The following is a 203572-nucleotide window of genomic DNA, read 5'->3' as shown; positions in this document are numbered from 1 at the left end:
GTGAAAAATAAGCACAAAAAGCATCCCAGAGTGCAGGTGTGCTCCGAGGTGTGCACACCACTCACTCGTGGGACCATGCATTGCTGAACAGCCTTAATCACCCCAGCTGGGCACTGTCCATAAAATCAGCGTTTTCCTGCCAGGGCTGGAGCGCAGTCAGCTGGGCGTTGCTGCTTTCCCAGGGAGGAACTCGCAGTCCCACGGGCGAGTGAGTGCTGGTGCAGCTGGATGGGGCCCCAGCGCTTCCAGCACAGCGTGTCCCCAGGTCTCCAGCTTCCAGAGCTGGCACCTCTCGCTGCCTATTGTGTGCACAGCAGGGGTTTCAGCACGAGTGTTAACCTGTTCCCGAGCTGCACAACAACACCCGGGCACTGCCGCTGCGCTTGGACGGATATTGCTTTTTCCCAGCTGAGCCTGGCTCGGGGTCAAGTGGGATAAGGAGTTAGAATTCACACGCTCTATTCCTGTTGCTGCCATGCAGCATGACCTTGAGCAAGGCCAACAGGAGGCATGGGGAAATGGGCCCGTGACAACAATGTCCTTTGCTGTGCTGTGGCAACTTGCTCCTCAGCCCAGCAAGAGGGAGCATCATGTCACTCACCTTAGACAACACAACCCTTCTACCTGGGTTGGAAACTTTGTGGAGGAAACACATATTTTCCACTGAAGGAATGCTAACCAATGGTGCTGTGGCAAACAGTGCTGTGCCCAAGCTGCGGGCAGGACTGTGGTTCTGGTGGGAAGCTCAAACACTTGGATGACAGTGCTGAAGATATGTCCATCACTTCTGCCTCCACCTGTGTTGTCTAGGGCAGCACAGTTAGGCTGAGATATCTTCAAAGGAGGCACATTGACTGCACTCCCCACCTTCCTGGCAGCTCTCACCCGGTGCCAAGGAGCAGACAACAGAGGTGTCTGGAGCTAGTTTGGGTCAACAATAACATGCAGGTAACTTTAACCTCTGTCACTGTGATGTACAGTGCAAGTAGTAGTAGCTGCCCACCTCCTGGAGAAATGTGATTCTCCATTCAAACTTGTAATTGCTGCCTTGAAGTAAAGGCTGTTGTACGTTCTGGCCTTGTGCTGCTACAGCCTGCTTTTCTGCTTTAAATCAGCAGGCCACTTTAGAGCTGGGGTTTGGGTAAATCTAAATTAAGATTACAACTTCTGTGCTGCTGAAATCTGAGATCTCTTTTCAGGATTTCAGGTTTTCAGTGTAGACAGGAATGCACTCAGGTCATTTCTACCATCCCTTCTGAGCAAACAGAGCAGAGTTTATCAGGCACATGCAAGGTCTTCCCTGCAGCTTCTTCATTTGGAGTTCAAGAAAAAGCTTGTGGAATAACAAGAAGGAGAGAAAAACAGAACCTAGAAGAAAATTAAAAGAAGAGATATAGGGATGGCTTGAGGTCAGATGCCAGGGAAGCATGAGTCCATAAACCTGGAAAGAAGAAGAGGCTGCAGGAAGCACTGCAAAGGGCAAGGGGGAAGGACAAAATGAAGCTACAGAGACCAGCAGGAGCACCAGGGAAAATAGGTTTATGTGAGTGGGAACACTTTAAGACAAATCCTGTAACAAAGGGGATCTGGAATTGAAAAGGTTCTTGTCAGGAAAAAGAATAATCCAGTGATTCCTTTCATGTTGAGACAAATGAGGGAGCTAGATTCCCACTGAAAGGGAAGAAGGATGACTGCAGATACTACTCAAGGCACTTTACATACCCCAGTAAACCATGTCCTAAGAGAAGAAGGGCAAATCCATGGCACTGACTTTACAGATTCTTTGGGAACTCCTGCCAGCAATGTGTTTTCTCTTTGAAGTCATCCAGAGAAAGAGGACCCTCCTTGGCAGCTCAAGTGTGCATGTGGAAGAACACAGCCTGCCAGGAGTGAGACACTCGCAACAGGCTTTAGACTAAGACATAAGGAGGAGGGCTTGGGATTTTGTCTGGGCTTTTTAGGTGGGACTTGTGTGGTTTCCATCCTGGCTTTTCATGTTTAGTTGAAGGAGGAGCACAGATATTAAGATACAATGATGACTAAAGGAACATATGAGAGCAGGAGTGTGACGCTAACTTGAGCAGGAAACCAATACTCTGTCCAAGATTATATAACTGATGTATATGGGAAATAGGAGAAACAATGGAAGTACCTGAATGCTAAGACAAGGACCTCATGCGCAATATGCAGACTGTGTATGCCAGGACTTTCAGGGGCTGGATAGACAACTGGCATGGCTGGACCTCTGAGACTGAAAGATTTGTGCTGCTCAGAGGAGCAAAGACCAGTGGAGCATGTGGTACTATTGCCTATACATGATATTGTTGAGTGTAAAGGCAAAAGCAGGAGCAGAGGTGATAAAACAGATTTTGTTTGGGTTCAAATAATCACCTTGAGGAAAGACAGCTGTAGTTCTGCTGCTGTTATCCAAGGCTGTGTCTGGATATTGAAGATGGCCCCTTATGTTTTTAGAATGATATGCAGAACAAGGGATTGCCATTACTACAAGTTTTAACTTATACATGCAGAAAAAATTGCTACTAACATTGGATTTCTAGGATGCACTGCCTGACATGCCTTCACTAAAGAGGCAGCAAACGAACCACAGCTGCTGTTGTGTTTGACCTGGTCTTGACAGCCAGTGAGACATTGCAGAACAATGTGGCAGAAGATAACTTTTAACCTTGACTGTGCACAGGCTGATTCGGTTTCAATTACATGGAAGAGTAAATATCATGGGGCCACAGCTAAGATTTTTCAACCTCCAAATATTAATGGTCAGAGAAGTTATAAGACTGAAGTGATTAAGCAATTTAAGTTTAAATTCTTAAGTATTTGTATGTGAAAGGCATTCAGGCTCACTATGGCAATAGCTAACTTACTTTCCCAAAAAAAGATCAGGAGGAGACTGTATAGAAAATGTGGCTGACTGGGGAAAAAAATTCCTCAGTGAAAAATGGGAGTGGTCAGCAAAGAAATCTATGTTGCAGAGGTCACAAAGTTTAGAGAAAAAGACACGTCAGTCAGCAGAAATCCAGGTGAGATATAGCTGGCAGAGTTGCTGAATGAAGTTCTTTGTAGAGGTAAAAAGAACAGGGAAGGCATCAGACCTCTGTGCAGCGCAGATAAGATCAAGGCATGCTTCAGAAACAAGAAGTTTTTCATTTTGCTGGAAAGATGGTGCAGAAGAAGGGAATTACAAGTTGATGGGTAAAAGTTTCTGGAAACACAAACAGTCTCATCAGAGATCAAGGCAAAATTTGCAAGGTTTGCTCAGATCAGAAGGTTCCTGGAGACAGATCAAGTGGTAAAACCAATAACACTGATACACAATCAGCCTGTGCAAATAGAGGTTGGATGGGGACCAGACAGTTGCCTAGTATCAACAATTTTACCTGAATGTGATTAAGGAACAAAGAAAGGGAGGTAGTTATTTACAGACCCAGGAGCTTAGAACAGCTGTTCTTTTTATCCTAGAGCAAAATAGGAACAATTAAAGATAAGGAAGTGCACAGATAATCAGACAAAATTTGATGTGGCTGTATGAAAGGTAAAGTATTTTTTATTATTTTTATATTTGATAGGAGAATAAATAATTTTTAAAGCACTGGTTATGTGGTATATGAAAGATATCTGGGTTTCACAGAGGGGGGCTGGGAAGTTGTGAAAGCTGGGGAGTGCAAGGATACACACTTTAACTCAAAAGAGGGTAACAAATTGCTTAATGAAAAGATCCTGAAACATAAAGTTGTGGGCTAATGAAATTCCTTAGGGACTGGTTTTGGCACGAGCTAATTTCATATCTTCACTGATGACCTTGGAGAAGAAATGTAAATATTAGCTGAAGAGACAAAACAAAGAAGTATCGCTGATACAGAGAAAGGGAAAAATGCCTTCCAAAAAAGTTGGAAAAGGAGAGAGAACTTTCTGACCAGTGGAAAGAATGGCACTAGAGTGTTCTGGACAAAAAGAGAGGTGATGGTAGAAGTCTAGACGCTCTTTGCTTTTTTTAGCCTAGCAAAAGGAATGTTAAGAGGGCATATGATTTCTGCCTATTAATACATCAGATGGGTAAATCCCAATGAAAGGGAGCTGCTATTTCAGCTAAAAGGCTGAAGAGTACTGGCATGAGAGCACACACGCATCACCTGCTTAAAATAGAGGCTAGATACTAGGAGGTCATTCGAACCACAATAACAAAGAGGTTTCCTTCTAGCCACATGTAAACTGTTTTCATATGTATGCCATAAAAAAGAGCTCTGGAGACAAGCTCTCTCTCTCCCTCAAACAATCTCAAACGGGCTCAAGCCCTTCCTTCTGCTCTGTTGTGGGAAATGTTAGCTAAGCCAAGCTGTAGGCAACTCGTAAATCCTGCTGCAGGTCAATCCCCACCTCCTCTTTAAACATCACAGATTCAAGGTCATGGTTTTTTGCCCAGCTTCACGTGAGCTATGAGGTACAGTCCCTGGTCTCATTGCTCCTGGGATTTGAATGCATAGGTGGCTGCTGTTAGCATACAGAAGAAGCTTCTGTACTGATTTTCCCAAAAATCTGCATATTTGGCACAGCTTTCACCACTGGGCAGTCCCTGACACAGCTGGGATTGTTACCACAGCTCCTCCAGACAGTATTACACGGGATAAGGGAGATAAACACATATGTGTTGAGCAGGATGTCTTGCACCCCTAAACAACTTTTATCTTCCCTTTTCATTTTTCTCCTGAACTCACACAACTTATATACGGAGTCACCTGGCTCATCCCTACTGTCAAAAATCAGCACTCCATGATCCAAGCTCCAGAGGAGAGTCTGAGCTGTGTTTCTGGGCTGCCTGTAGAGGCCTCATGACAGAGTTGTGTTGCTTGGCATCAGTCAAAGCCCTACGGGCAAAAATAAGCTCCCAGGAAGCATAAGGATAGAGGAGAACATTGGTCACAAACCCCTTGAACCCGTGACTGATGTGGTCAACTCCACCTGTTCAGCTGGCACTCAGAAATGTTCTTCTTTTGTTCAAGGAACTGCTCCTTGTGGTTGTGCTAGGTTGTACAAACGTGACCTGGAAACACAACTTCCAAAAAAAGATTTGGAATCACTTGACTGCAGGCATCTCCCAGTGGTGGGACCCCTGTGCAGGCATGGTGGTGTTCTGCTGAGGACTTTTCTTGCACCTGAACTCCAGCTGAACAGAGGCTCCTGCGTTGACTTCTCCATATGCTGCTGTTTGATGCTCTCAGAAGTTGAAAGTAATTTCCCTGTATTCTGAAAGGGAGACACTGAAATCTCAGCTCCTAAACTAATGTACTATACTGCCTTTTCCAGGTCCCCTTAGGGGACAATGACACTTCTGACTTCTTTTGGAGCACTAGAAGATGTCTGCCTGTGTCATTATTTCCATGTACTGTTCTGCATGTCCATGCAAGTTCATAGAATCTCTTTGCAAGTGGGTGTCTGAGTATCAGCCTCTAAATATGTCTTTTTGCATGTCAGGACCCGCATGCAATATGGGTCCTATTTTGTATCTCTGTGTGTCTCTGTGCAGGTTCAACCCTCTGTACAAAGGACCTGAGAAAGGTAATGAGGGCAAAATCCTTATGCTGGCAAGTTAAAGAGCACTAGAAATGTGACTAATAATAATAATAATAATAATAATAATAATAATTAAAGAAGAAGAAGAAGAAGAAGAAGAAGAAGAAGAAGAAGAAGAAGAAGAAGAAGAAGAAGAAGAAGAAGAAGAAGAAGAAGAAGAAGAATCCTGCCATTCTAATAGCCCAGACTAGAACTGTTCAGTGTGCACAGATGGGGAATGCTGGGATCACATCAAATGGTCTTGCAAGTGCAATATCACATCTCAGGTCTTCAGATACTGCACCACTGTGCATGCTCTCCCTTTGCAACAGGGAGAAGCAGGGTGGAGAGACCTTCACAGCTTGGAAGTGAAGTGGAAGAGAGCCCACTAGTCTGTGGGCTAAATGTGGCTGAATGTGGGAAGTGTGTTTTCCAGCTGAGCTCCTTGTCTGGGAGAGTTCTGCCACCCAGCACAATGCCTTATATCCTTCCTTTCTGCCAGATGTTGGGCACAGCCACTTGCCAAAAATCACTGGCTTAGAGGCTACGTCTTTTGGAAAAAGGATGCACCACAGGCTGGGGTTACACCAATAACCAGAACTTGCCCCTTGTCAGGCACTGGCCAAAACTTCTAAAGTCTGTTGTTCCAGGTGGAGGGAGAAGGAGGTCACCCTGATGAATGCCAGCCGAGACTCACTGACACCAGCTCCCTTTCCCCAGTGCTCATCTTCCAAGAAAGATGGGGGAGCAGAGTGCCCAAGGGACAAGTCTAGGAATGCTGAGGGTAACCAGAGAGGTGAGCAAGGAAGTGATAGGAGCACTGTGTGTGCTCCTGGTATCCCATGGACCTGCTGGCTCAGGGCTTGTGGTCATGTTTAGTACCAACAAACTCTTGGGAGCACACAGCTCCACCGAGTGATAAGGAAATGAGCCTTTGGCTGCACCCTCCGTGGAGGTGCATGAGAGGGACACCTCCCCGGGGGCAGGGGTGGCCGAGGTCCTGATGGGAGCTGGCCAAGGCATGTCAGCCATAGCTGATAGAGGCTTAAAACATGCCCTGTTCCAACACGCCTATGAACAACTTGCGGGAGGTGAAGGGAAGAAGGGAGCCCTTTGTAACCGTGCTGGGAACAAAGGCTGCTCTGTGAGCCCGGGGGTAAAACTGACCCAACCAGCATCAGCTGCCGCTGTTTCTTCCGTCACAATGACAATGCACAGTTGCAGGGTTTCTCTCCCTGTGAGGAGAATGGGATTTAGTGATACCATAAGTTAGTCAAACAGCAGCCAAGATACCAATTCAAGTCCCGTTCAATGGATGCAACGTTTGCTTTGTGCTGTTTTCCTTCCACTTCCTGTATTTTGCACTAAGCCTCATTTCCTCTCCCTTTTTCTTTGTAACACAAGCACCACAAATGCACACACACACTTTCACTCCTCTCCCTTCTATTTAGCTCCTATTTTGGAGGAAACAGCTGCGTATTTATCTTGCTAGAGAGATCAAATGTTTTTCCAACACAGCTCTCAGAGAAACAAACAATGTTAACCACTGAAACCACCACTGGTGTTCATCAGCTGTGTCATGTCCTCCCAAATGAGTGGGACAGTGTACCTTGCTCCTTCAGGCTGCCAGAATCTTGGGTAGACCCTGGATCAGGGTCTTCCAGTAAGTTTCCTCTGGGGTTGGGAGAGAGGCCACAGCCAGTCCCTGCTGGGGGCTGGTCTTGGCAGGGAGCACAGGCAAGGAAGCCAGGCTGTGTGGAGTGACGCTTGGTTGCTGGCTGGTGACCTTGTGTTGCCATTAGATAACCCCTGGAACAAGAGCAGCCAGGAGCTCCATGGGCAGGAGCTAGCTGAGGTGAGCTGTCCCTGCCCTTGCCACCCATCCACGCTGGGCAAAAGGGCCATGCCCCTGTCTGCTGAAAAATGCAGTCCTGATCCTGTGGCTCCCTCTCGTAGCACCCCAGGCAGGTGGTGGAGTGAGGAAAAGGGGACAGGTCACAGGGTCATGACATTACCAGTGTCCTTGTGGCACCTGTAGCAGTGCACCCTTGGTGCACAGAAACAGGTGCTGAGCTACAGCTTCCCTTTTCTCTTGACCTGCTGTCCAGGTGTGAAGATCACTCTCTGAAGTTTCCTCTCCATCACCGATGTGCCTACTGCCTGCATGGTCCAGAGGAAGGCATGCTGTTGGCCTAGATTTTGTCTTTGTAAACTTGCTTAGCTACTTCCCATTGGTGAATATTCCTGTAAAATCAGGGCAGTTCTGGCTGACTCTCTCAAGTTCTAGAGATTGGCCACAGATAGAGAGATGAGCTGGGATGTGTACAGCTTGAGCTGGGAAACCTCTCATGGATCTCTTGTTTGTGAATTCAAGGGTAAACCAGCGTCCAGGCTGAAGACAGGAAAAAAAATCTTTGTTCTGGTCAGGTAGGGAAGAATTGTGCAAATGTGACATGGTTGCCCAGGATTTCATCTGGCAGATATAGTCTTGCTATTGCAAAGAGCTGGGAACTGGCACTCCTGTGCTTACAGGCTTTGTTTGGAAAAGTTCCCATCAGTTAGAGGTGCTGGGAAGGATTTCTTGGGACAGAGAAGGGGCAGTGTTTGCATGCAATAAACACAAAGGTGACTCCTTATTGACCACAGGCAGGCCCCTGTCCTGCAAATTAATAACTGAATTATTGAGTAATCTCTGACAGTCACACAGTGCCAGACATACCAAGAAAACATCAGAGCAGAAGGCTGGAGGTCTTAAAGCTCCAGAGGAGCTCTGGGTCTATGGGAAGCAGCAGAGGAAGGTCAAAGACTGCTTCAGTCAGTGCCTGCATGAAATGTGAGCAAATAAAAAGATCTCAAGAAATAGTCCTATTTCTTACACTGGCTGCCTCTGATGTGCTTGTTAGGTTTGGTAGTTTTAGGGAGGAGAAAGGAAAAGAGGAGTGTAGCCAGCTCCCTTAGAAGAGACCAGCCCATGGCTGGAACTGAAAACAAGGATTGCTGGAGAGCCAGAACTAACCCTGGCTGTGCCAAGAAATACAAGTGCATCCCCCCTAAAAACATGGCTATGCCTGGGTGAATAGTGTCCTGAAGCTGTTTGCAGAGCTGGGAATCCACATCACTGCAAGAAAGGGAGCTAGGACCTACAGAGCAGAGTGTGTGGACAAAGGATGCAAGTCACAAAAATCTGAACGTGGCTGGATACAGCTGATGCCATAATATGATAGTGCATGAGACTGGCTCCAGTTCAGCAGGGCTAGGGTAGAGCACACAGCGTAGAAGAGATTCAGTTTGGTGGCTGCTGATACCTATCATTGCCAGTAAAATGGAGGAATGGACAAAATGGGAAATTATCCTGTTTATTCTGAAAAAGACCCCAAAAAGGGCCTAAACTGGCTTAGAAACGTGCTACACAGCTCATGTCCCAGGTCAAGAAGCATTCCAGTGCAGGGCAACTATGATGTGACAGTGTAATGTCATGTGTGTAAATACAGACACAGATTACAGAGATATACATATGTCTGTATAAATCTGTATGTTTGCATATGTATGCATGTACGGATGGCACACAGAAATCTCTTTCAAAGAGCCTGAGGCTCTGAACAGCCCCAGAATCACTGACAGCCCCAGTGGGGTGTGCTCTGTGCCCTGGCAGTGCCCTGGCTGCAAAAGGAGAGCCCCTGGGGAACATAGCCAAGGGCAGAGCAGGCCAGGGTAAATTGAAGCCAGCACTTCCTGGCCAAAATTAACATGCTCCTGGTTGCCTAATCTGCAGGAATCATCCCAGGGAATTCTGAAAGAGACCCAAGTTGTGGTATGCACATGTGGAGGGCAGAGCAGTACCTTGCTTGAGTTAACAGTACCATCAGGTGTTAACCTGGGCAGGAGTGTGCTTCTGTCACCCTTATCACCAGGGTGTGAGTGCTTACTGGAAAGTTTCCCTACCCTGGAGTGCAGAATCTAAAGGGAAGCAGCTGGATTGCGTTCTCAGCTCCCCTGGCTTTGGCACACATAACTGAGCTCCCCAAATATTGCTTCAGCAGAGAGTTGGACAGAGAGCAGAGCAGGGAGGGTGTCTCTTGCACAGTGCAGTGACACCAAGCCCAGCTTCACGAGGCTCAGCATAAAGGAAGAATAGCAGCAAAAGCATCCTTGAGCCTCGGCCAAAGTCCGCCCGAGAGGGAACTTCAGGTGCCACTGCTGCTGGGAGGTCAGGCCAGCGTGCTCGAGGTCAGATTCCTGTCAGAGGCGGCTCTGCTGCCTGCAAGATGATCTCCACACTGAGTCTGAAATGCTGGTGGTGGGCAGCAGATGCACCTCCACCTCGTCCAGCACTGCCAAGATTGTGGAATTATCCTTGAGCATGGAGATAGCTTTCCTCACTAGAGAGGGATGGAGGCATTCTTTTGCTGTGGAGAGCTGGGGAGTCAGGAGGTAAACATGGACTCTCCTGTTGTCATGCTGGCCACTGATGGCAGCCTTGCTCTGGCTGCGCCCTTCTGCCCCAGCTCCAAGTCTGCATGCTGGCTGTACTGTCCCTGCAATTTAAGATTTGTTTGACCAGCAGGAAGCCACCAATCTTGTTCAAGATAAAGACAAGGATGTGTTTTCTGTGGAAGAGGAGATCAGACTGGATCCAAGGAGTGGAGGAAAGATCTCGTCTGAAGTTCATTACCTTCATGTAACTCAGGGTGTGGGTCAGAGCCTTGAATGTGCAGGTCAGGAAAGAGATTAAGTGAGGAAGAGTGTAAAAGGTAAAGCCACAAATATTTGAAGGCCAGGAAGGGAACATTCTGCTCAGCTGCCTGGACAGAGGTTTATGATTATTTTCTATGCAGCTCAGTTGTATTATCCACTATGAAAAATCATTGGCCGTGGAGATATCTGATAAGAACTGGGCTGGCATCAGCTGGGAGAACAAAATGTCAAGAATGCATCGCACTGCACCCCCACTTTTACCAGCAGGCAGGACATTGGTCTGGGAACAGTGTGTTGCTCACCCTTATCTCTAATTGCCCTGCTTGCCTAGCTTCTTTACTGCCTCCTAATGAATGCAAATATGATGTTCTGAGATTTGATCTTCTTCTTCTAAGAACCCCTTCCTCTCCTGCCTATCACCTCCTGACCTGTGCTCCCTAATGCATGGCCTTGGCTGGTGATGGGAGGTCTGGGGAGCTGGGAATGATGTGAATACAGAGGAATATCTCTAATTTGGCTAGCTCTGTACTCCTATGCCAAGCTTCCTCCACAGAGCAGAAAAAAGTTTCCATTTATGGCAAAATCTGTCTGCTCCCAAGTGCTTAACAGCGAAGCAAAGCAAACAAAAATCCCCTTCCTCACTTATTTTGGTAAGAAATGGAATACGAGCTCTGGGTTGCTGAACAGCCTCAGCCTACACCATGACTGTCCAGGGTACACAGGAGATGTCAGGAACAGGCACCAGGAGGAGGAACAGCTTTGAGGGGAACCAATGGACTGAGGTGGGACACACAGTACAGGAGCTCAAGGGCTTTTCTTCTGCCCATGCCACATCTCCTTCCAACAAACCTACCCCTCACCTCTGCAGGACTGGAGAGCTGTGTCACCAGCACCCTCAGTGGGTGCAGAAGCTCATCCCACAGCCATGTGAAGAGCTGTTTTTTTAACAGTAAGACACACATGGCATCTGAAGACACTTTTGTTCCTTGGTAAGGTGGGACAGGCCTTGTTGGAGTGAAGTCACTAATGTTAGCCTGAAATTCAGAGAGGGACTGACTTCCCTTTTCCTGCTCAAGGTTTGATAGGCATGAAGCTGTGAAAGAAAAGGCTTTTATTTGCCCCTTCTCTTCTCAAGCTTCACTGTAGCAGGGTGTCTTTCTCAAGACTGGCTTGGGAGGCTTTGCTTCCCCCACCCCTTGTATGAACCATCACATACTTATGGCCCACCAAGGCATGTCCCAAACTGCTGCTCAGATCTGCTGGCAATTCAGTCAGTTTCTGTGGAACCCCGGGTAGAATACATGTCTCTCCCTGCGTTGTTGGACATACAATGCAATCCCTGTCCCTGGGGATGCTGCACCCTTCCCAGACTGCTGCTGGAGGTTATCCAGATCCAGCTCCCTGATGTCCCTTAGGGCGCAGCTGGCAGGCTGAGCTGCTGGGGCTCAAGCCCCAGTGACACCCTGAGAGCAATAGCATTGCTGAGCTCTCCCTAGACAGCAGGACAAGCCTGAAAGGTGGTCAGGCAAAAGAGTATGTATGTAGCTGTATTTTTACAGCTGTAGCTGTAAGACAACTGTGGGCATGTATTTAAACAGCTAGATTTTGCCTGAGTGTTCAGGTGTTAGTATTTCACTGGTATGAGTGGACAGGACAATCCTTCAGGACAACACAAACAGAAAACTCCTGACATGGTGGTTACATACCACGTGTGTGTGTGTGTTCTGGGGAGCAGGGTTCGTGGATGTTGGCTGAGAATCCAGCAACCATGTGCATGCAGCACTGGGTGGAGAGCTTCACGTGAGGGGTAACTCATGGATAAGGCACGGAGGGCAGGAAGAGGTTCTGGGTGTTTCTTCCAAATTTGGTTGTACTGTGGGGATCTCACCCATGGCATGACCCTGCTGACACCAGTGCAAGTTCCTTGATTCCAGTAATGATGCGTGGGGGTTTAAAGACGTGGATACGTTCAGGCAGCTGATTACAAAAAACACACTGAAATCCAGAATGAAAAAGAGGAAGGCTCGGGCAAATTGTAGCTATCTGACTGCTTCCAGAGGAGGTAGTGAGGACTCTGCCCTGCCTGCTCTGTCTGTGACCAAAATAGACCTTCCCCAGCAGATCCTGAGGGTGGTCATCTCAGTATTAAGTTTTCTTTCCTATCATACCTTCATTATTTCGAGGTGATCACACTGTCCCCAGTAGCTTGCTGTCACTGCCAGCAGTGCAGCTGAGCTGTTCCTGACCCCTGGCCTATGGTAATTAGAAGGCTTTGCCGGAAGCCTTCAAGTGGTATCTGTTGCTTTGGGAGTGATTTGTCCAAGATGGTCAATTTTCACTGTGGAGGAGAAGGAAGGTCACACAGAAATGTTCGCTCCAAGGAAAAACTCCCTTCATTTCTATTTTAGTCTCCCTGGGGATTGATTGCCTCCTAAAAAAAACCTGAAGAGCAGAGAAGTAAGAGCATGCAGGCAAGCACGTGTGATAAGGATAGGCTGGGGACAGCCATGTTTCAGACTGGCTGTTGTACAGACTTGCTTTTAGAAGGCATTTTGTAAAAGGGAAAAAACATTAAAAAGGAACAGAAAAATGTCCCTGCATGATTAACTGCAGATGCAACTTTTAAAAAGAGCAGAAAATACCCCAACAGGAAAGGAAAAGCCTTGCTGTCTGCTGAGCACTCTATTTTCCTTCTCCTCTGCCCATGGGTCCAGCTTTGTCTGCTGGGGCAGCATGGATCTGTGGGAAGACTATTCTCAGCCATTTCAGGTTGTAGCTTGACAATGTGGTAAACCTCCTGCCATCAGATCAAACACACCCCAGCCATGCCATACACAGGGCAGATAAGTATAAACTTGTTGGTTCAAAATACTTTCCGAGTTTTTGAGACAACAGTTTTTGCACAGCCAAGCTTCATGACTGTGCTGCTCTGTTTTTCGTCTGGGTCAGGTCCTGCTCATTCTCCCACACATGGGACGAAGCCATCAAGAGCACCACACGATGCTTATTCAACAGGAAGGAGCTCTGTCATCATGCCTCAGCCAGACCAGATTTATAAGGGTGGGTAATGCAGGGCATTGGTTGGATGAAAACTATCAGATCATCACCACAGAATAGCTGTCACCAAAGGTGCATGTGGATAGACTGGCAGGTGTTGTATGAATGCAGAGTTTCAGGAGGTTGTGTGAAAGCCAAGTCACCAAGGGGAGTCACAACGAGCTGGGTCAGTTTGTCTGGGCAAGGGTCACCACCAGAACTCCTTTGGCCAGTGCTGTTGCTGAGTTGTGTGGAGCTGCATCCTCCACAACAGTGCTCCTGTTGACTTCTTGGCTGTCTCCCCACCAGGCCCGGCTCCGTTTAGTTGTGAAACCCGACCCTGGTATCCTGTGTCCAGCAGGTATGAAGACCAAAGTAAATAAGCCTCAATAGAAACCACACTTGTTAGGGACAGAACGCGTGTTAGCTTTCATAATTCACCTTGGGACTCGTTTGCCGAAGGCTGCTCTGAGCCCATTAGCACTGACGTCTATTTTTAGCCCCAATTCCTGTCAGCTGTGGGTCCCAGTCCATGAATGTGACACGCTGTCAAGAATTCCTTTTTTTTTACCCTGTAACATTTAAAAAACAGCTGTGGGGTTTTCTTCTGCTGGCTGTTCAATGTCCTCTGCCACAGTAAAAGGAAAAGGTGAGCTGCTTTGCCTGTTGAGAGGTTTCCCATTCCTCACGTCTGACGATTTTCTAACCATCCCTGACTTTCTGGCTTATTTCAGCGTATCAGGGATCCAGTTTAGCGGGCACATAGGACATGGGGGTGCTGGCTTGGCAAACCTCTGGGAGGTGACACCAACCTTCCCAGGCATGCTTAGGAAGCACAGCTGTTTTCCAGCTATAGTTGGAAAGTTCTGGTGGCATTTCACGGGAGGGTTTTCAGTATCTCCTTCCTGATCAGATCTCCCCGCGGGGCTGTTTGAACTGGCTCTTTGCCGGACAGCAGCATAAGCCTCCCAGAGGCAGAGGGAAAGTTTTGTGTACCATGCAGGAAAGTGTGGGGCCTCCTAAAGTGAAAGGAAGCACATAAATGCAAGATTGTGCATCTGCTGTTATCAGAGCTCGGCAAATCAGCCGTACTTTCTTTCCAGCCTTCTGAAGAGTCAGAGAGCTTAGAGGTTCACACAAGTGAATAACTTATTGTGCTTGGAAAGCCAGATGAAAGAAGCAAGGAGATAGATGATCTCATGGGGGCAAAAGATGAGTGTGATGAGAGGGATTTCTATCCTTCCATATAGGGAGCAACAACTTTCCACAGACACAGACCTTCTGCTATACTTTTCATCAGCAAAGCTCAGGAGTCCAGAGGCCCTTGGGATGGGACATAGAGTGATGGGGAAAGAGAAGAAGGGCTGCAGAGACTGAAGGAGAGGAGAGGAGAGGAGAGGAGAGGAGAGGAGAGGAGAGGAGAGGAGAGGAGAGGAGAGGAGAGGAGAGGAGAGGAGAGGAGAGGAGAGGAGAGGAGAGGAGAGGAGAGGAGAGGACAAAGCAACATCTGAAGCAAGTGCAGGCAGGATCTGAGCAAGCCTGCAGCAGTGAGCTGTGGGAGAGCACAGAAGGGGCTCGTAGCATTGGTACAATTTAGGAGGTAATGGAGTAAGAAGCTGTGAGTGTAAGCTATGGAAGGTCCCTGGGATGCATTTCCAAAGCCAGACTCCTGGGAAGCCTATCCACAGAGCTTTACTGAATATAATTGTTTATACATTTTCACCTAATTGGGGTTAATCTGCTTTCTACTTTGGCTAATCAGCTGATTCAGAGGCCTAATAGGTTGGAGGGGATGTTTTGCTCTCCTCCTGTTTTCAAGGCCATGGAGTCAGGGGCAGGCAAGCACTGTGGAGGGGTTCAGAGCTGCCTGCTGTCAAGTCTGGTAGAAAAGTGCTTTATCCCTTGAGGAATGGTGCTGGGGAGCAGGTCCCCAGGAGGGACTAGTGCCTTTCTTCTTGCTAATTGGCAGATCTTGTGAAAACGAAGGATTACTAGGGAAAAAAACCTCCTCTGCAAGAGCCCAGCACTGAGCGAGGTAACTGCTCTGTAGAGGTCTGCTGAGGCTCCCACATGCTGGGGGGTACCATTCCCAGCTGGCCCCATGCCCTACCTCAGGCCCCCAGCTCCAGCAAAGGATATGCATGATTCTGGCACAGACATCTGGTGTCCATCCACTCAGGCACTGGTGCTATTTCAGGTTCCTTTGCTGGGTGGTGAGTCATGGGCATCTCATGCAAAATCTTCCATGCCACTTGAGGCTAAAGGTGATGGTGTTGCCATCATAAGCACATCCTGCCCTTTGAGGGTGGGAGAAAAGTCAGGGTGAGCTCAGCCACGTGATGGGAGCTCACTGTGCTACAGGGAAGCTGCTGTAAATGCTGTCTCTAATTACTGCTCATTACTATAGCTTGTGAATATTGACCAGTGCCTAGAGCCAATACAGAACATCCTCCATTGCCTTCTCTACCATCCTGGTCCTGGTTACCTGCTCCCTTCCCCAAGCATTGGAGCCCCATCCACCCCAGTCACGGCTCCCTCAGCCCCCTACCCAGGCAAGGATGTCAGAGCACAGTGGGCTGAGGCTTTCCTTTAACACTGCTTGTCCAGACTTGGCTTCAGAGTAGTTTTCTTATAGAAGATGGAAACTAAACTGGTGAGTCACAGCATGAAGCGCAAGAAATGCTCCTGGACTAGTGTGACATGTCCAGATGAGGTAGAACTCCTGAGCAGCAACTGTAGCCAAGAAAACATTCCTGCAAGGTGTGGTTGGATGTGTCTGGAAAGGAGCCTCAAGTACAGTGCAGCACAAGGACAGCCCAACAAGGAGCCCTGGGACCCATTGGGAAGGGGGTCAGCTCTGGCCTCGATGTTCTCAGCAGCAGCAGGACCTTCAGGGGTCCCTCCTCACCCACACCTTTGAGTCTTAGTGAGAAGCCCAGTGCTAAAGCTGTTTAAAGCTGAAATGTCAGGGAGAGTAACAGGACCTTTTTATTTCCTTCTTTTTTTTGCCAGCATCTGACAACCAACACTGATTTTGCAACTTCGCTGCAGCGGACCTCAGGCACTGACCAAAATGTTTAAGGAAGTGTAATGCCGAAGTCAAGGAAGTGTCACGCCTGGGTGGACTGAGTGTCATTTCTGCATCACTTCTCAGTCATCATCAGATCCCCTAATACACATCCCACCTTTTTTTCTTCCTCCCCTAGTGCAACTCATCATCTCCCCTTCCCAACTGAGATCACCTCAAGCCCAGTTGCATCAATTCAACTGTTAGCATGGGCAGATTCCAACAACTGGAAGACTTTATTGTTGTTTTTAATCATCTCCAACTGGGGGTTCCACAGTAGAGTGTCCAAGACAAAGTGAAACTGTTGCCACCCTCAACTTCTCATTTTTTCCCTCACTAGTGCTTTCTGAGTTTATATTGTTCAGTACATGAGGTAAGTGACCCAGCTTCAAAACACCACCTTAAAAAAACAAAAAGTTATGAGGAAAGAGGGATGACAACATGGAGTTTTAATTGCAGAGCCTTTCAGTGCTGTGGTTTAGTGATCCTTTGAAGAGATAGACACATATCTAAGAGGGGCACAGGCCAGCAGTTCAGGAACAGGGCTTGAAGCATCTCCAGCTTGCTTTAGCATAACAGCACTAGGAGCAATGAATAGTTAGAGGACTTCATGGTGACTGCCCACATGCAAAAGGCCAGCTCTCTCACAGAGTTCTCACAAAAGAGAGCCATACAGGCATTAACAGTAAATCAAAGCATACAGAAAAAGGTCAGATACTCAGAGGGAAGCAGCATGACTCACTTCAGCTCACAAGACAGCTCAGACCCCAGACAACAGCAACACCTTCCTCAAAAGTGGAGGATGCAGAATTCATGATCAGCCCCTGCTCTCATTCCACAGGAGGCACGAGCCAGTATCAGGACAGGGCAAGTGCCATGCACAGAGGACACCAGGAAACACTATCCCTTGCTTGGCTAAGCAAGCAAGAAAATCAGTGTCAGTTTTGAGAACAAGGCTGCTTGGATCCAAGTGCCAGTCAGTAGAACTCACTCAGAACCCAGCAAGGAGCCCCTTAAGGCAGGCCAGCTCTTCTCTCTACTCAATGCTCCATTTGCTCAAGAAGCCAAGATGCACAGCCAAGGAAGCTTCCTGAGCTTCAGGCTGTGAGATCCAAGTGCTGGCAAACAGTTTGTCGCATTAAGCACTGAGCCAGTGTAAGGTGCACCGGGGCTTTTACACATGCTGTTGTCTGTGGGTCAAGCAGCTCTGCTTCCCTATTACAAAAACAGGAAGCCAGGGACTAACCCTTGCACTCACCACCACACCCTAAGCCAGGGTGCGGAGGCTGCCCTGAACCAGTTTTTGCCTTGAGAAAAACATCCACCTAAGACCATGTGGGGGCATCCTCTTATAATCCATCTTTATTTGTAAAAATCCACATATAAAATCTTCAGTTTCCTTTTACAAAAACATAAAGGCACATAAAACTACTCAAACTCTCATCCCCCTGGACTGATGGTCGGACACTCCCCCCCACCCCAACCTCCCCCTTGCTTTCTCCTCCAGTCCATGTTTCTTCATGTTTCCTTTAGTTTTCAGTTCACTCCTGCTCAGACACAGTTCTGCTCTTGCAAAGATGAAGTATGCACACAGGGGAGATGGTGGAGAGGTGGCATGGGCTGTGCGTGGAATGTTTTACAGGTACTTTTTAGTAGTAGGTCTCTCTTTCCACCCAGCCTGAAGGAAAAAGGAGGAGAAAGCAGAATTAGTCTCAAGGCAAACCAAATATGAGGCTCATGAGAGCTCCTTTTCAGCTCCTGAAAACTTGCACTGTAGCACCTGAGCTAATAAGTGACCTGTCACAAGGTGAAAATCTTGCCAAATTTATATTCTCCAGCTTTCAAGATCTCTTCCAGCTTTCTAGAACTATCCAAGCATTAATCAGTCTTTTCCATCTACTTCAGTACATCTGTACTTTTATGTAATGGGAGAGAATGTAGGGACAGCAAGAAGGCCTTAATTTGAACTAACTGCAAAATACAGCCCCAAATAGTGCTTAGGGGTCCCCAAGCTTTGCTGGGGTTTCTGGAGAACTCAGCAGCATGAAGAGGCTGGGAAGGAAACACAGAGATGAGCAGCAGATTCTTACCGCCAGGGTTGCGCCTGATAATGAGCTTTCTGACTTCATCATACAGGAATATGAGGAGGGAGTATGGGAAAGCACAGAACCACCAGGTCGGCCTGTTTGGGAGAGGAGACAGTGAGAACATGGCTGTGGAGATGCTCTTTCCCTGGCACAGCTCTGACTCCATGGCACACTGAAGTGCAAAAAGGCTGGCATGACCCAGCTTGCCAGTTCAGTCAAGAATCCTCCAAGCCCAGAACTGCAGGTTTTCTGCTGCAATAGATTAATTCACTTTTGGATAACAATTCCAACACAAGGTGTGTCATGGCACCTTTGCTCATCTCTGTACCAGCACCTCCCCATCTACCAATCAAGCAGTATTTCCTCTAAGTACACAACCTTTGTGCCCTGAGCCTTGCTTGCTGGAACTGTATTGTTTCCCCTCGTGATTTACACATACTAACATCCAGCTGCTGCAGGCACTGGGCAGAGGCCAGCTTTCCTGTTAGGAAATGCTCACACTTCAGCACCCAACTCTTGGAATGCAGGATGTACCAGGATTTTTTTTTCCATGAAGATTTCATGACACAAACTTTGAACAGTCCTCTGGCTTAAGACCAAACCCTGCCATGAAGTGTTGCAATGCTGTTGAGCAACACTTAAAATGTTGGCACCTTCCCAACCATTAGGAAAGTTAGTGTGCATCAACTAGTCATCTGCATCTACGTAGCAACTTTTAAAAGACTTTACTAGTTGTTCTCTTCCCAAGGGATGTAGGAAAAAAGCACAAGACGTCATCAGCAGCCCTTCAGTACCCAAGAGTCATCTGGCCTATGAATTACAGCAAAGCTTTCTTTGGAGGTGCCCTACCTTACCCATAAAAATACTCCATGAAATAAGTGCAAGAGGCAGCTGCACTAGAGCACAGTAGTGCTGAAGCTGTATCGCTGATTTTTAGTGAGGCACTGAACAGTAGCTCCTCATAAACATTCCACACACAGTGAAGAAAACCACCGTGTGCCACACGACAGCAAAGGATCACTGACACCCTCTAGCCTGAACTCTTAAGACTAGGTTTGATGCTCCACTGATTCACAACTACTTTTATCCATCTCCCCACCCAAGCACTATTGTTCTGTGGTACAATCTGTTACACAAAAAGCATGATGCAACTTACTTCAGAGGATACATCCTTAGAGCAACATCCATCCCAGGGCAGTAGGACAGGAAGGCAGCCAGAGCAGTCTCCTCAAAGAGACCAAATATTAAGATCTTGTTCCTAGAAGAGATAGGAAAGAAGTCAAGAACAAAGAGAGACATTCAGAGATGACCTCCTAAAAAACACCTAGTGGCCATATGGGAGTGAATGGAAACAGACATTCCAGTCCAGCCCAGAGGGTGATCAGGTGGGGACTACCAGACCATCCATCCAAGCCAACTGCAGAGTTGCCATGATGGTATTTTAAGTCTCTTCAGAGACAGTTCATGATCAAGTCAACCTGCAACTGCGTTCATCACAAATTCAGGAGGTGGCTGGAGCTCATGCCATGAGATCTCTTGATGTACAAGATCAGGAGATCAAGGCTGTGTGCTGGAGTGTCCGTGGGCTAGTGAGGTGGCCTAGCTCCCACAGACAATGCCAACAGAAGCCACCATTTCTTTGTCTCAGCCTGACAACTGCAAGTACTACAAGGAAGAAAGCACCCAGTCTTTTACCTACTACCAAGGCAGCCTGATCAGGACTTTTGCCAAAACACCCAGACACTGCTGGGATGAAGGACTAGAATGCTGCATGCTGGAGAACAAAGTCCAATTCTAAATCCTCCATGGACAGGCTGACTTACTTCATTCCCTGCTGGAAGACAGAGTTTCTTCGGGTCTTACAAATGATCAAGTCTGCCCACTGCACGACCACGATGCTGACAAAGAAGGCTGTATGGCAAGTGAACTCCACTATTTTCCTCTGTTCATAGGTCTAGGAAGCAGACAAAGCAGAGAGCGTTTGTTCAGACACACTGCCTTTGCTCTCTGGTGCACACACCAAGTTCAGCAGGTGTTAATATTCTGGCTGGCAGCCTCTAAGCTGTGCCTCAAAACTCACCCATTGCTGCCCATAGCTGTCTTCCACATCGTTAATCCATCGGTCATCCCACTGAACTCTGATCCCTAGCAAGCCAGAAGGCCAGAACCCATTCTCTGCCATGATTACAAAGTAGGTGAAGAAACCTCCAAGGGCCTGGATCATACCTAAACAGGTAAGAAAGGATGATAAAGCTGATGAAGCTACTGTACAGGGCAATTGTAACAGAACAACAGTTTGCAGGAAACCCTTGCCCCTTAAAAATTACTCCTTGCAGGGCTCAATGTCCCAAGCAGCAGCTGTAGAAATAGCTCACACTAACATCAAATTCAGCTGCAACCCTTTTGCTGAGCAGTTTCTGTCCCCAACTTTGTACAGAGTTACTTCTGTTCTGCCCTGTGCTGTGATGGCACCATACTCAAGGACACAAGATAAAACTCCCTTTGTATTCTCATTATGCCTTGCCCACCCCCAACCCTTGCAAAATAGTCAAGAAGGTTCCCAAGGTCTGCTGCAATTAAGCATGAGCTCCCATCCTGTGAACTGGGCACATCTCTGTAGCTGCCTTTAATCAAAGCTCCTAATGCTGTGTGTTTAGGCATATGCTGGAGAGAATCCTTTACTTCTAATTAAACTAACAATGGGATCTATGTTCTTGCTGAACAAGTCTGAACCAGAGGAGAGCTGGTTGTCAGCCAGTTCCTTTACAGCGCTGTGCAATTAAACAAAATTACTGTGAAAGCGATTCAATGGATCAAGCTGCACAAGCCACCGCTATAAGCCATGGGGGAAGAATCATGGCAAGTTCTTTACAGCCTGAGGTTCTTGGTTTACACGCCCCAAACCTCAACCCTACCAAAATAAGCAGAGCAGTCATTGACTCAAGATTGTGTACAACCCCTGCTACCACCAAGTTCAAACTGGTGCCAGAGAAAACAGAGCAGCTTACCAATCTGCCCATAGGCCATGCTGATCAGCCGTTCATTCACCAGCTTGTCTGTTTTGGGATTTCTGGGCTGCCTCTTCATGATGTCACTCTCTGCTTGCTCATATGCCAGGGAGATAGCAGGGACCTGAGGGTGACAGGACTGCTCTTAGAAGAGTTTCAATTCTCCACTGTACGGAGTCTTCCCTGTCCCATGTATTCAGTATCAGAAACAGCACTACCCAAAAGTGATATTCCAAAATGACCTTACCCCCTCCCTTTCCCCAGTTTGTCCTTACAGAGAGCTGAAAGATCCTCAGACTCAAGAGCCATGAGATGAATGTGAATAAAAGGATATCAGATAGTCACTCAGTTTAAATAGGAACACTAGAGAAAACTATTTAAGCATTTTCCTTCCACCTGTCCTTTCTTTAAGGTACCTAAGAATATCCACATTTTTTCTTGAGACAAAAAAACCACATTCACCATGTCAGTGCCCAAGTCAATGCAGAGGATGGTGACTGTTCCCAGAGGAAGGGGTATGTTTGCAATGATGAAGATCAGGAACGGCGTGATTTCAGGAATGTTACTGGTCAAGGTGTAGGCAATAGACTTCTTCAGGTTATCAAAGATCAGACGACCTGGGGCAAGGAAGAGAGAACAGGGTAACTCTCACTTGTCAGCAGAAGGCAGCCAAGCATCTCACAGGCAACCTCAGTGCTAACACCAAAAGGCAAAAAGCTAGTGCCACAAATGAAAGGGTTCTCTTGTATGTAAGGGTGAGAGACTGCTCCATGCACAGCAACACCTGTGGAGAGTGACACTTCTGGTCACAGCAATCAGGGCTCACTGCATACAGCAGCAGGATACTAAGCCTTTGCTTCTGGACATCAAGAGTTCCTGGAGGGACCCTCTGTTCTGCTCCTGTTTGACTGCTACTTCTCCATCAGGGAGGAAAATGTCACACCCAGCTGGCAAAGATGACTGTAAGGTCATGTGTTAGGCAACAGCACAAAGTAGCTTTTGTTACTCAGCTGCTTCCTACTCTTACCCATCCCCAAAGGCAGAACACCCATGGAAAGAAATAAAACTTTGAAGGGAGGAGGAAAAGTACTGCTCTCCTTGAAAACTCTTGTCATGGAGGCAAACTCGAAGAAGAGCCCCCCAGGTGCCTCTATTTCAGAGGGGATGCTGAAGCATGTTACTTTACCACCACTGAACACAAGTTATAGACTCACCTTCTTCAACCCCAGTGACAATGGAGGCAAAGTTGTCATCCAGCAGAATCATGTCAGCTGCCTGCTTGGAGACATCTGAGCCAGCAATACCCATAGCAACACCAATGTCAGCCTTCTTCAGGGCTGGGGAATCATTCACACCATCACCTGTGACTGCTACAATGGCACCCTGGTCACAAAGAGAGGAACAGCAAGACTGAAATCATCATGTAAGATGTTTTTGGCAGAAAAACTTTCTCCTATCTTACAGATGAAGCACAAAAAACTATTTCACCTTGCTGTAAAGAGACCTCAGTTCCTCCTTGCCCTCACCTCACCCTTTCCCTAGTCTGATCAGGCTCATCAAGGGAACCATGTTGCTCTCTCAAAAGGAGATATTGGAAAACACATAAGCATGCTGGATCCTCCAAGCACATCCAGTGAATTTAGGAATTAAGTTTACTAATGAACACCCTAGGATCAGAAGAATGCCTCAGTACAAACTGAAGAGGTTCTCCTGTCAGACCCTTGTACTTATGTATTGTAGAGCAGCCTGACATGAGCAGCTGAAGGCTGCTGACAGACAGATTTAATCTGGCTCTTTACATGAAGGCACTGAGGAGACTTAGCCCTAGCACTTCAACAGCAGAACTGCCTGGTAGTTTACATCTATACGTCTGTGCATTTCTCTAATATGACATCCTTACTCTCCCTCTCTTTACCTGTCGCTGACAGCCTTCCACAATGATAAGCTTCTGCTGAGGAGATGTCCTGGCAAAGACAATTTCTGTATGGTGAAGCAGGATGTCATCCAATTGCTCGCTGGTCATGTCCTTCAAATCTGAGCCATGAACCACACAAGCTTTGGCATCCCTGAAAACAAGGTAAAGTATGTTTTATTTTGCAGTAAGTTTCTCATTACCTGTATTTGCCCCATAAAAATAAGGCTCTTCAGTGCTCTGGGGAAAAGACCAAATTCTGCTAGGACTAAATACTAATCCAGGCAGCCTCTGCCTCGTTCGATGCACAAAATTTTGAGAGGCAGATGGGGAACACCAAAAGAAAAAGACAACACAACAGAACCAAGCAACAGACAAAAAACCTCATGAGCAAATTAATTCTTTCCATAGCTTTCTAAAAGGCATCAAGGCAAAGACTAGTAGTTTCCAAAAATCTCAGCCTCTCTGAAACAAAGGAACTCCTGGCTCAGGTAGTTAGCTTCCAAGGTTTCAAGAGATGCTGCTGTCTTCTGCAGGCAATCCTTTTTGCAACAGACTGATGACCATGTGACTGGTGACACATGGCTCCTCACAGAGTGTTCACACCATGCAAGTTCCAACTAATTTACACCCTTTGGCCACAAAAGCATGCAATGTTATATTTAGACTGGTTTGGTACCCTACATGCTACAGCAAAATACCATCTCTCCAGCCCAGCATACCATCCCTTATAGGTCTAGGAGACTATCCACGCAGCTCTTGACATCACCCAGTTTAGACAGGGAAATTCCTTCCCCACCCTCACAGCCAGCTGCTGACCTCCTCAGTCATACAGCCCAGCAAACCCCAGCGGGCACTGCTGGGTTTTGAAGTTGCCCTCAAAATCTAAAAAATAAAAAGAAAAAAAATCCCACCCCAAAAAAACTCCCAAGCAATTTCATTTCACAGGGTGTCTCTATTCACAGTTCATAAGCTCCATGGCTGTCCTCCAGCCCAAACACAGGCTGGGTCAAGCTAAGCAATGCAGACAGCCCAGCCATTCTGCAAACAGCCTGCTTATGCCAAAGCACATTTTCTGAGGATGCCTCAGTCCTAGCTGGGCTATGAAGGCAAGCATTAACCCTTAAGAGGAAGGAGTTCCCTTTTTACATTTATTCTACTTGTAGCTATGCACTGATGCCAACTCCTCTATCAGCCATAAGTCCTGCTCCCTTTGCTCTCCTACAACCTTACTCTTAAGTACTTCCAACACACAAGACATGCACATTTAATACAATCTTGTGCATTCTTCACATAACTCATGATACACACTGAACAGCCACAATATGCTGAGCTAAGCAAATGCCAAACTTCTCGTGTCCAGAGGGGAGATGCTGAGGGATTATCCAAGGGAAGGAGAGAGGCAAATGCTGAATTCTTTGAACAGCTCTGGCCTTTCCCAGCAGATATTACCTAGGGTTGACCTGGCTGACAGGAATGTTGAGTCGAGCAGCAATATCTTCTACTGTTTCATTGCCCTCGGAGATGATGCCGACACCCTTGGCAATGGCTTTGGCTGTGATCGGGTGGTCTCCAGTAACCATGATAACCTGAAATGCAAACAGACTGCCATGGAAGCCTTGCCTGTACTGCAGGGCAGCACTGCCCAAAGGGCAGGGTCCCTTACAATGAAAAGGCCGCACGTCTTTTGTTCTACTCGCGAGCCCTAGCACAGAGCAAGTCTGAGGTACAGGCAGTAACCTGCTACCAGTATGTGAGGGATTGAGGTGGGTGGAAGACAAAAAATTGTTCATATTGAGCTAATGAAGCCAGTTCTGTTTCCAGCCTGTGCTTCCCTCTCATTTTAATCAGTACTGTGGCCCATGCAGAACTCACCCTGAGCCAAATCATGTGCTTTGGAACACCATGCTCTCAGCACCTGCCAGGGCCCTAGCAGTTTGGAGTTTCACTCATTTTTCAGTTCATGAACACACAACCATTTGTATTTAACTTAGAAATTAAGCCTGAAATAGTAGTAGTTAAATCCTGATCAGTTACTTCATCCACTCACATTACAGTAATACAGGAGGTCAAGGAAGCCCTTTATTTCCACAGGTAGGAAGTGAGGCGATTTTCAACCCGGGAATAAATTACCTTGATCCCAGCACTTCTGCATTTGCCAACAGCATCTGGCACAGCAGCACGAGGTGGGTCAATCATAGACATGAGTCCTACAAAGCAGAGCTTGTCCACAGGGAAGTTCAGGTCGTCCGTATCAAACTGGAAGCCATCAGGGAACTGATCATCAGGCAGAGCCAAGTGGCAGAATCCTGTAACACATCAAACCCACATTTACTCTGCTCCTACACATCAGGAGGCAGTGAACACTTACTGCTTCTGCAAACAGCTGTGCAAGAATAACAGGGCAGCTTAGTCAGAGGTTTAGCCAGGGCTGTTGAGACAGGAGTCATGCTCCTATTCTGATAACTACCAGCTGTGGCTAGGTGCCCAGACACAGCCTGGTTCTTGTGCAGTGGAATAAACCCAACAATACTGTGTGGTCCCATGGAAGGTCTCAAATGATTTGCTGCATTTTGATCTACATGACTTCGCTGCTGAGAGAGACCAGACGCTGCAGGCTGCCTTTCAGATTAAAGGCAGGACTGTCCCTACATGGATTGCTGAAGTGACCTTAATACTACGGTTACACTGCAGGAACAGAGTGACCCTTCACTTTATCTGTGAGGACTGCACGGGAACATCAAGGACAAATCTTTTCCAATGTAATCAGGCTGTTTTTCCTTACCTAACACTCTCTCCCCGAGGCCTCCCAACTCAAGGTAAGCATTCTGAAAAGCATCTTTCATTTCCTCATCCAGTGGTTGCTCTTTGCCATGAATAAGAATAGTGCTGCAGCGATCCAGGATCCTCTCTGGAGCTCCCTTCATCACCAACAAGTAACGGGATTCTGATGGATTTGCATTTTTGTGGATAGACAGCTAAGGGTGGAAGAAATGAATTTGTTCTATAAACATGTACTGTGAAGGACACGAGTAGTCAACATCAGTGTTTTGCAACTATGGCAGCTCAGGGCCATTTGTGATATTCTGCTCTAGTTCTCATTTACCCACACTTTAAAGACATTTACAAACTAAGGAATCTGAGCATTCTTTGGCATTAATGTGTAACTGCAGGTGTTGTAATGACCTTTTCTCTACTCAAGTGCCACCTGTTAAGGTCACTTCCCAGCAGTTCACTCCTATTCCCAGATTTGAGTTTCTCCATGCTCTGTACATTACTGCTACACAGTTTGAGAGCATGTCTGATCCTTTGTTAGCAGCTAACACCTTAGTGTCAGTGCAGCTCCCACACATGTAACTACGGTCTGTTAACTTTGATTTATAGAGCAGTCTTCAAGCAAGTAACGGCTAGACAAGATTTGGGTGCCACAACATGTTTTGAGGCACACTGTGTGCAAATTCATACAAGTACTTCACACAGCAGCTCTTCTTTCAAGAGCACACCTGCTTACCTGGTACTTGTTGGTAGAGTTAAATGGTATTTCCACCACTTTGGGATACCTTTCTCTCATCTGCTTGACAGAACCACAGCACAATTCAATGCATTTCAGAAGTGCAGACTCAGAGGCATCTCCTGCCACAGCTCGCTGAGGAAAAAAGACAACTATCAAAACATACAACCACGGAAGACTGGATATTTAAAATAGATTTTAAGAGTGAATTCGTCACAGCCCAGTCCCAGCTTCTACAGAAGATTATATGAAAGCAAGTAATAAATAATTCTATTATCTAGTACCAACAAATACTGCATTTCAGAAAGCCGGGCCTCCCACCTTAAGAGAGCAGCAGTCTTCTTGTGACAAAGTCAATAAGCCCTTTAAAAGGGTTAGAGAAAGTCACATAACCAGGTACAGTCAGACCAAGTGAGGCTGGAGGGGGAATCTTTGAGAACTGCTGTAAGCTGCTTGCCATGAAGAACAGCTAATGTGAGATGAAGACTGACTACATGCACACAGAAATGCTTCCATGTGCTCCCCCACTCCAAGATAATACAAGCTTATGAAGCCCCTGGGAGAAATTTGATATGTCCCAAAAAGGCTGGCACTCATATAGATGGGGGTTCTCAGCCCAGGAGATCTGAATATGCTCAGTGTCCTGGTGGAGCATCCTTTGCTGCCTTGAAACTAAGTATTTCTTGCCACTCTGGCCTCTCTCTTTGTGAGCAATTGTTTTTCATTTCTGTACTATTTTTTGGTGTCTAAAGACTTCTCAAAACTTCCCTCTCCCAAGCCTTCCTTAAATAGGAAGAACTCCAGCTCTTTAACTTCAGGTCACATTTTGTATACTTAAGATACAGTCAGAGGAGTGCTGGGGAAAAATAGTTTTCTCCATCATCTCTACTACCACTGCATCAGAACACCCTGGGAATAACTTTACTAAGCAACATGACTAATACTTGACAGATTATAAGCACTGTACAGTTAATTTCAGCCCTGGCTGGGTCACAGTTCAGAAGGAAGAATGTGAACTGGTGCTATGCCAGCATTTGCACCAGCACTGAACCAGTGAAAGCTTAAGGAGACTTGCCAGTGAGAGCAGACTGTCTCTAGCCTGTCGCCCACAACCACTGCTCCCCCTGCTCTGATGTTTACTTCTCCAGCACCAGGTGTTTGTAGCTTTGAAGTGTACAAATGCCAGAGATAGCAATTCCTGGAGCAGCCAGATACTGGGAAATGCCTAGGAAAGCTTTCTGGTCTTTTTCAGCCCTATCTGAGATATCTGGCCTCCCAAACTGAGTGTAAATGGCAGCGGATTGCAGGGATTCTGCTGTGGGAAAAATGTCTTTTCAATCCCATCTCCCTTGCCCACAGCACACTTCCTCTAAGAGTGCTAGACTGCAGAGAAGATTAAGAGTGGCAGCTACCTCTACTTTGCAGGTTTGTATGACCTACAGGATGTAATCTCACAACCATTATGAGAGGATGGTGATGAGGAACAAGACCAACACTTTTTTTTGGGAACTTACCTTGAGAATTGGTACATTTTCCTGGCCAGCCTGAAACACAGCACGGTTACAGAGACCTGCAATTCTGGACAAAGCAGTCCAAGTGGCTGAGCTCTTGTCAAAGGAAGCACCTGAAAGCAGAGAAAGAATGTTGAAAAGCCACCCCTCAATAAAGTCACATAAGCTCAAAATCCCACAGGTTTAAGAGCAAGAAACCTTTATCTCAGAAACAGGAAACATTCAGAACATCACTGCACCTCTTTCACTCTTCCTACCTTCCCAGATACTTTATGAGTAGCTGATTATTTTAAGACAGCAGCAGTGCAAGAGAACACCTCGGCTTTCAAGATTCCAGATTACTGGCTGCATCCAGCAGCAACAGAGGGACACACTGACAAAGCCAAGGAATTCTGGACAGATAACACTCATTCAGAGGGCTTGCATAAGGGATGCTGGGTTCTGCCTCCAGGTTGTCTCACTCTATCCATCATCCAGGGACTGGATGAAATAGCTCCCAAAGGAACAATGCTTAAATAAAGATACTCTCTCATTCTGGCTCTGAAGTTGGCTTTAAAGGAGATGAATTGAAGAGGCAGTTAACCGATAACCTAACATACTTTCCATGAAGTGAAATCTTCTAGGTTTACTCCCACTGCAGCCAAGCCAACCACTGCCAGGCCTAGGGCTTCCAAAAGATCTATTTATAGCTCATTACTTTGCATTAGTGTTAAATAAAGTGGCTTTTTTAAGCAGTGCAGACAAGAACAACGTTTTGGACTGGTTCGGGGCAGGGTGCAGCAGCACCACTGCAAAAATATTGATGCTAATAATGTGTTGCCAGCACAGCATTTCACAAGGTAGACAACAGCTAGGAAACTCTTGAGTTTGGTTGTATTGAACAATTCTGGAGAGATAAGCATTTCTCTCAGTTGTACAGCACACTGAGATTTCAGATTCTTATCAACTAGAAGAAACTTCCTGCTAAAGTCTTACACTCATTGCTGGCACTATGCAAACACAACCTGGATGTTCTGGGAAAATCCCTGTCCAAGCCAATCATCTAGTTCCACATGGGAACTTGCCATCTATGTCCAGCCTCAAGTAATTATTATCAGGGCCAAAACTTCTGCTGTCATTCCTTTCAACCGACTTAAGATTGAGCAATTTCATCAAGATACATTTTAGCAAAGATGATCAGGTACTTTGCAAATATTTCTATGTACAGGATAAACATATGGGGCTGAACATTCAAGAGGCTCAAATTCCAATGGAGTAATTCTGCACAAAAGGCAGGCTAAACAGAGTTAAAGGATTAAACAGAGTCGTGGTACAGTGCAAAGCTTTCTATGTGTCGTTTCAATTTTTTTTATGCTCATTCTACACTGTACATTAGAAATCCCTGCATTGTGAACATCACTTGGGACTGAGAAGCTACAAACACAGGTTCTTAGAAGCACCAGTGTCCAGGCAGGCCCGGAAAAAGCCATTTTTAATGAAATGCCTCAAGCACAGAGAGGCTATCTTACCACTCTGGTTCTCTGTAGTGTCAGCCTCATGGATTTGATTGTCAAACCACATGTGGGCAACTGTCATACGATTCTGTGTCAGAGTGCCTGTTTTGTCAGAACAGATGGTGGATGTGGAACCCAGGGTCTCCACGGCCTCGAGGTTCTTCACCAAGCAGTTCTTACGAGCCATACGCTTGGCTGTTAGTGTCAGACATACCTGGGGACAAGAAAGATTATGTCAGGTTAGATGCACTTGTGCAGTAATAACACTGCTATCCAACTCAATGTGCACATGGAATAACAATCAGTTTCCATGTGCTGCAGTTATTCCCTAACTTCTTGTTCACCTTGCCAGTGCAAAATAAACAGCAACACTTCAGCTCAGGTGCTAGGTTTAAATGACATTTTCTTCATTACAAAATCTCCAGAAAAGGCTTTTAGCCTCCTACTTCTCAGTGTATTAGGAAGGAAATAACATGCTAACAGGCTAACATTTCAGTGAAAGTTGCCACCTCCTAATGATAAGCATTCTCAAAATAGGTGAAGGCAAGCCACATATGAGAAGGCCCAAATTAGCTCTGGTGATAAGGCCTGCAAGTTGCTGGGGTAGGAAGGGAGCAGCTCCAGCTCACTTTCTTGCTAGAAGCTGTTATCTGGTTCTAGTTCCCAACCATTCATTTCCTGGCTTGGTTGCTACTCTGCTTCCTAAGGCAGCATGGAAGCATTTTCCCCTGTCTATCACCACTCTCCATACATCTAAGAACACCTAGATACTCTCACAAGCTCTTAAGGAAACCAAACTTAAAAAAACCTCTGACACATCCCAGACCAAAAGCTGGGGCCAGAGTGAAGCTCGCTGGATGCTCTGCCAGCCCTAAAGGGTTGGAAGGGTTGGTGTGCATGTGGGTGTAGAAACCCTGATGGTTGTAGCAGGAAAACTCCTTATTGACACAGGAAAAGGCAGGACTTAGAACTCCTAGTCTTGCTCACTTCAGCTGTATGATGCCAGGCCTCTGTGTGAGTTTAACTTAGGGACCCATCTTTATGGGATAAATTGCTGCAGATGTTCATTAGTTAAAATACACTGAACTTATAGAGCCCAGCCCCACACACACACCACCTTTCATTACTTCAGTGTTCACCTCTCTGAATGCACACTGAGATAAAGCACTCCACTTCCTTAAGGACCAAATTCAATCTTTTTTCCAACTTCACTCACCGTAACCGTTGCAAGCAGCCCTTCAGGGACATTGGCAACAATGATCCCAATGAGGAAGATAACGGCCTCCAGCCATGTGTACTCAAGGATGAGGGACAGGATGAAGAAGGAGACACCCAGGAACACAGCCACTCCAGTGATGAGATGGATAAAGTGCTCGATCTCCATGGCAATTGGAGTTTTCCCCCCTTCCAGGCCAGAAGCCAAACTGGCAATACGGCCCATCACAGTGCGATCCCCAGTGCTAATGACAATGCCACGGGCAGTGCCTGGAAGAGAGATGGGTTTGAGAAAACAGAAACAACCACAGCTTAATATCCTGTAGGTGTGGAAGAGATGTCCTGGGTGGGCTTCAGCACAAAGACCCCATATTCAGAGCTGCAGCAGAAGTCCTGCCAGACATGTCTGACATTCCTGCTGTCTGCAGCAGCCGTAGTACTTCATACAGATCTACCTCATGGTTCATGCTACATTATCTGCTTTCAACTTCAACACTTTTTACTTGTATTAAATCAGGCAGGCTGTAAGACACACCACACAGCTGCTCCTCTGAAAGAAGCAAGAACAAAACACCCAGTAGTGCTGTGGAGTCTTTAACCACTGTCTGCAGTAGTGCAGTTGGAATGGGCAAGAACTCTGATGGGAACTTCCACCCTGCTTTTGCATTCCCACTGCTTATCTATACAGCTCAATATCATTGCTCATACTTCAGGGAAGGAGACACACATACCTTCCACACAGTTGGTGGAAAAGAAAGCAATGTTTCTGGTCTCCAGTGGGTTCTCATGGGAGAAGTCTGGAGACCTGGTTTGAGGCTCTGATTCACCAGTAAGTGAGGAGTTATCCACCTACATGAAAGAGAGTACTTTGTCATACATGAGCACACAGATACCTGCTAGGTACTTTCCCCATCCTTCTCCTCCCTCCACTCCAGCCCCCATTCACAGCATAGAAGACTAATTCATCCTCCTTCAGAATGGAGTTTCCCAACAGCCTGTCACTACTGTACCTTGCAACCATGTGCAGATATGATCCGAAGGTCAGCTGGAATTCTGTCTCCTCCTTTTACCTCCACTAGATCTCCAACTACAACACCTTCTGCATTTATGCTCATCTTCTCACCATTTCTGACTACAAGTGCTTGCTGAAAGACAGTGAAGAAACAATCTGTGTCAAAAGCAAATCTTAGGAAATGGCTCAAAAGATCTGAGAGTCTTAAAACAGTTATGCTGTGCTTCTACTAAGATGTTAATATCTGATATATATGTTAGTTAAGAAAAATAAGTTGGTTTTTTTCTTGATATTAAAGCTCCTTGTTACCCACACAACAGTGTGATAGTTATAATCCAGATTGTCCATGAAGGAATTCAAATTTTACTGCTTATCATACCAGTTACTGAACTCCCCAGAGTACAGAGAAAGTGCCCTATGATTGTTAACAAGCTGGTGGAACCCACAGATTTTCAGGAACTATACTGGCCTGTAAGCATAGCTACTTGGAGCAGTCTCACAGATCCCTCAAAATTAAGAGCTAGTAACCCACATTAATAGCCAAGCCCTTGCAATTGGAGACGGTGTTTAAAACAATTAATACCTTTGAACAAGCTATGGCTTGCCAGACATCAAGGAAATTATTTATTCCATACCTGAGGCACCAAGTTCTTGAAGGACTCCATGATCTTGGAACTTTTTGCTTCTTGGTAATAAGAGAAACAGCCAGTAATGATAACCACAGCTGCCAACACAATACCCAGGTACAGCTACAAAGAGCAGAGAAAGTGAGTCAGAGGACAATCTGCCTGAAAGGCTTCCAGTTTGTCCAAATTAATTGCCTGGCATTTAAGCGCCCCATCACAAGCATGAAGGTACTTGCAGTCTCTGTAGAGATTTGAACACAAAGGCTGTCCACAAGCTAGTGTTGTTAACACAAAGGAAGTAGCCTGTTCATTTCATTATGTGGAAGCACTCCAAAACACGTTAAGCTCACACACTGCATTTCCCATGCTTATGGGAAAAGCTTCTGGACTTAATGCTTAAAGGAAGTTAATCTGCCTTGAGCCCAAAAGGCTGCTCAGCCTGCCTTTGAGGTAAACCAGACATTTTTACTTACATTATCGTTGTTGGGCTCCTCCTCCATCAAGCTCTGTATGCCGTAAGCCAGAAAGCACAGAATAGCACCGATCCACAGCAGGAGCGAGAATCCACCGAAGAGCTGCCGGCAGAACTTCACCCATTCGGGAGTGGTGGGTGGGGGGGTGAGAGCATTGGGGCCATCACGAGCCAGGATCTCAGCTGCACGTGCAGAAGTCAAGCCCTACAAGAGAGGTTCCTTTTTAGGCATTGTGGAAAGACCAGCTGCAGAAGGTAGGTCTGAATTTGCTCAAGTTCTACCGCAGCAACAAGGAGCTGCTAACAGCAAACTGAGATGTCCAAAGCTGCCAGGGTTCCACAACACAAGTGCAGAATGTGAGAGCTGATGCCAAAACAGGAGCTACAGGATGCTGAATGCTACTTGAGGAGCCTGCAGGCCATGGGCCTACGAACACAGAAGGAGGGGAGGACAAGAATGTTACAGCCACAGACTTTGAGCTCTGAGGAAAAGCTCAGTGTCAATCACCCTCATCAAATTATGGAAGAAGTGAAAGCTGGAGGCCATAAAAGTGATGACATGTTGGAACAACCTTCCAGGAAGTTCAGCTTTCAGAAGCCAAGATCTTGGACACAAAAATGCAAATCTCTGTACTGTTTTAAAGAGCAGACTTGATGCTATATGCTATCATGCAAGACATGCATTAAGCAAAGCAAACAACAGCAGAAGTGTAAAATCATTGCAGTGCTTTGGCACTGGACTCTAAGGTAACCTAGGACATTTGCACACCTCTTAATGCAGAAAGGCAGAATTTTAACTGGTACTAGCCATCATTAAGTCTCTGGGCATGTGCTAGCTCTCCAGAGCTAGCTGTTACATTAGCAACATAACAAACATTTGTCTTCCTTACGTGCTCCTCCAGAAAAAAAATAACACCAAGAATCAACTTGACCTTGAACAACTCAGAGGCAGATAACAGTGACTTTGTTAGAAGCAGAGTCACTAAAGTATTGCAGTCAAGTTGTACAGTGGGAGAATAAAGAGAAGTATTTGTGAATTCAACAGTTCTCCCAAAGCCTGAGAAACTTAACTGGAGGTGGGGAGATTAAACACAAAAAGGAAAAAACAAAAAAACATACCCAAATCAGACCACCCAGATCTCCTTTGTGAAATGCTCTGAGCTGTGACTGTTTCTTTTCAGATCAGGGCAAAGAAGGAAGGAATACAATGTTTACCTACCCGACTCAAGTCTGTTCCATATTTACGATGAAGTTCATCAAGGCTCAGCTTGTGGTCATCCTGAAAGACAAGAAATAGTTGGAAGAGAAAAGAATCTGAGAAAAGCGCTCAGCAATTCCATCTCCCACCCCAGGTTTCCTATCTGTAACAGCGTGATAGCAGGACTCTAGCTCATGCTTTCTGTGAAGAGAAATCTCAAACTCATTCTGGAATTCAGCAAAGTCTCATCTTTAGCATTCTTGTGACTATTTGAGTACTTGAAAGCTTTTTTGAAAAAGTATAACGTTCTCTCAGTGCAGTTCTTACACCCCCAGTAGATTCTGTGAAACCTCAGTGGGTGGGTTTTTTGGGGAGGTTGCGAGAGGAATGGAAAGAAAAGGAGTTGGGAAGGAAGGTAGGAATGCACAGAAGATTAAACCTGTAATTTCACACATTTTTAAGTAGTGTTGCCATATTAAGCACTACTTTGGGGGAAGTGTTTCTTTCCCCAAAGAAGCTTCTTTTCACAGCCTGCCTATTTTTCAGTTGGATTGAGGTGGTTCAAAGCAGTGCCTCACTTAAAAAGTTGTACTGGAGGAGCAGATGCTTTAAGTACACACCTCTACTGAACACAGAATGTAATGTTTGAGCAATATTTAGAATCCCCTCTTCCTAACAGAGGGGTCAAAAATGTTAAGGCGCAGTCTGAAACCCACAGAACAGAACCAAACTCTGCATCACCTTTAAGGACAGCAGATCTAAGCCAGATGATGCTCGCAGACAGATATAGCATCATCCAGCTTTCACAGATGGAGATGGGAGACACTCCCCACAGCCTCAAACATGATTAGAAGGAATAACACTGAGGTCAGTCTGAGCAGAGGCCAGCAGTAAATGGAGCTGTACAGCCTCAACTCCTCAGCTGGAATGAAAACAGCAGTCCCACTCACATGATAGCACAATAAAGCCTGTAATGCTGCTGTGCTGCTATGTAATGCTTGCCTGGCTGAGGAAATTCATCCATACTGTGCTATGGGTAATGCAGGCAAGCACAGACTCAGGTTCTATGGCAAGTGCCTTTTGAGAAGTGATGTTGCCAGAGTCCATTGTGTGCTCATCTTGATGCTGAAACACTTACAGCACATCTGACTTGGGAACAGAGGGGAGAAGGGAGAGCAGTGCCTTCAGACACACCATACTGTCAGCACACCAGCTCATTTCTCTTTTAGTCAGATTAGGGACAGGGCTTTGGGCATAGCAAACATCCTTAAAGCTACTCTTTCTGTGCCCTGCACTCTTACCATCACAACTTCCTTTTTAAGTTCATCCATGTCCCTCTCCTTCTTTCCCTTCTTCTTCCCGCCATGCTCTGATGTAGCAGTGGGCTCATACTTGTCTCTTCCAGCCTGCAAGGGAAGACACAGCATCATTAGAAACATCTTACAGTCAAATACCACAGCAGCAGACATGAACTACACACACACAAGACTGCCAGGCAGACAAAATTATCACAGTTTATTAAAGTTTTCTACCTAAACTTCAATAAAGCCTTTAACATTGTTTCCTACAGCATTCTCTTGGAGAAACAGGCTGCCTGGACAAGCTTGTGGCTTGGACAGGTGCACGGTGTGCTGGGTAATAAACAGCTAGAGGGTTGAACCAAGAAAGTGGTGGTGAACAGAGTTACATCCAGCTGGCATCTGGCCACCAGTGGGGTTCTCCAGGCCTCAGCACTGAGGCCAGTCCTGTTTAATGTCTTTATCAATAATCTGGACAAGTCGATCAAGTACACCCTTAGTCAGTTTGCAGATAATACTAAGGTGGGCAGGAGTCTCTGCACAGGGATCTGGACAGGCTGGATTGATGGGCTGAGACCAACAATACAAGGTTTAATAAGACAAAGTGCTGAGTCCTGCCCTTGCATCACAACAACCCCAAGCAGAGCTACAGGCAGGGAGAAGAGTGGCTGGAAAGCTGCCCAGTGGAAAAGGACCGGGGGGTGCTGGTCAACAGTGGCTCCACATGAGCCAACACGTGCCCAAGAAGGCCAATGGCATCCTGGTCTGTGTCAGCAACAGTGTGGCCAGCAGGACCACTGCAGTGATGGTCCCCCTGTGCTTGGCACTGGTGATGCTGCACCTTGAGTGCTGTGCCCATTTCTGGGCCCCTGACTGCAAGAAGGACATTGAGGTGCTGGAGAGTGCCCAGAGAAGGGAAACGGAGCTGGGGAAGGGTCGGTAGCACAAGTCTGATACGGAGCTAAGGGAGCTGGGGTTGTTGAGCCTGAAGAAAAGAAGGCTCAGGGGAGACTTTCTTGCTCTCTGCAACTCCCTGAAAGGAGGCTGTAGCCAGGTGGGTGCTGGTGTATCCTCCCAAGAAGCAACAGGCCAAGAGGAAATTACCTCCAGTTGTGCCAGGAGAGGTTTAGATTGGCTATTAGGAAAAATTTCTTCACAGAATGGGCTGTCAAGCCCTGGAACAGGATACCCAGGAAAGTGGTTGAGTCACCATCCCCAGCAGTATTTAAAAGATGTGTAGATGTGGCACTTGGAGAGATGGTGTAGTGAGACTTGGCAATGCTGGGTTAGCGGTTGGACTCAATTATTCTAATGGTCTTTTCCAACCTACATGATTCTACGACAGTTATGCCACTACAATAAATAAAAACGAGCTAGTGAATAGAGAAGCCTGCTCGGTATCATACCTAATACACAGACTAGACCCAGACATTGTGCAAGCAAGGAGGAAAGCAAGCTACACACACTATTCAGGCAGTCTTGACGCGTGAGCCCTGGCTCAAGCTGAAAAAGTGATGAAGAGCAGAAGAAACCAATTCCTGAGAGCAAACGTATGTTTCCTTCAAGACATTAACTCCTCCTCCCCCTTCCCAGCCTTCCACGTCCTCTGGTGAGGAGCAGCCTATCAACTGTAGATAAATAAGAGGTGGTACCTTGCCGGTCTATTCTGGGAGCTAAGTTCCAACACTTTCATTCTCAGTTTGGCAAACTAACTGGCCAGTTTACACAACAGAAATCTGCTTTCAATTTATGGCAGTTTGAGCAGCAAGAATGGTATACAGAGCAGCAGTACACTTTTGCAGATTCAATCTGTGCTTAGTCCTGCTTACACTTCACAGAGCAGATGATTCGCTTAAAGCCTCTTTATTCAGTAGGATTTTTATTCACTTTTATTATGGTTAATTCTACATGAAATCATGCAAAGATTTAGATCTAGTCACAATGAGGTAAACAAGCATCTAAGGACAAACAAATGATGACTTAGTGCACATAAACATCACTTAATCTTCTGTTCCTTCTGCGTGGGACCAATTACATCCCCACACTCTGCCAAGTTTTATGTGATGAGATTTTCACCTAATAAGATCCCTGAGAAGAACTTTAAGATGAAACAGCACTTAGTGGCACCAGAATCAAATCTTTAACGAGATTAAGAAAAGGTTTCAAAGGCATTGCTTTGCTTGTTCTTTGCATGAACACCTCAAACCATGAACTGGACTCCTGAGAGCTGGATTCCTGAGTGACCTGGACACAGGAACTACTGTTTGCATCCAAGACCTGTCACGATGAGCAGCTAGCACAGGAAATTATTATCTATTTTGAGAGAAGTAGAAACCAAAACCAAAAGTGAAACTGCACGAAAAAGAAGGAAGATCATTACTTTTCTGGAAGAACCCGTCAGTCATATCTAGACACTGGTTTTTTTACTGTGCTGAGAAAGCTCTGTGTGCAACTCTGCAGCCACAGTCACACATTTCACAGGCACAGAAGTCTCTCCCCTTGCCCTGCTCAGTAAAGGCAAGCTTTGCACGACACTATGGAGCTGTGCAATGGAAACAGTTTTTAATAAATACAGCACAGCAAAGCTATTTGCCTCCACTGATCCAGGAAAAGGACACAGAACTCCAGACTGTCAGCATTCCTGACATTCTCTTCCCTGCACCTAAACTCCCATTTTCCTTAAAAAAGTGAAAGCCACAGTACTTAAACCAGCAAGGTCCTCACATTCCAGCATTACAGGAATTTGCCACAGGGCAATTCACAAAAAGCCACCATGAAACATCTCTCTCCTTCAGTCTCTGAAGGAAACAACTTTGACTTCTGCTGGAGCTATGAGAGACAAGTCCAAACACGGCCCTGCACAAAACACATGCCTCTTGATCACTGCTTGAGATGAGAAATGATTCCTAACCAAGGTGGAGGAGCTAGTGCCTTGCCTGCCTACCACTCCATCACCTCCAGCTTCACCCCTTCTCCCCAAGAAAAGCTTGGCAACTGCTTGCAGGTGATCTAAAAACCTCCTGGTTTTTCAAAACCACTCTGAGAAATAGTTACTCATTGGGGGCAGTGAATAATCCAGGAATATAGGAGTGCTTAGGCTTTTTCAGCTGCAGCTGAATCAATCTACAAGTGGGCAAACATGAAAAGGCTGATTGCCCTTGTTCAAGCATGATTTGCTTTAAAAAAAAAATAAAAAAAAAAACAAACCCAAATACCCCAGTGATCAGCTCCCGTCAGAACAAAGAGTGGATAGAGTTACTTGTTTCTTTAAGCACCCACATATTTGAGTCTTAATGGAGTCTATCTTACAGAGGACCTCAGTAATTCCTCAGCTTGAAAAAAAAAGCACAATACTTTCAATACTTTCCCTTTATTGCTACATCCCACCCTTGTTGAAAAGGTAAGTAGGTAAGTCAGGAGAATCAGCTTCAGCTCTTGTTACAGGATCATTTCATGCAGAATCTGAACTTCCTGCTCCATCATTTAAATCTGGACTTGACACATGCATCAGAGTCCAAGTCCTGCCCTGTTCTGTGCCTCCAGGGCCATTGCCTCCCTTCCTGCAAGATGAACAAAGGCTTGTGCTGGCTGGGCTGCCAGGGGAAAAGGTTTTCATCCCACCTCAGCGCTGTAGGATTTCCCTGCTCTCCCCTTCTTTTCCTGTTATACAAAGAGAAGAAGGCCTGTGGTACTCCACATCCACATCTTATCGCGATTTAATCACATGGCCTGAACACAAAGGAAGGTCTGTCTCATCAGAAATGTCACCCCTGTTCCTTGACTTAGCCCAAGAACTGACTCATCAAAACTGCCTCGGAAAAAAAACAATGCAGCTTCTTTTTTTTCCATGCAAGATTTATTTTTTTTCCACTGGCTTAAGCACAACATTTGTACACACCAGCGTAAGAAGTTTTATACATCCCCCAGAAAATCCTATTGTCTTTCAGCTACAGCTGATGATTTTCCGCTCTGGACTAATTGAGCCATTCATGGCTGATGTTCTCAATACAAGCCATGATTGACCAGGAAACAGGAGGGGTACAAATCAGCAGACACGCTCAGAAGTACCGTGTTCTAAGATCACCTAATCCAACAAGAAATGTCAAGTAAGAGCCAAAACAAATTATGCAGTCTCTGGAGGCCTGGTCTGTTTTACTGCTTATGTCATTATAATCAATTGTACAGAGAAAACAGAAAAGTTACTGTCCTCCTGCCTTATGAGACTAAATATATTAACCAGATGAGTCATAAAACTAACTCCGCCTATTGCAAACTGCTCCATGACCCTATGTAATCCTAGCAAGAGATGGAATGGCTTCTTTGGATCCTTCTTATTCCCTCCCAAGAGCTGTATTCAATCTCCTATCCCGAATCAAAAATTTAAACTGCATCAATCGATCAGACTCTCAGCATCTAGGACAGTACAAGGCAGTTTTTACTCAACAGCTAGTAATTGCTAATTGTGCACTGTCTGCTGCTTCCCAAATTATGAAAGCACAAGCTCTTCTCCCATAAGAAGAGATGTAAACCTAATCAGGTTTTTAATTATCAGAATAAAACAAGGACCACCCACACACCTTAAGCCCTGTCAGGGTATTAGGACAAACAACTCTACTGCTCTGGAATTGTAGAAGAAGACCCAAGAGCAGAGAGGGCTTTCCAAATGTCATCACTGCACAGCTGAGCAGCCCATCCTGGGTTTTTGGAAGCTCTGCCAACTACAAAGAATCACCTTCCTCATTTCTTCACCTGTAATAAATAGTCACCATAACTCCAGACATCTCTAGTAGTTGACAAACATATCAAGATGAGTGGACTGGACCCAGTTCTCCCCTACACAAGCTGGTGAGGGCTACCCCTTGGAAAGGCCTGGGTGAAGGATGAGCTGCAGCTTTCAGCAAGTCAGGACTGGAGTAGGTTGTACAGCTCACCTCACATGCCAGAGGCCCCTGTCCCTGCTCCCCTGCTTTTCCAGAAACACATGCTGACTAGGCCCAGGGTTTTCTTTGGAAAAAGGACAATCCTCTAGTCACAGTAATAGAAAGTGAACTGTCATAAAATAGCCATAGTAATAAAGGAATCAAGAAGATGGGGGAAGGGAAAGGTAATAAATTAAGATTTTTTTTAATTGCACCAGATAAGGACTGCTTTGATTTGCATTATTTCCCCTCAGTTGGTTCCATTATGCAATAAACCTTCCTAGTTTCTGACAGGGAAAAAACCCTTAACTGGGGTTCAAGGAAATCTGAGATAGCTAAGAGGCGTTTCTCCTCCACACATGGGTGCTTGATCACAGCATCCAGCTTCAAAAAGTCTTCACTACTGTTTCGAACAGTCTTCACACACACTTTAGTTAGAAGATACGATCTGAATTAAGGACATTTACCCCTCATGGCCTTTAAGGCAAAGCTGACCTCCAAAAGTGACCCAAAGCACACACCAACTCCACGCAATGCCTGTGCAGCAAGGGAGATCGAGTGAAACATGCTGCTACCTACCAAACAGCTTCCAGTCAGCTCTGAACAGGAATGAAATCCAGAGTGCTTTCCTCTGCTACACATCACCCCCCCCCCTTTGGATAATCTGCTTTTTGGGCTATGTAGCAGCAGCTGGCCCTCCCCTTGCCCCATTACCATTTAAAGTAAAACACACACAGCTTCTCCTCACAGCCACGGAGAGAAGAAAATTGTTTTCTCACACTTAGGCTCTTTTTTTTTTTCTCTTCCATCCCATGCAACCATGGGAAAGTAGTTTCCTTTTTGGGCACCCTAAGTCAGGGCAGGCACGTGCTGTTCAGTGTTGCATCCACACCCCATCTTTCTCACTGCCTCGCTCTCTCACATGCCCGTTTTCCAGGGGGTCCCCAGTCACACACACACATTCTCAGCACTGAACAAGCAAATCTTGTGACTCGCTACCAGAAGGCGTGAGGCAGCCGTATTATCCCTGCTGAATTATCCCTTGTGGCGGCGCTTCAGTTTCAGGCTAATTGCTTTATTATCCGTGCAACCTCCGAAATGTGAAGTGGAGCAAGACAGCTTTGTACACTGGAAGGCGTTCGTACCTTCTATTAGCCCCACCAAGGCAGGCTAAGCCTCTGAAGCCTTTTGTGCTGCAGTCCTACATACACACACAACTCAAAGGCTGCTCTGAGGATTTAAACGAGATTCAGAATACTGCCTACACTGCCAGACCTCTCCTCAGTGTTTCATCTCCTAGATGAACTTTTGCTGTCCATACCGCCTGTTGCCTACTGGATTAAATGCAACAGGCTGGGCTGCCAAGCAACAGAAGGACTTCCTTAGGAAACATACACAGAACAAATGCTGAAAGCCCACCCCACACACTCCTCAACCCCGTTTTCCCAGCAACTCTCCATTCAGCCATGTTCTTGCAGCGCTCCCTACCACTCATGCAGTTATGTCAACACTGCTGCTGCTGCACTGCACCGATGAGGACAATACAAAGTCAAGCCAATGTTTGAACAGCGCTTGGAAGCACAGAACACCTGTTGGCAGGGAACAGGCTACCACCGCTGCCATGGCCCTGCACAGTCACCCTCTCCTCGGGAAACAGAGAAACCTAGGAATTTTACAGGAATGTGTCTAAACCAAAAGTAAACACGAATCTACGCACCTCCAACTACACAAGATATACAGGGAAGCATTCAAAGGAGAAAAAACAAACATCCAAGCAACAAACCCCAGAAACTGGTCTCTAGTTTAACATAAAATGAAAACGGAGCAAGCCAAGAGGTGTTTCTGTCTCCACACACGGGTGCTTGAGCACAACATCCCCCAACAGCGCTCATATACACTTTTCTTTAGTTAAAAGATACGACCCGAACTCACGACTTCTCCTTCCTATAGCCCTATAATGGGCTGTAAACAGAAACAAGGCTGATCCAGAGCAGGAACCGCTGCAGGAATCGCCGCACAGCCTGTTGCTGTGCCAAGTTATCGCCCCGGCGAACAGGAGACCTCAAGCGTGTCCGCCTCCCTTCTGCCACCATCTCCCATCACACCGTCACTGCTACCAACAGGCAAATTAGCCCCAATAACGCTGAGGGCTCCCCTGCTCTCGGCCCCCGCCACGCCGGGCCCTCGTGTCTCAAGGAAAGTCTAAAGTACTCTCAGGAGCCCGGGGAGCAGCCGCGCTCCCTCCCCGGCTCCGCAAGGCCACCAGATAAACCAGCCCCGCGGGCTGCGGGCGGCCTCGTCGGGAGACACGGCCTCCAGGAGGAGCCGGGGGCTTTGGGACGCCGGCTCCTCGCCCCGGGCTCAGCCACGCCCTCGGCCCGGCTCTTCCTTCCCGCGGCCCGCGGCGGCCGCCCTCGCACGTTGCTGGGGCTGGCGGCACCGGCGCCGCTCGCCAACGGCCCCGGCCGCCCTCGCACCCGACCCGACGTGGCCGCCCCGGCCCGGCACACACAAAGCGCAGCCTCGTCGAAGGGAAAGCGGCACCGGCCGCCGTCCGGTTCCTTGAATTTCCCACTTCCCGCCCCGGCCCGGCCCCGCCGCTCACCCCCTTGCCCATGGTGCCGGGCGACTGCGTGCGAGCCAAGTGACGGGGGGCGAGGAGCGGGGCTCAGCGGCGCCACGTGTCCCGGCCGGCACAGGTGCGGAACAATAGGAGCACCGCGGCCGGCGCGCTCCTTCCTCTTCTTTCTCTTTCTCTTTCTCCTCCTCCTCGGCTCCTCGCCTTCGCCTCGCCCCCCTCTGCCCCCGCCCGGGTCGTTCCTCTCCCGCGCCGCAGCCGCGCGCAGCTCCGGCCGCCGGCTTCCCGCCGCATAAAGAGCCTCGCTCCGCCACGCCCAGCCCGTTGTGGCTGAGGGGGCGTGAACGGGGGGCGGCGCTGGGGGAGGCGGCGGCCGGGGCTGGCGGGGAGCAGCGCCCGCGGGCCCTTCCGCCGTCCCGGGTGCATCTTGGGACGGGGGCTCACCTTGAGGCTCGCCCCGGCCGCGCCTCGCCGCAGCCAGCGCCCCTTCCCGGCACCGCTGCCAGGCCGGGGCTCCCCGGAGCCCCCAGGGGCCGGTTATGGCCTTTCCCGGAGCCCCCAGGGGCCGGTTCCCCGCGGGTTTTGCCGCCGCTCGCTGAGAGGCTCGGGAGCCCCGGGGCTCCCGTTCCCTTTCTGCTGGGCATGGTCCCTGCCGCGCTGCCAGCCCGCGGAGCCCCAGCGCGCTCCGTGCCCGTTCCGTGGGAGATGCTCTTGCTGGAAACTCCTTCTGGTGATTCGGGACTCGGTGACGAGTTAGGGGGCAGCTTTCTGTGCCCTCTGCTGCTCAGGGAGCCTGGCTAGGGGACCAAGTTTGGCTATGGTCATCCTTCCTTTCTGCTTCAAATTCTGGGAGAGACAGATGCAGAAATTATGACTTTGTGTTTGTTCGCTTTGTTTGGTTTTGGGGTTTTCTTCCAGAAGTTTGTTGACTTTGTTTTTACTTCTGTCTAGATTTTCTAGCAAAGAAAATGAGCTGATGTTCTTTTTTATTCTCGACGGCTTAGTAGAAGCCCTGGAATCCTGTATAAACTTGGAAATGAGAAAGTGTTTCAGGAGGCTTCACCTGCTGAGGGTTCCAAAAATAGCTGCAAACATTCTTGGGAAGGCGGAACATAGTTAGAGCACTTCCCTGCTTAGCATGGCTTGAAACCCTTGCACAGGAACTGAATTCAAGCCTTAAACATCCTGCACAAAGAACTTGCTCATCAAACTGCCCACGGAAACACGGTCTGTTAGGGGGATATCTGCCACTGCAATCATCGTGTTTATTTAAACAATCGTGTAGAGGAGCACCACAGGTGGTGGAGCTTGGCCCTGTCACTGCTCCCTAGACCAGCTTTGGAGCTTCTGATGGATTGGCTATTTGCAGATGTGGGGGATGCTCCATCATTGTGTATTTCAATCTACTGGCTGGATGCTCCCACTGGGACTTAGAAACATCTTGATCTCTCAGTTCTGTGGTGCTTCTGCAACAGAACATATTGAACATGAAAGCAAAAACCAGCAGTGAGATCAGATGCAATTTTAGACAGCAGGCCAGCATTTCAAAGACACTGTTTAGTTGTATGCATAATCTCCATATTGGAGCCTCTCATGGTCATTATTAGATCTGGCACTGAGTTGACAGAGTGGGAGGCTGAGGCTTTTGGTTTACCTAGAAAATATCTGGACAGCTGTCTACCTACCAGGCTGCACCAACCCAGCCCTGAGGCAACACTCAGATAGCTTTCATTACTTACCCTTGAGATTTTCTTCTGAAATTTCCCAGGAAATGCTTGGCTCTTGCCTGTGGGTGGGGAGAAGGGGATAAGCATTAGAAACTGGGTCAAAATTCCAGTGCCTGCAATCGCCTATTAGTTTCATTTTCACTCCTTAACAGCATTTTACTCCTGAACAGCAGTGCACTGTACCAACCTTGACTTTCTTTCTATGTGGCAGAGAAGAAGCATCATCAGTGGGACACTAAAAGAGGACCTCCAGACCACTTCTGCATTATATTGCCCCTTGAAGTGCTACCTAACCAGTGTAGTTGATTTGGCACACTGTCACACACTTTTCCGTGGGGTAGTTGATGCATCGTCATTTCTTCATCATAGGAAACTGTCGCATGCAGCTGTGGTGCTGTAAACCTGGATTAATGTCTCAGTGTCACTGTCAGTGTTTTAAACGGAGAACAAATCCATACAGATCAAAAGAAATTTTATTACATCAAATCAGGCAGGGATTGTAATGTTCTGTATTGGAAATGCTTGTGTTCTCTTTCCGTAATAGGTATCAGTGAGATTAGCTTAAGAAAAATCAGGAGAGCTCTGTTTTCAGTATCTACAAGCAATTACAATCTCTTTGAGACCTTGGCAGGGTGACTGAGTGAAGCAGAGATAACATACAGGGAACTTCACTCCTGCCAGCAGGTGAAATCCTGGTCAGGCTTTGATACCTGAAAATTCCTGCTCTTTGGCTGGTGTGTCCCACTCCAGATCATCCCAGCAGTAATCCTGAATGGTTACTTTGCAGATCTGCAACCATACATCCTTTCCCCTCAGACAGCAGCTGTGGTCTGGCTGTGGGCTGCTGCACAGCAGTCGAATTCCGTGGGTAGGTAGCAATGGGATGCATTGAAAGGAGAAGGATGAGCCTTAGCTAAGCAGTGCAGGGCATTGCCTGCTGCTGTGGACATCACATGGCCCTCGTGCCACATTTTTTACTTTGAGAAGCAGGGATTGTTTTACAGCAGGGAGTTTTGTTATGGCCATTTTCAGAACAGGAGAACAGTCACACTGAGGGAAGGCAGGCATGCAGAAAAGCTTTAGCAGGTTCCAGTTAAGAGTCCAAGGGCCTGAAAGCCCTTTGCTCCTCCTGCTAGATGTGACAGCTTGCTCTCAAATATATTCCTCTTCCAGTAACAGACCCTGTGTAGCTTGACACAGAGAATCAAATCTTCTTTATCCCTTCACACCTGCCGCAGCCTAGGGCTGCATTTGCTGGGAAAACTAGGATCCCAGCAGTGGACAGTCCCCAGAATAGGAAAGAATAGTATCTCTCATCTGTTTTTTCTTTGTGTGACATCTCCATCATGAGTCCTCTGTCAGTGTGGTTCAGAGAAGTGGTCAAAAGGAGTTCATGCTTTTTTGAAGACCACCCCCCTTGAGAGATGATAAGGTGTATGAAGTGGTACTTTTATCAACCTTCCATCTGTAATTACAGGCCTCCTACCGTCTGCTGTCTTGTCCCCTGCTTTTAATGAGATCATTTTAAGAGATAAGGCAGTGACTCCATTAAAAGGGGGGGCAGGGGGAACAATATCTAACTATTGGGTGAGCAAAGATCAAGATCCACAATACCCTGTCAGGCTTGGCTAAGCTTCCGGCATGTTTTTTCCCTCCCCCTGGCTGAGGGATACAAACATTTTGTATTTTTGACAGTATTCACTATTTTTCTGAAGCCTTCCAAGTCATTCAAATACTGTTGTGTCACAAAAACATGACAAAGGCTCCTCAAAGGCCCAGTGAAAATGAGGGCTCCAGCCTCTAGCAGTGCATATAAATAGATTCACCTTCCTTTAGAGCGATGGTGTCATGAGTGCAGAGGCAAAGGGCACAAATACACAGCATTCCCGTCATTTCAAGTGCCTCAGTGCTATGCCTGTACAGAATTCCTGTGCACTTGGCACTTCCGTAAGTGGGAACTCTGGCTGCTCAGCCTTTCTCCGTACAAAGCTCAAAGTCCTTCAGCCCAGGAACTTCAAAACTGTGGATCTTTTGTGTTTTCCCAGAGAGGAGGTGGACGGAGGCTTACAAGAGTCATGCAGTGAATCAGATCAGTGTGTGGGATTTAGGGGAATGTGGTTCCTGTCTGACTGCTAGGAGGTGGGGTTTTACTTCTGGTTCACAGATCCCCAAAGACTACTTGGAGCGGGGCGATGCTGTGAGAGCACAGGGAAAAAAGCCATTGCCAGTAGACTGAAGTACACAATTCAAGGATTTGTGCTTCTCCAAGAAAAATGCTTAGGAATCCACAAATTAAAAAAAGAAAATAAACTATTAATATCTTCCTCTGAACAAATCTGTAACATGCATTTAACTGACACTTCTTTTTAAAGCCCATACTCATAATCTATCATTACAATTTTAGTCACCAACACTGTTATTAATTCACCCTTCTTTGCCAGTGAGTTATCTGGGAGATAAAGCACCTTTGAAATCCCTAGACTCCCTGGAACCACAGTGTATATCTGTATGTGCACTTTGCCATTCCAAAGCAGATAAACTGAGTGCCATGTAACTTATGCCTGCTCTGGAAATCATTTGAGCGCTAGTAGCTGTATGGGAATAAATCAAAGAGAGCATAAGGTTTATCCAAAAATGTCTGCATGTATGGTTTTTTAATTTTTTTTTTCATTTTCTTCCCATTTGCATGTGCCTGTATTCCATGGCAGGGAGGTGGTTGCAACTAAGTATAGACAAGGTGGTGAAAAATGCCAGATTTTCTTTTCAATACATACTTTGACTGTTTTCTGCCTAACTGTGAGGACAAGTGGGTGTGTTGATAAGTAAAAAGGAGTTGAAGATTCTTGCTGTAGGGTGGACAAGGAGAAGAAAATAAAGTATGTGTTGCTATACTAGAAACAGCTCTCTTTGGCATTTTGCTATCTATGGAAATATTTTCAAATATACAAAAGGCATAGATAATGTTCTACTGAACATTTTCATTAGAAAAAGATTATGTTTCTAAGGAGAAACACCCTGAAGTCAGGATGTGCCCAAGTCCAAGCTCTGCTCTCTCCACCTGCCTGTGATGCAGCCTTCAGCCACAGCATGCTGCTGCATCCAGCATTTCAGGTGAAGCACTACTCAGCGAAATCTTTCATAGGCTGAGGTTTGTGTTCACCTGCTGTAATGCTTCATTTTCCAAGGCTGGTGTTCTCTGGGTTGGAGAGGCCCTTTCAGCAGGACAGCCCAAGTTGTTGGAGTGAGGAGAGCAGCCTGAGAGGGATGCTTGCTGGCTGCAGCCTCAGGGGCTGAGGTCAGCACAGAGCTCTCTGCCTTGTCTGGGGAGTAAGGGTGATGGCACAATAATTAAGACCCTTCTAATACCTGATCTGGCCTACTGGAGGCTGTGCCTTTCTTGCCCACACCTTATGCAGCCAATAAGGGTACTAAAGTTTGGTGTTCCTGGTAGGAAAACAGGATACTGGCTGGAACTTGTTGAAATAGCCTGAATGTGACAAGTTTCTAAGCAAGCTACATAAGCCATCAAATTGACAGGGTGCTGGGGGAGAACTGAGAATATTCTTCCCAGCATGACAGGGATGGATTTTCTGGAGGTGGCTGCTTCTTTTCCCGTACAAATGATTACTTTAAGATAATAAAAAATGAACAATATGAGTTTGGGCACCTAAGGCCTTAAATAGCCATGTCTTTAATTTTCATTTAAGTCTGCATCCATGAATAAAATATTTGATATTGTTCACTAGACAATTGAGTTCTGCACAAGATGTTCAGTTTGGCCCCAGTTCATCAAAACACTTAAGTGGTTTGCTGAATCAGGGACCTGTCTCTCATTAGAGCAGGCACTTTTTATTCAAGGAAGGAGACAGAGTATGGTGCAACCTTACCTCACTGTGTGGGCTCCCTGGAAAAGTGTTGCACACAGTAATTTGTTATGGATTAGGACCCTGCTTTTAAGGCCCAGACTCCCACTCTGGATCTTCCACCAGACACATTTTTCAGCTGGTTATCAAACTGTCATTGCAGTGCTTGAGCTTTGGGAAGGCACTGGTTGTTGAACACTGATTTGTTGCGGGTTTTCTTTCCCTGAACCAGGGAAATTCTTCCGTACAACCTCAGGATAAGAGAGAAAATTTTGAGAGTATTGGGCTCTGAAATGGAGTTACTCATTATGCAGGTTCACTTGTATAAGAATCTAGCCCCCATTAAGATTTTTGAAGAAGTAACAAAGTCAAGTATTGTGATAAAGCAAATATTGCAGAGCAGATATTTTAGTAGTGCCTGAAGTGTAATTGTCTAAAAAGCACCGTGTGGTAAGAAGAAATCAAAGTGATCAAAGTTGTATCCCCCCAGGTACATGCCTCAATAAGAAAGAGGGAGGGTAATCTCATCATTCAGGAGCTGAGACTGCCTGGATGTCCCCAAAAGATCCATCAACACTCAGAGGGCAAAAGGTTTGTCTCACCACCACAATCCCCTGGCCTTTCCTTTTGCTGCCCCGGCACTTCCCATCTCCCCCCAGCAGCTACGTGCACTCAAGTGCTATGGACAAACACTGAAACAGGTTGGAGAACCAGTCCCACTTGAAACAAACATGCAGAAAACATCCCCCTCATTTTTTTCCCCATGGAGGCTTTTATTTGGAAATCTGCTTTTACACCAGACCCACACAAACAGCACTGGCAGCACAAGGCTGTATTGTCATAGACTGGTATTGCCACCACAGTGTGGGAGACAGGAGCCCCCAGGTTTGCTGGTAATCAGCTGTAGTTCCTATAGCTTATAGTGGCCAAGTCTTTCACTGTTAGGAAAAGCATCCTGTCCACCTGGAATTACTAAGGAAATGCTCTTGTCTTCCTGAGGAACAGAGGCAGGGCCTCAAGTAGGATCCCTCTGGGGTCCTGCAGAAGTGACAGAGTTGGGGAAGAGGCTGTGAAACACACAAATCTCATCCCACACTGGGTTTGGGACATTCTGAGTATGGTCCTAATTCCTGACACTCAGAAGTACTCCTTACTCCTGGAATTTATGTGCAGATAAATTGGTTGTCATCTTAGCTGAGATGCACAAGAATCTAGGAAAGAGCAAGAATGTCACCTACAGCAGCCAGAGCCAGCCAAGCTGGTGGTTAGAAGGTGCAGGCTCGCAGTAGTTCTCCTACACTGTGCTTGCAGAGGGAGTTTTTTGCCCTGGGAAACACAAAGCCCATTTGCATGATTGATGTTTAAATACAGGGCTACTTCAGGACAATGCAAATTGGGGAAAAGGATGGTTTAAAAAAAGGCTTTGAAATGGACAAGATAGCTCCATAAAATCTTCCACTGCATGAGATGGAAAGCCAGCAAAAATAAGCTTCACCAAAAAATACATTTCACTCCAGCTCTTGTGGTGGGAAAATAAAACAAGAGAGCTGCCAGACCAGTAGGTTGCCGTCCATGGCATGAGTGCACTGGTATCATTATAGTCTTGACATGAGCAGTTACCCTTATTAGGAAGTGCATATTCAGCAGAAAAATTGTTCTGTAAAGATGGGCTGTAGCCCAAGGATGTGTTATATTCCCAGTACTTATGGCTCAGAGCAACTCAAATAGGCATGAGCAAGCAAAACACTGACCAGCTATAGATTTTTTTTCTTCAAGTCTTCCTCAGAATTTTAATTCTGCAACAATTTAATTCTGTAATAAGTCCTGTTTGCAGAAAATCTTTCTCCTCAAGGTTTTTTAAATCTCCCTGTTTGCACTCATCACTGTTCTGGGGCAAAAGAAAAGAGCTGCTTATCAACACAATGTAATATTACCCCGTGGAAAAAAAGTAAGAAAATTAATTAGAAGAAGAGAATTGCTGAGTGAGAGAGAAAACTCAGATGACAGGCATAGTTGACAAGGTCACTGGCTTTAACAACAGTGTCATTTTAAAAATGTTGTGCCTTCATGTTCAAAATCCAAACAAGATACCTTAAAAAGTAGCCTCAGCTAGAAGTAATTGAGAAAGAACCTGCATAAAGCTGGGGTTTTACCTATGCTGTGGATGAAGTTCACTAGACCTGTAAAAATTAGAGCAAAGTCCTAGCAAGTGCTGTCTCTAGTGCTGCTTACTCTGCATAAAGACCAGAGGACACAGAGGCTCTCACACTTTAATCAGCTCCAGCATGTGTTGCAAAGAGAGGGTTTGAATGGGCCATGGGCACTGGTGTATGACACACGCCCAGGAGCACGGCTGGGCACTGCCAGCCCAGCACCCCTTCGTGGCCATGGCTGAGCACGGCCATCGCCCGACTGCAGAGCAGAGCAGTGCAGTAGGGACCTCACTGCCTTGCCAAAAATTCCTGCAGAGCAGTGATGGCTCAGGCTAAAACCAGAGAAGAACCTGCATTATCTCCTCTGGGCATGCAGGTCACATAGTCCTGTGTTAGGAGGGCAGAGCCAGATGCCAAGGGCAAGCTCTGGGGATGATGCTGCTCCATTGCTTCCTCCACCTTCTCTGGCCCTGGGGGCTTTGCAGGCCAAGGGGATTTACAGCCCTGTGCTGAGATGGCTACAAGGCTACTCCAAGTGACATATCCTGATATGCTGGTGAGCTAGAACTTTCAGGCTGCTCCAGGCACTCCCCTGCACCACCAAGGCACCTCAGAGGTCCCTCTGTGCATCTGAGGGGAACAGGGTGGCAAGTCCTTTCTTGTGGGGCTGCCCATTGTGCCAGGCAGACTATCATGCAGCTGTCACACTCCTCTGGCTGCCCCAGATAAAAGTTGCACATAGACCAGAGGCAGTGATAGCTCTGTCTGAGGGATTACACCCAGATTAGGAGAAATTGGTCCTGTGTTTGATGAAATTAGCAAAAGTACAAGCTGGCAGCTGATAGAGGCACATAGCACGCACATGGGAACAAATTATTGCCAGGGAAGAGCACGTGGGTTATAATGCATCCGTTCCTGTGGCTGCCCAAGGCTGAGGACAGGATGCTGCCCATTTGCCATGAGTCAGAAGAAGTGCACATGGTACACCCTTCTGAGAGCTCGCTTGTGCTCTCCCAGCTGCTCTGATGCACTGCATTAGCCACTCGTGGATTTACCCAGCTGGCAAACTGACTCTCCAGTTGTAGTTCCATACTAAAAGCCCCATCATGTCATTGTCTACAGAGTACAGGAGGGAGAGAGAAACACAGCACAAAGGGGACAGAGTTGAATGTGTGCTATTTCCAAACTCACTTGAAAGCACCTCTCCAAGAGCAACTCATTCTATTGATATCCACCACTGATCCTGGAGGTGTCACTCTGGAAGACCTCATGTTTCACCACTAACTTGGGCCCTGTTAAAAGACTTAAACTTTTAAATAAGCTAAAATTAGGGGCAGTGAATTGCACAAAAACTTGTCTTGGCTCAGCTCTTCGGAAAGTTCACGGGGAAGATCTGCCCATGTTCTGATTAGGATCACACGGTTCCAGGCAAACCTGAAAGCCCAGCCTCTGTTTAGCGGGATATCATCAGCTCTTCACCAGAATGATGCTTCTTTTCGAGGTCCTCCTGGCACTGGCTGCTTTTGGGCAAGTGCAGATTTTCTTTCATACATACACATATGTGTAGCAGGACCTTAACTGCTATGTTAACAGCACCTGAAATTGTGGTAAATCTGCTGACTTGGAGCTTGGGTTTTCCCCTGATGAAGTGCGAGATGTCTACCCCTGTGCTTTGCTCCAGGCGCTCTCTTGTTGTCCGCTTTGTTCTTTCCCACAGGCTGCTGGAAAAGCAGCATTCCCTGGGGCCACAGCGTTAACATCTAGCACTCCAAGAGGCAATTACAGTGGAGACGGCAGAGCGGGGGAGCAGCTCTGAGGAAGAGCATGTCCCAGAGGATGTGCCTTGCTCCCCCCATGACACTGCTCCCCACAGTGCACAGGTATCTGCCAAGTACAGGCAGTACAGCAGCCCAGTTCCCCGTCCCCCGTGTGGGTTTTTTTAATTATTATGTGGTATTTAGATACATTTAGACCGTGGCTTGCCAGCACATAGCTATTGTCTGCATGGGCATGTCCTCAAGAAACGATGCAAAAAGCCCATTATGGTTAGTGATAGACCTGGGCCGAATAATTGAGATCTGCCCTTAAGCCTCAAGATCTTCTGATCTAATGCTCAAATCCAGCAGATTCCTCTCTTGCAGATAAAAGGAAGGAAAAAAGAAAAAAGAAAAAAAAAACAAAAAACCCAGCCCCCAAAAAACCAAACAACCCAAAACCCCAACCAAACCAAACATTTTCAAAGCTGAATTTTCTCACTTCTAAAAAGCCCGAGGAATTTATTTTGGTTTGAGGGCTGTGTCAGAGTTCAGCTCTTGTTCTCATATATATATGAATGTTCAGATGGACTGCTGGATGTATTATCTTGTTTCAAGCCTGGTCTCTACTTAAATTGGAAATATTTAGTGGGAGAGGATAATCATGAGTTCAGTGAATATCTGGGAAAATTAATTTTAAGGCATGTCTGTGACAGGCTTTTTTGTGCCAGAATAACAATATTGTTAAGGAACAGCTCCTTTTTTACTTCATCTTTTTTTTTCCTTTGGCAGAGAAGTTGAAATTTCCATAATGACAAGAAACTTAGTGCAATGCAGTTGAATCCACTTAAAAGTCTTTTTGCCAATATGTAATAATTTTTGTTTCACTTATTGAAATCAGCTAAACCAAGAGAACTCTCTTGTGACAGCAAAAGCAGTACTCGCACAAGGAAGGTTTGCTTGGATAACTATTCTAGAATACCTACACCTGGAAATTTTAAGCCTAAGACATCACTGGAGTAAATACATAGAAATATAGCTATATTGCAAAGACGTGATGAAGAAAACAACCTGAGTAATCTCCAGTCTATCCCAATGGACAGATGAGAAAGCTTCCAGTTCCTACATAAAGAGAGGCAGCTTCCTGTCTCTTATTTATGCCCCAATGAGTAGGAAGACAACAGTAACAAACACTGCCAGCCTTGCCTTCATTCTTTGAAGCTTATTTCCTTACAGTGTGCACACAAACCTCTCCAAGGGTATTGCCTAACTCACCAGACAGCCTCCCCGAGGTATGTTCTTAAGAACTAATGCATGTCACACCCATACAATCCTCTTTTCCTGCATCTCCAGGCAAGGGCTCAGCATGGCCCATAAAAATATACAAATCATGCGCTGAGTGTTGTAACCAACGCATAAAAGAAAGTATTTCCTTGCCCTGAGGAAGCCAACAGCAATAAAGAGATGGAAAAGACTGGGGAAGATCTAGAGGAGGTCAGCTCTTCTCTAGCTGAAATAAGAGGGGTCTGACCTGGAATATTGTGTGTGGTTTTGGTCACTGCAATAAAGGAACACTGATCTTTTCTCTGTGATGGGAGTGACTGGGCCAGAGGGAATGGCCTGAAGCTGAGTCAAGGGAGATTTAGGTTGGATATTTGGAAAAGGTTCTTCACCCTGAAGGTGACTGAGCACCAGAACAGGCTCCCCAAGGAAATGGTTATAGCACCAAACCTGACGGAGTTCAAGAAGTGTGTGGACAATGCTCTTGGGTATTTGGTGTGACTCTTGGGGATGGTCCTGTGCAGGGCCAGCAGCTGGGCTCCATGATCCTTGTGGGTCCCTTCCAACTCAGCATATCATGTGATTCCATGAAGCTGGGTGATGGAGAAGCCAAACCTCCACGCTGGCCAGCAGCATTGGGCAATGGGGCAGAGGGTTCCCCTCGTGGCTCAGTCCACCCCAAGCAGCTGAGGTGGCCCTTGGAGGAGCTCGGGCTGCTGCTGACTGGCAGGACTGGGATGGCTCAGGCACTGCACCTGCCCAGCATCTATCCCTCAGCTTGAGCTTGTCTGGCTCCCCTGGACATCGGGGAGGGAGCTTAGAGAAATCTGTGGCTTCTGGCAGCTGGTGTAGTGCCCTGGACACTGCAGAAAAACATTATTTCTGCTGACAGATCGAAGGAGCTGTGATGGGCATGCAGGGGACGGCTTGCAAGTGGTTGGTGCTCTGCTGCTGGTCTTTATAGGCTGGACCTATCACAGAAAGGGCCTTTCAAATGTTACAGATACTTTAAAAATCTTTTCTTAGCAGCTTGAAGTATTAGCCTTTATCCTCTTCCTAATTTTTGGGGCAATATTTTCCAGGTATACTTACAAACTCAAAACATAGGCTTCCTGACGTAGGCTGAACGTATAGAGGAAGAAGCTGGCATAAAAAAAAAATTGAAGCAATACCACCTCCCAGAGAACCACACTGGAGAAGTTTTTGCAAACCTAATCACCTACTCCTAAAAGAAGTCACTCAACCAGCTCCTCTCAAGCCAAAGCACTGAACGCTTAACAACAAATTGAGATGTTGGCTGAAATAGGAAAAGCCTTTTAAATCTATATTGACCAATGCAGTTCAAAAGGGAGGTTTATTGTTGCAAGTGTATATACTATAAATAAGGGGGTTATTTGGTGTTCTGAGAGTTGCGTAACAGATTGTTTTATGTGATCTTTCAAGCAATGATTTTAGCATGAGTGAGGTGGGTGGTTCTCTGAAGTATAGGATTTCACCAGTGTGCTAAGGCTTTTGGGAGTGCTTCCACCTTAAGAAAGACGCATTTCTCATGCTGGGGTTTTTAGCTCTCCCAGGAGACAGAGAACAGGCGTGGTGATAAAAGGGCATAACCCCCTGAGAAGTAAGCAGAGGGGAGCGAAGAAAAGAAAAAACTGTGAGGGTAAAAGAGGAGTGAGATTTTTTTTTTATTGCTCTTCCAATCAGGGAGTTGTCTCTTCACTTCAGTTTTGGAAATAACTTCTTGTTAATATTGCCAACACAGGCAGCACTGGGGGAGCGGGGGCGGGGGGGGAGTCAGCTAGATTCTAGCAGCATTTCCAGAGTCCTTGACAGCAAAACACAGGTGCCTTTGTGCTCTGTGGACATCCAGCAATCCTCAAATCACCCTATAATACGGCAAGGAAGAAAAAAAGGTCACAGGACAAGGAAGGGTGTGTGATCAGATATGGGGAGGGTGCCACCAGGCAGGGTGCCATGAGGCAGGTGTGGCAAGCTAGAATACAGTTAAAAGATGGCAGCTCCCTGTCTTCACCTGGAGGTCCTCAGGACTGCAGAGGGATCTGACCATGACTGGTATTCAATCTTGTGGTGTTAACTCTTTAAATTTCCACACTCCTGTTATGCTGTGTGGAGCCTCATTTCTCTGCTCAGAAACAGGGCAGTAGATTGCAAAATGTCTCTTGCAGATGCAATGCCATTAGGAAATGTAATGGTCAGGGAAGGCTGGGATGGAAAACAACCATGGAAGTAGATGCAGGTTACACCTCTGGTTCCTGTTGGCACGCAGTCTTGTGTCTCTGTTGATGCAGGATTATTTTTTGTTTGTCTGATGTGGTTGGGACAGGAAAGCCAAGCTCCTTGCCATCAGTCCATCTGAGTTAATGAGTATGGACTGGGTTTGCTCTATAAAAGGGAATGCCTTGAAGGAACACTGCAGTGTAATAAAAAAAGGTAATCCAAGTACTGCACCTAATTTTGTGCTTAGCACTGTGTAGCTGCAATGTTATTCACCCTTACTAGACCTTTACACCAGTTGGATTGCAAGACTAGATTTCTACCCAACATCTGAAAGAGAAAGAAAAGTTTGATCCAAAGGGTAGGGTTTAGGCCTGAACTGTGAAGTAGATCAAGCTGTAAACTTCACAGGCATTGCCCTGCTTCTAGCCATACATAAGTCTCAAATACCATGATTGATGGGGATTCATCACAGAGCCTAGGAAACTCCAGGTATATCCTAAGTGGAAAACTGTAGTTCCCCACTGCACCATGCACTCCTATGCAAGGTGCCGTCCACATTTTCTCCTGCAGTTTAGCTGTGAGATCTCTGGCTGCTGTCACCCAGCCCCACCCAGCTGAATGAAGGGGATTCTGCTTGAATGCATTCCTAAAAGCCTTCTTCCAAAAAGGCCAAGGGCCATGCCCAATTGCCTCACCGATTAGCTCATGGTGATCTAAGCCTCTGAGACAGGATCCAGGATGCCTCACCCTCCCCCGACTGTGGAGACAGGTTTTTAAAGACCGATGGGTGGTGGTAGCCCAGCAGCACTGTCTGTGGGTACTTACTGAAAGACTAGCAATCCTTAAAAACTTGAAAATATTGTCCCAGTGCCTACCATAAATCACCTTTACTGTAAATCAACTCAGGCCTGCCTTGCATCCATGGACATGGAGAATAATGCATCACGACTTTTACAGTTGTGCCTAGAGGAAAAATGTGATGGAGTCTACCACAGCTTCCTCGGAGGTCATGTTTTCTGAGCCCTCTGCCCAGCTTGCTCATTTCTCTTAAAATTTTTGCTCACCTCTCCAACCCTTTATTGTAATATAGTGCAAACATAAGTCTGTATCCTGGCCCCTACATAAGACTCACTGTGGCCCTACGTGAACAATTTCCCTGTTGAGAGAATAGAAACCAAATCAAAGAGGATACTTGTCACTGGGTCATTACTTCATAGACTCTTTTTCTAAAAAAGACTGAGCCAAAATCCTGCCTTTATCCATCTCTGAACTCTGGATAAACTTACACTTGAAATGCACACATGGGCCCATAAGCAGGGCCTGACCCACATTAATTCCTGAGCAAGACATTAATAATGCACAAGAATTAGAAACTTGGGACACTCAGCTTGACATACCAAAAGGTCATGTCCACAGATTGAGTTGCAGGTCTCAGCACCAAGGCCTGCGTGACTTCTCTATGACAGCAGAGGTGGAGGAGCCTTTCCAGGTGGCATTCCTTCTCCCTGTCCCACCAGCAAGGACAGCAGAAGGCATGGTGTGCATTACTGCTCTGGGTTTCAGCACATCTACCTGTGGTAACCGGAGAAGCCGTGGCAGAGCATGAAGAAGGCAAGCTGGAATTGATCCAATAAACGTGCAGTCCACCAGCCTATCCTGTTGCAAATCCCACTGAGAGGATGTCAGTACTGCTGTGTCAGAGATTATGGAAGAATGGGCCTTTCACGTTGTATAATTATAAATACAAAAATAAATGCAAATGAAATGATGTTTCCTGTCATAGTAACTGAGAACCATGTGTTAGAAAGTGACAGCAAGAGCTGAATCTCACAGGTAGCAGCTTGACCTCTGAAGTTTAGCAACCAGGAGGAAGACTCACACATCTGGAGTGCCAGGTAATACACAGAGGAGTCACTCTGTCAAGCAGCCAGTGTGGATCTCAGCTGCCAGGAGACTTTGCCTGGCTCAGTGCATCTGTGCCTTTATCTCCTGGGACAGGGAGGAGGGAGTTAACAGTTTGTAGCTTCCTACCCCTGCCTGAAGGCACAGGATGTGCCCAGGCAGAGAGGAGGGGTGGATTGATGGGCCCTCAGGCTGCATACAGAAAGGGAGGCTTACAGGGTGTCTGGGGTGACCTGTGGAAGCAAAGGGCTCTCAGGCTGCACACAGCAGCACTGGTGCAGCTGCATTTTGTACCACAGAGGTAAAAGCCCCCCGAGGTGTGCAGAGAAAGCACCAGACTGGGCTGGTGATGTTTGGAGAAAGTAATATCTGCAAGGCATCCTGCTTGTCTGAGCTCTGTGTCCTTCCACCCCTGGCTGAGCTGCCAAAGGGCATGGAGCCAGCAGAAACATGTGATACCTTGCCACTGTGCACCTGCTTCAGGAGCTGGGCACTGGGTACTTCACTCAGTGTGCAGGTGTCTGCATCAACACCTTCCTCAGAGGGCTTCTGGCCAGCCTGCCACATCCCCAGGTGCTCAGGGATCCTCCAGAGCTGGATGTGCCTCAGGCCTTGCACAGGGCTTGTGAAATCCACATCTCTCCACTGCTCTGTCTCTCCAGCTGTGCTATGGGGCTGTCAGAAGTGCTCCCAGTGCTGGAGCTTATCTCGAATTCCCAGTGCCTCTTAGCTCTGTGTCCCTTAATCAGAAAAAGCCACAGGTGCTCAGAAGGCGTCTGCTGCCAGGGCTGACCTGGGGCCCATCCCACAGTGAACTTGCTGGAGGAGAGGAAAGGATGGGTGGACCCTGAACAGTGACCTGACACAGGGGGATGGAGTGAGGGGCTGCTCCTCATGCTGCTCTGTTTGTATAATCCATCACTGGCAGAGCTGCTCTGGGAGCTGTGGTTCTCCAACTGCCCATCACATGGGCTGCATGCTCTCAAAATGTGCCTCCTGGCCCCTTCACAACACACCAAAGCAATGAGGGAAGAAACAGATAAGGCTGAGAGTCCTAAAGTCCCTCATCTGGGGTGCCTGGAAAGCAGGACCTGGATGGCAATTCCTACTGCTGAGATGGGAGTTTTCTGTCTGACTTTTGTATTTGCTCCTGTTCTCCTCTGCTTTACCTGCTCTCTGCCTCTTCAAATGACAAGGGTCAGTCTCCTTATTCTCCCTAAATCGGGCAAATGTGCAGCTGAACATGGAGAGGGAGAAAGGAAAAGAGATTGTTAGCAGCCTTGGAATAGCATATAAATCAGGGGCTGTATCCATTGCTCTGCTCCACCACCACGGGGATTTGGAATGGATTGACACTGTTTTCCCACTCGTAAAAGGGAGATAATCAGTCTTCCTAAAACTGTTGCTGGGAGAAAGTTTGGCTTTGCTCATTACACTCTTAGAGGTTGTTAAAGAGCAGGCTAGCTGGTCTATCACCCGGCTGGAAGGCACTCTGTGACTTGAAAGACAACAGCTCCTTGCAGGGGGGAGGATCATAAATTCCACAGGGCACCAGATAAACTGGAGGAGGTGAAAACACAAAGGGGCAGTTGAAGTTTCAAATCCCTTCCCCCCCATCCTCTGCCTCCTTCCTCCCACCTTTGCCATGCCAACACAACAATAACGTTGGCAGCCCTCTCCATCACTGCTGGGGCTAAAGGAGCTCTGCTGCACCAGGTCCTGCTGCCCACGGCCGTGTAGCTCCTTAATCCCTGTTCCTCGCCCTTGGTCAGCAGGTGGATAGCTTGAGCAGCCTCTCACCTGGGAAAAACAGAAGAGGAATGGTGATAGAGGGAAGCACAAGGCTGGAGGGAGGCAGGGGGAACGGAGGGTTGCAGCAGGGGGGTGGGATAGAAAATCTGGAGCTGAACAGAAGGAAAAAATGGAGGTCCTGAGGTAAAAGCTGGAAGGGGAGAAAGGAGCACATAGACATGCTTGCAAAAGAAAGGCAGCAGGTGGAAGCATGGAGGAGGGTCTGTCAATTGGAGCTGGTGTTGCACACATTTCCTGGCAAGTGCGAAAAGATGAGAGGTCACACAGAGGCTCTTTCGCAGCACACACAGCTCCAGGCAGGTGCCTGGTAGCACTGATGCACTCAGTTAGCAGCCAGCTTCACCTGGCACTGCTGGAACAGTTTTGGAACCAGGCCAGAGATCCACAGAATAACATCCCCTTCACTTGGTGCAAACAGTGCCCACTTTGCCCAGCTCCAGCCCTGACTGTTTGTCTTCTCCATGGCAGGGTGGTGATCAGTCACACAGGGGTCACCCAACTTGTTCTGCTGCTTTGGTTGGACAATGCGGAATAATTACAGGAGAGTTCCCATGAGGATGAAGACAAGGAAAACAAGGCGGTATTTAAAAGTGTTACCAGTGTAATAATTTTGGAAGGGGGTTGGGAAGGGGAGGGAAGACAGCACTCAGAGCAGCAACAACCCAAGCATGCGCACAGTTACACTGCAAAGGAGTACTTTTAATAGGAAGGGTTATTTCACTTTTTCAAGGAAAGCCTATTTCACTTGGAAATTCCTGTAAACAACACCAACAAGGTGTGTTTCGTGTGGAGAAGCATGTATACAAGAGCCTAGAAATGCACCCAGGTCGCTGTGGTATGGCAAACTCCTGCTCATCTGCTGCTTGCTGCCTGGGGAGTTCACAACACATGCGGGGTCATTGCAGATGCAATGACAAGCAGCTACAATCATTATTTATTGGTAATTTGTTACCACACCTAGACAGTGTCTCTAAGCCCTAAAATGTGTGCTGTGCAAGGAAAATGAGGGGGGAGGCTAAATGCAGCTTTGGGAATAGCATGCAACTGACAAACCTCTTTGGGGAAGACAGACTCTTCGCTGGTTGTTTTTCATTGCACAGAGGAATAACTGCAGTAGCTATGCAGCAAAAGACATGTCCACGTCTTCCCACTGCTGGGAGACTGCTCTGCTAGAGATTCCCAGGGCAGGTACAGCCACAGAAAGGGGACAAAGCCGGAGAGGCTACAACAGCAAGATTGACGGACTTCAGCCTGGCTCCTTATGCTCTTGGACTCACCTCCAAATTCTCCTTTATCCAGAAACATTAACCCCAAGCCCTCACTGACTGCATCTATTTTGCAGCAGCGATGCACGCTCAGGCTTGGAAAAACACCGGTCATTAATGGATCCTGCACAGAAAGTGATGGCAGGCTACTTGCAGCCCTTGGGCTGAAAAACACATTCCCCCAAATGAAGGGTAAAAGAATTTGCCTCTTTGTTTTAAGGATTGTTCTCCCCAACCCTAAGCACAAGCTGAATATTCATGAACCTCCTATATGAATTGGTTATCTTCTAAAAGCAAATACAAAGTCCCCATTCTGCATGAGGTGCCCAGGCACCGGACAAAGCCAAGTGTCTGCTCTAGCCGTGGGTTTCCCAGGGACTCTGTGTGCTGCTTTAAACCAGTTATTCTCGCCTATTAAAACAGGATCAAAATGAACAAAGAGGAAAAGATCCTTCCAGAGCTGTTTGAGGCAGCTGCAGCTAGTTCAGACTTCCACATCTCTTGACCTAACATGACTCCCAGGCTGCCACATTGTCTGCATGGGAAGCCAGAAGGGAAGGTAACGTGATTTTTATTGTAAGAGCTGCTCACCAGTGCAGTCAGCCTAATTTATGTTGAGAGTTCATGTTGCTAAGTAGCTTGCCAGCACAGAGGTCCAGCTTCATGGCCGAGCTGTATTTGTGGCAGGAACAAATGGGTGTGTATGAGCACAGACCTGTGTAATGGCTCATTTGCAGGTGTTTGTGGTAACATGCACAGGGGAAATGGGCATTTGTGGGCAGGAGCACTCCTGAAGTTGTTGAGGACATCTGAGGATGGTTCATTCCTTGTATAGATGGATCTGACATGATGACATTTAAGAACTGGGTATCACTTGGGAGACAGGCCTGGGTCCCAGTGAGATAGCAGGAATGCGAAAAAAAAAATTTAAAAAAAAAAAAAAGGTGAGCACTCGCAAGTGTGTACACAAAACACACAAGACATGTCTACTGTCTGTGCTGGGTCTGTCGGGAATGGAGTTAGGACAGTCACTTTTTTCACAGCAGCCTGTGCAGTGCATCTGCCTCCCAAAGGGAAGTGGTGAATGAATTTCTTGTTTTGTTTTGCTTCCACGTGCAGCTTTTGCTTTTCTTGTTAAACTGCAATGATCTTGACCACAAGGGGATTTTTTTCTCCCCCTGACCTATTGAGGTGGGGGGAATGAGAGTGGCTGAGTGGGCAGCTGGTCATGGTCAGTGCACCATTGCCTTGTCATTCAGGTGGCCTGCCCCCATCCCAAGACCCCGTGTGCAGACAGTGGAGATTCTTAGGGACTTGTTAGGGATTTTTTAAATTCTTTGGCGGTTGGTAAGCAATTCAGAGGGCCTGTGTGGGGAACTGCCTGGGGCTGGGCAATAGGAAGGAGTATCAGGGTCAGACTGACCTTGTCTGAATGCCTGGAAACACAGCTGTCATTGCCCCTGAAAATATCACCCAGTACTGGTGCTATATCCCAGTACAGCAAGTGCCTCTGGGCTGGCCTTGCAGACTGGGATTTCTCAATTGCCAGGGACCAACCAGTGCCTGTCTGTGCAGCGAGGGGAGCGGGCTGCTGAGAGGGGGGATGGGAGGTGCAGCTCCCAGCATGTGCTGAAGAGCAGAGCTGGGGCATGTGGAGACCTCCACGGCAGCCTCCCTTGCCCACATCAGTGCAGCTCAGAGCTCCAGCCACGTGTGTCCCTTTGCCTATGCTCTGTGCTATCCCAGGACACCGGGGTGCCCAGGACTGTCTCTGCTACTGATTTCTTTCCAGCTCAGAGCAGCCAGGTCTCCTGCAACCACCGAGGGGCAGAGGGGAAATGCCCTTGATCAGTCCCATTGTATATCTTCCGCATCTGTGCAAGTGGCAGAGAGACCCAAGTTCTCCAGAGAACAGCCCTGGTAGGTGGCACCAAAAATTGCACTTTCTGAGCTACAAGTGCTTAGTCCCCACTCGCTTCCTTTTCCCAACACCCTCAGAAGATGCTGAAGCATACCAGTGGGACTGATAGTTCCATGGGCCAACTCTACACCCTGCCGAAGCAGCAGGCACTGGCACGGTCACAGCATGGTTTATGGGATTCCTGGACACAAATCCCTTCTGCAGCATGGGACAGAACCTGGCACACGTGCACCTGGCAGGCCCCAGTGCCCCTCCCATCTTCCCCAAGGGCTGTGTGTTTTTCTCACTGCCTTTGTGCCAGCACCTTCTCCACCTCCAGGCCCACTATGCCGCAAGACCTTGGCAGCCTCCTCTTTGCCCTGGTGAGACTGCCCAGGAGAAGGAGGATGAAGAGAGGAGACCACAGTTTTGTTAGACCACAGACCATTTCTCTCCCTGCACTTTGTGTGCCTGTAGGGAGAGGTGGGCAGAAATGGTGGTGTTCTGCTCCATGTCCCCTCCTGGCTCCCTATTCTTGCCCTTTTAACCTCTGACCTTCATCCTCCTTCTCGCGTGAATTGTTTCCATTTCTGTTGTTTTCCTTTATGCCCTCTTCCCCCTCCAAGAGCCATATGTTTTAGTTAGGATCAGCTGACACCCAAACTGAGGGGTAGGGTTTTCCCCAGCAGTCCTTGGCTGGTGGCCACATAATTAAAAGCAGCAGGGGAGCGGCGGCAGGAACCCAATCTGGCATTAATGAGAGCGAGAGGTTGTTGTGTGACCGGCTGAGCTGCAGGAGCCTAGCCGAACAGCAGCTCAACAAATGGCACCGTGTGCAGGGCTCTGTGTTAGCATCACATGCATCTCCATTACACCTGGGCTGCTCAGCCTCCCAGCTTTGCCCTGTCCTCATCACCCCTCTTGCATAAGCAAATGGTAAAGACTGGATTCTGCTTGTTTGCTGCAGAAAAAGAAAAAGAGATGTCTGACATTTCTACTTGGGTAGAATGTTAGGGTTTCTGTCTTGCCCATCTCCAGAGCTATTGGGATCCTGATGGGGCTGGTGATGTGGGACTGGGCAGGGTGGAAGAGGACTATCTCCATTCGCTTTGCTGGGAGCCTGCTTCCCCCAGCAGGTAGTGAAGCCAGCAAGGTGTCCATAGGCAGGGAGGACCAGGCAGGGCACAAAGAGTTGTCAGGCTTTGCTGTCATCATGCAGGGATCTGACCACTGCTTGGATTTGTGGGATGCAGTTGCTTTGGGCCTTATTGCCCTTCAGACCCCCAAACCCTTGTGCTTTCTTTATGCAGACTGATTACTGGCTGCCAGCTTCAAAAGTCTCTTGGCTGGCCACTCTCTTGCAAAGTCTGCATTAAGAAACTCCTTCTCAATGTAGCTCACTGCTACGTTGTACAGCAAAACATGAGGGGCTTTACAGCAGCTACCAGTTGCAGTTTATTTCAGCTCCTCCATGCAGAGCACAGCAGGGGCTTGCTGACACAGCTCTGTGAGACGAAGATTGGCTTTTGCACAGCCCTAACTGGTAGCAGATGTGGCGAAGGTCCTGAAGTCCCTCATGTGAATGCCAGCAGATGTAATTATATAGTTTAGCTATTACTATACCCCTGCACACAGCAGTGGTCTCACACTGGAAGTTTGGAGGCAGTCCATAACCTTTGTGCAATCTTGGGAATTGATTGCAGTCTTGAGGAAGCTACAGCTGACACAGGCCAGAGACATCAAAACAGAGTATTGCCCACAACAAGCAATCTTCGCACGGTATTAGCTAAGGAGTGACATGTCATAGGTGGTCATATCTATTATCTGTTTAGCTACACCACATAATTCACACAGTCACAGAAGTCACGTCCCTAAAATTTCCCAAGTGGACAATCCTCATCATGGTTTTCTGACATCCACATAATTCAACATTTTCATGCTGCTCAAAGCAGCTAAGCAAGCACCAAACTTTCAGTGTAACAAACCCTTTGAACAAAAGCAGCACCTTAAAGGCTAGGTCAACATCCAAGAGTTTCTCAGCCTTTTCTGGAATAAGGGAATGCATGAGCAGTTTCTGCTCTTTTAGAATATGAATACAGAATAAATTCTGCCAGGAGCTTCAAAATTCATCATTTGGAGCTGGGAACCTAAAAGACAGGCAGTGTTTGGTCAGTGTACATCAGGAGAGTTTGTAGCAGCATCTGCATTGCTGCAATAGAGGTGTGACTCATAAGAGTCACAAAAAGACTTACATTTTTTGCACCCTGTGTAGAAAGCAAACCCATCACAGGTGTTTCCACAGACCCTTTGCACAGATCACTACTGGAAAACTCCCTTATCAGGTCAGGAATTCTGAGTTGTGCCCTCAACAGAAGGGATATATGAGATATTTATGATTTTGAGGTTGTTTCCTTTGTATGCAGCCTGAGTGGGGTCCTGTGAGGTTGAATTGACCAGATGTCCAAGGTCAGAGACATGGAGGTGAAGCCATTCAGTGCTGAGCTGCCAGAGGCACTGCTGTGCTGGTTGGTGAGGACTGAGTGTGGCCCCTGCATCAGTGAACAACCAAAAACTTCCACTGGGAAATGGCACCCAGCCACCAGCGTGAAGTGAGTGCACCCTGGTCTGCACACACGCTTGCTGTGCTGTGCACCTGCTCTCAAAAGCCTCTGTGAGCCCATTCACTGGGGTGAATCACAAAGATCTCCTGTGCAATGACAACTGCATCCCAGCAAAAGCCCCAGTGCAGGGGCCTCATACTGGCTTTGCAGAGCCTTCCACAGGCAGAACCTTCTCAGCACCTAAAAATGCCCCAGGCTTCAGCTCTAAGGAGAGCTGTTGAAATGTTACCTGCAAACATGATTTTGTCTTGCTGAATACAGCAAGACAATTTTGCACTCCACTGCAATATTGTTGGGGTGACCTGGGTGTAAGAGGGTTAGACAATAACACTAAAGATAGGAAGTGTGCCTGTGCAATAGGTTAGCTACAGAACAATGTCCTGTCATAAACAGAGTTTGGCCTCATCTACACAGAAGGAATCAGCCTAAGTTTACCATATCACAGCCTTGCAGAAATCCTGGACCAAATCCTGACATTTCACTAGCTTCAAGACTGGTGCTAACTCAGAAAATAGTTAAATGCAGTTCTAGTTCTCTGTGGATGAAAAGGATTGATTTTCCAGTTCTGCGAGAGGAATACTGTACCTGGCTGCTTCAGGGCTGTGGTAATTGCAACAGGGATGGGACTTTGGCAGGCCAAGGAGTAGGAGGCAAGAACAAGCCATGAACCGTATATGTGAGGCCACAACAACAGATGGGGCTGGAGGAAAACCATCCAAATTAAAATTGTCCACGGGTGAAGCAAAGACCGGCTTGCAAAAACCTGTCTCTGAACGTGCCCACACAGAATGGGTGTTTGGGTCTCAGTCCAAGCCTTCCTGGAAGCTCAGTGGTGTAAGAGGTTAAGAGTGAGAGCAGAAGAGATCCCAGGGTTCATATCAGCAGAGGGTTCAAACCGGGTTACAGAGTCCAAATCCAACAGCTCCTTTGTCCAGTGACTCATGATGATGAGGGCAGTTTTGCAGAATCACAGCTCCAGGCCTTTGGATGTTTTGAAGAAGGCACCTCAGTGCTGATGCATGTGAACTGCTCTCTGCTGAGCTCTGTGAGTAGAGAGCATGGATGGCATCTGACCAGTTCTGGCTTTACCCACTCCCTCTGTATCACCACCATCACAGACAGTGAAAGAATTGCACAAAGGTTTGTTCAGCTGCCTCCCCCACTCTGACTGTGGTGGGAGGCAAGAAAGCATGGGCTGTGTTTTCATCCAGCCTGGAGGAGACTCTGAGGAGCCACTGCAACCGGCTTCAGTCAGGTGAAAGGTCACTGCAAAAGGCAAAGGGAAAAAAAAGAACCAGTTTTCTTTTCCCACTGGGGAAAAACCAAACTCATGTGCCTTAAACACACTAAGAAGAACAACATCAATATCATTAACACATTAATTACTTCCGGAGTAGGCTGGAGGGTTGTAGGGCTGTAAAATACACGTCAAAAAGCATCTGTCAGGCATGGACTAGGTTTAGTTAATCCTGCCTTGGAGAGGAGGATGAGTTAGCTGGTCCCAAGGTCTTACTCTGTGTTCAGTGATTTCCCCATTCCTCATGGTACTGAGGAACCAAATACAGCTATTAAAAGCTTTGTAAGTTCCCTATTGGTTTGTGTTTCTTCCATTAAAAAACCCAACAACAACAACAAAACAAAAACTCAAAAAAACCAAACAGACTCACCCATGGTTTATTTAGGAAGGAAATAGATATTCAGGGAAGGAAAACATCCTCTATTTATTCCGTAGTCAATGCTTAAGGGAGGACTGTGAGAGTAACCAGGTCCTGCAGTGCTTTCTAAATGGAGGCAAAACTTGTCCTGTGGGAACAAAAAGATAAACCACAGCCAGCACTGCAATCTCTCCTGTAAGTGCCTCCAGTTTCTTGGACTGGTAGCTTTCAACTTCTCTGATTATAGATCTTCCCATGATTTTCTCCCTTTGAAGATGCAGTCCCCATACAGTGAATTTAAAGTGGCCAGCAAAAGGCTTGCTCTCCTTAATTACCTTTCAGAATAGAGGGTCTGCAGGCCACAGGTCAAAGGGCACTTTGTTGAAGAGAATTCAGAGTTAGGCTCTTCAAAACCAAGTGCAAGGGATCGGACATCTGAACATGGTATTGCCCGGGGCTCTGCCTTGGATTGGGCTCCCATTTCGGAGCCCTTCTTTGGGACAGACCTAAAAACAAGCAGTTCAGTGTAAAGGGGGCTGTGCACAGGCAGAGGGGAAAAAAAAAGAAGTATTTTTGATTAACAGTGACAGACTGGTCTACAACCCCCCTGGGGCTTGTCAGCAACCTCATCGCAGGCCGCGCTGCCATGTCTCACGCACTGCTCGGGGAAGTAGCCGGGCCTTTGCTCAGACACGGGACACGGCGTCCTCCTGGGCCCTCTGCAGCCCTCACAAAGCTCCCTGACACACACACACACCGCGGGACAGTGACACTGCACAGCTCTTGTGGCAGGGCAGGAGCCTTGTGGAAGTTACATGAGTTCCTCACTTCTGCAGCTCCTGGGGGCTGCCAGGAGTTTCTCTTTCAGTTCATGCCCCGGAGGGATGGAACACACCACGCTGCAGCACGGAGCATTGTCAGCAGAGACTGAAATGGGTTGTGCTTGGCAAGCACAGTGGAAAGGAAAAAAAGGGTGACCTGGGAGGATTGCTGTTGTCACTTCATTTTTCCATTGCATCTGCTGGCTTGTTGGTTTTTATTTTTTTCTATCAAGCCTGAAGAAAGAACAGAAACAAAATATAAATGAGCTCTCTCACTGTAAGTGCTACAGCAGGGGAGCATTTTTGAAAAGACGAAAGCAAGGTCTGGGTTATAGTCTCCATCCTTACATTCACCTCCTTCTCTGTCTCTTCCCTCCCTGTCTCACTTTCTCTCCAGCATCCCACCACCACTGCCTCTCAGGGCGCTGAGCTGATGCTTGTGCTGGTGCTTTGACAGGTTACCAAGGAATTATATCACTCACAGGCTGGCCCTGAAGAGACATTTTTGAAAGCAGCTCAGCTCTCCCCACAGTGAATTACCAACAGATGCAATGGCTCAAATATGACAGCAATTGAAGGTGATAAGAATGTCATTGTCATCTGAGCTGCTGGGAGCAGCTCAGGCTGCTCAGAGGGGCCAAGTGAAGTATTGACCTCAAAGCTCAAACTGCACAGACAGTACTGGCCTCCAGCAGCACCACCTCCAAACCACCTCTGGCAGAAGATGAATCTCATTGGCATCTCCCTCCCCTAGAGAAACCCAGCCCTTGCCACCCAGTCCAACACAGCCCCTCTCCTGCTGGCTCGGCTGAAGGTCCAAGGAGTGAGTGGTCCAGGCAGGTCCTGTCCTGCAAAGGACCTGGCATGGGGAGGGGTTGTTCTGCCACCCTCTGGGCTGTACCCTACCTCCCCAAGGCAAAGCATGCAGTATTGGGCTCAGGCACACCATGTGTCCCTCAGGAAATCTGCTTCACCCTTCCCTACTGGCATGTCCCCCGCACCACCTGCCTCTATCCATCCCCGGGCAGCAGCAGAGCCAGAGGACAGGGGTTATCCGTGCTCCACACCAACACTCTGGCAGCTTCAATTGCCCATTTCCATGACAGCGTCACGGGCTGCAGAGAAAGGTTTACAGAGGGCACAATGCCAGGAAAGTCCCTGGAGATCTACGTAGCGAAAATTCCCTTTCAAACCACAATCTCACCCACAGCGCCCATGACAATTGACCTGTCCTAGAACTGAATACAGGGAAAAGGTCTTTATTTTTATGCATTTGACTGGCAATGAGTACAAGGTGGACCGCTGGACTTGGGTCTCCATTTACTGGTAGAACTGCAGTGGCTGAGGGAATCACAGCTCCCAAAGCCTCAGAGCAATCATGTGCTTGCTTGTAAGAACAGTTTTGAAGCTGGAGGACCCTTTACCCAGACCTGGAAACAAAAAAGCCAACATTTCTTCATTCCATAGCATGTCTCAGAGAACCACAGGTACCATGAAATGCCTTGAAACCAGGTAGCAGCCAAAAGCAGGCTCCTAAAGTTAGGACATTCTTCTGAATGCCAGGGAGAAGGCTGTGTGTACACCCTGCCTCTGAGTGTAGCCTCAGGCAAGCCACTGACTTGGTAGCCTGCACCTCAAACCTGCTAAAAGGAACCTTTCCTGGTCTTGCTTTAGCCCTCCAAGAACATGAATTCCTCTGCAAGCCCAGCACATATCACTCCACATTTAGCTGGCCAAGTAGACCCTCTGGAGCTGCAGCCCTGGGCCCTTTAATTGCTGCTCCTGTATTTCAGATGGCTCTTGCAAACCTCCTGTAACCTGAGCAGACAAAATTGGTGCTGGCACTGGAAAGCAGTTATGCAATATGCAGGAGGTAAAACCCTCCTTGCAGGGGCACGTGAAAAGAGATACAAGTGGGAGGCTCCAGTTGCTGAGGTGAACACCATGTCCCACGAGGAGACTGGGAGAGGAGAGATATGCATGTCATAGAATCACAGAATGGTTTGGATTGGAAGGGACCTTGAAGATCATCTAGTTCCAACCCCCACTCCAGTGACTGTCTCCCTCCTTGCTGTCGTTCTCCCAGCCCATCTCTGCCACGAAGAGTGGACAGATCTAGAGACGGTGAAGACACTGCTGGAAAAATCAGCAGTCTGAATCTGAAAAGCCAAGACAGGAGGCCTGTGCAGATGCTGTTCACCCTTGTGAACATGTTTCAAGTATCACCTTTTTGTGTTTAAAGCTATCAAGTCAGCCACATGTTCACTGAGTTGTATCTTGTCTTCTGTCTCTCAGTGCTACCCTGGAGCATGCAAACACAGGAGGCTCCTGAAGCATAGCTGGGAAGGTGCTGGGCACCCCCACAGGGTGCAGCCTGCCACTTGTTGCCCTGGTAAGTGTGATGTGCCATGCCATGCCATGCCATGCCATGCCTGGCTCCTCCACCAGCCGGGCCCTGCTGCTCCCAAGGGCAGGTTTTGGCTGAGGCAGACTGGCTCTGGCACGTGTGAGCATCAGGGCATGGATCTTGTTTCCTTGCACTGGCATGTGCTGCGCTGTGTGGTGGGGCTGTACAGGCTTGAGCTGTCCTGTCTCCTCAGGTGAAGTCTGAGGCTGATCCCACCCCTGCTGCCGGGGCAGCTGCTCCAACCTGTAAAGGCAGGATTTTGCCCACAGCATGTTTTTCTCCAGCCATGCAAATTAATGTGGAGTTAACCAAGAAGTGGGATCTCACCAGTGCTCTGCACCACCTGCCTGTGTTGGAATTGCTAGTACTCCTCTCCTCCTTTTCTTCCTGCTGAAAGCCCCCAAGTTGCCAGCTCCATGGAGCTGCCCTGCCACCCTCAGCCAGAGAGACCTGGCTTCTTCCAGTGCTGCCAGTTCAGCTGGGAACAAATGTCCACCAGTTTCTTGCTGCATTCTCTTGCAGGAGCCATGCAAAATATTTGGATTTTGGCTGCAGAAGGTCTTGCCTCCTGCTCCTATCTAACCCTTGTGAGAAGCTGCCTTGCTTTTCCCTGTCTGATTAAGCACATTCCTTCCTCTCTCCCTTCTTTGCTCTGCCCTGCGGCAATTTCCAAAGCATTTTTGTGGCATCCGAGACCCGTAGACAAATTCATGAGCTGTGGAGATGTGGTTTCTGTCATGTGCTTTCAACTCTGAGTCCTGGCTAGTGCAGGAGCGGTGGGTCCACAAGCATGAGGGCACTGTGCTCCTTTCCTGAGGGTCAAAGGGTACTTACCATTCCACAGCTGTGTCTTTCTAAGGGAAATCAAATTGCTCACTGTGAGCTTATTGGGAAAATAAGCACTCTCTCCCAGGTTCCTGACTCTCAAAATAATAATAATTATGTGGCCTGGAAAAAATTATTGTTAACCATAAGCCTGGGAACTGCTTCTATTATGCAGCTTTATGGGAATCCATACAGCTCCCATGGCAGGGGATTATTTACCTAGGCCCTGAGAAAAAGTGGAGGAGCCTGCATGCTCCTTCTGGCTATTGTACTGCCAAATCCCACGGCAACGCGTGTGGAGAGCGGTTTCCTCTAGCTGTCATTAATCCTTGTGGGCTTGGCGGCCTCAGCGCACGGCATCCTTTGGGTCACCGGCTGCTGGGAAGCCAGACTATTGTTTGAGGGCTTTTGTCCCAGACAGAGGAGCTGAGGAGCCGGGCTTTTCAGGTGTCCCCACCACAAAGTGACTGGCTTGCAGCCTGGAACTTGCTCGGGCCTTTCCTGGCTGTGCTGCTGGGACACCAGCTGGATTTGGACCCATTTTGATGAGGCCGAAGGAATGAGTGGCTCTGGGATGTCCCAGTATGAGCTGTGCTCACCCTGCATGAGGGAGCTTCCCCACATACCTGTGGCTGCAAGGGGATGGCTCCACTACAGCCCCCATGGATAGGATGGAACACCCAGGACCCCCAACTTCCTCCTGGTCCCTGACTCCCAGCCTGATCTTCTAATCCCTGCAGGACAGAAGCAGGAAGGCTCAGTTTCAATTCAGTGCATGAGCTGGAGCAAAGCTCTTTCTCTAAGAACTAAAAGAAGTCCTGCAGGGATGCTTTCTAATTGGGATGTTGCCCATGGCATGTATGCGCACAAATGTGCATGGAAGGAATTGTGGCATGGAGGGAAATCCAAAGAGGCCCTTCATTCATGCCATGGGTGCACAGAGCCCTTTCTGGTTCTTTTTATGGTGACAACCTTAGAGGAAGAAACACAAATATGCGTTTTCCAAGCCAGGGTTCAAAGGGGGTTTATAGCTCTGATGGGAAAGTCTCTGTTCAAGGTTGCATCTGTCTCAGCACAAACTACACTTTAGAGACAGCTCAGAAGGAAGTAAGCTATGATTTCTTCCCCACTGATGCTGGCAGGCAGTGCACTGGTAAGCTTGGAAAGAGCTGCCTTTTCTTTCTCTGGGTGAGGCATACAGCAATGCCTTCATGTGGGCATTTCTCTCCACTCCTGTCCCACTCAGGGCTTCAGGAAGGCCCCAGAGCAAAGCAGCCAGCCCCTGCTGCCACCACATTGTGACTGGAAGCTTTCCTCTCTGGCTTGCAGCTGGAGCTCCCTCTTCCTGCTCTCTTCAGGGGTGTTGTGTACCACCACAGCTTTGCCAGTGTTAGCAATATTATTTTGATGCTGCAGGAACTCCTTTTGGTAACTCATTTCTTTGAGAGGTGGTGCTGATGGACAGGAATGAGAAAGTCACTTTTTACAGCAGCCCAGCAGTGATGCCAGAAGTGCTTTCAGGATCTGAAGAAGGTCTGTCTGATGGCCCCCATAAGCAGAGCTGTGCTACTGTCCCCCCCAGTGCCACCTGGGCAAGGGACACAGGGAGAGTCTGTGGGTTTTCCAAACCCACACAGCACAGGGCTGCTTCAGACACCCCTGAGCTGGTGCATCCCATGGCCCTGTGTGCAGTGCTGGTCTGGGGCTGGGGGCACACTGATGTGGCTCCATACCTGGGCTCCCAGCCCACACCTCCAGTGTGGAGGTGCAGGGACAGCTGTGCAGCTGGCCCAGGAAGCCTCCATGGCTTGCAGAGATCACAAAGCACCAGCGTGGCCCAAGGGACTTGCCCAAGGTTCCCCTGGGAGTCTGCAGCAGAGCAAAGATCCAAGCTCTGTGTGACCCAGCCAGTGCCTGGTGGAAGCAGAGCCACCCTAGTCCCTGCATGAGCCTTCACAGTGGGTGGGGGAGCGGGATGATGCTGCTCTCAGGCATCTTCTCCCTGATTTTGCCCAGTGAGGGGCATGCCGGGGCACGGAGGGACACCCTTCCCCTGCCCTGTGCTCAGAGGATGCGGACTGCAGTGGCAGCCAGACAGAGCTGCTTTCTCCAGCACAGTGCTGCCATTGTCCAGCTGGGCTCTGGGTCCTCTCCTCCCCACGAGGATGCAGGCACAGCCAGGACCTCTGCAGCCCATCACACAGACAAGGTGAAGAGGATGGATGGAAGCCTCTGGAGCAGGCAGCCCACCTTTGTGTCTCCATAGGGCAGCCCCACTGTTTTTTGGACTTCTAAGCAGAAGATGATACAAGGGAGCATTATAAAGTGGTGGCATAAAAAAGGAAAATCTAAATGAATAGGAGGGGGAAGGGAGAGCAGATGACGCTGAGATGTGAGGGGCAAGACAGAGCCAGTGAGACAGAGCTGGGCTGCGAGCCGGAGAGGAAAAGCCGTGAGCCCCGTGGGAGCTGGGCTGTGGGAAGAGACAATGCAATGGAGGGGAAGGAGCCAGCTCTCACTCCGGGACAGGCACAAGGCTGCAATTAGAGAGAGGAGACAGCGTGTCTGCTCAGGCTGGGAAGTCTCCTGCCATGGACGCGGGGTCGTGCAGGGGCTGGGGCAGAAAGCCCCTGCCTGCTCTGTGCCCCTGCACACAGCTCCCCAAGCTGGGCAGAAGCCCCAAGGGCAGACACTGGCAGTACCTGTGGCTCCAAGGTGCTGGGGCTTTGCTCCCCAGCGCAGGCACAAGATGTCTGGGGTGCTTTGTGCTTGCACTGCAGTGGCATGGTCATACCAGGCCCCCTTCCCTGGGTCAGCCCTCCTCCCCTGGCTGCCCTGGGCAGCCCCCTCCTGCCTCCTAAACCAGCTGATCAAATACCAACCTCCTCCAGGCAAGCAGGTTGCTTGACCGCTCAGCTCTCACAGCTAGCACCCTTCAGTAGGCTTTTGGAATTTTCCTGGATGAAGGATGCTATGGAAATATGCAACTCCAGAGCACAGGCTCTGGTTTTAGTGTCCTCCTCTGCACTGTGATTATCTAGCTCCCAATGGAAAATTTAAGTTTGTTTGGAAACAGTCTCTGGGTTTGGCTTGAAAAGGCTCAGAAAATACCATGCAAGGGTCACAAACTTTTAGTGCAAGCCATGTTTGGCTGGGGCTGTAAAAGAGGAGGGAGGTGGAGGAGGAATAGGAGGAATATGAGTACACACCATTTTTGCTACCGCAAACTTGGCCAGGAAACTCTTTGCGCTCTGGACATAAAGGTCCAAGAAAAGAGTTGGGTGCTTTTAAAAGAAAAAAAACGAGTTATACAGCCAGAGGAACTGATTTCCAAATTTGCTTTTTACGGCTCATTTTCACCCCCCAGCCAAAAGACAGATGAAGCAGAGTTCCTGCAGACTTCTGCTGAAATGACAGCAAAGGGAGATGCTTGAACAAAGCCTGGCAGGGACAGAAGAAAGAGGAGAGCCCTGGTGAACCAACAGTGGTTTTTTTAAAATATAAAATAATATACTTAGGACTTGCAGTGGTTTTTGCTTCCTGATCAACAGTTTTAAGCCAACCCAACTGCTTTCCTCTTTTTCTGGTCATTTTAAGATCTTTTCACCGAGGTGAAATTAAATACGAGGCGCGGGAGGGAGGAGACCTGCTGTTTTTCCTGCCATTCTCACCTGCGTGGGAGTGGCAGGAGCTGGGAGTTAAGGCAGCACCGTGTATTCACTGACCAGGCAGGCACAGAGAAGCGTGGAAGATCACCGCAGTGTATTTAAAGCTGTGCAGCAATAACAGCTAATTTGTTTTTGCCTAAAGAGCAGTTAGGGTTGGTTTTGTTTCATTTTAAATAAAGACATTTGGACTCCAAAGGTCATTTCCGTGGAATAACAATGCTCCTTTGAGAAAGGGGCACCGGCAGGGTCTCCGTTACTCCCAGTGCTCCCAGTCTGGTTTGAAAGCCCAGCTGCAGCTCAGCCGGGCGAGCATCCCCTGCTCTGCCCTCTCTACACGGCACAGCAGCAGCTGCTGTCCCAGTGCCCCCGCCACGGGAAGCGCCGGAGCTCGGGAAGAAGTGTTGGTTCCTCTGCTGGGGTGTTCATATAGGCACCATTCTCTCCCGGTGCCTATTTGACAGTAAAATGAGGACGGTGTTCAGTCCATTTCACCCCTTACCCCAACCCCAGCAGCACCCCTGTGCCTTCTGGGAGCGCTGGCAGAGGATGGTGCATCCCCAGCAGGCAACATACAGCTGGCCGTAGGTTCTCCTCGTCCTCAACAGGTATGGCATGAGGAGCAGATATAATGAAAAATTCTGATTTTAAAGTAGGTCATTTGCAGTGTGGGGAGGTTTTCATGAGCTAATGCCTTTAAATGGCAGGTGAACGTGCTTCACTGATTTCAGTGAAATTGGTACCATGATCTGCATCCACACATAGACGCTAGGCAATAGAGGAAGCATTCAGCAGAGCTGGGTGAAAAAGCAGGCAACTTGGTTCCCAGATCCAGTTACATACTTATTTTCCTACATGCTTCCTAAACAGCTACTCTCTCAGGCTTTAAGCAGGCAGAAAACATTGGAGCTGTGAAAAAGTAAACCTGAAGCTCAGACTATTCTCTGTCTTGCAGGCATGTATTTGCCAAAAACTTTCTCTCTTCTTCAGTGCAGCCCCCAGCATCACCTCCTATCACTCAGTCTTCAAGTTACAGGGCATTTTTCTTGAAAAGTACCTTATCTTCTATTCTATGTGGGGAAAGGATCTTCAGAAAGAAAAAGCCTTTGAGCTAAAAAGAGCTCCCCTCCTTAGTGAGCACTGCTGTTTGTCACCATCTCGGAAATTTGTAAACCCTTTTCTCTGTATTTATCTAACTCTGCTATTTTGGGATTTGCCGTAACTGTCTGCACCAATGAGGTGTGTGTGGAAGGGAGAGAGTCTGTGCTGCTTGGCTGATATTTTTGGCCAGTGCAAAGCTCATTTCTGGGAACCTTGGTACTTCGGGAAGATGCAGTTCTGATCCCCTCCTCATCTCTCTGCCTCCTCTTCCTCTTCTGAGAGCATTGATGCCCACAGTGGCTCAGCAATCTCCAGCACAGATGCCTCTGGGTGTGCGGAGGGATGGAAGAGAAGGGAGAAGGAGACTGGGATGGATGGCACAACTGGCTGCAGTGGGATCTCTTCTCCCATGCCAGCACTCTTCTAGCTCCAGGAAAATTCATCATGACATGAAGGAAGTCTGCACAATTTTGCCTCCCTGGGCCATGGTGGGACTGTGATGCTCCATAAGGAAAGGCAGTTTACTTCCTCTGCTTTTCCCAAAACTGCCCTGGCAACTCCCAGACAGCCAGCTCCTGTGTGGGAAAGAGCAGCATGGGCCAAACATGGCCAGCCAGGAACAGAAAGGAAAGGACTTCATCAGCCCAGGGAGGTGTGAGTGCATGTATATTGTATGCATACATGTGTGTATGTACCTTAATACCCTACAGCTTACAAGACACTCATAATTTTAATTTTCTTGTCCAGCAAGGGTCTTTCCAAACCAGCTCCAGACACAGGTAACCCTGTCTGCCCTATTCGTCTCTCTTGTGCTGTCAACAGAGAGACCTGTCCTCACATAACCAAAGTTGTGTTCAGAGCCATTGTACATCTACTGATCACACACAAAGGGCTTCCAGATTTCTTGGAAGCTTGCAGGAAAAAAAATTTTCAGTTCCAGAGTTTTGATTAGGGCTTGTCTTCCAGTAGCCAGGAGGTCACAGTGTCTGCACAGATCACAACCTGAACATCTGCATCCTATTACACAGCATGGTGATTATTTTTCAACATTCCCCACGTCTTCTAGCAGTGACAGTGGTGATTAAAGCCTGGAGTGGATTCCTGAGTAGCATTTCAGCTTCCTTTACTTTCGCATCCTGACCGTAAACAGAAGAAGAGGGTTTTCCTTGGGCACTAGGTCAGGAAGCCTGTGTGCCTTAGGGTGATGCTGACGCACTGATGAAAGCCCGGAGATGTCAACTGGTACAAAGCAGCTGAACAAACCTGCCAAGAGGTGCCAACAATAGCAGGATGTCACTGCAGCTCGCAGGGAGGAGATTTCCATTCACTGATTTGGCTCCCGCGCCAAAAGCCGTCCAGTGGTCCAAGGAATAAAGCCATTGTCTCCAGGAAGTGACCTGCAGCAGACTCTGGTGGCTCAGAGAGAGTGACGGGGGTTTGGTTTCCCATCTGCAGTGCCAGATCCACAAGAAGAGGAGGAGGAAGAGGTGTGTGAGGCAGGCTCTGGGCAGTGCACCTCTGGGCAGCTCCCCTTGCACTTCTCATGTGGTCTGGAGCCTCTTCTACAAGGGGGCTCAATAAACAGTCTTGTTGAAGACTGGGACTTTATTGTTCTCCTTGGTGGAGGGAGGGGAGACAGCTCAGGGAGATCAAGGAGCCAAGAGGAAAAGGATTATTCATGTCAAGTCTATAGCAAGAGGCTGTAGCTGCCAAGTAAGTCTTCCAGCCAGGAGCAGACTCAAAATTTCCTGACTGAGAAAGGATTTTACTTTCTCTGCTCATTATGCACGGTGGCATTAATGAGCCCACATTTCTGGACTGTTGGGTTTGGCCTTGTGCAGGTCAGCATTCAACATTCAAGAAACTTCCTTTACTGTATTTTTTCCTACAAGTCTGTGAGGCAGCCAAGAGCAGGAAACTGTCTATAAATGAGGGCAACTGCTCTGGGTGGGGTCCCAGCACTGAAAGCAGCTGATATCTACGGTCTAGATCCAGCCAGAGGGGAGACTGGAGAGAGAAGGCCAACTCATCCAGCTGCTGACCCCTTCTCCTGGGAAGAGGGGCTGTGGCACACACCAGGGCACGTGTCCTGCACAGCAGCTCCTGCTGCTTCTCCTCACCACAGGTCTCTGCAGCTTCTCCTCTCCTGGTCCCTCATTACCTGCCTGGTATTTCTCTGCTTGTCTGCTCATCTGCCTCCCCCTGGGTGTGTGCCAGTGTCCTGTCCCCAGTGCCTGCCTGCACGTGCAGCCCTGTCTGCGTGTCTTGCTCTCAGTAAAGGCTCAGGTTGCCCGGGGCTGCCTGCACATCCAAGTCCATCTGTGTTTTTCTGCTCAGTTATGCTTGTGTGCCTCTCCCTGCGTCCTCCTTCCAGCTCCTGCCTGTGTCTCTGCTTCCATCTCCCTCCACTGGCCCTTTTTATCCTGGTAAACAGGACAGGCACGTGCATCCAAGCCCCGTGCGCCCAAGTTGGCTGGAATTGCACTGGCTCAGAGCCAAGACAAAGGACACGGAAGAGGAGGAGGGATGGGGGGAACTGAAGGGGAGTGAAAGGGCTATTGGAAAAGGCCTAGGGGACAACCCAGCTTCTTGTTGCCTTTGCATTGCTCTCATGGAAAAGATCCTCAGATAAGCTTGCTGACTATGATAATGACCTAGTGCCTGCAAGCCACCAAGTTGGAGGTGAAGAGAAGCTTCCTTCATCATCCAAGACAAGAAAGGACGAGTATGAACCAAGGCAGCTGCCTCTTGGGCTAATGGGGGTCAAGGGTGGGGGGCACAGATGCACATCAGAGCTCAGGCAAAAGGGGAGGGCTGCAAGGCATTTCGAAAAGGCAGACTCAAGGCAAAAATCCTCCAATTTCAGAAAAATGCAGGTTGTGCAATTAAGGCTGTTAAGGAGTAACAATGCACCCCTCCCTCAGAGAAAGGGCAGCTGGCCCTGCATGACATAGCTTGGAAATACTTGCTCAGAGCCTTGCTTAAAAATTTGTTCCCTACACACTGGCAACCACATCACACACCAGATGAACTGCCACTTGCATGAGGAGCTTCTGTGCTATGCCCACAGGTGTGGTGGTGCAGGGGGAGGATGCTGCAGCAAGGGCATGTTGAGACTTTCCAAAAGAGTTTGCAAAGAGCAGGGGAACTGTGGCTGCTGTGGGCTTTGGAGAGTGCAGAGGACCCTGATGGGCCAAATTACAAGAAGCATAGAGGTCAGGTGAGAAACTCTGGAAGAGGAAGGTCTGGCAAGGTTTCTGGAGACATAGCTGGGAGGATGGATGGAGCAAGTTGGCTCTTGCTTCTTGCATGGCACGTGCCACACAAGTGGTCAGAGCCACCCTGGAGCACCGGCAATGCCAGCAGTGTACACATGTGCAGGGAGAGAGATGCAGGGGTGGGGAGACAGGAAGAGGCACAGAGGCAGGCACAAGATGAGTCAGCTGTACCAGCTGATGACTCGGGGGGGTCCTGGAAGCTGTCAACATTTCTGTCTCACTTTCTGGAAAATACCCAGCCTCAATGGAAAACTACTGCAGCAGAAGTTACCAGCACAAGTCCTGCTTTGAATACCGGGCCAAAACCAACACAGCAATGCTTGCTTTCCCAAATTTTAATGTGACTCCCTTAGTTCTAGATGGAACCAAAGAAACATTAATGAAGCAGTTGACACGATGGAAGCAAGGGATGTCATCCAGACAACCTGGACAAACTTAAGATCTGGGCGCATCCAAGGTCAAGTTGTTGCGCCTGGTGCGATTGTGGTCATAAACACTTAATCCAATTTCAATCTCAGCAATGTCTTCCGGGAGATCAGGACAGAAGACTCTAATTGATTGAGGAGACGCCTGACGCTTCCTTTTTCGCCTGACCAGCCAGCAGATGACAGCAAGCAGGACCAGGGCAATTACAGCAGTCCAAAACAGCCACCCAGAAAAGAACCAGCCTTCCTCTGCAATCTTGCTATTCTCAATCTCTTGCAGCAAATTAATCAACTCCTGGTGCAGATACACCTCACGCTCCAGCATCTGTTTGGCCGTGGCTCTGCTGATGTGGTGACACTTCTTCTGGCCAGGCTGGATGATCTCTCTGGCCACCGAAGCTAGGAGGAGAGCATTTGCTGCAGCCATGGCCTGGAGGAGGTGGGAGGAAAGGGGGCTTATCAGGTCTGTGTGGGAGAGAGTAGGGTGCTGGGGGCACCCAGCACATTCCCAAAGCCTCCCTAGGCACCTGCCATCTCTGGGAGCCCCAAGCCTCAGACCTAGGGGTGGCAGTGCCCTGTCCTGAGGGGCTCGGCTCTCTCTCTGTTTCAGAACCCCTGGCATCTGCCCTATGCTCCATCCAGCCCAGCCTTCTCCCTGCACGAGCACTCACCAACACCTAAGTCCTACATGAGTGCTGCTGTGGTGGAGCTGGGTCTGCCCACTGATGCCCCTGGTGACTTCTCCCACTGTGAGACATCCTCCATGATGTCACAGTCACCAGAGTCACATCACCCAGCCAGCAAGCCCAGGCTCCCTCCCCACCACCCAGCTCAGCAAGGCCTGGCCACCACACCAAGAGCAAACCCCCCCTGCAGGAGCAAGCTCCCAGGAATACTCTTGACAAAGAGACTCCCCTCCAAAACCATAACTGAAATGAAAATGGGGACTGCAGGTGGATGTCCCTGACATAAGGGTGTGATGTTTTCTGGGCCAGGTGGTCTGACCCCAAGTTACTTTGCAAAGAAAGCTATGAGCCCTGGGCAGAGATAACTCTACTCCCTCTCTTCATCTTGGCTTCCTTCTGCTGGGGCAGGGCATGTGGATAACAGTTAATTTAAGAGAAATTTTTAAAAAATCAATGCAGCCACAGCTAAATGTCTAGAGAGGAATGCCTGCAGCTGCCAGTGCTCTCAGGTACAGCAGCAGGAGGGGACATCTTCACTGCCCACGGCAGAGAGCAAAAAAAAAAAAAATAAATCTCATTACTTTTGTTTCCTTCAACTACCCATTTAACTCCCCATGCCTTCCGCTTGTTCCTTGCTATCTAATTAGATTTCCTCAGAAGACCATGTTTCAGAGCAGAAGGCTGGTGGGGGTGTGCAGGTCTCCCAGTCCTTGGTCAGCTGCAGGGAAGCAGTGGGTGGGTGTGTGCATCCTCATTCTCCCTGTGTCCAGGCTCTGTGCCTGGCTGCTTTGTAATGGAGATGTAACAAAGGGAACACTGCAATCGCCACAGCAGGTTAGGAGATAAGCAGCCCTCCTTTAATGAGGACATGATATACCTGGCAAGATTGTACCCCTTGTGGGGAACAACAGGCTCTTTCACTGCAGGCCCTGGCACAGCCAGGAGCAGCTGTGGGACAGAGGGAACAACAGCTGATAAATCAGCTCAGCACCACCAGCCATAGCAAGCCCTACATCAGCTGTTGTTGGGAAACCCTGGGATGTCCCACATTGGATTCCACCAACAATCACAGCAGGACAGAAATTTGGAGGACTACAGCTTTTCTAAAATTGGCTTTTCCAGGAAGGCAGATGGGCATGGCAGCTCTCCAGCACCAAGGGAAAGCTGCATTTCTGCCGCCCGTATCTGCTGAGGGAAGCCAAGCCTGGAGGGAAAAGGGCAGCATTACCACACTGAGAGACCTCTGCTTGCTGCATGGGAGGTCCACTGAAAGGAGCCAAATTGTTACTGTGTGTATCTAAACACACTGAATTATTAAGGAGATCTCTTAAGGCTGCAGGTGAAGCAGAGAGCTTTATGGATGGATGATATTAAACGTAATGGACCTCTAATGGGACACCACCTGATTGCCACAGAATGGTTTCTCAGCTGTGGAGCAAACGCCAGCAGCTGGAGTGAGTGTGGTACAGCCCATTATTGCCCCAGGGAATTACTGGATTCAGTAGTCCTTTGCAGCATTTTGGAGTATTACAGTGAGCCTATGATGGAGAGGTATTACATCCCACCCCATCCTCTGAGAATATTCACAATCCAGCCTTTGCTTTTTCTGGATGAGCCCAAAACAGCCTTTCCCTCTCTCACCAGCACACACTTACACGTGATTAAGGTCATATAAGAGCTGGCTGTTGTTTCCAAGCATCTCAAATTTGCCAAAATTAGGCTGAATTTGTGGAAACTGGGTTCCCGAGACCTCGGGCACTCCCTGCTTTGAGTAGCAGGCCAAACACAACAAAGCAACGCTTGCTGTCCCAAATTCAAATAGGACTCTCTTAAAAAGTCTCACATGGAGCCACAAATTACAAAATCCATTTATCGGAGTGTCAGAGAGGAACCATGAAACACCAATACTTTAGGAAGCAGCAGGGAAATAGCTGTCAGTCATCCCAAAGGAGTTAGACAGGGTTCTTCCCAAAAGGTAAAGAGGGTGATAGCCCAGCTGAAGTGTCTCTACACCAATGCACACAGCACGGAAACAAGCAAGAGGAGCTGGGAACCATGGTGCAATTAGAAAACCATTACCCAATTGCTATCCCAGAAACATGGTGGGATGAGTAGCACAACTGGAACACTACAGTTGAGGGATACAAGTTTTCCAGAAGAGACAGGCTGGGAAGGAGGGAGGGTTGTTGTGCTCTAGGTTAAGGAATGGACAGGTTGTGGAAAAGTGCCCCTGAGAAACAGCCACAGACAGGTTGAGAATTTGTGGATGAAAATCGAGGATAGGACCACCAAAGAACAGCTTGTGGGTGGGGTCTGCTCCCAGTACCTCACTAGTTGATAAGGCTTCTTTCTTCAGCTGTAGAAGCCTCACACCCCCATGTTTTCATCCAGATGGAGGCTTTCAAGCATCTAGACATCCGCTGGGAAAGCAGTACAGCTGGCTGAGAGCAATCCAGGAGACTCCTGGAGTGCCTAAAGGACAACCTACTGGTCCAGGTACTGGACAAACCTGCCAGAGAAGTGTTGCTGGGCCTGGTGCTCACATGTGCCAATAAGCTCATCAGAGAAGTTTAGTGAAGGCTGTCTGGACTGTAGCAGCCAGGCCCTGGATGAGTCCGTGATCTTGAGGAAGATGGGTCTCGTGGGGAGCAGAGTAAACTTCTGTTTAAAAAATTAGTGGATGAGATCCCCTGGGAAGACACCCTTAGGGACAGAGGAGCTGACCAGAGCTTTCAGAACACTGTTCATAGTTCTCCATCCATGTGAGTCAGAAATCAAGCCCTGAGTAATTCTTTAGGTGACTTGAGGAATAGAAAAGGCCATTACAGCTGACTACTCTGCCTTGCTCCAAGACCTCATAATCAAATATAAGACAAACAAGAAAGGTGGAATAACCAGGGTGGAGAGGAAGTCAAGGGCTAGAGGAAAGTGTGATGTGTACCAGAGCTGCAGGGACTGAGGCTTTCTATTCCTAATTAACAGACTCACTTGTCTTGTTTTCTGCTCTGACCACCATATGAGCCTTTTAAATATAGAAGGCTCCTCCCTGGCTATGTACACAGCCAGCCAGGCACCACCATCCATCTCAGCTACATGGCCACAGGTCCCATTTTCAGAACCACTTGATGGGTGGATTAATGGCTGCCTTTTTATTGCCAGCTCCCCAGCTTTCAGGGCGGGGCAGAGGTGGGAAGGAGAAAAATAACTAATAAAAAAAACCCATATGTGAAGTTTTGAGGTGTCATGAAGGTGGATTAAAAAAAAAAAAAAGCTGAGATTTCATTTTAAAATTAATCTGTAGGGAATTTATTTGCTGCTTAGTATGAAAAATGTGAGGCTTGTAGGCTCATTTTTCACACTTCCCCCCACACACAGCCCAGGCCTGGAAAGTTACTTTATTATTTTTAAATGAAAATATGGAGCTTTACTGGAATAACTAGTAACTGTGGGTGTTCTTCAGTGCTGCCCAGTGCAGCCACCTGCACAGAAAAATCAAGGTTTCTATTACATTTAAGATGAAAAGCAGGATCTCTCATTCTCTCTTTCAGGATTTGAGAGGTAATATTTATTATGAAAACCCTGGAAGTGATTTACAACAAACTGATGGTTGATACCGGTTTGATGTACTAAACAGCTGAAATTGAAGAGTTTAGGGTTGTTTTGTCTTTTTTAACTATTACTGTCAAGAGCGAAACTACCCAGATTTAAACGCTGCCCTGTTTGCAATGCAAATAAAACCCCAGCAGGATGCAGAAGGAGGCCTGGGTGCAGAGTAAGAGGAAGTCAGCAAATGGCATGCACAGAGCCTGGGCTCAGAAGGGGGGCTAGGGAATAAATCACCGTGCCTCGCTGTCTCCATCGCTATGGAACTGCGGCAAAGCGGCGCTTCAGTCAGAAATCTCCTGTCCAAGCCGACGTTTCTCACAGTGGAAATCCAACCCCCCCGAAGGACAGGGAGGGATTGTTTTAACCTCTCGGGCAGAGCCAAGTCTCCAGCTGCGCTGCAACAGGCAGCACGCTGCTCCGATGGTGTTCCTGCTGCGGCACAGCTCCAGCCCCTGCTCCTGCTCCCAGCCAGCCCACGGCCGGCCAGAGGGATTTCACTGCAGCCGCGCTCCTGCTGCCATGGGACCCGAGGTGGCCTGCTGCACTTTGCATGCTCTGCCCACAATGATTCAGCCTCACCCTGGCTGCCCAATGCTGCCTGTTATTCCTCAGAAAACCAGGGTGACATGAGTCATCTTGTCAGGACAAGGCCAAGCTTCGGGCTCAGCTGCAGGACCATCCTCAGCCCACTGGCTGCAATGGGCCATGCTTATCCTCTGTAGTCCTCAGGGCTGCAGCTGAAAGCACCTGTCCATGACATGGGGACACATAGAATCATAGAATGGCTCGGGCTGGAAGGCACCCTGAAGGTCATCTTGTTCCAAGCCCCCTGCCATGGCCAGGGACACCTTCCACTAGACCAGTTTGCCCAAAACCCTGTCCAGCCTTGAACATTTCCAGGGATGGGGCATCCACAATTTTTCTGGGCAACCTGTGCCATGCCCCACCACCATCAGACTAAAGAATTTCTTCTAATATCTAATCTCAACCTACCCTGTTTCAGTTTGAAGCCGTTCCCCCTTGTCCTATCAGTATGTGCCCTTGAAAATAGTTCTCTTCCTCTTTCCTGTAGGCCCCCTTTAGGTACTGGAAATCTGCCTCATGGGACAGAAGATGTGTACCAGGGGCATGCTGTCAAGCTCACAAGAGGTCCTCTCCAAAGCAGGGGAGCATGATTTTTACTGTGACTCTTGTCTGGGAGGAACATGGAGGGGCCAGGCTCCCTTGGCATCCTATTTCCCACACCCATCTCCTTACACACTGGGCAGGGCTGGCTGCTGAGCTGCAACTGGGGATGCTGCAGGTTTGGGGACGGTGGCAGGGAGGGGGAGAGATGACAGGGCACAGGTGCTGTCCCCAGAGCAAAGCCAAGCTGTGCTGAGTGCCAGCAGGGAGTCACACCAGCAGCCCAATGCTCTTTGTGCCCTGGCTGCCTGTCCCAGGAAGCGCTGCTTGAAAAATCACATAACCCGGGGTAGGGCTGACTTGCTGACACAGGGCATGCCCTTGCCCAGCAATTCATTTGGATGCAAGTAGTATTTGCACGATAACTAGAAAAAGAAAAAGGCAGGGTGGGGAAGTGTCTGCTGTCCCTGTCCTGGGAGGTTCAGGCTCTGATCCTACATCACATGCAGAATTTCAGGAGGAGCTGGGTATTGGGAGAGTCAGGACTGCTCCCTTCATTTCCAGTTAGCAGACTGTTACAGTTAGCAGACTGTAGTTACTTACTCTGCCTAAGTAACACCATGTGTGGTATGAAGTCTGAGTGCTTTTCCTCTACTGTGAAATAACTTAATCTGGAAACAAGCTTTTTGAGATGCATGAAGCTCAAAGCAGATCCAAGGTACTGCCCACAGTTTCCACAGAGCATCATCCTGACTTTCTTGGGCTGCTGCGTGTGACCATGGGAGCCATGAGATGCCCAAATCAGAGTGGGAGGGTAGAAGCATCATGCTAAGCAATTAAAGGACACCCCCACCCCCCCACACCAGCTACCCACGTGCCTGGACTTTCCTTCAGGCTGGCACAGCACCCACTGCCTTCCTGAGCTGGTATCTCAGCAGGTGGGAAGGAATTTGGACCCAGTGGATGTGATTGCCAGCACTGTTAAGGAGGCACATGCAGTCTTCACAGGCTGAAAGTCTGGTTTAGGACTAGCGACTGCATCCCAAGTGCCTGGCTACATCTGGACCCCATGCTGCCCGAGGGCACCTTGATCCCAGCAAGGGGGGCTGCTGTGCTCAGCAGCCTGGAGTCTGCACCGTGGTCTGGTGCAGCAGGGGGCAGTGAGTGGTCTCAGCTCATCCGTGGGTTTAAAAGCCCTTCCAGAGAGAAGGAACATGAGGGAGCTGTGTAAAGGGCTGATGAGAAATATTTAAATATTTCAGTTCCCAGTGTAACTTGAGTCATTTGGAATGGAAAGTTTCCTTTACTCAATAAATCTAGTGCATTCATTTAAAAGGAAAAAAAAAAAGAAATGAAAATGGCCAGCTTTTGGTGTTGGCTTGAGGAACATAACAGTGCAGCAGAGTCACAGACAAGCACCACCCACCAGCAGGTACATAATGTTCTTGGCCCAGGCTAAGGCCAAGGAAGGACACGGGGCAGGCATGGAGCAATGGGCACATTTGCTGCCCAGGGAAGGCCTGCTCAGTCATGCTGGCATTGATAATGCAGAGAAAAATTTAGGCTTGGGTCAGAGCAGGTGAGAACAAAAACCCCAAACCTGTGCACTTTCAGATGAAATTAAATTGCACGAGAAACTTTTTAGGAAAATTTAAAAGGAGGTGCCCATGTCTGAAGCAATGCTCTGCACTACCTGACTGTGAGAACAAACTCTGCCCAGGGGTGCAGACATGATCACCCCTGGCTTCTGCCTAGGAAGGGCAGGTACCTACTGCCACGCCAGGGATGGCTCTGGTGCTGGACTGTCCCAAATCCAGGAGCCCCCTACTTAAAAGAGCTGGGAGGGTTAGCTCTACCTGCCCCAGCTCCTTCTGCCACTCCCCACCAGTGGGGCTCGTTCCTAAGGCATGCTCCACAGAGGACCACGCTCCCCACATCAGGTTCTGGGGGGAAGGGAGGAGGCTTATTTGTTCCCGGACTGCTATTCTCAAGCAGCCCTCGGCGGCCTCGATGGCTTCAGAGTGGGGACCCGAGCCGGGACCGAGGGGGGACCCAGGCGGGTGCCGGATGGCGGGGCTGCACTGCACTCCAGCGGCCGCCGGGCTCCCGCAAGGAGAATGCCCGGTGGGGAAAAGCATCCCTCGGGCTCCCTCTACATCCCTCACACCATCCTCAGCCTTCCCACTGCGACAGCTCCTGGCCCTCCCCAGCGCTCTCTGTCTCAAAGACGATTTTAGTATTACAACCACTCTGCTCCCTCCTGTTATCCTGCTTCCCCTCGGTCCCAGTGTTCCTCCAGCAACTCTGCTGCCAGAGGAGAAGCTTGCACAAGGACTGCGGCACAGGGTTTGGGGAGCTGGGGGCTGCTTGCAGCAGATACAGGAACACACGAGTAAAATGAGTAAACAGAGTAGGACCCTCGGCAGCACCTTCTTCCCTAACACACCAAAGGGACATGGAGCACAAGGGGAAATATAACCAAGGCAACCTGGAGCCTCCCAGCCCAATGCTCGCAGCTCTTTCAGGGGAAGAAGCAGGGGGATGGCACTGTGACACTCTTGCTGGCATACACTTGATGTAGGGCGTGAGCTGTGCCCTCGCCACCTCACACACACCAGACCCTACAAGCTCAGGAGCAGGGGAGGAGAGCAAGAAGGGCTCTCCCTGGAAGGCTGTGAACAGAGCTAGCAGCTGAGCTCCCACTGTCACCCCGATGGGCACCAGAGCACGCAGCTGCCAGCAGCAGGGCTGGAGCGATGCCCTGCCCCTGTGGGGGGTGAAGTAAATGCCCCCTTCACCTGGAGGTGCAGCTGCAGTGCAGAAAGTGTTCCCAAATACAGCTGGAGTTTTTGTGCAGCTGAGGCACAGACAACCCGTGGCAGGGCTCTCACCTGAGCTGGCTAGATCAGGCAGCAGAAGGGAGGACAAAGTGTTGCCTCCCTGCAGCAGGATAGTGCAAGAGCATCCACTCACCCCGCCCCTGTGTTTCTGGGCAGACGCTGACAGTAGTCCAGATACTCGTACAGCTTCCTGCCCCAGCCAGAGGAACAGAATTACTGCAAATACTGCTATTTCTGGGCAGTCTGAGGAATATGACCTTGCCAGTCAGTCCTGCCCTGTTGCAGGGACCATTTTTGAAACAGAGGCCAAGGCAGTGGCATAAAAACATGCTCTCCTCATAACAAATCCTGCATTTACAGCCAGAAACTATTCTAAATAATATTTACATCCAAGGCACAAAAAATATGCAGACAGAGCACTGCAATTTGCAAGAGATGGCTCTATGATCACCAAGAAGGATTTAAACAAACAAACAAACAGAAATGAAACCATACCATTAATGATATGAAATATCAACAGAGGGAAAAACAACAAAGCCTCAATAGCAACAGCAGCAGTTTTTTCACCTACAGAGCAGCCAGGTAGCCACAGATGACTTTCACAGCTCAGTACAAGTTAAGGAGTCAGGCCAGAAGGCTGGGAGAGCTGGGTCCAGGTCTGTGTACCAGCCTCTGCTGCATCACCTTGGACAAGCCATCCTTTTGCCCTATGCACTGATACAAGTAAGGAGAAGCCTGGAATATGCAGCACCACAATCACACCTCCCTCCATCTGCCCAAAATGGTGCACTGTCCTACCTGTGCCAAATGTCGTACTTGGAGGGAAAAACTTCAGATCCCTCACTTTAAAAATCCTGCTAAATCCAGCTCAAGTTTTACCCAGTTCTTCCAGGTTCTCAGGATGTTCTGATGCAGGTTCATGTCTTGCCTAGGCCAGGGAGAGGGTCTGAAGATACTTTTGAGGGTGTTAGAGGGATAAATTGAAGGAAGAAAAAGAGGGAGTCCTGTTGATTTTAATGGTCCTCTTTCAAAGCACTACCTTGTGTCTGCTTTACAAGTGTATCAAATGAGACCCCAGCACCTGCACTTCATTTGACCAGGCTTTTCCAGCTTGTAAGAACAGACCACTGGAAAAAAAATCAATAAAAGCTAAGCTTGAATTGCAACCTCTAATGAGGTTTAGATTGAGCTGTTGTCCAGTGTACATCGGTAAGGACCATTGTATTGTTCCCACACAGCCCTGCTGTCAGCATTACAAGAAGCTTGCTGGGCTGACATTAGTGCTTCTCCCTGCTAAGCCCTAGACTTGGGCACATATTGCATTTTCCCTTTATTATTGGTCACAGATTAGATCAGTCTCTGTGTGAACTAAGGGATGCCCCTCTTCACACCCATGAGTTTTGTGTGAAATTTCAGCGAAGGTTTAGCACAGCAAATTTGTGGGTATCTGACCAGCCTCCCAAGGAGCTATGCCTGAAGTGCCCTGGGTAAAACAGAAATGAGTATTAGGGCTCTCCCAGACTGCCTTAGGCTATGTTTCAACAACTACTGAATATTGCCAAGACTTCTATTAGTTTTCTAATATGTTTCCTGTTTAGAAAAACACCCAAGCCCCCAGTGCAGTCCTATTCACTAACCAGGTGCTACACAGAGCTCGGAAAACAAGCACTGGGTTTGGATGCTAGCATGTTTTTAATAAATTACATATATTTTGGATGTAAACAGTGACTATTTGTTGAAACGTCGTTTTCTCTTTTCTTGTTTTGACTGTAGGTTGAAGGTTCAAAGAGATTAAATTTTAGAACACTCAAAGTAGCCTTTGCTGTGGTTTCGTAACCAAAAGGGGAATGTTAAGTACTGGAACACAAATAGGGAAATGGTCCTCCACCTTGGACAGAAGAACTTTCCTCTGAAATCCTAGCAAATGAAAGCAATCAGTTGCTACAGCCTCTCTGTGCTGGGATGACATTAAGGGGCTTTGCCCAGTGCCTGCATGATGAAGCTGCTGCCACTTCCAAATCCCAGCCATCCCCACATCCTGACCTCTGTCACATCCCAACCTCCATCAATTCAGTTTGCCATGTGGTGTTTCACATGCAGTGGGAAGAACAGTGATCATCTTAGGTCTTTGATCATGTTTTGAGGTTTCTTTAACAGCTCTTGAAGTATTTTATTTTGCCAGAGGGTTGGTACCCATGTTTTAAGGTGTTCCCTTGCTAGAGGTCCCAAATCCATGTGTATCATATGGTTTGACTTTGTCAGCTCTGATGTCTCACCATCATGCTTCAGATTCCCCTCTCTCAGTGCCTGGAGAAACCTAATTGAAAACACTTCCAAACCAGTTCTTATGTTACAGCAGCTCCAAGAGGCACAGTAAGGACCAGGGCCTTCCTGCATCGGGGCTCGAGCAGGATCGCTGCATTTAGGAGCCTTTAGCACAAGGACAGCGCCTGAGCACAGGCTACCTTAGTTGGCAGAGTCACCAGGGGGAGAGGAGGACAACACTTGACCAGTCTGCTCCTCTGGGCAGCTCATTTTGCACTGTACTTACAGAGGCAGCTGCCTTCGGCTCCAGCTGGAGGCATAGAGCTTGGGCTCTGCCCCAAATTGATGGTGCCCATGTACCTCTAGAGAGTGATGAAGGAAAATACAGCCCAGGTCTGGCTAGATTGGTGCATACATTATGGAATATCTGTTGTATGCATATTGCAAATGATCATCACCACTTATTAAAATCTTCATCAAGACTCGAGGTGCCATTGCTGGAAGCAGCTTCTGTCATCATCAGGGATGCTTTTGGGAGTGTGTGGAGCCAGAGAGGGAGCAGCTTCTGGGGGCACACAGCTGCTGACATCCTGTGCAACACTGTCTCAAGCTGCCACTACACCCAAGGTGGGCTTGGCCAGCCAGGGTAGGATTTCTGCCCCTGCCCCACCCCACCGTGGCTGTAGGCTGAGCAGAAATCCTCCAATTGTCGTCAAAAGGCTCTGCCTCCTGAGCAGCTTCCCTGGCTCATGGGTCAAAGCACTTGTCCAAAGTCACCGTGCTGTGCAGAAGTCCTGGGAACAGCCCAGGACTATGTCTGGCTCGGAAGAAGCAGAGAGAGTCACTCCACCCTGCTGCAAGGCTGAGGAGTGTCACAGCTAGGTGTGTGCTTTCCCTCTGTGCAAGGGCCCTTCTGCAGTCTCTGTCAGGCACCAGGAGGGAAAGACAGTCTGCTGCCATCTTTTTTTGGTTGTTAATATCAGGTGTGGGTTCCCTGAAGCCATACACCGAGCATCTGGCACTGCCATCCCCTGAATGCTGCCACTTCATCATCCTAAACCAGGGGATGTCATTAGCGCTCTGCATGGCTGTGGCACTGCAAGGAGCACTCATCCATCTGCTCCTCCCCAAGTACCTTCTTATCACTCCAGGAGTTATCTTGGGTGGCTGGAAAGGCTCTGTTGTCTTTCCAGCTGTTCAGATCAGCATCTCCTTTGTTACTCTGAGGTTTTGCTAAGGGTTTGTATTGTGTTAAGTTTCAGAAAGCACAAAGAAACCGAAGATCTTCGTATGCCAGGCTCCTGCCCTAAAGTACTTAAGTCTCCAGGGACTAGAGGGCAGACAAAAGAGAAGAAAGAGGGTACAATATCAGAGCAAAAGATCAAGCCAGTGAGAGAATATATTATTCATTAAGTATATCTCCAGAACAAGTAACAGAGGGAGTGCGGGAACAGAACTTACAATGGTCTTAGGTACAGCTGTAAAAAATTTATATACCCATTTTTATCTTCTCTTTTTTTTGACATCTGTTTATTTCATTTGGGATAGGACTAGGCCTAGCCACCATTTTTGAAAATTAGTGTATTTATATGTTCCCACTGTTTTCACTCTTCATGATGGGATGTGCATGTGATCATGTGAGTAGATAATGTCCATGGAGAGAGATGGTGGTAGCTGGGGTCTTTCCTGAGACTTGTCTGTTAAATGGGTTCACAACAGAGACCGAGCTGCTCTGACCTACAGTCATTTCTCTCTGGTGGCACAGACGCCAGAAATCCATCTGTATGCTGCCTTTGTCAACATGCCAACTTTTCTCTTACTGCTACTTCTAATAGTAGCCAAACCAGCTCAGAGGTGATGACAAGAAGATCTCCTAGATGTATATTCTCACTGTGGGGCTTCTGCTGACTTTTGGAGGGTGCCTCCTGTCCCCAGATTGCTGGAGGACTCCTAGGATGCTGTGCTAAATGCACTGGAACAGAAGGACTCAGGGAACAGCAGTTCAAGTCAAGGACCTGGGCCTCCAGCACAGAGACAGTGATCACTAAGTGGCTACTGCCAAGGGCAACCCCCTCCCAGAAGTACCACGGCTCAGTGCACATACAGCTTTGGCTTCTGGCGCCATTTACACCTGCTGAGCTTTCTTTCCCCATGCAAGCCTCCTCTTCGGGCCCTCATTTGGGAAAGGAAAGCAGTGAGGGGCTGGTGGCTGCAGAGCTACTCCCAATTTCAAAGTGGGTACTAAAACCCTTCTGCTCAAAACTGAGCAGTGACATGTCAAAAGAAATCCCCTTAGACTGGAGCCCCCACAACCCTCCTTACCACCTCAAGCAGAGGCAACTCTGCACTGTCACACAAAATTAAACTTTCTCTTCATTCTCCAGTCTAATCTCTGTCTCCACAATAAGATCCTGAGGTTTAATCTGATTATGATCCTTCATATCACACTCTAACAAATGGCCCCAGCTGCCAGGCTGAGCGGTTTAATGAGATACTGTGTCGGTTATCAAACGAAAGGCAGAAGAGATACTGCAGAAAAAGGCATTGCTTGCTCAGCCCCATCCCCAGGATGCTGGGCATGGACTACAAGGAAGCACTCATGCAACTAATGTTGTGTCTCTTTTGTAAGAGGAGAAGACCTGTTCTCCTGCAAGAGTTTTGATGGGGAACCGTGCTCTATCAGGCAGGGTGGCAGATGCTCCGTGTCTGGCAGCTGTGATGTATGTGACTGGTCACTGGAGATGTGACCACAATGTTGTCTGGCCACGAGTGTCTGAATACAAGATAAGAAAATACAGTTTGTCTTTAAGTCAGATGTTATTACATCTGATCCAAACATAAAAGCCCAAGATGTATCACATGGCAAATCAATATAGTTTTTTGTTAATCCAAATGCAATCACACACTTTTTTTTTCTTCCTGCCTAGATAAGACCCACTCTTTCCCCTCAGAACTGCAGCCAAAACACAATTCCCTCTCAGTGGCTAATGGCATTCATAAATTACGCTCAAGATCCATTGTTCATTTAATCCTTTTTGCTGCTATTAGCTCTGGTCACTGATTTGTTACCTCTCCAGTCTATGGCATTTTAATGACACAGCTAGAAAACAGCCAAACTCTTCAGCTTAGTGGTAAAAGCTGGATATGTGCTACAAAGAGGAATGGTGTCTACCACTAACTGAAGGGGAAGAAGTGTGGGAGAACTACAGGCCAGAGCTGCTTGTTGCCTGGGGAAGGCAGAGAGGAACAGGCTGGAACACTCATTGATTCTGGCCTGAGCTCAGGTCTTATGGAGATGATGAAGCTGTTGGCCTGTGGCCTCGGGAACATGGTTCACTTCCAAGACAACCAGACCACTGCGAGCCTTTCAACCAGCCTAACCTGGTTTGGCAAGGAAATCATTGATGATAGTCGCTCTTCCTTTGAAGTTGCAGTTGTTTTCTAAGTTGTTTAACTTGACCTCTGTGTGTTTTTTCCTCTTCAGCACAGGGGTTATACTGCATGGATTAGTATTATCAATGTGACGTGCCATTACAGGAGATACTGATGTGACTCCATCTGGAAGGCTGCAAACCAGCCTGGTTATCTGTGCAGAGATGAATTACACTCAATGTAGAGCAAAACTGGAACAGAGGTTTGATCAGAGAGAAAAAGACCACAGAGTCTGGCACATCTAGTCATGCTCAGCTGAAGGCAAGGGAGCTTATGATTACCCTTGTGATGGTTGCACAGACAGCAAGCCCCATGGAGGGTGAGTAGCAGCTTGATCTGTACTGGTACAAACCAGACTGCACTGGCTGTGAACACATCTCGGCTGAAAGTTCAAAGAAACCTACTAATGATCTGTGTGGGTCTGAAATAATCTGCTTGCCTTGGGAGCCAGGGGCAAAGTATCTACCTACCTTTGAAACTGCTCTTGTTAATCTGGGGGAAAGGACCAGGAAGAGCAGATGGATTTGGTGGCTGATGACATTCCTCTCAGTCCTCACCCTTTTAAAATGGGATCCCAGGAATGCAACATTGATGTTCATTTCCTTAGTAATTTTTACTATGGATTTTTAAAAGTTTCCTCTGAGCTACATTTTTGTTTTGGTTCACCACTGGCTTGAAACCGGACTTTCTTAAGCTCTCCTGAATTAATCAAACTTCTGCCCTGGAATGCATTAGCTAGCCTCCTGGAGTTGAAGTGCATTCAGCCTTGCCCTTTGGATCCCCCAGCTGTGTTGGTGACAATACTGTCACCAGAAGGAGCTATGGCCTGCCCTCTGCTGCTGGGATGTTCTACAAGAGCAGATGGGTGTAAGGCTGCCTGCAGTTGTGGCAGAAGAGGTTTGGCTGTTCAAGGTGCTGGAAAACAAATGGTACCCATCTCCTCCAAGGCAACAGGAAAAACGTGCTGGGCCAGATGCAACTGAGCCATGGCTTGGGATCAGGCTCTGGACCACTCTGCCTGTAAAGAGGTGCCCTCCCAGGCTGAAGCAGGCTCAGTTCATGCTTCTCACAGCTAATGGCATGTGTTGCTGCCTGATTCCAAGAGTGGCTTTTCTAAGAATGGAAACATGAAGATATTAAGATTTTTAGTCCAGAGATCTTTAAGTGGCATAAGCCACAGTTGTGCAGCTGGTAATTACCACCACCCAGGGGAGCCTAGGAAGACGCCTTTTTTTTTTTTCTAATTGCTACAAAGCCTTTCAATTTGATTAATTCTTTACTTAATGCATTTCCTTGTAATTTGTATTTGTGAAGATGCTAATGGTAAATTAGACAATCTTTCCTGTGAAAAATACATTCTGTACTCTCTATAAGCTTAGTCTCTGGTGGCATCTGTGCATTCTTCATCACCCATCCAGGAGATGCTTTCAAAGCCAGGTGCTGACCTGTCCTTTCTTTCAGTTCAAAGATGTTGCTTGAAGCAGAACTGACAAGTACCTGTAACACAGGTACAATGGACAAAATTGTCGTCCTTTTCTCTGTGCTGCAATGGTTTGGGTCAGAACAGACTAAAACACATTTGCTACCTGGAGCTGTTTCATTTCCTTTGAATTGTGCATATTATTCCAGCCAGAGAAGTCAGATGCCAAGGATGTCAAGGGCTCCACAGCCTCCTACAGTAATGGCACAAGTTGGCCTGATAGGGGGAGTGGGATCTGTTACCATGATTTGAGCACTGGCTGCTGTGTCACTATCTCATGCGACATTGCAAGGCCCTCAGATGAGTGTTGGGGTGGGGTATAATAATAAAAAATATGTTTCTCCTCAAAACCAGAAATCCTAGCATTGTTAAGCAGAAAAATATTTACTGTGAAGGCAGAATTATCCTGCCTATCACTGTCCATGTCCCAGCTTTGCTCAGAGAGGCCAGGCTGCTCTCCCTGGGAACATATAGTTTGCAAGGTGATCTAACTTCATTGCTGGGCACCATTTCAAACTAAAGATGGAGTGTGAGGGTGAGTAGATGGTCTGTAATGCTGTAATGGCCTCTGTGTACACCTGGGTCCCATGAACTAAAAGAGCTTTGATGCACACTGAAAAATAACCATTCCCAATAGAGTCAAAGGGATGGCATCAGAAAACTTGTTCCAAGAATTTTTTTTTATTTTTTCTTTTTTTCTGGAGGAGGGAGAAAAGAAGAGGGAGGCAGAGGAGTCTAAGGGGTAGGCACACATGGGAGTCACGGCCTTGCCCCATGGAGAGAGGGCAGGGCCCTAATGGAGCAGGGCAGTGGCTACTCCTGCAAGTTCCCTCCTTCCCAGAACTCTGCCTGCACTTTGCTTGTTGGTGCTTTCCCATTCGAAGGCTGTTGGGAATTACTGCAAGATCATCAGAAACAATAAATCCATATTCTGGCTCTTAGAGTAGCTTCCAGAATTTAGAGACTTTTTACCCAAGTCTTGCTATTTATTAGAAAGCTCCCCCATAGTCTCTTCTCTCCTTTTTGGCAAGAGAACGGAGCATTAAATCAATCGAGATCATTTGTCTCAGCTCGATAACAAGATGCTGATTTCAAGAGCAAGACCCTGGATCGGTGTTTGTGCTTCAGAGAGACATTGCCCTCTAGTGACTAGAAGGCAGGCTGTGTAAAAAGACAAAACATCATGAGTTTTGTACAGTTTTATATGTCAGAGCAACACATTCAATTGAAATTTCTGACAGACAGAGCAATGCTGACTGTGGCGAGGGCTGAGAATACAGCAAATACTCACGAAAGCAAGGAAAAAGAGAGGGAGAGAAAATGGTCATCACATTCCTTCCAGACATTCTGAACAAAGAACTTTTGATTAAACTTACTTCAAGAAAGTCTGTATTTGTCCAAATGCTCACTTTTTAAAAAGAAAAATTATAAATATGAAACATAAAACTTATTCTGTAGCCAAAACACAATGTGGTATCTCTTTTTGGAGGAAAATCTTGGGATGAGGCCATGGTGTATAAGTGAAAAGTTATTTGCAGAAAGTTTACTGTGGTAAGAAATGTGACAAATATATCTGGAAAGTTTGTTTTTTTTAATAAGAGGCCTCCTGCACAACTCTCCCACAATCACAAAAAACTGCCTCACAACAAAACCCCACGCACCCAAGCAGACCTGCACGAGATGATGTAAGATAGTATCTCAAAGATGTCTCTGAAAGGAATTAATTCTTGTATTCAACTGCTCCCATGAAGACATTAGTCCTTTCCTCAAAGCCTTTTCCCTTTGCCAGTGTCCAGCTGTATCACATCTTGCTGTTCTGGAGCAAAAGCTGCAGGACTGTTCCTGTGTCTTTGTGGTCAGTAGTAATGTACCTTCCATGTTTCAGTGGTGACAAGGATACTTTCTGCAGCAGCATATGCTAGCTGACGCATTTGCTTGTGTAAACAAGAAGAAAATAGAGTAAAAACTGATCAGACTTGGCTCAAAGCAGGGGTTCACCGTTCTGTAGTTATTTTCTGGCTTTGCTGAGTCATTCCTGGCTGTAAGAGGCTGCCACTCTGGCAGAGCAGCAGAACATTCCATGTCACGGCCGTGGTACATGCCCATGGCTTTGCTACACAGCAGGCTGTAAACCTCAGGAGCTGAGGACTCTGATACACAGCTGCATCCAAGTTAAGATGTCACCACCGAAACTTTTTTTTCACCCAGCTATAAAGAGATAAATTCTTCAACAGCCACAACTAAATCCCAAAAGGACCATACATCAGAGCAGTAAAATATCAAATATCAAATTTGAGATTAACAGCTCTGAATGTTTTGCACTGTCCTTGAACAGTTTGAATTGTTTTTGCTCTCCTCTAACTTCAGAAGCCAGCCCTTCAACCATAAGACAAAATCAAGATGAAACAGGAGACATTACTTCATTGCCACAGCTGTCTGACTCTGCCTGGCAGATTGGCATCTCCCTGCGCTTTACTGGAACAGCTCAGCTCACAGGAAAGCCACACTTGAACAGGAGGTGTCATCATGAAACTGACACTTGTGTCCCATTTAGGGAGCCTGGAGAACAAAGGTTTAGCAAGAGCAGTTAACTGTTTGAAACAGTTCCACACAAGGCAGTTACCCATATGGAAAGGCGATCTGGAGGGTATTCCGAGGATCGGAGCAATGCCTGCCAGTTTACATGGTGGGATCAGGTCTGTACATGGTGAGATCTAATGCAGGAGACACAGGACCACGACCAGACCAGGACCACACAGCTGGGATCTTTCCTGACCCAAATCTGCTCTGCTCAAAAAACTGTAGAAGACAGCCTGCTCCAGAGGCAGAGGCTGTGCTGGAGACCCGTGGCTGTACCACAATCTGCCACGATGGGGAGATGCCGCGCCACGGATGCGCCTCATGCAGCTCCCTGGAGCGTGGGATGCAAATCCCATCTCTGCCAGCCCCCTTGGCAAAGAACTTGTTTACTTTCCTGCACAGATGTGACCAAAAAACCCCACCAAACCAAACCCAAAATCCTCCCTATCTTGGTTTAGTTTCAGAGATTTAATAACATTAAACCCAGCATTCTTTATATTAATTCTAAAGCTCTGTTGTTTTGAAATACTAAAATCCATTTTGTTTTGAAATATCCACAAAACTAAAAGCACTGGGGGGGTCTTGGAGCTAAGAGCCTTTGAAAAATACTCTCCTTCTGCACTGCAACCAACAATATGTTGGTGTAAACAACTAGGGAAAGACCTGCTCCTCGTCCAGTCTGCTGGATAGAGCCTGGGACGGGAGGGAAATCTGCTCTGTCAAAGCCCCCTGATTGTATGGCACTAACACAACTGGCAAAGGCAAACATGAAAAAGACATATTTGAAGCAATTGGAAGACAAATGTAAGTGGAGGAGAGAAAAACGAAGAGGCAAAAGCCACTGTTCCTCTTCTTGCTTCCACTGAGCTCTTTAACACTAGCAGCATGGTTAAATTCCTACTGGATTCCTATTCCTACTGGAGTAAGATCTCACTGAATTGAATTTCCTCTGAGAAAGCTTCCAGCTTCCAGAACACCTTGTAAATGTTCCTCTGCCCCTCTGCAAGGCTGGCCTGTGAGGTAAGCAGGCAATTAAACCCTCTGTCCTTGTGAGAAAGGCGACTGCAGCAACAATACATGTGCTAGGTTACAGAGGCAGCAGAGCGAGACTCCTTTCAGCCTTTCAGCTTAGGTGCCACAAGACTGGAGACACAGAACAAGGCAGTTGCCTGCTCTGACTGACACACAAAGTTGGGTTTCACTGGCTGTAGCTTCCAGGCAGGCTGTCACTGTTGAAAGCAAATTAGATCAGCTGGGCATCAAGTGATACCTCCCATCAGTTTTCACCGCCCACCGCTGCCAGCTCCACACTTCTCTTTAGCGCTGCATGTGCCAACTGTCTCACAGAGCCAGCTGCAACATCTACTGGAAGGACATGGGGAGCAACCACAGGTGGGGAGAGGAGCTGGGGCATCCACTCAGGATTGGGGCAAGACCTTTGCCTGTCTCAGTCCAGGCAGAAAACAGGGTTCTCCAAGAAGACTGCCAGCTTGCTGGCCATCAGGTCCAGGTCACTGGTGTTGGCATATTTGAGCAGATTGGTGTTCTTGAGAAAGTAATGCTTGAGGAAGTGCTGGCTTACACACTTGTGCAGCTTCTGTACCAGCCTCAGAAAGGCTTCAGGGAAGCAGCGCCAATCCTTGGTGCGTGGGTATTTTTCACACGTCCAGAATAGCACTGTCTGCAAGAAGCAGATGGGAGAGAAGATGTGTTAGAGGTTCTGTTGAGGGCTCACACAGCTTACTAAGGCACTTTTAGTGCTGGTAAGTGGCTGACAGCCTTGGAAATCACAGAGACTCACACTGCTACCTCCCTGTGTTAACGTTTCTGCAATGGAGGGATCCCAACTGACCAGGAAGAACAGCTTGGAGGTGCCTGGTTAGGATCTCTCCCAGAAGTGCACTCTCCACTGACTGAGCCAGGAGCCCAAGGAAAATGATCTCACTAAAATAATCTTGGCCTATTTGCCATCCTCCAGCAGGAGGCTCTGTAGAAACGCCAGGCATTTTTTAAGCTGTAGAAAATGACCTACTGTGCAAGGGTAGAAGCCAGTAGATGCAAGGAGGGACAGAGCATAATGAGATCAACATAATTATTTGTTAGCTTCAGCTGTATTTGTGCTGTAGATACACAGAGATCTGCATCCTAAACAGACTGAGAGTCCAAGAAGCTATTGCAGGTGCAAGGCTTGCCTTCTGGTCAAATGCTGCCTGTTTTTTTCTGATATGTGATACTTCATGTCTTATGTTCTATTCCTCTGAAATTATTTTATGCAGTTTAACATTCGAGAAATACATAATTAAAATAACAAAATGCATATGATTGTAGCTCTTGTAGTATTATTTTTACACTGCCTATGTTGCATAGGTTGTGTATGTTGTCAGACTTTCCCATAACTGAGAAGAATTTTCTCAAGGAACTTAGACTTATTCTGCCAAAAAAGCCATAGTGACTGCCTCAGTCAGCCTCAAATAACTTTTTAAAAATACAAAATCACCTATTTGGTGTTCAATAATTCTGCTAAGTCCCTGAACTGTCCTGTGAATCCCATTTTTTTTTTTTGCAAATTCAGCTACCCAAAAAGAGACTCAGAGACATTTTGAGAGTGGCAGAACTACAGACTTCAACTTGTCTGTTTCTACAGAGGTAGATTTCATCTATAGTTGTACTGCTGACAAATTTCTTCGCAAACAGTTTTTCAAATGTGAAAATTTTTTTGTTCACAGCTGCAAAAACCACGGAGCCTTTTCTTGAATGTCACCAGGGAACAAAGACATAGTAAGGAATTCAAGCTATAACTCCTCTGAGAGCTGTTCCTTGAAGACTTGCAGAGCAGTTACCTTCTGACACACTAAAACTACTTCAGCAGGCAGCAGTTACAATGAAGTTTCTGGAGGCATGGAAAACAGTGCTGCTTTTTGTCAGGTGCCCAAACAAGTGATTTATCCCCAGCACTTATGTCCCTAACTGCCAGCTCTCTACCAACAGCACAGAGTCAGCTTTCAGAATGTACCTAGATCTTTTTGAAATTCCAGATCTCAAACTTCATTCTATGCAGGTAAGCAAATGAAGGGCAGTTACATGGTCCTCTCGGCTTTCAGAGCTTATGGGATACAGATTTCCTCTGCTATAGAGGATCTTGTTTAATCCTAATTGTTGGATACCTCTGACAGGGGGAACCTGAGAATGTGAAGAAACCTAACATTAAGCCTCTGTTCAACTGCTGGTTTAACCACTGACTGTTTCTCTCATTTTTCTTTTCTTTTTTTTCCTATTTTTCTTTTTAATGTGAGTAATTTTGAAAGAATTTTATGTCTGGTAAACCAATCCTCTCTTGCCATAAAAGTCAGAACTGAAGTAAAGAACTGAAGAGCTTCTGAATAGTTTTTTACTTTAATCAAGAGCCCATGCAACAGCATGTCTGGCACATCTGCTCCTTCAGCCAGGGAAAAACATTGCTCCTAATGGTTAAATGGTTTTCCATTTTGTCTTACATATGACAGTTTTCCCACCAGGTTGTTCTTACAGGCACTGAGAAGTTTTGCATTCAGCTAAGCTATAATCAGCCTCATCATTTTTTTTTTTTACTCCATCTTGACTTAGAGTAGTGCCATGACTGTAACAGCATTTGATGGTCACCAGCTTTTTCTTTAGGAGAAATCTTAGCATTGCATCTGGTTTTAGACACCAAAAGATCAGTAACTACTGTAGGAACCTAATAGCTTTAGGCTTCAAGGTGGGAAAAGTACAGCCTCTCCCTGGCAACTCCAGGGGGATGAAGTCTAACAAATGGTGCTGCCTGTGGCCCACTGGTGTCTGCAGCTGCCAGATGTGGGGACACAGTCATAGCAGAGTCTTCTCTCTGTTCTTCACAAATCTTGCTTGAAGCCATCTTGAACCCTGAAATAGGTGCAGGGAGGATGCCACCACCCCTTTAACTCTTTCTTTCCTTCCTACCCCAAATGAAACACCACCAGAACTGTAGTTTGCACATAATTCATTAATAATGCTCAACTAAGACAGTTTTGTTTGGTGCATATCCACAAAGAAAAAAATCACTATCTTCCACCATAGACAGAGATGGATCTAGATGGCTGGGATAGTCAAGAAGCAGGAAGTAAGTGTGCAATTACAGACAACAGTACAATGGGAAGTCAAAACAGAGCAGGGGCCTCAACTCTATTTATGTTGTTGCAATCATAATGTTCCTAAAGGCCCTGGTTTCTTATTGAAGTTTGGAACATATATTTAGTGAACTCCTTGCCACCACAAAGCAATGAAAAGGTACAGCAGTTTTGAGAGTTACCTTAAGAAATTACACAGATGCTACACTGACTTACACCACAACATTCTGACATTACTGGATGGAAGCCACTTCAACAGATCCCGTGACTCTATGTAGGTATCAGGGTGATGCCTACCTGAAGGTGATAAGCTGTGATGACAGGCTTATTCCCAGCACACCAGACATCCTCCTTCATCTGCCTCATGACCCTGAAGCACTTCCTGCGACAACCACCATCTTCATCAAGTCCCTCCATGAGGATGTGTTCAGCACGGGAGAAGCACAGCTGCCAGTGATAATTAGAGCGGGCTAGGAGGTCGAAACCCAGCGACTGTGGAACAACAGGGGAAGTGTGACAGCAGATCAGAGGCAAACTTCTCCCAGCAATGCAGACTGAGGTTAACAAAAGCATGTGTGACACCTCTCAAAGCCTACTCTAAACAGGGTTAGCAGAGGCAGCAAACATGAGGTGTGCTCCCTTCTTAGTTGAATAAATATGCATTTTGCATTGTTTCCTTGTGTGCTGGTATTGGTTAGTGCAGGGAGATCCTGTTCTAGAGCCATCAGGCACAGTACCAGCAGTGCCACTAAAGCAGAGGTGCATAAGAGGGGAGCAGGACTGGAAGGTGGAATGGGAGGGACCTGTAGGAACTTGGCAGCTGGGCTGAGCTGAAGTGCCAGAATCCAGCCATGAGTGTTGTAGGGTAAGATGGGATTGAGCTGGAGAGAAAACTGCAAGGCAGCAGCCCATTCGCTGAAGTTTTACACAAGGCAGAGCAAGAATGATGCACATCAGAGCTGTGTGATGCAGCAGAATTGTTTGCTAGAGACTCATGCAATAAAAAGTTAAGTCAGATTTTTTCTATAGAATTCACCACTGTAGTGGTGGGGGGAAACAAAATTCAAATAAATTCCAATAGAATATTTTGAGACATTGCTTCTCTCTTTAGAGAATATATCTTCTAACCCTATTGCCATCACCATGCAGTTCTTCCTTTGGTAAAACACTCAGACACCTGAGAGGTAGATTCCATCCCAGAGTTAAGGGTATTTTTTACACTGTTTACCTTGATGCATTGCACTTTTTCCTGAGAAGGCCAACGCTTAAGGCAACGAGGCCACCGGGCTTTCTCGGGCCAGCACGTTGGAATCTCCACAGCAGGGACCAGCTCCACCTCAACCTGGGATTCTGATGTCTCCACAGCCACCCGGACCACTGAGCTGAAGCTCTCCAGTACTGTCACTTTACCTGTGAAAGAACAACAAGAGAAGAAAATATAGATAAAAAGGTCCTTTTCCAGAAGCCAAGCAAGAGGCTGTCTAGGACCTTGCAGCTCTATTGGTCTGTCTTAACACTTTCTCTTCAATAACACATGAAGAATGTAAGAAAGACCTAAATCTATATAACTCTACTCTGGGGAATAAGAACAGGAAGATGAAAGAATAAGGTTATTAACTTTACACTCATTTATCATGCTTTTTTTTTTCCTTTGTGGGTCCTCTTAAACCCTAGGATTAGGTTCTTAAAGCTAGACAAGTGGTGCAACCTAACATTTCTAATGGTACACTACAAGGAGATCACTGCAGATTGGAGAGGACCAGATGAACACTTCCTATCTAAAGATGTTATTCTTCCTTCAGAGAACCTGAGATCAGACCTTTGCCAGATCACACTTACCACTGCCAGTCATTCAGAATGTTTTGTGGGGTATCTGTAAAGTTTGTTTCTGGAGATGCACTTGCACAGAATACCAGAATTTATGGTCTGTTGTGCAGAGCAGTCACACAGAAAAGGCTAACTGCTACATCACTGCGAGTGCTGAGTGTTAAGAAGAGTTAGTTCCAAGGTGATTTGGAGGAAAGAAGTTTCCTCAGTGTGAAAGAAGAGTGGCTCATCTCCAGGAACAACATGATCTAAGAGTACAGAAAGGAAAGCAAGCTGCAGCTAATGGACTTTGTGGGATGTTTCCTGTTGGTCCAGTTGAGTTCATGGGAAAAGTTTCTGTCCCAGTCACTGTGGCAGGATCATTGTCCCTTCAGCTCTGCCATCTGAGCCAATTGCATGTTCATCCTCCAACTCAGAGAAGTGAAAGCCTGAGCAGATGAACATAAGCAGTTTAAAGAGCAGTGTGTTATCCCACCTCATTTTGACTGGCATGGGCTAAGGAGCAATTAATGAGGTGAATGACCTTGCAAAGAGTAGAACCCATCCCAACCAGAACTTCATAAACTTCAGAAAATCTATGTGCTATTTCCCTGCTGGGCCAAGCCTGGCATCAAAACAGGAACTGTTCTATTTCCAAGCTCCTGAAAAGGGTCTCTAGCAGCTGAAAAGTGTTAGAGCAACCACTGTGTCAGCACGTAAATATGTTCATGGCATTTCCAAAAGCATTGCAATGCTTATACCTATTTTTCCACTAATGAAAAGTGAGACACCTCAAAAAATGATTTTGCTGGTGCTGAAAGAATGAGAAAACAGGGAAACGAAGAAATCAGTGAAGTTTTTCCTGTAACTTTAGCCATACTGTGGGATGAAGGAAGTCCATTCTTCACAGAAACAAACAAAAAATGGTAATTGCTTCTCCTGACTTCATCTTAGCTTATCTCCTCCCAGCAGACCTTACAAAAAAGGCATCAGAATCATCAACCTAAACACCACCCTCTGGGGTCCCTGCAAGTACCTTTCCTGCAACACTCAACTTTCACTCAAGAACTTGATATGACTGCTGCCCAACACAAAAACTTTCACAAAAGTAAAGCCTCAGAAGCAAGCCTGTTCCAGCTGCTCTTTCCAGTCTCAATGGTGAAATATCATTCCTATCCACCTTTCCATTCCTATGATAACAAGTATTTCCTGAAAAAAAATGCCATTATCTAGTGGAGCTTGACTTTTTTTTTTCCCTGTGACTACAATTAAGAGCGCAATCAGATGAGTGGAAATACCTTCTATTGCTCTGAAATACAGAAGACACATTAGGCTACTGATGAATAAAGTCATTCCTGGAAACATGCTATGGGAAGAGGCACCACAGGAGTACCTTGGACACTGGGGAAAAGAGCACTTGTCCAACATACTTGGCTTCAGTAGAAGTCCTTCTACTTAGTTCCCACCATCCCATGCTGGAAAGCTGTGGGCAGCTAAGGTTTCCCCAGAGCATTATCCACTCTATAAATATCTTCAAACATGTTCTTCTCAGATGTACACTCAGATATAGCTTTCCAGTACCCAATTTTCCTATACTACCTTCCTTAATAATTTAAATATATTGCAGGTGCTATAGTAGAGAAGGATTGTTTTTCCCAAACAAACTCCTAAATGTTCTAAAAATCTGGGCTGCCTCTTAATTGAACTGCAAGGGAGATGTTGCTGGAGACCCTAACCAAATTCCTAAGAAAGAAGTAACATCTTGGGTACAAAGAGCCCAAGAACTAATGAATACTATCTTCAATGCAGGTCTGTGTCTGGCACTGCAATCAGTTGGAAGGCTTCCTGGTTTGGGAGAGTTTTGCTCGGCTTCTGACCACGCAAGCCAAACACTCTGTGTGTGTGATGGTCTCCCTCACACCTGTCCCCACCAAACTCACTGGAGAGGTTACAGGAGACAATCGACTTCTCCACCAGCTCCCGGAAGACGATAAGGACTTTAGCTGGAACCAGATCACCTTCGATGTTCACATCCTCTTCATGCCACTGCTGAAGGCTTTTTGAGAACTGCTCCACCTCCAGCCACTGATGCAATTCCTCAGGGTCCCGCACGGAGGAGAGGAGCTTGGCTCCATGCACGGTGTAATAGCGCCAGTGCCGCACCTGGCATTCCCTGTAACCGGTCAGGCCACGCAGAGGAACTGTGATGAGGAACTGGCTGGGTGCTAAGACCTGGGAGAGTTCAGAGAGATTGAGAGAGGAGACAAGGGCAGATCCATGAGCTAAAGTAAGGAAAACAGGGTTGAGGAAGTACTAGGTAAAAGTGGGGGCTTGGAAAAGAAGGACAAACCATGGTATGATGGGACTAACTGAACACAGCCAGGGTTATCTTGGAGGCATGCAGACTAAAAGGAAATTGTCTCAGAAGGCGTCTGATGTGAAGCTCTTAGAAGATAAGAGCTCACTGGCTGACTTGCCACCACACCTGCCATGCTTTCCCCCTTTTCTTGTTACTTCTAGTCTGCAATACCATGAGATGTAATAACCAGCAGCTTCCAAGGAGCAGGAAGGCATGAGAGAAGATGCTTTGATATCCTGCCAAGGGAAACCCAAATAGTGCTAGCTATTATCTCAGAATTGTTACTTGAGATAAGCCCAGAGTCCAATACTAGTAATAACTATGGCAAAAAGTGCACCTTTCTGATCTCTTTCAAATTCCACTACAGACAGTAGCAAAATAAGGCGATGGCCTGTTAATTTTACAAGTGTTTCACTCGTTTTGACTAACATTTAAAGGGACAGTAAGAGACATAAGGCAAGTAACATGCCTGAGCCTGCTGAGGCAGTGTCACTCCCAGAAACAAGTCCAGGTCTTGGCCAGCTGTAATGTATGGAACTGCATCTCCTGATGAGCATGACAGAAACAGTGTAAGGATGGAGGCAGCAATCAATAGACAAGGAAGCCTTAAACAGGCTTGTTTGCAAGCCAGTTCATTTGCCTCACTTGGGGAACAACCATTTTCCATTAAAAAACAGTTCTGAGACAGTATTTGCAAGGAAAGAATGAGGTAATTCAAATACCACAAAATATCATCTGTCTGGCCCAGGGCATAGACAGACATGTCCAAGTGCTACTTTGGAAGCATCTGGCACTTGTGGTTCCAGAAGGGGTGTTAAAAGTCCTTCAGATTTTTACCATGTTGGCTTAGGAGCTTTTCAAGTCCTCTTGCTACCAAGTCTAACTTACAGTGGCATAAGTAAGGTGAAGGTGCTGCATGAGCAGGATGTGAAGTGACAGCCACTGCTGTGAGGTGGTCACACCCATGGTGAATGAAACACGCTTGTCACTCTCCTGTAATAATCCAAAACACTCTCATAGCCTTCCTCAGTTCAGCTGATTTAAAGTATTAGCACAGAGGTGCCAGGGCCCTGAGGGCACTAACAAGCTTTATTGTCCCTAAGCAGCCTTTCTGGGACTTCTATCTACACCTTCTGCCCATGGGTCTGGGACCCCCAGTTCAGGTTAGCCCTGGGCTCCAGTGAGTGGGGGAGTGGCTTGACCTCAGACCTGACTTACCAGCAGACTTCCCTGATGATCCAGACTCTTGGCTGACCCAGCTGCCCTCCTTGTGTCTGTCTCACTCAGGGACCATAGGGCAGGGGCTGCCTGGCTACATTCCCCTCCTGCCTGTCTCTCTCTCTCTCTCTCACAGGGAGCAGCTGGTCTTCTCTGCTCCCTGGCAAGAGATTTAGAAAATAAAAGATGGCCAGCCAGAAGCACAGAAATAGCAAGGAAAACACCAGGATGCTGCGCTTTTGTCAAATATAAACCATAAAGGCAGGAGGATGCTGAAAGGATGACAGTGAAGATCAAGCTAACCTGCACACATCAGGTTTGGTGGAGCTGAGAAATGCTGTGGGAAGCTCAGAAACAGAGTAGTAGGCTCCATAAGGAAAAAATACAACAGCTGTCATGCAGTTACTGCTCCTCTCACAGCCTCAGCCACATTTACAGGTAAATAACCATTCCCCCAAACCCAAAATCCCCCCAATAGATTTCAAAGGGAAGAGCTGCACATGTTATGTGAGTGCCTACAAATGTTACAAGTCCTCTCTCTGGGGCTTAGCAGAAAACAACAGAATGCACAAGGCTGGGATTAGCACTGTAAAACTGAGCAGTTGGTATCTTCTTGGCCTAAACAAATCCCAGTCCCACACCTATGCTCTGTCACACAATGGTCTCACACACTATGTGCAGGCCACGGGCCCCAGAAAGTCACAGACTCAAGCAAGTCTCCAATACTGGAGAACGTAACTTGTGGCCAGTTCTGCTGTAGTAAAATCCTGTCTAGAGTGTGCTGGACAAATTCAATACAACCTCATTCTTGTGAACCTGGCCAGGCTGTTCCAGGGAGACAGAAACATTAGGTTAGAAAGAAAATAATTATGCTTTGAGGAAAAAAAGAAAATCAAGAAATCAAGTCTCTTGTGCAGAGGACAAAACAGTCATGGAAGGATCAGTTTGGTGGGTGAAGTCTGGAGAAGGGGGTGTGTGAGGAGGAAGCAAGCACAGGGATTGTCAGGCATCAGGAAGGCTTTGTACCTGGATGGATGGGTGGAATGGGCGCTTCCTCCGAAGCATAGCTGACCACTTGGCCAGTAAAGCTGGCTGATCCTGAGAGAAGCAGAAAGGAAGACAAGTACACAGAACAGAGAGAAAGCATGTGCTAGGTCATCCATTCACAGAGCAAAGCTGCAAGCTTCCCTGGATTCCTGGAGTTTGTTAAAGGAAAATCTCCCCACTGCCCCCATCTTGATTAAACACTTGGCAATGCCACTGGGCAGTGCAGTACCAGTGATTAGTCTGGACCTCTTTATTATAACTTTACTGAAGCCTCCACAGCTTTTGCATCAGCCCTGCACAGTTGACAGCTCCAAAAATGGTGTGCCACAACAAAAACAAACACTTAGAACATTTAAAAATGAAATAATCTGTTTTGTTATTCTGAATTTTAATTCAGGTTTTGCATTAAAGCATGACTTTTTGTTACGTGGGTCACAGGAAAACACTGAATACCTAAAGATTTTTCTTAACTATTCTCCACTCAGCCCTTCATATTTAGAAGGGAGCTTGAAGCTTCTCAACAAATCTAGATCTCTCACCATGTTAAATTGATTCCTTTTAGCCAGAAGCTGAAAGTTCTGAAAAATCCTGTAGATATAGCCAACAGAAAAAACCATGTGAAATTAGTCATGGAATAATGAACACGTTGCCTTTCTCAGGACACAAGTCTTCTCTATGTTGAAGTATGTCAGCAACAGTATTAAAGTTTCCAATTTTTGGAAGTAGACAGTCCAAACCAAAATAATTTCTCATCAACCCATTCTTTGGTGCCCCACACATACAGGACAGTTAGGTCCTCCTAATATTACTGCCACAGATTTGTAACACTGGGTTCAGTTAAAGCATGAACAACAGATCTGCCACTTTTAAGGAAATAGATTTTGAGGATTTCTTTCAAGCAGAATTTGTTCAGATCTGCATACTATATCTACACTCATAATAGATTGCCTTGGTGGTTTTGTTCTGCTTTGCTTCCCAGAGCAACAATTTTACCCTGACCCTGGTCCTGTCAGACCTCATTAGCCAGGCAGGTTTGTTCCAGCACAAGAGGTAGCTGGCAGAGTCTGGAACTAAGGAACTTGTGGACCAGGATGTGGCACTGTTTTACGCCACTGTGGCCATACTTATTGACAACACCACATACTCTGGGATACGTGAAATCCTAGAAAAGCTATGAATCTGAATGTCTTTGTCCCAGGAGAACAGCCACATTTCAGACTGGGTGATTATATTTTGCCTCCACCTCCATACCCTTCCAGCAGCTTCATACAAAGACTCCTTCCCTTTCAGTCCCAGGGAGCTGCAAAAGTTGCCTCGTGCTTTTATGTATTTGCTGTGTTTTGATCTGTAAATGGCTGCAGTTCAGTATAATGGCTGACATTAGTATTTCAACTAGTTCAGATAAAAAAAATTGTTTTCATCTGAAGTTGCCATTGCTGTGATTGTTTCTTGTGTATTTACTAGTTACTTTTGTGTAATGGAGTCATAAGAAATAAGCAGCCTTCTTCTGTCACAGCTGGGACAGGGCATTATTATTTTCATGTCTGAAGGTCTAATACAGGGAGGCATTTCACTTCTCCCACTAATAATTTTTTTTTCCCAATAAAAAAGAAATTCTGATCCATGACAAGGAAAAACTATATTTTTCAGAAGGAGCTTTCTAATTTTTATAGCAGAAGAAGGACTTTTAATTTTTCTTTCATTTTTTTTTAGTGAGTTGACAGCTTTTCCACCTGTGAAAAATATGGGTCATAGCTCATGAAGGCATGAGCATGTTTTCTTATGTTACTGCTGCATAAGTTTTTTCTTTCTGTCTCCCAAAGAGCTTTGGCTTCTGTTTGTGGATTGACAGCTCTGGCAATAGATGCTGTTGTAAACACAGCAGCTGTAAGAAGAGGCTCTGCCTGATTTACCCATCTCTGTTCAATGCTCCTCTGGCTGTGAGAAGTCCATGAGTGAGTGCCAATGACCCATCACTAGAACTCCACAGTGAAGTGTGAGTACATCATCTGTGGCGTTTTGGGTGAGGTACCTGCCCATACAAACACTTACATAATGGAGAGATCACTTTCTGGTTGCCTACAGGCTGCCAGAGAGTGCGTTGGAGCTCTTGTTCATACCTTAATGTTCTCATTGTGAATGCCAGAGTTGGAGATAGCCTGGAATCGCACGGCCTTGTAGCTGATTTCTGCGGTCAGCTGCTGGATGATTTTCTGCACCTCCTCCACTGCTTTGGAAACCAGGTAATGCCGCCTTTCCACCTGTAAGTTCCAGGAAAGACACTTCATGTTACAGGTAATTGCAATCTTTGTCTCCAGTGGGAAGCAGACAAATCAGCTTAAAGCATTCTGAAACATTTGTGCTTGTGCTGCACTGGGAATAAAAACTGTCCCCATGTGTATTGGAACCAATTTACCATGAGACAGAGCTGTGAACACCAAAGGGTCAATATTCAAGACTATTAAGCATTAATTGATATTTCCATGCCAACACCACTGGATGGAAGGAAAGGAGTTCATTACACAGACAAATTTGTTATCAACTACAGCTACAGTCTCAATTCTTCATCCATTTGATACAGAATACCTTTTACTCCCCTGAATATGGTAGCCATTCTCAAAGTCAGGTATGTTCTATTCCAAGAGCTGACAGGACATCAAGAGTTACAGATCTGTCCATAGCCAGGTGGTAGATATATGTGGTATCATTTAGATGCCTACCTTATACACTGAAAGTATCCACACTGTCTTTACGGCTGAAGTTCAGATGAGACTCTACTCCTAGACAGTGTGAAAGCATCTTTCCAAAGCTGGTCCCATTTAACACATTGTTTGTGTTAAAAGGTGTTCTTCAATTGTTCTAGGTGTTAAAGGGTAGTTCTTCAATTCAGGAAGCAGTAGCATAATGAATTATTGAAAATTATTTCAGTTAAATGTCTGAGTCTTGGGAGAACTGAGGTGAAGAGTGGACAACTCAGAAAAATATAAGATGAACCTGAACCTTCACTTATGACTAAAAATGAAGGGAGCATAGGGGGACTGTCACAATTTGAACAAGGAGATTCAATAAGAGGAACATGAAGGAAACATGTTAGTAAAGGACATTTAATATTTCCCAAATATCCTTACACATTCACCAAAGTGAGGAGATTCAGCTACTGTTAATGAAGTTCATGAACATATTTGTCATTACTTATGCAACCAGAATTACTTATGCAGAGTGAAATATTAAGACTGTTTACTGTTCTTTTTTGGATCCTATGCTTAATCTCATTTGGTTGCAGCTTTTGCTTTCTTCTTAATTCTTCTTTTTCCTCACCATATTCTACTGAACCTTATTGTTTGCAGACAAGAAAAAAAAATCAGAAACAGAATTAATCACTTGGCTAAAGTGAATGATAAAGCATAAAGCAATGAGAATGATAATAAATTATAATTAATGATAATAATTAATAATTATAATAATTAATAATGATAAAGAATTTCCCAGTCAAACATAATTGTTACAGTCTTTTGTTATTATCAAAGACCAAAAGGAAGCAAAAGCCTATTAAAAATTCTGTACTGTGAGGGTGGTGAGGCCCTGGCACGGGTTGCCCAGAGAAGCTGTGGATACCCCATCCCTGGAAGTGTTCAAGGCCAGGCTGGACAGGGGTTTGAGCCCTGGTCCAGTGGAAGGTGTCACAGTCCACAGCATGGAAATTGCACTATATGATCTTTAAAGGTGCCTTCCAAACCAAACCAGCCTATGGCTTTCTAAAATTCCTGTGTCCTGTTCACTCAGCATTTTCTTCAGCACTTGAACAACTCTCTTTTCTCTTTTAAAAAATATCATTCACAAGTATTTCTTTTGGACATCTTTATGTCAAATGTTGAACTAACAGCCAAAAACACTCAAGTGTGTTGAAATGTATCCACAGAGCCTGGAAGGGGATAAATAGATTCACTTCTTCACACAAAGGGACTATTCAATGGACTAAAGTGGACTAGTGCTTGCCTTACATCCATTCACCCACAAACAGCAACTGACTAATACTGAACTTGAAGATGAGCAGAGTTTGAATACCTTCCTCCCTCAGACAACAAAGTTAACAGTACTTTTACTAAGCCTGAATACGTCAGACAACAGCAGCATACTCCCTTGACTCCTCCACCCTTGACATCATGTTTCTTTGCTATCTTAACACCATGTAGTCCTTTACTTTTATATAATGCCCTTTAATTTCCCTAGTAATTCACCATCCTCCTCATTCCAATTCATCCTTTTCTCTAAGAGCAGTTTTAGCTACTTACATGTACTTAAAAAAAACCCACTGAAAAATTTTAGCCCATGTTCATTTTCACCTCCTCATCTCAGCTTTCATTTATGGCACTTCTCCATCTGTATCTGTACTGTATCTATTTTCTCCACCTTATTTTTGTTCATCCAGAACAACTCCTTAGAACAGTCCAATAAGCTTGACAGGATACCTAATGGTTTCTTCAGCCAGTGAATGGTGAGTGCCAGAGAAAGTTGTCCATGTGTAAGACCTTTTAGACAAAAAAATAGACTTTTTTTTAAATGGAAAAGTATAAAAAGATACAGTCTCACAGTGGGTCAGACTAGAGTGCCCACTGTATGCATGCTCATGGTCTGTTCCCTCCAAGGGGCACCTGCTGGAAACATTTCTTGCCACCTCCAGTATCCAAGGAGAATCCATTCAACCCAGCCTGGCCTCATTCAATTCTGCCTTCATCACCTACTGGCTAGGCTACAGCAGTTGTCACAAATTCTTTATAAGAGTATACACTCAGAAAAACAGTTGAGGGAGTACGACTAAACTCCACTTTCCATGTGTACTCCCCATGACTGGAACAGGGATTAAAGAACAATGGGCATGTGACTGACAGAGGGTGCTCTCTATAATTAGCTAACCATAATTAGCTCCGTAATCATCCTGTTGGAAAATATAACCTTCCTACAGAAGGGAGGGCAAAAAATCAGAAAACAGAACGTGAGTCTGAAGAGCCAAGGCATTTATCTTAGGTACTTCTAGTACCAGCACAGACACACTGGGAGAAAAGTAAGGTCTTTGCTGGACAGTCACTTCTGTGACTCACTGGCATTCCCCTTACCAGGTCTTAGGGAATTGTGCTAAAACAAATGCACAAAATCTGAATAACAAAGTCAATTAAGGTTTTATTAAGGAGAAAGGAAGCAGGATTGGGATTCATTAGGAACTGTTAAGAACATTTGGGTTTTCTCTTATTTACCCAGCCACATCCACTCCATATGCATTCGAATTTTTCCTTTGATTAGTGGCTTAAGGATGAAATCTCTGGTATTATAGAGATTCATTGCACCAGGTGATTGACCTGTTTCCAAAAACAGGCAGCATTTGACAAGCTGAACTGCCTGAAGTTGGACAAAAGACTCAGGAGCAGGCAGAAACTAAGAATCCATCAGAGCTGGAGGGCTGCTAGAAAACAGACTTCCAGTATAACCTAAAATATTGGCAACTATGAGCCTCACTTAACTACAGTCTGCTTCTGTTCCTTGTACTTATGGCTGTCATATGAGCATTTTCCTGTGCATGGCTTCCCTCTGTTCCCTCCTTTGTAGCTCTTCTTTTTAAATCTTCAGAGAAGCATTCACTGTTATAGCTCACTGAACAGATTTGCATGGAATGATTTTCCTGTGCACAACACTGCATGCCTGAAGAAAGTGTATTTCTGGGAGCACTTTTATACTTGCCACCAAAACATTTCCACAGAGAAAACAAACCTTTCTTAGAGCCCCTTCATTGTACTAGAATATGAGATCCTTTACAGAAAATAAAGCCTCACACTTTCTCATTTTGAAATTATTTGTCACTTTGGTATCTTGCATTTTGTTGGGGAAAGCAGACTATAAAACAGGATCTAGCTAAGTACTGCCATGAAACATGTCAGCTTTAAAAAATGTTATGGCTCACTTAGAGCTTTTATTAAACAGTATTGTTTCACAGAAGATTTTATTCTGTTTTATTTCATTTCATAATGGGGGAAAAATTGAGTGTTGGAATATCTTAGAAAATGAGATTCCAGTCTGCATGTGCTAATGAGACATGTTATTTTAATCATGATATATAGAGAAGTATCCTAAGCTGAGGTGACAGACTGATGACTGAATTCTAACAATATTGGTCTGTCTCTGCAGTTCCTACATGAATCTTTCTTAGAGGCAATGCCTGGTGTTGGTCTTGTTTTGGTCAAGCCAAGACCACCAGACAGGGAGAGAGGCAAGGACACTTCCTTAGATTTAAATGCTGGAAATTACAGCTAGTCTCACATTTGGAATTCCAGACCAGGAACAAAAATTCAGGATACCTAGGAGAAGAGGATGGGCACCTTGAAAAATTAGGCTACCAGGAGATTAAATTCTGCAACAGAAACCTAGAAATCTCATTAGAAATACAGTTCTCATGAAACATCACCCAATCTTGTCTCTGAAATGAAGACAGGAGGCGAGCAACTAACTGTTAAATTTGGCACCCTTCAGAACCAACACCTAGTGTGGGAGACAGAAAATCTGGTCAGATAAAGTCTTACCTTGCTCTGGATGTAGATTTCTACATCTTCATCTGTGAATGGTTTCATGGCAAGATGGTCTTCGCTGCTCTTTAAAGTGTGAATTCACTCTTCACTTGTTCACCTGCCTCTGGAAGTAGAGGAACACTCAGAGAGAGCTGCTCAGAGCCTTCTTGCCCTGTGAAGCTCAGATCACCTAATATCTCTGTGCTGTGGATGAGTAAGAGAAGATAGAAGCAAGGAAGCATGCCTATTTTTAATAATTTTCTTTTTGTGGTCTGAGCTACAATGGTGACATCCAGATCATTCAGAAAACTATGTCCAAATATTATTCTCTAAGTTCAATTGTTATTATTCATCTTACTACTTTTAAATGGTGGATCTTGCATGCAGGCATACACAAAAATATCCCAGCAACTGCTCTGTGTCAGGGCAGATCTGGAAGTGCTTTTCAGATTGCAGTGCAGCTCCAGTACATTCATGCACAGCATTATTACTCTGCATGCCAGTTGCACGTCCCTGCCTCACTAGACCTCCGTTACACCCTTTCTTAAATGCTCTCAGTTATTCCTTGTTGACTAATCCACTCTCTTTCCATCTGAAAACGCTTGGGTATTTTTACACTCAGATCATTCACTGGGGTTGCAGTCTGCAACCCCTGTTCCCCTCTCCTCCCCTCTCCTTATATCTCCCCTCTCTCTCTGGCTGTATTGACAGTAAATATTATACAGCCTGTCCCCTCCTGCAGCTTGCTTTGCTTTCTTTACAGTAAACAGACAGAAAGCTGCCTCTCGTTTTCTGCCAGCAGCTCAGCTAACAACCCCATATGGATGATTCAGAGGCAAAAACAATTGATCAGGCCTCATTGATCCAGTGAAGCTTGGTGGCTTTTAGAAAGAAGGGTACATCAGCACATGGAAGGGAGTGACAGAATATAGAGATGAGATCCCATGCTGCTAAGCATTCCTTATTAAGGAAGGCACACTCCACTTTTGGGTAAAATCACTATTTCCCCCTGGAAAATGAACTTTGACATCCCTTGACCAATTTACTGCCTTTGCAGCAGCTGGCAAAAGGCAGCACACAGGTGAGCACTGGGTGTTACTTCAGGAGAGGCACTGTTGTTGGTAGTTATCCTTCATTATGTCCTTCATTAAGTCAAATATGAAATACATTAATTTAAGTAAGTAATTGGAGCACAAATACCTGCAGGACATCTGCTTCCCCAGCACCTACAGGGCAAACCTTTCTCTGTGAGACAGCTGTCATTGTCTTTTTACTGAGGGCCTTGAGGACTCCTTCACAAAGACATGTAGGCATTTACTTCCCAAACCAGGTTCCACTAGATTGGGCACTGAAAAAGATTTTCTTGGTTCCCTAAAGTTTAGGGACTCATACCACGTTTTTGCTGACTTCAAGACTTACTGGATATCTTTCCTCTGAGGGGCCAGCAGTTTATGTGAGCTCTGCTAGGGAAACCAGATAAAACGCAAGGTCTCAAAGAAGGTTAGTGGAATAATAGGTTGGAACAGAACTTGTAGGGGCTGGTTGGATGAGATTATATCCAAGTAGAGTGTACAAGAGAGGAGAATTAGCCTTTTAAATGGTCAGATTCCATTATCAGCATGCCCCTAAAACATTAAGTCCCTTGTGTCCCCTCAGATAGTCAGCTGCACATACAGCAGACAACTTCCTTAACACTCTTGACACCACCACACCTTAAGACTCAGAACCTCAGATGTGTATTATGAAGCAAGAAGAGATTCAAGGGTCTCTCTCTCCTGTAAGGTCTCTCCTCGTGACAGCTGTCCAGAGACATGGTGCTGGCAGAGAGATGAACTAGTTTTGGTGATTTTTCTTTTATATAATATCTTATGTTCATAATCCTTATTATTATAATCCATCCATTATTTCCATCCTATAAGTAGCAAATATTATGCTACTATTGGCTGACAGTAAATACTACAACTGATAAAGGCCTTTACACCACCAGCAAACAGCAAAATACAGGTCAGAGTGGTATGGGAGGCAGCAGCCAATCTTGACCTCACAAGAACTTGTGTTGGTCACATGAGGACCAAATAGCACAGAATGCAGCAGAAAAGTAGAGGAGATGGCCACATGTGAAGAGGGAATGTTACTGTGGGAAAAGCCTGCATCAGAAGAAAAGAGTAAAGAGAAAGGACAGAGCAGAAATCAGAACATCTGCATAGATAAAAGAGGATGTAGACACAAAGTGGGAAGAATCCAAGCTTCTCCAGTGAGGTCTACTGAGCTGATATAGTGGCACTGCAGGGAAACCTCCATCCGATGGGTCCTTCTCAGGAACCTCCTACCATGACAGTGCTTGTATAGAGTAAGACTAAGGTGGAGAAAATCTGAGATGGATCCAAGCTCCAAAGGCTGATAAACATAATCTCCTGAGAAAATATTTCCTCTGAGCCTACAACTTAATTCCCCAGGCACACCAGCAAGAGGGAGTGAAGAATGACTATTTCTTTTTCCTCGCTCTTCAAGAAGCACAGAAGGAAAGAAGGAGAGCATCAAGAGGATGAAGCCAGGCTCTTTTCAGTGGTTTCAAGCATCAGGATAAGAGACAATGGGCAGAAACTGATGCACAGGAAGTTCCACCTGAATATGAGAAAGAACTTCTTGAATGTGGGGCTGACCAAGCAGTGGAACAGGTTGCCTGGAGAGGTTGTGGAGTCTTCCTCACTGGAGATATTCCAGAACTGTCTGTATGCAGTCCTGTGCCATGTGCTTTGGGATGACCTTGCTTGAGCAGGGAGGTTGGACCAGATGACCCATTCTTTTGTGAAAAGCTCACAATGGCTTCATGGAGATAAAAAGCACTCTGCTGAAGCCAGGCAACCATGTGAAGACAAAACCACAAAAGGTCTCTCCAGTTCCAGTTACCTCACGATCCATCAGATATCATGGACATGAGCACTACTGAGAGCTTTTGGACTTGATTAATTTGGCAAACTGAACTCCCAAGTATACTTGCTCTAAGGAGATTCTCATCCACACTAAGAATGGCTATCTTTTTGACACCTCTGAATCCCTTTCTTTTCTAGTGATTGTTAGAAATGCCTTAAGCCCCTGCTAGGGTCTCGGCATATTTTTGAGAGACAGTTTCTCCAGACAGTTCTTGCTGAAGCACTGCAATTTTCCTTCCCTCTTTGGTGGTGTTTCTGAGGAGGTTTTCAGCATCTCACATCTAATTAGCCATACACATACACCCAAATTCTGCTTGAGGAGCATCCATTGATTTATAAACTTTCAAATATTTTCAAGCCATACATCAATACTTTGCTTTTCTCAAGTCCCAGTTCCCTGCCTGCTGATCTGCGTAAGATCATATGGAATGACTCAGCTATATTACATCACCCCATTTATATTATTTCAGTTCCCATTTCATTGTACCTCGTAAAGGAGATCAGATGGTGGCTAATTTCCTTTGTACCTGCATCTTCATTTACTTAGCAGTACTCTTTTAAGAGGACTTAGAAATTTCCTAGTATCTGCAAAAACACTGAATCTGTGGTATATAATTTTCATTCATGCTGTTGGCAATGTGCAGGACTGAATATGAATTTGGATCTGTGAAACCCTTGTGAAAGTATTCTGTGAATATATGCCTTGAATGGTATTAGATTGGCTCTTGTATGCTCAGAAGATGCCAATTACTGATGCTTTCCATGCTTGCTTGGCTCCTCTTTCTTCACTCTTCACTTTCACAGATATGACAAAGACATTTCAAACCTACAATTAAAAGTAATATGAACTGTGAACTGCACAACAATAAAGAAATCACCAACATCTTGTAAATAAGAGCAGCAGTATTAGCTGCACAGGGTTGTCCAATATTGTGCCTTTTTCTGTTAGGCAACTATTTAGAAAAACTATCCATACGGAACAGTGAGCATGTATTAAAAAGCCTCTGCTAAATCACACAAATGAGTCAGACCAATGTACCACTTGTGACTCACAGATGATCTGCAGTGGCAACAAATATGCCCTGTTGAAGATGCTGCCCTCCAGATGAAATATAACCCTGAATTTCTAGTTGCTAATGATGACCCATCTCTTCTTGCTCTAATTACCGGAGGCATTAAGTCTGTTGCATTAGCTGAAGCATGTACTTGGGTCAACACAGACTACTAAAGCAAATGATCCCAACAGATTTAATAATCTCTGACAGTTCTCTTGCCTTCTTAAACTGCTGTCCCATTTCTCCCCATTAGTGGATTAAGTGACTGTGCAAAATGAGTAATTGTAGCTTGAATCCCCTATAACATTTATGCTGTGACAGTCGTTAGAACTGTTCAGCCTCCATTCAGAGGATAGCAGCATAACATAATCAGGCTTTTTGGGTGCAAAAGTTCTGGGAATTTATTTGGGTTTTTTTCCACTTTGTCTTTTAACAAGTTGATATGAGCAAAGGGGATACTTCAATGACAAATGCCTGGGATGGACTAGAGGGAAAAGAAAGTCCTGCTAATTCACTGTGACAGCACCAGAATCACACATGGGTGCCAAATTGAAAAGCTTCTCCACTCATTCCCTCCCATTACCAATCAATACTTGGCAGGCTCAAAAATGCTCCAAATGCTTATGCTGTTTGTTCTCACTGCCACACGTTCTCACATTAGCCTTGGGCCTGCACTTCATATCATGCAAGTTAAAGGTTTATATCCTTTCCAAACTAAGCACAGGATTGGATCAAGTCCAGTCATTTATAAAACCTGGTATCTTTTTTCCATTTGTGGTCTTACCAGACACATCAGAAAAAGGCAGACAGCCTTTGCTAGAAATGAGTTCTCTTAATCTGGGAAATTATTTCCAAATTATTTACAATCTGAATGTTTTCAGGCTGCAGTGTAGTATTTCCAAAGAACGTGATCACTGCAGGATCACCAGCTGAGGATGTGGGAAATTCTGAAAAATGCTGAGATTATAATGTTGCTACTCACCACTGACCAGCCTCAACTAGGAAATTAATCAGAATCCAGTCCATTTTGCAGCTGCTGTTAAGCATCAAGCCACTGGGCAACAAATGTAAATCAAACAGCAGTGTTTCTAGTATTGCCAGCATCACTGGGACCATGTGTGCAGATGTGTCCAGGGCCTGGAAATTTCCAAGTTTAAAATGGTCAGCTCAGAAGATGGCAGGAGAGGCAGAAAGCTGGGAGTCCTGGCTTCATCAGCTCTGAGGCTTCCAGGAGAGTTTACTGAGATGTGGGACAGGAAAACTGGCATTTTGAGTTCTGAATGCATGTACTGTCCTCTGAAAGTTCACTGAAATAATGTAAGTTCAGTGCATCATAATTTAAACATGAAATATTCCACTAGACCATTTCTATGGATATTTTTCCTCTATGTTTTATCCATCACTAAGCTACAACTACTGTTCTGCTGTTTCAATCAGGATGTCCCACCATCTTGAAAACCTACCTGCAGCCAACATCCACAAAAATGAGAGCCTTCCAGCACTTTTGTTTATATGCCTCGGTAAATAGTCTGCATGCCAAAAAGGAAATACTTGATACCACTGATGGTACCACACTCTTGGGATTTCCTCTGGTCTGGTCGGGAAGATCCCGAGGTGTGTCTCATTTAAAAGTCTCTTTTCCCCAACCCAGCAGCCGAAGAAGGAGACGAGAAGTCTTCAGTTCACGTTCTCAAGGTTGTTTATTATATTTTATCTCAAACATTTTCTGTCTGGCTGCCAAGGTCTGTTCTGCAGGTCGGTCCGAGGCACACACTCCGCCTCTCGGGCTGGTGCTATCTTTTATACTAAAAACTACGTATACTATGTTTACAATAATGTTCCAATACCTATCACCTATATTAGACAGTGACTTTCTACTCTAAACCAGTCTGTGAATGCCAACATCATCCTGAACATGGATGCCAGGGAGAAGAAAGAAGAAGGACAGGGCATGCCCAAATCCCTCCATCTTAGAACCCCTGACCCCCATGTACAGAATTCCAAACCCCCCTGTACAAGGTTTAAAACCCCCCTGTACAGTGCTCCAAAATTTTTCCTTTCACCCTGTGATTGCTACTACTATGCTACTTAAACTTTTGTGGCCTGTAATTCTTCATATACGGTTGGCAATTTGCTCCATGAGTTAAGATTGAATTTCCAGGTGTCTTTGGCTTCCTGCCAGGGTCTCTGAGCCCCTGCCAGGGCTTTGAGACATCCAGGGCATCCAGAGAGATGTCCTGGGTTCCGACACCACACATGGTTAGAAAAACAGCATCTGGAAAAAACATGTTTGGCAGAGCACAGTGCAACTGGAAAAACCTTTAGCAGTGGAAGTCTTTCCAGGTGGGAAAAAGCTGCTTCACTTTTGATGTCAGCATAGGTTTGCTGGTTATTTTCAGGTATCAAAAAGGGATTTTAAATTTAGAGGCACAGTAACTCGGGACAGAGAGACCAAGTCCAAGATTTAAAAGAGCCAAACCAAGAAGCATCCTTGCAATGATGCTCTGTCAACAAGAGGGGCTGAATGAGGCTGGACCACTGCATTTCCAGGAGCTGGTATTTCTTTTTCATGACTGCTCTCAGAGTGCAATGCTAGCTTGTATTATTTTTACATTTTGCTGTTGTGTCCAAATTGACCCGATTCAGAACTTATTGCTTGAGTCCACAGCAGTTTGAAGTAAATTGAGTAAATTATCAGTGCTAAGTGAGAACAGTCACTCCAACACAAACTCACTTGGGAGAGAGAAGACTCAGACTGGCATCCCTGTTTATGTGCTTCATCCAGTCACTGACTAATAAAAAATGTACAAGAGTTCACTGGAGCCAGAGCTAGAAACTAGGTCTCATATATCACAGGCCAATAACAGCTACACACCCGTAAGATCTATTGCCTTCTCTTGATCAAAATACAATTACTGCAGAACAAACAGTTCAGCTTGAGCAAGGAAACCGAGAAGGGTCTCCAGGCCAAAAAAGCCGGGTCCCCGGAAGCTATTTTAGAGTGCTGGAAGAAATACTTGTGTGGGAGGAAAGTGAGATTAAAAAAAAAAAAAAGGCAATACCAACCAAACAAAACAACAAAAAACCCCCCAACAACAACAAAGCAAAAAACCCCCATTCCCTCCCACCCAAAACAAAAACCCGCAAAAAGCCCCCAACAGAATGAAGACAGCTGACAACCACATTCTGTCTGAACCACATGAAAAGCAGATGTGTTTGTATGACCTTGGTTAGCAGTATTGCCAATCTACTATAAAATGTGTCTGATGAAAGTCTTCAGCTTGCCACCCTATACACAAGGTCAAAGATAGCAAACTTCCCAGGTGATCCTTAGGATATGTCAACTTGGACACTGTGTTGTGTCCCAGAACTAATGTGGCACTGTGGAGAGGAGGGAAAGGAGAAGCTGAAGAAGCAGTCAGGATTAAAGGAAGATTTTGCCAATATATCTGTAGAAGTGTCTCAAGAAAAGCACAGGAAGCCCAGACAACTACATACTTTGTGTGGGAAGAAAGCAGGGGAGGAGAGTCACTGGGACTGCAATTCCTGGGCCCAGAGGGAAACAATTGCCACGAGGGAACAATTACTGTGCAATGAGAGCACCAGTAGAAGTGAGAAATAATTTGCTTTTTATTAGAAGTGTGATGTATGTACCACAAAGCAGACCAAGATAATCAGCAAACTAGTGAGAACAAGACTTGTCAGAATCTCTACAGAGGCTTCAGTCAAGTCTTTTCAGAGAATTCCAGACAGATCAGATAACGACCTGCATAGCTGCACACTCCAGCTTCAGTCACTGGAAGATGAGCAAACAGCCTCCAGTCAAAGCTATGGCTGGCTAACACATGTGCTATTCTTTCAGTTTATAACTTCTGAAAATCTGTCACCTGAAGAGCAGGTAGCAGAAGAAAGAGAGCAAGCAATTTAATTCTCAAGCAAACATTTCCTCCTTTATCTCAGACCTATAAAACTGTAGAGCGTCAAGCTAATTCCCATAATCAGCTGCCCAGCCCTTTCCCCTTTATTGGCTGTTTGTGCAGTCAAAGCCAAACTGCCAAAGGGAGAGGGTCAATCATTTGTGCTGTATCTGCTCCAGGCAGTGACAAGCCACGGGACATATATTCAGGGCTAGAACTAGTTAAATGCAGATTAAGGGCACTGAAAATGAGAGTGGGGGAGGAAAAACAATAGTGGAATAAAACTACTGGGAATATGCAGAGCAAGCTGCTTGTCCAGGCTTGTGCATGAAGGAGCAAGCCATCTCTCTGCTCCTTGGGTTTTCATGGAGGGAGGGAAATGAGCAGATGTGCTTCAAATGGAAAATGAGGTGAATAATGCTACCAGTCGTCTGGTGGGAGAGGGACAGTTTGGGGCAGGAGGGAAGAACAGCATTCACAGGAGCACAGGGCTACTCAGGTTCTGCTACCAGGGACTCCAAGAACTGCTCTTTAACAAAGCAAAGTCTGGCAGAGAAAACAATCAACTGGCAGTTTAGAACACAGCACTGATCCCTATTCCCCACAGTCACTTTTTCCAGAGTCTGACAATATTTTTTTTGCCACTGGACAGGGGACAGGAAATGCAGTCAAGCTATTTACCACCTCACTGCCAGGTAATGAAGACAAATGTTCATATTTTGCCATTCTCTGATGAGATGTTCTGGCAGGAGTACTAAGGACAGGGACTATGGCCTTGTGCATTTGCATCCACTTTAAGAAGGGGTGTTTAAGAGACCACTAGAGCTCATGGGAACTCCCCCAGTACATGTTAGTAACACCACCACAGACGTTTTGCTATGCTAAACCCCCCAAAGTGTTTCCAGTCTTTCAACATCAATCAGCACAACTGAAGCCAGTAGTAAATTGATTCTCACATTCCACTGGTGCCAGTTTTTGTTAGAAATGATTTGTGATAGATATGGTGGAATATATTGATTAGTACTGACAGTCCCAGTTTCCCAGGCGCTTTGTAGCACTGCCTTTCCAAAATGACCTGCTTTCCACCTTGTCAATTTTCTTCTGCAGAGTCCATTAGAAATATCTATTCTATTCTGAAAGCTTCACGTCCCTCCAGAAAACAAAACAAAAGGGTCAGGCAAGTAAAAAAATCAGTACAATAAAATAGGTTGTGGTGTTGCAAAAGAACTTGTTTTTATTGTAACATTTTGTGTCAGGGGAAGAAAAGGCACAAAATAAGTTACAAAGACATTGGATGAACTGTACGAGTCAGAGGCAGTATCAGAGCTGTTACAAATCATCTAAAAGTTGGTTTACTAACATAAGTTAGTCTCTACAAAATTCTTAAAAGAAAAGATGTATTTAAAATTATTGAAATAATTCAGAAATTAAAAGAGAAAGTAAAGACAACCAATATTAACTTTCTGATTAAATTCACCTGGGCTTACCCATCATCACCCTCTCTTAATAGACAGAGATCACTGGAAAATATTTAGTATTACAGAATTATTTTAAAAACTTATTAGTACATAATAAATTAAGAACCCAATATTGACTTTTTGTACTTCCAGTGAAGTACAATACATACAGGTAAGGCAGTATGCATAGGAAATACATTAAAAAAACAGAATAGATAAGTGCAATTATTCTGAATATTTCAACATTTGTTATGGCCCCTCACCTATGGCAAAAAACATCTTAAAAAGATGGATCCAACAGCTGTTCACAGAACATATGAATATATCACCATAAAAGGTCTACTGTGGCAAAGCTTATGCTGTCTTCAGTTGTGACTTCTCAGATGAAGTATTCTACAAACAGACTTTCCAGCAGTACAGCTCTAAGTTAACAACAGCACACTAATACAGTTAAAGAAGAGAAAGTACTTCTGAAATATATCAGTCCTCATTTTAATATGGGATGGCTTGGAACACTCAGTATTCCATTAATTCAAATTAAATATTTAACAGTACACACATCAACTATATACAACTTCATTTTTGAACTGGATCTGCTCCCCCGGCCCGTTACCAATTTCCCATTACTCAGCTCTCAACTGGCAAAGACTTCTGATTGTTAGTTCAAATTAAACAGGAATGAGAAAACAATGCAGAAGTCTACAGCATATAGAGAATACACAAAGATTTGTTTTCATGATGATGAAAGGTGGAGCAGAAAAAAAGTAGTTTACCCCTCTGGTCAAGAGGAGGTCTAACTTCTGTTTTCAGAAATCAGCAAAGATGTAAATGCACACAGACAGAGCTTGGCTATAAATGTCTGTTTATGTCCTTAGGAGTTTCAGTTACTTGACCTAAGACAACAGCAACACAGAAAGGCAACAGAGTACCAGCCACCTGTCAGCCCAGGCCAAGGATTTGATGTGCAAGAAAACCCTGTGGAGTGGTGCATGAGCATGGCTGTCAGGGCTTGGCAGCGAGAGGATGCAGGGTGTCCTGTGAGGGAAGATGCCTGTGCTGGTCCCAGACAGCTCAGCAACAGCCAGCACAGGAATCACAGAATGGCTGAGGATGGAAGGCACCTCCTCTGGAGGTCACCTGGCCCAACCTCCCTGCTCAAGCAGAGCCAAATACTAAAGCAGAGTGCCTAGGACCATGTCCCCATGACTCCTGAGTGGCTGCACACAGGGAGACTCCACAACCTCTCCAGGCAACCTGTGCCAGTGCTCCATCTCCCTGACATTAAAAAGGTGTTTCCCTATGTTCAGATGGATCCTCCTGTGTTTCAGGTAGTGGCCACTGCCTCTCAGGCCCAGTGAGCACTGACCCACTGCACTCCAACACTGCCAGAGGAGCTGATGGCACTTGGACAAAAGCTTGTTTAAGACAGGGCTGTAAACGCCAAGAAAAAGAGATTACAGTGCTACAACTGGACAAGGAAAAAGAATAAGCCCACACCAGCACAAGAGAAACTCAAAACCAGCTGAGCAGAAACACCAAAGGAAAATCAGCCTGAGCAGAGGCTTAGAGTAAACTGAAAAGGAGCTGCAACTCTAAAAGGCTTGTGGCTGGTGATGGAACCCACAAGAGAGCAGCCAACAAGAAACAAAGAGCAGTGAATAAACAGAAGCACAACAGACTGATCCCAGTCTCCTGCGCTGCCTGTTGCCTTGCTGAAGGGACTGAGCATGACAAGCAGCCAAGGAATTGGTGGATGGCATAGGTAGAGAGAAGAAAGACCAGTGTCTGGAGAAAAGCAGCAGTATTTTCCTTAAGTGTTTTCATTATTTTTAATTCCAATACCAAAGCAGTAACAAAACCCTCTAATTGGCAATAAGTTAAATTGATTAAAGGCCTCAGACTCAAAACTTACTGCCCCTGGAAAGTCATGCCTTCAGCTGACACTAGTATAAATTTAAGGGCTTTCTGTCCCTTTTAAAGGCAAATAATATATACAGAAAAGCCATGTTCTAACTGTGTAATTATGATGCTCCTTGGAAATTTTAAGTCTTTTAACTAAATTTAAAAGGCCTTTGACAAAACCTTTAAAAGGGAAGGATGACTTGAGGACTAAATCATGGATTCCCACACAAATAAAAAAAGGAAATATTTTGTAGTTTCCCAAATCAATGAAATACAAAAAGCTCAACATAAAAGACATAGCTTAAAAAAATCAAAATACTAAATTCAGGAAGCAAAGGTAGTGCATTAAAAGTATCCATATGAAAAATATACTTCCCATTTCCACATTACTCAAATTTTAAAAAGAACAAAATAAAATCTGGGTTGGATTTTGAGGAATGAAAGGGATCAAATACTAGAAACCAGTATTTTAGAGGCACACTTAAAATCCAAGCATACACAACTCTCACCATAAATCACCTAGCAGTTGTTTGCCCTGTAACAGTTTTCATCAGTATCTGCAAAACTGATTTTTCCTACAGACTAACATCAGAAATGCCTGTCTCCCAATCAGGCTTCCATAATTTAAAAACATTTGGTTTGAAAACAGATGTACCAGATACCTCTCCCAGGATATTTTAAAGTAAATATAACTTCCAATACTGGCAAAGGTTTTCTTACCATCCTACTTTTTGCCTGGCTCCTGACAAAGTAGGTATAAAATGAGCACCTCATGTTGGTGGGAAGCAGAAACATGCTTGATAAAGACAGATTTCCTCTAGAAATCTTTAGTGAATAAGGGCAGGTAAGTATTTAAACACACTCCATCCTACAATCTTACTGTATATACCCCATGGTCCCCCTTTATTCTGTACACATAGCAGGGAATGGCTTGAAAGAGATAATCTTCTTCTGGGCCTAATCAGCCCTTGCTGCAGAAAGTTTTATCCACCTGCTTTTTTGCTGACAAACATGCAGCTATGACAAGGCTGACTTGCAGTGAATATTAGTTGTAGTAGGGATTTAAAATACATACATTATTATTTAGCAATGCCTCAAACAGAGTGTGCATTTTATAAAAGCCTGCTAGATCCCATGAAGCTCCAGGCAAACTGTATACTAGCAATGCTAATTTGTAATATTGTTGAATGCACAAACAAACTCCAGTGTGCAGTTTTTAACCAGGTTTTATCAGTCTTAGAGAGTAAACTTTGACACTTGCAACTCAGAATCAAAACAGGTTCTGCAGATTTCTCTGTAATGGCTACATGGTATAAACTCTGAATGTTCTACAAAAAACACTTCAATCCTTCATTTAATTTCTTTGGTTTCTCAGAAACAAAAGCTACTTAAGTGTACTAAACAATGAAAGACAAGCAAACAAAGGTAACTCTCTTTCCCTATAGTTGCAGGGATGCTTGTAAATACCAGTTCTGCGGACCAGTTCTGCATGGATAAAGTCTAAATAAAGGCAGCTAGAACTAGTTTTGGACTATTGCTTTCCAGCAAAAACTGTCTTTGGCACTCATATAATCCAATTCTATGATGCTACTTTACACACAGTCCCATATAAAATTGACGGAGGAAATTAACAACTACTTTCACAAAACAGGCACTTCAAATTAGAACAAAAAATCTGTTCCCTATTAGGCAATACAGAAGCATTTTTCAGAATGACAGAAACAGAGAACAGTACCAAAATTAGGATGAGAAAATTCAGTAAATTCAGATTACCTGGGTAAAAGCTTTACCCAGCTCTAGTAGCCTTAAATAACTGTAGCACGTGGAAAATTTGAAGGCTACAACAGACTAGACAAAATTAAAATACATTAAAATACACAGCATGGAAAAATTATGTATAAATTTTTTCTCCTCCAATTCCACATTTAGATCTGCCACAGAGGTTTTCTTACACAGGTGCCTTCTACCACATATCTTACAGTAAGATACAACAAATGAGACTCAAGGTACAGCTATACCCTAAGTCTCCTGTTTGGTAAACAGCTGAATATAAACATTTCTGATACAAGCATTGCGTCAGGCCAGACTAACTTCCACCATCAAATGACAGCACTGCTCTTGGGCTTTTCTGACATCTTTACTGTAAGGCTCACAGTTTGCAGTCACAAATTCAGCTGTGCCAAAGAGCATGACCAGAGAAGCGCTCAGGGTGGGAAAAGGGATAAATAGCACACAACCTTCAGCTAAAACAAAATACTGCTCACCTAATCTGCATTCAGAAGATTCAAGAACAAGAGCTTTAGCTCCAATGTTCCCTTTAACACACTCCAGAAAAAAAACTTCCTCACTTTCCCCTTTTCCTGAGTACAAGAAAAACATTCTCTTGCAAACTGCTTTTATATGCTTAGGTGAAATACACGGTAAAATGTATGAATCAACTCCATTCCCCATGATTCTGTAAATGATATCCTACTAACCTCATAGCATCCACACAGTTTGGAAAAGCTGGCATAGATGCACACTTTGAGCTGATGAGCATGTGGCTCACATCCTTAAAGCATGGACAAACAAGCTGTAACCTGCTCAGTTAGGTGTCTCTGGAAAGGTTCTTCACTCAGCATCCTGACCTGAACGGAGTCATCTCTGGCTCTCCTTTAACCCAGAGCTAAGTGTCTGGTATGTCAGGGGCCTCTGAACAGCACTTTTCCAATTGCTAAATAGAGAGCACTAGCTTTGTTTTCAGGAGAAATTTAAAATTGTATTGTGTTAAAGGCTATTTCCACCCAACAGCTGCTATTTTGTGTTTTCACTTACCCTTGCTCTAAAGTGTGGAATCCTCAATTGTTCAGTGGAATCCTCAATTTTTTTCCCACTTCTAGCTCATTCTCCTCCATGCTGCCTCACATGACCTGTCACTCTCCTTCACTCTTAGGTGTATTCACTTATCACTTGTGAGCTCCCCAGGTAGGTGAGGTACATTTGGGATTCTGCTGAGACCTGACTAATCAGCACCATGGGAAAAGCCCTCTTCTCTCTAGCATAATCCCACTAAGTGAGCTACCTGGAAAAAAAAACAAAAAGGAAAGAAAGAAAAAAAAATCACAGCCAAAGGAATCCAGAGAAGAAATTCCACCTTGGGAAAAGTGGTATCTTAGTGCCTGCACAACATGAAAACAGCTAACAGTGCTGGCTACTCTAGCAAGAAATACGGCAGAAGATTATCATACTGCAGTAAACTACAGAACCTTGGTCTCAGACTCCTAGCACTACAACTGATGTACCCAGTGTTCTACTTTCCAGTAGCTCCTCATGGCAAACTTACTACCCAGACACTGAGATACAACTATCTCAATACTGTAAAGCATTACACATCATGGATAAGAAGAAAAGTGATCCTACAGGTTTCTGTACCAGAAGGCCAGCTCATACTAAAAATTAACAGCCTCAGAAAAGAAACTTAATGCACCTAATGGATTTGAACTTCAGAACACAAAGCTGGACAGCAAAGTCTGATGCTACATTGCTGAGCTCCTCCTGCAGGAATTCTCTCCTCTAAACCTTCTGAATTAACTGATATGGGAAAGTAACAATAGAAGATTCAGAATTCCTTTTTAAATATTCCCTTTAAAATTCCCTTTAAATCATGGGACAGATTTAAGGTTAAAAAAGAGCAGCAATTCCTGTGCAAAAAAATTGCTAATTTTGTCTTCACTCTTGTTTTGGCAATTTTACATATGTATACCAGTGATATAAAAGTGCATGAGTGGAGAAGTAAATTTCATTTTTATTTGAAGACTCACAAAATCTAGCTCAGGTCCTGCAAAAGTAATCTTCTCCATCTGAACCATTACACCATCCTATTGCTAATGAAAATTCTATTGATGGTCTTGTGGCATTACACAGGGTTGCCAGGAGCAGATAATGACAGTTCCTGACTTATTCCACCCAACACCCAAAGAGGGACAGAGGCAACAGACACCTAAAAACAACTGTTAGTTCTTGGCAACATGTTATTACTGCCAGGCTTACTGCTGCTTGCCATCAGCAATAAAAAGTCATTTTTCCCAGCTGTCCATAAATTAAAGTGTGAGTAAAAAAATTTAAAACTATTTTAATAGCTCCAACTTTTCCACTTATTTCCAAGTACCCTATTTGGTGAAATTTTCTTATACACAGAAGAACCAAATAAGGCAGAAAGACTACCCATGTGGGTTAAAAAGTGCCACATCTACAACAGCTACTCAACAGTCTGGGGAGAAAAAAAAAGTCAAGACCACGAGTGAGAATTCTTCCAGTGAAGAATAATACAGGCAAAAATCACACCAATACTGATAGACTGTTCATAAGGACTGAAGTTCCCAACTTTGCTCACAGTCAACGCCTGGATCAAGTTCAGAGCCAACTGGAATGCTTCCTATGTCAAACTGCAGATTCTGGGCTGCTCTCTGCACCAACCAGGGCAGTTGCACTTTGCTCCGCATCACAGTTGCCAGCGAACAAAGTTCAAGCAGCCAGCTGCAAACTTTACATGCTGGTTACTTTCACTTCCTTGCAGAGTAAAGGAACTTCCCACTGTAACCAGGAAATATTCAGCAGACAACTTTTTAATATTTTTAGACCCACCTTTTTTAATTTTAAGATCTGCAAAAATGACTCATGAGCCTGAAAATGTACTTGCTGTCATTGTGTGCCACTTTGCTAGGAACTCAAAGTAGGAAGATCAACATTTTATGGAAACCAATCTTAACAAAGAGAAAGCCACAGGTTAGAGGATGAAGATGACATTGTCATCAAGAAAACTGAATCTTTGTAAGGCCTCATTTTTGTAACTGGAACATTCCACATGTTCGTGTTTCGCATTTCAGGATTCCATATCCCTCTATTGAAGCACTTACAGAAAGTTCAGTGAAACTGGAAACTGAAGTTGTTTTCCCTAACAAGGTCAAGTAACCAAGAGCTTGAGTGAGCACTGGTTAAAAAACATCAAGTAACCAAATAGTTCCAAAGAGATTTGCCGTCTTTTTAAATGAAAACCTTAGCTACACACAAGATTTTAAAATAAACACTAGCAGCTTCCTGATAATAGCACCCAAAATACAACAGCACCCCACAGTTCCTCTTACCACTTCAGAGTCAAGCCTTTTCCAGAAATAAAGACCCAGATAGGCCCACAAAAGTGAGCTATATAGTCTATCACACCACACACACGGTATGTGATAAATACCTCACCTCTGTCACACCCAGGAAACTATATCAATCACAGCAAGATTTCACTCCACAGAGAAGTTCAACAGTTATGGCAAAGTGAGGACAAGGTAAAAATTGGCAAAGCTATAAACAGCCATGCTGAGATGTGGAGAACATGTGGCAAACATATGCAGAAGACCAAGAAAAAGCTTTGTGTATGAAAAGAAGAAAAAAAGTCAGTAACGTTCCTTATGTTCACAGGCTTTGTTGCTGCTCTTTTGTGTAGTCCTTCCTCCCAGCCTTCCATTATCACTAAGTGAAAGCCCAGCTCATGACTAACCACCTGCACCTGTAACTCTGCACCAGTGTGCACACAGAGAAACCTTTTGTTTGCAGCTGCCTCTCCTCTACTGAATATGCAAAAGCCATTTTAACATACAATTTCAGCAATTTTTCCCATTGGAGTAGCACACAGCACATTCACTGACCACTTTCACCCTTACGGAAAATACAGTGGTTGTTTCCAAGTTTACCAATTTGTATTAAAATAAAATCCACCACCTTGAAAATAAAATACTAACACATGCACTGACAATCTGTCCAAATCTCTCTAAGCCTAGGTTATTCCCTGGGCTTCTGACATACATCATCTCACTCCTGCTGTCTCACCTGGCTTCAAATGCAGTCCATGCACTGTACTCTGAATCACAAGAATTGGAATGGCTGCCTCATATGGAGAGCATCAGTGATGTCATCAGTCTGAACAGCACTCAAATCCCTCTCCAAGTAAGGAAAAACACAGGCGCTTGCCCAACTGCATTGCCTGGCAAGCAAGGTCCCCAGTGCTTCTCATACAGCTGGACTGACTGGGCAAGAAAAGGCATAAAATAGGCCAGTGTTTCTTCTTTTCATTACTTGATCATGTGAGTCTCTTCATCAGCATCATAGAACTCCTCATCTTCACTTCCACTCCCTGCAGAGCTGTCTTTGTCTCCAGACTAGAAGGAAAAATGAAGTCGTCAGTTAGACTGAAGCCACTAGATCAGTCTCAATATAAAGAGCATGAACCATTACACTTCTGTGGAATGCTGGTACAGAAAAAGTAAAAAAACATAGGTCAAACCACTGTATTAAAACTTTATAAAAGACATTATGTGAATTCAGATTCAAATCCTTGGTTCTTCAAAGTATCTTTAAAAGACATGGGGTTGTAGTGGATGGACTTTCTCTGCTCCACCAGTACGCTAGAGAATATATGCAGGAGAGACTGGCTAGAGGGAAATCTGCTAAGCTTTCTTAAATTTAGTCTAAGGTGCCTGCTCTGTGGAGAGCTACTGGAAATATAGTAGCTTACCACAGATCAGAACACATATATTACTGCTTTAGGTAAAGCTTCTCCATCCACAATTCATACATTTCCTTGGATAGCACTGGGCAAGCTGAATTAAAAAGATCCCCCTGCAATACTAAATGAAAGTGTTATGGAAAAGGGAAAATCATTACCATGCTGTATGTTCAAAAAGTAAAATCCCTATTATAGGCATACATACTCCAGTCAGAGTCCTTTTCACAATATAATTTACACCACATACCCAAAATAAAGTCAGCTATTACAGCTAATTGATTTTTATTTGGCCAGTGAAGCATTTTTCCATGAACTGACACAAACGATCCCAGTTAAAAAGGTTCTCCTGCCAGTATAAACTCCATCTAATTTGATTATTTAGGATTCTTTTCCCCAATATGCTTGTACCCATCCGAAGACCTCTGCCTGTTTAGTCATATGCTAAGAAGGGTGAGAGAGAGTATGAAAAATGGAGAAATGGAAATAGTGCAATTATGACTGACAGTACCATGCAAGCAAAATCTGTAGCTTTAGATCTCTCTTCAGAGGAGCTTTGCTACAGCAATGTGCGTTAACTGCAAAGGAATTTCAAACAGTTTGAGCACTACGACCTGTCAGAAGATGTAAAGGGAATCATGTTAGGCTTTTTTTTTTTTCTAGACTTCTAAAACTATTTGAGGAAAGTCAGGTTATCACTGGATGCTGTCCAACTTGAATATCACATTCATGTATGTTAACAGGAACAAAACCTCCATTCTGGGCAATCAGAACACATGTTATCTTGAAAATGGTACAAAAGGACAATGGATTCCACAGGGGGAATTCAGGGTATGTCACATAAATTCTAAATCTTTCTCACAACAGCTTCATAAGACCTCTCATGGCCTTGTCAAATAGGGTTAATCTTTAACAGCTTTCCATTTTATCAGCACTTTCTTTGTAAGCTTTAAAATAAATCCCTAATGCATTCCAGATATAACTTCACTGAAGTTACAGGATTAGTAAAGGCCTGAACCAATGACTTTTTCATTCAGATTCAGTAATTTTAATCCATCTGGGCAAAATGCTCCTGAAAACCATTCAGAACAACACCCCCTTTGTGGGTTGTTCAGATTGGGATTTTTAAGCCTACAGAAGGACAAGCAAAGAAGATTTAAACCTGAGAGGACTGACTGACATAAGCTAACCAATTTGTTGGAATACTATCAGACAGTATTTGTCACCTCAAAGGGTAATACTGACTGTAGTTGGTTAAAGAAGAAATGAAAAATGTGACTTTCCACCTGTAAGCTGGAACACCTGCACTGCTTACAAAAATTGCTTTCGTTGGTGAACCATCTGCACAATTAAGACGTAATAAGCAGGTAATTACCAAAACAACAGCTGATGTAAATGTATATGATGGATTTGTGTAGTCAGCAAGAATGTGGTGCCATAACACATTATTCAGTATGGTTGAAAATATTTATAAAATAAGCACGTAAAGTAGCTAAAGTATAAAATTAATGATTACAGGGCCGCCTTTTTCAGCCTTTCTTCAAGGGTGCTTTTGTGAATAGACTGTGCTGTCCTATCAAGAACTATTACAGCTAAACTTGGTAAACAAGGCAATGTATTGAAGCTTCTGATAGGAAGCCAATGTCCCAACTCTAGAAGTATGTGATTTCTCTGAAAATAAGTATGACTACCTGTGAATGCCAGAGTGCTTGACCAACAACTATTCAAATGAAAGTAAAGGTGTTAAAAGGATCCTGTCTCATCTCAGCCTAATGGGGCAACTAACAGTTTGTTACGAGTTTCCATTCAAGTCTTCTGATCACTTATTCTATTTCTGAAAGTCCCTCCATACCTAAAGTTTTGGGACCAGGATTTGAGCTTTAAAACTTTACCCAGATTCAAACACCCACTCCCAGCTCTCTAGCTACTTCTTTCCAATCCCACTTCATTCACAGAGAATTAACCATGTCAAAAAACCTCCAGGTGAGTGGAAGATACAGACACCCAGAGAGGTGTCCAGAAGTTTAACAAAATAAAGTGATCTGAAAATCACAATCCAAGGAAACCTCATTGAAAAACATCCTGCTGCCACATTTATTTATGCTTATACCGGGGAGTTTTGTAGTTCCAGTGTTTTCAATAAATCTCATTTCACAGAGTCAATAGTGGGAGAGATCTCAGAGGTTAGTCTGGCTTTAACCCATTCAGAGCCTGTCTAGGACAGACCTGGTAAACAGCACTGCAAAACAGCTGGGGCAGGTCAGAAGTAGTGTGCTGCCTTTGAGAGCAACCTTTCATAAACAGGCTTCTGGTCTTGTTAACATCTAAGGCTTCTCAAGCTTCAGTGTCCAGCTTTGGCTGAAGCACACTGTAGAGACGCACAGACATCACTTCAATCCCAAAGGGAAATGTTGTAAACTTGTGGCCTTGAAGGGATGAATTAATCCAGCTATATTTCAGGCTGCATTTCCAGAAAACATTTCAGACATGATGGTAGGGCTGCTACACTATCTTCTCCTTGGGGTCTATCCTCCACAAGCCAAGAATCACTACCCTAATCTATTTAGAGTGGCGGATTCAAGCTGACAGCTGAAATAAACATAACAGGAAAGTACTAGGAAGAAAAATTAGTATACCTGTGAGCCATCTAGGGCCTGCAGTGACATGGCTTCATCACCCAGCCTCCAGTAGGAGCACACCTGCAGGTCTGAAATAGTTTCTAGCAAAGGGCTGTTTAAGGTCTCTGGCAACAACAAGCTTAAGAGCCCAGACAACAGACCAGTTGCTCCAAACACAATGTAAGGCAGAGACCACTGTACAGATTTCTGGAAAAAATAACAGAGTTAGGTTGAGATTGGTTCCTTGCAGTTCACGTTGCATATTAAAAGACCTAGCCTTTACAACCATTCCCTTTAGCAGTGTTTGCGCCCCTATTTAGAACAAAAGTCACCAGTCCTTCTGCTGTGGTTTTTTTTGTTTGTTTGGTTGGGTTTTTTACCAGTATTGTCAATTGTATCTTGTCAATACTATTGGAACCCGACGGATTTGGTCATGAACTTTAAAAGAAACACCTGCTGAATTTGAACTCAATTCTTGCCTCTAACATATGTACTTTTTAACACATGCAATGTCCATTTGTAGAAGGGAATAGATACCTCAGAAACAAAGACATGCTCCTTGGAGATCTCTTGAGGTCATCTAGGCCAACCACCTACTCTAAGCACAATTATAGCGTCAATTAGATAAGCTCAATCACGGCTTCACATTATCAAATAGTGAAAAATCTCCAAGGATGGAGATTTCCTCTCCAAGAAGATTGTTCCACGCTGCATTAAGCCTCTCAAAAACATTATTTTCCAAATTTCTTATCTAATCCCCAAGCCAAAACTTGTGATAAACATGCTAACAGTGTGGGGTAGTGTCAAAAGCCTTCCCTGCTCTCCTCCCTTTCCTCATCCATATTGCCTTCTGTGATAAAATGGCTGACTATCAAATCAAGCTGGCTGAGAAGGAATTGTCTTTAGTAAATCCATGTTCACTGATCCAGATTACCTTCCTTGCCTTGACATGCTTATAAACAGATTCCGAGAGGTCATGTCTCAATCCTCTCACAGAGTCTGAGGTGCTCAGCCTGTAATACCTGGGTTCCACTTTCTGATATTGAAGACACACACAGGATGAGCCTTCTTCCTCCCAGCTACCAGTGATCCTTCACCACAGTAGTGGTTTATCACAGACGATGAACACTCACTCCATCTATCACAATCACTCTTATGAAATCTCACCCCATGGAATGGAAAGCTTTCAGCTGTAAGTGTTCTTGAACCTATTGCTCCTCCTACTGTTTGCTGGCCTTCTGCTTCCTCAACTGCGCTGACAGGCAGAGTACTGGAGAGAAGCTTTGTCTCTCAAGACTGAAGCACAAGTATTTCAGCTTATTCCATGTCACCCACCAACAGGATGCCCCTCCCATTCATCAACAAGTGTATTTCCTTTAGCTGACAGAATCCCTATTTATGGCCCTTGCTAGTTTTAGCTTCAACTGGGCTTTGGCATTCCTGGCATCACCTGTGGCAGCCCAAGCAATGTTTACTCCTCTTCTGATGCCTGTCTCTGTTTTCACAGTAAAGAAGGCTTGTTTTAAAACAGAGAAAAAGTTTAGCTGTTTGTTTCAAAAACTCACATTGTAGAGAGCAATTCTAAATTGATGAAAATAACAGGCTGTGATCAAATAAAAGACCAACATTTCATCTCTTATCTCAGCAGTTAACTTATCCTATTTTTACTATAATGAGATCTCCAAACAAAAGACATTGAAAATTCTTTAAAATACTGGAATAAATTAAAAACCACAAAAATTATTGATTATTTTCTGAAATTAGGGTTCATTTGTTATTTAACCAGAAATACTTTCATTTTCATGGAACCCCCTCAAACATTATGATCCAAGATTTGTGTCTCATGCAGTATCAAATCTCTGGCAGACACATTATAATGAATGCCCCAACTGCTACATAAAAGCTGCCTATTAAATCCACCTGCCAGACTGGCAGCAGTCTTGGCTTTGCCTGTTGCTCCCCAGAGGTGCTCACGCTCCCACCTGCCCAGTGCTTCGTTCCACAGATTAAAAGGCTCCCTGTGCTCACCTGCCCTTTTGCTAACCTTCTGCCTCACATGTAAAATAGCAAATGGCAGAGAGGAAAATTACCTGAGATGAAATCTGTCACATTAAAGGAATTGTAACTGGGCCTCAGCAAACAGCTGGGAAAAACTGGCACACTTTTTACCTGCATACACATAACACACTAAGCACAGGAAAGTAATGGTATCAACCCCATGTTTTGTTCTTTAGAATCTTTCTTTGCCTTGAGGGTATATGAGATCTCCACATCACCTTCATTTATTAAAAGACAAACTGCTTTGCTGATATTTATAACCCACGGATATTTAATGAAGTGCACTGACAGTAAAATTAATTTTTTCTCAAAAATATGAGTTATTGAGCTCATATGCTCGATTTTAATGCAGTAGTTTTTAGCCACATGGGTCTTTTGCTATTGCTTGTGCAGGGTTTAAAATTTGGTATCACCATCTTGGTGATTTGAAATTATTATAATTTAAGGTCCACTAGATGGGCCCCAAAATCCCTACAGAGCTAAAATACCTTTTAAATTAAATAATGCTGAGGTTTTGTCTAATCACACAGAAGATACTACAATGCCTTTGGCCTACCATGATACTGTTAAGATAGGCAATTTATGCATCTTAATTTATAAATGAAATTTATCCCAAACATTCCCATCTCTGTAAGCCTCTGATACACCAGAACCACAAAACAAAAATATATGGAATAGAAGTTCAGACAAACCAATGAAGGGACAAAAGGCGCAATGATTCCACCAACACGGGAAAACATGGAGCAGGCACCCATTCCAACATTCCTATGAAAAAAACCAAAAATAATTAATCTTTTGCAAAGTGTTATTGAGCAAGGAAAAAGACTTATCAGTCATGACCCTGAGCACATTAACTGGCAAAGCAAAGTCAAATGTAACTGAAAGCATCCCAAGACAGGAATGAAACATGTTTTTTGCGATTAAAACAAAGCAAAAATCCCCTTTACATTCAGAATTTTTACATACACAATATGCAAAACACGTGTGATTTCAGTTAATGCATCTTGCCTCCATCTGAAACTCTGGCTGAATTCATTTATTCAAATCCTACTTACCAGCAGATTTACCCACTCATGAAAAACACCACAGTATAGTTTCACTGGGGGCTGAACACCATATGCACCCCTATAGCACAAGTTTCTGCCTTCTCTGCCAGCACAAGCAGGGGGTGCTTTTGCCCCTACTGTTGCTCACACACTGCCTGTGAAGCAACATGTTACTTTTACCAAGTTTATTGACCAGCCATCTTCAATGTTCCTGGTTAAGCATGTATGATGATAGAGTTCTCTGGTTTTACAAAGCACTCATTAAAAGAAATATCTGCAGTGCTACAGTTATCCTCATGAGTAGAAGGGGAGTTGTAAGCAGGACAAGCAGCTAAGGGTCTATTTTACTGTTACATAAAAATACAGTTAATTTGAAGAGAACACTGGAAACCTGATGGAAGAGGGAGTGAGAAGATGGTAAGGGAAGAAATTTCAGATGTAAAACGACATCTAACCATTATATGTAACTGAAAATACAATTTTTAATTTGATTTTAATAGAAAAAAATTAAGAGAAATAAAGGATGATCATGTAAGAGAACCAGAAAAATGAAGACTTAAAATTAACTTGTGTTACCTTATGACCGTGGGATAAAGTTCTGATGTGTAGATGTAGACAATATTAAAAGCAGCACTGATTGTCAGTTTTCCCAGCAAAGACAGAGAGCGACTATTCACCACTGCAAACACTCCAGTATCTGAGAGAGAAAATGTAAGGCTTTTGAGCACTCCAACACATCTCTAATAATTTCAATCACACAACAGTATGGTGTGAAAAGGAATCTAGTGAAGAATCTAAAAGCTGAAGCTACAAGTCAGTATTTTCGGTCTACCACTAATTAAATGCCAAATTAGTTCTATCAGAAAGTTGAAGAAGAGTGTAACAGATACATTTTCCAAAAGTGAGCACTTTTTTTTTAACAAGAGTCCTATTCATTGTCATTTCTACAGTATGATAATATTCTTCTAACAATATTACTTCAAAAGGAAGATCCTGTGAAGAATCACACTAAACTTCCCATCCATCTTAGTCTGTCAGAACAGCCAGTGCTTATTTGCTTATAACAGGCAAATGAGAGCTTATGCTCAGTGAAGACAGGTTCTTGCTTCTGGCCAGAGAGCCCCTTTCACTTCCCAAGGCATGTCACCCTTGCCTGACTTGGGCAGTTCAGTACACAGCTGATTTCCTGGGGTCTCACAGTTCTGTCCTCTCTTTTCACATCTTGTGTTTGGAATGACATGAAAAAAATACTTGGTTACTGATACCAGTCAAACCAGAATATTTCCAAGTGTCCATGCTCAATCACCTGGAATAATTCTGAAAACTTGAGTTGCATCCCTTTAAAAAAGCTTTACCTATTAGACCCATTGGCATCTAGAGCAAATTCTGTACTTCGTCATAGAGGTTTGATTTCTTGAATCACTCGTCAAGTGTTTGAAACATTCTGTTGCTTTATGAAAGGAAATATACATCCATAGATCTTACGAGCAAGGTGAATTTACCTATCTGGTTTTAAAAAGAAAAATTGCTATGTAATCTCAAAATTAACATTAGTGCATCTTCACAGAAAAGATGTTTAATTTCACATTTCTTAAAGACTTCCCAATTCAGAAGCTTATCAGGATGCTCTCCTGAGCTGTAAGTTATGTGGCCACATTATTATTACCACAAGTACACTACTTTTGAATATTACTGAGCAGTGTGGCAAAGATGGAAACTTGCTCCATCACTCAGTTCTTCAGATCTTCTGACACTGATCTTCCACTTGGAGAGATATATCCAAGTTGCATGGGTACTACTTACACTAACCTATCATCTAGCTATTGGAGATACCACAAGAAATATCATTCATTGGTATTATGTCAAAAACACAGGAAAGGAGCAACTGATGTGAACAGAGGTAAAGGGCAGAATCCAAAGGCAAAAATTCAAATCTAAACCTTACTAAGAAGTTTTTTCTAGGGTCTTAGGAAGATTAACACTTATTCTTTTGTCTAATGAATTGGCTTCTCCAGCTTCAAAAACTGAGACTCACATGTGGTATGAGCCTAATCTTCCAGCAGCTATCAAATTGTTGTGATGTGGGATGCTGCTTTTACCAGTTCATATCACATAGCTCAGAAACAAAAACTACTTACCTCTCTTCTTAGGCAGAAACATGACAATAAGACAAGCCAATCCTCCCAGGAACAGAAATGCACTCAACGTTCGTTTCCGACCAAACCTGATACACAAAGATAACAAAGGTTTATATTCTGCCTTAGGTTTGTGTGTTGCAGAGTAATGAATCCTCTGAATTCACACTGACTCTTTCTTTGAAGTTGGGAATTCTGACTACCATCTTTCACCAACACTTCCTCTCACACCGTTTTTAAACAAGCTTCTGCTGCACACTTAACAAAATGAGAGCCAACTTTATACTGCGACTGACAATTTCTAGGATTTGGGCTGCTTCCTGCTGTATGTGACATTTGTAAACCTCCTCAGGAGACACAGAGCAGAGACTGGGAGGAAATTCTACAAAAACTGAGAGACGTTGTCCAGAGTGGTTCAGGAAAAGGCAGAATATCTGCTCTGCTCTCACAGTAGCTCACAGAGGTACTGCTATTGCACGAGACCACAGGACAGCCCGAGCAGAGTGGAGGTGGGATAGCTCTGTCCCAGCAGCGAGGATGGGCTCACGGGGCAGCGGTGGGAAGGACGCTATCTAGTGTTAGCCGGCAGGCAGCGCAGGTTCCTCCGAGCTACATCAACCCCACCCAAGCCACAGGGATGGCTCACCGTGAGGTGAGCGACTGAAAACAAGTTAAACTGCTGCTTGAAACAGACATAAATCAATGACACTTTCACATCGAAGCAGGAAGCCCCACACAACGGATACAAGCTAGGAGGTGTGATACACAGAAAACCTATCTTTGAGAAAGGTTGGGTTTAGGAAATGCTGAATGGGTCAATAAATTCCATGCTTACCATTTTTGGTTAATCAAGTAAATACAGATTGGGTACGCTGGGATTTCTATCAAGCCTGACAGGGCTAAATTGGCATAAATACTTCCGCCTAAGTCACCCACATTAAGGGTAAGACCATAGTAAACCAAGCTGCACACAAACCTGCAAAAGACAGGAGGAAAAAAAAAAGTGAAATCAGAGCTGACACTTTGCCTGCCAAATCGAAGCACTGGTCTGGCATAATACACTATAAACTATATCTAGTGTTTCAGCAGATAGGTCTAAAATGTTTCTCTGTAAGTGCAGGATGGAAGTAAACCATTCTGTCCCAGCAAAGACCCAATTCCTGACTTACTACTGGGTAAAACTTAAGACTACACTTACAAAGTGCATAAACCAGTATAAAGTTAAAAACAATCATGACTGTATTATTTAACTTCAGAAATGTCTTTGTCCCTTTTGTTTTTATCAGGTTACACGTTCATCTACACTTTTTCCAATTGTGTGTAAACCAAATTTCTCAAGCAGTTCAAACAACACTTCAACCTTCTTTTAATTTCTACACCCTGGTCCAGTTTTACTCATTTATTCTTCAACTCTGTTTAACTTTTCTTTTGTAACCCTACTGTCATGTTAACTCCTGTAAAGAGAATTGTCTTTACAGAGAGGAAAGACACTGGTCACAAATTCATTCTGCAGCAAATCAGTAATTCTCATTTAAAAAAATGAATAATCAACTATTTATTCTGCAGTAAGCACTTGGAAAAAGCAACACGAAAATGGCTCAGTGCTGTATGCTGACAAACCCATTTGTGTTATTCTTAATTGATACATCTTTCCCAAATATGTGCAGTATAAAAGCAGCTATATGAGCAGTCATGCCCAAGGACCTGCATACTATGTCAAACATAAGGTTATTTTAAAGAAGCAGCAAAAGACTTCAGGGCTAGTGAGAGATCTGAAAAAAAAAAAGGCAGTTAAATTTTGGAGTTAAATTTCTGCTAGTAACTGGAGGGAGCATCACGGGCTCCTGCACCTCACTGCAGCAACAGCAAGCACTTTCTCTTAAGAACTGTTGCCTATGATGTCTACTCATTAGACAAGGTAGGCCAACCCTGCTAATGGGCTCCTTACACATAAAACAAGGAATAATGCATGTGAAGAGATACTGACAGCTCTGGGCCTAAGAGGAGGACACTCTGACTAATCTCAGCATCCTTGTGGGTCAGAACAGAAGGGGTAGTTCTCAAATATTTTGAGACCCAAAACACAAGACAGAAATGCAGAGATAAAACACCTCAGAACTGGACTATAAAAGTGGCTTTGTGCTAGAAATGCACTAAGGAAATACTGCAATAGATACTTAAATACCATAAAGGATCCTTTTTAGGTACAGCGTCCCTAACAATCTGTAGGATGAGGCAATTCTCAGCACCACATTCTCTCAAAGACCTAAAGAGGTCGCAGTAGGACAGCTGGGCCTACAAAGTATTTCCAGTAGTACCAGGTGAACATCATGATCAAGGTGCGTCCCAGGAGAATCCTGTATCGGAACAGGTCCAGAAAGCTGCCAGCCTCTCTGGAGCTCCTCTCTGCTGGGAGTTTTAATGAAAAAGTGCATTTCTGCTTGCGGTTCCTCTTTGCAATGAGGTAGAGGGCATCTTCTGCCTCGTTCAGTCGGCCCTGGGAATAGAGCCAGCGGGGGGACTCGGGAATGAATCTGAAACACACACACACACACACACAGAGACACCTTTAGGGGTTTTCTTCTCTATGAGGCTGAATTTGTCTAAAGGAATAAGGCTGAAATGCACTTCAGTATAATAAAGAGTTTTTAAACAACCCTTCAGGTATAAAATTCATGTAGTGAAACAGAAACAAAGCATGCTGAAAGGAAACATAAGTCATACATAATTTAGATACCAAGAAATTACATGGCGTGTGTACATATATACATGCACAGAAAGAACAACATTACATGTTACAGTATGACTAGGATCCTGTTTTTGGAGAATTCAGAATTAAGGAGGCATGCATTACTACAAGTAACACAGGATGCTTCTGTAAGACCCACTAACTGCATTTCTCATTTTCAATAAGACTAATTCCACTTCCCAGTTTTCAGCTTTTTGCCAAATTCTGTCCCGCAGACAAGGCAGCAGAAACTGTACAAAGGTCATGCCCCTCATGTGCACTCTTCACTTGACAGGTCTGTAACTCCAACAATGTCTACTACACACATCTTCTATTATTTTCAGGCTTCCAGAACTAATTTAAACTCTAGCCTTTGGCCAGAAGCCTTTTAAGATTTTTGCCTCAGACCAAAAATTGTATTTTTCCTCCAAGTTTAAAAGAATGTGATTCTGTGTTTTCACCAAAAAAAAAAAAAGCTTAGAAAGAACATATTTTCTTCTCCAGGATAAAAATCTGATAGTATTTTCTACACTGAGTAACTTTTAAGCAATGTGGCAGGAGGCAGTGTGAAATCTGGAATTTATAAAAAAAACCTTTTCTTACAGGAAAGATAGGCTTCTGAGCACAGCTCTGAAGTCACAAGCATAACTCACTTCAAAAAGTTGTATCTATCAATCTGAAAGTTAATTTTTTTTCCCAAGGGTGCCTATCACCACAAGGTTTTGAAATATCCAAAGGGTCATCTCTGCCTTTCACTTCATGAACAGCCTCAAGGACCTTCCCCGAGTTCTGATGCTTCCTTTGAAAGGGTTGTGTGGATTTTTTGAGGAGCAAAAGCTTTATTCAAAGAGTTACTGAAGTGAAATAGATGTTGGAAAGAAAAAGACCTCTAGTTTAAACAGCAGCTAAAGTAATTTCACTCTTCTAGTTACTGAGATTTAGATGTCAGAAAGCATGTAAGAAAAGAAGGCCACACTGTATCACAGAGCTTTCGGTGCTGCAATTCACAAAGCCCCTACTATTTCCAGAAAGATCACATTTGAAAAATTAAAGGGAGCTGCCCATTTTTTCTTTTGCATGTCACTTTTAAGACTGGACAGGCAAGCAATTTTGATGCTGCTCCCCCTAAACACAGGAGAAGCATCATGTTATCACATAAATATGAAACCATTTCTGTATCTTTTAACATGTATTTATAGTGCCTCGTAGCACACCAGTTTAGGTCACCTACATGCACCAGCTAAAGAACAGGATGTGCTTCTCTTCCACCCTGGACACTGTTCCCAGGTACAGTAATACTGCACACACAGTACAGTGTAGACTTACAGGCTCAGATATTGCAGCACTACTATTTGAAGAAACCACAGACCATGCTGGGGGAAGGGGGTGTGTACAAGTTGAGAGAAATACCTTATTTACACCATTTCATGCCATCCTAGAAAGGCAGCTTGACTTAATAGTATGGGTACTCTGTTTGATTGTTTGTTTTGTTTTTGGTTTTTTTTTTTTTGAAACCTTTCTTTATGAAACTCAGTTTGAACAACTTACAGAGAGAGAAGAAAGACGACTGTTCCTTCCAGATTAACCACAACAGCCAGAGTCCTCCAGGAACGAATGAAATACCCTAATAAAGCATACTGGGCAATTCCAACAGCAAAGAACAAGCCACCAATAGAACCTAACACACAATTAAAAATAAAACAAAACATTATCACTTTTGTAAGAAACATTAGTAAATCTCAACAAATGGGATCAGACAAGAACTACCTCTTCACTAGCAAAAATTCATTCAGCAAGTCAGGCAGAACCACAGCTCTTTGACCAAAGAACACCCTGTCCTTCATTCATGCAGAGCAGAAGTATTACATCTAATTGCAAAGATCAATAAAAGCCCCTTCTACATCCCCCACACCCAACAAAGCCCTGTGAACAATGAAGTCTTATAATTCCAAATATGTGTATGTATGCAGCGTAAGTATGTACCTTTCTATGTGCAAAAATAAATACTACAAAACATTGAAAAACTGGTAGTTTAGTATTCATTTATAGCTTTCATGATTTATAAGACACCCTGTTTTAAAACAGGCTTAGCATAGCACTTCTTGGGTTTTGTAAGTCAGGCCCTGGAGCTCTAGTGATGCCTTAGGTTTTAGCTTTCCTATTTTTCAGATTCTGTACTGCTTTAGTGTGTAGTTCTGAACTTCATATAAAGGGATGGTAAGCTCTCTTCACAGAATAGCTAGACAAAACAATTCCTTTTCTAGTTTGGGACTGAGGACCACCGATCCAAATTTCAGGCCCAAGAGCATAAACAACGGTGGACTGAAGAGAGAAGGAAGGATGGGACTTATAACCTAAAGCTATAGTTGGACAATTAACTCCAATATGCAAATGAACCAGAACTTGTAAAAGTGTGAGATCCTCTGACCAGCTGTCCATTTTTGTGACCATTTTGGTTCATCTTGGGTGTAGCCCTGGCTGGGTTCTTGTACTACCCAAGGTGGATCCATTGAGGCCTTTTAATAAATACCTACTTTATTCTTTAACTCCAGCTAGCCTCTGTTCTAGGTCAGCTTTCACAAGGCATCAGTAGCAGTACAGGTTACACACATATCTGAAGGACAGGTCCAACACTAGCAATGAAGACAGTTAAGGGTGTCTTATGTTCTAAATTCCAAGGATAATTACTACATGGTACAACTTTTTTTAATAACATAGAATCAACAGTTTTCTCATCCTCCTATGACATAAAAACCCTTTTGATTTCATTTTAAGAACTGACAGGAAGGAAAGAATTTATATTTAGCATACAAACACTTGGCTCTGTTTAGCAGAGTCCAACATTCTGATTAGTAGAGCTCATTTGTGACAAACCTTGGATGAGTATTTAGCTGGTAACATTCATGGGAGATGTTTCAGCTGGGTCTTTGTCAATTAGAGTGATCCAGAGATCTGAATGGCCCCAAGTCATCTACCCTGCTTGTCCAAGGTTCATAGTAAACAAGCAGAGTTCAAAGGCTGTGATCGCAGATATGCTCAAGTGGAGCTAAATTTGCAACTGCTTTGTGTGCCTCAAGTGGTGTGTGAGATTGAAATCTATGAATTCTGACAATAAAGGCAGTTTACCTGCTAATGCCCAGTAGGCTGTACCCACACACTCATTCAGTAGAACAAAGGCTACCAGTGACATCCCACCATTCATCATCCCTACCAAGAATCGGGAAACGGCAAAGAATTCATATGAGGGTGAGAATCCGTTTGCAATGGCAAACAAGATGTCAAGGGCAAAACCTGGAAAATAAAGCAAAAAGTATCATTTTAGAAGGGCTCCTAAAGAAACAGAAGCACTTACTGGTATCTTTACTTGATGCCCACTGGCATCTGTCTTAAGCCATCATAGTAAACATCACCACCACAGGTTTGGAAAGAAATTTAAATACCTAGAGACAATATCAAAAAGGAGGGGACACAGGAGTGGTTTTCTGATACACAGTTTGCAGTTTGAACCTTTAAATTCAGTTCATAGCAGTCAGTTTTTTTATACAGTCAGAACCATTGTCTGACTACTGTTAAAGATGGCTTTATATTTATCCATGATATAGAAGCCACAGGTTAAATATATGACCAAATATCTCTCCTCATTTTTAGAGAGGAGTGTATAGAAACCAGAAAAGAGAAACATCGCCAGGGGACAATACATGATGGGTTTGCATGCAGAGCAGGCCCACCTTTTTGTGCTTAAAATGAGTGCTGCTCCTTCAAGGAAAAACAAAAAGCATAAAACATTTCTTTTAAACTCTACATGCTCATGCATCGACACACAATTTTATACATACACAAAACACGCAGTTTCAAATGTTGATTGATCCAGGGACGGTTAGAAAGCTTATGAGCTTCAAAACAGTACAAGGATCACAAATACATAAAAATTAAATCATGCAGACGGGATAAAACATGCAACAAATTCCTAACGGGTTATACAGGTAAGAATGCTGTTACAAAACTACTAAAAATACCAACTGCAACTTGCAGAGATCCCACGAGCACAACATTGCATGAATGAAAGCATTTTATGGTGTGACTCACAAACCCAGAGCACCTTGTAGAAATTCAAATGGTGACTTAACAGTGAAATATTGATTTGTCATCTGAACTTCTATGGCACAAGCATATTGGAATGCCAAAACAAACAAAATTACAGCACACAATTTACAGCTGCATATCAAGCTCTCAGCAGAAAATGGGCTGCTGCCACTGATCTTCAGGGACACGACACCTTCATGTCATTCATTTTGTCTAGGGGTTACCTGTGAGATAGACTTTCTTCCTCCCGAAGCGATCGGACAGCTGCCCAAAGGAGATGGCTCCAACAAACACACCACTGAAGTAGAAAGAACTGGCAGCACTGACTTTGTAGGATGTATTGCCAATTAAAAACCACTGGATGGAGGGGGAAGGAAAAAACAGAAACAACAAACCAGCAAAAAGGCAAATTAATCAGAATCCAAACAGTTCACCAACAGCTAATAGCTGGAGGGGATGTTACAAACTTTAAAGAAGATCAAACTCTTCATAAATCTCCTAAGCATCATATTCAGTAAATCACCAGTCCCCACTGCTGTCTCCCAAGCTTCTCGTAGGAGACTAACAATCACAGTTCTCCCAAATCAAATGCAGTCTTTGGTTCTGACATCAAGAACAGATTCCTCACAACATTCTAATTTTTGCAGCTTTCTCCCACTTTCCCTTCTTTTACATAAAGTGGTTTACCTAAATTGATTCAGCTCTACCTACTGACATGTGTCATTGCAGTGTGTAGAACACACATTGTGAAAAAGTAGTTGTGGTTTATGTCCTAAGATACTCCTGCACATGCTCCTCTTTATGAACTCTCTTGTCCCTGAGCAATAGTTTGGTAGCATTAGACAGGCTAGTCCGGTTTTCTGTACACACCCATCTTGTTTACAGTGCACTTCATAGTTTCCAGTTCTTCAAATCCCGTACAAATACATCCTGAAATGTTTGATTCTTACAGACTTAATGTCTCAAGTTGAACCTGACAAAATTCTTTGCCCCACAGGAGTGCAGAACGAAAATACGCCAAGCTCTCAATGTTCACAAGTTATTTCCTTTTGTATTCAAAACACTCCACATCTTCTGTTCTTTTCTTTTACTATTCCTCTTGCACCTTGAGATAATGTTTCCTTTTAGTGACAACCAACTCTTCTTCCTGTGCTGGTAAGCTGGTGATTATGTCATTATCCCTGCAATAACTCTCTAATCTTCTCCTCATAATCTCCTCTTCCTCTACCAAAATCTCATTAAATATCCTCTCTAGCAAAGCTTATATTATTTCAAAGCTCAGTTATAAACCACCTCATCATGAGAACAGAGCCATGCAATTAAACCTCACAAAGATTAGGATGCTAACAAAACATCATTCATAAGCTCCAAGAAAATAACTTGCTTACTTTCTATATCTGCTTCATTTTGAGTTGTTACTTTAACAAGAAGGTAGTTACGGATAATAGTAGGAAATGCATCCATAAAGTAACAAGACTGACAAAATTCAACTGAAACCAAACAAGACTGACAAAATTCAACTGAAACCATAAATCACCTTTTGAAGCTTCTGCACACTTCAAAAACAATTGCCAGAAAAATGCATTTGTAAAACGATTGCATATGAGATTAATTTTATCCTGGAATAACATGGTCAGTTTGTTTTATAACAATTGCAAGAATCACGCCCTAACTTTTGGTATAAAAATTAAAAAAGCTGGCAACATGAAAATTGTTGCATGAGATGCTTTCTGAATCATTCAGGGATTAAGGGATAATTTGGTTGCAAAGCAAATTTTCCTTTTTTTAAAAAAAATATTTATCTCAATGTCTAAGCCCTTTAGAGAGCAGAATGCTTTTCTCTTCTAAATAAAAACATGCTACATATATGCTTATTCATAATTCAAGCTTTTTACTTCAGATTATTTTTCAGAGTAAATTTGTAATGGTCATGTTATCAGTGATGCCACAAGGTTAAGCATTGACACACCCTCGTTAAATGTAGGAAAAAACTTCTTTACAATCAATCATGAAATTAGATTAATAATGAATTAGTGGTGAAATATTTTCCAGATATGTATGTTCTCCCTCAAAATGTTTGTGCTTAGCACATAACCTCCAAATATACCAAATATTCAGCTAACTAATTAATAAAAACTGGACTTTAATCGAGGGAAAGAGAAGAGTTACAAATATTTTATTCAAATGGGCCTCTGCTGAAACATACGCTAAAGAATTAGAAAGCAGACTACACAAGCTGCCTTGGGTTTGGGATTTTTTGTGTTTGTTTTGGTTGGGGAGTTTTTTTAGGATTTTTATTGCTCAAATGGGCTTTGTTCTTTACCTGTATTTCTTATATATATTCTTATGTATATTCTTATTTATACAACCAAAATGTATAAAGATCTGTAAAACATCTGTGTCATGCTCTACAAGCATGTCTGACTTGTGACGTTTAAGACAGTAAAAGATTCTTGGGCAAGTTAAAAAAAAATAAAAAAGAAAAACCCCAGAGAAAATTCAAAAGCTTTACTGAGTTTTAAATAATGCTTAAGAAATCCACCATCCATTAAAATTTTAATTTAAATGGTATCATAAGTACTCATATCCTCTTTACTGCAAGAATAAGAAGCAATGCCTTTTGTACACAAAGGCTTGGTACTATTCCAAAGCTGGCCATTTTTATTAATATGCTCCTAACCAATAAACTGCTTTACAGGAGCAATTTGGATAGCATTAATACCTCAGGACAATAGCCACAAACTATCAAATGGTACTACACTTGACTCCACAGCTCAGGTCTACATTCAAGCCTTGCAACCAATGCACTCAGGGCTCTTGTGAAGAGAGATTTGACATTAACAGATACTGACAGACCCAGGAAGGGCAGGTGTTGCACACATCAATGCAGAGTCTGGAATCATTCCTGTAGGGATTGTGGCTAGACCATGAAAGTGATCACTTAAAAAACACAGAGGTTGTGCCAACAAAGCCAAAGCTTGTTTTGGAATAGAATGTGAGGGAGCTCTTTGTCCACCTGACTCCCCACTGCCATTGTTCTTGCATGTGGAGCCACAAAAACTGCAGGAGCCACTTCCTCTCCAGTTCCTCCAGTGCTTGCTAACTGTATGATGGATGCACTACATGCACTGGAGCTCAGCAAGGGGATGGCCAGAAAGAGCTCAGAGTCCACAAAGGATTTTGGGCAAATTAGTAAAATGAATATCATGATTCCACCTCAAATGTGGAACCAGGCTGCAGGATGCAATATGTAACCTCCACACAGAAAAGGTGGGAAGTTTTGGAGCAGAACATAGCTGCATAGCAACATAAAGCTAGCTTGTGTTGCCAGTAAAGACACGAACACATTACCTGGGCTCTAACTAGAAGTAGCACGTTTCATTTGCTAATCAAAACATGCATAAGTATGGAAGAAAAAAGCAGTACAAGGAGACCCCCCAAAACCATCTCAGTAAGATTTACTACACACACACGGGGCTGCAAAACACATCTCAGACTTACCTCAGAGACTATGGATGTGAAGCTGCTGCCGAAGTGTACGTGCTTACGCACCTCGCTGCCGTTGGCAGTCAGAAGCCATTCCCCAAAAGCTCCCTGCTCGCTCACTGAATGGTTGCCATGGCTCTGATTAGCTGAGAGCCCTTGGAGATCCCAGTGGTAGGGAGGAGTTGCACCCACCAATGCGATGAGGATGGCTTCAGTGGCCACATAGAGCTGGCATGAAAGACAAAAAACATCAGAGATGCTCAGCATGAATCCAAGCAATGTCTCCTCCACAGCCAGATCAAATCAGTATTAAAAATATTCCTATTTTTGAATTTGCCTTCTGCCACTATGAGATGTCGTGTATAGCCCCTGTCTACCAAACAGCACACACTGAAGAACCAAAGCTTTAACAAAGTGGTTCTTGCACTTTTTATGTGTGGGATATTTGAGAGACGTTTCCCTCCTGACACCTTTCCCTCAGTCAGACAGCCCCAAACTTCCACCCTCAGCAGGTACATGAATGGAGGAAAAGCTATTAGATGTGCTGAGGAGGAGAAAACTCCTATTCTTTAATGTAAATATATTACTCTTGTATCCTCTCTTTCTACCTGTGTTGTTCACTCCTATTATTTGGTATTTGGACTAGATCTCCTCCTCATGGTTTCATATTTAATCTTCCCCAGTTTTGACAAGATTAATTCTTTGCTGGCTTTCTACCTTCTGTGGACCTGTTTTACCTTTAGAAGAGACAGAAACAACACACATGCATTTTTAATATACCTACATATATACAGACACACACAAGGTATAATTAGTGATGAACAGTCACTTTTGTTTAGGAAAGAATAAATAAAACTGCTGGAAACCCAGACATTTCAAGTCTGGTCTAGAGCTGGGCTGCTGCTGCTTGCTGAGAAGAACATTCATAGGTCACATTACAACTACAGCTTAAACCCCCATGGTTTGAGACCTGTTTGAACACAGAAGTGGCACAAATTCTGCAACAGAAGATGGATCATGAACTCTTCAGAGAAGCCAAAAGGCATTGCTAGTAACAGTCCCACACACTCTCCAAATAAAACTGCTTCATCTCAAGCCTTCATTGAGGAACTGTACTCAGCACAGTGGTTCCTGACAAAACAAACAAACCCCTTCCTCCATAAAACGCCCTCATTCATGTCTCTCCTTTCTTAAAACTCTACTTAGGTACCTCCTGAACAGTCCTTGCTCTGCTCCCAGCATCTCCTCCCCATGCTCTTGGGAAGAACGTACCCACAGGAAGTGTGTTTTCTCAGAAGACTGCTTCACAAATAACTTGCAAAACTGGAGAACCATAGGTACAAAAAAGCAGTCTGAGGACCTCTGAATTCTGATGCAAGCACCATCAGATAATACTGCTCTGCTCTGTACAACAGCTGAGCAGCTGGAGTCACACCCAGATCTAAGTGAAAATTATTACTCAACTAAAACAAAGCCCCAAGTTATTCCCTGAAAGCAATTCTTTCCATCAGCTCTTCTTTGTATTCTACATGACAAACAGCAGGAGGTAGATAAATATTTTTTTTACATAATTCTCTTTCAATCTTCCATTAAAATTATTAAATATCAGAAGAAATTTGGAAAAAAAAACAAACCCCAGTTAACTGTTATTATTTAAGAACAACTTCTAGATCAACAACAATGAAAAGCAAAATAACTCATCTGGGAAAGAAGGCAATGACTAAGATCACATGGGAAAAGAGGTTTTAAAAAGCTGAGTGACCACGTTGCTAGGGATGTGTGGATACAGTACTCTCAAGAACAGCTTGAAATTACTGAGAAATGAGAGTTACAGGTCATGATGTGTGGTGTATCCCCCTACACAGACTCACTCAGACAATTATGTGCCAGGACTAAGTGATAACATCCTTGCTTTTGTCTTGTGAAATAATAAGCATATTTTTGAAGTAGATCAAGAAATTAAATTCTCAAGGCATTTGGTTTCAAGAAGGAAAACATAACACTTTTCATTTTTGCACGAGGTGAAACCAGCTACAGAAAACTGAATAGAAAAATAAGTGATTGCAGGCACATGCAGAAACACTACAGGGTTTTTTCAATAAAAAACCCCTAACAATCAGCCTTTGACATCCTAGTGGGTGCAGCAACTAAGGCTATCACAAAGATAGAAACACTTTCAATTGATTTGTGCAATCAGCAAATCATACGAAGATGGAGATGTGTTTTGATATTATCAGATAGTATTGTTCTATACTCAAGTTCACTGAGTCACTGCTGACACAAAACTCTCCTTCCTAGTGGGCGCCTGCCTTGTATTCTGGGTAAGAGGTACAATAAATCTTATTAATTTCATTGTGGAAACAAAACGAAGCCCACAAAACACCCCCCAAAATTCAGACAATTCTGAAGGTCAGAAGTATTTTCTAGAAGTGATTTTAAAAACATGTTGAAGGAAACTCTAGACTTTATTTTGTAATTAAGTTTTCTTTTAAGTAAGAGTTGTGTTAATGAATCTGAAGATTTCTTCCTTAAGAATTCTAAATGCTTGCACTTAACAGTAACATACTTGTGCAGACTGGCGAACAACACAAAACAGTAACAAATCAAATAGAAATGTTATATAACAACTGTATAAAAGAGAAAATGACTACATTATATGCACTGTGGCAGACAAAACCCTTCATTTCTCATTTGTTTTATAACCCAAATCAAGTCAAATACGTGTCATTTAGTGTACAGTTCCTGTTCATAAAACATTTTAATTTGCTTTATATAGATATTAACAGTTCCCTATCAAATTCCCTGCACTGATCTGTATTAACCAAGATGAATACCAAGTACAGGGAGACAAGGCACCAGCTCCCAGTCACTGGTGATGAGATACTCAGAGTTTTGCTACATGAGGTTTCTCCTATTTGTTAAAATTTTATAGTCTGCTGAAATTAGAAAACTGTGGTATAAGGAAATTTATTAAAAGGCAATACCCTAATAACCTGTAAACTTTCACGTTCCCTGCTATGTAGAAGGGATTTGAGTCAGCCAGTTAAAGTTATTTCACTAAAAGATTTTGAAATTAACTTGAAGTTAATATTAACAGAAGTGCTGCCATGTCTTGACCAGTTTTTGAGATGCTTGTTTTCATAGTAAATTACATCCAAGAAGGATGCAGAATCTCTAGTAAGACTAGCAAGGAAGGGGGAGATGAATTTAAAGTTTAATTTGTGAATAGTGAAAATGAACACAAAAATAATTTAAGAAACTCTTTTAGACCTCATAATTTACCCATTATGAAGGTACAAATGAAAAAAGAAAAGCAATACTTCAATTCTAGGAAGAGGAGCTTTCAACATTTTTAGTCAGCTCATCAGCAATTCTCAACTAGCCTGATCATTCTAGACAAGTATCAGCTGAAGCATTCATTGCTGAACAAAATAATGAGTAAGACAGTAATTTCTGACCTTTCGAATACAGAAACATTAAAACTGTGCCCAGAGGAAAGACAGAAATTAAAGAAGAACAATGAATGACCTTGCTCTGGCAGAAGCTTTTGATAAAGAGATGGTTACAGTTCAAGATTAGAGTAATTTCGTCTGAACCCATGACAAGCAGCTGAAAAGCTGGAGGGCAACCTAATTTTTGAAAATCTGATGATCTCATCTGCTCCAAGTCATCTCCAAAGGGTGATGTGGCTTTAAATCCACATTACTTTTTCTCCTCAACAATTCCTATGTAGAAAAGCCCTACAATGTCTTCTTGCTGCAAAATTATTCTTTGCTGCTGGCAACACATTCCTCCATGAAAGTATCCCTCCCTTCGTGGTGGCACAGTAAGAGGGAGAACACCACATGACAGAAGGAAAAGCTCTGGTAGTTAAAGTGAAGAATCACCATGTGCAGAAGAACATGACATCTCAGTTCCTCACTAAGGCCAGACCCACTCTGACAGGAAATACTTCCCATGCAGAACGGAACCATTGCTGGTTATTACCTGTGACTTACCAACACAGAGCGGACACATATTTTGAAAGAACTTAGGGTTTCTGCAGACAAACAGAGAAAACCCACACAGTGTAGAGTTTTTAAGCCTGAAACTGCTGGCCTTCAGAATCCACAGCAAGAAGTCCAAAGTCTGTCCAAAACCTTACATAACTTCATCCTAAAAATTCTTTAACATCCACGATGGAGACAAACACTGCACCGCAGACCACAACACTTAGAGCCTCGCCTCCTACAGGTTTGTGGAAAATGCCCCTCTAGCTTCTCCCTCCTGTTCCAAATTATCCAAACACAGCCCTCTCAGCTCTGTTTCATTCTCAGTGTTACTTGGGTGGGCACTGGCAGCAGCAGGGGTTTGTTGCTCCTGCTCAGCCTGGATGCCCATGAGCCAGGTGACTGCTGCCATACACAGACAAGGGCTGCTTTACTTTTCATGGTGTCTGAGGAGCAAACACCTTCATTGTACAAGCCTTCTGCAACATTTCCTGTGTACACACCCCTGTCTGACAGGGCCACGGGAACACAGCACCCCACTCACATCACAGGTTGACACGTCTCTGAACAGAATAATGAAGTTCCAAGTGCTATTTTTCTCCCTTTAGAAACACAAGGCAAAAAGAAAGCTCACGGACTGGTAAGTAACCAAGGCAAATATACATGAACCAAAATTACAAAAAGCACTATCAGTACTACCTCTGCTTCAATAAGAATATTCAAGGTAGGCAAACTACATTAATGTGCAATCAAGTGCCACAACTCCTCAGTCAAGTACCAGCTACACGGTTTCACCATTATCACATCAAAAGTGCCACTCCACTCGTCTTACGAGGAAAAGGACTTAGAAATGAATAAAGCAAAGAAGTGATGTAAGTTCCCATTCCAGTTTATGAATATAGTGCAAAGCAGCCCAGGAGTGGACCATCCCAATGGTATTATTATAGAGTAACATGAAAAAAAGTCAGCAACTGCTGGCAAAAAAAAAAAAAGCAGGAACTGTGGGCTAACAAGTATCAGGCAGGGTTTAGTCCTGCTTCCACATGAATGATTATTCTTTTGTCTGCCTTTCATGTTTGCCCCTGTTTCTCTCCGTACTTTCTAGCCTGTGTTGGCTATAAACTTATCTGAGTCACAGGCAGTATTTTAAGTGATCAAAGTCCTCACCTTTGCATGACATTTTGCCAAGGAATACTGGATGAGCATCCTGGTCTCAGAGAGGCAGCTCTGCTAAGACTATAAGAGAAGCATACTATTGGCTAAAGCATTTAATTTGGTAATTTAGTGATTACTTCCAAAGTTTTTGTTTAAGTATCCAGACTAAAAGACAATGCTGACATTTGTATAAGCTACTTTCATTTATTTATTCATTTTAAGGACCTGTCTGAGGATAAGCAATTAGATCCACTTGTGTTTTGTTTATGGGTTTTTTAAACTGAAAAATGTCTTCTGTTTACTACTATTTCAGAGCAGTAAGATGCTCCAGAACTGAAAAAATATGTTTTTCCAGTTTTTTTGTGAAACTTGTTAAACCACTGATTTTCAGCTTACAGCCTACAGGCCTCAGAATTCCCTGAATTACTTCTTAAAAGTATTCAGAAAAAAAAATAATTAAGAATTACAAAACTGTTTCAGCACTCTTACATTTACTGTAAAAGGGCATAACCTCTTCAGGAAGAAGTCAGCCAAAGGGTCTACAAATTCAAAGATATTACACGACTTAATTAAAGGTATATATTTATTCTTAAGACACCAGTAACTAAACATCACACCACAAAGTTTTATAAGCTATACACACAACTCGCTCCATCTTTCCTTATATGAGGATCTCAAAACCTTCATCGAGCCTTCCAAGGCAAATTTCTAACACCCTTTCACCCTGAGCCCTCCACGACTGGGAAAATGACCAGGAAAACACAACATTTAACCAGGTTAAACTGCAAACTTAGTCAGAGATCACACTGTAAACAGACAAGCCCTAGAAAACAGATGTTATTGCTCCAGAGGGACTCCAGTCCCACTGGGCTAACACTTGGAAAAAGCAAACAGGTTTTGCTTAATGTAAACAATACACAAGAAGCACTGTCTTAAAGAAGTGGTTCTATTAACTACTTCAGTTAACACAACAAAGACATTTGAGAATACAAAACTTTATCAGAAATAAAGAGCAGGTATCTCCTGAAATCAGGAAACAACTATTCTGAATTAAATTACTACTAACACCTACTAATTCACCCAAGAGGAAAGGAATTAAGAGCCTGTAAAATGGAGACGTGTCAGCGAGGAGTGCCTTGATATTGCTAGTGGAAAAACACAGGTAATTTATTGCCTACAAAACATGGAGAGTTAGAGACTGTGTGTACACAGGGGCAGAAAAGAAGGAAGGGGAGATAATGTGTCATAATACAAATATTTTTAACCATAGTGTTTGCTACCCAGTAGAATTATGCCTGTTAACTCCCAGGCTGCCCTTCCAAGGGTGCTTAGAGGACAGATTGGCTAGATGGATTGTAGTTTATCAGACTAAAAGATAAATAGCAGAAGATGGGATTGCTTCAGCTCCCACTGAGTCCAAACATGATCCCATTGCTCCAAACATTCTATGTAATAACAACTTTATTATTAATAATCTGAAAACATCTCAAATATTTTACCCATAGCCCATACAAAGATGACAATCACTACTGACACTGTGCCTGCAGGCACCTTCCATTCCCTGTTGTTAAAAAAGGCTTTGCAAAAATCAAGGCATTCAGCCACAACTCCAGTGCAAGCTCCTTCTGACAACTTCACTCTACACACACCATGCAGCCACCTTTCTTCTTTTTTAAATAAAAGGGTTAGGATTTTGGTTTGCTTTTAGGGTTTTGATTTTTTTGGTTTTTTGGTTTGTTTTTCTTTTTTTGGGGGGTGTTTGTTTTTTTTTTTTTGTTTGTTTGTTTGTTTGTTTTGTTGGCGTTTTTCTTGGACTGAACTGCACAGAAGCTGAAGTCAGCCTTGCAAGTTAAATTGCAGAAGCTGAGTAGAGGTGTTTGTACTGGCATTAAAAACTGGTATTAAAAGGTGTTTATTAACTGGTATTTAAAAACACCTAAATATGAGCTCAATTGCATGTGCTTTGCAGTTCAGATACAGCTAAAGAAGGGAAGGTCTTAAGGTCTTAAAGTTATATCTCACATTTCTTCTCACCTCCAGCTTGCTCTGACCATATTCTTGCAGATAAATGTATGTGAATGATGCACTGGTTTGATTAAGACACAACATAACTTTAAGGGAAGATGAAGGCATAGGCAGCTGATTACATATTCCTAAGTTCCCTCCACCAGGGATTCTTTTTTAAAAAAACAAACAGAAGCAAGTTAGCTTTTTAAAATTAATCAGCATCCAAACTTCTGCACTCTAGCTGAGAGTTAAGGACCCCACTGCTAATAAGGCATGTCACAGCCCAGCACTGTTATTTCAGGTTTTCTGCAGAAAATACTGCAATGTCTGCATCAGCTGCATTCATATTTTTAAAGTCATAAATGTAATAACATTAAAGGCAGGTGATTGTCTCTCTTAAGGAAGTTAGTTATGGATCTCAAAGAAGGACAAAGAGACCAAGGATTGTTGGTTAGCACCACTGAAATCAAATGTCACATGTGAACCAAGAACTAACTCTTTTTCTTGAAAGATTTCCCCCACCCAATTGAAGTAAATGGTAGGATTTCTCTTCACTTAGCAGTTCCATCAACTTTCAGATGGAAATATTCTTAGCTAAATGAGTGGCAGCACATCTTTATGCATCAATAGCTTACACACTCACACCACCTCATTTACTTGTCCTCCCAAACAGGAGGAGTTTCTGCTATACCAGAATAAGGATTTATATTGATGCAAGTACTCTAAAAGCCTTCATGTTTACATGGAAAGCAACACCATCCTTCAGCATGTTCTGAGTAGGATACAATACACAAAAAGATGTGGGAATACAAAGCTTTTCTCAAGAAAAAACATTTGTGTCCCTAGATTTTACGGTTGTATTCATGCCACATTTGAAATCTGTCCTCCATGGAAGTGACATGTCTGACACGCATTCTACAACTGCTTTATTGAGAACCAGAGAGACTTAAAACTCATACTTCTCCCACATACAGAAAACAAAACAAACACTGAAGAAATCAAGCTCAAAAAAGACTACACAGAAATTCTGAAAATCCTTTTTATATCTGCAACCTCGCTCACTTACCTTACAGACACTTGTACTGGAACTGTGTCTAAGTTACAGTGCAAGCAACTTTGGGTAAACACCGTACCTGTCGTGATGCCCCTGGAACAACTGCAGCACACTATACCAGAGTTGTAATGCAATTTGTAAAATATCCCTCTCCTTTCTTAATTTTAAATTGTTCATTACATTTCCAATTTGTTTTGCTCTTCCCATTTAGATGAAGTCAAAATAGCATACATCATCAAGGACTGGGAATAAGTTGTTCAATGCACAATCAATTCTGGCTGGTTCAAAGAAAAGTTTAAAAGATTCAAGCAAATGTAAGTATTAAAAGAAGATTCACTGACCAAGTATTTCATTACTGTCATTGTAACTACAGAGTGATGTCTCATGCCATTAAAAGAGGTAGAGTACGTACAGGGCAGAGAGAAGAAATGCCAAGAAACAGTTAAGCAAGGCTACATAGGGGATCACATGTGCATCCAGTCTGAAGACAGACACTATTTCTTCTGAATTATTTGTAGATATTTGGAATGTACTTAAGCCACATGCCCCAGAATGCGCTTTCCCTCAAAACATTTGTGCAGATGGGATGATTAAAGACCATCTTTCTGTACTGGGATATGGTAATGACATAAGTCATACACGATATCGCTGTCAACAGTAAAGTGACATTAGCAACACCACTCATTACAGGTGCACTGCATCACAAACAGTTTAAGGCAAAGGTATAATTCAAGCAAATTGATGTCACTATCTTACCTGTTTTTACATCCTCCCTTCAGTTAGTAAGGAGTTCCCAAGATGGATAGGAACAACCACCCTTGGTAATGATCCATATTACTGTGCAAAGCCCTTTTCAGCTGTGCAAACAACAACTCCCTTCTGAATTTTAACATGTTTTTTAAAGCCTTTTAGAAGAGATACAGTAAGAGCACATTTCCATTCTGTTTGGGCTTGGGCAATCCTGTAGCTCCAATTCACTGGCACAGGCCAGACTCATTCAACCAGATGAGACAAAGAAACTTTTTATTTTTAAGTACGCTTGTGTGCTCTGAAGCATCTGATCATGGTGTGGGATTTTGTCTCACATTGCTACACACACTAAACAAACACCAAAAGACTGTTCTTTAATAATACTTCAGTATAATTTCTTCAAAATGTTGTGACAACCTTTCCAGTAATCAACAGGTATCAAGTACTTACTTTAAGCTCAAAATAAAGTCCTAAGTATTTTAAGAGTTATCAGCTCCCTTTGTTTCTTCCTCACTTTCTTAAAGATATACTAGAAATGCAAGACTAATCCAGCCTTAATTTCACATCATTAGTCAATTTTCACATTCTTCAGCTAAGTCTGGTCTTTCTGTAATTCCAAATCATTTGGAAAAACATTTCTCTATTGTCAGTCAGCTGTTGTCAGTCCATTATAAAGTCAGTAACTATTGCCACAGAACACGGCTAAAAATCTTCCAAATTCCTATTAACTTGGTAGTGATTAAGCCAGGCATACCCTGATACAGTAAAAGCTCAGCAGGTTAATGAATAACAGCAGCAGGTAGCAGAGGAATAATAGAAATCAGGGAAGATGAAAGAAGGAGCACACAAGACTCACACTTAATCTAGTTTTACACTGATAACATAGAAAAACATTTTTCTAATTAGAAGCAACCTGGAGGTTTTTGCCAGAATGTCAGTAAGCTCATTCCACATATCAAGCACCAGTTCACTCAAGCTCACCTGAAAATTGACTCATATGGAAAGTCTCACCCCGACAGACAGAAGTGTTTGGTAGAGCTCGACTCAAAGTTCTGTGAACTAAACTATGTCTGAGACCAGATACACTGGCTATCACTAAGGCTACCTGGTGGAAGTAGCTTACTGTAGAAATTTATATTTAAATAAAACCACTAAAATGAAGGAATCTACTTATAAACTATGAAACTCAAATATATTAATAACATGCAGAGATGAAAAAGCATAAAAGCCTACAAGGAAAGCAAGTGTACCTGCTGGGAATCTTACTGGGAAGGGAAAGCACAGAGTCTAAGCTCTGGATACTGGCTACAAAGATGAAGGGACTGGACACAGCAGACAGTATTTTCACACATTGGGTATTCTTACCTTTAAGAATGTAGAAATATTTTTTATACCAACAGGCCAACATAAAAATATAGGCCAGCTGAGGGAGCACATGGAAAGGAACAGGGAAACTAGCAACAAAATGGAATAATCAGGGCACAGCCAGTGATACAGACTACCAGGAATTCTCATTCTGCTGCCATATGCTAATCCACTACAGGAGCCCACGATTACCTACATCTAATTCTACACCACACTCACAAGATACATTACTTACCTGTGGGTCCATGCTCCAGAGGCTGATGATAAACCAGACAAAAGATTAACACCAGTCGTGGAACCTGCCTTCAGTCTTGCTCTCGCACTTCCCCGTGACACACTATGTAACTTGGCACCAGTAAAGGAACACAAAGAGCAATCAACCACCCAAGCAGGAACCAGATGAATAAGTCCAAATCTACTCTTGAACTGAAAGACAACAAGCTTCACATCTAACCTCCTTACAGACTCTGTGCCTGCATGATCTGAAGTAAAGAAAGCCTACGAGTCAGGGGATGATAATCATTGGTACAGTTCAAGAATTAAAGATAACATGAGGAGAAAAAAAGCAGACCTGCAAACCTGCTATCCTTCTTTATTTATTCTGAATTAGTTCCAGGATTTACAAAGATTCTTCTGTTTCTCCCATGAGACATGCAAGTTAATCCATTAAAAACCAAACAAACACAAACATTATGGAACAGGTGACCCATACTAAAAATTCTGGAAACACAGAGCACTAGTCATGGTTTGCAGTTCATTCCAGAACATGATCAGCACTGGAAGAAATAGTAACTATTGCTTCCTTAATTCTTAATCTTCAGTGAACATATACATTTTCTAGCCAGGTGGCCAGCAAAATAAGCAAAATAATTTTAAGGAATTAATCAGCTAAATCACTATAAATGAAAGAAAGAAAAAAAAACAGTAGAAGGAAATAGAAACCTACAAAGCTTTTGCTGTTTATCATCATAACTTTGCAACCAAATGAAGAGCTTCCATCCAATAGGACTGGGCATCTTAATCTTCTTTGGTCATCTCATCAAGCATCTTAATATTTTGGTCAGTTTAGGAGAAGTAGAGGTTGCCACGAAAAGTCATCTTCAGTCTCACAGCTCATGACTGAAGTTCTTGATTAGTACAAAATACAGGTCAGCAGAGGAGGGAGGACATTTATGTTCCCCTCTTCCTTCCTGCAACTATTAAATTTCCACAGTGGAAGTTCCCCTCTTCCTTCCTGCAACTATTAAATTTCCACAGCGGAAGTAACCCAGCACTTGTCAGCCTAGCTGAATTCATGACAATGAAGTTTTTGATGCTAACCTGGGCTAAACCAGACTTCTGTCAGATCCAAACCATACTTCAGTCCTACGCCTGACTGTGACAGTACACGTATTATCCTTGTCTTCCTTCCCTGTCCTCACAGGAATATGAACAAAGATGAAGCGAAATTGAAAGGCAACAAACATGGCTGCAGAGCACACATCACTTGTACACAGGGTCTCTGAAACTCTCTCCAGGGAGCCTGTCTCTTCTAGAGCACTAGCAGAGTGTTCTCTTCTAGCACTCTACTGTTATTTTGGACTCCACTTTTATCAGGAAACATAAGAGAGTTCCAGCTTTGTATGTCACAAAGCTGACTACCCAAAATGCAGGGCCTCATCCAATACCTAATGAAGAGACACTGCCTCTGTACTCTAAGAGTTAAGCCGGGGCAAATCAAAGCACCATAAGCAATCATCACCTGTCAGCTGGTTACAGGAGAGCTTCTGCACACAGAGATATCAGTGGCCACCTGTCACTTTATCAGTGACAATCAAGCCACACGCAACCTAGAAATTGCCATCTAGCCCATTAACTCCAGGTTGTGCAGGATTCCCAGGAGAGCCTCTCACAGAAGTCCACATCTTCCAGTCCAGGTCACGGAAACCTCCGTTTAACCTCAGCCATCCCTTCACCTGACCAGCTCCTAATGTCTCCACGAGTGGCACAAGGTGTAACCGCGGCACAGAGAGCATCAGCTGCCTGCCCCAAATTCCCTCTGCAGGACTGAGCGCGGCCTTTGGGAAGAGGTCACCTGTGTCCCAGGAGCGCAGCACGCTGCTGCAGGACAGACCCAGAGGGGAGGACGTGTCAGTGCCACCAGCAGCCCTCAGCAGAAGCCCTGCCACAGCAGCCTCCGTACCGGGCAGCACTCCCGGCAGGGACACACACCCAGCACTTTGGGAACAGCTGTCCACCGCACCCAGAGCATCCCCCTCCCGGCACTGCTTCCCTCTCGGGACCAGAGCGGGCGGGAAGGGCGGCCTCTCACCTGCAGGAGCACGGCCAGCAGGACGCACAGGTACACCTGGTAGGGGCCCATCTGCCCCACCAGCGGGAACGCCTCCTCCACCTCCATCCCGCTCCGCGGCCGCCGAGCAGCGCATTCCCGGGGCCGGGCGGGGCGCGGAGCGGCGGCCGGGCCCTCGCGGAGCTGGAGCAGAAGAACGGGGAGGAGGAGGGAAAGGAGGGAAGGGCGGGAGGCGCGATGCGGTGCTCATGCGCAGGCTCCGGGGAGAGCAGCCGGGATGCGGCCGCCTCCCTCCTTCCCGGGCGCCCGGCGGGGAAGCGGAAACGCGCGCGGGATCAGCGCAGGCGCGCGGGCCGGGATTGCGTGGCTGGGGCCGGGGCGTGAGGGGCGGCGGGAGCGCCGTGAGGGGCCTCGGGCCGGGGCTCTCACCGTACTGGGGGGATGTGCCTCCTGCAGTCACACCTGGGCTCTTGGGAACGGGAAAGGGCACAGAGGTGTTGCCTCTGCACCCTTGGTTAGACCAGGGCAGTACGCTGGTCCTGCGGGCTGGGCGAGAAGGCTGCACTGGTTCCGTGCTGGCGAGGTGTTCCCGGTTTTGTGGCATTGTCCATGCTGGGCTCCCGCCGTCCAGTGTCATCCAGCAAGGCACAGCGGAGTCACAGTGTGCGCTCAGCGGGTTTGCCCCGTGGGAAGCTGTACCCACAGAGCACCCTCAGAGCTGCTTAGCTTCTGTCAGTTCACAGCGCACCCCAACATGCTGCCACATCTCAGCTGTGGAATATTCTGTAATGATACTTCATAGCCTACCTGCTGATAGTTGAAAAAAAAAAAAACCAAAAAAACCCCCCCAAAAAACCAGATCGAACATAGGGCTATTGTGTAGGTGCCACTAGAGGTCAGTTCTGCACCCACACAAGTCTTACTGTTCTTGATTTAATGCCTGGCAAGGACATTCCTCTCTCCATTACACCACTTTCCACAAAACTGTAGTTGCAATGTATTTTCTGAAAATAGTTTTGAGAGCCTTCATTGTGAACATGGGGTAGAACTTTACGCTTAGAAGTAAAGGGACTGGTTTGGGAAGGAGCATGAACTCTACTGTGTAGAGAAGGGAAGAGATAAATGCAAGTGAAATAGGCATCTTGCAAAATGGCCATGATCTTTTCATGGTCCATTTTCATTACACCTTTACAATAAAGCACCAGGAACACGAAACAACTTACATTGTTGAGACGTTTTTTATCTAGTGGTACTGAGAAGCAGCAGCAACATCTTTATGCTTGTAGCTTTTATTGTACGAACAATGGAAAGGAAGAGAGTTGTCATGAGCTGTGACCTTTAGGACCATGCCAGGAGCCTGGGAAATAATACCATTTGTGTGCTGAAAAAATCTTGGCAAATCGACAATCATCAAAGCAATTTACTCTTAAAATGAAATTCACCTTTGCCCTAAGCACTTCTTTTCATATTTGAGGCTTAGTACAGATTGATTAAAGGCAAAACAGCAAAGGATTTCTGAAATGTCAGGACCTTTCTGCTGTTCACCCAACTGCACTTGTCTCATTTTATTGCTCAGCTAAGATGTGGAGGACATGTCCTTGTGTTTGGGAGCTCTGCACTCATGTCCCCTGCACCCTTCCCACTCTCGCCAGCTCAGCCACACTTTGTGGCAACCACAGCTTTCTTCCAGCTTGCCCAGTAACAGGGAGCTTTAGCATCAACACCCAGCTCCTCCCTGACTCTTGAGCCAAGGTGAACAGACCCTAGGGAAGGAGATGGTACGTGTCTCCCTGTGAGGATTGTATTGTCCCCCGAATTGTTATGTGCGCCCTGCATTCCCCAGGCACTTCTCACTCTGTCTCACTTGGGACCTCCAGCGCTCCTGCCTGGGTGTTTTCCTCCCTATGCTCCCTGCTTGCTTACAGCCACCCAAGCTCCAGGCTCTGTCTGCTATAGGGGCAGCAACTAAGAACTGTCAGCTTTCTCTGTTCACCTCCATGGCGTGCTGCCTTCCAGATGATGCTTCTGCTCTGCTCCTTCCACACCTCTGCTGAGATAACATCTCTGACTCCCACAGCCTCCAGTCCTGACCATAGTGAAGTTTCAGCCTTGGCCTTACAGGTATCAACACCATGCAACAATGCCCCGTGCCTGGGAAAAACAGCTGTCAGGAAGCTGTCTCCTCTTGTGCTGCTGCTTCCCAAACTGAGTCCAACAAAGAGCCATGAGGGTGATTAAGGGACTGGAGCATCTGTCATGAGAGGAAAAGCTAAGAGCTGGGACTGTCTAGCCTGAAGCCAAGAAGGCTCAGGGAAGAACTTCACAATGTGTGTGAATTACCTGATGGAAAGGAATGAAGAGAAGGAGCCCAGGCTCTTCTCAGTGCTGGCTTCCAACAGGACAAGAGGCAATGAGGACGAGTTAAAAAAAACTCACTGGCAATGAAAGGCCACTGTCCCATGAGGCCAGTGGTTTTGGAGAGGATTGGATGCAATGTTTAGAGGTTTCAGCCAAAAATAGTACTGCACTCCACTTAGCCAATGATCTGTTCTTGCTGGAGCCCTCAGATCTTACCAGAGAATTATTGTCTGTGAAGTTCATTAATGTATAATTTGCTCCTTCCTCCTCCTCATTAATAACCATGTCAAATAAGAATACTCTTAATAATCCTGTCTGAGGGGAATTTTTCTTTTAATGAGAGCAAATCAGGCTTCTTACTCAGCCATAAATGTGGTGCCCTGTAGGTTTTTCCACATTGCTCCCAACCCTCTCTCTGTTACTGCTGCTTCGTGGGATTGTTGCCATTAGAGGCTTACACATCAAATTCGCCTGGGCAACCCAAAACTGAGACAGCTGCATGGCTTCTTTTTCAGCCTTTCTGAAATAATTGTTCCAGATACATTCTGCCCTTTTCTGTCTCTGTGTAATGATGACCCAGAGCATTCAAAGTACTAGATATATGTAAATGCAAAGGGATAACCCTAAGCTAATGTTCCCCTCTGGGAAACAAACAAAAATTAAGAAAAAAAAAAGTGAAATTTGATATCTTGAAGTTTTAGAGCTAAAACCCCATTCTGATTCACTGATATTGTGTTTCCAGATTTGCTATATTCATTTGTAATAGATTATGATAATGACCAGTAATTTTTCTTTGGAAACACAAGCAATAGTAGTTTTAAAAAAGACCTTAAGAGAACTTCTGATGTTCCTACCTTCTGGCTGGGGATTGCTTACCCATTCAAAGGTGTCCACACAAATTGTTCATTCAGCAGTTGGCACAAATGAGATCAAAAGAAGTTATTTGCCTGATGGAGGAAGTTTCACATCATCCATGAGTGGATAGTGTGAGTTAGATATGAAACTCTGTAGTCAAGCTGCTGTAGATGACAGAAGATAAATGGGTTTGAGTGAAGGATCAACAAGTACTAAACAGGACAAAATTCCTCTGAGGTTTATCTAAAAACAGAAACACCTCTGACTCTGAAAAGTCCCCAGGAGACAAATTGTTCAAAGCTGGTATCTGAAGGAAATATTTACCTTCTCTTGTGATACTCCTGTGCAGCATTAGCTTTTGCCCACAGCAGGAGATGGCATTTGGGCCAGAAAGGACATTTGCAGTCCTGTTGCCACTTTTGTGATCTTGCACTTCATCAGGTTCCCATCTCCTCATGGCCTCCACCCCCCCACCTCACAGGAGGTTTCCACCCCATCAGCTGTGCTGAATGGTGGACACTGAATGGCAAAAGACTGAGGTCTGACTGCGACAGTGAGAATGGCAGCTGTGGGAATAGTGGTGGAAATCTCTTCCACAAGAATATAAAAGGGTTATGCTTCATAAAACCTGTTACTATTAAACAAGTCCAGGGCTAAGAGGGGGTCCCTCCTCTAGAGTGAAAATAAAGCAGAGGTTCTCCTGATCTCTTAACTTCATCTGGTCCACAGCACAATGACAGGAGCAGTCAGAGGGCTGACAGTATCTGCCAGAATGCTTGCCTTTGCTGGCCCCTTGTTACAGAAAATGAAGATTTTTTTCCAACCAGACTAATCAGCTGCTCGTTGCAGCTGGCTTACCCCATAATACTATGCAAAACTAGCATATGGCTCATTACAATATACCCTGACTAAGTGTGCAGCCAAACAATCCACCAAGGCATTTTTGCTTCTCTGATGTGTTGTTTGCACTTTTTGCAAACAAAGCAACAAACAATTCCTTTGGAGGCACTTTTCAATTTTAGATGAGGCTTGGGGATACTGAATTTCTTCCTGAACTGTGAATGATGTTAAAAGCTGATTCCCTGTCCCTTCCTAGATGGACAGTTGTCTGTTGCAAAACGGATCCAGTTCAGGTTCCTGAGAAATCTGAGCTCGCTCACATATCATGTATCTCTTGCAGTGGATAGTTGTTCTCAGGATGTCTCCCCTGGTCACACCTCAAAGTGCACATCTGTGACCAACACCTTCTTGGCCAGCAGCCTCTGTAACCCTCTCACTCCTGCTCAGTTTCCCATCACTTAGACATTGCCCACAGTGTCCATCCTGGGGTGAGAGCTCTGCTTTCATCACAAAAGGGATTTCAGGTTTGGCAGGGGTTTCAGGTTGAGCAAAGGAGTTTATAAAGCACACCTCTGTGCTTAAACATAGTAAAATCTTAGACATTAAAAAAATTTTAAAAATAAATACCCGGTAGTCTTAAGGAGCAGGATTTGCCTCTGTGGCCTCCCAGCACTGACTGGGACAGAGATAACAATGTTGAACATAAAGGTGAATGCTTGTACCGCTAAATGGCTCTCTTGAACAGTTGAGCCACACTGCCTTTGAGAGAACCCTTGTGTTCTCTGTAGGTTCTTTTCTTTCCAAGCAGTCATCATTTGGCTGCAGTACTGCTCATAATCTTGACATTTACGCCATTCATCCTCTGCCATATCACCAGCATGCAAAAGACTTGTTTGGACCATGCCTCGCTCTGGAGACTGATGAAGATCCCACAGAAGTAAGCAGAAGCACTTACAGGTGGTTTGTCTGGCAGAGGCAGCAGCACTCTGGATTTGGAGGCAGAGAGGGCATTCGGCAAGTGATAGCTTTTTCACAATTCCCTCAAAATGCAAAAAGTAAGGATAACCTCATAGATTCCAGCAGCTATTTCTATCCCAGGTGTGCCGTGTAGTGCAGTACTGGTATTCTGCTCTGTATGTTTGAGCCCCCCATTAAATTTCTTAATCATCTCTGCTGCAGGTTATCACAGGAGTGACTTATCTTTCAACAGCAACTCCAAGCTGAAAAAATAAGGCTTTTGTTCCTGTCCCGCTCTTACAAAAGTGTGATAATCTAGGAACACCCCTCAAAAAGGAGGGGTAAAGACAGCCGGACACCAGGCAAGAGTTGCTGAGTATAAGGAGAAGCTCATAGTCAAAATGATCAGAAGTTTTGAGATCTAGGAGCACTGTGGCAGCACCATGGAAAGTCTGATGAGGACCTGCTCGTTGGACCTGATGGGCAGGCACAGAGTGTGTTATATGGACTGCCAGGCTCTGGCTGGCACTAGCTCAGGGCTATCCAAAGTATGATCTAAGGAACCATGTAGATGTACCTTGGGCTTCTGCATGAAACAAAGGAAGCATCCATAGATGATGGGATTCTGTATATTTAGTTCTAGACATGGGAGGTGGGGGATACTCATGTGAATAAACAGAATTCCACAAAGAGGTTTTTTATAGGTAGTAGTAGGGCATTTCTCCAGCAAAAAGATTTGCACCTTGGGAGAGTTCCAAAGACACAAAGGTCTTGTGGACTTTGTTTCTCCGAAGAACTGTAGTTCTCAAAGTGATCTTGTAGAGCATCTACAAAAGATGTCGGCAAGACCTTCACTCAATAATACCAGAAGGGACACTAACACAATCTGGGTTTTGCAGCAAAGAACTCTTTTGAAACTCATGCAGCAAGGCAGTGGAAAAAGGTAATCCCAGGTGCTTCCCTTGCTACCCAAGGAAAAAGAAGGTTTCAAGTCATCCTTGTGTTCCGACATTGCAGTTCATTTATGGGTTAAAAAAAGACACACAGGGCACACTGTCATAGCATCATAGAATTGTTAAGGTTGGAAAAGACCTTTAAGATTATTGAGTCCAACCAGTAGCCCAGCACCACAAGGCCACGTCCCCAAGTGCCACTTCCAGATGGTTTTGAACACTTCCAGGTCCCTGCGCAGCCAGTTGCAATGCCTGACCATCCTTCCAGTGAAGAAATTTTTCCTAATATCCAATCTAAACCTACCCTGGTGCCACGTTTCTCATGTTTCTGCTTGGCACCCTCAGCAACTGGCACTTAGGGTAAAAGAGCAGGGCGGGAAGGAGGGTTAAAAACGAGCCCCTCTGTGGTCAGAGGCTCCCTCCCGGCCCCCAACTCTGGCCCGACGCGGGTGCAACAAAGAGGGGGGCGGAACCCTTCCACCCAACAGAAGGCAGGAGCCGAGGAAGATGCCTAAATCTCTTTTGAGGACGGGACAAAACCCGTCAATAAACGACCAGCTGGCGGAGGCTCCCTGCGCGCCGCGAACAAAGGGCGGCTGCGGCGCCGGCGGGGGCCTGCAGGGGGCGGCCGAGCGCTGCCGCGCCGCGCGGTTCGCGTCGCCGCTCGTCGGCTCCCGCCGGCCGCTTCTGCGGGGCGGCACTGGAGCGTCAGCCCCCTCTTGGCGTGCCTCCTGAATCGCAGGGCACGGCAGCAACTTGCGCATCTTGCTGCTTAAATGTGCTATTTAAATAAGGCACGGCTGAAATCTGGGGTTGGATGCTGGTAGCCTGGATTAATCTTTGACGGAATATGGAAGCGGTCTCGTCGGATGTTGCTGGCGAAAGATATGCAAATTTGCCATTCAGACTTGTAAAGATCTAGTTCTTAATTGCTATGACTATTAGTCACTGTGCCCATCACTACCTCACACTATTCGAGCATGGAGCTGTGATCTACAGCAAAAGCCAAAGAATATTTTTCTACCAGAGTTGGGAGCAGCAGCTGCTCTACAAAGGGTTGACTTCCACAACACGGCAATGATAAGTACCAGTTTTACCAGTATATTGTCTCTTGGCCATGATGGTCATGTTCTCCAGACTTCTGGGGTGCTTTTAATTGCCATAACAGGTACAGAGTAGTTGCAAAATTTGTTTATGTTGGCAAAACTGAGGAGAAGAGCAGAATGAGACCCTTCCCAACTCTAAATCACAAAGCTGAATCCCTGAAGATAAATGCATGTGGCAGTTTTATACATTTTTAAGTCTCTGGGCTACTGCACAGCAGTAATTTTGTCTTGAGTTAGTGTAGGCTGAATGGAAGAAATCCTTTTAGAAAACTGAAATGGTAGAATCCAAGTCTTATGAAGCAAACTCAAAGACTTTTTAGAAAATCTGGATGATGCTAAAGTCTGAGAGTCATCCTTGTACTCCAAATAGAGAAGGATTTCTCCACATTAAAAATACATGTGAATGTTCTGAATCAACACATTCTAGAGGAATTCAGGATACATTCAGCAAGAGGCAACCACATTTCTGGTCTTTCTGGATATGTATGATAAAGGAAAGAGAGATCTTTTTTCCACTAGTATTTCTATTATGTAAAATTGTGGGTGATTTCCTGGACAAACTTGGTGACTCTGCTGCATTCATTCCAGGCCAGTTTCTGTACTCTGTAGGTCTGCTGGAAATGTGGATGCCTCTCCAAAACGTCATGTTGCTGTTCTGGGTGGATTTCAATTGTTACATAGCTCTGTGGGGATGGGTTTGGATGTCTTCCTCAGTCCAGAGTCAAAGGCCATGAATGCCTGCACTTCAGTTCCTGTGTCTTATGGCCACAGGGAAAACCTGTGCTGGCCAGGGTGGGCTGTCTGACTTGGAAATGAGCTTGTTCTAAGATCTGACTGATCCTATTCACCCTTGCCAGTGTCATTAGTATGCACCTCATACAGAAGTACCTGTAGTGTGTCTCAACAAAGATCAGTCCTGTCTCTACCACTGACCAGTTGCACGTATCAAGGGAAGACTACAGGGAAGGTGGAAAGTATATCCCAAGATTTCCCACGCCCCTTTCCCAGTCTTCTTGCAATGTGTGGCTGGTTCAGCTGATGCCTTCATGCCTAGTAGGTCTGGATAGGTTCTCTTCCATTGTCCAGTCCCCTTTGAAAGTCCTGCCCACTCTTTTGTTCACTGTGTCTTGTAGCAAAGATTTCCACCATGTAACTGCATGTTCTTTGAAAGAGGGCCTCTTGTTGTTTTACTGACACCCACCACCTGCCAATGCCTTGTTCTTCATTTGGTGAAATTGGAGGAGATTTTGCATCTTCCATGTCACTTGTAGTTCTGTAAACTTTCACAGAATCATAGAATAGTTTGGGTTGAAAAGGACCTTAGAGAGCACCTAGTTCCAAACCCCCACACCATGGTCTTCCACTAGACCAGGGTGCTCAGAGCTTCACCCAGCCTGACCTTGAAAACTTCCAGGGATGGGGCATCCACAACTTCTCTGGGCAACCTGTTCCTGTGCCTCACCATCCTGAGAGTAAAGAATTTCTTCCTAATATCCAATCTAAATCTCTTTTCTTTCAGTCTAAAGCCATTCTTCCTTGGCTTTTCACCACATGCCCTTGTGAAAAGTTCCTCTCCAGCTCTCTCTTAGGCCCCCTTCATCAGCTACTGGAAGGTGCTCTAAGGTCTCCCCAAAGCGTTTTCCTCTCCAGGCTGAACAGCCTCAACTCTCTGAGATTGTCTACTTTGTTACATCTGCTATTCTTCTGGGAAGGTGCACAGAGGAAGGATTACCTGGAAAAACTCCTCAGCTGGAAATGCAGGGAGAAATTGCATAGAAGGTTCCCAGATGTGTGATTTTCTGTAACCAGCTCCCAAAGTACTTCTTTCAGTCCAGAGCTGGCCGTTTGGAACAATCTGATTTAGGACTGTTGGCATAAATGAAGTAAAAGCTGGAGAGCACTTTTGCTGTCATAGGTGATGGTGGTGCTGAATTCAAACTATGCAGAGCTTTCGTATCTACAGATTTCTCAGAAGAGGTTGCAGACAATGTTCCTGCTCTGTTTCCTCCTTCTGTGGGAGGTCTGGACTGTGAGAACAATCCATCCAGCTGAGTTTGATCTCCCAGTCTAATTCTTTCTGGTAGTAGCAAGCAGGCAGATAGCGTAGGATACACGTCTTCTCCCCAAAATGTGGTTATCCACAAGCTGTACTCGTCCGTTGGCCTCAGACCCTGCAATTCTTGATGGGATTGCTGTGCTGATCCATCTCCAGACTGATCTCTAGGAGACCTGTGTGGAGCCAAGGAAAGAAGTTTCCTGAACAGGGGACAGTTCATACAAGCAACTGTATTAGATTCTGGTGACAAACAGCATCAGTAGGAACTGACATCAACTCCAAGCCCCAGCAGAGAGCAGCAATAGAGAACTTCCCTTCTTCAGTTTCCACTACTGGCATTCAGGGCCTGAGGCCTCCTCTTGGAGACTGGGTTCATTCTCCATCACTTAGCTTCTCATTGACTCAAACTGCCAAGGAGGACATCTGGTAGCAAAGGGAGGTGGTGCTTTTTCTGAGGTGGAAACACAGTGTCTTTATTAGCTGCTGCATTTAGACTTCTAACTAATTTCATCTAGGCCACTGAACAGTTGGAGAATGACAGCAACTCCACTGAGTTTTGAGGGTACAAGTGTACCTAAAGGCTTCAGCTGTATTAACATGTTTGGCTACTGTGTGACAGATCTGCCGTGGGGTATGAATTCAGGGATGGCATTCTAAGAGGAGCTGGCATTTTTGATCGGTTCGTTGGTCATGACACCTGAGGCAGGAGTTTGCCTAAGTCTCAAACCCTATTTCCAACGCCTTTAATGATTGCAGTCACTGAAGTGCATTGTGTCGAGAGGGCAAAGGCTCCGTTTGGAGGGATAAAGGAAGCACAAGTGTGAACTGCTGCGTTACTCTTCAGTGAGGCTGGGATATCCATCCTAACCCCAGGGTGGGCAAGAGAAAGGGCTCTGAGCTTCTCAGCAGAGATAAACTTCCTCACTGCCTTCCAGTTTATTTTTCAAATCCTCATGTGTGAGTATGGGGAACTGAATCCCACCCTAAATAACCAGATGTCCTAGGGGCTAGAGTAAAGCAAGAATTCAAAAGTCAGTTTTAGGAGTCTTAGGGAAATGGAGGCCATGAGCAAAGCTGATTTTTGTAAGCTCCTGTGAGGTGCACAGGAGTCAGCAGCAGTGCTGGAAGATGTTACGAGATCTTTATCCAGATAGCTGTGAAGTGAACTGTCACTATCCCAGGTCCTTTTGCAAAGACCGGGCTGGCAATCTTCCTGCAAGAAGGGAACCAAAGGTAAAAAACTCACAGTAAGGGTAGACACTTTAGGACAGCAGGTATCTAGCAGGATAAAATAAAGTCCCTACAGTGATTTTGAGTTTAAATAATTTGTGAGATGCACAGGGAGCCAGATGGGTTTTAAACAAAGATTGTAGGGACAAGCTCATTTCTCAATCAAAGAGTATCCTGATCCTGTTCATGCTTCAGATGTATGCCACATTTTTATACCAAAGAAAAAGAAACCCAACTTCTTGGACTTGACTTCCTTTGCTTTCTGTGAATGTGTTTCTAAGGATAAGTTTGTGGAGCTGAAAGAGATGCATGGGACATGAATGGAACATGGTGCAGTGAAGCTAACACACCGTAACATATCCAGTACTCTGAATCGAGTATCTCTGCATGGCACAGTGTGGACCTGGCAGCTCATTCAAAGCCACCTTACAACTCTTAGACTTGATATGCACTTGCATACCAGACTCAGCCATTCTGGCCTTGCTAAGCAGGACTTTGATTGTTGTTTCTTCACTGAACATTTTTTTCTCAGTCAAAAACTTCATGTCAGTTCAGCCCTGTTCCGTTCAAGTTACAGTGCTAGGAGAGGGAAAGCTACCAATGTTTGCTTTCTGTACCAAGAACAATAATGTTCAAAGCACTAATGAGGAGAAGGAAGGGTGTTTTCATAGAAAACATGTTGCCTACGTTCCATCTGAAAATGCGAAAAAACTGTGGTTGCCAGCTCTAAACTTGACAGGTTGCTGCCAAAACAGAAGCATTGCCAATAAAAGCAAGGAGAGATTTGCTAAGAATACAGGCAGAGCTGCTTTTGCTCTTCGTGAGTGGAAAACAGTTGGGAAGTGATTAGTCCACAGTGCCACTTGAAACAACTTTATCGTATGTACCATATGGACTTCAATACAAACTTCTCCATAGTTTAATACTTGCTAATAAAGAAATCAACAGAAAGAAGCTAAGTGAGAAAAGTTACATCTATGTCTATGTAGACTGAAAAAGAAAAAGTGAAAATAGAAATTGAGAGGGTTTTTTTTTTTTTTGGCAGAGATACACTGCTAAACCTACAAGCAAATAGTCAAGAGGTGAGAACCACAGATCTGCCCATGGGGAGGACAGGAAAACTAGCAATCAGCCAGCATAGATGAAACACCTTCCAGGAAAGGGAATGCAACACTTGAGGTAAAATGCAACACCCCCTTCTTCAAAACATGCTGTAACTTTAGTCATCTGACCAGAGTCCTATGTTCTCCTCTGTCATTTTCTGGCCCATCATGACCACTTAAATTACATGACCAGTTACATTATATATTATGAGTTAAGTTATATTTCTGATACCAAAAGAAGGAACCACCCTCCATAATTTAGACAAGGATCTATATTTTCAGCCATTTGAAAGTCAATAAAGACTTGTCAATTGAATCAATTGAGAGCTGTGGTCAGAGGCAGGTCAATCTTCTACAAAACACTTGAGGAAGTCAGTTCCTAGATTTTAGGTCTGGGGACTTAGTTTTTCTCCAAACCAAGAAAATCTGGGGCCAGATCTAGATAATCTAAGGTATTTTCACCCCATGTGTCAGAATGTACCTTTTGCCACCCCATCCATCCATCCATCCATCCATCCATCCATCCATCCATCCATCCATCCTTAATGCCTCTAAGCAAGGCTATCATAAATTGCCATATCAAAAATGATCCAGTTAGGATAATTTATGTTCCATTTCTAGTTATCTGTAAATAAAACGTTACAGCTACAAAGGACACCAAAGGTGGGGAAAGGCAGAAATGGAAGAAAGAATAGTCAAGAGAGCTTTTTAGGTACAATTAAAAGAAGTTTTTCCTTAATTCATGCTATACCAAATCCATATGAGACTTTGGGATTTTTTTAGATTGAAAAGTTTCTTGAAGTAATTTGAATTTTCATTTTGAAGTTTATCCCATTTCACATCAACTGAACATCCTCATGCTATGCTCAGTACTTATAAGATCTATGCATTTACCTAGTGTCAGTCTCAGTTTATCCAAGCAGCACCAGACAAGCCATTTCACCTCTGTATCTCCATTCCTCCCCATACCCTTCAAGAGGAACCAGAGTATACTTCTGAGTACATGCTAGGATTTTCCAGAGCCCACATATTTCCTTATTTTGTCTCTGATCCAAAAGCTGCTTAAGGTCAATGCAAAGATTTCAACTGATTTCCCTGAGCTTTACCTTAGTTTATAAATTTACTCAGTCTGAAGCCTTTGGACAAACAGCACTGTAAAAATGCACTGTTGGTACCACTGCATCTGACACTGTCTTCCATCCCTTCTTTAGCTGGCAATAGTCCCACAGAAGACAGACTGAGTGAAAGCCAAGTGTCAAGCTCCAGATTTCACCCATTGTCTTCTAAAACAACTGAGTTGTAATGCAAATTGTTCTGCTTTGTTAGGAATGAAGTGTAGCAACTCAACAGAAGTGTTTATTCTCAGGGATATTTCTTTATAGACAAGCTGCATTGCACCCAGGCGGGGAGATTTAGCTTTTTGTTACACCCTAGACAGTGCAAGCAGAAAGGGAGATTCCCTAGTGAGCAAAAGTATCCATATTTCCTAAGCAGGGAAGAAAATTACAGTGTAAAGCCAAACTCCTGTCAGACAACAGGAAACCTCCCGTTAGCCTCAGAAGTGCCCAGATTTATCTAATGAATCAGCAGCACAGGCAGGGAACTGACCCAAAGCTCACATGAGCAAGAATGGCTCTGCAGATTGGCCCCATGACTCTGCTCCTTCTTTTAGCATTGTCTAAACTCCTTGCATTCATTTAGCCATGTTGATGAATGGTTGTCGACTTTCGCCATTCATCAGTGCTGAGGCTGGGAAACGGCATGGAGGCGCTTCTGGCCTTTTCAGTCCCATTTGGTTTAACACTGATCTGCTGAGGTCTCTGTTTAGTGCTTAAGGCCCTGACAGGAATCTTTCTGTGGTGGAGATCCAGCACTAGTTAATACTGGAAAGGAATCCCGCCAGACAGAGAAACCCTGCAATGCTTCCTCGGTGTCTCCCAGGCTATAAGGGTTTACCTCCTTAACAAGATCGCCGAGATGAACAGATGTGCCCTGACCCGAAAATTCTCAGCGTTTTGATCAGTGTATTAACACACAACACTTGAATTGTCAAAATCATTTACACCTCCAAACACATTCCTTTTGCCAGGCAGTTGGAAGAAGTGTGTTGAATGTTTAAACAAAGGCACTGACCTGTGTGTGAGACTCAGCAAGCTCTTTGGATCGTACAACCCTGTAATATTGCTTGTCAAAGCAAGACAGAGGTAGGAGTTCCCAAGTCTGAATTGCCACTCTGGAGTCACACAATGCACAACAGACATTTCTTTCTGGCCTAGAAGTGGTGTCACGTGCAGAGAATCCTCTGTAAACTCATGCAAGTGCACCGTGTCAGGTGGATAAGCAGGGAAGGTCAATCATGCTGGTCCTCAAGGTGTTTCCCAGGGCTGGGCAAGAGGGGCAGCATTTACAGTCAGATAAAGGTCAGAAATCAATAGGGTTTAGGGCACATTTCTGTGATCTGTTAATAAGCAAGATCATCTTCACATCCTTTTACAATAGTGTGTTGCATCATTCTTCCTTGAGGGTTGAAGGGCAGGGGTTGAAGATTTCAGTTTCTGTAGCCTGGAATATTTTATAGAAGCTGCCAATGTCTTATTTCTGTCTATGAAGTGATCTACCAAAGCCATCAGTTCATCTTGGAGAGGATCCAGGGAATAAGAAAGAGATGGATAACAATAACTCATTATTAAACCTGGGTTGTTGACTCCTTCCCCCAGTAAGTAGTTTAGATATCAAGGATCAAAGGCATTGCTTCCAGCAGGAGGCATTTGCACACACATCTGTTTGGCACTAATAAAATAGCTGCTAGACAAAGTGGAGACTCCAGCCTTTGAAACCTATCCATCTGTTGTTTGGGGCTGAGGGCTCACAGTTCCTTGGGCAGCATTTGGAGTGATTTTGAGGATCCAGCAAATGACTTCTTTTCTGATGTTGCAGTCTGCGTTGAAGTGGGAAGGAAATACTGGAGGAGCTGCTAAGTCAGTTTGCACGTGTATTTTAATGCTGTTTGTAAAAAGACGTCTTCATCCCTAAGGAGACTTCTCTTTTATAGCTGGAACCTTTCTGGTTCTTACCCAGTGAGCATGTGGCAATATAGAAGAGGATGACTGCCTGCAATCCTGTGATATCTACAGCAAGAATAAGACTACGTGGAAAGAAGCAGTGTGTAGAAATGGTGCAGGGGTAGTCTGCTTCAAGTCTGAAAATTATGTGACCTAGCCTGCAAGGAAGTGTTCCTGCTTTGATTTTTTTATTATCATTGGTTGCATGGAGCACATGGACACAGAAATCAAAGCTATGCCTTTTACATTGCACCAAAGTAAAGGTTAAGTAGTGAGTGAGATACACTTGTTGTGGGTAAACACACCCATACCCCCATGATATAGGGAAGCCTGCAATATATTTGGTGAGTACAGTAGCCCCAGTGCAATCAGAACTGAGAGAGCTGCTTTTGGGGAAGTTACAATGTATTGGTGTTTATACAAACACACCATGCAGAATAAACACAGGCAGAGGAAGAAACATCAACAACAAAACTCTCAGTGAGCCTCACTAAAGTTCCTGTAAGTGATCCTACCTGTGAACTGAGAGAACTCCAGCTTGCCCAAAGACACAAACCCAGAGAAAACTCAGGGAAAGAGTAACATGGGCTGCTGAACTGAACAAAAAGCAGCATCAAAACAATGGCTGATGTAGAAGAACAAATGTATTTTCCAGAGCTAACAGTTTTCATTGAGCAAGAAAGCCAAATAATAAATCATAATCCAGGACACATCCCACGGAAACAAATCAAGAGACAAGGTGGATAACATACAGGTCATGAGCAGGTGTGGAAAATGCTAGAGAAACACACCATTTCACTTCCCATTGGGATCTCTTCTGCAGAAGGAAAGCACAGCTGTATAATGGATGGTAAGGTACATGACACAGACTTCCAGTGCAAAGGATTTCTGTAGTGTGACAACAGAGCCAGGGAGATGCACATATGCAAGGCACATCTCTGAAGGCTGCCATTCAGCTACCATTGTAGTAACTCTGCTCCAAGATCAATGACCAGTGTGATTTCTGCTGGACTGCTGACCCAGCTGCCATGCAATGCTAAGAAAAATGATAAGCAGGAAAATGAGCTGGGAGAAATAAATCCATGTGGTAATTATGCATTGGCTAGTGGAAGGTAAATGCAATTCGTAGTAGAAAATGCATTATTCTTTGCAAGAAACAGCAACCTATTATGTGCCTGAAACAGCTAAACATCCTGATCTCAGGAAAGATTCAAAGAAAGCAACATGCTTTAGAAGAGTCAAGAGCAGACCCACAACAGCAGGCAGAATTTCAGTATTGATGTGTGCAGTGTACTAAAACAAGGTTACCTGGGTGCCAACATTTCCCTGAAGGTTATAGATGTGATGATTTAATTGTCTCTCTAGATCTACCACAACAACATTGGGCCATTTCTCCTGATAAGTTGGCTCCTTCCATTCTCCTGGAAAGCTGGCTGCTTTTTATTGCCATAGAGTTGACCAAACAGAATGTGCCTGACAGCACCAACACAATACCTGTCCAGGAGCAGCATGATAAGGGCTGCTCTGCTAAGGAGGGCAGGCAGGAAGCTGGGGGTGACCTCAGCATAGGCAGAACAGCACCTTCACACACATGGTCTCACAGTTCTGGAGCAGGGCAGAGCAATGACAGTCCACTGACTGTCCTAGACAGTCAGATGAAGTGAGGTCAGAGAGCTCAATCAGAAGCTGTAGGAGATGGGGTCAGAGCTAGGATAAAGCTGGTTACAACACAGGTCTGAAAACCAGCCAGTAAGGCAGGATAAGGCAGAGGTACAACTCAGTCTAGAGCTGGGCATCTGTGCCCTGAGCTTACCTTGGGTCTGTGGCAGACAGCCTAACCAAGGCTGTGTGAGATGCTGATACTCAGTTTATTGTATGGGGTAATAGTGGAATGCCAGAACATCCTTGTCATATGTGAAGATGAAGAGGTTATTGTAGATCTTATCCAGTTCTGTACCAAAATACGTCAAGAAGGTGAAACCTTCAGGACTAAGATAAAGATAGTAACCTTAAGATAGGTTAGATAGTAACCCCTTTGTGCCATCTCTGAGACTAATGAAGCTGAGAGTTTTGCTGGCCTTGACTATAAAGCCAGAAAACGATGAAGAGCATCTATAGATGTTTTATAACAACATGAAGAGAAAAAGACAGTGGCAAGAAGATCCCCTGGCTGTATAACAAAATGAAGTGTGCAGTCTGTTACAATTCATGATCATACACAGCATTAAAATGATAATTTCTGCAAATGGCTGGACTCTTAGAAACTGAGATATATTAAGGACGAGATGGAAATCAAGAACCTTATGAGTAGATGCAAGAATCAGGCCTCACACTATGTGCAAATCTGGGTATATAACTAAACCAAACCTACTTCATGTCATCAGTACAGACCTAAGTCTGCCTTCACTGGGGGCAATGGGAGACACACAGTTACCAGCCTGAGGCTGCCACCATGATTCACGTGTACCATCACAGTGACACTCCATGAACAGTGTTGGGCAGAAAAGACCTCTATTTGGTCCTCACAGTGCCACACACCACAAGGGTCCCTGGTAAATGGTTAGATAAATCAGAGGATAGTGATGGATATGGAGCAGGGTGAAAGGAATGCACCACTTTGCAAAAACGTTCAGTTTTTGCTCATTTCCCAAAACAGGAAACACCATCAAAGGTAATGCAAGAGAACCAGCAGACAGCACACCCAAAGAGACAAGAGCCATGTCTAGAAATGGGTGCACTTGTAAGTAGCCTCTGCCATCAGCTTACTTGATGGGGAGTTAGGAAGAAAAGGCTGTGGGAATAGCAAGAAGGATCAGCTAAATGGATGCAGCAAGAGGAAGGAAAGCATCCATCTGAGAACAGGAACAGTGCAAACAATGAGTGGGAGAGGGATCCAAAGTCTGGCAGCTTTGAAAGGCAGCAATAAATGTTATTCTAGATGGGTCTGTGTGTTGGTAACTGCAGGGTTTGGCAAGACAGCAAACATTCAAACAAACAGACCAACAAAAGCAGCTAAAAAGCAAGAAACAGCAAGTTGTGTGGGCCATGGAGCTGTGAGTGCAAGCTTCGAGCAGGCTGGGCTTTGGAGAATGCACTAGGAAGTTTGTCCAGCCACATGCAGACACAATGACTGCTGTTGCTGCAATGCCTCTAAAACAGCTGGTGTTGGTGAAGCACAGGTTTAGTCTTAGAGACATTGCACTTTTCTTTGCTGTGGGTCCTACTAAGCAGTGCATGAAGCCATATCTAAAGCTATAGTCCAAGATGAACACACTGCCAGTGCCCCCAGAGACATTAAAGGCTCTTTTCCTGCCTTATACTCCATCAGCTCCAGAACAGCACATGTATCTAGAAGAACTCCAGGTCCAAACCATACCAATATCCCTGATTTTCCAATTGTTTTGGTGTTTAGGCTGCTGAGGGCGAGCAAAATGTGTGATAAGACACACTGGAACATCTGACATGAAGCCCGTCTCCAATTCTTTCAAAACAAATAGCATTCAAAAAAGGAGCAGGTTTTAACCAGCCTTGGTTTGCAGCCAACATGGGCACATGGTTAGCTTTAGCAGGACTGGACAGCATATGGCACAGCGACCTGGCTTGTTGTGAATAATGGAGTATAATAAAACCTGTCAAACTGCTATTGGCAGCTAGGGTGAGGAAAAGTCTCAGTGCACAGACAGTTTGAGAAAACCTACTTGTCACTGCCATGCAAAATATTTTATGGCAGTAAATATACATCATAAAGCACCTCTCAGCCCTGGGTGTTTTATCCTCAGTCCCTGAAGTTCTATAGGAGTCCAGCACAGCTGTGGGGATAGCAAAGTGGGGAATGCTAACAGCTGGGAGGAACAAAAAGCAGGTGCACAAGAGGTGAAGAAGACAAAGAGCCAAGGTCCAGAAGCAAGAACAGCAGGAGGAGTTAGAAGGGGTGGTAGGAAGACAGAGGAGTGTCATGGCCACCAGCAGGTGTGTTGGCTGAGAAACACGAGGGGGCTGCCTGTTGGCCCGGATGGCAGAGGAGGAAATGGTGTGTACTCAAGGCAGACACAGGGAGGAGGAGGCAGGATCCTGTTGGAGAGGGCAGCACTGTCTGTCTCTGGGTTGGAGGAAGACTTTGTGGCTGATGGGAGGGCTGCATTTTGTGTGCTAAAGCTTGAAGGCAAGGAATCACCAGGGGAATTTCTTTGTTGTTCCATCCACACATCCAGCAGGAAAATGTGGGATGGGGAAAATGCAGCTCTTTACCTATAAAAGTTCAACCAGTGCCTGGCCTCCTCAGCATCTCTGCAGAGCACATGGGGCCATGAACTAGGCTTGCAAGGACAAATCCAGCTGACATGCAAGGATTCCAAGCCCCAGTCCCATCCCCCGGCCTTGGAGGACTGAACAGAATTCTGCCAGAGCAACGCAGGTCAGAATTAACCTCGAATTTTCATGTCTTGAGTCATCAGCCTGAGCTTAATTTTAGGCTGCATCTCTGAAGAAAAGTGAGTATTGCAAGGCCTAAAGGCAGCTCAGCGTGGGCTTCTTTGTGCCCTGCAGTGCTGTTCTCCCTCTGGCCTTGGATTTGTCTGGTTTCTGGAATTGTCCGGCTCTGTGAGAGCATAATGGGGAAGTAGAAGCACTGCTTAGTCATTATATCCTGCCATTTCAATCATCAGTCTTATTTTGGGTTTATTTTTTAAAGAAAACACTGAAAGTACTTCCCTTATAGACTTAAATGCCTTAAAATATTGCGACTACTGCTTGGGGTGCCTTGTTTGTAGTATCAATGGCCTGCCTTAGCTGCACTAAATGCACTTACATGGGAGCAATAGCAACAATCTGGAATTCAGAAAGTCTACAAACAGGCAGGCCTGTTTTAATTAGTTGAGTACAGAGACTAATTAATATGCAAATGAGGAGCTTACCAATATTAATCATCTGTTTTACTAGGCTCCTTAACTAAAGAGTTTCTAACGAATTTGCAGATGAAGTTTCCATGACATTAAAAATCAGCTAAACACCTACCTGAGAAATAGTCTCCCACAATAAAGGGGAAAGAGGGAAGGGGAGAGTGATGCTTTGGTTTTTGGAAGGAAAACATCAATGACTGAAACTAATTTTGTCTTTGGCAAGTGTCACATAGGCTGACTGAGTCAACCGCTTCCAAAGCCTAATTGAAAGCATTTCAGCAAGCGAGACACCAAAAGGCGCTTGGACAGTAGCAGCACACACATGTCCATGTGTGCATATTTCTTTCTGAGAATTCACTAAAAAGTTGCATGATTGACTAAAAAATTGCATGAGTGACTGAGAAATTACTGTCTGCCTTTGACATCTCTCAACAGCTGTCAACACTGTGGAGCATAACCCCCAAGTAAGATCACACTGGGTTGTACTTTCTGTGTATTTTCCTATCTCCGTTCCTGTTACCTATGCCTTAGAACACGGTAACCAAAATCCTGCCCCTGAGCTACTCCACTCTTTCCTCTGTTAGCTCTACATTTTGCACTTCACTGAGCTTCTGGGTGGGTTTGGTGGAGCTTCTTGTCAAATTCGCTCTCTGATTTTCATAGTTTAGTTCAATGCAATTGCATATGGGTTCCCCTCACTGCCCCGGGGAATGCAGAAATCAAATAAAAATGTTTTCATCTCTAACAAATCTGTCAAAGCATTTCTGTACCTCACAGTTTTCTTTTCATATACCTTTACCCCTGTGTTTCCTCTATTGAAAGCAGAACCTAAATTCTTGGTGTGATGTGCCCCTTTAAATAGCTGAAAATGTGAGAATGAGATTTGCAAATCTCTTCTTGAGTCACTGGTGAGACCAAAAATCCACCAGAAAGATACTTCAAAAAAATTAAAGACAGCCTTAAAAATGAATCCAAATCCACTGGCTGATCTTCAGGGCCAGTGAATGGAGCTTGGCGGGTGGTTTGGATTAAAGAGGTTCCTGAGGTTGCAGAGCTGGAAAATGGAAATAGCTCAGCAGCACCTGCCATCACTCCTGAGATATAGGCTTCCCCCTCCCAGCTGAAAACGTGGAAGATACACATTTCATTTATTCAGAAACAAGGCTTGGGTTTGCACTCCATTTACCTGCACTGAAGTTACAGCAAGGGGTGTGTTTCCTTCCTGAGCTGGGGGTACTGAGATGAGAAGAATAGCTGAGCCCCATCCTGACTCCCAGCACCTCCTGAAAATTCCTGCTGCTGCTAACTGGTAACCAGTTTTCCTGTAGCTGTCTGTAACACAGAAAATTCCTTTAATTTCAGGTTTTGCATTTAATGTGGGAGCATTGCTCATTCTTCATCCTAGCACCAACTCTTTCTCGCTCCTTCCATTATGCTTTTAGCACATGACCTCAGGAGCTCTTGATGCAGTGCAGTAGGTGCCAGGAGAGCACTGCAAATGGAGGTTCCATGGAGGTGTTGGCAGGACCTTGTAGGGGACAGGACAGGGGCAAAGGAGAAAGGATGGGCTATGAGTCTATTTCTGAGAGATTTTGTTGTGTCTGGGAGTAAAGAAGGGAAGCAAAGAGGGGGAAGTGAGGAGTGGGAGATGTCATGTTAGTGTGGGAGGGTCTACAGGCTTTAAATCCACCTCAGAATTAGGATTTAATACCAACTACCCCACCACTGAGTGCTTGAGCTACAGGAGTGCTCATTGTCCTAACAACCCCAAATCTGGCTTTCATGGAAAGAACTGTGCACACCATGAAAAGAGGTATGCTTTTGAAACAAGGACACTTCCCTGGATGGTTCAGATCCTTTAAAGGGTCTGGGGTATTAGCCAGGTGCATAACCCCATCCTGGACCCCATCCCCATGCTCCCACACACCTCCCACATGCATGAAGGTCGGAGCTTCATTCCTCCAGGTGTTTGTGGCATATCCCATCTCATCAACCTGGATGTGCTCCCTAATTCTCTCTGCCTTCTGCCCTCCAGAGCTGGAAACACCAGTCCTGGCACTCACAAGTCCTGAGTCTCAGCTGGGAATGGAGTAAACATAGAGACACAGGGCTGGCAACCTCCCTGTGTTGGTTCAGGCTCCTCTTCTCCATGCATGGTGCCTCTCCCTGCAGGCACCTCAGCCTCAGTACTGAGGTGATAAAAGTTTTTCCTTCTACAGAACTGCTGAATGGCTTGGACTCATCTTTTCTAGAGATATCCACCTTTCAGTGGTCATGAGAAAGTGGCAGACTGCAGCCTCCAGAACAAACAGTTTAGAAAGTTATGAGTGACTGAAGATTAGTGAACAGAACAAACTGTTTAGCTGACTTTAGGTATAGCTGTCACTAGCACAACACCCACATCAGCAGGTGGAAAGGAGGTAAGTGAGAAGTTGGAGAGGTGTGATAAATACAGCTAAGTAGTTGAAAAAACAAGGGCTATCATTTTGCTGATACAAGCAATTTAAGCCTCAGAATTTAGGATCTGTGAAATGAGCTCTTTCCATGTTAAAGGCTAATAGTTTTTCACCCTATTCTCATGGGGGGAAAAAGACCCCAATGACTGGAGAGAATTCTAACAGGAAATGTTTTTTTCTCAGTAGTAGCAATGCAAATAAGAACACAGTGCTAGAGTTTGGTAATGGAAGGATTAAATCATGTAGAAACTGACTGAGGAAAAATCAGAAAGCATGACTTTTTTTTCTGTTTTCCATGGAAAATTAAGCAGAATTAAATGAGATTAAAAACTCAGGTAGGATGTTTCAGGCCAATTTATACACAAAATTTCCATTGTGCCATTGGCCAAACTTCTGAGGTCATTTTGTTTTGGGGAATTTTTAGAAAAAATGTACAGGTTTTAGTATGATGTCATTATTTTTACAGCATATTAAAAGTTTCAGGGTAAAATGAGCAGTCTTTCTGTTCTTTGAAGGGAGCATAAGGATAAGAGAAAAGACAGAAAGAAAAGAACAAATTTGGATAAATGGAAGCAGTGGAGTGTTTCATCTCTGATACAGAATCCCATAGAAAAGACCACTGAAATGGTCTTTCCAAGCCCTGATGCTCTATCTGTGTATAATCCCTTCAAAGTAGTGTAAATCTCAATGATTATTAATATATTTTTGGTTGTTTATATGAACCTTGAGGGGGAAAGGAAGCTTCTGCCATTTTAATTCCTTTGTTAATGTCTTTATGAATGCAATTAGCACTTCATTCACGCTTCTTTGTTTCTGGATCCCATTACGATATGGCTTATGCCAACTTCCCTCTCCCAGGAGAGGTGAGGCATCATGCAGCACTCCACTCAGCTGCGTGGCTGAGCACTGACAAACTCAATTTGCTGGAGGAGAGCATGAGATGACACGGTGCAGTCACTGCTGCTGTGATATGGACAAATGGCCTCTTTTGTTCCAAGCAAGACGTCACCTGTCCTGAGGAAATGCATCTGTGCATAGGTAAGTGAAAGAAAAACAAGGTTGATTTACCTGACAAGAAATTAACCTACTGCAGCTGGTTGTAAAATGGAAGTATCTAATTATTTAGTCCCCTTTTTACAGTTACACCATGCCTATTCAAGTACCCGTTCAGTTGTTTTTAAATTCTAAATATGATGCTAAGGTCATCCCTTTTGTAACACCATCAGTCTCTACAGTCCTAAACCAGGGGTGGATTTGACCCCTCAGTTTTTTTCCTGACTGCTCCAAATGGAGCTCAATGCCCCAAGCTGCAGGGCAGCTGAGGTTGCACAGCTGGACTTGTAGAATATAGAATCATATGAATCAATCATGAGTTGGAAGGATCCCACAAGCATCCCACTGAGTCTAACTTAAGAAAGGTGGACCTTTACATTACCAGAAGCTTGGGTTCATTTGGGGCTGATTCTGTTCCCAGCACACATCAGAGGAGGTTAAGAGGAAGCCCAATGAGATGAGTGGGCTTGCAGTGGTGTAAAGATGAAGCCAGAAGGAACTGAACCCTGTCATTGTGTGAGGGCAGCTCTCCAGTGCTACACGGGCATTTACAGATGCAGAAACTGTGAGCATCAGGGGCTTGGGCATCACCTCTGGGCCGTGAGGAGCCTGTGTGTTTCTAAATATCCCACCAGGTACCAATTCACACTTAAATACTCTTGGAAATGCTGTTCAGGACTTCTCTGAGGCAAGGAGTCAGTCCTGATTCAGGAGTGTGTTAACTGAGCACAGCCAAGGAAATCCAGAGAGATTTGAGCCTGTGGGAGCCCAGCAATGCTCCCAGCTGCTGGCTGATGAAATTTTTGCCACCTCCATCAGGGAGAGGATTGGGCTAGGTGCAGTTTACCCACAAGATTGATTCTTTGAAATTACTACAATATCCCATAAGGGTGAAGAGTGTCTCTCCCCAGACAGGAATGAAGGCAGTGAAGACATAAGCTGTTCCTCCTACCAAACATTTCTGGTGAGGCAGACAGGGAGATGCTGGTTTACAGTGTTGTAGACTCTTTCTCCCTCCTTTTATGTTGATCCCATGTACTCTTTACCATACCCAGTGCAACCTGGCATACAAAGCACATCAGCAGACACTGAAGTCCAGACACTCCCTGTGGGCTCCAGGTCCCCTTTTACACCACCCCCACATCCCCAAGCAACCTACTGCCAGGTAAAAGGGATTGTTGTTTCCATCACAAGATGGAAGGGAGGGAAAAACTGTGGGCTGAAAGCCCAAGGAAAAGAGACAGGAATTCTTTATCGCTTATTAAATGTGCAATTCAAAACCTGGTGAATAGGGAGATGAAAAGCTCCTGCTGAGAAATGGAGAGAGAAATTGCATTTTGGCCTTGGGGAAACCTGTGCCTATAATATTAAAGATGTGCAAATAAATAAATAAAGGCAATAGCTCGATTTACGTGTCTAATATCCTTGCATGCCATGATCAATGTCGATATTTTACTTTTTTATGAGGTCCTCCAAAAATCTATGGCGCTTTCCTTTATTAATTGTTATCCTCATTGCAAAGGTCTTTCACATGTCTCCAGCAACTAGGTCTTAGCTGTCAACTCCATTAAATTCTATTATAATGTGGCATGATTGAATGCTCCAGTGGGATTGGCCAGCCAGTGTGTATTAATATATTATGGAGCATGCAGAGGCAGGCACCAGCACCTTGATGCATTCACAAAGATGCTGTTGTGTTTACATTTTTTCCCCTCTCTGTGCACGTCTGCTGTTTCAGTGGAAACTGGCTTTACCATAAATTATCCCTTGCAAAAAGAACAATGTAAACTGTGAGAGAGCTTTCCCTGGGACGTGGAAGCCAGCGGTCTTCCCTCAAGTGAGCAGATTCTCATTCTCTGCCTAGGATGTATTTGTATGACTTTAATTAGTTTGTGTTTGTACAGTATGAAAATCTAGGAGGCCCGTGTTATTTAACATTAGGGAATATTGAAGAGGAGAGGATTTCCCACCCTGCTGGTTATAAGCAGGGATGTTATGCTGCTCGGAGGGAGCAAAATCAGAATTCAAATAGGCGTGATCGTGGATTTATTTTTTTTTTTAAACAAAGGAGTTTGGCATATCGCACATAAGCACAGTTTAAGACCTGTGCCTTTTGGGGGTGGTGCATGCACAGTGGATAGGATGTCACCTGCAATGACACCCCTTAGACAACTTAATACCATCCTCAGTGCCTATCTGCAGCCTGAACTGAGCGACCCAACCTGGGCACCTTGTGCTTCTACCAGGAAGGCAAAAAAGCAAAGCAAGACCACAGGCTTCAACTAAAAGTCAGTTTAATTCAAAACTGAGGAAGAGAAAAGTAAAAGCATATCCAGGTCTCAAATCTTTGTTTGTCCAGAGGTGCTCTGATCAGATCCATTTCATAGTTAGCAGCATTAAGTCAGCACTTCTGCATCTCTGGAGAACTCTGATGGGTCACCAGCCTTTCAGCCCATCACAGCTGTGCTCATTGCTGCAGTATCTCCCTTTGCCTGTGTTTACATTTGCTATTTCCAAAGCCCTGTGTGCTACCATGAGCAGGAACATGGCCAGGCAGCAGCTGCCCCAGCACTGCAATGGGTGAGCTTTGATGAGCACTAATGCCTTGGCTGCAGCCAGACAACAGAAGATGTAACCTGATTGCCTTTTGGGGGCCACGCTGAGGTCAAATCAAGCACAAATTTGTGTTGAACCAGGCAGAATATGGCTATCAGAGAACCAGACAGGGTGTACCTGGGTGGTGCACTGTAGGCAAACTTTGTGAAATTCTTGGATTATTGAGGGGTGTCTGCCACAATGGGATTGTTTGAAATGCAGCAGTATTATTTTTCTCCTCCTCCTCTGATTCATGCAGGTTCATATTCTGCACTGTGTAGTTTTAGTTTCTGTGCTCCTGACACACTAATTGCCATGGTCAGAGATGTTGCCATGCCCAACTCAATCTGCTTTTAAACACAAGAAACTCACCTAATTCCATAATTCATCCTTAGGATCACACTCCACTTGCTTCCAAACAAAAAATAATATACAGATTGATTGATCTTTTACACCAAGTGCTGAAGATGGTCTAGTGTTAGGGGCTGAGGCCGGGAGAAAAAAGATACTGCTCATACTAATAAACTGTAATTCTTTTCCCAGAATACCTGGGAAATTGCCTTTAGTCAATTCAAGAGACTAACCAATTTAGAAGAATAAAAATAATTATTATGGTTACAACAGTGACTGGGGGGAATAAAAAAAAGGTAAAAAATCAAACCTTTCAGAGAAGCAGAAGGGGAAAAGGAAGCTTCTCCCAAAGATGTGGTTCACTTTTGTGCCTGTGCCATGCAGAAAGAAAAACAAGTCTGCTTTGTTCCTCCTCGAGTCAAGTCAAAGGGTGACAATGTAAAACAGAAGCGCAGGCTATGTTTTCCTGGATCCAAGGAAGATGTAAATGCATAAAATGTGATGGAAGAGCTTTGATTTTTATTCTTTTTTCTTTTTTTTCCCTTTCTTTTTTTTCTTTCTTTTTTTTTTATTTTTATTATTTCTCTCAGGAATGGTCTGACAGCCCCAGGCTGGAGTATGTGTCTCTCCCAACTACTCTGTCACCCAGGTAACCATGGAGACCATGACGATCGATTAGATGCCATCTGATCTCAACCTCATAAAAAAAGCCCCACGTGCACCCGCGCGCGCGCATACGCGCACGCACTCACACAAAAAACAACCCAGGCAGCAGATGGCAACCAGGCCACTAGACCTGTCTCCAGAGAGAGCGAGCTGGGGAGAGGGACTGAGAGACACAGGCAGAGGGAGATCATGAGGGAACAGGGTAAAAAAAAAAACAAAGACAGAAAAAGTGGGGAGGAGGGAGACAAAGAAGTGAAGAGATCAGGAGAAAGAAAGGAAAGAGGGAGAGGTGAGAAGAGGGTCCACAGCTGCTGTGGTTTCTGCAGGACTGCCTTGGGTGGAGCAGCACTCATTTCCACTGCCTGCAAGTCTGTCTTGTTCTGAGGATGGAGACTGAGGCTGAGAGAGATCAAGGAACAGAAATATAAAAATACCAGGTCAAATCCAAGGGAAAGCCCGCGGAAGTGTGGTAAAAGCGCCTTTGCGCAGTTCTGCCCCTGTGACAGCTGACCCCTCCTTGCAATCCATTAGACCAAACAAAGTCACTCTGTAAGGATATGAGAAGGGCTGTAAACAGAAATCAGAGCTTCTCACCCCTCCCTAGGCCACAGTGGGTACAATCTGAGAACTCCAGCACCAGCTCCATGCCACCAAGAGGATTGCAGCTACCCTCTGGACATCCTATGGGGAGAGGATGGAGAGATGTGAGATGGAGCCAGAAGAGCTGCCTCACCTGCAGCTTACCTCTGAGGACCTCTGCATTGTCTGGACATTCTCACTAGCCTGGAGGTGACAGAAGCAAAACTGCTGAAATCCTTCACAGCAGGAACTCCTATGTCTGTACAACACTTAAAAAAACTGTGTCTCTCCAAGGCCCCAGTGGAAATTCCAAATAGCCAAAGAAGTCACAAAGGGGTCTTGGAATTATAGGACAGAAGATTGGATTAAGATTCCAACAGCATCTCAAAAAATACTGGTGTTTGTACCAACACTTTGGTAGGGAGATACCAAAATGAGACAGGTTAGAGCGTGTCTGAAATCTTACAGCAAGGGTGTCCATTTTTTCTGCTGCTGTCAATTGTAGAAGAAATGGAAATTCCTTTCCAGTGTGAACTGATTTGAAAATGAATAGGCCCATCCTGGAGGTGCAAGGTGCAGAATCTCAGCTGGGGTGAAGGCCAGATCTATGTATATGACTTGCATGGGTCTCTTTTGGAAGCTGGGGGTAAGATTTATGTGATCAGTGCTGAGCATCTCCAGTCATCAGTCTGAGCTACTCTTACTGGGGAGAAACAGGTCCTTCTGGTATTTCACCTCCCTCTACCTCAAACATCTAAAATAGGCAAAATGTGTCGCATCATCATCGTGTCTTTTCTGCAGTGAGCGTAAAGGGAGCTGGGAGGAACTATCTCAGATGAAGTGGGGACATAAGAGGTTAACAGAGATAAACCCCACTCCAGGTGTGTCAATGGCACCAAGACACCTGCTAAATAGCTCATCTTTATCTCTTCCATCGTTCTTTTACAGACACACATGAATTCACATCTCAGCAAATGGGAGGTGGTCCCTAGGGATCCCTTCCCAGAATGCTTGTCAAGAACAGTGAGGATGATACCTTCATTGTGGGGCCATTGTCAGGTGAGGAAAATGGCTCATGTTCAAAACATGGGGACTCAGGTGACCTTGAAAATTGCTCTCAGGAACAGTGGACAACTTGAAAATTTGGTAACTGCCAGCACCTGAGGTTAACCATATCTAGTTTACATACTGAAGTGACGATCATCCTTTCCTAAATATGGTGCCTGTCTGTTGTCGGGGGAGGCAAGAGAGAGCAGGGGACTGATGGTTGTCTGAAGTGGGGCTTCTTTGAGACCAGCTCTCAAGAAGGTGTTAATCTGCCTCTACTTTAAGGAGTGGGTAGAGAAGACCAGATCTGTATTCATGATCCATAAAGATTAGTCATGTGCATGATCTCTCTTCCTGGAGTTTTGTGGAACATTCAAAACAGGATATTGACCCCACTGATATCTAACATTACTTCATAGATTGACCTTTGCTCTGGCTGACACAACAATCCAAACTTCAGCAAAGAAAAATAGCCATGAGCATTTTCAAATTCAGAGAATAGTTCTGCAAATCCTGAAGATGGCCTGCAGCCCAAATCCTTATTTTCAGAAATATCAGATTTCCTGGTTTCTTCTCTGAATAAGTCCTTTTAAAAAAAAGGTTTATTTACCTGTCCTCAAGGAAGCATAGAAAGGAAGCAAATCAGAAAGCCAAGAAGATGCTGGAGATGGTGAGCTACAGCTCTGAAAGTATTTTTTTTCTAGATGCCTTCAAGGAAGATGAAGGCACAAAGTCATCTTCTATTCTCAGCCACCCCTGTCCTACGGAATATTTCTGCAACAATAAAGGTGCTCTGATTTGCAATGAAGAAACTGAAAAGGCAGCAAAACAAGTCATCTCATGGCAGTCTGATCAGGTCTAATGTAATCCCCCTGACCACTCTGGTTATTCCTCTGAACTTTTGTCATTCACCAGGAGTGTTCTGCATCTCTCTGAGTGTAAGGCAGTGACACTGGATTAGAGTCACTAGCTGAGGGACAAAATTGCCCTAAGAAGGCTGAATCCAGCTATCATGTGTGGGATTGTTGAAATGAACAGAAACTGGATCACACATGCAGAAAGAGCTGAGTTCCAGGACTGTTAGAGCAGTGTCATGTCTAAAGGCAAGTATTGTAGATAACATTTGTTCTATTTACTCGATTAAAAGCAGAATGTTCTATGACCTTATATGACCAGAATGACAAACATCAGTGTTTCTGTCTGCATTTCAGTCTTCCTGTTCTCCTGCAAGAGTTTCAATAGTGTTTGGTGTTTAAGCAAGTTTGGTACTCATGGCCAGCTCCCATGACATTTTTTTTCTGGGATAACAAGTCCAAAACCTATGGCAGAATTGATGGTTCTGGTTCTGTTAAGAGTCCACCTGGAGCTCATATCAAACTTCCTAGCTTTCACTCCACTACCTTTCCCATATTATGTCAACTGATGTAGCTTAAGAGAAGTACCAGGGCTTTACTGACATTGATCATACAGTGAGAGACACTTAAGGGCTCCTCACCAGCAGCAAGGATAGATGTAAAACGTAAAAGGGAAGCCTAGCACCAGGTTGGGTATAAGCTGGCAGGGCACAGCATGTTCAAACATTTGCTAATTACCAATGCATCTATCTCCCAGCAGAACTGGGTATTTGTTATCCTCAGGGCTGGAGGGCAACATTATTACTGCAGTGTTTTCTCACTGGGCTATCACACTGAGAGGGGGTAACATGTGATACTGCATTTTTAAGCAAATGATCCTAAATCTCACTTGATTTGTGAACAAATATGAAAACCGGTTCAATTCTGCCTCAGAGATTTTTGCAGGACTGAATTTGGTCTCTTGGATGACAGGGTTTTGTTTGACAGTTTCTCCTGCCTGCCAAAATATTACTGAGGTGCCTTGTTTGGAGCAAATCGCCAGAGCATTACCCAGGGAATTTTTTTGAAATACACGGTAGTGGAAATCAATATCCCATAATGAGATGACACAGGAGTACAAGAAAACTGGCATGTTTGGCGTCTGAGAGAAATTCTGAGTAGTTGATTTCTCTGTTTTGGCTAAATTGCTGTGGATTACATGATCATATCCATAGGAACAGAGCACAGAACATCTTGGTTTGGGTGACCATAGTTAAGTTCCCAAAAATGAAGACACACTGAAACAAATAGGGCCTTATCTTCAGAGCTCCTGTACATCCATAAATTCTCTAGCTGCTGTGGGAGATAAATGACACTTTTATTTAGATGTTAAGATCTGAGATTAATTTTATTCACTCAGGTATAAAAATGTGAGCCACTGTGCTTGGATAGGTAATTAACAGTGCTTGTGAGGATTGTTCTTGAAAAGACACCCATTATGGCCCTCATCAAACAGAGCTCTCTGTTCTTGCTCTTTAGATAACATTTTCCCATTTAGTTAAACTGTGAAAGGTTAGCAGATTTCTCTCACCAGAAAGTACTTCCCTACAGCCCGTTATCACCTGCCCTCATTTCCAAGAGTCCTATCAGCCAGCCTATAAGCCATAAGGCTTCTCCTCCCTTCAGTGGAGGTAATATACCTTCCACTTTTATTTCTTTTTTATATTTTTTCCATTTCAGCTGAACTCAATGTTTTGCCATAAATTTGCATCCTGATCTTGCAGCTCATTTTCTGTGTGCACACTTAGCCCACCTGCCTCAAGAGACTGTGACCCACTCCAGCCTCTCCTATGCCAAGAAACACTGGCATATTCAAATTTCTCAGAGATTTTCTAAGTCTTATTTAACCAACAGGGCAAGAAAAGTATTATTATTTCATCCTCTGGCTCTCAAACTCAAAAGCATTACCCCACTAAGGAGTACAAGATACAATTTAAATATCCCCAAAATGGCCTTTTTGCCTAGTGAGCTAATTGTATATGCCTGATTTCCAGAAACACAAGAGCAAACTACAAGGAGAAACTGAAGAACAATAGAAATAACCCTGAATTTGGGAAGAACAGTTTTATTTTGGGGAAAGAGTATGAGACAAGCAGCTCTTAGCAGCAACCAGTGGAGAGCAGAGACAGTGATCATTCACAAGAACGAGGAAAGTATTGTGGGACTGCATTATGGAGCAAAACAAGAAGGCATACAGGACACAGCAGAAGGAAAATGTGATCTGGACCTGTAAAGACAGAGGCTGCCAGCGAGCCTGTGGCCACTCCCACAGGCCTGAATCACGATGTGTGAAAGAGTGGTGAGCACAGCCCAATGTCAGTGAAGGACTCTGCTGCCCATACAGCTTGGTGGCACAGTGCCACTCATGAGAAGTGTAAGAATCCATTTGCTTCCTGGGAAAACCACTCCTGCTAGTGCTTTCTGAAAGAAAATGGTCATTGGAATGGAATGGAATGGAATGGAATGGAATGGAATGGAATGGAATGGAATGGAATGGTATTAAAATGCTTCTAAGTGTCTGAGGGAGGCCACAGCTTGATGTATCTCAAATAGTGGCAAATTAGACAAGCTGTAGAACATGCATATCCTCTGTGGGTCTGACACAGGGTGAAGAGCTGGAGAAGGTCTCCTGAAGCACCTTTTGAAATATGAGAGCTGCAGGTACAAGGAAAATCCTTCCATGGGACAGAGAAATTCTGTGGCTAGAGTATTAAAACCAGGCAAAACAGTAAGAGAGGTATGATCCTTTATAAGGATATGACAGGAGAAAAAGAGAGCAGACAGGACCTCATAAATATTTTCCATCTCTAGTTTCATAAGCCCGTTTCCTATTTTGTTTTACCCTATGCCTGCATGTCACATTCATAAGGAACTCTGCAGAAGGGTGACCCTACCGTTATTTGCAAGATGTCACACCTATATCTGGTGTAAAAAATAATGCCACCAGTGCTGGTAATAGTGTGCACGGGAGGCTCTGAGGACACTCCAGCTCTGGGCCAGAAGAAGTAGGACTTGGTAAAACCATTATTAGTGAGAGTCTTCAGCCCAGACTGTCATTCTGAAAGGTGGAGGGCAGCAAATGTTCGAGCCTGAGTTTTGCTTCTGGGCCTGGGTGGTTTTGTGCCTTTGCTAATGAAGCTATTTAGACTTCTTTAGGTCTCTGTACTTGCTCAGCCACCCTGGTTTTACTACAGAAGGCCTTAGGCTAAAGAGCAAGGGAGCCACACGCTCTCAGCTGCTAGGATGATTGGTAAATTCACCAATTTCAAGCAAGAGGTTTGTCTGCCTATTGACTGGCCACAGCTATTGAGATCAGCCTTGAAACTTGTCTTTAGAACCTAACTTTTCAATACCACAAGTCCTAAGTTTTGTTTCCATCTCAAGTCAAGAATCATGCAGAATTCCTAAGTGTGAATAATTTACATTAGGGGACGGAGTGGGAACCACTTAGATTAACACACTCAAATAAGTTCACCACCCTCAAGGATGCTCAAAGCTCAACATGACCTGATCTCACTGCTAAGGATATTTTTTCTTTTTTCATTTTTTCTTTTTTTTAGTAATTTCTCCTTCCTCTTTTCCTACTCCTTTCTTCTTTCCTTCCTTTTCATACTTTTTCTTACCATTTACCTCCTTGCAATACAGTCTCCTTTCCTTATTAGAAAGCCTCGTACAGAGCAGGATTCAGACAAGATGACCTGGAGTGGGCAGTCAGGCACTATTTCGGACAGTGCTTAGCCCAACAACTCTCTTCCTCATTTTTGTCAAGGCTTGCTCTGGATTTGATTCCCCCCAGCCTTCAGGACTGCATCCTGCCAGTTTGATATAGTGCAATGCCAATTATTTCAGCTGTGACATGTGAGGATAAAGTTGTGGGGGAGGAGGCTGAATAAGTCCCTGAGAAATCACAGTGGCCAGATCTTCAGGAGCTCTGAAGAAACTAATTCCCTTCAAAATCAATACTGCAATGCCATTGAGAAATCAAAGCAATGTACTTGAGTGAGAGTAGAGCTGAATATACCCATGAACAAGTGTCCTGATCACACACACCATGGTGCCTGATCCCCTCTCCCTTGCAATATTGCAAGTCACAAAGAAATTAATTGCAGTCCACAGGGCAGTGCAATCATAAAGCATGAGTAAATCAGTGGAGAATCAGGGCCGATAAAAATACACTCTCAGTGATCGAAACATTCTTTGCCACACCATTCTTTTCCTCATCCATTTTTTGTCTTCTCCTCTTCATGCTTAACTTCACTTTTCAGGCTTCCTAGCACTATGATTATTATTATCGCTATTATTATCATTGTTGCTTTGTGGGCTGAGACTTGCAGATCTCAAAAATAAAGCAGATGTCAGCAGCTCTGAAGGATCCTATTCTATTACACAGCAGAACAAATGAGTATGTCAAGGAAGGGCTTTCCAATCTAACAAGAAAACAGCACAAACAGACACTAAATAAATAAATAAATAAACCCTGCGGGGACAGGCAGACTAGTTCTGATTAGATATTATGCTAACATGATGCCTACTTTCTACACTAACAGTGTTTTAATACATTTAAATGATACTGGGGAAATAAGTCATGAAATAGGAGAAGAAGTCTTCACGTCAGAAATGATTAAAATTATCCAAGGGGGCCAGACTGCCTCTCTCATGGAAATGTGGCTCATGGTGTGGGATTATGAATGTAGCCCAAACAGTATTTACATAGTGTGCCTGACTCCATCTCATTACCTTTGCCAATGATTGCTTTTCCTGGCTGCTGGAAGAGCAGTCCAGCTGGTGAGGGGGAGCCCAGCACCAATGTCTGCACCATGGCAAAGTCTCAGTCTGCTGAGGCTCTGGGATGCCTCTGGGTTTTATAGGGATATGTCACAGGGAAATGCCCGAGCAGCCATAAGAGGGACTGGAGCCACCTGCCACACTGGTGCCCCTGCTTGAGGCTTACAGCAGGTGCAGGCCCACCTCCTGCTTTCCTGCAAATGGACTGTGAGCCAGACTGAGCTTTTGGGGAAGGCATGTTTCCAGAGCCAGGCTACATTCCTTAAAGTAGTCTTCCTCTAAACTTTCTGAGCAGGGACAAAACCAAGCCTTGCCTAAATCAACCTGTAGCCTTAAATCTTTCTCTCCTCCCCAGCTACCTGCCCATGCTCCACCATTTCACAAAAAGGGAGATCTCTTTTCTCTTGAGGGATTTACATAAAGAGCCTGAATGTACTTGTCAAGCTCTATGTAGCAATGTTAATTTTGCTTATGAAACTGCAGCCTTGGAAGACCCTCCATCTCCCGAGTCTTTGCAGCCCTAGTAAATGGCTATTTATTAGCTGCAGTCCATAATTCGCTTCCTTCTGTGACCCTTCTTGTAATTTGCCTTGAGATGACAAGCTCTGAATGAACAGCATACTCATTTTCCAGCTATAGCATATAAAATATGGATATGAAAATGAAATCTTGAATCCATCAAAAAAAGCAAAGACTTTTCCTTTTAGAACCTAAAGCTCCGAGGATCCAGGGCTGGGCTGGAGCCTCCATACCCTGCAAGCCACAGTCTGCTCAGGCACAGAGCAGTGATACTGATCTCAATTACCAGTAACTTGATTCACTCTGTGCTCCGACAGATGAGCTTTGATGAGCCCCACAGTAGCAGTTTAAGAACTTCCTGGAGACCCTCTTCCCATTACTCCCTTTGCAGAATTGGCAGATGGGAATGTGCATCCTCCTGTGGCTCTGCCATGGTGAAGTTTGGTGCATTAGCTTAAAAGCACTGAGACACTAGATAATGAACTGGAGACTTCCTGTCACGGGCAATAATTTGTGGCTAGTGGAGGAGGCAGACAGCTGGATATGAAAGTAGCCTAAACTGCCACAAAAAGTGTGGCCAGTTCATCTGTCAGCCCTGAGTGGTGAATCAAACTGCATTATCCTCTGCTCAATACTTCAGAGCAGCAGTTGTCAGGAAGTTCATACTCACTACACATAGGGGGACAACTCACAATTAAGTCCTCATTTTAAGGAGAAAGTGAGCAGTGGAGACCTTCCCTGAGAAAACCAGAAAAGTACTTCAAGACAGCCAAAAGTTTAACTTTATTTCTTTAAACCTGCATCCTGAATACAAGCAAACTATGGTCAATAGCAAGCAAGGTTGTTTACAGAAGAAAACCAGCTCAGAGGTTTCATTTTTTCTGGAACCAAGGACTCAGAGATGCCATGCTTTGTAAATGACCCTATGGAGATTATAACTACCACTTGTCTGTGGAATAATTCCCTTGGGAATGTTCTCCAAACACTGGGATCAGAGAATAACAGCATCAGCAGACCTGAAAGCGTGAGCTTATTTGGTGTAGCAGAGCACCATTAGTTACTGCTCTATCCTAAGCCTCTTCCTGGAGGTAGGCAGGGGACTGTTCTTCTGTGTAAAAGCTCCTGACATCTGAGTCTTGCTGAAGAAAGGTTTGAACCGGATCATAGAATGATAAAATGGTTTGGGTTCAAATGGACCTTAAAGATCACCTAGTTCCAATGCCCCCACAAGGGACAGGAACACCTTCCACTGGACCAGGCTGCTCAAAGCTCCATCCAGCCTGACCCTGAACATTTCTGGGCATCCACAACTTCTCTGGGCAACCTATGCCAGTGCCTCACCACTCTGAGTAAAGAATTGCTTCCTAATATCTGATCTAAACTTACCCTCTTTCATTTTGAAGTCATTCCCCCTTGTCCTGTCACTACACATCCTGGCAAAAAGTCCCTTTCCAGTCATTCAGTGAGAGTTTCTTGGGGCAACGGGCACAGCCCTGGCAGGGATAAGAAAGACTGTTGAGGTGGAGCTACACAGAGCTGAACATTTAACTACAATATGCAGAAATGGAAACATCTTCCATCCCACAGCCTTCAACATCAGGCACTCTTCACCTCCTAGAAATTCATACACTTGCTAAGCCATATGGGCTTTCAAGTGCTTTACAGCATCCTACTACAACTCTAGTCTTATTAAAAACCTTGTCAGTAACTGTGAACGATGAAATTGTACCCCATCAAAATGATTCAAGATAGTTCATCTCTCATAGAATTTTGACCTCAGTACTCTTCATACACATTCATACTTCTCTGCATCTAACACTCTCCAGGCACAGTTTCAAATTCATCTCAGCACCATGAGGGCTAGAAGCACTTTTTTAAGGGGATGCTGTAATTTTACATAATCATGACTCCAGAAAAAATCCAGACTCCATAACCAGATATGTCTCATAACAACCCTGCAGACATGAATACACAGGCCACAGAAGAAGGAGTAAATTAAAATGTGAATTAAAACATGAAATTTTCTAGACATGCAATTGCTTTGCTTTATTTATTTTAGCTTTAATGGAAGCCCTAAAGTGGACTGTTCTTGAGAAGACAAGCAGAAAATCTGGAACCTGAGAAGAACCTAAAGAAGCTGCCTTACAATGTGCATATCTGAATCCGTATGTATACATATATATAACGAGTTACTGCCCTAGGATGTTTCAATAGAGCTCCTATAAGCATCAAGCATAGTCATACATACAAATAGAAATAGTCTGAGTTCATGAGGAAATCCTGAAAAGATAACAGAGGTTATTTTATCCTTCAGGGAGGCGGAGTTCTTTGCTTGGACTGAGTCCTCACCAGCCAGTCTTATCGTTAAGACTTCTTCCCTTCAAACAAGGGACCACCCAACTTGGTAGTTTTGAGAATAGTTTATGATGAACAATAATAAATAACAGCATGGGAAAACAAAAGGAAAATTAGGGCATCCAGGTAGGAAGGATAACAGTGTCCAATGGACAAATTTCATATTGAGAAAGATACATGGAAACATGTCCAAGAAGAGGATGCAAAAGCAATTCTAGAGCCCACACCAAAAGACAGCATTCAAAATTATGGGAATAGAAGGAGAGGAACATCCAGCAGTTAGTGACCTAGCTGGTTTAAGTTCAGAGACAATCTCAAAAATCAGGACACCAGTGCTACATAGCCTCAGTGAAATGGAGAAGGTGGTTGATGGAAATGACTGAAGACACAGAAGACCCAACACCACCTTCCACATGCTCAGGAAGAGAGAACCAGAGCTCTGGAAGTTGAGGGAGAAGCAGCTGTTGGAGGACATTAAGCCTGCACAGGGATGGAGCCTAGGATATGGTGTACACCTCTGTGGGAAACAAATGGCTTTTCAGACACCTGATTGTATTCCCTGGAAACATTTTGATAGGAAAAACAATTTGTTAGGCCTGAATGACTTCTTGGAATAAATAAATTTTCCTCCTTTATCAGGAATGACCATACAACTCACAGAAGCCAGCATAAAGCCAGTTACAGCTGGCCTAAGCTATGCAAGTAGAAATAAAATGGTCTTGAACACTCCACATGCTGCTGAAAGCCTTCCTGCTCATTCCAGGAGATGCTGATACTGGCCATGGCTGGGGAAAAGACACTGAACTGGGCAGGATACCTGTACCTCCTGTGAGGCCATTCTTACCCTGCATGTAAGGTAAGAAAAGCATGGCAGCTTTTCTTCCCTGGTCAACTGGCCTAAGCAGTCCAGTAATGATCACTGCGTTTTGTTCTACAAGTTCTGCTTCCAAGTGAAGAAAGGAATCCTGTGGGCTGGGGTGCTTGGCATCAACAGAGAGAGAAACATCTGCTTATGGAATGCAGGTGGCTGCAAAATCTTAATTTTTTTCTTTTTCTATTTTTTTTTCCTTTTTCATAGGAAAGAGCATTCCCCATGGCTACACACACAGACATCAGATTTAAAAATAGCCAAGTTCCACCTCGACTGTGGGTGAGTGAAAGACAGAAGACAGATGCATTGGCTGCCAGCTAGACTTGACATCTAGTTTTTCTTTCCTCACCCTGGCAGCCAGCAGTTGCACACATGTGCACAGGTAAGGTCCTCAGTGGCAAAGCACACGGTGTCTGCCTCCCCCTCAATTCACTGACTGCTGCCTGCCAGCCGTCTGTGTCTGGGAGCCACATAAACCCACACTTCCCATTTAGCGCATCAGGCATGTATAAAAATCACCAAGTTCCTCCTATTTGTCCTACTTAATTCACAAATTCCTCACTAGTCATTTATGTGTGGGGATTGCTGTCGAGTTCATTGCAAAGGTTAACACATCTCTGTTTCTGGCTTGTTTTGTTAACTCCTTTAGTGCTTGATCCACATGGACACTTTCCGTGGCTTCAACCTTTATAATGATTGTGTGTGCTTGTGCATGACTTGTCTCACTTTCAGACTCTGGCCCAGGTCAATTAAAGATGATCAATTTCAAGGAACAGGTCTTGGTCTTGCTTCCTTCCTCTTACCCAGACTGCAGGAGATTCTTCCTCTTTTTCTTCACTGGCTTTAATCCACCCACTGTTTATGCTTCCAACCAAATTCATTCATTGAAAACATAAGGCACTACTGCCCACATACTCAGTGCTACTCTTCATGTGCTCATCAGCAGTAGAAGCCACAGTAATTCAGCAAACTTGGCTTCTTTATTTGCAAACATGTTTACAAGTATCTCTTTATTCATTTACCTAAATCACATGGCTCACAGAGAAGTTCTTTCCATGGGAAATTATGGATGCTGAAAAGTCACATGCATTCAAACCACATATTGACAAATTCAGAAAAGAAAAATTCATCCAATGCATTGAACTTAAATTAACTGGATGTCAGGGCACTATTTGAGGGCAGTATCACTGTAGTTTTATGTTATTCTTACAGGTTTCCCTTTTGGCAATGCTGAAAACAATATATCTTTAGTCTAAGCCACTGTGGACATTCTTAGGTTTTTACACGTGTTTTCCATAACTTTAGTGTGATATGATTTCCTAATAAACCTGTTCCAGGAGCATCCAGGCTGCATTAGGGTCTTACAGACACACCATAGAGCACAGTAAGTATTTCTTGTTCTACATTCACAGCTTGGCATGCTAAGCATCACATTTCTGGTCCAGGAAGATGGACAGGAAGAATGAAAAATATCCCATTATCAGAACAACCTTAGAAATAGAACAGACTTGGTCTCTTCTGCATAATGACAAGGCATTGAATCTTGTTCAGTTTAACAAAAAAAAAAGGCTGCAGAATTGATATGGCCACTACTAATGAATACTGACCTAGGAAGGACCAACAGATGTCTGGGTTTACTCAGGCATGTCTTCTCTTTCTGTCTGAAATGTTTGCCCAGGTGAAATTTTTCCCATTTGTCCAAAATTCCCAGACATTTGACCTGAGCAGCAGCAATCACTGTAGCTATGCTCTGCATGACCAGAAAGCCCAAGCTAATAACTGGTGCACGCAGGCATATCAGGTACAGCACACATGCATGTACCTGTTTACAAAATCCCACCTAAACTTGATAACATAATAAAAGACAACTCTTAATCCAGGGGCCAAGATATAAGAAAATCCCATAGCTGGATGCTGAAGGTGTGTGCATACTAATTTTTCATATCAGTGTTTTCAACAGTGGGGAGAAACAGCTGGTGGAGTAACTTTCCAGGCATCATTGGGAATCTTCCACCACCATCAATATTTAAACCATAAATGGGTATTATTTCTGAAAAATGCTCATAAAGGAAATAAAGAGGGAAGTCCTGTAGCCTTCAACCTGCGGGGAGATGCTCACAGTGGTCCTTTCTGCCTTTAAAAACTCCTCATCATCCTCCATTTCTCAAAATACCCTTCTCTCAGGAGAGCTGTGAATACTCACTGACATCACAAGGATGATCTTTGGAGAGATCAAGAAAATGTGGCAGTGAAGAGGCATGACTACCCACGTGAGCACACTTGGCTCTTTACAGTGGCAGCTGGATCTTGAGGCCATGTCTCATCTAGTCCAACAAGCAAAGGAAAAGGCTGGAAGTGGAGACCAAGAGACATAACCCAAAGGCTGCAATCAGACAAAAAAGAACAGGA

General features: G+C 44.8%; 3 protein-coding genes and 4 long non-coding RNA genes across 11 annotated transcripts; 1 reads left to right on the top strand and 6 right to left on the bottom strand.

The window, feature by feature from the left end:
• Window positions 1-17699: 17699 nt before the first annotated feature.
• ATP1A1 (ATPase Na+/K+ transporting subunit alpha 1) lies at window positions 17700-196940 on the bottom strand. Of its 2 annotated transcripts, XM_064410259.1 has the most exons (23): window positions 43231-43475; window positions 35710-35814; window positions 34430-34489; window positions 33212-33415; window positions 32748-32861; window positions 32111-32245; window positions 31832-31949; window positions 31102-31370; window positions 29901-30099; window positions 28396-28505; window positions 26882-27016; window positions 26156-26348; window positions 25504-25679; window positions 24823-24959; window positions 23374-23524; window positions 22673-22841; window positions 21921-22075; window positions 21459-21582; window positions 20531-20676; window positions 20274-20404; window positions 19607-19708; window positions 18454-18545; window positions 17700-18041 (listed from the first exon to the last, which is right to left on the bottom strand). In XM_064410259.1, exons 1-23 carry the CDS (start codon window positions 43240-43242, stop codon window positions 18013-18015), a joined length of 3066 nt encoding a protein of 1021 aa, XP_064266329.1. In that variant the 5' UTR covers window positions 43243-43475; the 3' UTR covers window positions 17700-18012. The 2 variants fall into 2 exon arrangements, with proteins under 2 accessions (XP_064266329.1, XP_064266331.1); XM_064410261.1 differs by lacking the exons at window positions 33212-33415; window positions 34430-34489; window positions 35710-35814; window positions 43231-43475 and adding an exon at window positions 196933-196940.
• Window positions 44547-46005, bottom strand: LOC135294672 (uncharacterized). Its single transcript, XR_010356760.1, has 3 exons — window positions 45118-46005; window positions 44943-44989; window positions 44547-44669 (listed from the first exon to the last, which is right to left on the bottom strand). It is a non-coding gene; the product is annotated as an uncharacterized LOC135294672 (long non-coding RNA).
• LOC135294671 (uncharacterized) lies at window positions 58360-70444 on the bottom strand. The gene is made up of 3 exons (XR_010356759.1): window positions 67387-70444; window positions 66305-66985; window positions 58360-59921 (listed from the first exon to the last, which is right to left on the bottom strand). It is a non-coding gene; the product is annotated as an uncharacterized LOC135294671 (long non-coding RNA).
• Window positions 79791-80652, bottom strand: LOC135294670 (uncharacterized). Its single transcript, XR_010356758.1, has 2 exons — window positions 80568-80652; window positions 79791-80326 (listed from the first exon to the last, which is right to left on the bottom strand). It is a non-coding gene; the product is annotated as an uncharacterized LOC135294670 (long non-coding RNA).
• Window positions 91800-129230, bottom strand: MAB21L3 (mab-21 like 3). 3 transcript variants are annotated; one of them, XM_064410255.1, is made up of 8 exons: window positions 120470-120867; window positions 115034-115142; window positions 110585-110725; window positions 108444-108515; window positions 105781-106072; window positions 103263-103444; window positions 102332-102526; window positions 91800-99591 (listed from the first exon to the last, which is right to left on the bottom strand). In XM_064410255.1, the coding sequence occupies exons 2-8, from the start codon at window positions 115079-115081 to the stop codon at window positions 99358-99360; spliced, it is 1164 nt and encodes a 387-aa protein (XP_064266325.1). In that variant the 5' UTR covers window positions 115082-115142; window positions 120470-120867; the 3' UTR covers window positions 91800-99357. The 3 variants fall into 3 exon arrangements, with proteins under 3 accessions (XP_064266325.1, XP_064266326.1, XP_064266327.1); XM_064410256.1 differs by lacking the exon at window positions 120470-120867 and adding an exon at window positions 118439-118739; XM_064410257.1 differs by lacking the exons at window positions 108444-108515; window positions 120470-120867 and adding an exon at window positions 129097-129230.
• LOC135294669 (uncharacterized) lies at window positions 99190-105745 on the top strand. Its single transcript, XR_010356757.1, has 4 exons — window positions 99190-99302; window positions 100483-100556; window positions 100637-100968; window positions 105650-105745. It is a non-coding gene; the product is annotated as an uncharacterized LOC135294669 (long non-coding RNA).
• SLC22A15 (solute carrier family 22 member 15) lies at window positions 132375-163871 on the bottom strand. Of its 2 annotated transcripts, XM_064410254.1 has the most exons (13): window positions 163597-163871; window positions 161521-161630; window positions 150981-151193; window positions 147704-147836; window positions 146523-146687; window positions 144945-145074; window positions 142987-143202; window positions 141504-141644; window positions 140672-140757; window positions 139110-139230; window positions 138180-138252; window positions 135448-135636; window positions 132375-132467 (listed from the first exon to the last, which is right to left on the bottom strand). In XM_064410254.1, exons 2-13 carry the CDS (start codon window positions 161530-161532, stop codon window positions 132381-132383), a joined length of 1566 nt encoding a protein of 521 aa, XP_064266324.1. In that variant the 5' UTR covers window positions 161533-161630; window positions 163597-163871; the 3' UTR covers window positions 132375-132380. The 2 variants fall into 2 exon arrangements, with proteins under 2 accessions (XP_064266324.1, XP_064266322.1); XM_064410252.1 differs by lacking the exon at window positions 161521-161630 and having other exon boundaries at window positions 163597-163870.
• Window positions 196941-203572: the final 6632 nt, after the last annotated feature.

Source organism: Passer domesticus, chromosome 2 (assembly GCF_036417665.1).
Source record: "Passer domesticus isolate bPasDom1 chromosome 2, bPasDom1.hap1, whole genome shotgun sequence".
Lineage (NCBI taxonomy): Eukaryota > Metazoa > Chordata > Aves > Passeriformes > Passeridae > Passer > Passer domesticus.
This window is presented reverse-complemented; position numbering and strand designations above follow the sequence as displayed.

What these genes read in the sequence shown, in the direction of transcription:
- ATP1A1 (XM_064410259.1), bottom strand. An exon ending in AAAATGTACCAATTCTCAAG is followed by an intron (nt 27,017 to 28,395) that starts GTAAGTTCCCAA and finishes TTTTTTCCTCAG; the next exon opens with CGAGCTGTGGCAGGAGATGC. An exon ending in ACTCTACCAACAAGTACCAG is followed by an intron (nt 26,349 to 26,881) that starts GTAAGCAGGTGT and finishes TTCCACCCTTAG; the next exon opens with CTGTCTATCCACAAAAATGC.
- SLC22A15 (XM_064410252.1), bottom strand. Translation starts at nt 163,683, where the DNA reads ATGGAGGTGGAGGAGGCGTTCCCGCTGGTGGGGCAGATGGGCCCCTAC. An exon ending in AGCCTACTGGGCATTAGCAG is followed by an intron (nt 145,075 to 146,522) that starts GTAAACTGCCTT and finishes ATTGTGTGTTAG; the next exon opens with GTTCTATTGGTGGCTTGTTC. An exon ending in CTTTATCCCACGGTCATAAG is followed by an intron (nt 138,253 to 139,109) that starts GTAACACAAGTT and finishes TTTTTTTCATAG; the next exon opens with GAATGTTGGAATGGGTGCCT.
- MAB21L3 (XM_064410255.1), bottom strand. Translation starts at nt 115,081, where the DNA reads ATGAAACCATTCACAGATGAAGATGTAGAAATCTACATCCAGAGCAAG. An exon ending in TTCACAATGAGAACATTAAG is followed by an intron (nt 108,516 to 110,584) that starts GTATGAACAAGA and finishes TGCTTCTCTCAG; the next exon opens with GATCAGCCAGCTTTACTGGC. An exon ending in CATTCCACCCATCCATCCAG is followed by an intron (nt 106,073 to 108,443) that starts GTACAAAGCCTT and finishes GAACTCTCCCAG; the next exon opens with GTCTTAGCACCCAGCCAGTT.